Below are 288,358 nucleotides of genomic sequence, written 5' to 3' on the forward strand. Positions count from 1 at the left end.
ATCTGTGACACTTTAGTCAGCAGTGTATGGTTCTGCTGCACTGACTGCAAATGAGATTGTCTTTAATGCTTAAGTGGCCTCTTTCTCTCTCTTACACACACAGATCTGACTTGACTTTTATCTTAACACACTTCCCCCCTAAATATTTGTTAGAGACACATCATCAGGCCAGACCACACCACTACCCAGGGCATAGTAGCTGTAGGGGGAAATTGGCCTGCGGAAGTTGTGTGAAACTTAACACCAAGTGTCAAACCCAGCATGGATTTGCTTATGACAGTTGACTGCAACCACACATTTTTAGTTAGTTGTGATTGTGTGGCTTAAACTAGGCTTCATATATATGAATTGTATTTATTTTTCTCTTCATTTACAGTATATACCGCACATCCAAAAACAGCTCAGGGCAGTTCACAGTCAAATATAAAATCATTTAAAATATTAACATAAAACCAAACAAATTAAAATATCAACAGGAAACTAATTTAAAAACCATTAAAACCACTTAAAAACTAAGCTAAATAGTTGAGTCTTTATGACTCTTTTGAAGGCCTCCAGAGGTGACAAAACATTTTATACCCATGGGAATAGTGTTCCACAAACTAGGGGTAATTACTGAGAAAGCCCGATCCCAAGTTGCCACCAGATGAATTGGTGGCAACAGAAGATGGACCTCTCCCAATTATCTTAATGAGCAGTGGGGGATCTTACAGAGACATGCACTCTCTCAGGTGACCTGGCCTAAGCTATATTGTGCCCAGAAACATACTGGCAGCCAGTGCAACCATTTAAGAACAGGTATCTCTAGGCTACCCAGGCCAATTTGGCTGCTGTATATTGGACTAACAGAAGTTTCCAGACTACATACAAAGGCAGCCCTTGGTAGAACACATTGCAGTAGTCCAGCCTGGAGGTTACCAGCTGATGCACCAATGCTTTGAGGTCATTCTCTTCAAGAAATGGGTGGAGCTGTTGTGTCAGCTGGAGCTAATGAAAAGCACTCTTGGCCATAGCCTCAACCAGAGACACCAGTGTACAAGAGGACTTCCAAACTGTGTACCTTTTCTTTCTGGGGCAGTATAACCCAAACCAGAACAGGAGATTCTCACCCTTCTGCTAGATTACGAACCACGATAATGAGCACCTCCATTGTGCTTCGATTCAGCTTCAATTTATTATCCATCATACAGACCATGCCTGCAGGCAGACATTTAAGGAGATAGTGCCATTTCCTGAGAATGATGATATGGAGAGATAGGTGTCATCAGCATACTGATCACACCCAGTGCCAAATCTCCAGATGACCTCACCTGGCAGTTTCATGTAGTTGTTAAAAAGCATTGGTGACAGAATGAAGCCCTAAGGGACTCCAAATAACAGCTTCCATTTCAAAGAGCAACTGTCAATAAGCTTCACCATCTGAAGTCTACTCAATAGATAGGAGTGGAGCCACTGCAGGGCAGTGCCTCCTATCGCTAAACCCCTCGTGTGATCCAGAAGGATACCATGTGCAATGGTATCGAAAGCTCCTGAGAGGTCCAGTAGAACCAACAGAATCATACTGCCTCTGTCAATTCCCTAGCAAAGAGCTGACCCAGGTAAGGCTCTCTCAACATAGCCTGTCCCAAAGCAACTCTGAAATGTGTCTAGATAATCCATTTCCTTCAAAATCACTGGCAGCTGGTTAGTCACCACCTGCCATACCTGGTCAGGTGAGGCAGGAAGCATCCTGTGTGAGCAGGAAAGGCAAAGTCAAACAAGCAGGAGGTCAGGAGCCAGAGATCAGTCTGTTAGGGGCAGGCAAGTCAGAGTCAAAAAAGGTAAATGGTCAGAAGTCAAAGATCAATCTGTTAGAAGCAGGCAGGGCCAAAGTCCAAAAACAAGCAAAGGAGCAGGAGCAGGAGCTAGGGGTGTGCACGGATCGGTTTGGCAATCTATTCACAGACTGCCAAACCAGTTTGAAAGACTGGCATTTGAGCTGTTTTGGAAGCAGGGAGGGGGCTGCTTTAAGACACGGGGAGGGTGTCCTTACTTCCCCTGTCACATTTCCCATACTGGTGCTGCTGTATACCCTCTTGCCGCCCTGGTCAGCAAAATATTGGAAGTGGCCGAGCTATGGTATAGCTGGGTGGCTGCTGGACTGGGGTGCTTCTGATTCATCCTCTGACTCAGAGGACACAGGCAAGGGTGTGTTGAGGGGTTAAGCAGGTGCTGGCATTTCCATTGGTGGAGGTGAGGACCCCTCAAAGCTTGCCTTGTCCTGTGAGTCCTCTCAGTCAGAGTCAGGCTCAGGGGTCATGGCCACTTCATCTTGAGACCCCTGTAGCCATGACCCTTCATCCTGGGACTCCATGTTGGACTTTGGGTTCATGACACCACCCTCTCAATCATCTTACCCAACCATGGGAAGCATGGGACTCCAGCCTATAATTATCTATCACCAAGGAATATAAGGCAGGCTTCTTAAGAAGAGGTCTAACCATTGCCTCCTTCAAACAAGGGGACATCCTATATGGGACTTACTCTCTAGTAACTAGGCTTAGGATTGTGGCCTCAAATATATAACATATTGCTGGTATTTGGGCCTCAGTGACTGACTCCTTTGCATAGAATTGAAATTGTCAGGGTGAGTTAGGACCCTGATATTTGTATAAGACAAGTAAACAGTAAGGTGGATATGGGTACTTCAAAGGCTGCTCAATTTATGCCTGAGTGAGACATTGCTCAGGAGCAATTGCTCTGGGAAGAGCATCTGCGTGCTTGCATGCAGAAGGTTCCAATTTCCTGGAATCTCCAAGACAGACTCATAGGAACACAAGAATCTGTCTTCTACTGAGTCAGTCCATTGGTCTGTCTAGCTCAGTATTGTCTACCCAGAATGGCAGTGTCTTCTCCAAGGTTATAGACAGGAAATTCTCTCAGCCCTATCTTGGAGATGCCAGGGAGTGAACTTGGAATCTACACTTCCCTGAGTGGCCCAATCCCCTAAAGGGAATATCTTATAGTACTCACACATGCAGTCTTCCATTCAAATGCAAACCAGGGTGGCCCTGCTGGGAGTGAACCAGCATGGGTTCCACAAAGGTATCTCTTACCTGACCAACCTTTTGGAGTTCTTTGAGAGTGTCAACAAGTGTGTGGATCAAGGTGATCCAGTTGACATAGTATACCTGGACTTCCAAAAAGCTTTTGACAAAGTTCCTCATCAACAACTCCTGAGGAAATTTAGCGGTCTATTGAGTTTCGAAAAAAGACGACTGCGGGGAGACATGATAGAGGTCTATCAAATCATACATGGTGTGGAGAAAGTGGACAGAGAGAAATTCTTCTCCCTCTCCCATAACACTAGAACCAGGGGTCATCCCATGAAATTGATTGCCAGGAAATCTAGAACGAGCAAACGGAAGTACTTTTTCACATAACGCATAATCAACTTGTGGAATTTTCTGCCACAAGATGTGGTGACAGCCAACAATCTGGATGGCTTTAAGAGGGGTTTGGATAACTTCACGGAGGATAGGTCTATGAATGGCTACTAGTCGGAGGGCTGTAGGCCAACTCCAGCCTCGGGGGCGGGGTGCCTCTGGGTACCAGTTGCGGGGGAGTAACAGCAGGAGACAGGGCATGCCCTCAACTCCTGCCTGTGGCTTCCAGCAGCATCTGGTGGGCCACTGTGTGAAATGGGATGCTGGACTAGATGGGCCTTGGGCCTGATCCAGCAGGGCTGTTCTTATGTTCTTATGTTCTAAACAAGGGCAAAGGGGACAATTCATGCTTGCTACCACAAGACCAGCTCTCCTCCTGGAGAAAGACTCCTCCTCTTGAGAAGCAGCTGCCAGTCTGTATAGACAATACTGAGCTACAGGGGCATAACTATAATAGGGAAAGGGGAGACAGTTGTCTGGGGGGAGGCGGGACTCGCCGCGAGCAGCACGTGCGCAATGGTGGTGGGCGTCTTGTCGGTCGTGAGTGTTGGTGGATGGGAGGAGACAGGTTTTTCTGTTCTTTCTTGGTGTGGTGGTTTCAGTGCCCAAGTGGGGAAGGTTTTTTCTGAGTTGGCTCTCGCCTCTGTTTGACGGAGCTTTTGTCTTGACGGCGACAAGGGAGAGGTGTCTGTTTATTGCCTACGGTGATGGAAGAGGGGATGGAGACTGAGGGGTGGTTCAAGGAAAGGGGAAGGGGCTCCGTTTGGTTGGGGATATGGAGGGTGGTCTTCCTCCCGAAGAGGCTCGTGCCAAAAAGAAGCGTAGTGGCTCCATAGACTACCAGGCTGGGGTTTCGGGGAGGCGGGAGGGCAGCGAGTTATCGCTCTCAGCTGTGGTGAAAGCAATTAACAAAGATGTGAAAATTGGAGACACCAGCCCTATCAAATTAGCAGAGTGGTTGCAGAAAGCCTTGGGAGATGTTTCTAGAGCTAGGCACCTTCAGTCTGCTGACTTGTTGGTGGAGTGTGTTCATAAAGAACATTTAGACAAACTCCTTCACTTAACGACCCTGGGTAAAATTAAGGTTTCTTGTCAGATTCCCAGGTTTCAGGCTTTGAGGAAGGGAGTTATATTGGGTGTTCCTCTTAGTATTTCAGATGATGACATTCAAAAGTATTTAGGGGATGACATTATTTCTGGGGTAAAACGCCTGTCCTCTAAGCGGGAGGGCAAAGCTCTCCCTTCTCTCACGGTTTTTGCTATGTTTGGGGGTCCGGAGTTACCCAAACATGTAGTTATAGGCTACCAAGTCTTTAAGGTTTGCCCATTTATCCCTCCTCCTTTGCGTTGTTACAATTGCCAGCGTTTTGGTCACGTGGCTGCAGTCTGTCATGGTCAGGCTCGCTATGGAAAATGTGGTGGTGCACATTCCATGAAGCAATGTGAGAGTTCTTTGCCTGTGAAATGTTGCAACTGTGGTGGTGCACATACCCCGGGATATCGTGGCTGTGCAGTATCTAAGCAAGCCTGGGAAGTTCAAGCACTTAGAACTGAGCAGGGCATTTCTTATTCTGCGGCTGTTAAACGGTATAAGGAGATTAGTGGGATGGTGGAGACTGTTGGGAGTTCTCCTTCTTCTTCCCCTCTTCCTCCTTCCTCCATAGCATTGGTTGGAGGAGAAGCTTGCCGCTTCCCTGCTAAGGAAATTTTTTTGGCTTTCATGGTGGAGGTGATAAACTGTACTGCCCAGGCTGAGCGCCGTTCTGAAAAGATGGCAATAATTTTGAAGGCTGCTGAGAAGTATTTGGGTATGGGTTCGGTTACGGCTGGCCAGATATGTGCAGAGTTGGGTCACCCTGAAACCTAGGTTGTGGCCTTTATCAATTTTTAGTTGGAATGCTCATAGTCTTTATGCTCACGACCAAGAATTTAAGCATGTCCTGTTGAAAACTTTGGATCCCCCTTCGGTTGTTTGTATTCAGGAGACTTGGTTGGTCCCTTCTTTGGCCTTCCGACTGCCAGGATATGTTTTTCTATGTAAGGACTGGAAATAGGGGAGGGGTGGTGGTGTTGCTTTTGGAATTATAGAGGGTTTGAATTTTTTGGAAGTTGATATCAGGATTGAAGATACTGAGGTTCTGGTTATCAAAATTCCATTGGAAGGTTCTTCAGTACCAGTTCGGGTTGTTAATGTGTATAAATAACCCATGCCGGCTTCTTTCTAGGAATGTTTTGGATGCTTTGGTTGATGGTGTTCGAGGTGCGGTTATTTTTTGTGGGGACTTTAACAGTCATAATCCCCTGTGGGGCAGTTTGAAGCTTGATGCCAATGGGAAGGTTTTGGAGGCTTTTTGTGCTGATAAAGATCTTGTGGTTCTTAATGATAAGACACCAACTAGGTTTAATTCTAGCACTGGATTAATGTCCCCTTTGGATTTGGGCATAGTCTCTAGCTCTATTGTGGGGAAGTGTTCTTGGGAGGTTCTGGCTGACTTTCACATGGGAAGCGATCATCTTCCTGTTTTGTTGTGTTTTGGTGAACAGGGATGTTTTGAGCAGAGATCGTTTGGCCTTCGATGGAATTATGCTAAAGCTGATTGGTGTTTGTTTCAGTCGTTGTGCAAGCAGGAATTGCTGTTGGTTCCCGAATCGGTTTCAGTGGAGGAGTTTTCTGATATTCTTTCTAATGGTATTGGCAAAGCGGCTTCTCTTGCTATTCCTAGGACTAGGGCCCAGGTTGGACCTTGTTGCTCAGTTCCTTGGTGGTCGGAGGAATGCAGATCAGCTGTGAAAGCTAGGAATCGTGCCCTTAGAAGAGCTAAACGCTCTTTGTCTGGGGCTGATTTGCTTTCCTATAAGTGTTTGAGGGTGAAAGTTAAGTTGGTCGTTCGATCGGCAAAGAGGAAAAGTTGGAGGTCTTATTGTGATAGGTTATCGGCAGATGTCCCAGTTGGGAATGTTTTAAGCAAGTTAAGAGGATGAATGGGATTTGTCTAAGATCTGCAGGTATTCCTGCTTTGGTATCATCTGGAGGCCCTGATTCTATTCGAACATGGAGAAGGTTGAAACGCTTGTTAATGTGTTCCAACGGGTCAGCAGTTCGGATAATTGGCCAGATTCCTTTCAACAGCATCGGGTAGATTTTATGGATCACCATAGGGCAGTTTTTGACACGTCTGCTCCCTATTTGGAGGGTGAACTTGATGTGTTTTTCTCTCCTTGGGAGCTCCAGAGAGCTGTGGGTCTGGGGAAGAGGTCTGCTCCTGGAGAGGATGGGATAAGTTACGAGATTCTTTGGCATTTGCCTGTGGAATCCTTGATGCTTTTGCTTCGCTTTTATAATTTAGTCTGGGAAGTGGGTGTTGTCCCTATCTTCTGGAAGGATGCTATTGTAATTCCTGTGGGTAAGCCAGGTAAGAACCTGTCCGATCCGACATCCTACCGTCCCATTGCTTTACTTTCTTGTTTATGCAAGCTCATGGAGCGTATGCTAAACGATCGTTTAATGTCGGATCTTGAGAAAAACTGTTTAATTACGGACTTTCAGAGTGGATTTCGGAGAGGTCGTGGTACACTGGACCAAGTGGTCAGACTGGAGACTGATATTTGGAAGACCTTCTGTTTTAAAGGATTTTTGATTGTGGTATTTTTGGATTTGGAGAAGGCCTCTGATATGGTGTGGGGGGAGGGTTTGTTGTATAAGTTGTAGTGCTGTGGTGTTCGGGGGAGGCTTTTTCGATGGTTGATGTCCTTTTTCGCGGGGAGGCGAATTAAGGTTCGGGTCCGGGACTCTGTCTCTGAGCCTTGTGACGTTCAGAACGGGATTACTCAGGGCAGCGTTTTGAGTCCAACGCTGTTTAATATAATGGTGAACGATCTGCCTTCGGTTTTGCCACAAGGTGTGGTTTGTAGTATGAATGCAGATGACTGCGCAATTTGGTGTAGGAGCAGGAATCTGGGTGGCGCTGTTAATAAGTTGAAAAAGGCCCTTCTTGCCTTGGAAACCTGGGGGAACAAGTGGGGCTTTAAATTTTCATCTTTAAAGTTGAAGGGAATGGTCTTTACGTGGCGGATGGTTCCGGTGGCTCCTTGTTTGTTTTTGTATGGCTCTCAAATTGAGATTGTTTCCGAATTTAGGTTTTTGGGGGTTATTTTTGACTCTAAATTGTCTTGGCTCCCTCATATTCGTTCTCTTGAGGATCGGTGTAGACTGCGTCTCAATTTGTTGAGAAGTATCTCTGGTAACCATTGGGGAGCGGACCGGGGGTCTCTTCTGTTGATTTATTGTGCCATGATCGGTTTTGGACTATGGTTGTCAGGTTTTTTCTTCCGCTCCCAGGTCCATTTTGCAAAGGCTGGATGTGATCCAGTCTACAGCTCTTCGGACTATTTGTGGGGCTTTTCCTACCACACCTTGTAGCGTGCTTTGGGGCGTAACCGGCGAAATGCCAGGGAGTTTGCGTTGGAGATATTTAGACATCATGCTTTGGAACCGTCTATGTAATTTGTCGTTCAGGAACTGGGGTAATGTATATGATCAGTGTTGGGAATTAAGTGACCCTGGAAAGTTCTCTGGAGGCCGTTGTCCTCATGCAGTTAGACTGTCTTTGTGGCCTGGGTCTGACCTTCCTGGGGGGTTGCGGCAGGAGACGATTGTGCCTTTAATATATCCAGTCTGGCTTTATTGTCCTCCTGAGGTTCTGCTTGATGATTTGGAGAGCGGACTTTTTAACAGGTCTAATGCTGAATTGAAGTCCCTGACTTTAGAAAGGTTATCTGTTGATTCGGATTGTTGTAGACTTTTTACGGATGGTTCAAAATCTGTCCAGGGTGATAGGGTATCTGCTGCTTTTGTTATACCCAGTTTGGGAATAAAAAAGGGCTATAGGTTGACTGGAGGCATCAGCATTATGACCGCTGAATTAACTGCGATGCTCCTAGCCCTGGAATGGGTCCAGGACATGCGCCCTGGGGGTTTTGTGATTCTGTCAGACTCTTTGTCTGGTCTGCAGGCCGTCCAAGGGGGTAGTTTTTTGAATAAATCCCCTGTTGTTGCTGCCATCTGGAATCTGAATAATTTTCTTCATTCAAGGGGTTTCCGTGTTAGGTTCCGCTGGGTTCGTTCTCACATTGGGATCTCTGGGAATGAGCTCGCGGATACAATAGCGAAACAATCTTTGGATCATCTAGTTGTGGATTGTAAAATTCCCTTTAATGTTACGGAAGTCAGGTCTTGGGTTGGGTCGGAGCTGAGGAAGGTTTGGCAAAAGGAATGGGATGTGGGTCCTACGGGTCGGAGGGTTTATGCTTTTTGTCTGAAATTGAATGATTTTAGACTTTTCTGTATCTCGGGTAGGTCCCGACAAGTCTCTTTGTTTAGGGTGTTAACGGGTCATTGCTTGACTAGGGACAAGTTGTCTCTCCTTGGAGAATCTGAGGATAATTTATGCTTGCTCTGTGGAGTGTCTGAGACTGTAGATCACCTTTTGTGGGACTTTATTCGGTTTTGTGATGCTTGTAAGCATTTTTTTCTGTCTCTTCAATCTGCTAATCTTTGCGGCGGGTCTCTTCAGATCTTCAGAAAATCTTCAGATTTTCAGATCGTCGGAATTGGAAGATTGCTACCTCTCTTTTGTGGAGATTTCTCAAGTCATCTCATCTATTTGAATATTTATAAATCCATCCTTTTTCTGGACATTTGTGCTCTTTTTTGGACTTCCAGTAGGTGGCGTTTGTGGGACCTTATGGTCCTGGTACGCCATTACCTTCCACAAGAAGAAGAAGAAGAAGAAGTTGTTGTCTGGGGACCCACTGCCTTGGCGGGGGAGCAGAGGCAAGTCACATGACTGACTCCCCCAACTGTGCACTCGCCCAGGCTTCCTTCAGTTATATTCATTCTCTGAAATGGATGTGAGTGTTAAGACCTGTAGCTACCAGGTCTTTCTCTAGTACCATTAAACGACTTGCATCGTCCACAATTTACAAAACCTTTTAAAAAATAATTCAGGATGATGTTCTATTGTGGCACATAGGATATATAGATATAGATATAGATATATATGCTTTTTGTTACCACTATTCAGCCTCATTTAAGATTACTTCATGAGCTAAGCTTCAGTGATGGGGGGCCCATTTTAAAATCTTGTCTTTGGGCCCACTCCAACCTTGCTACGCCCCTGCTGAGCTAGATGGACCAATGGTCTGACGGTATAAGGCAGCTTCCTATGTCCCTATTTAAGTTACTTAAGAAACCATAGCAGCAGTGTTGCACAATAATCCATTTGGAATCCTTTTCTAAGAACTTCAACATTCTAGCATATTCACTCTCTTGCACTCTTGCTTGAGTCTTCCTGGCCGCAGTGGAAATGATAACCAAGTTGTCCAAGTGAGAGCTAAACCAAGCAACCCTGAATTTTCATATACTGGCATGCTCATACTTTGTTTGGAAGCCTCTGATTCTCTCATACATGTTTAAGAATTCTTGCATACCTATTGACACTGCAGAACAGATTCAGCAGCTTTTTAGGACTTAATAGAGTCCTATTGGCCCTTCATGTCACCTGATCTCTGCTGAGCTGGCAACTGCAGTATCATCCCCTAGCCATCTGCTGTGGTGGCAATGCAGTGCAGACAAGAATAGGTTGCTCAGAATCTCTTTCCTCCAGGGAGCTGCTGCAGAGGTGAAGAGAAGTGAGTGGATTTCTCACTTTTGTGTGGAATACAAATGTATTTTTCCCATTTAGAACATTTGTGTATTTTGCTAATTGTAGAAATAGCATTTCCACAGAAATCAACACATGTCATGTTGGGAAAATGTCATCCACCACTCACCTACCCCCCATTACTTAGATGCTCGAGATTTATTGACAGCTGCCCTTTCTTTACATTCAGGCCAAAGTAAAGGAATATTACATTCAGGTCAATGAGAAGTCAAGTGCTGGGCAAATCAGAGTCAAATCAATATATACAGAGTAAATGTTGATTTGTACAGTCAAGAAATGGAAAACAGGAGTTCGGCAGTGTATTTTCCATGTGAAGTAAATAAAAGAAATCTTTCAGGGGGCATAAATACATTCAGAAAATACAAGAAGACACCCTATTTCCTAATTTTGATTTCCACTCAGTGCTTAGAGAAGGACAGAGTTCATGGTGAATACGTCATTGCCATTTCATCAGCTGACAGAAATGAATCACTTGTTACAGATGGAAATACAATACATAGGGACTAATTACAAAGAGGGGAATGAGATCTTTTTAATTACTTACTGTTAACAGACTTCCTAAAGCAGTCAGAAAAGAGACTTTTTTCATCTGAGACAGTTTCTCACCTGGCACTGGCAGCCTTTAAAGCTTCTGTTATGAGATAGCTGAAGGATGAGGCAGAGAAAAGAGAGATGGGGTGAAAGGAAGTATGGCAGATGGTAGAAAGAGGAGGCAGAGAAGAAGGAAAGAAACAAAAGGGCAGAGAGAATGAAAAAAGAAAGTGCACACAGAATAAAGGAAAGCAAGAAAGAAAAGAAAGCAAAAGAGTAAGAGGTAGGAGAAAGGGGGAATAAAGTTTGAAATATTTCTTCACTGAAATATTTCTTCACATTTCTTCAAGCCTTATTTAATAAGAAGGGGAAACTCAGAAATTTATTTATTTATTAAATAAAAAGAGAGCTGTATCAGAAACTATGGCTGAAAAAATACTAAATTTACTAAAGGAATTCCTACTGAAATTTAGTAGTCCTTTAGAGTAACCCCTGAGTAGTGGTGCAGAGTAATTTAATCAGGATGTTAGCCTATGGAAATTAATATTGAGAAAGCTTTGAACACATCTGGTAGTTCCGTGGTTGCCAACTAAAACTACTAAAATTCATTATTGAATTTCTGGATAATGGCAAACACAGCCTTGAGGGCTGTTAACCCATCTTTTAGATGTCCCTGTGCAGCTTTAATAAATGGGCTGTAATGACATGTTTATCTGCTTGAAGAGATATAATCAACACCTCTCAAACTAAACACAGGAACATAAACTAGGTTACAAGAGCACACCACTGCTATCTTTAGCAAACAATTACCAGCTTTTATGCAGGTCTAGTGTAGAGGTTAAGGAAGTAACCCACAAATTAAGACTTTCTTTGTTCAAATCTAACCTATTAATTCCCTAGCTGGCCTTTTGCAAGCTACTCCCTTTCAGCCTCAGCTTTGCAGCTGCAATATGGGGATAATAATCCTTACCTTACTTACAGGATGATTTTAAGGATAACAACAACACACTGAAAGTGCTTTGAACACTCAAAAACAAAACAAATACTTATTATTATCATTATTATTAACATTATGCAGTACACCTGACAAAATATACACGCTGAAAGCAAATCTGGAATGAGAACCACTAAGCAAGGTATATGGTACTTCTTCTGGAACTAATCCTAGTGTAAACACTGTGAAGCAGACATGATACAAGCTGTGTGGTTTGTAGTTTGGTGGTGGGGTAATATGCATAGTTCATATGACTGCAGTGGCTGCATATCCCAAATGAGGACAGCTGTGCCTCACAAGTACCTTCATAAACCCCTCCTGTATTCTATCAAAGACAACCACGGGGCTCTGTGGCCGCCAGGAGTTGACACCAACTCGACAGCACACTTTACTTTTACCTTTGTTTAATTTTAAAATAATTAAAATTAGCATCCAATTGGGCAAAAAAAGACACCTTTTAAAGTGGTAACTCTATTATATTGGTGGGAGGAGAGCTGGTCTAGGGAGGAGAGCTGGTCTTATGATAGCAAGCATAACTTTCCTCCTTTGCTAAGCAGGGGCTGCCGTGGTTGCATTTGAATGGAAGACTACATGCATGAGCAGTGTAAGATATTCCCTTTATAGGATGGAGCTGCTCCGGGGAGAGCAGAAGTTCCCAACAGGGGCACAGCCACCATTGTGTGAACGAGTTCAAAGAATCCGAGCCGCCAGTGGGAAAGGCCGCTGAAGCCCACAGGGGAGGGCATGGCTCGGGCTCCAGAGAGCCACGAGTGAGCTCTCCCCCATCCATTTAAGGCAGTGTTTGCTGCCTGCCAGCCTTCATTTCCCTTTCTCTTCCTCCAGCGAAGGAGAGAAAGAGAAATAAATGCTGTCAGGTAGGAAACGCTGTCTGAAATGAACAGAGCAGAGCTTGCTCAGGCTATCCCAAGCCTGGGCCATGTCCCCTTTGTGCGTGAGGTCACATGCACAAGGGTGTGGACTGGGCCCTGGAAAGCCTGAGTGAGCTTTCCCCCATCCATTTCAGGCAGCACTTACTGCCAGAAAGCATTTATTTCTCGCTGGAGGGAGAGAAAGGGAAATAAAGGCTGTCAGCAAATGCTGCCTTAAATGAACAGGGGAGAGCTCGCTCGGGGCTCTTTGGAGCCCGAGACACCCCCCACCTTGTGCATGTTTCATCATGTGTACAGGGTTTCACTAGAGGGGCCGCCAGGCGGAGCCGGACACAGACCACCGTTTGACTGGCTCCATGCCTGGGTTCCAAGTTCCCTCCCTGGCATCTCCAAGTGGTGTAGTGGTTAGAGGGCTGGACTAGGACCGGGGAGACCGGAGTTCAAATCCCCATTCAGCCATGATACTAGCTGGGTGACTCTGGGCCAGTCACTTCTCTCTCAGCCTAACCTAAGTCACAGGGTTGTTATGAGGAGAAATTCAAGCTCTGGGCTCCTTGGAGGAAGAGTGGGATATAAATGCAATAATAATAATAAGGGCTGTGAGAGATTCCTGCCTGCAGCCTTGGAGAAGCTGCCTCCAGTCTGTGTAGACATTGCTGAGCTAGATGGACCAAAAGTTTGACTCAGTATATGGCAGCTTCCTATCTTCCTGTGAAAGCAACTGTCCCTATCCAACCAGAGCACAACATTTTTCCAGCGGATGTTGTTGGTGTCTACTTTATGTTTCTTTTCTTTTCTTTTTATTGTGAGCTCTTTTGGGACACATCTGATCTTTCCCCCCTGTATATACTCCTTTGAAAACCTTTAAGCAGAAAAGGAAACAATAATGATTGCTCATGACAGCGACGATGACTTTTGTTTTGCTTATTCACTATCTTGTGCCGGCATCACTCCCACATATGACAAAATAGCAGAGGCTCATAAAAGGTGTTTTTAGTAGTAACTTAACTGTGAAAGCTCTCTTAAACTGAATGTATTTTCTTATCAACATAGGTTTTACATATTCTTTACAGATCTCAGAAATGGATAAAGATGGCTTTTGTGGAGTTCTTAACAGTGGGCCTGACTAAACAGTAAGGCGGCTGCGGGGGGCATAAAATGGTTGCTACCAACCTGCAGCAGTCTCCTCAGTGTGTTTACCTGTACTGTTAATAAAAGAAACACGCCAAGCAAGCCTAAGCGAAGGGATATTATCAATGGGATATTATCAATGATCACACAAAGAAAACCCAGCAGTTACTTATTTCCTTGGGAAATAGTGTGAAGAAAGATTGGTTCCCCCTGGAGAACGGGCAGAAATAGTTGGTCTCAAAAGGTGCCTGGCTCCCCGCAGCCCAAAGCAGCTCTTAGTCCTGTCGGCAAGGGCAGGGGGATGTCGCCTCCTGAGGGGCCTACATTATGCTAATCACGGGAGGCGTCCCCAGCGCCAAGCCTGGGTGCTGCCGTGGCGGAAAAGGGCTGCAGTTTGGAAGGAGAACAAGGCGAAAGGAGCTGGCCAGCCAGCTCGCGGGTCCACCCCTTGCTTTCCACCGCCCAGCAGTGCTGCGCGCTCACTGGCGCAGAGATGTGTGCTAGGCTCAGGTAAGGGGAGCCGGCGCGACGCGGGGCGCCTTCTTCCTAGGCTTGGGTGGCCGCCTCCGAGCCCGCCGGTCGCGACGTCCCGATGGAGCGGCGCGCCAAGGTGCTTCTTTATTTCTGGATTCCTCAAGGTGAGTTCTAAAAAGCGCGCGCTTTTCTAATTCCTCCTTCGAGTGGGACGCGAGGAAAAGGCTGCGGGTGGGATGGGTCGGGATGGCTTCGAGGCGCTCCGTGTGCGGGCACGAGAGAAGTCGAAAGCCTCGCGCCTTCTTCCAATTCGCTCAGCTCAGCTCCTTTTTTGCAGCCTTGTTCTCCTGGAGCGCCGAGGCGCAGCTTTCCTCCAGTGCGGCCCCTCGCCAGTCAAGGTAAGCAGTGGGCTGGAGGGGGAGGGCGGGTGGCTGCGCGGTGTGGGCGATCGCTGCTGCTTGCCCTGGAGCGTGGGATTGAAATGCCATACCCTTCCGTTGAAAAGGCTCCCTTCTCATTATGCGTGCAGGGTGGTGAAGCTTACCTGTCACCTCAGCCTAAGGCTGGACCAGACCTGGGAGTGGGAGGATTTCTGTGCTCTTAAGAGTTGTAGTCGTGCAGAAGGGGAAATTCCACCCTCTGAAGTGTGGCTCTCACCACTGCAGCGCTGTGATAGGAAAAGCTGCGCCAGGTGCCATTCTGCCTTCTGTGTCCTGACTCGTAAAAGGAGCTCTCTCGGAGTGTGCTCCTCTGGACAACCCCTACTTATGTTATTTATTTTGGATGGCACAGTAATGGCTGCTGCCTTATTGGGAACTGGATCTGACAGTTGCCAGCAGTTATGGTCTTTCAAAAGTTTGGGATGTGTTTTTAGTTTGAGCATGAAATGTATAACAATCAAAACGCTGGGTATCTTCTAACATTTAGAGAATACCGTAGTACTTTGAAGTTGGCGTTTTGAAACATCAGCATAGTGCTATAGTTGACTTCTAGCATTTCTCATGCTGGGAGACATATGTGTTTGTTTTCCTCTGTTAAATGTTTGAGCATATAGAATTCTTTTCTCTTTTTTAAAATGGAGACATAAATGGAAATAAAACATAAACAAACAGAAACACTTCCTCACAAAAAGGGTCTGGATGACAGCATTTATTTCCCTTGCTGGTAGTTTCCTGAAAAATAAACAGTTTTGGTATTTGTGATGATGAGGATCTGGAACCACAGAGAACTGGGAATGTCACAGATCTAAATCCACATCTGTAATTTCAGCACTATCATTTTGAAGTGTTTTAAATGTTCAACTTTAATGCCTTTTGGCCTCAAGAGGGATGTATGAACTTCTTGGAAGGTGGGTTAAATCCTCTCAGTTTACAGTGGAGGAAAAAAGAATTAGTAAAAGGAGACATATGAAAATAGGAATGAAGCTAAGAAGTTGTTGATTAGGGATAAGCAATGAGGATTAGCAATCAAATCAACCAAGCCCACAGTGGGAATTCTCTGTGTCAAGAGTCAAGGAAACTCCTGAAATTTGTTTGGCATTTATATGTATGGAAACTCCAAATATCAGCCTGGGGGCCTTGGGTTGAGTAAAAGTGCAGCGTTCCTGAGTTCTGCATGAGTAAGAAAGGTGCAGATTACCTCTGCCAAACAAACCCAGCCTTGTTCTTTTTCTCCCTAGAAACAGCAGCAGTGCGGTACCTCGGAAAGGAGATCCTAGTGTCTTGGGAGAGCAGGTAGGGCAAGGGCACCCACTCACCTGATGGGAGATTTTTTTTCCTGTTTAAAGGGATGAAATGCTGGATCAACAGCTCACAGGCTAGTTCAGCCATGCATTCCCCAATTTGGGAGTGGGTAGGTGGGGTGGCGGGGGGGGGGATTCCAGTCACTGTGAATATTTTCTTTCAGCCATTTGGCACTATGTTGTCCAGCTGCTGAGCTGAATATCTTCCTTATCTCCTTGCACTTGCCAGCAGAAAAGAACTTTTCAGAGGAGTCTAGGGAAAGGGCTTGCTTGTTTTTATAGCCATGTTTGCGGAGGGAGCTTTGTGTCTTTCCTCTCTTACTGATATGCAAGAACAGATAGACAATTAACTTTCAGTAAAATGTTTCCTCTCTGTACCTACTGCATCTGAAGAAGGGTATTGCAAATGTTCCTATATACCTGATGACTTGGGCTGACTTTATGAATTTCTTGACTTTGTTTGTATTATCTGTGGATGATGAAAGTTACTCAGTCATTCTGAAGGTGTGAATCTCAAATTTGCAAATCCATTTTGAATATTTGTTTTCTTTCTTAATGGATTTCTGCTTATTCTGCTTAGAAATCCATTAAAACTTTAAAATAAATGAGTTGTTACATGTTTGGAAAAATGGATTTGTTTCCCCCCCACATTTTATCTGATTTTTGTAAGATTTTTTAATATTGTGAGAAATGAAATGTGTAAAATCAGCTGTATTACACATTTCTGAATCAAATTAGGTATAATTCTGTGGTTTATAGATATTCTGTTGGTTATATGTTACTCTTGTTGCAACATAAACTCCCCAACCCTATAGTTGGAGGGTTATACTAGCTGGAGTTTGAAACTTTTGTAATGGTAGTAAATACCTTCACTTGATGTTTGTTATTTAAAAAGAAAAAGAAACAACAGAGCTAAAGATCATAATTGAGAACAATGACTATATTACTGTTTTCAAATATAAATAGGATCTCTACAATCTTGTAATTTAATACGTTTCTGAACAACTTGGAAAAATGTAGCTTATTCAACATTTTAGGCCTGATTCAAGATTGGGACTATTGGTAAGACTCCCATTAATCTCGATAGCCTTTTCACAAATTCTTTAGGAAGTGATACTGCAAAGCACAGGTTGTCTCTGTTCTGTAGAAGTGTTTGTCAAATTAAACCCGTGAAATCAATAAAAGTGTATTTTGCTGGTATGAAATCAGTAACTATTTCTTACACTTGATTGATAACCCATTTCAACTCGGTGATATATCAGAACTGTATCAACAGCACCACTAAAACAATGGTTCACCATTGTTGAAAAAGTATATTTTAACTTTCATGCTGTGTATAGTTCTTCTTTTCTGAATGGGGGGAAATTAGTGGCGGTTGCGGGTGGGAGTTTAAAAGGCCTTGGATTTCAGCTTTGTATGGCCTAATAGATTCCCCAGAGCACACCAGTCTCTTCTTTTTCTTTACTGTTTGCTTTTAGAAAAGTTCAGCAGAAAGAAAAATATTCTGCACAACCACAAACCAGTAATTAAATCAACCACAGTTAAGGTCAAAGGCATCCAGGGAAGAGTAGCAGTCCCTTTGTTGCCTTCTTCTCAGACAATTGATCCTAAATCATCCACTCAGAATACTTTTAATTTGATAATCTTTATTTAGCAGATACAACATAAGTTGGAACGTTAGTAGAACATTGGTAGTAATTAATGTTACTACCTGTATACTACACTATATTATTATTAATAATATTAATAGTATTGAAATAGTAACATTTGTAATTGTAACTAAGATACTTATTGCACTCCAATCCTCTGTGCATGCTTGTATATGTTTCTGTGTTCAATATGGCTAATCCCAAGTAAATTATAGGACTGCATCTTTTAAAAATGCTGAATACAAAGTAAGCTAGAAGGTTGTGAAGCTAAGTAAATAAATATCATTTTGCTTCTCTACAAGCAAATGTAGTAAACAATACTTGTTTATAATCAAATATTATTATATATATAATCAAATCTCACATAAACAAAGAGATCATTTTGCAAGTTGCCGCTGTAATGCTTTATAAGATGATCATCATCAACTTTAAATATTAATCTCAGTGAGTTCAATATCTGCCATTAGACAATTCCTAAAGTAAATTTGGAAGGGCATGACTTGGGTTTGAAGTAATAATAAGGTTTCCCTAATTGTGTGTAGTGAATATAGCTTATATTTCCCAGATATTCAAAATTATGTTTTCTAGAATGGATGGCTACAATCTAGCCAGTGTTAATCACTTCTATGCCCTGCTGATTTAAAGGATGTGGTTAAGTATGTGCTTAAATTCCTTTGTGAACGTATTGTGTTTCATGCTTAATGACATGAAAGAATTTCAGTCAAATAACAAACTGGGCTTTTTCTGTAATTCATAGAGATAAATCTGCAGTAATTAAAGAAAATGACAAGGATGATCCAAAGTTAGTCACTCTTAAGTTCCATTAAAGTGAAGAATTAAGCATATGGTTAATTAGGACATCTGCCTGAATTTGACCAGATTGTGCTCTATTTGTTTAAAGCATACTGATTAGCACTTTGCTGTATTTTGGTATTGTTCTGTTTTCAATACTAAAAGGGACCACATATTTTAGGGACTGCCCAATGATCCCTTTTGAAAAAACGTTTAAAAAAAAAAAAGATTATTGCTTTTGGTTACTTTGAAAGCTTGGTTCCTCTTTTAGCATTATAATTCCATGATATTCTAGGTTGTCCATTGTGATATCTCATGTACATATTCAAGAATTACCTCTATGGTATGGACCCACAACAAAATGTTATTATTAATTAATTAATTATTATTAAACTTTTATACCGCCCTTCCAAAAGGCTCAGGGCAGTTTACATTAAAACACCATTAAAATCAATTATAATTAACACAAATTATAAAGCATAAAAACAATAATTAACAATTAAAAACATAACAACAATTAAATAATCAGAAGAATTTAAAAACAAGTTTTAAAAAGCTGAGAAAGCCTGGTTGAAGAGATGTGTTTTCAGGTGTTTTTTGAAAAATGCTAGAGATGGGGAGGATCATATCTCAGTAGGGAGTGCATTCCACAATCTCGGGGCAGCAGCCGAGAAGGCCCGTCTCTGTGTAGCCACCAAATGAGCTGGCAGCAACTGGAGACGGGCCTCCTCAAGTGACCTCAATGGGCGGTGGGGCTCATAGCGGAGAAGACGCTCTCTTAAATACCCAGGGCCTAAGCCGCTTAGGGCTTTATAAGTTATAACTAGCACTTTGTATTTTGCCCAGAAAACTATTGGCAGCCAGTGTAACTCCATCCATAAAGGAGTAATGTGGTCTCTCCGAGATGACCCAGAGACCAATCTGGCTGCTGCATTCTGAACCAACTGAAGTTTCCAGACTACGTACAAAGGCAGCCCCACGTAGAGCGCGTTACAGAAGTCAAGTCTGGAGGTTACCAACAAATGTTTTGAGGTAATTGATCTCGAGAATCGGGCGCAGCTGGCGTATCAGCTGGAGCTGATAAAAAGCACCCCTGGCCACCGCCTCAACTTGAGAAACCAAGGAGAGACGTTGATCCAGAAGTACTCCCAGACTGCGAACCTGTTCCTTTTGGGGAAGTGTGACCCCGTCTAGAACAGGCAGATCAAAATATCTAGAGTTCCGACCCCGCACAATAAATACCTCTGTCTTATCTGGATTCAGCTTCAGTTTATTCTCCCTCATCCAGCCCATTCCTGCTTCCAGGCAGGCATTTAGGGAGGATATGCCAACTCCTGAAGAAGTTGACATGGAGAAGTAGATCTAGGTGTCATCAGCATACTGGTAACACCCAGCTCCAAATCCCCTGATGATCTCTCCCAGCGGTTTCATGTAGATGTTAAAAAGCATTGGAGAAAGTATGGAGCCTTGAGGGACACCATACTTAAGCTCAGATTTTGAAGAGCAACAATCTCCAGTCGATACCATCTGGAATCTGTCCGAAAGGTGGGAGTGGAACCACAGTAAAATAGTGCCTCCCACCCCCAACATCCTCAGACGTTCCAGAAGGATACTATGGTTGATAGTATCAAAAGCCGCCGAGAGATCCAAGAGGACCAACAGAGTCACACTTCATTGCCAATTGGAGATCATCCACCAGGCCGACCAAGGCAGTCTTCACCTCATAGCCCGCTCGAAAGCCAGTTTGAAATGGGTCTAGATAATCAGTTTCCTCCAAGACCGCCTGGAGCTGAGAGGTCACCACCCTCTCAATTACCTTGCCCAGCCATGGGAGATTGGAAACAGGTGTATAATTGCTCAACTCTGAGGGATCTAACGCAGGCTTCTTTAGAAGAGGTCTAATAATTGCCTCCTTAAGACAAGGAGGCATCCTGCCCTCCCTCAGAGAAGCATTTATGATTTCTACCAGGCCGCCTATAACAGCCTCCCTGCTAGATAGAACAAGCCATGTTGGACAAGGGTCAAGAGGATAAGTGGTAGGCCTCACCGCTCCAAGCAGCTTGCCCACATCATCAGGAGTCACAAACTGAAATTTATCCAGCCGAATCATATAAGAGGAGTTGTCGGACACCTCCAGTTCAGTCATCAAATTAATTGTGGAGTCTCCATCTAAGTCCACCCGAATCCGAGAGATTTTGTCTGTGAAAAATTCATTAAACACACCACAGCGGGTAACTGATGCCTCCAAATTCTGGTTCAAGGGAGAGGGGGCAGATACTAGTCCCCTCACAACCCTGAACAACTCCACCGGGCGTGAACTCGCAGAGGCAATACGGGCAGAAAAGAACCACTTCTTTGCCGCACGTATCGCCTGAGCATAGATCTTTAAATGTGCTCCATGTCGTAATCTGTCGGATTCGAGTCGGGTTTTTCTCCACTTGCGCTCCAGTCGCCTACTTTGCCGCTTCAGCCCCCGTAGATCTTCTGTAAACCAAGGAGCCAATTTTGAAGCAGGTCGGAGGGGACGCTTAGGAGCAATCGTGTCTACTACCCTGGTGAGCAAGTTGTTCCAGTTCTCAACCAGGGCATCAACAGGATCACCAGCAGAGACAACATTAAATCCCTCCAAGGCTTTTTGGAATCCTACCGGATCCAGTAACCTCTTTGGGCGAACCATTCTAATAGGCCCCTCGCCCCTGCGAAAGTGGAAAGAGGTTGTAAGTCCAACCTTAACCAGATGGTGGTCTGTCCATGACAACGGGGAGATCGTAGGAGTCCCCACCCACGGAACACCACCCTGCTCAGAATAAAAGACCAAATCAAGCGTGTGACGTGCAATATGCGTTGATCCAGAGACCGCTTGGGATAGGCCCATAGTCGTCATGGTCGCTATGAACTCCTGAGCTGCCCCAGACAAATTGGTCCCAAAATGAACATTGAAGTCCCCCAGCACCAAAAGTCTGGGAGACTCCAACGCAAGTTCCACAACCAAGTCCGTGAGTTCAGTAAGGGATTCCGTTGGGCAGCGGGGCAGTTGGTATACCAACAGAAGTCCCTATCTATCCCTGGTCCCCAAACTCAAGTACACACATTCAATATGGTCCGATACCCTGACAGGGACCCTGGTAAGGGAGATGTTATCCTTATAGACCACAGCCACTCCACCTCCCCACCCACGTCCCCTCACCTGCTCCTCTACAGAATATCCTGGAGGGAGAAGCTGGGACCAAACTGGACCACTAGCCTCCCCCAACCAAGTCTCAGTAATACACATCAAATAATGGATGAGTTCAGATTTATTTCGAACCGACCTGACATTGCAGAGGAGCAAGGTAAGGTTATGTGGTATGTTGGCAGTGCTCCCCGAGGTCAAAGAGCTGGCAGGACAGCCGGAAAGGGGGATAGCTATTAGATTTCTGACCACCCTTCCCCTGGAACAGCCTGCTGACCTGCCAATGTTGTTTCTTCTATTCCCCACCACCACTGGAATAGCTGCCCCACATTCAACAAAGGCACCCCCTGCCTCCCCATCTCCAGACAAACCCACACACATTGTAACTTCAACCCAACCTCAGCACAACTTAAAACTGATTAAACAGAAGCCCCACTATTGAATGCCTCCCTCTATACAAATGGTTGGACAAAGTGTCCAGCTCTCACCCTCGTTTCTCCCCCTTTGGTGGCGACCCCGCTGCCACTGGCAGTCTTCCTATATAGGCTGAGCAGCAAGCTCAGCAGGTGGAATCGGCAAAAACTTCCTAGTCACCCTTACAGCCCCAGTCCTGCAAAGCCTCTCCGCAAGCAGTCCTGGGGGGAGGCAGATAGCAACCAGGGAGGGCAGAAGAGAAGAGGTAGCCAGGCAGGCACCCCAGTCTCACACTCTGGGGAAGATGGTATCCTCTTCTCCCCCTCTCCAGCAGGTTTCTGAGGGCTGTGGCCACTGGCAGTCTTCCTATATAGGCCGTGCAGCAAGCTCAGCAGGTGGAACCAGGAAAAACTGCCCAGTAACCCTTACAGCCCCAGTCCTGCAAAGCCTCTCCGCAAGCAGTCCTGGGGGGAGGCAGATGGCGACTAGGGAGGGCAGAAGAGAAGAGGTAGCCAGGCAGGCACTCCAGTCTCATACCCTGGGGAAGATGGTATCCTCTTCTCCCCCTCTCCAGCAGGCTTCTGACTGGAGTTGCAGCATATCTGTGATGTTAAAAAAAAAGTGAATGTTATGAGTTTATTGTGTGACTATGTGCATGGGTGCACACATACACTGATCAATAGGGATGTGCATGAAATAGATTTTGCATTTTGTTGCAAGCTCAAAACAAAACACAATTGGCTAAAACGTTTCATCAAAACAGTGGTCGAACCGGTTGTTTCAGCAAAACAACTTCGAAACATTTCAAGTCATAAGGAACAATCGGGGAACTCAAAACACCCTATTGTTCCCCATGGGTAGCTCCTACAGATACCAAAGTGAGTTGTGTGGTAAGGCATGATGGGTGCTACCTACCACCTAACCCACAAAAGAAATGGGCAAGCGGGTGATTTTAAATGGGTGATTTTAACTTTTTCCCCAAGTACACTCTCCTATGGGAGGGTGTGTGGTAGGAATTAGTCTAAAATTGCCTGCTTGCCCATTTTTGGGGGGGTGGGTGGGTGGGTGGGTTGAGTGGTAGGTAGCACAAAGAGGGGAGGGGGAGAAAAATAACGCAGCACTAGCAACCGGAAATGAAAAAGTGGGGTGGCGGGGAGACTCTCAAAGGTGCTGGCAGATTTCAGTGAATTTATTGTATCTTTTTACTGAAGCACTTCATATGAATAAGTTCAGTATAGCCTAACACATTTCAAGCTGAAATGTTCTTCAGAGGCAATTCTTAAGTACATAAAGTTGATCACAATAAGTTTTGTTTGTTTCTCTGGAAATAAGAAACAAACACAACCTATTGTGATCAACTTTATTTATTTGCCTCTGAAGAAGAGCATTTCAGCTTGAAACATGGTAGGTATTACCCATCATGACCTACCAAACAACCCACTTTGGTGTCCGTAGGAGCTACCCATGGGGAACAGTGGGTAGAGATGTGCATGGAACGGGTTCAGAGGCCCTTTATGGGTGGTAGGGGTCCCTTTATGGGTCTCCGAATTGGTTCGAACTACTGGCAGTTCAGCCGATTTGAAGGCGAGGGGCACACCTGTAAGGGTGGGGAGTTGCCCTTCCCCCTCCTGCTGTGTTTCCTCTGCCAGTGCTCTATTTACAAAGTGGCCGTCGGTGCAGCAGCATACCTCCTTGATGTCCTCCTTGGCTCTAAGTACCCAGCATGTGTGTGCACGTTGGACTCACTCATGCACCTGTTGGACACGTGTGTGCATGCACACTGGGTACTTCAGCCGAGGAGGACACTGGGGTGGCAGGGAGGTACGCTGCCACCCTGACGGATACTTTTTTAATGGAGCACCAGCAGAGGAAACGTGGTGGGAGGGGTAAGGGCACCCTCCCCTGCCCTTAAAGGTATGCCACCCACTTTCAACACCACCCCCCACTGTTTTGGTGCACATCCCTAACAAAGGGGTGCTTTGAGTTTCCCCATTGTTCCCTACCTATGGCTGGACTCACAGCACTCGCAGAATGCACAGCACACAAGCTTTGCCTTGCAATTTTGTCCCTCCCAATACAGAACACACATTTCAAACACAGTCCAAAAATGGCCAAAAAAGAATCACTGACCCAGAATCCATTGCCAGCCACAATGGCTGCGCTGAAGTAACATTATTGGTACAAGTTGTTCTCTCACACACAATTGTGACTCCTTTCTTCTTAGCACTGCAACAGCTGCCACCGCAACACCTTTAGCAGCAAGCATAGCTATATGCTCAACTAGAGCAACTTCAGCCACATTTTTACTGAAAACATCTTGCAATGTAGGTTGCGGAGCAGATCTGAGCAGTGAATGAAGCACAAGTTAGTCTCAAGGCCAGACATAGAGCAGTCACCAAAGATATTTCTTATACACACACACCTCTGCCACTGTCCATTTCTTGCCACAAAACTATCTCACACACAAACCAAACCACAACTTAAAGGAAGCAGGCAGGCACCCAAGTTCTGCCTTTGAGATCCAGCAGAACTAGATAGTTATAGCAACAATATCACAGCATATTATACTTGGTGCTCAGAAAACAAGAAAATCAACCTTCCTTCATTCCTTCCTCCTGATATATCCTCTTCAAGAGAGGCACACTGTAAGGGCTGTCTCTGCCTCACAGACCCTTTGAATTTGAAACTCTCTCCTTTTGTATTCCCCTCCCTCCTCGCTTTCCCCAGCCAATGGGGGCACAGTTATCCATGACAACACTTGATTTGTATGATAAGCCAACCAAGAAGCAAGGAGATCGCAAGCTAATTGGAAGCCAGTGCCAGAAAACCAATCAGCAAGGGAAAAACAACCCTCCCAAATGGCGCTTGAAACATCAAAACATTTCAATCAAAATGGGGTTGTTTCATATTGGAATGCTTCAACATTGAAACATTTTGCACATCCCTAGTGATCAGCAGATTAATAGTTTCAGTGTGCAACTTTCCTCTTTGATCCTCAAAGAATTCACACACATACAGTTATTTTTATGAGAGGGATTAGGCCCCCACACCAAGAGCTTAAAGGTGTCAAACTCTTTCCCCTTCAGAAACACAAAGATGTGAAACAACTAGTGAGAAAACTAAAGAGTTTTAGAAGCAGAAGGAGTTGTGACTGTCTTGCGGGAGTATTCTTTAAGCTGAGAAATTTCCCCCTCTTTTTGTTCAAGCCTCCCTCCTTGCAACTGAGTTTCATTAGCTCTTTCTAACTCCTTTGTAAAGTGCTTTCTGAGACTGCAAACATTCCACTCCATTGAGTTACACTGGGGCAGTTTCAGGGAAGTTTTGCACCTTTTGAGTTTTTTCTTCTTCCAATTTTTGTTAAACCAGTGTAAAGGTAAAGTGTGCCGTCAAGTCGATTTCGACTTCTGGTGCCCACAGAGCCCTGTGGTTTACTTTGGTAGAATACAGGAGGGGTTTACCATTGCCTCCTCCTGCGCAATATGAGATGTTGCCTTTCAGCATCTTCCTGTATCACTGCTGCCCGATATAGTACCAGCAGGGATTTGAACCAGCAACCTTCTGCTTGTTAGTCAAGCATTTTCCTGCTGTGCCATTAGGTGACTTTAAATCAGTGCATCTACAGGTTATTCTGAATCTGCTAGTACCTCCCTCTTGCCCACAGATGCTCTGGTTATGCATCCATAAGGATTGTAACATTTCCAGCTCTTTCGGAAACAGATATAAGATCTAAACATGTTCAGATGGTTTGTTCCTCTTTATATGCCTTGATGTACATTTGCATGAGTGTACAAATGTTGTTAAACTATCAGTGATGAGCAGTTGCCACCCTTGGTGCCATCTCTGAGTTTCAGCTGGTGGCAGTACCTCCATAAATAATGCTATATTGTGTTTCATGGTAGATAAAGTACTATGCCTTTAGTGTTGTCGAGTTACAGTGTATTCTAATTCACTCTGTGGTTATCTCTCTGGTAAATGAAGCAATGTAGACCAAGACAGGAAATATACAGTCAGAATCTGATGTCATGTGACCTCTTTGATGGGTTGGCTATGCCACTTTCAAACACAGACAATTTTTTGAGGGCTCAAAAAAGCCACAAACAATGGCCTTTTTTGTGTGATTAACAAAAGTGGGTAAATAATTTTGGCTTATCCCTAAATTTGTCACAGACAGAAAATGAGAGCTCTGTTGATTTTGAATATTGCCCTTTTATATCATCTTCCTGAAGGCTGTTGACTTTAAGTAATTCTAGATTTAATCGAATGGACTGGACATTTGTTTTAATCCTTCTGAATGTTGTCTTAATCCTTCAGAAGAATGTTGGGCAAGGAAAAATGCATTACATTCAGCATCTCAGTCACTAAAAGTTGATCAGTTGCTTGTTTGGAGAGTGGGATGAGTGATTCTGGGAAGATTACTGTCCTGCCCCTCCCCTTCCAACAGTGATAGCTGCTACCAGAACTGACAGCATAAACCATCTGCTTGGCAGCAAGGGAAAATGTGTGTGAGAAACAGCCAACTTACATGATGATCTCTAAAATGGGGCCTGATGACAGTGGCTCAGCAGAAATGGTTGAAGGTGAAGAACAATCTTTCCCCCCACATCCCTCCCTTTCAGGCCATTACTGAAGCCACTGTTTTGACAAATGGGACTTTTAGAGTTGATGACGGAGGTGCAGTGTCCTTCCATTTTCGTGCTCCTCACTTAAGGTGGGGAGGGTTCCTGGTCCTCAGCTCTTCAATCAAAGAGCTACCACTGCCACTTGGTTGACAGTCTGGATTGTGGGTGAGGTACGGAGATGGCTGTCATCTCACATGTTTCTTTCAACTCTTCAGCTAAGTAGTTGTAGCAGGATTCAGGGCAGTGGTTTTCCTTCTTCCTATACGGTGATTGTGGGTGGAATTTAAGCTGCTGTTCAATATCAGATGATATACTGGTTTGGTCTCCACCAGTGTTCTCTCTAATTTTTTTCATCTGTGTCCAGAATGAGTTTTGTTCTGGGTGGCAGTATCAAGGCGGTGTGCGCGCACATGGGGTTCTCCTGATTCAGCCTGTGCGAGATCTAAAATTAATTGAGCAGACATAAAAAACCATGTGAGTGTGCACACGTGTACACACCTTAGAGGGAACACTGGTCTCCACTGAAACGTTATACTCAAATGCAGTGCTTTATTTCACTCCATATGAGTGAATAGCAGCCATCTACCTATACAGGACAGATTGGAGGGTGCACTTCATTTCACCATTGCAATGAGGACTAAACCTATCCCTTTATCTTAATGACACCAGTGTCTGAGTCAGGTTTTTCTCAGCTGAGACTAAGATTAAAATCAATATACTTTGAGGTCATTCACACAATCAAAAACTGTGTTCTACCTGGGTTTAGGAGCTGTATGTGCTCCAATTTTTGGTTGTGTGGAAGCAAGGTAAGAGGAAAACCTGGGTAGAAATGATTGTGTGGAAGCAAGGTAGAGCAGGAAAAGCTATCTGTGTGTTGAGCCTTGCCGGGCTCTGTGGGGAGAGTGGGCTTAGTCCGTTCTCCCCGCAGATGAGCAGTCTCCTAGCCCTGGGTGGCTGGATCAGCTGCACACATGACTACCGGCTCTGTCACAGAGCTGGTAGGGGCGGCGGGGATTGGGGGCTGCCCAGACCCCAGAAGTCCCAGGATGCCTTGCGTGAGTGCGCGAGGCATCCCGGGGAGACCCCTGGGGCTGGGAGGCTTGTTGTAGCCTCCTGGCTGGGTGTCTACTCATGTGTCGCCATGCTGTGGAGCCACACCACAGTGGCACACAATCACGTAAATGGGGTTAGTGGAGCGCTCACTCTACTAACCTCGTTTAAGGGGAGGGGTATTTTGTGAGGTTTGCTGCCAAGAGCCACATGGCTCCTGTAGCAGCACACAACCAGGAGGAACTGGGCTAGGCTCCCTTAGCCCGGTTCCTCCTGGTCATGAGAATAGCCTCTAGGTTTTCCTGCAATCTTGCTTCCACACAGTCATTTCTACCCATGTTTTCCTCCAACCTTCCTTCCACACAACCAAAAACTGGGAGCACACACAACTCCCAAATCCAGATAGAATACTTTTGTGATTGTTTGAATGACCTCTTTGTGTCAGATCCAGCACTTGTGAAGCTTGAGGAAGGAAGGCAAAATAAAGGCAAGGCTTGTTTATCTGAAGAGGACCTTCAAGGCAGCTTACAGCAATTTAAAACATAAAAATAACATTAACATACATAATAATCTAAAAAAATCTTGCTGAGTTGAAGAAAATAATTACTAATTTTTTAACAGGTGAATAGAAAATATGTATTATAGTCATGAACTCCATTAATCATCTTTTAAAATCTCATGACTTCATGTTTTTAAAGTTAAACTCACCACTTGAATTCTTAGGGTTGATGATGCTGAATATGGGTGAATATACCTAACATACAGAAATTAAATTGACTGGCTGACATCTTGACTAAAGGAGTGTGGCTATTCCTAACATCAGTGCTCATGCAGCACTAGCTCCCGTACTGGTCTCCATGCTTTCCAAAGTGTAAGCACTCTTGCGCAAGAGCACAAACATGTTTTGGAACTTGCCTGCATTCCAGAACCATTCTGTAAGAATGGAAACCCATCACTTGACCCCCAGTAACTTGTTTCCACTCTAGTGGTTCTAGAGCATGGATGAGCTACAAAAAGTATTTGCACTCTTGCACAGAAATGTCTGTGTTTTGGAAAGTATGGAGACCAGTGTGGGGGATAGTGCTACATGGCTACTGATGTTAGGAGTACCCACACTTTGTTGTTCCAGTTATCAGCCATTGTATTTTGGAATGTGATTTTGTTTTTTTTAGATCTTTGTATCTATGGCTACAGTTTCAATTCAAAATCAACAGTATTATGATATTTACATGTTAACATTGTTTAGTGTCTCTGTGTGTACTATAATCTTAAGTAATATATCAGGGTAGATGAGAGGGGTTGACCTCTTGATCTTTAGGGTTTCCTAACAATTTTTAACAAGTGTATGTCTTCTGTCTCAAATCTTTAGCTCAGGTACCTCATAGAGATTGTGTGTGTGTGCATGCATACACCAATTTAAATATTACAATTATGAGATGGGGTACTCCAGTCACTGGCTTACATCCAAACTAAACTCATGAGTCCTCAAGTAAACTTGAGGTTAATGTAGGATTTCCACAACTCTCCTCTGCAGGGGTGAAGGACCTATTAGGTTGGTCCACCCGAAAAAGTTATTGGATCCAATAGGATTCCAAGAAGTCTTCAGTTGGGTAGAATAATGATTTTTTTTCTTTGAACCTTAAAGGTTTAAATTTATGTTTTTTATTACTATTATAATAAGGGTAAATTTTATAGTTGTAACTTCACAAAGAGAGGTGAGCAGGAAGTCCATTTTTGTTTATTATGATGGTTATTATTGTTGAAAATTAATAAAAATTGAATTTGGGGAAAAAAAAAAGGATTCCAAGAAGTCTTGGAAGGGTTTAGAGTTGGCTCTGCTAGTGATTCTGTCAATGCTCTGGTGCAAACATGGAATAATGAACTCACTAGGGCAGTCGTCTAAGTTCTAAGCGTCCTCTCCAACCTACTTCAAAATTAGCCCCATGGTATTCGGAAGAACTATGGGATAGGGATGTGCAATAAGTTTGAGGGGGGTTCAGTTCGACGGTTCCGGGGTCAAACCGAACCCCCCTGTTTGGTCCGACCTTGGACTGAACCCCCCCCCAAGGTTCAGGAGGTTCACGATTTTCCTCTAGGCCGTGGGGTGTGTGTGTGTTCTGTGAAGGTTTCCCCTCCCTCCGCCAGCCTTGTTCAACGCCGCCGTGGCCCATTTTAACCCCCTTTCCTGCCTGTTCGGGCCTTGGTAAGTTGGTGTGGCGGCCGTTTTTTCCACTGCCACACATGCACAAATGGCCTCTGCCAGGGCTGGCATGACCCAGGGCCTTGCAGAGGCCATTTGTGCATGCGTGGTGGTGGAGAAAATGGCTGCTGCACCAACTTACCAAGGCCCGAATGGGCTGAAAAAAGGGGTTAAAATGGGCCGCGGCGGTGATGAACAAGGCCAGTGGGGGGGGGGCTTTCATGGACTCCGCCCCACCGCAGCTTAGAGGAAACCCACCAAAGGGGCTAGAAGTAAAAAATAATAATTTAAAAAACCACACTTCGTAACCCCCCCACCCCAGACTGAACTGGGAGGGGGGGTTCTAAGGGGTGCTGGACCAAATTGGTCCGGTCAGGTTCAAGTCCAGTCCAGACTCGAACCGAACCAGGCCAGCCGGTTCCATTCACATCCCTATGGGAGCTGAAGCTGTGAGGTAGACTAGAGCGCAAGTGGAGGAAGATTTGGTGTGAATCCAGTAGATCACAACACAGAGCACATTTGAAGATAGGATCAGGATTGTATCTGTCTAAACCACCTACAGGTCCATGTCCATTCCACCAAATTGACTCATCCAACATCCATTGACTGACTGGTGGTAGAAGAGAGGACCTACATGTAGACTTCAATGTGTATACATACTTTCCAACACTATTTCACTTTAGATGCCAGGCAGAGAGGAATGGAAGCTTTGTGGAGAGGTTTCCTGCGAGCTGCAGCCAGACGGTTTAGAGGAAGGGAAGTGAGCTTCTGTCGTGGTGGGGGTGATAGGGCTGCGACAAGCTTTTTATTAGCTGACCCTGATTTTAGCAGCGCTTGAGCTTGACTCATACAAACTAGGGATGTGCATGAAGTGTTTTGTGCATGGGGTGGCGGTGGAGAGTGAGTGCTTTAAAACAAGGAAGGCAGGTCTCAGCTGCCCCTCCCTTGCACCTTCGCCACCCACCGCCATATCACCATGGCTCTGTCCATATGAAACAGCCGTGGTGTCTGTTTTGAAAAGCCATGCTGTGCAGCTGCTTCCTGCTTGGGAACACGACGTTTCTTGTTCCCAGCAGTCCATGGGCGGCATCAGCATGTAAATGGCATCTGTGGTACGTGCCCCCTACCCCTTGAATTTGAACTTGGAACTATCAGCCACTCGCTGTGATGTTTTCAGTGACTTTTTTGCAGATAAAACCTCTCATATATGGGCCAAACTGGATTCCACAAGTTACTGCAGAGTCTACTGTGGAGGTGTCCATCAACTCCTCTTATAGGATTAGATTGGATCACTTTCAGTTTGTGACTCCTGAATATGTGAACAAACTTCTTCAGACTGCACATCCTACAACCTGTTCTCTTGACCCCTGCCCAATTTGGCATATTTCATCTAGTAATCGTGTTATCAGAGAGGGTCAGGTAAATATGATAAATGCTTTGCCAAGAAAGGGTAGGATGCCCCCTTGTCTTAAGTAAGCTATCATTAGAGCACACTTGAAGAAACTTGCATTGGCTCCCTCGGATTTAGCTAATTACAGACCCATTTCTTATCTTCCATGGTTAGATCAGATGATTGAGTGGGTGGTGGCCTCTCAGCTCAAGGCAGTTTTGGATGATACACCTTAACTAGAACCATTTCAAATTGGCTTTCATGTGGTCTATGGGGTTGAGATTGCCTTGGTCGACCTAATGGATGATCTCCAATTGGCTACTGATGGTGGGAGTTTGACTCTGCTTAACCTTTTTGGATCTCTCAGTAGCTTCTGATACCATCAGCCATGGTGTCCTTCTCGGTTGCCTGAGGGAGGTGGGATTGGATGGCACTGTTTTTTGGTGGTTCAGTTCCTACCTTTCTGGTAGATTCCAGATGGCATTGCTTGTTACCAGCAGAGCTTTTCTGTCAGGCTCCCAGAAGCCTCTCTGCCTATGTTCAAGTCTCCAGGCTTCGAGATCACACTCTGTATATGCTCAGGAGCCTCACAGCAATCACGAACCCTCCATTTATACACATGGGGACAGGTCACTTAGTGGCAATGGCCTAGTCGCCCCTAGATTTGGCTACAACAGAGTGAATTGGAATGGGGAACAGGTGCATTCCTTCCCTATGTGGGACCCCCCTAAGTAGACCCCAGAAGTAAAGCAAGTTAACTCTCTTTCAATACCATCCTGCACTCAGGGTGAACCTACTGGCTTTCTTCCTCCTTACTCAAAAAGATAGCAGTGAGCCAATGTGCTAATTGGCTCAGCAGGAAGGTATAGTTAAGCATGTGAAGGTAAATTTTCCCCCTCCCTTCACACAGGAGGTTGAACAAGCAAAGAACCTAAGAGAGGCACCCATCAAAAGTACAGATTAGATTACTGGACTTTTCCATTCATGCAGATCCCCTTCCTCGCGCCTATACACTCTATTTCTCATGACAAAAAGCCTTGGCATGCCTCAGTGATTCAAACATTGTTACACTCAGGAAGAGCGATCAGCAACAATGCATTCTGTACAGGTCCATTCTGGCACCTCTAATCAGAAGTAAAGGGCAAGAGGAATTTGCCCCCAAGGCATGTTTTGGGAAATAAGTATTCCCACTTCCATGAGCCAGTGTGGTCCTGCTCCCACTCTTACTCATTGGATCCCATCTACACCATACACTTCGGAGTCACCAGAAGCTTGGGTGATCTGCTGTGCACCTACCATCGCAACCGGTAATGTCCAGTTTTTCGTGCCACTTCCCAGGTTGGTCCTCCTACCAATCCATCCAGCTTGCCTAGCTGCCACAGGAAGCTGGCCCCGTTGAGGTACCCTCCTCGTGTGCATATCTCCCTTTACTAATCCTTGTAACCCTCCTGCTTCCAATCACACTGCCTCGGAGGAACGAGATTGTACAGCCCTCCCTGGAGTTCTGAGGTTCCATCATCGAGATCAGGTGAAGGTGAACGTTTGCCCTGCAAACTGGGCCCTCTCTATCCCTTTCATAGATCTAAGCTACCCCCTATGTCTCTCTTGCAAGCCCCTTTCTCTTGCCCACCTGGGAACTTACACAATTAGGACTCTAAACTAAAATGCCTCGTTGCAGTTAAATGTATTTTTGATAGAAATTGTGGTTTATTCATATAATTCTCTTTTCTGTAGCCCCTCCTACAATAAATACCTTCTTTTGATTTTGAAACTTAAACCTTGTCTCATTCCAGTCATTTCTTGAGTCCAAACATTTGCCCAAATTATAATTGATGAGCTGACACCATTTAATAGCTAATTCCCCCACAAAGCCCCAACATTGGGGTGCTGACCAAACACCCCAGGGCAGTTTCATTAACAACTTGGAGACTGCTGCTCTGCAAAGTGAGAACTAAAGTATGGAGTTTCACAAGGCTCCATACTGTTTCTAATGCTCTTAAACATCCACATGAAACCTCTGGGAGAGATCATAAGAAGGTTTGATGCAAGGCATTATCAATGTGCCAATGACACCAATATCTATTTCTCCATATCAGCCTCATCAGGAAATGGCACAACTTCCTTAAATGCCTTCCAGAAGGTGGTAATAGGCTGGATGAGGGATAACAAACTGAAGTTGAATCCAAATAGGGCAGAGGTACTGACTGTGGGGAGTTGGAACCCGAGATATGATTTAGATCTGCCTGTTCTGGATGGGGTTACACTCGTCCTGAAATATCAGGTATGTAGTTGGGAGTGCTGCTGGATCCAAAGCTCTCTCTGGTTTCTCAGGTTGAGGCAGTGGTCAGGAGCACTTTTACCAGCTTCAGCTGATACGTCAGCTATGCCCATTTCGGGAGGTAAATGATCTTAAAACAGTGGTGGATATGCCAGTAACGTTCAGGTTTGACTACTGTAATGCACTCTACGTGGGGCTGCCTTTCTGTTAACTACAATTGGTACAGAATGCGGCATCCAGACTGGTCTCTGGGAGAACCTGAAGAGACCATATAATACCGATTTAAAAAGAATTGTACTGGCTGCTGATATGTTTCCAATTGAAGGAGCCAGGGAGCATGATCCCGCATACCCAGGCAGAGTTGCGGGGCCTGGTACATGGTGTCCCAGCACCCGGAACTCCCACAATTCACCTCACACTTCTATGGTGCATTTTGGGGATCTCCCCAGCACTGGCTGGGAGCCTGCTCCTGTGTCGGCACCAACTCACAAGCACTTAGCCTGTGTTAAAGGCCTTCTTGCACCCTTAATGCTGGCCAAGTGGTGGGTTTGCCGCTTCACTGCTGGCGGGAACTGCTTGCCTCCTGGCAGTACACATGTGCAGCCAAGAGCAGGCTGGGCTGCCTTAGCCCACTTTTGACTGCATGTGTGAACAGCCTCAGTGCCTTCTTTGTCATAAAACCTTCTGAAGATGACCTATTATGGTTGCCACCAGCTTCTTTGGTGGTGACTCGGGACCAGGCTTTCTTTGTGGTTGGCCCGGGGCCTTGGAATATGTTCCCTGTCAAAATAAGAGCATCTCAATCTCTGTTTGCTTTTAGGAAGAGGAAGACACTCAAGAAACACCTGTGTTCTCAGGCTTTTAACTGATATTAATTTCAAAATGTTTGTTTTTATCCCATGAAATTGTTTTAAATTTTTGTTATGTGAAATTGTTTTAATCATTTTTACTCTGTTTAATATATGTGGTAAATTGTGTACACCACCTAGAGATACACATATCAGGTGGTATATAAATAATTGATGATGATGATGATGGTGGTGATGATGATACATAAACCTGGCCTGATAATTTCACTGAGAGTACTCAGTGCTAATTTTCTGAAATGTCAGGCTGAGGCGAAGGTAGACTGAGCTTCTGAATGCAGACAACCAATCAGGAGCAGAGAAGGTGGGTCTTCAACCTCCTCCCTCCCCCTCTGTATTGGACACATCACTGAGGATGCATTCACTTCAAGTCAGCAATCCTCAGATGTGGAACAAATAGTGCTGCTGTTGCAGTATTTGGAAGCAGTAGGGCTCTGAGTATCCTCTAAGAGGCCTTTAAGTACCTGAAAGGTACTAGTACCCCCTGTTGGGAATCACTGATCTACATTATTCTGGCTGTATGATATTAGATTGAAATATATTATGAGTTATGCTCTGAACTTGAACTCTTTCTTGAACTCTTTATTAAATATTGATGGCAAACATGGCTATGTGCTAGCACACATTTAATATATTGTGTTATATTGGGGTGTGACCTAGCCACGGTTCGAGCATCATTTGGGAGCGGGGAGTGGGAGCTTTCATTCATTTGTTCGATTTCTATACTGCCCTTCCAAAAATGGCTCAGGGTGGTTTACACAGAGAAATAACAAATACATAAGATGGATCCCTGTCCCCAAAGGGCTCACAATCTAAAAAGAAACACAAGATAGACACCAGCAATAGTCACTGGAGGTACTGTGCTGGGGGTGGATAGGACCAGTTACTTTCCCCCTGCTAAATAAAGAGAATCACCACGTTAAAAGGTGCCTCTTTGCCAAGTTAGCAGGGGTTCTCCGCCGCCCCATGCAGCTTCCTGCTGGTGTGGTGCTTGGTCCAAGTACCCCACCAGCATCTGCATGGCATCCGCATGTGCAGGCACCATTTGCGTGGTCAGAAACACCATGCTGACCACGCAAATGGCACCTGTGTATAGATGGATGTCATGTGCATGTGGGCACTTTGTGAGGGTACTTGGACCGAGTGCCACCCTTGCAGGAAGCTGCATGGGGTGGCATAGAGCAGGTAAGGACCTGCTCTCCTCTTTCTTAAAGCTCCTGCTACCTGCTGCTAACGGTGCTTGAACTGCAGTTCGGGCACACTCCTAGTGTTATGAATAGTGAACAATAATATATTCTGAATTAATCTCTCTTTGTTTTCTGCAAAGGTATTTGGAACATCAGTGTATAACTCTTCATCTACCACAGTATCTGCTTATGAAAGAAGATTTCGCAGCAGAATCTGTGAATTATCCAGTATGTTTCTTATTGTTTTTAAATAAAAAATAGTCACTGACCAGCTTAACAGCCCATCTAAATAGCTTTAGACTTATTATGAAGAAGAAAAATCATGTCTGCAAAGGATTATAGTGTTTAACTCATTTGCACTTGAGGAAAGGAACTTTCTGGATTTTCAATATCCTGCTTAATTATTCACAAGTTGCAAAATCGGCTATCTTATGTTAGTGATCACCTTGCAATGAGGAGACCTAGCAGTGAAAGGACATTAAAAATAACAGCCCAGATTCCTTACAGAGATCTGTATAAGTTTGAATTGTGTACTTCTTTGAGAGTAATGGTGGCTACTGAAAAATACTCAGAAATTTATCTTGCTGGGGCAATGATGTTGGCAGCTGAAACTGTTGAAGCTGTTCAAATGACCAAGCTGGTCTTGTGGTAGCAAGCATGACTTGTCCCCTTAGCTAAGCAGGGTCCACCCCAGTTGCACATGAATGGGAGACTAGAACTGTGAGCACTGTCAGATATTCCCCTCGGGATGGAGCCACTCTGGGAAGAGCAGAAGGTTTCACGTTCCCTCCCTGGCTTCTCCAAGATAGGGCTGAGAGAATCCTGCCTTAAATCTTGGAGAAGCTGCTGCCAGTCTGTGAAGATAATACTGAGCTAGATGGACCAGTGGTCTGACTCAGTATATAGCAGCTTAATATGTTCCTGGGGGTTTTTTCCGGGAAGAGAGCCGGTCTTGTGGTAGAAAGCATGACTTGTCCCCTTAGCTAAGTAGGGTCTGCCCTAGTTACATATGAAAGGGAGTCTAGAAGTTTGAGCACTGTCAGATATTCCCCTTAAGGGATGGAGCCGCTCTGGGAAGAGCATTTAGGTTCTTCCAAGTTCCTTTCCTGGCATCTCCAAGATAGGGTTGAGAGATATTCCTGCTTGCAACCTTGGAAAAGTCACTGCCAGTCTGTGTAGACAATACTGAGCAAGATGGACCTATGGTCTGATTCAGTATATGGCAGCTTCCTATGTTCCTAAAATAAATTCACATTATGAAGCAACTGCAAGGGATCTCCTTTATAGGAAAAATGGTTGTAAAATTCTATCCTAATCTGGCACCATATGTGTACATATTAAGAGTTATAAAGATTCTAATGTTTCAAAATAATATTAGTAGCCCTAGTCATAAATAATGATACATGCTATACAAGATGATAGTGGGTTGGGTTTTTTTGTTCAGTTTCCCCCACACCACCTCTTTCTTTTCCTTCATCGATATGAAAAGTCTGGAGTAGATATATGAGTGGTGGTTGTTGTTGTTCTTTGTTGCTATTATTTATTTATATTGTGTAATCTCATTTAAACTTTCACAAAATATTAATACCAAAAAAGATAGTTCTTATTGATATCTAAAAGCTTTAGGTCCACTGTTGTGATAGTTAGTTGCTCTGAGCCTGGCTTTTTCATTCCAGTCAAACGTTGCAGAACTGCAAGTATGTCTGCACTTGTGCAACAGTTGTGCAGTCTTTTTTTAAAAAGAGAACTTTTGCACAAGAGCACTATCATGCAAGACCACTATAGTGCAGTTTGACAAATCCCTATTTTGTGTGTGTGTGTGTGCAACTAAGCCATTCTCTTGCACTAGTGTAACTTTAGTTTTCCACATGAGGTTCGTTGCTCTGGATGTCTACCACTGTTTAGGTGAACTGATATTTTATAAATTGTTACCATAGGTTATTATGAATAAGTTAGGAGGGACTTTGCTAAAGCTATGTGTTTAAAGATGGATTTATAGTTCAAGGAAAAGATTATTTAAATAACAGAGAGGAAAAAGTTAATTGGTTTTAATTGCAGCGGGGGATGTCAGACAGACCCGTATTGTCTTACAGTGCAACCTGCCCCTTAGGAGTGAAATGGGCTGGACCAAATGTTGTTTGCAAGTTAGAGTATACATTTCTAGCATGCTGCAAACTTGTATAGGTCCAGACGGGGAAGCTGCTGCAATTAGAGAGAAAGAGTGGAAGGCCTTTTCCTTTGCAAGGAAGCTCACCCTCTGCTTTGTCCTTGATATTTGCACAGTTATAACACCACTCATGCTGAATAAGAGATAGATAACATTGGATCATGGCAAGGTACAATTTGCTCCATAGACTTGATGACATTTGCACACAGCCCAACAAACATCAGAGGTAGGAAGAGGATAAGAAAATGCAACATTACAAAAGCCCGAAGAAGAAATGGAGCCAAAGAGGGCAGAACATGGAGACCCCAACTATAAGAGGGAAACTTGTGATTGTTTCTATGGCTCACTGGTTTCAATAATAGTATTTCTATTAAAATTCCCCAGAGCTGACATCATGAACAGACATCTGCAGTAGCCGGTGTTGGGGGCGGCGGGGAGGGGGGAATAACCATTAAAACATAAATAAAATGAACTTTTAGTACAAAATGTTAGATGGCAAATAGCCTTTGAAATTAATTGGGTATTGAATTGCTCTTCTTGAAGACTGCCAACATCTCCGTTGCCAGCTAGTTAGTGATGGTTACAAAAAATCAAAAGGAAGTATCTATTGAATGTTCTTACTTTAATATAAAAATGATTGGCTTATTATACTTGATTATTTGATTATTAGAAGAAATCTAATGGAGCTTATCCTTTTCAAGAGCCTAGAATAAGAACCACATTGAGTTGTGCCCTGACTTACGCAAGTGCAATGAATCTCACACAAGAGAACTTCCCAGACCATTCTTTCCCACAGCAGCCCTGTGTACCCTCTCATGAGGGTCAGGGAGCCCTTGAGAATGGTGTTGAATGGGGCATGTAGTTCCCTGTAACGTGTGAGAAATACACCCATATATTTTTTGGTTGCATTTATTCTGTGCACACTTTGTGGGAAGTTGTACATACAGTATAAGTTGAGTATGGCTCTCCTGTGAGAAAAAGGGTACATATGATATACAGTGCTGTACCCATTAATACATAAGGAGGCTATTCCCATGACCGCTTGGAACTGGGCTACGGGAGGCCAGCTCGCTTCTGTGTGGTCGTGTGCTGCAACGGGAGCCACGTGTCTCCTGGCAGCACACCTTCAAAAATACCCTTCCCCTTAAACCAAGTTAATGGAGTTAGTGCTCCGTTAACCTGGTTTTTCCTATTGTAAGTTGGTGAAGCAGCTCATGAGGAGACCCCGACTGGGAGGCTCCAACAAGCTTACCCTGGCTCGGGTCTCCCCAGAATGCCGCGCATTCATGCGGGGCATCCTGGGACTTCCGAGGGTCAAGTGGCCCCCGGTCCCCACCAGCTCTGTTATGGGCAGCTGATCTGGCTGCCCAGGGACAGCTCCCTGCTTGTGTGCAGGGAGAGCAGGCTAAGCCTATTCTCCCTGCTGAACCCTCCTTGGCTCCACACATTGTTTGTGTGTAGAGCCTCAAGGTACGATGTCCCTAAGCTGACAGGGCAAACTTAAGGTTGCACACACAGAGATTCAAAAATATGCATGGTTATCCTCTTGTTATAGCTAAATTGCAGATTGCCAGCTGTGTAGATGGATGACTTTTTATCAGTGAATAAAATAAACAAGTAGATGCTTATAGGGTTACCTTTACATTTTAAAGATCACTTACCTAATTCTTCCTCATCTCTTTCTAAGTACATTACTAACCGCCTTGAGATTGTTTTTAATGAAAGGCAGTATATAAATCCAACAATAAAAATCCAACAATAAACAATAAAATAAATAAATAATGGGTAATATACTCATTCCTCTGTGAAGGAGTGTTACTGAAATGTACATTATTCATTCATTTGACATCAGAGGGTAGACAACATTGTCCTCTGGATACATGACTGCTCGGTGGTACTTGCCATAGCCAGAGCTATACAATTCCCTGTGGCAGTTATTCACAGAGAGGGGATAAATACAGGATAAATATTTACTCAAAAGCCCCAGCAGTTTGAAAGATGCGTTTCTATGACATTTCCTGCATTTTAACCTTTAATATCTGTGACATAAGGAAAATGTTGACTTGCCCCTCTTTATTTAGATTCATTCACATGCTTTAATGGAGGCGAGTGTGTACATTGGCAATTGTGTGACTGTAGTCGATTTAATGCAACTGGATCAAGATGCCAGCTGGGTGAGTAGAAAATACAATATGTGTGCTTTCAACACAGTCTGTATGCTTTTAGTACCATACAAGTTACATTCCCTGGAGTGTACTAAGTATTACTTTGTTAATCTTACTCTGCTGAAGAAATTGATGGAGAAATCACCTGAGTGATATGTGTAGCATGCCACTTAACATCAATATTTCTCCCTCTTTTGAGATAAAATTTATCTCAAATTTTACACTTCTCCCTCCAGAGAATTCTGCTTCTGAATTGCACACTTTCTTTCTTTCTCGCCATAGTGTACAACACAGGAGTAGAAAGAGACAACATATGCCGCACATGGGGTCAATACCATTATGAAACCTTTGATGGCCTCTACTACTTTTCCCTTGGGAAATCTACGTATGCCCTTGTCAGACAGAATGAACTGGATGAACAGAGTTTCTCTATACAAGTAAGAAATGATATTTTAAAGTCAGTTTCAAATAAATTATTTCTGATTAAACAATCACTAATAATTCCAGTGAATTGGGTTGCTTGTGTGGTTAGGTTTAACCCTTAGCCTGTGTCCCAAAGAATATAGGAAAGAGCCAGGTGAGGGTTGTCAACTATCCAGATTATTTTTTTCTAAGATCACACGGATAGGATTTAATGAGGCATGCATGGAAAGTGTTTCTGTGTGTACAAGACAAGGAAAAGTTTTGATTCAGTAGCAATCTCTCATGCTTTATGAATGCCACTTGAGAGTTCCTTAACCTTCGGGAGTGGCTTTCTGGGGCTAAAAGGACACACTAAAAAGCCCCAAGGCACTTATTGAAGGCTGCACATGGCCATATTGGTCCCAGTCATTAAATATGGTGGAAGAGCCACAACTTGTCAGTAGACTGAATGAAGTTGCAAAGTATGTGGATAATTATTTTGACTGAAACAAATATTTGAAGCGTCACTTATCCAAAATGTTTCCCATTTTTGTTTTAGCAGATCTGGTGCTATGTTGATGTGATGGAAGATGATAAACTCATTTCTATTAGTAGTTTGTCACAAAAATTTACATAATTTTTTGCAGTAGCAGAGCAAATTAATTAATTATTTAATTTTTAATCCTGCCTTTCCTTCAAAGGTCCAAGGATATGGACATTTAACAAACCTCACAGTCATTATTGGGTCCCAGCTCTAGGCCAGTGTGCGACTTGCTGAGAATATAATTGTTTATTTCTCCCATTTTTCTTGACAGGTTCATAATGATCCAGAATGCAAGTCTTTTCCCTATTCCTGTAAACGATCCATTAGTATATACTTTTCTGGAGATGGGGAAATCAAATTAAGTAGTGAGGTCACTTACAAAGGAATACGGTAAATTTAAATTTATATGTTCATAATGTTTTTACCTTTCCATGTTTTATTAGTACATGCAGTCCATGTCATCCGAAATGTGTCCCTGAGGGTCATGTAACCCTCAGGGATATTTTTGAGTGATACAGAGGGCTTCTCAGGGAAGGGGAAGTCTTCGAAATCCCCCTTGCTGCCATGCACGAGTGCCAGTGCTGAGTTAGTCAATCCCATCCACAGCACCAACACATGTCATGGAGCACTGGTGCTTCATTAGTTTGGATGTTAGTCAACAATTACTTTATTCAGATTTGATATCTAAATAAGGATGGCAAATATTTATTCCTTTTATTTATGATGGTGTGTTTGACTTCCCAGAATACAGTTACCCTATGCCATAGGAAACTTGTACATTCAAAAACTAGCCGGATATATCATGGTTAGACACCAGTATGCATTCTCTCTGGCTTGGGATGGCACATCTGCTGTTTATATTAAGATGGCTGCAGACTATTTGGGCAAAACGCATGGACTGTGTGGTAACAACAATGCCATTCAGCAAGATGACCTTGCCACTAGTTATGGTGAGTACCTGTAACATTTTTATTATGGCCAAACATATTTAATATATGTTTAAATGATTTGCAATCCTCAAATAATGAAATACTGAAGGATAAATTAAAAATGCAGCTTATAAAGGAAGTCAGGGATAAATACAGAGTTAATGCAAGGTTTAAATGAGAGACTTAAATGCATTTCAGTCCTAAATGCAGGACTCAAGAGTAATTAAACTCTTTAGAAGCTTCTATTTTTAACAAAAGTTTCTAAACCCCGCCTGAACTAGGCAGAGGGAGTGGCATTATGAACTGCACAGGGGAAATGGAAGGGTGCATGGGGCTTCCTAGCTCCTGTTCCATTATGGTGGCTTGGTTGCTGCACTTCATGCATGCTTTGGCATCCAGAGACTGCCCAGAGATGGAAATTTGGGGCAAATTTGAAAAATAAATAAATAAAATAAATCTATCAGTTGACCAATGAAAAAAGACAGTAGGCTGTCTGCCTTTCCTCTTCCTCCCAGGAAGAATGTGGAAGATGTGACATCTTCCTCCCACTCATTTGGCTTTTAGCAGTACCTTCCCACAGAGCAGAACATGCTAAGCTGGTCACTATCAAGGAGCTGTGAAGGAATTTTTATTCTTTGACTGAGACTGGCTTAGGATTTGTGGTTTTTGTCTCTTCTGAGTTAATTTGGATAGGAGGTGTTCTCATAGATTTAAGTGAAGGCATGTAGCTAGGGGAGAGTGGGCTTGTGTCCACCCCTGTCCCCGTGCCCCTCACGTGTACTCCTGCATGTGGTGTTGTTACAGACAGAGGGCATGGCCAGGACCCTGCAAATCTCACTTCCATATAGATGGTCTACAAGTGTGCTAAACTGGCTCTTAGACAAAGGGTTTTTGATGAAGAGTGACAAAATGACCAAAATTATATCCCCAAGGAAGTTATCTTGGACAACCAATCTCTAAGTACAAATCAGGACAGATTATGCTTACTTTCCCAAAATACCATTGGGCATTTACGCTTGTACACTTCAACATTCTGCACCCAGCAGTTTTGGAAGGAAGATTCAGGAAATTTCCATATGCTGAGCATATTTGTCCCTGTGGAGTTGGAATTATTGAGACCATGGCTCATGTATTATTATACTGTGGATTTTATAGGGCTACTCATAATATGAATATGAATACATCTAATTACATAACATCATTTTTAAACAAAATTTCCAGGCCAATTGAATGAATTTTATATGTTTTATCTTCACTCAGACCAAAACGATGAAATTTCATATAAAGTACCTATGCTCTGCCTGATAGCCAGTAGAATTCACTGGGAGATGCTATCCATGTTGTCTGTTTGATAGATATATTTAATATGAAGTTACTTCCCCTCTGCGCCATTAGGTGGCCAATAAACAGTATTTCAGTATATCAATGATAAGTATATAATATTTGATATTATATTACTGTTCATTGGCCACCTAATGGCACAGCAGAGAATTAACTTGCCTAGGGAGCAAAAGGTTGCTGGTTCTGATCCCCGCAGGTAGGTTTCCCAGACTATGGGAAACACCTATATCAGGCAGTAGTGATATAGGAAGATGCTGAAAGAAATAATCTCATACTGCATGGGAGGTGGCAATGGTAAGCCCCTCCTGTATTCTACCAAAGAAAATCACATGGCTCTGTGGTCGCCAGGAGTTGACACCGACTCAATGGCACACTTTACCTTTACTTTACTGTTCATTGAATAATTATTCTTTAGCAATGGATTTTTCCTTTTATTAGGTGTTTAATAACATAAATAGTAAGGTTCTATTAACAGTATTATGAATTATTTCGACCACTTATATAGCTTTTATATTTCTTCTTTTCTGTATATGGTATGTATTAAAATTGCTTATATGCTGGTAAGTGTTTTCATTTCTACTGGATATTGAGACTAAGGTCATTTTCCAGCTGGCTTCATTATCAACGGGGTATTTTCTTCATTCTCTCCCTCTCTCCAAGCAGTGGAGAGAACAAAGAAAACACCCAGCCAGCAATGAAGCCGGCTGGGAAAAGAGCTCTGGAGGGCTGAGCTGGCCCTTCTGGTTTCTGGCCATGTTCACTGCATGTGACACCACATGCCGTGGGAGTGGCCAGCATGCAGTGGCTCGGAGCAAGGGAGAGAACTAAGAAGATACCCAGCTGACGACAAAGCTGGCTCGGAAATTGGACCACTGGTGGGAGGGGCGAGTGGTGAGCCAGGCAGTCCCCAGGAGCTGGGTGGCTCTGGTTCTTTGAACTGGTCCCCCCAGTTATAGAGTCTCCCCTGTTAATATGTGTTTATTCAGGCACAACAAGAGTGTTGGTGTTTGCAGAGAGTTTAGAAAATCATGGGAACTGACAGGCACCCGAGGACATTATTTGAACAGGTTTCCCTGGATCTGCTTCTCAGGATCACTGGGTGCAGGAGGAGTGAGAACAGGTCCCCTTGAGGAAGGGTTGATTCATATGCTCAGGGACATAGAGCTTAGAGGTGGAGAAGAGGTTTGGAATCCCTGAGGATACCATAGAAGTTGTGACCAGGAAGTGCCTAGATTGAGACAAAATCACAAGCAAAGAATGAGGTAGATTTGCCCCAAAGGCCTACAAATCTCAGGAAAGACCTTCATCATCACAGACCAGGAAGGTTCCTGCACTGGCTTTGTGTAGACTAACTGGCCTAGTTAATAATTGTAGGTCCTCCCCCCCACTCCCCCCTTGAGACTTAATAAAGTTGTGGATCTGCAACTGGGGCCAATGTGGTTCCCAGCTGGAGAAATTCAAAATAATGTGAGCATTAACATGGAAAACAGAGATGTTTAGACACATTTACAGTGCCAGATTTTTCTAATGTTGCATGTGCAGAATACCCAAGGAGCATGTTGCACCTCTCATATGTTGCAGGACTGTGGAAGTGTTGAGAGCTGGGGCCTGTATAGGGATCTTTAGGATGCGTAAAATAATCTGACCCTTGACTCACTCCTTTCCACTTTGGAAATATCCCCTGCGTAGCACTTATGTGTTGCATAGGGACTTCCCTCCTGCACTAGAGTAGTAGTACAGATGGTTACAGTCAGGAGTGGCCGGTGAGGGCAGAGCCGGGGGGTGGTGGCAACGAGAGGCACATGTAAGGAGGTAATAAGCAGATGCTTACATCATGTAAGCAGTACCTGCAAGCTGTAGTGCTCTGCCCGCAGTCAGCAGTGCTCCGCCAACATCCAGTGTGGGGCAGCAGCGCTCCGCCAACATCCAGTGGGGCCGTGGCATAGCCCTAGTCTCTGTGCATGCATGGAGCTTCTGCGCACATGCGAGACCAGGGCCACGACACAGCCATGCCGGATGCCAGGCGGAGTGCCGCTGTCCCGCACAGGATTGCGGGTGGAGCGCCACAGCTTGCAGGTGCTGCTTACATGATGGTAAGCACCTGCTTATTACCTCCTTGAAGGTGCCTCTCACCACCCCCCCCAAGCACTGCCCTCACTGGCCGCTCCTAGTATCAGTGCAAGGGATGGAACTGGCTTTTGGTATATCTGCACCAGGGCAAGGGAATGAGGGGCCCCTGTGTGCCAGTACTGGGGACCCTAGCTAATGTTCTATGCTTGCACTGTTTTTATGTAGCAGATCATAGGATCAAGCACTTGGAACCTGAAATTTTTAAAAAAACACTACTGAGTGCTGATTAATTTTTCTTCAGCACTTATGGCGTTCAGGTAGTTTTTATTATCTCAACCAGGGGCATAACAAGGCTGGAGTGGGCCCAGAGACAAAATTTTAAAATGGGCCCCTCGCTGACACACACACACACACACACACACACACACACACACACACACACACACACACACTTACTTCACATGTGACTTGCCTCTGGGGGGGTCCCTCGAGGCCTGGGGGGCCCCAGGCAGATGCCTCCCCTTGCCTAATGGTAGTTATGCCCCTGATCTCAACATTATATTTAGGTAATCCATAATTATTCTAATCTGAGGTGGTTCACACGTGCATGTATATCTTGATTTCTCTGTACCTGAGGATTGGATGTGTGAGCTGAATGTGTTAACTGACTAATTTGAGAAGCATTTTGTTTAAGATGATGTGAGTTGATATCAAACATCACCAAGTGATGAACATGCACATTTGATAGTGACCTGCCAAAGGCCACAAAGGGTTGCTTTCTGTGTTACACTTTGTGCCTGCGGAAAGACGCTAGAGTGTGTAACACATACACACAAAGGTCATTTCTCCTGTTAAATTGTTGTTTTTCCCTGTAGACTGTATAGGAGCAAGAAAGAATAAAGTCCCTACATGTTTATTTTAGAAGGAGCATTGATGATTTCTACATGTTTGTGTTATGAGTATATTTTGTATTCTGATATATTTACCTGGGTACAGAATGCAATGTAAGAATTGGCTTTGGGTAAGTAGCTTGTAGTTTACCAAAGATTAGGACTTGAGACTCCTAGGAGCTACTTTAGTACTTTGTCCATTGGATAATATTCACTCATGAAGTTCAGGCGGAGAATGTAAAAGAAATGCAATTGTTAAGGTGTATTTCCTGATGAGTTTATATATATTTGTGCACTTCTCCCTAGGAAAACTTACAGAAGATATTGAAGAGTTTATAGAAAGCTGGAGAGAAAATCCTCCCCAGGAGAATATTCTCTCTTGGGATACCACTTTTAAGTATGAGCCACCCTGTCTGACTCAAACTCAAGCCTTCTTACAGGTATGCATGATGATTAATGTAGGAAATTATCATAATTCATATATATTAAAAATAGGCACAGTATGCAATGCTCTGCACACACCTAAGTTCCTTTGCACAGTCAGTTCACTGGCATAAAACTGAAGCATCAGGCAAGTTGCCAGAGGAGTTGTTGTCCTCCATTTCTGTGGACTAAGTCCTTTTTTTAATGTATACCTCTGACTAGGGATGTGCATAACCATTTCATTCATGGACCACCATAAACCGGGCCATTTCAAGCGGTTTGATTGCGAACCATTCTGAGCTGGTTTGTAAAACTAGTTCACATACCCATGGTTCAAGCCGAATTTGTTCCGAATCCAGACTGTACTGCGCCAAACAGTCCATGCATGGGGGTGCATTGCTTAGATGAAATGAATAGACTGTTTGAGGAACCATGTTGATAGAAGCCTTTATATAGGCTCAGACTAATGTGGGAATAGTCACAGAGGAACTGACAATACACTGTCTAGGATACATGAAAAGATATGGTCTCCAATTTTGTTTTGCCTCCCAGTTCCCACTTAATATCTGATGTAATTATTTACCTCAAAATATGTGATCCGTTCTTTTTTAAGAAGGGGGCTTAAGGTTAGTCGATGAAACGGACTTCTTATCATGCTTGAATTCTTTTTTTAATACCTTATTTAATTCCTTAATATTCTTCAGAGTGCTTTTTTTAGCATTCAAATCTGCAGCTAATGAATGTCTCTATATCAAGTACGAGATTTTAATCAGATAATTCTTCTTCACTTGTATTCAATTTTGTGAAAGAGCTTTTGTTTTTATAGGCAACTGTCTACAACAAAGACAAATATTGGTTCAGAAAAAAAACCATAATGTGTGTGTATGAATGAAAACTTGACATTTCCAGAATCTCAGTCTAGGCAAGGTTCCTTTTCTATTTCCTGTGTGTGGAGTTGAGAAAATCAGTCTTTGGAAAATTTGTCCTAATTTATAAAATGTAGTTTCTCAGTATATGTAGCTATAATGTGAATAATTTGTTTAAATGCAATATGAATATGTTTACAAAAACTGAAATTACACATTTGTGTTACATCTGATATGAAAATATAAGCAATTCAGAGACCTGGTAAAATATGAATTAAGAATTCCACTTCATCTCTTCAAATAAAATTTAATAAGTGATGAAAGTAAAGTGGGCTGTATCCTAAGCAGCACGAGTGCAACTGCACTTCTACAAGTGAGTCCCATCTCTCTCTCCTACTACTGCATTTGGGAGACCCACGTGCAGGGGTACAGTGGAAAGGGAAATCCCTGGAAATCAGCTGTAGGCACCTTCCATTCCACCTGAGGAAGGTGCTTGCCCGCATCCAGTTTCTGGGGATTCTTCTCTCAACTTTGCCTCCTCCCACTGTTTTTGGACTAAATCCTCAACTGGGGAATCCTGCTCAACTTTGACCCCACCACCGCTGTTTTTGGACTAAAAGATAAAGTGTGCTGTCAAGTCTACTTCGGCTCCTGGCGTCCACAGAGCACTGTGGTTTTCTTTGGTAGAATAGGGGTTTACCATTGCCTCCTCCCGCTCAGTATGAGACGATGCCTTTCAGCATCTTCCTATATCACTGCTGCCTGATATAATATAGGCATTTCCCATAGTCTGGGAAACATACCAGCAGGGATTCGAACTGGCAACCTTCTGCTTGTTAGTCAAGCATTTCTACAACTCCCATAATCACCAGGCACAGTGGCCAGTAGCCAGGGATTATGAGAGTTGTAGGCCAACATCTGCAGGAGGGCCGAAGTTGAGCAGCCTTGATCTAGAGGGAATTCTGAACCTCAAGAGTGGGAGATTCAGGGAGCTACAGCAGGTTCTGGAGAGGATCTCTTGAGTGCCATTGCACTTGCAAGAGTTAGGATAGAGCCTACTGTTTCCCAGGTCACGGCTGATAGACAAGTAAAAAAGGATATAACTTTATCAGATGATCTTGTTCTATTCTTTTGCTACTTTCCCCAAAAGTTTTACATTAGTTCTTTCTTTATAATTTAGAGGACATATACATTATGCAGCATGTTACTCTGGTCACCTTTCAAAAAGTGTCATGAATTTGTGAGCCCGTTTCCTTTCATGGCCAGTTGCACCAATGACTTATGCATGTAAGTATCAATATTTGTAGTACTTCAGAATTTTCAGGCAATAGCAGGGATCCAGAGAGTCCCATGCATGTGCCTGAAGCAATGCTGCACATGCACAAAACTGTCCTGATTTTCCTCTTCTAGCTATTGCCCTTCATTCTATTACATGCAACACCAGAATATTTCATAATCTTCAGGAATAGCTTTTCAATGTGCACAACAGGCTGTGAGATGTGTGAAGAATAGGGCTCTTTGGATACCAACTACACTCTGTAAAACTGTGGAAACCAATAAAGGAATTTTCAAAAAATTATTCAGCAAAGATACTGGGTCAAAAATTATAAAATTCATGTGTATAGAAGCTTTCCCTTTCCCAGCCAGTCCTTGTAGCCTTAGAGAAAATACTGCAGGTGAGATGGTTACTGGGATGGTTGGGATGGTTACTGGGTGGGATGGTTAGAGGACAATCATGTCCTCCCATCTTGGTGCCGCTTTGACAGCTCTCACAGCTGCTTCAATCATTCACAGGATTCAGCCAGTTTTCTTCACCACCACCTCTTGACCAGGCTTGCCTTAAATAGGGCCTGGCACTATTTAAGGCAAGCTTGAGATGAGAACTCCCTGAGGGATGGGGGTTCTCATATTGTGACAATCCTGGCCCTCACAAGAGTGGGAAAGAACCTGATGACTCCATGAGGCTGAACACCACAGTATCCAAGGCTGTCCTCCAGTCTACCTTGCTGACTGATGGCACCATCAGCCAGCATAAGCAGGACCAGCCGATAGCTCATGCAAGGTTGGGGACATGCCCCAGGTGTCTACCTGGCTTGTGCTGCCCGGATCCTGACATCATGTCTGTACTTTTTGGTACTAAGTCCAACTTCTGTTAATAATGACTATCTATATATATAAACATGAAATTTGTTAGAGCTATTTTTCTGAAGTACTCAAATGGCAAGCATATTTATTCAATATTTACATTTTTTGCTTGTCTTTTCATATGATAATAAGGATATGTCAATTTGTTTTAAAGGTCACCAGCTGATAATGCAACCTGGTGCAGAGCATTAACAGAATATGCAAGGGCCTGTGCTCAAGCAGGAAAACCTCTCCATGAGTGGCGGGCACAGTTTGAACAATGTGGTAGGAAAAGCAGAGTTTCAGAATACTGCCTGTTGCCCAAGATTCTGCATGTGTATTTGTTTCCTCTTTTTAATCAATGCATCTTCATTGATTGTAGTTATATACTGTTTGATGGATATTGTTTCCAAAAATGCTAAATGGGGAGCAACAATAATCAAATAAAACAATATAACAAAAAAGCAGAGACAAAAAGAACATCTTTGAGCCATGTTTCAGATTTGCAGCAATTGCACAGGCATATGAAGCTGTGTTATATTGAGACTGACATTGGCCCATTTAGCTCAGTATTGTCTGCACTGAATGGCAGTAGGGCTCCAGGATTTCAGACAGGGGTGTCTTTCATTCCTGCGTGGAGGTGTAGGGGATTGAACCTGGATCTTCCGTATGCAAAGCATGTGCTCTGCTCACAAGCTACAGCACCTTCCCACCTCTGTACATGTGTTGAATTAAAAACATACATTGAAAGTGAAGTATATAATAATCTTGTGTCATCATTGTGTCTAGTTCTGCCTAATATTTAAATGTAAGACCGAAGAACATCAAAATTAACTGTATCTTATATTATAACACTGTTATGTCCCCAGACATAATCTTTGCCTGTATGAGAATGCAGTGCCCACATGAAAAGATTCTCAGTGCTAGTACCATATTTAGGCACAAGCTAAGTAAGCTACAGCTTACGAGCTCCTATTATGAGGGGCCTCTGAATATTAAAAATGATTAAACTTCAAGTTTTACGTAATGTATTTTCATTTAAAAACATTTCTGATGCAAATAGGCTTATTGAAAGATAACTATTTTTGTTAGATTATTAGTGTTTCATTGCATCTTTGCCAAGTAAAAATAAAATTCTATTATTTTTATTTTCATTGTCATTTTTATCCATAGCATTATTTAAAAAAAAAATTTTTTTAATGCTATGTAGCCTTTTTAGCCTGACATAGCTTAGGGCGTCACATGTCATAATACGGCCCTGCTTTGGGCTCAATAGAGCCCAGCTTATTTCCTCTTATGCCTTGTATACACACATAGGTTTGCATGGAAGTAGCACATTAGGACATTATGAGGAATGGGAGGTATGTGTCCACCTCTCATCATCCCCATCAAGCTCTCGTTTGCTGTACACTACAAGTCCAGATCTCAAGTAACTTTAACAGTGTGCAAATGGAGGGCATGCACAGACCTCCTGTTTCTGATGATGGCCTAGGACACTGCTTCTTTGTGCACCAAGGTGGAGGAAGGGAGGGAAGAAGCACGGTTCCACTGAACTCTGTGAGGATCCATGTGCAGGTACAGTGGGAAGGATTGTGCCTGTAATATTTCATACAGGTTCTGTAAATGTTCTTCTATTTGGTCAATTGCAATTGAGCTTTTCAGAAATGCAGAATTGATGATCAATTATGATTGTTTTTTTGCTGGGAAGAAAGAGGAAAAGATCACACAATTTAAAAGGCGTAGATAATTAAATCAATTTTAAGGTATCTTAACCACCAAAAAGTGCCCCTTTATGGACTAACCAATGTGTTGTGACATAAGGTTTTGTAGACTAAAATCTATATTATCAGATGTGTAGTTTAAAGTAGTTTTTCTCATTCAAACAGCTGCATAATCATCTAACATTTCTCAATCTTGTTTTTTCCCCAGTTGTCAGATGTGAGGAACATCTCGTCTACAATGAATGCATTGACTGTTGCCCGGTTTCATGTCAGCAAAAAACTCATTGTGTTGACAGTGAACTTCCCTGTGTTGATGGATGCTACTGCCCAGATGGTAATAGTTTTTGATGTTGAATTTTTATTAGAGACTGTAACTATGGATGCTTATTGTCTCAGATTATCTGTTAGTGCAGATCTATAGCCCCAACAAATTAGTTGCTCCCAGTTTGGCACTGAGGGCTTAAATGCTGGTTGGGATGCCAACCACAAGAGGCAATGGGTTGATCAATATAAAAGCGAGTTATTCCACACAGTGCTCCCCCTGCCACCATTCCAAACACCCCATTACTGTGCCTGTGTGCCAAAGTGCATCAGGCTGCCTTCAAACCAAATCCATCTACCCCGTCAGAGTTACCTGTAAGAATAAGAGTCTACTCTATATATGGACTGGTTGTGGCAAGACACTTCCAGGATGAGGATTTAACTGCTGTAGATTGTGGGAAGGTGAAAAGTTCTGTTTAATAGAATTGAATAATGTGGTAGAGTTGTTCTGTTATGTTTCTTTATTTACTAGAATAAAGAAAGGACATTAGGCTAAAAACAAGAAGTAAAGTTTGTGTTTTTCCAAATTCAATATGCAAGAGAAAAAATTTTAAAACATATTTAATGGGATTCATTTGATAGCACATGCCATAGTCTATTAAATGATTAAGATGACTCCAGTCCTATGCACACTAACTGGGAGTGTATCTCACTGAAATCAAAGTGATTTACTTCCAAGTAAATACGGTTAGTATTTGGCTGTAACTCTTAATAACTAATTTTCTGTTTGTTCCTTATGGCAAAAACGATTAACTGTTTTTGTAATATATCCTAATGTTTTGTATATAGGTACTAGGAAGGTCAGTGTCTTAATTGATCATTATCAAGGCTCATCTGTTTAATTTTGTTCTTATTATTGTATGTTTCATTCTAGGATTTATTTATGAAAATAGATTATGTGTAAAACCTACAGAATGCCCATGTGATTACCATGGAACTGTTCACAGGACTGGTTCTGTCGTTCGTGAAGAATGCAACAACTGGTTAGGAACTTTCTAAATACTTGTTCCCTTTAATATAGTATTTATTTTCTTAAATAGGGTTATAATGTACATGTTGCATCCTTTCTTTTATCAAAATTGCACCCTATAGAGTTGGAGGTTTGCAGTTGCCTCATTCATTCTTGCTACTGCAGAAGCACACTGGCATGAGAGTACCTGACTTGATGGGCGGTGCTCCATCAACACTGGGGACCCTCTAGGGCTCCTGCACAACTTGAAAGGCAGCTCCAACAGTGTAGCGCAATGGGGCTGCTGCAGAAGCATTAATTAAGTAGGAGTGTGGAAAGTTGTTGTTCCAAAGAAGGAATGTTAAAAAATAATGAAACATCAATTAGATAGATAAATTCATAGGGGGTTGAAAAAAGTGCTCTTCTCTGAGTTAAGAACTGCCCTCCTGGAAACCCTGAGTGGGCAGAATTTTAGAAAGTTTCATCTTTGCCATTCTCTTAAGGTAAATTTACATTCGTTCTTATTCTATGTATTGTAGTGCAGCATCTTTAAGAGCATACATCTGCAAATATGCAGCTTGATGGCATATCAGAAGAACTTTTTTCTGTGATGTTGAGAATCGTTCTATTAAGAGTTGTGGAGAGCTTATAAGTCTTGAATGCAACATAACATTATTAGAAAGATACCGAATTCAGCTTTCTTACAAAAAACTACAAAGTTATTGGTAGACTCTTTCTTTCTAGGAAAGGTGCTAGTTTTTCAGTATGTCAGTAGCTAAATGTGGAACATACAGCTGGCTCTCGTTATCTGCAGTCCTGACACCCGCTGTTTTGCGTATCCGTGCTTGGGCCATGTGGACCCTGCCTTGTTATCCATGGATCTAAAACTACTTGAAATTTGCCTATCTGTGATTCCTAGGTGGCTGGAAATGTCTTCTGAGTTATTTTGCTGAACAGAGCCATTTTCTGGCTCTTCTTTTTAAAATGTCCCACATTTTTTTGTGGAAAATCGGCAGAATTGGGTGTTTTTGGTGGGGGGGGCGGAAGCTGGACTGCTGGAGACCTGGGGAGTATGGTACATTGCTTTCTTCCTCTTATTCCTGCCTTTCTTGGGCCTTTTCTGCTCTCTAGGAAGCTAACCCCCCAATTCCCATTCACTCAAGGGACCGGGTCTCACAATCAGTGAGACCCGGTTTTTCCTGGTGAGCTGGAAGAGCGGGCTAAGCCCGCTCTCCCCACTCATGAGTGGGCAGGGAGCCCTGGGCGGATGGACTGGCCACCCACACAATGGCCGGCTCCATGACGGAGCCAGCAGGGGGTGGGGAGAGCGGGAGCCGCGTGGCCCCCGCAAGCCCCAGTATGCCCTGCGCAACTGCGCAACTGCGCAGGGCATACTGGGGAGACCCCTGAGCCAGGAGGCAGCTTTTCGCCTCCCGGCCGGGGGTCTACTCATGAGTAGGTGCGGTGCGAAGGCGTGCCACGGCTACTCAAGATTGCAAAAAGCAGGTTTGCAGGAGTGCTCGCTCCGCAAACCTGCTTTTTAGCAGGGGTTGTCGAGTGGGTTACCTGCTCAAGAACCACCAGACTCGGCTGCGAGCCCGGTGGTTCTTACGATCACCAAAAATCGGGCTAGCCTCTGCTAGCCCGATTTTTGCTGATTGTGAGAAGCGCCCCAAGGTCTTGTTATCCATGGTTTTGTGATACACGGTTGTAGCCAAGAATGGAACCCCCCGCAGATAATGAGGTCTACCTGTTGTAATTGTAATGGTGTGCATTAAATGTGCTAACTAGTGTGTCTATTTATTGCCTTTGATTTTTCAGTATTGTTTCCACCTTGAATCCTGGACTTTCCCCCCAGTCATAGCATCTATGCTTGGTTCTTTTTAAAAAATGTGTTGACATGAAGGAGGCGGTACTTGTATTCATGAGAGACTAAATCCCTAGGCTCTGTAGGCCTCAGAATGGGGGAATTTTTACATAACCATCAGTCCCATACCAACTTACTTACATTCTGGTGGATTGGATTTACCTCATCCTTAGGGCTGGTTCTCACTATCAATGCAATGTCAGTTAAACCGGTATACAAATATGTTAAATGAATGAATGAATGAATGAATATATATATATATATATATATATAAATGAAAACTGGAGATCTTGGTGGCATGCACAGACCCATGGAATGGGTTGTAAGAACTCAGGATTTTTCAGCAATCTCAATTTGGTGCCGTGACAAGCCAAGTTCAAATCTAAGATTCCAGATCTTGGCTTGATGTTGGGTTGGCATCAAATGGAGATTACTGAAAAATTCTGACCTGTGTCAGAAATTACTATGAATATTTATATCCCGCTTTTCAATAAAATCCTCAAAGTGGTTTATATAGAAAAAACAACAATACATACATAAGATGATCCCCTGTCCATAAAAGGCTCACAATCTTAACCCGCCCCCAAACATAAGGAGCCACTGGAGGGATGCTGTGCTGGGGTTGGATAGGGCCAGTTGCTCTCCCCCTGCTAAATATAAGGGAAATACCACTTTAAAAGGTGTCTTTGCTCAGTTAGCACGGTTAGTAGCTATACCACCTATTTCTATGGAAATACCTCATTTCTATGGAAATACCCATTAATTTCCTTTAACATTTCCTTGGTGTATCTGTTCTGAGATCAGAATTATCACTTCAGTCTAAATGCTGGTTTTAGTCTTGGTCTCTGACTTTCATGGCTCAGTCTCTATTGTAACTTTCATTATCTGCTCTGCAACTCCTACTTCTTGTTGTCCCATGAGCTCCATGTTAATAGCCTTAGTACAATAAATTATTTTTTCTATTTCAGTACATGTACTGGAGGAAAGTGGATTTGCACAAATCATACCTGTCCAGGTATGTCTATTTTAAAACATTGGTTCATTCAAAACATTTTTTATTTCTGTATGAGTTGACATGAGTTTTAATATTGAACTCTGGCCATTTTAACAAATTTTTCCAGCTATCAGACATACTAGTTTAAATGGACCTCTTTTATTATTAACTACCTGTTGGTGTGTAGTTATAATGCACAATCAAATTGTTAAGAAATTTGTAAGAAAGTGGAATTAAAATAAATGATAGGATGCCTTTGTAACAATTTGTGCATATATTTGTACTGTATTAAACTCTGAAGATCCTTCACAAAGAAAAGTTTCATTAGGCCTTTGGCATATACAGGAGAAACCCATTATCCATGGGGGTTCTGTTCTTCCGTTGTGGGGGGCGGATAGTGAAATCACAGATAATGGGGTATTAAGGCAATGGTAATTGCGGGGTTAGGTTCCTGAGGCAGCAGGGCAAAAATGGTGCGAAAAGGGCTGCTGAATACAGGATGAGAAATGGGATGAAAGTAGGGGAAATGGGGGGGGTGCCTTGCCATGCTCTGTGTGTCCCCCAGCTGTCCAGCAGTGCCCCCAGAAGTTTGAAAAATATGTTTTTTCATGAAAAATTACATCTCTATTTTTTTTTTTTAACAAAAAGGCCCTCAAAATGGGCCTTTTATGAGTGGTCATTTCCACTCATCCCCAACACGTGGATATGTGAGTCTTAAACCTTTAAATATCTCTTTTTTTTCATGTATACTGAAGTCAGGTAGCAATTACCCAACTGTGGATATGCAAAATTGCAGATGCTGGTTCCACGGTTAATGCAGTTCTCCTGTATATCCTGTTTTTACCACCTGATCTCATTGGCTGCATTTTTATAAATAATTCACTAATTCATTATTAAATCCAAAGTGATGATAATTCACTAATTCATTATTAAATCCAAAGTGACTTGAGGGCCCCCCTCAAGTGTGGCATCTGGAGTGACAGTCCTCTCTGCCCTCCCTTAAAGAAAGCCTTGGCTGGCTTTCCTTGCAGACAAATGCACAGCTAAAAATGAGATCTTCCCTAGCTGAGCAAAGCCATTGTTAGCTGAGCTAACCCCTACTGACTTGGCAAAGAGGCACCTTTGAACATGGTGATTCTCTTTATTTAGCAGGGGGAGAGTAACTGGCCCTATCCACCCCCAGCACAGTACCTCCAGTGACTGTTATAGGCATCTATCTTATGTTTCTTTTTAGATTGTGAGCCCTTTGGAGACAGGGATCCATCTTATTTATTTATTATTTCTCTGTGTAAACCGCTCTGAGCCATTTTTGGAAGGATGGTATAGAAATAGAATAAATAAATAATAATAATTGTCAGTCAAGGATCCATCATCCTAGCCTTGTGGAGACTTCCTATGGGGGTTGCTGGGTAGGGGTGGTTTGGCAGCAGGAGATCACCTGACTTGACACAAGTGCCTCAAGCTGGAGGGGCAAAAGCTAGAGGAATGGGAAGCTTTGAAGGGGTGGGCTCCTTCTCCTCTATCCCACCTCCCCACTGTAGCCTCTTATTTTCCCCGTTTAATGTAATGGAGCAACATAGGTTACAATAAATAGGGGGAAATTAAGAGGCTCAGAGCATGGCCATTTCTGGGCCTAAGATTATCTCAGAAAAATGATGAAAGATCTTTCAGCCTTTTTGAGGTGAGGGAAGATCTCAAATAATTTCTGTGTTCATGTTGAGGGAGATTTTGGAGCTCAGCCATCTGTAAAAGAAATTGGGAGATCCAGTAAAGGATATTCTGCATTTTGTGTGATACAGCCACCACATTTTTTTCCAACTTGAAGTAATAGAAAGACCTTTCCAGGTGCCAAAAAACCTGTGAAAACATCTTAGCTATCCAACTCCATCTTGCACCAACCATAAAAAATTTAAAAAGCGGGGGAAGAGGATTCCCCTGTCTCCACATAATGAATGTTGGCTAGCTGCTTGCTGTTTTATTTTGTTTTTCTTTTTGAGTCAAGTTAATTATGTGCTACAGCATTGGATTAAATGCATGAAACTAACTGCCAGCTTTGGGGAGAACTTACAAGGAATTTTTAAAAGTGCACAGTAATGGTTAATAGGGTTGGATGAGGTGTTGTGTTGCTGGTCTCTAGTGATGGAACTAGCCAATAGGATCCTCAACACAGTGAGGTCATTCACATGACCAGGCAGGTGGAGTGAAGGGTGGGCAGGAGGCTGGTTGAACTCAGACCCCACCCCCCATGAATGCTTGATTGTTTCTGGGAGCGCAGATTGTACTCCCAGACAATCTGTGCTGCATGGTGCAGTGTGGAGCTCTGAGGCCAGGACGATGCACCCTGGCCTCTGGATCTCCCACAATGCACTGCATACCATGCATAATGCATTGGAGGATTCTTCCAGGAGACGGGTGCTCTGGGCGGCTGTCTCTGTGTCTGAACGGAACCCCACCGAACACATGATCCCAGAGCCCGGGTTAAGGCTTGCTTGAGTCCTTAACCCTGGCTAAGAAATGGGTTTAAAAGCTTGGCTAGGTGGTGCTATCCCAATAGGATAGGACACGATCCCGGCGGTTCTCACACACAGCCTAACTCAGCTGGGCTCCCCTAGCCTGGGTTAAGCTGCATGTGAGAACAGCCTCGTAATCTACAATCTGACTGGATCCACTTGCAAAATGGAACTGGAATTTCCCAGCAGTACAGTTCAGACATTTCAGTGCTGAAAATATCTATTTCACCAACCTTCTCTAACACAAACACAATTACTGGGCAAGATAATTTAGAATGTGTACAGCAAGCTATCAGTTTCTCAGTAATCCCTGTGTAAAAGCCATGGCATCTGTAAAGGCTCAATATGGATTGGAAGAATTGAAGGCAAACCTATAGGTGTGTAAGTTGGAAGGCTTTAAAAAAAAAAACCAACCCTACAAAGACTAAGTATATTGTAACTCTATATTCCTGTAAAGGGCTGATAATGTTAATATTTACATTATTTTTAATGTCTGACAACAACAATTTTCATTCCATTTAACATGGGTGGAGCCAGTCATGTGCTTGCATTGGCAGCCATACACTGAGCACAGCCCAGCTTATTGTACTTGACTGCAACCACAACTTTATGGTTGGTCCTTTATTGATTTGATTTGATTTGATTTGATTTATATACCACCCTTCCAAAAATGGCTCAGGGCGGTTTTAGTATTTGCTTTTGCTTTTGGGGTTTTTGTTGCAGCCTTCCCTGCTAGTAGCAAATTTCTGATCCAAGAATGCAAATGGCATTGTCAATCATTCATTCAGGCTTTCAGATCAATACTGTGGCTTTAATGTTATTAGCCTTAATAAGACCAAATACAATATTCTTGTAGCATATTGAAATACTTTATTTATGCCTTGTTGTTATCAGCTGAATGTTCAGTCTCGGGAGACATTCACTTCATGACATTTGATGGACACAAGTATACTTTCCAAGCTGCTTGCCAGTATATTCTGGCAAAAAGTCTCACCTCTGGCAAATTTGTGGTGACTTTGCAAAATGCTCCTTGTGGACAGGTAAGACTGTGAAACTAAATGTACTGATTTTTTTTTCATATCAAGAGATCCTTGTGTGTAGAAGAGGGTGTGCTGTTCAGTTGCTGAATGGCTCTTTGGACTGTGGCCACTTTCTTTCCTGGGGGGTGGGGCATAGGTGAGTGGAAGAGCACATGTATTGTATGCAGAAGTTCCCAGGTTCTTTTGTGAATCTGTTTTTAGCAGAAATTACTGTGCATACTGTATAAAGAGAATTTTTAAAAATTCTCTCTCTATATATCTAGTGTCAAGATTTGGCAAGCAAATGACATGGTCAGTCTCATGGTCATATTTCATACATTTGTTACTATAGTCTCCCACTGCAAAGCAGCTGTTCTGGGAGGGTGATGGGGGCTCCTGGTTGGTATATAACAACAGGCTAGGTACTAGGTAGACTCACAGTTGTTGGAAATAGAATACAGAGGCATTTTTTTTAACATGATCGCTTTGGAGTTTGAGTTGCAAAGACTCCAGTAAACTAATTCTCAAATATTTGGCTGGTTTCTGTAGAGATGTGCAAGAACCGGTTTGGCGCTCCTTTTCTGGAGTGATGAACCAGTTCAGAAGTCTGGCGTTGGAGCCGGTTTGGTGGTGTGGGGGGTCCTTTAAGGGGTAGGAAGGGTGCCCTTACCTGTCCCACCGCTTTTCCTCTGCTGGCGCTCTCACCAAAAGTGTTTCCAGTACCTGCTTGCAGCCCCAGCGAACATCGTACTGGAAATGGCCGATGCGCATGCGTGCTGTGCTCACACATGCTGGCCGTTTCTGGTATGAGGTTCACCGGGGCTGCAAGCAGGTATGCTCTTTTTTGGGGAGAGTGCTGGTGGGGGGAAAGCGGCGGGGCAGGTAAGGGCACCCTCCGTGCCCCTTAAAGGACCCCCACCTCCCGTGAGTGCACGAACCAGTTGTGCATATCCCTAGTTTCTGGTTACTGATCATGAAAACAGCCACTTAAAATGTCTTAAGGGAGAAATGCCTCATTTTCTGACACAAGGAAGTGTATGTATGTTTGTTTTTTACTCCAGGTTAGCCTATATTACTTTATTTCAGAGTTGGTATTTTTCTGAGCCTTGTGTTTTTGTAAAGATATTGGGAAATCCCTGTTATAATATTCCTTCACATTCAGGTAGGTTGCAAAAACCCCATAATATGCCCGAAAACATTCTGGCTCCTTCAGTCACAGAGAGAGTACAGTCATTTAGATCCTCAGAACTGATGACATAAAGAATCATCAAGTATCAAGTGAATTTGGAATGATGTTAAAATTGCTTGAACACTTTCTGAAAGTGGATCTACACAGTTTAACCTTATCTATGTTTCAAATGGCAGTATCTCTAGGTTTTGTAGTTGGTTATGATGAGAAGAATTTTGAATACAGGAATTTATGTTGAGTGGTCTACTGAGTGAGGCGCAGTTTACAAGAAAGGAACTGCTGATAGTTAGCTGGGTTGCTGTTATGAAAGAAACAATTCACTGAAACAGACTTATTCCCAGGTAAGGTTTTTAAAAAAGCTCATTTGGGATAAGGATGTGCACGAACTGGTTCAAAGGCCATGCAAGAGGCCTTCAAACCGGTTCATGCTGGTGCTGGTTCGAAGTTCGACCCTGGCGGGGGGGTGTGTCTCCCTTTAAGGGCGGGGGGTTGCACTTACCTCTCCCACCGCCTTCCCCCCACCAGCGCTCCATTTTTTAAAAAGGTTGTCAGGGTGGCAGCATTACTCCCTGACACCCCTGCCCCTGTTGTTGCCCAGAAATTCCGGAAGTACGTGCTGTGTGTGTGCTCGCTGCCACATGCGCACACACCGCACATGTTGCACATTGCATGCACAAGTTGCATATGTGATATGCACACACAACGTGCAGTGTGTGTGGCGGGCACACGGGCACAGCGTCAAACACACACACAGCCCGTACTTCCGGTATTTCCGGACAACAACGGTGGCAGGGAGGAATGCTGGTGCCCCGAAAACCTTTTTAAAAAATAGAGCGCCGGTGGGGGGAAAGTGGTGGGAGGGGTAAGTGCAACCCCCCCGCCCTTAAAGGGAGACCCCTACCGGCATCGAACCATGCCTTTGCGGTTCCATGCACACCACTAATTTGGGATAGTATGCATATGCTCATAAAGAGGTCATTCACACAATCAAAAACTGTGTTCTAACTGGGTTTGGAAGCTGTGTGTGCTCCCAAGCAATGTAGGAGGAAAACCTGGAAGTGTGGAAGTACTTCTACTCAGGTTTTTCTCTTACCTTGCTTCCACACAACCAAAAATTGAGAGCACACACAGCTCCCAAACCTGGGTAGAACACAATTTTTGATTGTGTGAATGACCTCATTGAGTTGCATAATGAACATACACCTCCATGTACATATACTACTCTCTGCATTGTACAGCTTGTCCTCATATTTGGTTTAGGCACATTGGAAATTGTATGATTCTTTGAGCTTACCCATCTGAATATTGGAATTGGCATGGTTCCTTAAGCTGCCTTATGCCAAGTCAGACCATTGTCCCATCTAGTTAATTATTGTCTACACCAGGGTTTCTTAACCTTGGACCCCCCAGATTTTTTGGACTACAACTCCTATCATCCTCATACACAAAGGCCATTTCTGGGGGATGATGGGAGTTGTATCCAACATCTGAGGGCCCAAGGTTGAGAAACCCTGGTCTACACTGACTGGAAGCAGCTTTCTGAAGTTGCAGGCAGAAGTCTCTGTCAGTCCTACCTGGAGATGCCAGGGATGAACCTGGGACCTACTGCATGCAAAGCAGTTGTTCTACCACTGAGCTACGACCACATCCCCTTATAGCAAATCCAAGTCTGCTTTGTCCCCATAGACAATAATTACATGACTGGCTTACTGGGTTCGTCCATTGTCATGGCCGTAAATGTTGTGGTGGATCCACTTGGGTTTTGACAATGTTCTTGTGTAATGTGTAATTCATGCTGTAAAAACTTAATCTTAGTACATCAGAAACCTATTCAGATGATACTTCAATCCTCCCCTCCTTCTGTCTGATGGGAGCAGAAGCCAGATGCTTTCATTTGCTCTTCTACACTCCCTACTTTCAGGGAGATCTCATATTGAAATAAAGTGAAAGATATTCATTTGTTCACTTCCCTTAGAAGGAAAGGATGACACTTCTCCCAGGTAGAACCTAGGGGCAAAATAGCATTTCAACTCTCAGCTGGTAATTAAGGATGTGTATGAAACAGATTTTGTGTTTGTTTTGAGCTTGAAGCAACATTTTGTTTGACTCCTTATGTTCCTAGCATTGCAACAGCTGCCACAGCATCACTCGTAGCAACAAGCATAGCCATACACTCAACTAGAGCAACTTCAGCCACATTTTGACTGAGTAGACCTTGCAATGCAGATTGCAGAGCAGACTAGAGCAGTGAGTGAGCGCAAGTTAGTTTCAAGGCCAGACATGGAGCTCATCACATACATAAATATTACACACACAAACAGCTGCCACTGTCCATTTCTCACCACAACACTATTCTCACAAACAAAACAAACCACAATTCAAGGAAAGCAGGGACCCAAGTTCTGCCTTTGTCAATCTGAGATCCAGAAAAACCATATAGTCATAGCAGCAATAGCACAGCATATTATAATCCATACTAAGAAAAGAAAACCACAAAATAAAACCTTCCTTGATTCCCCCCTCCTCCTAACATATCCTTTGCAAGGGAGGTGTACTATAAGGGCTCTCTCTGCCTCCCAGTCCCTTTGAGTACATTTTTGGTACTCTTGTTTTCCCCTCGCTTCTCCCTTACCCCCAGCCAATGGGGGCACAGTTGCCCATGACAACACTTGCTTTGTATGATAACAATCCAACCAAGAAGCAAGGAGACCACACTCCAATTGGAAGTCAGTGCCATAAAACCAATCAGCAAGGGAAAAACAGCCCTCCAAAATGGCGTTCGAAATGGTGAAATGCTTCAATCAAAATGGGGTTGTTTTGTTCCGAGCTCAAAACAGGCCCTGTATTTAGAGAGTGTTTTGTTTCGGGCTTGAAACATTCGCAATGGCCTGTTTTGAATTGAAACATTTCAACATTGAAATATTTAGCACATCTTTACTGGTAATGGGTGTACATGGACAGAGTAATGGATATGGAATATTTATATGCAATACAAACACTCTAGTATCAACATCTCACTGGCTTTCACATTTCCCCCTGTTTTGTTGCTGCAATAATTGTTACACTAAAGCAATGATTATTTTCAGTTATAGTGTTACATTGATTCAATTAGACCTCCTTTTCTATTTTTAAATGAGCAACTTTAAATATATTAGTGGCCTGTAGGTTTCTCAGTGAAACAATTCTGAACCACCTTCACTATGGCAAGTGCCAATAAAAATGCCAGCGGTCTTGTGCAACAACGCTCATCTTACTCAAATACTCATGTATTTCTGTAAACTGGAGTGTCTGCACTTCCACAATGCTATTGACATTATTTTCATAGCTTTGTGAAAGTTTGGAGAGCTGGTCTTGTGATTGCAAGCATGAATTGTCTCCTTTGCTAAGCATTGTCCACCCTGGTTTGCATTTGAATTGGATACTACCTCTGTGAGCAATGTAAGATATTCTGCTTAGGGGATGGGGACACTCTGGGAAGAGCATCAGCATGCTTGCATACAAAAGATTCCAACTTCCCTCCCTGGCAACTCCATGATAGGGCTGAGAGAGACTCCTGCCTGCAACCTTGGACTGACTCAGTATAAGGCAGCTTCCTATGTTGCTAATTATTTGTGCAAGAGTGCTCTTGTGCTAGAACAAGAGCATTGGTCTTTTTTTCCAGTGCCTGCAGTGCTGACTGTGCAACATGTCAGCCAGTAAGTTATTAATTCCTACAGATCACTTTAAATTGCTACTCGTCATTTTATTTCTAGAACCAAGATGGAGTATGTATCCAATCAGTCAGTCTTATTCTTGACCAAGATCCCAAGAGGCAAGTGACTCTGACCCATTCAGGAGATGTTTTGGTATATGATCAATACAAAATTAATCTGCCTTATATTGATGGTAAGGAAAAATAAACATGGAACTAAACTAACAATTACAAGCTGAAATGCTGTGTTTTAAATTATGTATATACTATGTTACACTGATACAGATTGCACCTAATTAGTAGTGATGTGCATGGACTGCGGAGGCGTGGTCCGATGCCGGGTGAGGGTTGCTTTAGGGGCGGGGGGGGTGTACTTACCCCTCCCGCCATTTCCCCCCCTCTGGCGCTCCAGTTTTTGGCAAAATCTTCGGGGCGGCAGCATTCCTCCCTGCCACCTCTGCCCCCTTGTTGTTCTTCAAAACCGGAAGTAACACGGGCGCATGTGCCTGTGCCGCCGATGTGCATGCGCGCACCGCACACATCACAGTGACGTGTGTGACGCGTGTGGCGGGCACCTTCCCCCCTTGTTACTTCTGGTTTTGGAGAACAACAAGGGGGCAGAGGTGGCAGGGAGGAACACGGCACCCTGAAGATTATGCCAAAAACTGGAGCACTGGAGGGGGGGGGAAGCGGTGGGAGGTGTAAGTACAACCCCCCCGCCCTTAAAGCACCCCCCCACCAGCGGTTTGTTGGACTGCCAGACAAGTGAACCGGTTTGCAGGACTCCAACATGGCCTGCAAACTGGTTCGTGCACATCCCTACTAATTAGATGACTTCTCACATCTCAATATTTAGACTAGCCATACGTTTTATCAGGAAACTGCATGGTATGCAAAGCTCCAGTTTAGGAACACCTCAATGTGGGTTCATGAGGGTACTGTATTTGACAATGAAAGATTAAAAAAAAGAACTCAAAGAGAAAAAGCTTTTACAACAATACTATTTTACTTATATAGGTTCTAGTACAGCATATATAGATCTTAAACTATTACACAGGCAACAGTTAAGACATCAAAGTAGCATAGATTATACAGGGCTTTTAATGAAAGATATTTTCAAGAAGCATTAGTTCAAGGAGCATTGCCATACTTACAACTGGAAATGGAAGATCAGTGAGCTTTTTGAAGGCAACCTACTCTGCATTTTGATCTCCCTTCTTTAAAAACCTAAAATTTCTAATGATTATACAAAATAACAACTTCAAGAAACATGGCAACATTTCAATCTTTATAATATTTATTTATTTATTTATTTATTTATTTATTCATTCATTCATTCATTCATTCATTCATTCATTCAATTTCTATACCACCCTTCCAAAAATGGCTCAGGGCGGTTTATACAGAGAAATAATAAATAAATAAGATGGATGGATATATGATAGAAACTTGTCACATACAGCTTCATTTGCTGTTGCTTCTTTGATCTATTGTTCTAACACAGATGCAGTTAACCCCTTTCATGTAGACTTAACTTCATTTGCTAATTCTTATGTTTCAGAAGCAGACAACACTTAGATAGCTAACTTCCTTTAACTCTCCTGAGAAAGAGCCTTGAAAAACATTGGGTTTCAGGTGAAAGGTTTACCTGTAGAAAATCATCATTTCTTAGGCCTAGCTGAATCAAATGAAATAAGGAAAGATGAGATGGTTTTATTTTGCTATCCGTGATAACACTGGCTTTACTGCTCCTGTTTATAGCTCATTTCTCTGTTTCCATCCTTTCATCTCTGCATCACCTCATGCTGACGCAGGAGGCAGCTGTCTCCCATACACTCACTGCCTTTTATCTCACAAAATACTTTTAGGAGTTAGGGGGTCATATAAGAAATCTTTTAGTAGCAAATACACACACACACACCCCAATTCACCACCCCCGGAACACAAAACAATTAGTCTAAATAAAACCCATTATTTTAATAACAATTGCCATAACATCTACATCCAGCCTGAGATCCCACCATAATATATTACTTTTACATGTTGGCTTACTTTAAAAAACACCCTATCCTTATTGGTGAATCTCCTTGGGCGGGGGGGGGGGCGCTGCTTTGCTCCTTAATTTTTAAAATGTGCTTTATGTCATAGGCTGACATCCTGACTGAAATTTAGTAGTCCTTTAGGGTAACTTCTAAGATGCACTATTGAGTAATTTATTCGGAATGTCATCCATAGTTTTACATGAAGAGTTCTCATTTGTTTCTTGTTTCTCTTATAATCATTGATCAGTCTGTTGCATATGAAGGAGCAGCTTCAGAAAATATATCATTTCAAAAAGGTATATAATAAACACAAACATTGATTATGTAAAGACTAAAATCAAACTGCTGATCTCTTAATAATGTTTTAGGTTACTGTTAGCACTTCTTCTTCTTTTTTTTTTGCCAACATTTCTCTTCTAGATTCTTTTGAAATAAGAAAACTTTCTTCTGTATTTTTGCAAATAAAGTCATATATTGGATTACAAATACTGTATGATCGGGAGGGTTTGAGACTCTATCTCAAAGCTGATGCTAGATGGAAAGATGATACTGTGGGGCTTTGTGGAACCTTCAATGGAAACACTCAAGATGATTTTTTGTAAGTATCATTAAAAGCTAAAAGACCTCAAGTACCTTAATATGTGCTCGTGATTAATAAGTAAATATGGACAGCATTCTTTCAATCAGGGTAGAAAACCTAATTAGCTCCTTTAGTTGATATTCAGTTCTGAAGACCTAATTGTGAATAACAACTATGTGATTAACTAATCATCATTATCATCAGGTGTGAACTTTAGACAGACCTGAACAAACTTTTCAGATGCCTTGATGCCAGCTTCAGATATCTGGGCACCCAGCCAATTAGCTGCTTTGGGATTTTTTAATCTCTATCCAAATCGAGCAAGCAAGGTGGCCATACAGCATACTCAAAGGGCTAATTACATGTTATGTGGGAGACCTATGACTGCTTCTCCTGACTCCTTTAAAAAAACACCCTGAAACGCAGTTCCTGCAGAATGCATGTTTTAACTCTTCTCTGCTGTGTCATTTTTCCGATTAAAACCTGGCAAATGACAATGTGGGTGGATTTTGATGAGGAAACCAGTTTGAGGAGAAAGGCTTAACTCTCTGCCGCTACAAGCAGATTTACAGTGCTCTGTTGCTGCTTTTCAGATAGATAGATAGATAGATAGATAGATAGATAGATAGATAGATGTTATGAATATCAAATGATCCAGTCACAGATCTCCCATGTAATATACAATTTGGCCCTTAGGTGCAAGTCTCATTAAGAGCACTGCTGGTTGTTCATATCTCTGTGGAGACACATTATGAATATTCCTACAGCTGTGTTAGCAGCTTCAATATTGTGTGAGCTTTGTATTCTACTTTAGGGCTCTTCTAAAGAGCTCCCTCTAGTGTTCCTTAATGTTGTGTGATGGTGAGTGATTCTGTGTTCTCCAATCACATTCAGTGTAGAGACAAGACTTCCTTTCAAGGGATCCCTCATGCCCTTTATTCCACTTTTAGTTGTCATTCTTTACAAATATATTACAAGTTTTTTAAAAAATGTGATGAAGAAGAGAAAAATCATATTTTGCCATTCCTTTCCATGTCCATCACCTTAAGGATGACTAGTTTAGTTATAAAAATGTTAAATCACAATGGTGATAGTAGCAGTAGTAATAGTAAGTCTTTCCCACTGCTTTCAAAAGAGGTGTAGAAAATTTTCAGATTTAACTGAACAAATACTTCCTTGTAGAGGAGTACCCACAAAATATAGAACTTTTGTATTCCCAGTAGAAGATAAACCACAATGGTTCCTATTGAAGTCAATGAGATAACTCTATGTGTTATGATTCTTATTTTATAATCAACATAACTCTATGATTATGTTATGTTGTTATGATTCTTATTTTAACCATTATATTTGAAAATGGGAAAAAAACCACCAAAAAGATCTCCAGTAGGAGTGCCAGAAAGTACGCCCCAGCTTTTTGGAAATTCCTGGAAAACGTCTTCAGCCTGTAGTACTGAGCATAGCTCACCAGTGGATCCATGTGATGTTCACCTACAAGCAGGTGAGTTTGAGGATTATTACTAGGTTTGTGCACAAATCAATTTTTTTGATTTGATTTGTGCCCAAATCAAATCACCCCTGATTTGTTTTGTGTCCAAATCTACCCCCCCAAATCACCCCAGATTCGATTTGTATTTGATTCGATTTGATTTGGATTCGGATCAGTTCGGACCACTTAACAAGCTCCTAGGGGCACCAAATTTGGGTGGTGGGTACGTCCCATGGGTGCCACCTGCTGCCCAGATTTCAAGGTGGTGGGGCACTTGGTTGATTTTTAATGGGTTTTTAAAAAAGTTTTTACTGGTTTTGTATATTTCCACCATAAGAAATAATGGGGATTCAAAGTCGCCTTATACTAACCCTAACATGGATCCCCAGCTTTCATTAAAAAACAACAACAACAACAAACAAACCTAATTTCTAGCCCTTGTAGAAGTGGAGTTATGGAGCAAAATGTGCAGTCATTATTTTTCACGTGTTTGAATTATTTTGTGTATAATAACCTTTCCTCATAATGAATCTCTGTGAGGATTCATTATACACCTTCGTTTCTTCTGTTCATTTTGACTGTCATTGGACAGTGCCAACTGTCAACTACCATTTGTTAACTACATCACACACACACACACACTGGGGTACTCAGTCTATTTTTTAGGCATTTTGAAGTCTTTAGATTCATTGGTGTCTTCATTACACACCTTCATTTCTTCTGTTCATTTTGACCCACTGCTTTGCAGATGGGGCTGGGGAATTAGTGGCATCCCATGTTCCAACTACCCCCCAAACCACATGCCACTGGGTACTCAGTTTATACTTTAGGATTTTTTTGAGGTGTTTAGACTCTTTGGTGTGTAATGAATCCTCATAGGGATTCATTATGAAGAAAGGCCAATGGACCACAGGGGTGATTTGTTCTGTCTCCAAATCACCCATATTAGCTAGATTTGTGTACAACTCGATTTGTACCTGAATCGATTCACACATCCCTAATTATTACAGATAGATATTGTTGATGAGCTTAATGATGGCAAAATGTTTAATAAAGATGAACAATGAAAGAAGTAATGTTTGTTCCCCAGAAGAAAAACATTTCAAGAGTGCTTAATTTAGAGAGTCTTGAATTAAAATATGCTTATTTCTTTCTATTATTTTAACAGCCTCTTATGCAACAGAAGTTTGCAGTATCATTACGAAAGAACTCTTTGCTCCATGCTTTCCCCATCTGAGTCCTCTTCCCTATTTTGAACAGTGTAGAAGAGATACCTGTAAATGTGGGCAGATCTGTATGTGCTCCGCTCTGTCCCATTATGCCCATCTGTGCCACAGATTTGGAGTGGTGATAGATTTTCGGAGTAATGTCCCAGAATGTGGTAAGTTGTTTTTCCCCAACCTAGATTTTATTTTTTTACAGTGGTCTTTTATATCTTGCATAAATTTCAAGGTCAGTATACAAGAACATCTGAATATATGAACTGAATACATTGTTGCTGTTTTTTTAAAAAGAGATCTTAAGTAAAATCTCTGTTTACATAGCAGGTGTTTTTTTTTACACCACATCTGAAATTAAATTGCTTGTTCTTCAGAGTACTTTGTGCACTGCTTTTTCTTTTTCTTTTCTTACTGATGCAAGCATAGTTAGCAATGTAAAGGGGATGAAAACAGATTTGAAGACGTATTTTGGGTAATATGAAATGAACAGGAGAAGTGTTCGTGGAAGAATAATTCAAGCCTACATTTGAACGTTGGGAGTATAATAATAATAATAAAAAAAAGACTTTGTGTAGCAGGAAATATACATACTTTTATATTTCTGGCTATAAAGTGTTTGCTTTTTAGCTCACTAAATTGTGTTTTAATTGTTCATGCCCTGTGTATCCTGCGGCATTGTGTGGGATGGAATGTGTTGCAGACTTTTGAGAGTGGATTCTTTTTTTATGCTTTTGGCTTGTAATATGAGAGCTCTATTTCATTTGGGTAGCTCTTTCATGTGAAGATACAAAGGAGTACAGTACCTGTGAATCTACCTGTGGCAGAACCTGCCAAACATTCTCCATGCCAGAGACGTGCAGTGGTGATTGTGTTGAAGGCTGCACCTGTCCACCTGGAATGTATCTGAACAGCAAATCTGACAGATGTGTGCAACAGTAGGTATAATATGTGGCGCTTATTTATATAAATGTGGCTAGAAGCATAATTGGTCTTACATTCACTCATAAAGATGTGAATGACGTAACTCAAAAAGTACAAAACAAGTGGGAATAGGTTGGGTCAAAATGCAGTAGCCTAGCATTCCCAAAATAGCCTCCAGCTGGGCTGAATATATCTAGCTAGTTGCGGGGATATGTATGTGTATGTTAATTCAATCACTTCACTATATTGTGTGTATTAGTGCTAATGGGATTGTTATAAATCAGTGAATTATTGTGTCCAATTCTTCATGCTTCACTTTGAGAGGGATGTAGACAAATTGGACTGGGTTCAGAACAAAACAACAAAAATAAACAGCAGTCTGTAAAACGAGTCCTGTGAGGAAATGCTGGAGGAACTGGGGCAGAATCATAGAATTGTAGAGCTGGAAGGTATTTTGGAGATCTTGTAATCCAACCTCCTGTTGGATTACATGAAACTGTGGCTGTATTTCTACAGTATGTACAGCAACCAGCTCCGGCTGATACGCCAGCTGCGCCCATTTCTCGAGATCAATGACCTCAAAACAGTGGTACATCTGTTGGTGACCTCCAGACTTGACTTCTGTAATGCGTTCTACGTGGGGCTGCCTTTGTATGTAGTCCAGAAACCTCAGTTGGTTCAGAATGTGGCAGCCAGGTTGGTCTCTGGGTCATCTCGGAGAGACCACGTTACTCCTCTGCTGATGGAATTACACGGGCTGCCTATAGGTTTCCGGGAAAAATACAAAATGCTAGTTTTGCCCTAAACAGCTTAGGCCCTGGATATTTGGGAGAACGTCTTCTTCATTATGAGCACCACCGTCCATTGCGGTCATCTCTGGAGGTCCGTCTCCAGTTGCCACCAGTACGTCTGGTGGCCACATGGAGATGGGCCTTCTCAGTTGCTGCCCCGGGACTATGGAATGCGCTCCCTATTGAGATACAGTCCTCCTCACCTATGACAATTAAAAAAATTTTTTTTTTAAACCCATCTTTTTACTCAGGCTTTTTCAGCTTCTTAATAATGTATAGGTTTTTAATTCTGCGATTGATTTTTAAATTGTTAGTTTTTAATTGTTTTTATGTGGTTTCATATGTGTTTTAAACTGTTTTATCATTGTGAACCACTCAGAGACATGAGTGTGGGGCGGTATATAAGTGTAATGAATGAATGACTACAGTATCTATCTATCTATCTATCTCTAAACAAACCACTTTGGAAACTTTTGTTGAAAAGCAGTATATAAATTTTTATTGTTTGTCGTCATTGTAGTATGTGTATCTTGGAGAAGAGAAGACTGAGGGGGGACACAATCCTATTCAAATACTGTACGTTAAGAGTTGTATTGGGAGGAAGAGGGCAAAGACTTGTCCTCTGCTGACCAGGACAGCAGGACTAGATCTTAGTGAGCTTAAATTACAGGAGTAGAGATTGTCTTCAGGTGAATGTGAGAAAAATTTCTTTAATAGTAAGAACTCTTTTACAATAGAACGATTTATCAGCAGCAGAGGTGTATGTGTCTCTTTCCCATGCTGGAGTTCTTCAAGCAGAGGCTGGACAGCTAGAGGAGTGCACAAATGGTTCACAGCGACCCTGTGCACCACAAAACCAGCAGAACTGAACCTGGTGCAAAGTGAACCAGTTTGGTGGTGAGGGTGGCACCAGGAGGGCGGTGAGAGGCATCTTTCAAAGTAAATGATAAGGTCCTTACCAGTACCTGGAAGCTGCCTAGAGCAGCAGTGCTCCCTCCAGCAGCCCGCATGGCAGTGGCTCGGCTCCAGCACTCACTGGCCTTCACACATGTATGGAGGTCAGTGAGTGTCAGCGCCATGCCACCATGGCATGAGGGCGAGCACCGCTACTTAAGGCAGCTTCCAGATACTGGTAAGGACCTTTTCGTTTGCCTTCAGTGATGTCTCTTGCCACCCACCTCCTTGGCACTGCCCTTACTCCTCTAGCTGCCAAACTGCTGAACCGGTTTGAGCTGGTTCGATTGAACCAACCAGCCCAGCCGCTTGGTTAGACTGAACCAGTTTGTGGACCATGGTTTGGTCTGAATTCAGTTTGAAATTGGACTGAACCATGAAAAATTATCTGTGCACATGCCTATGGACAGCAGTCCTTTGGGGATGCTCTAGCAGGAGATTGGACTAGATGGCCTCCATGATTTCTCCATGTGAAGGATGACCAATCTTTTTTTTTTGTCATTTCTGCTCCAAGTCCTTCCCGTAGTTTGAAATAATGTGATCAAGTGACACTATGAAGGACTTCCCAAGGGCCTTTGTGTGCTTTTGCAGAGTGACTGAAATGGCAACAGTCCAGAAAGAGACAAATAGGAATATATATGATGACTCTATGTAACATAGCTAGTCACATGGCCTGCTTTCCTGTCCAGGCATGCCACAAACTCCAGTTGATTGTGCCACTTGCAGCACCAGTGATAAAAATTGGCATCTATATAGTTGAATCTCAAGATTCAAACTGCACTTAGGGTGATTTTTCTAAAGTGTAAATTCTAGTTTAATAGCCTCAAAATGTTATTCACCTTGTGATGATAATATCCTGACTTTATTGGTTAATATATGTACTGATTAAAAGCAAGCAACAGCTAATTGATTAAGGCTTCTAAAATGCATAGCAGTGTGATGGAATAGCAAACAAATGGCTTCCCCACCACCTGCAAATTGTGCTCATCTTTTGCAAGCATATTATAATCTGAAAAGTCTTCCATGGATACTTACTAATTCCTCAGGGCTTATTTGATATGGCCAAGTTTTACTATCCTACAGCTCCATCTCAGAAATGACAATATAGAAACATTATTTGTTGTGGCTTCTGCTTATCAGAGCAGCATTCTTTCTCTGTATTTATCTACCTGGATTTGAAAAGAATATTTTGAGACTGCTGAGTACTTTAGTAAAGTCTTGTGCAGATATGCTGTCATTTGTGCATACATATGCCAACTTGCTTGTTTGTGGCTAGTATCTTCATAGGTATATATTCCTGATATATGACACAAAATGAGAATTCTTTTTGAATATTCTTTGAATAGCCACTTTAAAGGCCCATTCTTCCTTCTGCTCTGTGCCACCTTTTCAACAGGTGAAGTCTATGTTGTTTCCCCAGAAACACAAGTTTTATTTTTTTTTCCCCTTTATAGAAATGAATGCCCCTGCTATTTTCAGGGTATTGATTATCCACCTGGAGAAAATATAATAACATCTTTGGGAAAATGGTAAGTTACTCTTGCATTGTGGGTAGTTTCTGATGCAGTGTCCATTTCTGTATGCTTGGTATTGCCGAAAATACTGTCTGGCAAAATGCATGTTTAGCAGTGGATACTGCACTGAGCACATCCTGCTTCTTACTTGCTTCTACTTCTCCTCTTTTTATTAGCTCCATAGTATAATGCTAAAGTAAGAAGGTCATTCTCACAACCTTTTTAGCTGGGCAGGAAGGGTGTGGGTGAAAGGCAAGATCAATCTTACTTTCTCCCCAGGAGCTGTATCCTTGTGTGGGATGCGTGGATCGTGCACCCACATGAGCTGTGCTGCTCCTGGTAGTGCAGAATCCAGGAGGCCAGGAGAATGCAGCCCAGCTTCCCAGTATCCCTAAATGTACTGCATGAGGATTGTGGTGCATTTAGGGATACCCCATCAGCCAGATGCTCTAGGCACCCAGCTCTGTGTCTGCTTGGGCTGTCTGCCACACACAAACACAGCTGCCACTGGCAATTTTTTGCCACAATATTAATCTGACAAATAAACCAAACCACAACTCAAGGAAAGAAGGCACCCGAGTTCTGCGTTAATCAATTTGAGATCATAACCAGGATAGTTATGGTAGCAATAGCACAGCATATTATACTCAGTGCTTGAAAAGAAAACCACAAAATCAAACCTTCCTTTCTCCTCTCCTGTTATTTCCTCTTCTACATGAGAGGCACAGTATAAAGGCTCTCTCTGACTCTGAATACATTTTGAATTAGAAATTCCCTCAAAAAGTATTCTTCCCTCCCTCCCCACAACCAGTGGGGGCACAGTTGCCCATTACAATACTTGATTTGCATGATAACAAGCCAGCCAAGGAGCAAGGAGATCACAAACCAGTCTGAAGCCAGTGCCTGAAAACCAATCAGCAAGGGGGAAATCAGCAAGGGAATCAGAGCCCTCCAAAATAGTGCTCAAAATCTTCAAACGTTTTGATTGAAACTGGATTGTTCTGCTCTGAGCTTGAAACAGGCCCTTTTAAAAGAGGGTGATATGTATTGATCTTGAAGTGGCCCATTTTGACTTGAAACATTTCACAGTTGAAATGTTCTGCACATCCTTAATACAAATATATTGTATTTGTAAGAATATATTAAAAAAATTAAAAGTGCCATGTTGGATTTCATTGTTGATTTTTATGTAGTTATTTTGTTTATTATGGGGCAAAATTAAAGTAAAATATCAACTTTTTTCTGAAGTAAATTATGCAAAGGTGAAGGGTGCTGTATGAGTTTTAATTGTAGCACTTTTAAATTTATTTTCAATCTTGGGCAAATGTAAAATGTGGTTTGTGGTTTTGTCATGACTGAAACAGTGCCTGAGTAAAGTAATGTAGGCCAGATCTTTATTTTCAGTATACTTATACTACTCCAAATTGCTCTTTAAACCTTCACAGATTTTTTAATTAGCAGTTTGAGGATTTTACACCAGTTTTTTGAAAGAGTTTCTCAAATGAGAAAAATAGTACACATGTGCTGGTGCTGTTTTTTCCTTTCAAAACTCATTTCTTCAGATCTCTAAATTATCACTTTTAATTTTGACTGTATTGACTTCTTGTGTTTTTGTTTCAGCCACTGTAGGGATGGAATGATGAACTGTGAGGAAAACAACATTGGTATGTAAAGTAAAAATTCTTTTGATTTCTATAGATCTGATAACTCAAAATGGGATGCTTGACCCTTCCAGGGTGCCCCCTGTTTGTGTGTGTGCATGTGCACCTTCGTGCAAGAGGATTGAAACAGAGATAGGTTGATAAAAATGGCATTTGTGTCTTCTACTAAATCAGTTTGGTTTGGTTGGAACTGTATGAATTTATAGGCAGTGACAATATATGTGGATGTGGAACTCCCTGTCCCAAAAGATTTGTTTCATCCCCAGTACACTTCCCAATGTGCCTTGAATACCTAACTACTTCAGAAGACCGTCATTTCAAGTTCCCATTATGTTTTCTCGCTATTTGTTTTGTCCCTTCCCCCATTGCTGCTTTTCATAGTGTTGTTTTTGGGATTGTTTCCATTGCTTCATTGTTTTTATTTAATCTAGCTTGGAGTTGCCAAATTTCCCTGTTTTAAAGCTGCTTAAAAAGCAGCATTTAGCACATAAACGTTTTCAAACATTAGAATGCAGAAGGCTTCATTTTACCAATTTTTGCTTGCCACACATCTGTGAAATGCACAGGAGCCTTGGCAGAAAAAAAGTTGGTGATTCTTGGAAAGGAAACCAAGACTGCAATCCTGTTTCAGTTATACTTGCATGAGTCCATTAACTTCAGTGGCTGACATGATGCACAGTCTCCCATTGATGCTAAGGACTCACTTGGGCTGTTGTGCAATTTGAAAGGCAGCCCCAACAGTGTAGTGATGGGACTGCTTTGGAATACCTTCAAACCACTTCCAGGCAGCAGTGTAGTGCTACTTCTATTGTTTCCAGTGGAAAGGAGTGTTGCACTCCTGCCTGGAAATGGTTTAAAGGCATTCCACTGGAGCCCCGTTGCTGGACCCTCACAGAAGTTTCACAGCAGCCCCAGGGGCTCCTTAGCATCGATGGGAGACTATGCTTCATGTCAGCCAGTAGGAATAATAAGCAAACAAAAGTGGATGTTGGATTATGTTCCAGATGTATAAATACGAAATGAAGGAACCTGGTTAGACTCTAGCACTACAGAGAAGGATGTCGGACATGGTAATACAAAGCAAAGTAAGTTTTTATTGTGATGTTCTGTTTTCTAGTTCATGACTGCACGGATGGCCAAATCTATGTAAACTGTAGTAATCCAAAAATGATGCAACTTGGCAAGGAGAGAACGTGTGAAAATCAGCTGCTAAACCTCACCATCTCTGCACATCTCCCTTGTTTTTCAGGATGCATGTGCCCTCCGGGGTAAGTAAAAAATAATTGTTCTATTTAGTCATGTCCAATTTCAGCACCAAGTGTAAAACAGTGTATCTGAAGAGCCAGGTGGTGTCTCCAGTTGCCTTTTAAATAGTTAAAGACATGTTGAACAGGGCTGGTTCATGGTCCTTTGTCATCTGAGGCAAGAACAAATCTTTCTCTCTCCAACTGATCTCATGTGCCAGACAACAAAAAGCAAGAACAACAGTTAAAAGCATACACATTACATACTAAAGCACATATTTTACCCATAACCATTTGTTCTTCAAATACTACATTTTTACAATAAATGTGATGCTCTGTAACTGAACTGTAATCCATCAGAAATTGTGACATAAGTGTTGTCAGCCACATTTTTTAGATTAGCTGTGCTTCTGTGCCTGCAGCCTGCCATTTAGAAACTTGGTACCTGAATGTTTCCCTGCTATTTTCTATGCTAAGAAAAGATCCACTTGCTAGCTTTCTATGTGTCATGAAAACTCGGAAAAGCAGAGAATTGCACTTAGGAGTGGCACTTTATGAACAGCCCTTTGCCTGTTAACCCCAATGCTGCACTCTCTGTTGTCACCAACACTGTCAATGTCCACACTGTTGAAGTTGGGCTCGACTTTGAAAGTTTCCTCCACTTCCCCAACTATCTTCAAAAAGGCTCATGATGTCTCTAAAGATAGCCGTAGACATAACAAAAAGGACAAACATCGGGAGGAGGACTCCCCCCCTCAAAACACCAGAAATTTCCACCATCTTCAGCCTTTCCATTGATGCCTTTGACTCCATCTCCACCTTCGACACCAGCCCAACCATCAGTCTCCACCTTGACCTTGATGCCAAGCCACCCATCAGTTTCAGCGAAGCCTCGGCAACTGTTGCCTGCTCCGATGCCGGATGTCTTCTGAACGCCGTCCCTGTTGACTATTCAGACTGTTTGTTCCTATTCATTCTCCTCTTTGCTGGAGGTGATTGAAGTGGCTTCCATGGCTCCATCTCACCACCTTCCTAGATTCTGAGACCAGTCCCGACATTGCCTGCACCAAAATGTGCATCTTCCGGGCTCCAAGCCTCGACGTTGACTCCACTACCGACCTTGACTGAGCACATCTCACCCAAGCACACACCCACTCTTTCAACTGCTCTCTCAGCACCTGTAGACATCACAAAAAGTGCAAACATTGGGAGGAGAACTCTGCCCCCCACTCAAAACACCAGAAAGGCTCATTGTCTTCAGCCTCGACATGGACATCTTCATCTCCAGCACCACCTTTGACACCGTCCCAACCATCTCTCTCCACATCTACCTCAACATCAAGCTGACCATCAGTTTTGGTGCAGCCTCAGCAACATTGCCTGCTCTGACACCGGATGTCTTCCGAACACTGTCCCCTTCAACTATTCATGCTGTTCGTTCCCATTCATCCTTCTCTTTGCTGAAGGTGATTGAAGTGGCTTCCATGGTTCCACTCTTGACACCATCCTTGATGCTGACACCAGTCCCAACATCGATCTCTGTACCCATGCCGAAATGTGCATCGGTCGGGATCCAAGCCTCAACATCAACTCCTTTACTGACCTTGACCAAGCACATGTTGCCCAAGCTCACACCTGCTCCTTCAACTGCTTTCTTGACACCTGTCTTAGGGTCACACTTGTCGGTGTCAAAGGACTTTCCTCTCTTCTATGACACTGACTCCATCCTGGCTTGTCCAATGACAACCCTGTCTGGTTTCACCTTGAAGGGGTTTTCCCTCCAAGGTCTCGGTGGTGATGATGTGGCTAGCTCTGATGCCTTGCAGATTCCTAAGATTTGGGGAACTCACTGCTCTCAATCTCATCTTCCTGCTCAACCCTGGAAGGAACTAACACCCCACCCATGCTCCTTATCACAGGCAGCTGGACTATTGGAGCTCCCCTGGACCTGGTCCTCCTGGTCCTCAGGAGACTGGGGAGATTTAAAGACTCTCTCCATATGCCTTCCATGTCTCTGCCATATGATTATGAAGAGTTCTGACTTTGGAATCTCAAGAGACTCTAATATACCACTACTTTTCAAGATGCACCTGTGCTTCCTCACTCATCATCCTTCAAGCATCCACTGGACCCCCATCCTGTGCTACTACCACCTTTGACACAGTCTCCTCGTCCTCCACCTTTGGACTCTCCCCGTCCAACCTCTCTTGTCAAGCTACCTACCCCCTCCACAAACACTGCAGGGTCACCTACACTTCTGGAAAAGCATTTCTCTGATGATGAGTACACCTCTTCTGACTCCAACACTGAATCCATACATACGGAGAAGCTGTTGGACCTTCCCCAGATAATAATGTACCTAATAATCCATCTAACTCTCTTGCTGAGGAGACCAAATCATACTGCATCCAGATAGCTGAAATGGCTAAAATGCTTGGCTTGGAACTCAAATCCCCCGCCCCAGCTGCTAAGGACGCGGTCTTTAATTTTATTGCCTCTGCTACAACTTCCCAGCCCACAGCATTTCCCATGCTACCCATTCTAATTAATTCAGCAAAATCTGCTTGGGATGCTTCATCTACTGCCACATCTACCTCCAAGCGACTTGAAAATTTCTACAGATTACAGAAAGGTGATTATAAGTTTTTATTTAAGCACTCTCCACCTAATTCACTTGTGTACTGAGAAGCAAATAATCCATGCTGAAAGCATTCTGCTCCGACTGACAAAGAAGGCAGAAAGCTAGATTCCGTTGGCTGGAAAATTTATTAGTCCTCATTCCTCTCAATGAAAATAGCCAACTATCTGGCCTGCATGGCTAAGTTCCATTACTCAGTATGCAAAGAGTTCAAAGCTGACCTGAAAGATGTTCTCGAAACAATCCAAGTTCAATTCAGAGAACTACTGTCAAATTAGAAGGATATTGCATGCCAAAGCTTAAGTGCCATCAAACACATTGTGGAAATGGAATCCCACACCTTGGCTAGCACCAACTCTCTAAGGCACCACGCCTGAGTCCATTTGTCTTCTCTGCAACCTGATATGCAAGACAAGAGTGAAGATCTTCCCGTTGATGAAGAAGACCTCTTCAATTCTCAGACAGATGAAACCATGGAACATTTTTTTAAAGTTCACAGCTAAAACCTTCATATGATCCTCCTCTAATCTGCAATCCTACTCCCAGTGGTTTAAGAGATTCAACAGACCCAGATACCAATACAACTGGTCTGACTAAAGAGATAATAGGAAGTCCTTCCCATATTCCCAAAAGCATTCTTTCCCTTAAAGGAGTAGGCTGCAACAAAAAGCCTAGCATTGGGATCCAACCAAGCAGAGTCTTTGACTCCCAGATTGCCCTGTCAGTTGGGTCATATCATCTCCACTGACTGGACCATAGAATTCCATAACACTCACCCCTTCTTCAGGATAAAACACACACACCCCACAACTCCTATTCTTCTAATAGAAATTCAAGAACTGTTGTCCAAAGAGGCAATAAAGCCAGTTTCAGAGAAGGACCAATTGGCAGGGTTCTATTCCAGGTATTTCCAGGTATCCAAAATGGATGGTGGTCTCCGACTCATACTAGATCTCTGTTCCCTCAGTGACTTCATCCACACGAAACAATTTCAGATGCTCACACTCCAACAATTCCTTCCTCTTTCAGCGGGAGAGAAATGGCTTGCCACGCGGGACATTAAAGACACCTACTTCCTCATGGAGATCGAGCCAAAGCACAGGAAATATCTATGCTTCACCATGGGGGACGATGTCTACCAGGACACAGTCTTCCCATTCAGCCTCTCTACGGCCCCGCATGTTTTTACCAAATGTATGAACGCAGTCATTGTCCACCTCAGAATGGAAGGAGTCTCAATTTTCCTGTAGCTAGATGATTGTTTGATTACCTCTCCAGAAAAGGTGCTTCTCACCAATCACATCCAGATGATACTCTCTTAGAGGATCTGGGAGTCCAAGTGAATTTGAAGAAAACCATTCATGCCTAGCTGAAAAGCCTGACTTGTATAGGCACCACCCTAGATGCAAGTGCAAAGTGTGCTTATCTTCCAAAGGAGCAATGTCTTGCTCTACTGCATATGATCCACTTCTTCGTTCAGACCCACCCAGGAGAAGCAGGCAATCCAACACATCTTGGGCCTCCAGGCAATTTGCTCTGCAACAGTTCTCTATGCCAAGCTCTGCATGTGTTGACTCCGGTTGTGTCTACTCTCACAGTTCCACCCAAATGGGAACAGCCAACTCATGCAACTACTGCTGCCACAAGCCATCCAAACTCCCTGTTTTGGTAGACTGTGCTGGAAAATCCCAGCTGGAAAAATTATGTTGCTTCATGTTTCTGTACTGGTCAAAGACTGTAATAAAATTTATCTATCTGCTAGAAAACCTAATAATGAGCATTCTATTCTCCTATCCCCACTCTAAGTACAGATGTCTCCTTGAAGGCATGAGGTGCTCACTGTGCAGGGCTTCATACACAAGACCTTTGGAGCCACCAACAGTCATTCCTCCACAAACATTTCCAGAACTCTTCACTGTTCTCCTGGCCCTGAAAACTTTTATATCGATTCTGGGTGGCATGACAGTCCAAGGCCTGCTGGACAACATGACCACAATCACATATATCAATCTCCAGGGTGGCACAGTATCAAAATCCCTCTGCAACACATCTATTCAGTTCTGGAACTGGTAAATAAACAATAAAATCTATCCACTAACCCTTCACATAAAGGGCACCAACAACACGTTGGCAGAAAGTCTCAGCAAAGAAACAAACTTCTCTTGCCAACAGGAATGGGAGATCAATGAAGACATCCTCTCCAATCTTCTCCTCCACTGGGGGACTCCCCAAGTGGACCTCTTAATAACCCAACACAACAAAAAATGTGTCCTCTTTTGCTTGAGAGTGGCAAAAGGTGAAGGGTCCCTGACGGATGCCTTTCAAATCCCCTGGACCACACATCTGTTCTGCCTCTTCCCACTATTCCCTATTCTGTCTTGTGTCCCCAGAAAAATCCTACAGCACAAGGCAAAATGCATATTACTCACACCATGGAGACCAAGGCAGCCCTCTTATGACTAACTCAGGGCTTCCATCACCACCTCCACCAGCACTCAGATCTTCCTTCCAGAATGGGGGCTCCATCATAGCCTCTGGAAACTGAACATGATAGCCTGGAGGTTGAATTTTTTGATCAAATCTTGTTCCATGAGTGGAAAGCCTCCACCAGACATAACTATTCCTGTAAATGGAAGAGGTTCATCAGCTATGGAAAATCTAAATGCTTTGAACCTATTTATTTATTTGATTTATATACTGCCTTTCAAAAAATGGCTCAGGGCGGTTCACAACATGATAAATATTGCTGCTTGCATCCTCCAAGTCCTCCTATACTTGATTTCCCTGAAACATACTGGCCTTTCCAACTAATCCATAAAAGTCCATATGTCCACCTTGTCTTCAAACACTCAGGATGGTACTTTGGAAACAACAATTCATATAGAATGTGGCAGCCAGACCTGTCTCTGGAACAACCCGAAGGGACCATATAACACCGATTTTAAAATAATTGCACTGGCTGCCGACATATTTCTGAGCGAAACATGAAGTGCTGGTTATTATGAATTAAATGCACTAAAATAAATAAATATTACCTATAAAGCCCTCAGTGGCTTGGGTCCAGGGTACTTAAGAGACCTCCTTCTTTGTCATGTATGCTGCTGCCTATTAAGATCCCCTGGAGAGGTCTGGTTAAGTTGCCCCAGGCTTGTTTGGTGGGGACTGGACTGAACATTCTCTCTAGCTGCTCCAGGGCTTTGGAATATACTCTCTGTTCAGCATAAGAGCATCTCTATCTCTGATTGCTTTTAGAAAGACCCTCAAGACACTCCTGTTTTATGTTTTACATACTGTACACCTTATATATCAAGTGGTATATAAATATGATGAATGAATAAATAATATTTATTTCAAAATGAAATGTTCCAGGAATAATGAAAATCATCTATTTTGCTTGTTTTTTTCTCTTCCCTCAAAAGAAAATTGTTTCTCATTGTAATAAACAGGTGCATACCAGATCAAATAACTTGTAAGAAGCTTAAATGAATTCCTGAAAGGTTTGTTTTAAAAAAGAAAAGAAAAATCATCACTTTGTAATTTACACAAAGAAAATAATGAATGTTATGAAATCTAAGAATATCTCTTATCAATGGTCAGAGAGAATTAGTGAATTAATGACAGAGAAAGAATGTCATTTCTTAGCCACCTTTTGTGACAGTGGTACCCTTATGTTATCTCTAGGGTGAAATGAACAGTAGTAAATCAGAAGTATATCCTGAACATTCAAGCACACTGTTGTCTTACCTTCCTAAAATTGATGCAAGATATAAGGATTTTCTATCTGCTCATTTCAAGGGTGTAATCCCCACCATTGTTAGAACATTAGTTCTTTAATAGCCTTTCCACAATATTTGTCTGATGATTCCTGATCGCTGACCACAAATCCACTATAATAGGTGGGTTTTAAACGACCCAGCGTAACCTCTCATGTTAAAGGATGAACTGACTTAAGACAGATCAATAACTTCAAACATCACAAATTCTATGGAAATTTTTGTTTGTCATGTGGGCAATTTTACCGCTGCTTGTATTTGTGCTGACATTGCATCTGATTTAAATGCCAGTACTGCCATACTCTTTACTTTAAAAAACAAACACCTTAACTGTGCTAATAGGAAAGCTATTTTATTTATTTCTTAATTTTATATCCTGCCTTTCTTCCCTCATGGAAATCAAGGTAGTGGACATGAAGTTCCCAAGAAGACACCCATCCAGCCACTGACAAGACATACCTGTCTAGTTTCATATAGGTGCCTATATTCTATCATGTGACCTCAGATTAGGGATATGTATGAGTTGGTTCAGTACTTCCTCTGGAAAGTGGTGGGGAGTGGTTCCCTTAAAAGCAGGTAAGAAGCTCCTTACCTGCTTGTCCTCACCCCACTGCTTTTCCGCCGGCATTGCCTGCTCTCCTAATGACTGTGTGGGGCTACAGCGCTGTTCCCTACAGCCTCTGCCCAGCGTTGGCATGCACATGACCAGTGCACGTGTGTATGAACGGCTCGTTCACATCCCTACCTCAGATCAAAGCCTGGGGACACTTGTAAGAAGAACAATGGTCACACATATCTGAAGCACTACCCCTTAACAGAGAATAGTTATATGCCAAGAACCATTTGTTAACATAATTACTTGAATTATCCTCCCGCTGGAAACAAGAGACAATATTGTGCTCTCATATAGTATTACAATCCATGCTCTGTTAGCAATTTGATTTGCTTTCCAGAAATTCATGTTCCTTTGCATAGCAAAAATATTCAAGGGAAAAGTAGCATGAAACATATTCCAGAAAATTTTAATTCTATGGGCCTCCATCATAAAATCATGTTGTTTCGTTATAGACTAATTAATCTCAAATAACGATTGCTTGCCTTTTCTGTACATGTTAATGTTGGTAATGAGATCTTTATTCCACACATAATCATTTCCTGAAAGATTAGGAAAACAAACCTACCTTTTATCTGAGTTTATTCAAAATAATGGCTAGGGAACATTAAGTTTTCTTACTGTAATGCTCTTGATGGCATCCTTTAGAGCTATACTGCAGCTGATATTGCATATATGCATAATGATAGTAAAAGTGAACCAGACACAATACAGTTAAGAAACCATTAACCTGGACCTCTGAGAGAACTAAATAGGATTCTGGAATGAGTACCAATTTAGGGTTAGTCTGCATACCACAAGTATACTTTTTAAGCTAGTTTGATGAAAAATAGTGCTGAAAAGGTGCAAGAAGGATGATATTAATAAGATAAAAATGTAAAAGGCTTTTCTTTCACATTGTGCATATGAGAAATGTGTGCTGTTTGTGAAAGGAACTATATTTGAAATAAAAGGAACCAACCAATTTGTTTAGTATAGTACTTTTAAAGGTGAATTAAAAACAAGTAGTTCTGGTGAGAACTAATCTGCCTACTTTCCTTTCATGATCTCTATAACTGAACTAAATTTAGTCCGAATTGGTTAGGCAGTTCAAAAGCTGGCCTACGTGCTCCTCAAAACATTCACATATCCACCATCTTGAATTGGGGTGTATAACATCACCACTATGCCTCTGATGTGTCCCAATGTGTTCCTAAAAGCAGGGAAGTAACTTGCCTAGGGAGCAAGAGGTTGCTGATTTGAAACCCCGCTGGTAAGTTTCCCAGACTTTGGGAAACACCTATATAGGGCAGCAGCGATATAAGAAGATACCAAAAGGCATCATCTCATACTGCACTGGAGATGGCAATGGTAAATCCCTCCTGTATTTTACCAAAGACAACCACAGGGCTCTGTGGTCGCCAGGAGTTGACACAACTTTAATGTGTTCCTAAAACTGTAAGAAGCAAAATAGAAAAAGCATTGACGCTTTTGAACTTTGGTGCTAGAGAAGACTTTTGAGGATACCATGGACAGCCAAGAGAGCAAACAAATAGATCATAGAACAAATCAGTCCAGAATTTTCACTCGAGGCACAAATAACTAGGCTCAAACTATCATACTTGGGACACATTATGTGAAGATCCAGCTCCCTTGAGAAGTCCATAATGCTGGGGAAAGTTGAAGGTAAGAGAAGAGGACAACCAGCAGCAAGGTGGATGGACTCGATGACGACAGCAATGAATGCACCACTGAGGGACTTTAAAGGCCAAGTTGAAGACAGGTCATCCTAGAGAGAATCTATCTATGTGGTTGCTAAGAGTCGACACTGACTTGGTGGCACTTAAGCAATCAATCAACTGTACCAAATGTGATCCAAATCAGTTCCCACTTGCACCTCAGACATACGTCTGTCTGCCATTTTGAACCGGAATGGATGGAAGTGTCCCTTTGTGTCACTCACTACAACTGTATCAAATTTGGTCCAAATCGGTTAGGTGGTCAACAAGTTAGCCCACTTGCACCTCAAATGTTAATGTAACCACCATCTTGAATTGAGGAGGATAAAATAATCACAAATTATGCAATTGAGGTGTTCCTATGTGTCACTTACTACAAATGTACCAAATTTGGTAAAAATTGGTTAGCCAACTTGCACCTCAAATGTTAATGTGACCACCATCTTGAATCGAGTGGATGACATCATCACAAATAATGCCATTGAGGTGTCTGTGTCCCTACAACTATACCCATACACAGAGCCAGGTGATCCCATAAGCGTACTTTCCTTAAGTAGGCTAAAAATTAAATTATTTAATTCTGACAAAGTTTGATGAAAAGTGGCGCTTGATTGTGATATCATCTCTTCATAGTCAGATATCTAGGATGCATGAGTTTTTACAGCAATATAACACAATGAAAGTTCTGGAAGAACAAAAGCCTCTTTTCATCTCTCTCACACACACTCACACCCCTCTCTTTCAGTAGCTCTTTGAGGATGGAGAGAAGATCTCATAAGCAAGGGTCGCCTTTCAATAATGTTTACATCAGAATTAAACATTTTCTAGTAATTATTGTTTAATTTGTCTTTAAAAGCACTGAAGTTAAGGTTGATCACATGAGTAGCCTTACCCAGGTTTGCACAGCATTCATCTGTGGGCAGGGCTTCAGTTGCTATCATGTGGGGGGAAGACAGGAGTGATCCTGCTTCCCCCTTGGCCCTCCTCAGCTATGAGAAAATAGGCTGTGTATAGACCTTGTTGGCTCTTTTTATTTCAGATTTAGGGCAAAAGTTGGTCAGAGGAAGCATGACTAGCTCACATTTCTTGGTCTCACACAAAATGGGGAAATGTGACTATCTTTCATGGAGAAAATCATGCCATCCTAATGATGATGTGTTTTTTCTGAAACTCAGAAAATCGCATCATCATCACTGCTTAGTTTCTGCCAGGTTTCACCACTGTGTGAGACTGCATGCACTCATATTTGTAGGGTACTAGCCATAGACTGTAATGGCTATTATTTAGAGATGCCAGCATAGCACATATTTGAAATGTCAGGGAAATTAAATCACAGCCGGCTGAATTATAGGTCTATGAGCAGGTGCATCATTTCAGTCTATCTGTAGGTAGCATATTGAACACTGACATTAGAAATAATGGCAGCTCAGAATAATAATAAAAAAACCACCCAAGTCATTTTATTATCTAAATGGCATTTGGTTTTTATGAATTCTCAGATCATTGTAATCAATCTGACAGCTTGGCTTTTCAAGAGAGAAAGCTGTTAGCACTTGCTTTATGCAGGGTAATATTACAGAGATGAAACTTGTACTTTGGTCTTGCCTTGTCAAAGTGATGCTTTTTGTTTCTGAATGCACCCTATTCAGCTTGTAGCTTAAACCAGTGGGAATTTTCAATCTTGTAGTTCACTATCCATCCAGTGAATTGACAGAAAACTTAGAATGGTATAGCATACAAACAATGCCTCATGCTTTAATGAAAAGTATAGTATTTCAATTTAATATAAAGGATGACCTTTTTCTGAAGTTGCCTTTTTATACAAAAAGGAATGGCTTAGAAAAATGGATTGAAAATGACTTTAAAAAGCAAATATACTGGGGGAAATGTTGGCTATTTTTGTGGTCTACAAAAAACAAATTAATCTTTTTTTATATAAAAGTGCTCCAATGAGTGCCTTAGTTGCACTTATACTGATATTGAACTGAAACATTAATCTTGCCAGTCACTTTGTAAAAAAGATGCGTTTTGCTTGCAGTTATCTAGCCCCATTATTTTAATTCTCTGAATTCTTATCTTTCTTCTGCATAAGAAGCTAGAGAGGAAAATATGTATTACAGTAAACATCTTAAATTCTTCCTGTCACCAAGAATCTTGCATGATTCCCAACTCCTTATTTATTTATTTACTTATTTGATTTTGATACTGCCCTTCGAAAGTGGCTTTTAATTTTTACAATTAAAACAAAACCATTAAAACCAATAACAGTTAAAACAGAAATATAAACACTATCAATTAACAATTAAAACATCATAAAAAACAATTAAACAACCAGAACAATTTAAAAAAACCCTGAAAACCAGGTTATAGCATTAAAACAATTAGAACTAATTAAAAACCCTGGAAGGCCAGGCCAAACAGATAGGTTTTAAGGGCTCTCCTGAAGGTCAATAAAGAAGTCAGATTGTGGATTTTGCTGGGAATGCATTCCACAGCCCAGAAGCAACTACAGAGAAGGCCTGCCTCTTGAGTCGCCACCAAACGAACTGGTGGTAACTGGAGACGGACCTCCTTAGATGACCTTAACGTGCGGTGGGGCTCATGTAGAAGAAGGCGCTCCCTAAGATAACTTGAACCCAAGCCATTCAGCACTTTAAAGGTAATAACCAGCACTTTGTATTTTGCCCGGAAACATATCCGCAGCCTGTGTAACTGTTTCAAGACAGGCATCATATGGTCTCTCCCGGTTGCCCCAGAGACCAATCTGGCTGCTGCATTCTGAGCTAACTGAAGTTTCTGGACTACGTACAAAGGCAGCCCCACGTAGAGCGCATTGCAATAGACAAGCCGGGATGTTACCAGCTGATGCACCACTGTTTTGAGGTCATCCTCTTCAAGGAATGGGCGCAGCTGTCGAATCAGCTGAAGCGGATAGAAAAAACTCCTGGCCATGGTCTCCACCTGAGATATCAGGGTGAGGCCTGGGTCCAGGAGTACTCCCAAGCTGCTCACCTGCTCCTTATGGGGGAGTGTAACCCCATCCAGCACAGGGAAATCTAACACACCCCTCAGATTCTGTGTCCCCACAATGAGCACCTATGTCTTGCTTGGATTCAGCTTCAATTTATTCTCCCTCTTCCAGCCCATTACTGCCTGTAGGCAGGCATTTAGAGAATGAGTGCCATTTCCTGAAGATGAAAAGGAGACGTAGATTTGGGTGTCATCAGCATACTGATAACATCCAGCACCAACTCTCCTGATGACGTCACCCAGCGGTTTCATGTAGATATTAAAAAGCACTGGTTACAGAATGGAACCCTGAGGGACTCCATATAACAGCTCACATTTTGTGGAGCAACTGTCACTAAACTCCACCATCTAGAATCTACCCGAGAGATAGGAGCGGAACCACTGCAAGGCAGTGCCCCCTATCCCCAACTCCCCCAGGCGATCCAGATGGATTCCATAGTTGATGGTATTGAATGCTGCCGAGAGATCCAGAAGAACCAGCAGATTCACACTCCCTCTGTCGATTCCCCGGTAAAGGTCATCCATCAGGCCAAACAAGGCTGTCTCAACTCCATAGGCAGCTCTGAAGCCAGTTTGAAATGGGTCTAGATAATCAGTTTCCTCCAAGACTGCCTGGAGCTGGTTGGCCACCACCCTCTCGATCACCTTTCCCAGCCAAGGGAGATTGGAGATTGGCCTATAACTATCCATCTCTAAGGGGTCCAGGGAAGGCTTCTTTAAGAGTGGTCTAACCATTGCCTCCTTCAGACGAGGCACCCTACCCTCTCTCAGTGATGCATTAATGATATTAACTAGGCCACCTCCAATAATCTCCCTGCTGGATCAAAGCAGCCAAGTCAGGCAAAGATCCAGAGAAAAAGTGGTAGACCACAGCACCCCAAGCAGCTTGTCCACATCCTCAGGAGTCACAGATTGAAACTGATCCAATCTAATACTGCAAGAGGGATTGCTGGACACCTCCTCCATAGACCTTACAGAGATAGTGGAGTCCAAGTCAGCCCGAATACAGGAGATCTTATTCACAAAGAACTAATTAAAGGCATCACAGCAGAGCAATTCCGAGGACTGATTGGAAGTAGAAGGAGCAGAAACTAAACTCCTCACAACCCGGGATAGCTCTGCTGAGCGTGAACCTGCAGCCGCAATGCACGCAAACCAGAATCTCTTTTTTGCTGCGTGCACCGCCACCGCATAAGTCCTCAAATGGGTCACATGCTGCATCCTGTCAAATTAAAACCAAGTTCTCCTCCACTTGCACTCTAGTCGCCTACCCAACCGCTTCAGCCCACGCAACTCCTCAGTATACCAAGGGGCCATTTTTGAAGCAGGCCGGAAGGGACGCTTGGGAGCAATCATGTCTACTGTCCTGTTGAGTTCCCTCTTCCAGGTTCCCACTAGGGCATTAACAGAATCACCGGCAGCACCAACATCAAAATCCTCCAAGGCCTTTTGAAATCCTTTTGAAATCCAGCAGCCTTTTTGGATGGACCATCCTAATAGATCCAACACTCCTGCAGGGGTGGATTGTGGCTGTGAGACCAACCTTAACCAGGTAGTGGTCCGTCCATGACCATGGGGAAACCACCGGATCCCTTACCCACGGAACACCCCCCTGATCCAAACAAAAGACCAAATCGAGTGCATGGCTGGCAACATGAGTTGGTTCAGAAATTAATTGGGATAGGCCCACTGATCTCTATCAGCTCAGTTAGCGAGTCAGTTGGGCGGCGGGGTAGACGGTACACCAACAGAATCCCCAATCTATCCCTTGTTCCCAGCCTCAAAAATATGCACTCAATATAAGTCAACTGTCTCAGGGGCCTTGGTAAGGTAAATGGTATTCTTATGGACCACAGCCACTCCCCCCCACCCACTTCTCCTAACCTTCTCCACAACAGAGTAACCTGGTGGGAGAAGCTGAGCCCACACTAGACCACTTGCTTCCCTCAACCAGGTCTCAGTTAAATATGCCAGGTCAGCTCCCTCATCCACGATCAAATTGTGGACAATCTCGGTCTTATTCTGAACTGACCTGGCATTGTAGAGGAGCAAGGCCAGACTCAGCAATGGCCAGACTCTGTGGGTTGTTGGAGCTGCTCCCCAAGGCCTGAGAGTTGACAAAGCAGTTGGAAGTGGAAACAATTACTAAATTACTGATTTCCCTTCCCCTGTAATGGCCAGCTGCTCTGCCAGCACCAATTCTTCTATTCCCCACCACTATAGTAATAGTTGTGCCAGAACTGCTGGGTGCACCCCCAGCACCATCCCACTCAAGAGAGCCCAAACACATATCCGCAAAAGGCCTGGCCTGGCCTGGTCCAACCAAACCCCCCAGCCCCCAACCCCCAAGGCCGGCTACCTACAGGCGGCCCAACAGATACACCTTTGTTGAGCCTCTCTGCTTTTAAGCCTACAAGCCCTGACATCCATTTGTCTCACAACCAGGGCAAGAGACAGGTGGAATAACTTAGCAATCTGGGAGGCTGGCAACCAGCCAGCTGGAACTTGGCAGCTGACAAGCAGGCTGCACTCCATCTGTGGGGAAATGTCCACAGGAAGCAGAGGGGCTAGATGTTAAGTCCTGGCAGGCAGATAGAATAGCCCTATCTGCCTGTACCCCCTGTTACCTTCCCAATTTAAAATGTCTTCTCTCTTAGCATATCTCTTCTGGGGCTATTACAACATGTATGATTTTATCCATACTGTTATGCCATGTGTGGTTCACAGACACATTTAAGTGCTGATTTTGACAATCACTTTTTGCTCCCAGCTCATCAAATTTAGACATCTGGCAGCAGTACTGGGGGAAGGTAGCCACACTATGCTGAACTACTCACCTTCCATTAAAAGGGGTGTGATTTTTTTGGTTGCATTTGAGATGTTTTCCATTACATTTGAACATGCACCTCTGCCTAAAATAATTACCCATCAGGAGGCTTGTTCCCATAACTTGTGACAGGGTAGGAGAAGCACCCAGCCTGAGTTGGACCGCCAGGTGAACTCCTGATTTTTAGTCATGTTCTTTCCAGTGTTAAGGTAGGAGAATGATCATGTGTGAGGTGTCAGCTGGGGTAAGTTGAACACGTGCCCTACTCAAATTCTGTCACTAGCTTTTTATTTAGGTAGGAGGAAAAGCTGTCCTATAGCTGCTGCCTTGCACACAATCATTCTACCCACCATCTACCTTAATGTTTGCAAGCACACAACGAAAAATGAGGAGTATGTCCAGTTTTCCTACACAGGCTGGGCACTTCTCCTATCCTGTTGATGGTCATGTGTGTTGGGAATTCTGTCTGGTAAGAGATACCCTTCTATTACAGTAGAGTGCACAGAGGCAAAACACAGCAGAGTCTGCCTAGGCATGTGTGTATGCTGAGAGTAAAAGAAACTTGGAGCCAGTTCATAGTTTCAAATCAATATAAGGAGTCTTTATTGGTGAACTCCATTCTAGATAGTAAAGTGGAGAGATGGGATCTCTAATCTAGCTAGCTAGCTGGATGCAGAGGGATGGTTTCTGCATCTCTGCACACATGGTACAGGGAGAGAGAAGTGTGTGCGTTGCAAGGAAGAAGAAAAGGGAAAGAGGAAGTGGCAAGGCAGGCAGTCCTTAAGAATAGCAATCTACATATCAAAGGGATAGTGTCAGAGCAGTAGAGAAGGGATGACCAATGTTTTGATCCCTCTAGCCCTCTGACTCACTAATCTGTCTCCTTCTATCACTGAGGCATGAGCCAGCGCAGAGTCCTTCAATTCCAACAATGTGAACAAGCCAATTGTTAGACATATGAAAGAAAGTATAATTAGCCATTTATAATCATTCCTAGCTGCAACTGGCAGTGGCAAGACTCATAGGGATGGGACCTACCTTGCTGCCCAGTTTCTAAGTTGCAAGGGGTGTGTGCAATCTGAAAATATATATAATGCATATATATTTTATGTTTTTATAGCCTTGTTAAGCATGGTGATGCCTGCTTCAAGCCAGATGAATGCCCATGTTCTTGGAAAGGAAAGGAGTACTTCCCCGGGGAAAAAGTAATTTCTTCCTGCCATACCTGGTGAGTGGTAATCCCATCACTTTATGACTTGTATAATGCTTTTATGGTTCTGAATTGCTGCTTAAGTATATATTCTGGCATTTCAATTGCTTTTATTTTTCATGAGTTGGATTTTATTGGTATCTAAAAATAGTTTTCAGATGGCTGACTAATGGTTTTGAAAAATGATGGACAGCAAGAACTGGCCTTTCCAACTAATCCATAAAAGAACTGGAATATTCATTAGTGGTTCAATCAGTTCATGATGGTTTAAGAAACTAACCCTCTTCCCCACTTTGCAAACATACTTTTTAAACCCCACAGGAGTAAAGCCAGTTGGGTTATTTAGAATGGGGAAACAGCTAAACACTCCCTCTTTCCCTCTGATTCTCCATTCTGTAGTCTGCCCCTAAGAAAACGAAAACAATATTTCAGTATATATCCTAGTCACCTTTAATTTGATTTCTTTGATCAAAATATTTTTTGTCTTTATCTTTTTAATATTTCAGACTGAAACCAGTTTTTTTGAGTCATAAGCAAATTCTCTAGTAGTATCATTTGATGAACAATGCGTTGTGAATTGGGCCTCCACTTTTCCCTGTGGTCAGTGCTTCTATAGCCTTTCTTAAGAAACATTCCATAATTATAATACTGTCTTGCAGGACCAGTTTTCTTCCACATTTATCCTCAGTGCACAGCTGAAATGTTACTGTTTCCATATATAATACGTAATTGTGTAACTGCTGAAATACAAGAAGCAACATCCCATCTTATAGTTCTTCTTCCCATTATCTAGGCTGTAAGGAAAGGTATTATTGAGTTTTGCAACCACAGCAAAGGTCAGACATCAAGGCTGTAGTTTGCTACTTAATAGTCAGCTTCTTTATTTTCTCATCTGACTCCTTTTACTCAGTTGGGCCTGTACAGCTATACAGAGCCTAAAGTAATTCAGGCTGGACCAGTCAGCACTAGTCAATGCCTTGTCTGGATGTCTTTGCCCACTCCAGCCTTGTGCTGACTGACTGCCTCTGCCTCTTGTCAGGTCCTCAGTATCTGCTCTAGAAGACATTTGTAGCCCTTTGGCCGACTGATGAAGCGACTTACAAGCCATCTCTACTTGACAGGAAGGTAAAGTGACCCTGGGTTACCCCCCTTCTACCCAAGCCTTATACATTTGTAGCTTTCATTGCTTGCTTGCTAAAATAAAATAAAATATAAAATAAATTATTCCCCTGCAAAAACCAAAGAACTTCATCAAGGGCTTGCAATAATTCTGGATACCTTAGACCAAGGTTTCTTAACCTTGGGCCCCTAGATGTTGTTGGACTACAACTCCCATCATCCTCAGCCGCAAAGGCCATGTCTGGGGATGATGGGAGTTGTAGTCAAACAACATCTGGGGGCCCAAGGTTAAGAAACCCTGCCATAGACAGCTTTTACCTATTTCTGCTAAAGCAGAGAAGCATAAACTTTATCCTTATTCTAAAGTGCAAGGGAATAATTAGAATCATAGAGTTGGAGGGGCTCATAGGCCATCTAATCCAACCCTACATGAGGCAGGAAAAACTAGCACACCCCCAAAAGATGTCTGTGCAAAAGCTTATAGGGAGAAAGAACAAACAACCCCTTTTTGTAATTGGTTCAATTGTTGAACTACTCTTACCATTACTAAGTTTCTCCTAATATATTTATTTCATTGATTTAAAATACTTATACCCCACCCTTCCAGTACACTACTACTCGTTGTGGCTTACAACATCAACAAAACAAGTACAATGTAAAGTAAAAGCTTAATAAAGTTCAACAAATGGCTAGGCTAATACCACATTTTAAAATATAAAATTTTAAAGTTTCAAATTAAAAGTAATTAACAGAAAGCTAAAAAATGGGAACTAAAAAACCCTACCAGATATAAGCTGTATATAAAACATTTTTAAAGCCTCTTTAAAAACATGTGTTTTAAATTGTTTTTTTAAAACACTGAGGGAGAAAGCATGGCAAAGCTCTTTGGGGAGGGTGTTCCAAAGCTGAGGGGCCACAACTTAATCTCTGAGTCCCCGCCGACTGGATGTCTGCTAGTGGTGGGGCCATGATCAGGGCCTGAGATGCCGAACGGAGAGCCCTGCAGGTTCACATGGACAAATGTGGTCCAATAGGTATCCTGGCCCCTAGCTGTGTAGAGCTTTAAAAGTCAAGACCAGCACCTTGCATCTAGCCTGGAAATGGAAAGGTAACCAATGAAACATCTTGCATCCATGAGGTCCAGCAGCATTCTGGACCAGCTGAAGGTTTTGAACCATCTTCAATGGCAGCCTCACGCAGAGCTGCTGTTCAGCTGAAATCTACTTTCCTGTAACTTTTGCCCATTTGATCTAGTCCTGCCCTTAGAGCAGCTTTCTTCTATGTGATGGTCCTTCAGGTATTTGAAAAGTGTTATCATTGACTCCCCTTAGTTTCTTTTTTTCAGACTAAACATGCCCAGCTCTTCCAACCTTTCCTCATAGAGCTTGTTGTCCAGACCTCTGACCTCCTTGACAATGACCTCATTGTCCTCCTCTGAATTTATTCCAGTTAGGCTCTTAATATTTCCTTTTCTGTTCTTCTCAAGAAGTGAAGTTTTGCCATAGTATAAACTTCCAATCCTTGTCCACCAACATGTTAGATATCACCACCAAGCTCTGCTTGTAGAGAAAAGCTGAATATGTTTTAAAATATACTCATGGTAATTCTGGTAAAATGTGAATATATTTTGTTATTGATTACTGTTTCATGAAGTTCAATACTCTGGCTACTACGAAATGTTGTACAAGAGAACCTCGTTAATCGCAGGCTTCCCATCTGCAGTCGGGTAATAGACATTCGACCTTGGCATATGAGAAATGGGGGAAAGACAGACTTGCATATCCGGGAAGGATTCCCCTTTACAAGTAAAGGGCTTGGGTTAGAGTGGGGTGAGCGGAAAGGAGGCTGCATCTTATATTTAAAAAAATGTTGTGGGTGGCAGCAGAGGCAGCAGGATTGCATCAGAGGCTGTGCATGTTACCTTTGAAAATTTCCGCAGAGGCTGCAGCAACAGCAGAGATCGGATAGATCAATCGGGTGCATTTTGTCTTTTTAAATCACCGCAGAGGTGGTTGAGCAGCAGGGATCCTTCTCCCTCCAAGCCTCTCTTCAAACTGACTGCGGGTGCTGGTCTGGAGCCCATTTCATCTTATCCATCTTATTTATTTGTAATTTCTCTGTGTAAACCACCCTGAGCCATTTTTGGAAGAACGGTATGGAAATCGAATAAATATAAATAAATAAATAAAGTTCAAGCCTCTCTGAGCACGTTTGCTCAGCTGCCTCTGCGGCAATTTAGGAAGACAATATGCGCCCGCTGGATCTATCCAATCTTTTCTGTTGCTGCTGCCTCTGTGGCAATTTTCAAAGGTAAAATGCACTGCCCACACCACAATCCTGATGCCATCAGTGGCAATTTTTTCACCTGATTTTTGACCCTTTTTTGACCAATTTCTTTAAAAACAACAAAACCCCCAATTTTTGGCCCATTCCACCTCCTTTAGGAACCTGACCCCTGCAGTTCCATAACCCCAATGGCCCAGTATTCACGGTTTCAGGATGCACGGCACTAGCCAGGAATGGAACTCCCATGAATATTGAGGTTTTCCTGTATTACCAGCTTAGTATCACGTGGACAGGGGGAACATTGAATTTGTTCTTAACCAATCATTCTATTTGTTTAGCCGTAGCAAAAATATTTTTTGTTCTTAATTATTATGCTTTGAAGTCGTATGAGTGATTGAAATTGGACTCGTGTGTGTGTGGGTTTTTTTTTTTTTTTTAAGTTAGACAGGAACACTGGATTGGATCAAGAAAAATGAGCAGAACAATGCTTATGCATGCAACTTAGCAGCTGGAGCCCTCTTTGTTCCCCCCAAAGCAACTCCTGAGGGTTGGGGGGCTCCCCAGAATAGCATGAGTGGGATTCGGGGAGAAGGGGGAATCAGCCAGAATCTGTGGAGATACTTTATATAAGTGAATCTGCTCATACAATTGCCTCTGTACAATTTGACTGATTCCTCCTCCCCCTTCAGCCTCTCATGCCACACCCTATAGCAGGGATGGGGAACCTTGGCACTCCAGCTGTTTTTGGACTACAACTCCCATAATCCCCAGCCATAGAGGCCAATAGCTAGGGATTATGGGAATTGTAGGCCAACATCTGCAGGAGTGCCAAGGTTCCCCATCCCTGCCCTATAGTGTTCTGTAGCATGACTTGAACCTCAGGAGCAAGTTTTTCAGGAGCCGCCACAGGGAGGAGGGGTGGGAAAGTTTGCTTGCATGAGCATCTTTCTGCTCGTTTATCTCTGGATCCAATCTTATCTTGAATCTATTGCTTATCCTGATTTCCCCCTTCCCACTCTTGTTTAGCATATATTCTTGATGGCTTTTTTTAAACTTTCAAGTGACCTAATTTCTTTCCTGTTTTATGTTTTGGCTTTTCCCACTTCTTCATGTTAGTGTTAATGAGCACTATGATGTAAAGTAACTCGGGCTGGTCCAGCCAGCTGAAGCAAGTGGAAGTTGTAGTAACCCCTTCCCTGCCAAAGAGTAATCACTTATGTCACGACCTGGCTGACCCCTGGATCACCTCGGCAGGGAGGGAGAAAGCAGGCATACTGAAAGAGATTGTCCAGGACTGGACGGAGTGACGGGTTGTGCAGTCAGACAACCCTGCTTGAGCTGGATTGGGTTGGATTGGGTAAATCCAAGGACCTTGGGGCATTCTGGACAGCACTACCTACAAGTGTCTGCTGCTGTACCAGGGGCACTGCCTGCACCCACGATGAGCAGGTGAGCCTCCCAGGAGGGGAGGGCAAGGAGGGATTGTTTCCCACAACCAGCTACTGTGAGTGAGACAGTTGGCAGGAGGCAAGGAGAGAGCGCCCCCACCCCCAGGATCCCATTGCTCTTTGGATGGGTATGTCCATTGCTGTTTGGAAGGACTTTATCACCTCATTAACTTGACATCTACCCCCTGCTCTGGAAAAATTAATTGCCCTTCACCTGATAGGTGCTGTCATTGATGCTGCAATGGGAAGTACGGTTTTTAGAATACCTGTAGGGCTTCAACCTCTGACTTGTACTGGTGAAAAACAGAAACACAAACAGGAAGCCCCTTCCGATCAAGGACATCCTTGGCCAAGGGGTATCCAGGAACTATCTGTGCAACCCTTCTCATTCCTATTTTTCTCAGTTTACATGTCACAATCACATACCCACTATCTGCTCAAGTGGGCAAACAGCATTCTACGGCAGTGGCCCCCCATAGACAGTGTACCTGGCTATTGTTGCATGGGCAGCCAGATCTCCCTGCCAGCATCTATCAGTGGAGTGTAGGGCTGCTGACTGTGTGTTGGTAGCCATAGCATGATGTGCTGTAGTTTGAAGTATGGGTGGGAGTATGGATGTTGGGGCAGGTGTGGATGGGAGTGACAAATATGGATGATGTGGTGTGTTGCCGAGCAGAGTACAGCTGAGGGTGTTCTGGCTGCATGACCATGGAGTGCAGGCAAGAGGCTAGAGGATCAGCTGGCATGGTCTGCTCTGGGTGTCAGTGTCTGTGAGCAGCATTCAGGTAGGCAGGATCGGTGTGAGGTGCAGGTTCTCACAATCAAGTGGTCATGGTCAGTGTATCTAGCCAGATGACTAGTCTGAATCAAATCCTGGATTAAATATCCTGGTTAACACCACAGAATTTAGCCAGGATTCCCACAGTGCATGAGTTCTCACGATCATACTGAAGTCGGTCAACACTATTTATCCAGGATTAACATGGTCATGAGAACACGGCTTATATAAATTAAGGAGGTCAAGCTTCAGTGTGTGCTGTTTGGCCACTATTTCCAGTTCTTTACATTTCATTGAAATAAGGATTTGAACAACCTAAAAAATGCTGTCAATTTCACTTTGCAGTACCTAAGACAAGAACTACCATATCTGCGATAGGTATGTCTAATCTGGCTTAGTATTTAGTAGGCTGTTTGTTTGGCATTTATACCATACTGTGTTATTGCCTAGTATGTCATATAACATACAAATGTCAACATGATTCGTACGTTCTTTCCAAAGTGCACTGTCACCTTATCATTGCTGTCTGTTGTTGTTGCGTTCAGTCAAGTTCAGCAGTCTAATTCTACAATTTCTCTTGGGCACTGGAAGATTAGAACGGCACATGTGGAATGCCCATGCCTGAAGTTATTCCCCTATTCATTTCTATGAAAGAGGCAACTCTGAAAACTCACTTCATGGACATGGACCTACTTCATTCCCTGAAATGTGTGGATAGACTGCAAGAATCTAATGGCACATGCAAGAGCCTCATGTGTGAATTTGCGCACACTAGGACTCTTAGATTAGGACTGTGAATATCTTGAAATATGATATTTTAATGTATATGTTTTCATCTTATGAAATTAGGCAAATTGTTAATATGTGTCAGATTCTGGTTACCTTTGATACTATAACTATTGGCTATGCTTTTTTTTAGCATCTGCCGTCATGGGTCATTTGAATGCACTTTCCACCCTTGCCCATCAATGTGTACTACTTATGGAGATCGCCATTACAGAACATTTGACGGACTTTCTTTTGATTACATTGGAAATTGCAAGGTTTACCTGGTTAAGGTAAGACTGTTTTAAAAAACCTTATTATTACGGATTTCAACCTAGGTAAATCAGTTGCTATTAAAAATACAAAAGGTTTGCAAGTTGTCAGGAAAAAGCCCTCTTTTCTGACCGTAGTAAGTAGATCTGCTGGAAATTAAAATCCCTGTTTATATAGCAACATGCAGTATTTAATAAATCAAATAAATAAATCAAATAATAATAAATAAAATAAAATAAAATAAATCAAATAAATAAATAATAATAAAAATATTTAATACAATTGTTAATAACACCCATTAATAATTCAGGATACAATTAACATGTGTTTATGTCTTGGTGCTTGCAGTGGACCTTAACCATACTTAACTACATACTGAGGTAGTTCACAGGACCGGGCAGGCGGGGCAGCAGGAGGCTGTGGGGGAAGGCTGGTTGTACTCACCTTCCCCGCAGATGAGCGCTGGACTCTTGCTGGGAGTGTGGGACTACACTCCCAGATGATCTGCGCTGCATGCTGGAGTGCGGAGCTCCAGAGGCTGGGACAATACGTCCCAGCTTCCGGAGATTTCACAATGCATGATGTGACACACACAGTGCATTGAGGAATTCGCCCAGAAGACAGGTGCTCTGGGTGCCCATTTTGTTGTCCACTGGGGCTGAACATAGCCTCAGTGAACACATGATCCTGAAGTCCAGGTTAAGAACTTGCTTGAGGCCCGAACTGGGCAGTTCTCATGCACAGCCTAACCCTGGCTGTTTCCAGTGCTTATTAAAATAAAGGCATCTTGCTGTTTAATTTTAAAAATTCAATTTTTAAAAATTTGGTTAATTTTATTACTTTTATTGTGTCTTGTATCTATTTTATTGTTGTGAGCCGTCCTGAGCAGTAGTGCAGTGGAGGGATGGGTTATAAATATTTTAAATAAATAAATAAATGCTTCTTGAATTTTTTTGTTTCCATTAGGAACATAGGAAGCTGCCTTATACCCAGTCAGAGCATTGGTCCATCGAGCTCAGTATTGTCTACACAGACTGGGGGCAGCTTCTCCAAGGTTGCAGGCAGGAGTCTCTCTCAGTCCTATCTTGGAGATGCCAGGGAGGGAACTTGGAACCTAGATGTTCTTCCCAGAGCGGCCCCATCCCCTGAGGGGAATATCATACAGGGCTCATGCGTAGTATCTCATTCAAATGCAAACCAGGGTGGACCTTGCTTAGCAAAGTGGGTAATGCATGCTTGCTACCACAAGACCAGCTCTCCTCCTTATTCTTTATATCCCAATCTCTGGAAAAATACTAAATGAGATTTGGTATATTTACATTGCATTCTGAAGATTTTGGATTCTTTCTGTGATCAACCAAAACAGAGGGCCTGGGATCCAAAGAGCTATGTTTGGTACCTTAAGGGCTTGGGCACACCTAGTGGGATTTTCACCTCCTTTTCCCTTGAACAGTAGACCTCATGGCACATCACAAACTGTTTGGGATAGTCTCCTCAATTACAAAAAATCTTTGCTGTGTTTCAAGGGACTCTTATTGTGCTAATGACTTATAGCTCCATAACAATTAAAGCACATTCATCTTATTACTAAAATGAACTGACAGCTGTATAGAACACTGTTAATGTGATATAGGATTCAGCTCAAACATGCAATTTGCTACTTGTTTGGTTTCTGTTTCATTTTGGGCAAGCAGATGAGGAATATCAACACCAACACAGCCCCCACTCCATGCCAGTGCAACACCTGGTATTGGTATGGAGGTATTAAGGTATTACCCCCTTAATGAGGACAATAAGAATATTGTCCTTTGTGCCATCCTCTTAAAAGGCAATGCAAGGCTGCAAGAAAAACCTTAGTGCTTTCCTGGCTGTTTTTCCAGAGGGGACTAATGAAAGTGACTAATGAAATAATGAAACATTATTACCCCTTTAATGTTGGGCACTGTGAGGTAATGATGAAGTTGTAGGTCTGTTGGATCAATACCATATAGGCAGATGGCTGCTAACTGGCTAGCAGTGCCTATAACTTGTGGCTTGTATCTGTGCTGACTCAACTTTCTCCTGCCTCCAAGCCACATCTCACTGTAAGAGTGTGGGATCCTCCTCAGGCACTGATCAGTGATGGTGATCTCTTCTTACCAGCTGCCACTGCATCTTCTTTTCCATCTTCAGAGGTAGAGAGGGATGGAGAGAAGCCAGTTAATGGGAGAAGGAACAGGTGGGCCAGAGAAGTAGAGGCAAATGGGTGTTGCAGGCTGTTTTTCATCGGATGTTTGTTTTCTTTCTGCAGAGTTCCTCAGTTACTAGTTTCTCAATCATCATTGAAAATGTTAATTGCTTTAACACTGGAATCATTTGTAGAAAGTATATTTTCATTAATGTTGGAAAATCATTCGTAATATTTGATGATGACACTGGAGATCTGGTAAGCTCTAGTACTATTTAAGGAGCTATATAAACCCGATTGTGTAGAGATTCATATGCAAACCATTGGCAGGGAGGGGGAAAGTGTGTGGTACTAATTACTTTGCAAACACATACAACTACATACCTGCCAACATATCCCTATTTTCCCATTCACTTGAATGGGAAAATAGGGACATGTTGGCAGGTATGAAGCTGTATAGTAAAGGGTAGCTGGAACATAGGAAGCTGCCATATACTGAGGCTATTCCCATGATCAGCAAAAATCAGGCTAGGGAAGGCTGACCCAATTTCTCTTGATTGTGGGAAGCAACAGGAGCTGTGTGGCTCCCAGCAGCAAGCCCGCTTAAATGCCCCTCCCCCGTAAGGTTAGCAGAGCGTGTACTCCACTAACCCCATTTTTCTGATTATTTATTGCTACAGTGCGGCTCTGTACCATAGCAACCAACAAGTAGCCTCCCGACCACAGGGCTACAACAAGCCTCCTGGTATCAGAGGGCTCCTCAGAATGCCCTGTGCACTAGTCGTGACAGAGCCAGTAATTGTCTGGGCTGCCAATCCAGCCACCCAGGGAGGGCTTCCTGCTTGTGTTTGGGGAGAGTGGGTCAAGCCTGCTCTCCCCGCAAACCCCATTCTGGCTCACCTCTAGCCTAGCTTCTGCTAACAAAGGAACTTTTCTCTTCCTCCTGGTGGCTCTCTAGGTCCCACCCACCTGGTGTGCTGATAGGCTGAGCTCTGGAGTTCACCAGCCTGTCAGTCAGGACAGGGTTCACTTCCAGTTAACTCTTTAGGAAAGAGTTGGCTGGTCATTACAAATATATTGCAAAATATATATACTCCCCCCGCCCTTTCTGTACTCTCACTGGTGTTTCATATTGGTGTTTTATTGTTACAAAGCAACATGTGATAAATGTGCTGGTGTGTGTCGAGCATGGTAATAAGTAGCATACAGAAAAAGGTGGATTCTGCATACTAAAGATGTGTTAAAAACCACTTTTAAGCATACCTTATCATTGTTGAACTGCACCTATTATTTACATCAGTTTTTTTGAAAATTCAAATCCATGTAATGTAACATTAACCTATACAAAAATATAAGTGCTTGTTTTTCTAAAGATTAAATCATTTTGAAACATCATACATGTGTAACATCATGGAGTTTATTATGTATGGGCTGACTTTTTCCCCCAACAGAGTCCACTGAGTTATATAGACAAACTACAGCAAATACATATATGGAAAGCTGGATTTTTCACACTTGTTCACTTTCCTAATGAATATATCACAGTAATGTGGGATCAAAGAACAATGATTCATGTACAGACAGGGCCTCAGTGGCAGGTAAGTGGACATTGTACCATCTAATTATGGTGTAGCCATAGCTGAGCTCTTGGAAATCACATTCATTTCTATGAGAAGATGTTATTGTACTGATTCCTCTGCCCACCCTGGGATGGTACTACTCTTCTACATCCCTCTGGTGAAACATGCTTTATGAGAGCCTATGGAGAAAAGGAAATTTCTTACTGTGACTTTCTGTTCTCTGAGGCTCCCCGAAAGTATTTGGCCCACCTCTTCCTGAAGGAATCCAGTTGTTTGCAGAACGTGGTCAAGGCTTCTGCCTTCACTAAACATGTGCAGGAGGTAGGATATCCTGGGGATTCTCTTTTTTTTCTGGTCACTGTTCTCCTCCCTTCTGTACTGCATAATTGCATGGGGTGGTTTTTTTGGGGGCGGGGGGATCTTAGCTCTTTTCCCCCTTAGCAGTTTGTTGTTTTAAATGGAATGGAATCAAAAGGTACTCATGTTCTTCCAGTCAGGTCTGGGAGGGTGGGTCAGCCCCTCCTCCCATTGAAGAAGCTTCCTGCTGTTGGCCCTGCCTAAAGTTCCACAGGGAGGTACCACTCCTCTGATAAAGAACATGTTCTGGGGGTCTCAGAGAACAAGAATTCACAATAAGAAATTCCTTTGTTAGATAGAACCAAATATATATTGCATTACAGTGTTTGTGAAAGTAAGTTTGTGGTTTTTTTAAAAAAGCACCTAATTCTGTTCTTATTTTTAAACAGTTTCTTTCTGGCAAAACAAGTCCTCTAAAAATATAATCAGTCTGAACTTTGAGCCTACAGCTAATTAGGCATATATCATCCACATTTAAATCATCTTGGTTTAATGCATGTATAACTGTACTCAAGGTTTAATGAACAAATCTACTCACAGTTTGAACTGTGCAACAAACTGACACAACCTAACCTAACCTAAACTAAACTAAACGAACTGACACAACCAGCTACAGTCACTGGCTCAGTTAAGTTGCAACGCTAAAACATGGTTTACTGCTATACAAATGAGCATAAGGAGCTGTGGACTTGAACATTCCCCTCCTCCCTCTTGCATGTGAGGGGAGGAAAATGAAAACTTTTGCTTTCATTGTAAAATTGCAGTTCTGTATTGCACATGGATTCTGGGAACTGTGGGTTGTTATGTCCTCATGGAGGACAGGTCTATCAATGCCTACTAAGCTATAGGCTGGCTTGCTTGCTTGATTAAGTGCTGTCAAGTCAGTGTTGACTCTTTTTCCCCACTTTAAATTTTTATTGGTTTTTACAATAGCTTTAACGTTTCAAATTATCTTCATGTATCTAATTCTACATAAGTAATTATTGACTTCCCTCTTGCCTATCTGTGCAGTTCACAATAATTATACATATAAACCATTGCTATAATAATTCAAAACATATGTACTCACAATGCTACTCGATTTTTACCCAACCCAACCTGCTATATTTCAAACCCTACTGAAAAGTCCATATTGGAAAAATAATTCTTTAAAGCAAAAATAGTTCCCAGTCTTCTTTGAAACATTCCAAATGTTCATCTCTTATAAGTGCGGTAAGCTTTGCCATCTCAGCATATTCTAAAACTTTTATCAACCAATCTTCTTTTGAGGGCATTTTAGTGTTTTTCCATTTCTGCGTATATACTATCCTGGCCACCGTGGTTGCATATATTAAAACTGTTAAATTTCTTCTGGAGAACTCTCCTTGAGTTATTCCCAGCAGGAAGGATTCTGGCCTCTTAGGAAATGTCACTTTAAAGATTGTCTTCAACTCATTATATATCATATCCCAAAAAGCCTTTGCCTTCCCGCATGACCACCACATATGGAAAAAAGTTCCTTCACATTGTCCACATTTCCAACAGTTGTTTGAAACATTCTTATACATTAATGATAGTTTTTTCGGTGTCAGATACCACCTATACACCATCTTATAATAATTTTCTTTTAAAGTATAACAGGCAGTAAACTTTAAATCAGTTTTCCATAATTTTTCCCAAGCAGCCATATCTATATTATGACCCACATCTTGAGCCCATTTTATCATAGTCGTTTTTAACCACTTCATCTCTTGTCTCCTCCTGAAGCAACAACTTATACATCTTAGAGACTAATCTTTCATCATTTTCACACAGCTCCTTCTCAAATCTTGACATTTGATCCACAAACCCAACCCTAAGATCCTTTTTATAAATTTCATTTAGCTGATGATACTGAAACCAATTACTAACCAAATTTTGTACTTCATTTAAATTTTTTAATTTACAGCAGTCTGTGTTGACTCTTAGTGACCACATAGATAGATTCTCTCCAGGCTGATCTGTCTTCAGCTTGGCCATTGAGGTCTCTCAGTGGTGCAATCATTGCTGTTGTGATCGAGTCTATCCACCTTGCTGCTGGTCATCCTCTTCTTCTCTTTCCTTCAACTTTTCCCAGCAGTATAGACTTCTCAAGGAGCTGGGTCTATGCATAATGTGTCCAAAGTATGATAGTTTGAGCCTGGTCATTTGTATTGCGAGTGAAAATTCTGGATTGATTTGTTCTAGGATCCATTTGTTTGTTTTCCTGGCTGTCCATGGTATCCTCAAAAGTCTTTTCCAGCACCAAAGTTCAAAAGCGTCAATGTTTTTTCTATCTTGCTTCTTCAAAGTCCAGCTTTTACATCCACAGAGTATCATGGGAAAAACCATAGTCTGAACGATTCTAATCTTTGTAGGTATAGACATGTCACAGTATCTAAATATCTTTTCCAAGGCCTTCATTACAACCCTACCAAGTGCTAGTCTGTGGCGTATTTCTTGACTGCTGGATCCTTTACTGTTGACAGTCGATCCTAAAAGGCAGAAGCTATCCACCACTTCAGTGTCTTCATTGTCAGTTCTGAGGCTGGTTGCTGTACCTGTTTTCATTAGTTTAGTCTTCTTAACATTTAGTTGTAGTCCCATTTTTTCACTGTGCTCCTTGACTTTTCATTACTAGAGCTTGCAGATCATCCACATTTTCAGCTATCAGAGTGGTGTCATCAGCGTAGCATGGGCTATTGATGTTTCTTCCTCCAACTTTAAAACCACCCTCATCTGTTTTCAATCCAGCTTCTCTCAGTATATGTTCAGCATATAAATTGAATAAAGAAGGAGAAAGTATACAGCCTTGTCTTACTCCTTTGCCGATTTGGAACCAGTCTGCTTCAGCATGTTTCATCTGGACTTGCCTTGTTTTTCCGTGTCTATTTCCATCCTCAGGGTCTTTACAGATGCCATTGTAATACTTCTCCTTGCCTCTTCTGACAGCTTTCTGAAATTTCCTATTACTAGCTGAACCCACACAGAGCTTCTGTGCGATAGTTTATTTACTTCTTGGAGTTTTCTTGTGAGAATTTGGCTGGTTGTTCAGTTGTTTATTTTTCCATGTGGCTTTGTTGTCTTTTTGCAGTTCTTTTTGTGCATCAGTGCACTTTGTATTTGGATGTTTTTTTGGGGGGCGGGGTTGGTGTTTCAAGTATTTGGTCAGGAGTTTTTTGTCCCTGCTGTTTTGTGGGTTCCACCCCCCCCGTTGCCCCAGTGTCTCACCTTCCACCCCCCTACCTTCGGCCCCAGTGTCTCGCCTTTCACCCCCCCCACCTATTGCCCCAGTATTGTCTCTTAAAGCCCCCAGGTTTGTTTTGGTTTGTTTGTTTTAATGTTTTTGTTGGACTGGTCAGCTGCTGTGGAATCACACAGAACATCTTCCCCCTCCCTACCTCTTGCCCCAATGTTGGTCCTAGAAGTCCCTCAGGTGTTTTGTTTTGTTTTTTCAGTGTTGAGTGTGGCTACTGTTGGCCCTATGTTTTTCCACTCAGTACTTGGCGGGGGGAGGGGGGAATCTGGCTCTCCGTAGCTTTGTCCCCCCCGCAGCCCTTCAGTTTCCTCCCCCGCCACTTATTCTGCCCTCTTTTATTTTATTTACTATACCATGGTCCCTTTTCCTTTGTCAATCTTTATCAAGTGTCCCTAGGTCTCCATTTCTACTATCTGTAGCCGATACAGTGGGTGACCAGTGTTGAGTCTCGCGCCTATCAATCGTCTCCTCTGTCACGTGTCCCCCTGCTGGCTCCCTCTCATGCCCATTCCTGTGCCAGGCCCTTGAGTTTTGTTCCCCCCACCCCTTGTGCAGCCTTACCCCCTGTGCTCTGTCTTTCCTTTCAAATTATTTTTCTGGTGCAGCCGCCTCATTGCAGCTGGGTCCTGCTGTTTTGTGGGTCTGGGCCTCCTGCCTCCTCTGGCCTCCTCAGCCATGCCCCCCCCCCACGCCTCTGGTCTCCTGGGTGTGCTGCCCGGCACCCAGCCAATCAGCTGGGGCGCCGGGGCGCACATTCGAAGGCACACACAGGAGAAATATATAGAGAGAAGTTCCTTCCTGAGGTCTTCAACTTTCTTGACTTTGGCTTCTTTCCTCTCCTTGGCAATTGCCAGCGTCTGTTCTGACATCCATTTTGCTTTCTTCTGTTTCTTGATCTTTGGCAGTCTCTTTTCACATTCGTCCTTTATAACTTACTTGATTTCATTCCACAGTTCCTCTGGTTCCCTATCAATGAGGTTCAGAACTTCAAAGTGGTTCCTTGAAAATTGTGGGTACATTCTCAAGATCTTATCGTGGAAGCTGGATAGCTTTGTTTTTCTGCTTTAGCCTGACTTGGAACTTGCACATGAGCAGTTCGTGATCAGTTCCATAATCAGCACCCGGCCATGTCTTTGGTGTAATAACTGAGCTCTTTCAACAATAATGTAATCAGTTTGATTTCTCTGTACTCCATCTGGTGATGTCCATGTGTATAGGCGCCGCTTTGGTTGTTTGAAGAATGTGTTAGCAGTGAAGAGATCATTGGCTTGGCAGAAACTAAGAAGTCATTCTCCTGCCTCGTTTCTGTTTCCTAGGCCATATAGGCCGACTGTGTTTTCCTCCTTACCTTTCCCAACATTGGCATTCCAGTCTCCAGTAACCAGCATCACATCTTGCTTGCATGTTCTGTCAATTTCAGATTGAACATGAGCATAAAACTCATCAACTTCCTCTTCTTCTGCATCAGTTGCTGGGGCATAGACTTGAAGAACTGTCATGTTAAAGGCTTGTTCATGAAATCTAAATGATATTAGTTGGTCACTGACTGTATTGTACCCAAGTACTGTCATTGCTATATACTTCCTGACTATGAGAGCAACACCGTTCCTTCTTCTGGTAGGCTATAGGCTACTTCTCTGAATATCAGTTACAGAGGAGCAAAAGCAGGAGAATGGGCATGTCTTCATCTCCTGCTTGTGGCCTTCCCAGAAGTATCTGGTGGGCCACTGTATGTAACAGGATGCTGGTCTAGATAGGCCTTTGGCCTGATCCAGCAGGACTGTTATTAACATTCTTATTAACTAACTATAGTGAGAATAAACTGAGATATTGAACCACGGTTTGATTCTAGTTTAATACCTTGGATTGTTCTAACTATAGTTAACAAATCACAATTCCTAACACTTGTGTGTAATGGGGAGCTAAGGGTTGTTCTTAAAGTGAAAGCAGAAGTTTTCACCTCCACCTCTCATGCGAGGGAGGGGAGAGGAAGGAGAAGTGATGGAGAATCCTGCAAGCCCACAGCTTCCTCAGGTCCATTAACATTTCACTAAACCATGGTGTAAGAGTTGTGTCTAAACCAAGACACTGTCTTCATTTTCAGTACCTTAGAAATGTTTAGTGTTGTTCAGCAACAAAGAAGCATTGCACAACAATTTTTGTTACTAAACATCACTGTTATCTTCTGCAAATGTTTGCACAAATTATGCAACTAAAATCAGTTTAACTTTACACTCTTTCCCATACACATGTGTGTGCAGGATTTGGGATTCTATGCAATAGGGCAGAAACAGCAATGCTCTGGTTGAAATCCACAATGCAAATGGTGGATTTCCCATTATTTTTATTGACAGCATAAAATTTAAGTCTTTCTTATTTCAGCAGCATGAAGCTGTTGCAGCACAACTTCTTCCCACACCTCTCCTATAATGTAGGTATCCTGAAGTTGTGTGTAGAATGACACTTTCAGAAGTGATGTGTTTAGTGTGGGAAGAAATCATGTCAGCAGTCCCTCCCCATGATATCACAGGGTCCCTTTACTGCCAGAGTGCTGTGGGATGATGCCATGATGCACTGGCTCCTATCATGTTTTGGAGTAATGTAGGAATGGATATTTGATTATATTTATTTGTGGACAGAATTTTCTTCTGTTAGTTTTTTAAAAGTAGAAAACAGATGCACTGCTCAGTCTATAGTAAAATCCTATCATATTTGTCTCCTTTCCAGGGTGGGCTGACTGGATTATGTGGAAATTTTGACTCAAAAACTGTAAATGAAATGAGGACTCCAGAAAATTTTGAGTTAACAAATGCACAAGAATTTGGAAGTAGCTGGGCAGCTGTAGAGGTAAATAGCTAAATGGTTTCTCATCCAGAGTTAGTTCATTGTCATTATAAATCAGCACCAACCATGTTTATAACTCTGTAGTGCTGCTAGCATAAACATTGTAAATGGGACAGTTGAACTAAAGTTTTAGTAGTTTTTGTGCTAAAAACACTACAGAGGTTCAGAGTATTATGTTTTGTGATTTATTATTGAACTTATGTAGCTGCCTGGAACTGAGTGTCAGACCATCAGTCCATCTAGCGCAGTATAACACTGACTGGCAACAACTCTCCAGGAGCCTTTTCTAGCCCTTCCTGGGGATACTAGTGATTAAACCTGGGACTTTTTGGATGCAAAGCAGAGTCTAGTGCTCATCAGTCCACTGCTATGGACAGTGAAGTCATTCACATGACCAGGTGGGGGGTGGGGTGGGGCAGGGTGGGGTGGGGGTGGGGGAAGACTTGCTCCCCCCCCCCGATAGCCCGAATGTTGCTGGGAGCCTGGACCTCATTCCTAGATGACCATAGCATAGCATGGGGCTCCGGAGTCTGGGACGACGTGTTCCTGCCTCCGGATATCCCACAATGCACCAGGTAACATGCGTGAGGCATTAGGGGATTCCTCCAGGGCTCTAAATGCCCATTTCTGTGTCAGCTGGGACTGAACGTAGCCCCAGTGAACACACATTCCCAGAGCCCAGGTTAAGGGCTCGCTCAAACCCTTAACCCTGGCTAGGAGCCAGGTTTCATAGCTGGGCTAGGCAGCACTGCCCCACCAGGATTGAACCCGATCTTGGCAGTTCTCACATGCAGCCTAACCCAGGCTGGGCTTCCCTAACCTGGGTTAGGATTCACATGCCTCTAATTGCTTCATTCAAATCCTTTTATGGCTCTTAAACTTTAAGATAATATGGAGTTTCTGCACAAGTCTTGAGATGTTTAATGTGTATTTTTCAAGCCATCCTCTCTTTTGCAAACATATAGCAGTTTTATAATGTAAAGCAGTTATGCACCCCTAGTGGGGGACAGTAGGACAAGTACAACATGACTTGAAGTCACAGGTTTTCATATGAAAAGCTAGACAATGTGGAGAATATTAGAGAACCGTATTTCCAGTGCAGCTTAAAATGTAAAACTTTTTGCATGGCTTCAAACAGTATCCTTCCTTACTCTACACTAAGCCAGTCCAACTGCTTAAGCCAGAGGTGTTGTCAGCATACTGATTTACATCTTACTTGGGCTGGTAAGGACATTTTGTTCACATGTTACAAGGAGTCAAGCATGATCATGTGATTTCAACTGCTGTGACAGTATCAGCAGCAGATGCAGTAGAGCCCTGTCTCTGCCCCGCCGCCCCAGCTCCCATGAACTGTAGCACATTATTCATTTACTGTGAATGAGAGGCTCATGCACATCTCCTATATATTCCCCAGCAAGCGACCCCCTTGCCCAATGCAAGTTATACCACTTGGTTATTTTATACATCAGAAAAACATGCTAGTTCTGAGAATATTTTCTTCTGGTTGATTATTTTGCTTTTGGATTCAGTGTGTTGACAGCTCTGACATTCGGCATCCATGCATTTTAAATCCACTCAGAGAACCATTTGCCAAGAAAGAATGTGGAATACTATTAAGTGAAATATTTGAGTCTTGCCATCCAGTGGTGAGTAGCAGTGAAAAATGTGATATTTTAACAAATCTGTATCCTAAGCTTGGTGTGTCATAAAGTGAAGCTCTTGATTATTTGAATGGCTGTTCAATATAGAGCCATTATCATATATTTACATCATGCAAAACTCTGATCTTACATTTGTACTTGCAACTAGGGGTGTGCACAAAACTGGCTGGCCTAGTTCGGTTTTGAATATGGACTGGACTCAAACTGGACCAGGCATGTTTGGTTTGGCACCCCATACAAGAACCCCGGCTTGGGTAGAGTTCAAGCTGGTTCAGGGGTTCTAAGTAAAAACAAAAATAAAAGAATTTTTTAAAAAGGCTTACCCGGCTTCCAGGGGTGTGGCTGTGGGAGTGGGGTCTCAGAAGTTTCCCTCTCTCCCACTGTCTCCCCCTGGTCTTCTTTGGGCCACTGTTTTCAGGCCTTTTCAGCCCCCTCAGTGGCCATTTTGAAGGCCGCTACACATGCATAGTGGCTATCTGTGTGTCAGGAGAGCGGGGTTTGAACTTAGAGGCTCTGAGCCAGCTCAGGGGATTCAGCTTGAGGTCAGGGGGGTTGGCTTGAGGCCAAATGGCCCAGTTCAATGAAAAAATGGATCGACTTGGTTCACACATCCCTACTTGCAACCTGATCCTAAAATCTGTGATAGGATCCAGTACAGCTTTAGGAATGGGTAGCAACAACAACCTCTTTGCCATTGGCCTGTCAGGAACTCATTGGACTCCATGTGATTACCCATGGAACTGCAGAGCCACATGTGAATAGCATTTTAGGGCCATAATTGGGCTAGGGCTATTTATGAATAGGGCTAATGTGTATCACGGAACTGCTGTTTGTTTGGTTGAATGTGTAGTAGTAGTAGTAGTAGTAGTAGTAAGTTTATATAGTTTTATTGTATGCACCTTTTTGAAATGTTTATTGTTTTTTGTTTGCTGAAAAGCATTTTAAAAAAACGCTTCACCCAATCTAGGACATAGCCCCAGCACACCAGGGTGCTAAACAGGTTTTGACACCACTGCCATATTTTTAGAAGTGGGGCAGAGTATACCAAACATGGAATATTCTGTGTAAAGCACCATGGGATGATCTATGTCAGCACAAACCAGCTAATATTTTGTAGTGATCATTTATTGCAGTAATGAGTTGAGATGTCAAAGTTGACTGAATGGCTCATTGGTAATGCCAGGAATATGGTATCATATAAGCCAGAACACTAGAAAAAAGAAAAGGAATGATGCAATTGTTAGTTCTGTGCCACTTTGTTAGGATGCCACTGCCATGTATTTCCTTGTGTTCAATGCAGAAGTGATAATTTATCAGTAATATCTCACCTTATTTAAAGTGCAAATGATACAATGGAACAAACCCAGGGCTATACAGACATTAAGGGCTAGTAAAGTGTTGAACACAGAGCAGTTCCGGGGGAAGGGGAGGCCATCTTAATTTTCATGTGCACCCTCCAAGCACCAGTGCTGCATTAATCTGGATCTGATCTGCAGCACTGGCATATCTCAATGAGCACTGGTGCTTCATTAGAATGTTGGCCAGTATTTTGAAATGTTCTATTTAAATAACTGCAAGCGTGTATTGAAACCATTGTTGCCAGTGTTTGAGTGTGTTATGGTATATTGAAGTATTGTTCATTATTTTCAGGTTGATGTCACCTGGTTTTATTCAAACTGTTTGACAGACACATGTGGCTGTAACCAGGGAGGGGATTGTGAGTGTTTCTGCACAAGTGTATCAGCCTATGCACATCAGTGTTGCCAGCAAGGAGTTACAGTAGACTGGCGATCCCCAAGGCTGTGTCGTAAGTGTGATAATCGGTGTAAAAGCTGCAGCATGATGCTAGCCCATACTCTTGAGCTAACCTTTCAATAAAATAAGATTGTGCTTAAAGATTGTTTGCATGCTGAAGTAGGATTGTACAACTTGCTTTGTGAGTTGACACAGCTAACTTGCTGAAGCTTAGCAGGTCTCGGTCTTGTCAGGGCCTAGATGGGTGACTGCCTGGGAACTCCATGTAAGCCGCTTTGAGTTCCATGATGGAAGAAACATGGGATGTAAATATAATAAACAAGTAAACAAGTAAACTGCAATGCATGCACAGCTAAATTGCTACTGAGAAAAGTTGAACCAGTCAGGCATGAATCTTTGGTAAGTTGCAGTGGTTCAAAGCATTCAAGTTTACATCAAATGTTAAATGTAGCAAAGATGTACCGATCATGGCTGTTTTTGTTTTCCTTCTGCAACAGGAAATTGGAAATTATATTTAATTCTATGTAACAGTGGTTCTATACTTTTTAAATTTTGAAGATAGCTTTTAATTCAATTATAATACCAGGAATGGATTCCTCGAGAGAACAACAAACCCAACAATCCCTGCTATCATGGAGGGAGACTGTTGATCTTAAGTGTTCCACACTACCACCACTGACAGCTTAGTTGGACCTTCCTACACAGGAAAATAGAGATGTGCACGAATAGTTTTGGTGCCTCTGATTCAAGGCGCTGAAACTATTTGGATTCCAGCCAAAACGTTTCAGGAGGGGGAATGGAGGAGCAGGCACTTTATAAATGGAGGAGGAAACAGGTGACATGCCCTTCTGTCATGCCGCCACTGCAGCACAGTGCTATCCACTGCTAAACGTCCCCACCGCCCTGTACTTAGCAGTGATGCTGTATGGAAGCTTCCTGTCCGGGAAGAGGAAGTTCCCTGTTCCCAGCATCCCACCGGTGTCATCGTCGACGTCATCTTGAGTGTTCTGCAACGTTGCTGAGCACTCAAGATGGTGTCCGCACACACTTCCTCCATTTAAAGTGCCTGCTTCCCCTCCGCCCGCCCCGGATATGCACGAAGTGCTTTGTGCACATCCCTACAGGAAAAACATTGTTGCTAAAAATAAAAAAAAATCCATCCCAGTGAGAGGCAGGCCAAAATCTTTTCGTCTCTTTTCATTTAAAGGCTAAACTACATGTTATAACAAGTGTGTGATCAGCCCTTGGAGTATGGGATTGCAGTCCAGATCAGGACTACAGTGCAAGGGGCGGGGAGCTTTGCTACAGCCACAGTCCTGATCTGGACTGGCCCCCTATGGTTGCAATTTACATTTTTTTAAAAAGCATTCCAAGGCTAATCATATGAATTGCCTTAAGTATATTGGGCCCTGAGTAGAAGCACTGAAATTGTAAGTGTGTAGGGATCTGCGAACTGGCTTAACCTTGAGCTGGTTCTACATCGGACTGATCTGGCTCATGGACTCACCGCTCTTGCTCAAAGGCTTGCCCTCAAGCCGACCAGGCCCACTTCAGCTTGAGGTCATGCCAAACTCCCTGTGAGCTGAAACTCTCTGGCTGTTCTCCCTCCCCCGGTCTCTCCCGGGCCATTTTGGCCCATTCCGGCCCTTGCTGTGGTAACAGCAATGTGCCCTGGCCATTTGCAGGTTGGTTCACCCGGTCACGCAAACATTGTTGGTTCACCCAGTCACCAGGACACATGTACAGAGGCCTCCAAAATGGCCACTGCCAACTCAGCAAGGACTAGAATGGCCCGAAACAGCCCAGGAGTGATCGCGGGGAGGCCGGCAGTGGGAGTGGGAACTGCCGGAGACTTTTCCGTGGCTGTGGCAGCAACCCCTGGAACCAGTGAGTGTTAATTTAAATAATTTTTTAAAACCCTCTAGAACGCCCTGAACCAGCTCGAATTCGAGCCAAGCCATGGTGTTTAAGGGTACCAAAACCGAACATGCCCAGTTCTAATCTGATTCAGACTCAAACTGAACAGGGCAATCCGGATTTGTGCACACCCCTACAAGTGTGAATTATTCACATTGCTCAGTTTGAAAGACCAAGATTTGTCTCCTGAAATCTGCTATTATTTCCAAGGCTAAATCCTTCAAGGCTAAATATTGGAACATTCAAGGTAATAATAAAAGGAGGTACTTTTCTGTTATCACTAAGTAATTGTATCTAGTCTCTACACATCTGCTGTTAAGGGGGGTTTCAGGCACTATTAACTATAAAGAGAGTCTGTACTTTTTGTGTGTGTGTCTATTAGCTTGATTACTTAAAAATAATAATTACATTCTGAAATTCACTTTTGTTATGGCAGTCATTTGAAATGGCTTCAAATTTAGATTATTATTCTATTTCAAATATGATTTTTGTATACTGTAGCTTCTAAAACAAGGAGAAAAGTGCTAAATTTATTCTTATCCACTAGAGGTCACAAAAGGATAGTCTTCTACTTGTCTCAGCAGAGAATTTCTGTATTGGACAATTAGTCAACAACATGTGAACGAATAATAGAAATCAGTGTACAAAACTTAGACATTCATATACAAAACTAATCTTTGTCAGTCTTGATTTTAATATACTTCTTTTAATATTACCATGCATATGAAGTATAATGCATGCTGCTTGCATTCCAAATGTCTATTGCTAACTAAACGTTTTATTTCCTTCAGCTTATGACTGTGAATATATCAATAAAGGTAAGTAATTTATGGAGAACCAATAGTAAAAGAAATAGTTATATGTGTTAACTCTGGTCACTCTTAAGAAAGCGTGTTCTTAAACTACTTTGGGTCCAAATTTATTGAACAGCATATTGTTGAAATAACAATATTCACTAGATAATCCTTTCCAATGCTTTCCCCATAAAAAGAACTCCACTTCCAGCACTCCAACTACTCACGCAGGTAAGTAGTGGGAGTGGTTATGGGAGGAGATCTGGTCTTGTGGTAGCATGCATGACTATCTTTGCTGAGCAGGTCTGCCCTGTTTGCATATGAATGGGAGACTACATGTGAGCCCTGTAAGATATTCCCCTTAGGGGATGGGGTCACTCTGGGAAGAACACCTGCATGCTTGCATGCAGAAGGTTCCAAGTGCTCTCCCTGGCATCTCCAAGATACGGCTGAGAGAGATTCCTGCCTGAAACCTTGGAGAAGCTGCTGCCAGTCTGTGTAGACAATGCTGAGCTAGATGGACCAATGGATTGACTCAGTATATGGCAACTTCCTATGTCCCTATAGTTGTTTCCAAGTGTTGCTAGTGGGGCTGAGCTTTGGCTTTTTGGAGCTTAATATTTGCACAGACTTAAGTTTTATCCGTAGTTCCTTTGTGCTGATAAGTGGCTCCTGTGTAGTTAGAGTTGATGAATATTCCATGCTATATAGTACATTGCTAGAAGGACCAAATTTCAAAAAATTTAAGCCAGATCTCCTAACTCCTCAGCTTTGATGATATAGCAGTCCATAGCAGAGATCATTGGCCAGTCTCTATATTTTCTTCTTAGGCAAGGTGTACGCAAAGGGGTTATTGCTATGCAATTTCAAGCCGTCTTGGATAAAACATTGTCTGAATCCATTTCAGGCCTGGTTTTGGCATTGAAACTGCCTTGGCTACTCTGTTGGATGACCTATACTGGGAGAAGTGTGGAGTGCAAGGCTGCTAATTCTCCCGAATCCCTTGGAGGCTTTTGATACCATTAACCATAATATTCTCCAGGGTAGCTGTCTGGGCACTAGCTGACATCCTGACTAATAAAGTGCATGTGGATGTTGAGTGTGTGGGCATGCAGCTGCAGCCTTACTGATGCACAAGAGGACCAAGAGTCTGGAACATCCTCTACACTCTAGAAGTGTTTAGTAATATTGGAGGGTCAGCAGTACGTTTCCGATCTTACTAAGTGCCTCTGAGTACAGGCAGCACTCTGGACTCCAAGCCCACTTGAGCAGGAGCACAGAACGACAGCAGGAGTTGTGAGGCTAGGAGGATGGGGGGAGTTGAGCAAGGGGTGCTACTGCATGCCCACATGCCCTACTTATACTTGCACTTCATAAAGTTGGTCAGTTGTTCACACGATTGAAATCCCTGGTGGCTTGGGAGGGCTGGGGTGAAGGCAGGAGTACACCTACCTCCCCCCACCCATGATCCTCTGGATCCCATTGCTGTGCTGCTGTGCACACAATTGCCACTGTGGAGAGTGGCACAGCATTCTGGAGGCCACGGAAACTCTGCCTCGCCTCTAGGCATCCTACAATGTACCACGTGAGGAGCACAGTATATTTAGAGATTGTCCCTCAAGACGAGCACTCTAAGCTCCTGGCTCTGTGTCTGCTCAGGCTGCAAGCAGCCAGATCATTCATATGACCGAGAGCCCAGGCAGAAGGGCATGCTCTTCCAGGTACCTGAGGTAATCTGCTGCGGCAGCACCAGGATTGGCCATGACCCCGGTGCTTCACGCTAGCAGCCCTACCCAGGTAGGGTTGCCCAAGCCTGGGTAGGCCTGCTCATGTCCTTGTCTCTGTGATATTTATTCGATGATGTCTTGAGGGGTTCCATCCTGTCTTCTATATTCCTTACCATCTGCATGAAACTGCTGAGTGAGGTCATCTTAGAATGTGGAATAAGATGTCATCAGTCATCTAATGGCATCCACTTCTACCCCTCCTTTACCTCTTTGTTGTTGTTTTTTTGCTTATTAGCAAATCTACTCCCCACCCCCAGCAAATTTCATCCATTTATATTTTGATTTGAAGTCTCTTACATATTTCTGTTATATTCTAAAGCAATATCTGTTGGAAATGTGACTCCATAGGCATCAACTCTTAAAACCTATACCTCCTATTGGCCACTAGGGACATTAGGAGTAGAGGCAGAGAGTGTAGGACTACCCACTTTGTTATCTTTTTTGTCTTCTGTCTCTGCTCTGCGTCTTCTGATTGCTATTCTCTGATATTCTTACTCCCTCTTCTGAGTTATTTCTGTTCTTTCTCATTCATTCCATCATGAGGTAGCTAGTACAGCGTGTAGGCTTACTAACTAAGTTTGTAACTGCTTCATATAAATCTTGTTTTTGATATCAAGCAGTTGTCTCCAGATCTCACCAAACTCTGTTCTCATTTATTTCTCTGCTAAATAAGGATTGACTCAAATTCTCCCCTACAATATCTAGAGAGTTGAAGATGGGAATTTGGCCTAAGAGAATCCATGTTCTCTAAACAAAATCCTCCCTCTTCCTTCACATATCTAAAAGCAGTGAGGAGGATTTCCCCATCACCATTCAAAGGATCCTCTAGGGGATAGTGGGCTAGGAGGGAATGTATATGAAGGTACATATTGAATCTCATTCTCTGCCCTCTTGAAGTCCCAGGCTGATGGGAAGCAGTTTGCAGGCCACTTGTTCCCATCTGCCAGAGTTCCTGGTCCCATTGGAGAGCCTGTGCCTGCATGCTGCTCTGTGCTGCCAGTGTTTGGAAGCAGTGTGAGAGCAACATACATGTATAATACTTGGCCCCTGCCAGGTTTTGGTAGGAGGCAGGAATCCCTTAAAAAGTCCAAGATTTCCCTGCATCCCTCAGTCCTCCACACCTACAGGGACCCATTCCTTCCTCCTTCCTAGGCCCATTTTTGCACCTAATATGTCCACAGTGACCCACTCCAGTGACCCAATGGAGTGATAATATATGCAGCTTATGCTGCATAAGCATTAATTTTTATTTATGTATCCAACATAAAACAAATAAAAAATGAAAATCTTAAAACCATTTAAAACCACAGTCTAGTTAAACAGCTTGGGTGAAAAAATGGGTCTTTAAGGACTTATAAAGAGTTGTCAGATATGGGGAGGCTCTTATTTCAGCAAGGAGCACACTCCAGAGACTTGGGCCGACAACAGAGAAGGCCTATTCTTGCATAGCTACCAGACAAGGTGGCGGCAACTGCAGATGAACCTCCGCGCCATTGCGCAGGTGAGGTAGTGGGGGAAAGGCCTGAATGGACTGAAGAATGCCCAAATGGGACTGTTTTTGAGAGAAGGAAGGCTGGCAGGGGGACCTCCATGGACCCCCCCCGGCTGGTTCAGAGAAGCCCCACAGAAGAGGTAAGTTTAAAAAATAGTAAAAGGTCTATGACCCCCCTCCCCCAACCAGAACTGGGGGGTTCGAGGGGGTGCCCAGTCTGGTTTGGATCCAGTTCAGACTTGAACCAAACCGGGCCAGCCAGTTCCGTGCACACCCCTAATATGCCACTGTTCTGAGGTCAAAGAAATGAACACAGCTGGTGTATCAGCTGAAGGAGGTGCTGATAGAAAGCACCTGTGGCCATGCCTCGCCTCAATCTGGGACACCAGGGAGAGGTTTGGATCCAAAAGCACACCCAGACCTCTGGGAAAATGTGACCCCATCCAGAATTGGCAGATCAAAATCACCTCCCGAGTTCCAGCCTCTCACAATGAGTACCTCCATCCTATCTAGATTCAGTCTTAGTTTGTTATCCCTCATCCAGCCCATCACTGCCTCCAGGTAAGCATTTAGGGAGGTTATGCCTTTTCCTGAATATGTTGACATGGAGAAATAGATTTGGGTGTCATCAGCATACTGATATCAAATCTCTGCACCAAATTTCCTGATCTCTCCCAGCTGGATAACACCCAGCTCCAAATTCTCTGATGATCTCTCTCAGCGGTTTCATGTAGATGTTAAAAAGCATTGGAGACAGTATGGAGCCCTGGGGGACACTATACAAAAGCTCACATTTTGAAGAGCACCAGTCTCTAAGGGATATCATCTAGAATTTGCCTGAGAGGTAGGAGTGGAACAATTGCAAAGCAGTGCCTCTCACCCCCAACCCCCTCAGATGCTCCAGAAGGCTATGGCGGATTAACGTAGTAGCAAATGTAGCATTTGCTACGGGCCCTGCGTTTTCAAGGGCTCCGCATGCCCGGCTTCCAACTGGGAATTAAATTTAAAACTTTACCTGTTCTATTTGGTCCATGTTAGATAAAATATCCCTTTTCTGCTAAATGTGCCTTTTAAGAGAAGGCCCAGCACAGCGCTTGTCCAGTGGCTGTTGCTGGTGCCTACCATATTTTTATTTTTAGAGTGTGAGCCCTTTGGAGACAGAATCATCTAACCACTCTTTATTTTTCTATGTAAATCACTTTGAGAATTTTGATTGATGTAGTAAGTGTGACTTTGTGGCTTGGTCTCCCATACCCCAAAATATAGTAAATAATAAAACTGAATTACTTTACTATGCAAGTAAATAATTTATGTTTTTATATTTATGTGCATTTTTTTAAAATTTAGGGCCCCTTTATAACATATGCTACAGGCCCCGCACTAGCTTAATACAGCCCTGCCAGAAGGATACCATGTCCAATAGTATTGAACACCAGTATTGAGCAATAGTATTGAACACCAGGAAATACAAATGGACCAACAGAGTCAGACTCTCTCAGTCAATTCCTAATTGGAGAACATCCATCAGGCTGACCAAGGCAGTCTCCACCCCATAGCCAGCCCGAAAGCCAGTTTGAAACGGGTCTAGATAATCCTACAAGACTGTCTGGAGCTGGGAGGCCACCACCACTCAATTACCTTGCCCAGCCATGGAAGGTTGGATACAGGCCTGTAGTTGTTTAACTCTGTGGGATCCAAAGGAGGCTTCTTCAGAAGAGGTGTAATGATTGCCTCCTTAAGACAATGAGGCATCCTGCCCTCCCTCAGAGAAGCTTTTATTATCTGTACCAGGCCTTCTACAACAACCCCCTTGCCAGATGGTATAAGCCATGTTGGATAAGAGAACAGGAGGTAGGCTGTACTGTTCCAAGCAGCTTGTCCACATCTTCAGGAGTCACAGACTGAAACCAATCCAGCCTAACCACATCAGAGGAGTTGCTGGACACCTCTGCATCAGACACTGCAGTAATTGTGGGGTCTTTGTTTAAGTCAGCCTGACTACAAGAGATTTTATCTACACAAAACTCATTAAAAATGTCACAGTGGGTAATTGATTATTCCAAATTCTGATTCAAGGGAGGAGGAGCATGTACTAGCTCTCTCACAACCTGGAACCAGTTTCGCTGGATGTGAGCTTGCAGATGTAATATGGGCAGAAAATATTAGCTTCTTTGCTGCACATATTGCTTGAGCATAGATCTTCAAATATAGGAAATTATAATGCAAGTATCTCACATCATTTTGGTGAATCATAACTCTGATTCTGAAGAATGTCATTTGATGGTGGTGTTTTCTTTGCCACTATATAACTGACCAATAAACACGTGAGATATAAGTATTTGTGACACTCAATAGGAAATGTAATCTTGCCTTCTCTTTACAGTTCTGGGAAAGGGTCCCTACAAGTTGGTCAGCTACTTGGACAGAGAAATAGCAATTGGAGTCAAACGGTTAGATGGCTCTGTTTTCCCAGCAAGAGGAGACGGTTCTGCTTCTGGAGATGCAGTGAACTTTATGTTGTCATCAGGATTGTATAAACCCAAAGCACATGGTAAATTTACTGTCACCATAAAATATCTGGAACTTAACAAAATCAGTAGAGAAATGTAGCAAAGGTAATGCTTAATACCAGATGCTGAGCATAAACAAGAAGGGATGGATGTTAGATTCATATCCAGTTCTTATGTATTTGCTTTTGCCTGTAGCAGAACACAAGAATGTTTTGTAGAAGGAGCAGTAAACCTTTCTTTACAGCTTTCAGCAGGTTCTCAATAAAAAGGCTGCTTGCCAAGGTCTGTACTCAGTTAGTTTTTACAATAAGATTTTTAAATTTATAAATAGTCTTACACTTTACCTTTCAGATCACCAGCTTTGTAGACCCAGCAGTCCTGATTTTCCCTGTGGCAGGGAAGTTGGCAGTGGGTAGTCAGACATGGATTTAGCATAGTACAAATGGCTAGTTCATCTGGGTTCACTTTATGGCTGATTGGCAGGTGGTAAGATCATGGTAAACTGGGAAACCACAAGCATGAAATAAGTTCTTAGGCCTACTTCCCACATACTTTTTAGCTGTTTGTTTTTAAGCATGCAAAAGGGAACAGCTCGGAAAGACATGTTAGTTTTTGTAATGTGTAAATGAAGTCAGAGATTATTCTGGATTATGCACTTGGAAAAGTTTGCTGGGGTTGACGTATCCCTCAGTTTTGTTTGACTATTTGCACATTACAAAGAAATGTAATGGCCTGTAGTCATTTCCCCCTACATGTTTTAAAAATACAAGCAAAGAAAGGTAATGTGAAAAGTGGGCCCTAGAGTAGGTGATAGTTTTAAAAACTAATATCTGAATTATGAATCCATTATTGAAATATAATAAATATATGCACTGCCAGCAGAACAATGGTATGGTAATAAAGAAAAGAGAAAGGAAGCACATTGCTGAAAAATGGCTCTTAGCTAAATTACAGATGGTGATAATGTTGACTCCAATATATAATAAAAATTATCAAGTGTATGTTTGATCATACACTGGGATTAAGATTATTAGGCTGTAAACTCTGTAAGAAACATTTATTTTCTCAGAACAACATTATTTTGTTAATGTTATGAGGTGACAGAAAACATTTTGAGACTCAGTAACAAGAGGCTGATTATGTACAAAGTATTGAGACTTCATGAAGGTATAATGCAGGTATTTTCTGGCTTAAGTAAGGAAGAAAATATCAGTTCTTTTGGTGCAATTTTAATTCATCCAATAAATAAATGTTGTCATCTTGGAAAAATAGATGATATTCTAGAGAAATGAACAATGCATCATAGAACATCTGTTTAACGGAGATTATTTGTTCTCTCTGCTGGATTAAAAAAAAAGAAATGTTATCCAGCCCTGAGGGGGACAGTTGATTTTACAGTAGTTTTATGGTTATTCTAAGCAGGATAACAAAATGTACAGTGATATATTTGAAACAACAGATGCTCATTTGGGTTTTAGTTCTGCCACACTTTCCTTGAGTTTTGCTTTACAATTAAATCTATTGCAAAGCTGTGTCAGTGTTAGCCATGATTACTCAGAAGTAAATCTTACTGTGTTCAGTGGGGTTTATGCCTAGGTAATTTTATATTGGATTGCTGCCTGAGATTTAAGAGAATCATTCAGCGTTTCAGAAAAAACACTTGACAAACATATAGAAAACAGATAGACTTGCCTGTATTTGGTATTTAACACTATTTGTGAAAAACACAGTCCTGCAGGACAATTTTTCTATTTTTCCCTTGATTTTTTTAAAAAATTAATAATGGTATGGGGGTATTTTTGCTGGTCATTGGGGTCGGTGAGAAAAAGTTTTAACTTCCCTGTGAAAAATAGAACTTTGTTAAATGCCATTTTCTCATAGTATTAAAATTATGCCTACAAAAGATGGTATATTCAAATTCCTCATGCCATAGGGCCAGAAATTCCTGTGAGTACATGACTCTTTTAAAACCAATGAGAGCAGCATAACTGAGCCTGGTAGAATCTGGTTGTACTTATTTTTTAAAAATCAACATGTAGTTTTGTGGTGATTTAGTGCACTAGCTAATCGCTATAAACTCTGCTTGTCTGATGTAATAATATTTGTTGCTGTTTGTTTTCCAGATCCAAATCTGATTTCATTTGAAACAGCCGACAGACCAAATTATTTTCTTCATTTAGCATCCAATAATTCCTTGGTTCTTTCCAAGTGGAAAAGAAATGAGGATTTTCATAATAGATCAACGTTTGTCATCCACAAGAATGCATGGCTCTTGGGATACAGTTCCTTTGAGTCATTTGCAGTGCCGGGAGCCTTCATCCACATTTCAGCTTCCTCTGTGAATGTTGTTAAGTACCGTCACTCTGAGGCATTTAGACTTGCTACACTTTTTAAACTTGTAGGTGAGTTACTTAAATATGAATTGTGGTGGCTACACTTTAAAACTCATTTTCACTATACTTTATAAAAAGTTCAGTTGTTATACAAGTAAAGTGCATTATTGATGGACATTTTCATGAACAAACTGGCTGATCTGTAATTTTCTTATAATCATTTCATTAATGTCACCAAAATTTGTAATTATCTGGTTCAGAATACCAATTTGTTCTGCTTGTGATGCTCAGTTATGAGCAGTATGAATCAAACACTACTTCGCCAAAAAAATTATTTTCTTGCTTGGGATGTAAAATGAAATTCTTTCCGCACATGCAGACCAGAAGCCCCAAGCCAGCTGCTTTGTAGGTACATGTGCAGAAATTATTTAAAGTAAACCTCTTGCTCTAACTTAAACTCTTGATGATTGTTGTGAACTACATGATCAGATCACCTGAACAAGCAACCTTCTTCTTCATGGTCTCTGTTCATCACACTTGGGTATGTACCTGCGCTTAAGCACAAATCGAAATGTTCCAAAGCTTCACCTTCTTCTTCATCTGAGAAAAAGCCGCAGGAAAACGATCCCCTCTGGGAACACCTCTCTCCCTCCTTACATCAGTCTTTCACTGTCGTTTGAGCATGTCATTAGAATTTTTCCTCTGCTTTACCTATTGTAAAAACATAAGTTTTACACCCCCTTTTCTTCCCAATTCTTTCCCTTTTTGCTGTTTATTCTATATCTCTGCCATTTGGTTACAGTTTTCTCTGCATTTTGAGTAGCATTTTTGGTTTTATCACAACCCCCCACCTTTGGGCTGAGGGTGCTCTATGGTTGCAGCCATCAAAGTCAGTTTTAAATGCTGTGGAGAGTGTGGCTCTAAGATTCCCTCCACTAACAGCCATTTGAAGGGCCTTTTGTGTTTAGGAGAAACCCATTGCATGGACTTGTGCAGAATTTGCCTAGGCTGCACTAAGCAAGCCTGGAGGAACAGAGTGTCCCAGTTGGGCATGTTGATTTGGGAGCAAGCCCTTCAGGCAAGCACGGCTGTGGCAAGTACAAAGCCTTCTAGTGCTGCAAAATTTGTTACTATTCAAGCCTCTGCCAACAAGACTGAGCTTGCTGTGAACATGCAGGTTGCTCCAGGCACTTACCTAAGCCCACAAGCTCTGCTTTGAATAACCCCCCACTGCTTCCACCCGCACCAGGACTAGACTCAGGCCTGAGTCTGACAGGGCTGGTCAAGGCACAGACTACAATAGTCCTGGGACCACTGCCTGCATCACTGCTCCAGCAAGCTGTTCTGCTCCCATTGGTATAAATCCTCACCAGAGGCCCAAAGTCCAGGGCCTCCACATGCCCTGGGGAGCTCCAGTCCTCTTTAGTCTGTCCTGGGTGGTGTGTTTGTGCCCTCAAGAACCTATGTGTTAAGAAATGATGCTTAACTTGCAACAGGGCAGCTTCCAAAGGCCGTTAGGTCTAGACTCCAAAATTACCTAGGTGCCCCTCTGATCCTCACTGCAACCCCTTCATTACATATGGCTGCAACATTGAACCCGAAGGGGACTGTGAGTCACGTGACTCTGGGAGCGACTCAACCATGATCGAGTAGCAGCTCTGGCTTGGTCTTGGAAGGGGTGGGCACCTTTGTTGCCAGAACCTAAGGGGTATACTCGTGGGTCAAATGGGCTGTAACCCAGAATTTGGCTTATTTTAACCACGGGCACAACCCGCCTTAAAGGCATAGCTCCCAACTAGCCTAAGCCGCAAAAAGCCATTCCTGCGGCTCAACCAGCTAGACCATCTCAATGTGCCCAAAGTCAAATGCTCGGTGCCCGCTGTCAAGATGGCTGCCTCAGAGGGAGTGCTGTCTCCATGAAAGCAAAAGAAAAAGAGCATGCATCTTTGGGAGATGTAGTCAATCATCCCATTGCCTTGCTCTCCAGAGTGTCCACGCTCCCCACAGCCTTCATTTGGCTTCTGCTTTGATCACCAGGAGCACCCTTTTCAACATTTTTCTGATTCGGAAGATCCATAAGGGAATTCTGAGCATGGCTCTGTGAGTCTGACAGGTAATTCGAGACCTAGCTCCCCAGGGTATCTGCTCTACCCTGTGGCACTTCCTCACAGACCTCACAGAGAGCACTTTAAGCCTGACTGAAGGAACAACAGGCATAAGAATTGGCAGAGGCACTGATAGCCTGACAGCCATAGTTTGCCCTCCTCCCAAAGGCTTTGAGACTATGAGGATTTTTACAGGCAGAGACACTATGGTGACTTACTATGGCTTTTATGTGCCACTATTACTCATTTGGATGCCCTCCACATCTCTGCAAGGAGTACTATGGCTGTCACCACTATTGTCCCAGGTCCAGATCTCATACTCAATCTAGAGATCCCCTTAAATATGTTCAGCTCCTAAGAGTCCTACTCATCAAAGGGGAAAACCACAGAAGCTGGCTGCGCACGAGGCCCTTGCAGCCTACTGCCACTGAAGCCCTTCCTATCAACCCGAATTTTGGATGACACTCCATTGGAAGATTTTAAAATATATACAGAAGAGCCTTTATGCATGGCATCTTCTCCGGGACTACAAATACACCAACAGGTGGCATCCTTGGAAAACCCAAGCTTTGGGCTAATTCAACCTGGGTTGCAAAATGCTGTGGTTTTGCCTCTTGTCCCAACGTTGTCTCATATTGTTAAGGGAGCATGGGAGAAACCGGCCTCCATGCCCCCAATGTCTATGAAGCTGGAAAACATGTATGAAGCACAACAAACAGACTCTCAATACCTTGCCAAATACCCTATGCCTAATTCAGTGGTAGTTGAATCAGCACAGTAAAAATATTGTCAATGGCTTCTGGCAGCTCTGCTAATAGAGAAGGGGGAAAGTTAGATTCGATGTGCAAGAGGATCTACTCCACACCGAGCCTTTTGCTATGAGTGGCCAATCACCAGGCCTAATGGGCCTGGTACCAGCACTTTCTTTTGGAAAAGCTGGCCCCCTTCCTAGCTGGACTTCAACAAGAACAAAGAAATGTGGCCCAGACCTTCCTGCAAAAAGGCTTTAGAGTACTAAAACAACAATTGCCCTCTGCCTGCCACTGTGTCAACTATGGAGCTCGTTCTATGGTTTTTGGCAACCTCCCTTAGGTGACACGCCTATTTGAGCTCCTACTCTGTATATCAGGAAGCGAGGACCCACACTGAAGTCCTCCTCTTTGACAGGGATGCTGTATTTTGGCAGAAAATGGTCGAAACTCTCAAAGGAGTCCAGAAACTTGATTCCATTGCCCGCTCTATTGGGTTCTCCCACTTTCCTCCTCCTCCTCCAGTAGCAGGAAGGCCCCGACAACACCAAATGAAGCAGTAATATTTGGGAGACTACTTTTGACAGCACCATTGTTACCAGCCTATGCCCTTCTCTGCTACCCTGAAGTAAAATCTCTCCTCCAAGGGATGCTACCACTCCCATACTGGACCTATACTACCAAGCCTGGGTGGGCATCACTTCAGACATGTGGGTCCTAGCTATTATTCGCAATGGCTGCAATATAGAATTTCAAGATATTCCCCCCACCCTCATTCAGGAATTTGCTTAATGCCTCCATATCCCCACCTCCTGGAGGAAATTAGTTCTTTTCTTTGGAAGGGAGCGATTAGAGGAGTTACCACCTACCAGCCAATGTTGGTTTCTCTCTAAATACTTCACAATTCCAAAGAGAGATGTAGGCCTTTGGCCAATTCTAGATCTGAGAGGTGAAAACCAATTCATTCATTACAGGAGATTTGGGATGGTACCAGTCCTGTTCATCTTGCTCCTTTTGTCCAGAAATGGTTGGTTCGCCAATTTCAAAGATGCGTATTTCCATCTATCCATAAAGGTCAAGTGTGCCGTCAAGTCGATTTCAACTCCTAGCGCCCACAGAGCCCTGTGGTTTTCTTTTGGTAGAATACAGGAGTGGTTTACCATTGCCTCCTCCTGTGCAGTTTGAGATGATGCCTTTCAGCATCTTCCGATAGTGCCTTACTATTGCAAGTTCTTGAGGTTTCATGTAGCCAACCACACTTATTAGTACTCTGTCATACTTTTGGGTTGGCATCAGCCCCACGTTTCTTTACAAAATGTAAGGCTGTAGTGGCTGCCCACCTGAGACTACAGGGAATATCAGCTCTTGATCTCCCCCTCTCAGCACCACTTAGTCTCAGATATAAAGGTTATGCTCCATCTTTTAAACTCACTAGGCCTCCATGTCAGCTACAAAAAAAAATCAAAACTCAATCCGACCCAGTTCATAGAATTTATTGGCACTTGTCTAGACTCTTGCCAAGAGAGAGCATTCCTCTCCTATCATCATATCCACAACATTCAGGGACCTGTGAACCAGTTCCTGCAAAGGGACATGCACAAGATCTGGTGTATCCAATGCCTGTTGGGCATCTCTACTGGTCCTACAGATTTGGGCATGGTGCATGTGCCAAAACATTTGGCCCATCGCAGTGCAGATTGAAGAGAAATGCAACATCCTGGCAGACTCGCTCAGCCGGCAGCACTGCCTCTCCCACGAAAGGTCCCTGGGCCAGACAGCTCTACAGTCTGTCTTTTGCAGGTGTGGCACACCCACGTTAGACCTCTTTGCAATGCAGGAGAATGCAAAATGCGTACAGTTCTGTAGCAGGGCAGGCAAATCCCTGGCGATGTCTTCCTAAGGAACTGGAGTCATCCGCTGCTGTACGCCTTTCCGCTTATCCCCTTGATTCCGAAGGTGATTCGGAATTTAGAATGGGGCAGTGTGCAGGCCCTCCTCATTACCCCATGGTGGCCTCAGCAACTCTGGTTCATGGCCCTTTTCCAAGTATCCAACAAGACCTACCTGCATTCTCCCAGATTCCTGAGGCTTCAGAGCCAAGATGAGGGCAGGAGGCTTCAGCCTGACCTAGACTGGCTTCAGTTGACAGTCAGGAGGATAAAAGGAACACAGAGTTCAATGAAGGAGTAAGGACAATCTCGAACACTTCTAAAAAAACTGTCCACTCAAAAAAGCTATAACCTGAAGTGGAAGAGACTCACAGTTTATGCTGGCACTCGGGACATATCTAACTGGGAAGCACCTGCCTCCTTAGTGCTGGACTACCTTTTGCAGCTGAGGGAGACAAGTCATCTATTAGAGCTCATTTAGCATCGATTGCAGCCAGTCATACAGTTATGGGCCTGTTCTGCAACCCTGCAGTTAATCAGTTTTTGAAAGGTTTGTTAAATGTTATTGCTGTCCTGGGACCTGCAGCTTGTGCTGACTTAGTTTATAAAGTACCACTTTGAAACCGTAGGCCTCTTACCCTCTCAACTGTGTTCTTACTTGTGATTACCTTGACTAGGAGGGTGAGCAAACTGAAAGCTGTGACTCACCTTATCTCATGTTCCACAAAGATAATTAATTGATTAATTAATTTTACATTTCTATCCTACTCTTCCTCCGAGGAGCTCAGAGTGGTGTCCATGCTTATTTGTATCCTTACAACAACCCTGTGAGGTAGGTTAGGCTGAGAGATACATGACTGGCCCAGAGTCACCTAGTGAGTTTCATGGCTGAATGGGGATTTGAAATCGGGTTTTCCTGGTCCTAGTCCAACACTCTAACCACTATGCTATGCTCTAACACTCTAACTAACCCTACGCTATAGGGTTCTATTGAGATTAGTTTCCTACCAAAGGTTGTCTCAACATTCCATCTCTCTCAAGACTTTTGCTTACTGAATTTCTTTCCAAACTCTACATCAGTGATGGATAGGGCTTGCCACTTGCTAGATGTCCAGAGAGCCCTCACTTTCTATCTTGAAAAAATCAAGCCCTTCTGCAAGACTCAATCCTTGTTCATTAGCTATACAGGCCACACCAAAGGGCCCACCATTTCCACTCAAAGGATTGCAGGTTGGGTGAAGAATGCCTTCGCCCTTGCTTTCCAGTTGGCTGGGTTCACTCTACTAGCCACATCTATGGCTTTTTGGTATGGGATCCCTCTGAATTATGTCTGCAAGGCTGCCACCTAGTCTCAATTGTCCAGATTTGTTCTGCACTCTGTGCTGGATGTCCAGTCTTGATCATGGGCCTCCGTTTGGTTCCAGAGTTCTACACTCAGTTTGCCAATAAGGCTGCTCCCTTGTGCAGGTAGGTACAGCTTGCTACTATCCCATGTATGATGCACAGAGACCATGGAGACAAAGGACAGGTTTCTTAACTGTAACCACAGTCTTTCAAATGCATAGAAGTCCACTCGAAGAACTATGGTAACAGGTAAGAAATCTGTCCTTTTTTGTTTGGTAAATATCTTCTCTATCTGGGTCAGTTCTTTCAGTTTATTTCTTGAGGACATTTTATTTGAATGCTGTCACCATCCAAACCTTCTCTTGTTCCTTAGTCAGTCTGTGTGTGTGTGTGTGTGTGTGTGACATTTCTAAGCATCTCTGTGCCATGGCTGGTGCTGGCAACTTCAGTTCTCAGGGTTGAATCTGATACCATAAGGTGTATGTATGTTGCATTACCATGATGCATGGGTGGGAGAGAATTCTGATGATTTGCCAAGAAAGCTGATGATTAACAAAACATTTCCAAAGTGATGCCCATCAGTAGTGCTTATAACTAATTACAATTACAATTATTTATTTGCAATATGCAAATAAATATTTTAGTAATCTATAAATGTGTATCAATAACTGGTCTGTGTAACTTTAATGTACATAAGTAAATGTGATGACAACAGGAGGTTAACAGTTGTATGATGCGCAGTTTTCACTCCCCGGAAGGGAGAAAAAACTCTAGTAGTATGTTTATTGCAGTCACAGACCAGATTAACAAACAATAACAGTGAATAGCATTAATAAGAAAATTCAAAAATTTAAAAAGTTTACAAAATGACTAACTATTCTGTGTAACTTTAATGTACATAAGTAAATGTGATGACAACAGGAGGTTAACAGTTGTAGATATTGTGGTTTACTGTGCAAGGCAAAAGCAAATCGGCTTATATGCAGAGAACTTCGCACCTGTGCAATATCATGAAGATGCAGCAGTTCAGGATGGTGCCACCGCAAAGTCTTGCAGTGGTAAAGTATTAAGAGTTCTATAATATAGTGCTGCATCAACAGGATGTCTTACAGAATCAAAATAATTATTATTTAGATAAAGAAGCTACCCATTTGAGCAATAAGCCTGTTTTCCAATTATGAGCAGGTAATGTAGTTTCCAGGGACAAAGATAGGCTCTGCAGATGCTGAACACTTAGAAGTCCTTAGGAGGTATTGACTCACTGGGATATGGCCCTTCCATTCCTTGTCTCCATACTGCTTGTCTTGCTTGGATGGTTTTAATGCTGCTGTCCTATGATTATGCTCGTTTTACTTGCATACTTCTTTAGAAAATGATAGTGTCTCGGAAGCAAAATGCCATTGCTAGGATATTGTAGCTGCAGCCCCTTTATCTGAAGTTCTAGTTGGGTGTCAGCTTCTGATTAGAGTGAATTAAGTGCTGTTTCTGTGGATGCAAATTCCCTGCCGCTTTCATTGTAGAAACATCTATAAATTTAAGAGATCTTGTGTCGCGATTACTGTTCAGTATTACCTGAGCTAATCCTGTAGGATATGTTCATACTAGTATTTCATATTTCTATATCTAAAATATTGACAGCTCAGTATTACTTAGTACCCAGAAGTTTCTCTAAAGCAGGCATTACCAAGCTTTTATAACAAGTGTACCCCTTTTGTCACAAGTAATTCACTGTAGTGAGTCACTACCACACTGGCAGGTTATTTATTTTGTAGTAACAACAGCTTGTTACTACCTGTTGGATGAATGCTTCTTTTTAACATCTCCTTATGTGTGTTAATAAGGAGCTTTCAACCAACAAGTTAAGCAGTAACAATCTCTATGAATAATCTCTCCTCAGAGAGAAATGGATAGCTTTTGTGTATGAATAAAAAGTTAGGAAGCCACTGAGGAAGACCAAAGTTTGGAACATGTTTGGCTTATCCTACAAATCTTAAAAGAACAAAGGATCTACAAGACCAATAAGAGTGTGACCACATTTTTGAATTTTCAGAGACTTTACTTAACCAGTAACCCTATATTATGCATTTTTGAACCAGATTATTATATTTTGTTTTTGTTTTTAAGGTGTTTTGATGAATGCTTACTGAATTTCTACCTATTAAGATTCATAAAACACTGTGAACATAATTTTTTAGATAATAAACATGGTATTTGTATATGACACTCCCATTCTTCTTTTTATGTACTCCTTCTGTCACAAATCTTAAGCTCAGGTACCCCTTAGAAATTGTGTGTGTGTGTGTGTGTTCACAAATATAAATGTAACAGTGATGAGACAGGCTACTTCAGTCTCTGGCTGAAAGCCAGTCTCAGTTACTCATGAGTACTCCCACTGAAATTAATAGGACAAGTAAACTGGTCTTTCTGAAATTGATTGGACAAGTTTACTTGTCCCATTAATTTCAGTGGCAGTATTCAGTGCTAATTTTCTGAAGCCTGTTATTCAGGCTGGGGGGGGAGGAGTATACTGAGCTTCAGTACCTAGCCAGATAATCAGGTGCAGAGGAGGAGGATCTTCACTCTCTTTCCTCCACTTCTGCAACAAACACATTGGTGAGGATGTGTTGGCTTCAAGCTGGCAATCCCAAATAAGGAACAAAGGTTGCAGTGAGGGTGATGAGGGATCTGAGTATCCTTGGAGGCCCTTCAAGTAACCTTAGGGGTACTGGTACCCCCTGTTGGGAACCCCTGCTCTAAAGCACTACTTAATTTCAGTAGGATTAGTAATTTAGACTTTTCTCTCTCCATAATTTTTCAAAGGGAATTACATGAAATATTGCAAGAAATTAAGCTTGACCCAAATGAATTGTACAGTTACCAGTGCTCAACTTCCATGATGGAAGGGGCCAACTGCAATCCTTACAGAATTCCCTGTTATCAAACCATTGAATTAAAGTGTTAATAGTGGCATTGTGAATCTACTCACATTTGGGGGCATGCTAAGATGAGAGCCTAATGCAGCTGTCGACTGGCACACTCCAACTTCACAAAAAATGACAGATTTTGTCATTGCCAAATGCTTGTTGTTTCCTGGCAAATTCCTTTAATCATAGTGCTGTTGAAGTTTGGAGCAGCCGAATATATGGAGTTAGTGCTATGAAAAACAATGCAAACATGGGCCATAATTTGAACAAAGCAAAAATGTCATTGTCGTTTATCTTTAAGAGGGAAAGAAGAGATTAAGAACTGTAACAGTCTTGCTGGTGGTGCATTAGCGGAGAATGGTATATTTTTTAAAGTGTGAAGTCTTTGCCTTTCAGTCATGCTAAAGAATCCTATCTATGTCAGTGGAAAACGAAAACAATTTACCTCAGCAAGTGGGATCATATCAAATGATCATGAGGCATTTCATTAATCACCACATCCGAGGATTTGGGTTTCAGAGTTTTATAAGCAAAGAAACATGGGGCTTGTGTTCTTTCACAAGGCCCGGCTTGCTGATACAGGGTAATTACATGGTCTAAAAATACAGCAGCATTTGTTTAAGTTAATGGAAAAGTTACACCAGTTCTAGAGTGCAGAGGCAAAGCCAGATTAAGTTTCCTGCTGAGTATCATAAATGCTTTGCATATTAGATCAAAACATTTCCAACTGGGAACTGCTATTCCTTAATATAAATACTGAGTGTAGTATAATAGGTCCTTCAAGCCTTGTTGCCCAGAAATGTCTTCAACTCTTCTTCATGTTATATGAGGCACATTCAAAAGATGTTTAAATACCAAAATAACACCTATTATAAACTATTATATAGTAAATAATAGTTTGCAATGGTCATGTGAAGAGTCACTCTTCCCACTTTGATACCAATACATGCATCATAGAACCAATATATTTGATAGTGTTTCTATAATGCAAAGTGGTGTGTGTGTGATTTTTGTCAATTTCCCCCTTCCCTGTGCAGCCACCTGTGTTTTCTGAAAATATGTCCCTAAGGATCTGAAAACCCTCAGGGACATATTTTTTTGAAAGAATACAAGATTGCAGATTACATGCTGTGTGCAACACAGATTTTATGTTGCAGCAAAGCCTCCGAGGGAAAACAAACAACTACAGTTGTTTTCTCTCTTAAAAATATAAAAGCTAATAGTTATTCTGATCTGTCTTCAGTTGTCTATTATATATATTTCCTGCAGGAGAACAGAGAAAGCCACGAGGACAGATTCCTTTTCTTTTTTTTTCCAGAAGGAAAATGAGGCACGGAAAGGCTTGTGATATAGTTAGGTTGAAGTGAAGTAAGAAGCTTGATACAATTGACTCTGAATCTGCTAAAAACAATGGTAAAATTTAGTCACTATTTCGTTTCAGACTAGTTTTCTTTTTTATTGGAGAGGGAGAAATTTAAAGACTTTATGCATTAAAATTTTGACACTTCTGTTGTATGGCATTATTCTTGACCTGAAACATATTTTTTTTAAAGGTCATTTCAAGTCTCTAGTTTTCATCAAGATCTGCCCACATATCTGTAAATCTCATTAAATCAATGATTATTGCAAGGGACAGAAATAAATAAGGTGCCAACCATAAGCATACAGTCCATTTTTCTCCATGAGAGCAAAAATGTATTTTCTCTACCTCCTAATAATTAAGACATGAGAAACACAAGATGGGTATGGCCAAGGCCATAATGAATAAAGAATAATCCAATCTGCAACCTACGTCCCTCAAGAGCTGTCATATTCTCTTTCCCCTGGCATGATTGTAACCTGTATTTAGTTGAGATATTAAGGTCATTCACATGACCCTCTGAGCGGGCAGGGAGGGAGGCAGGATTGCACCTACCTTTCTCACAGACTATCTGGTTCTTTTCTTTGGCTGTGTGGCTCATGTGCCAGAAGCCACACCACCACCTGGAGGCTGGGGAAACACAGCCCGGACTCAGAAATCCCACAGTGCACCACATGAGGAGCACAGTATATTGGGGTCTATAGCCACTTGGCTCTGTGGCTGCTTGGGCTGTAGGCAGCCTGAGCAGCCACATGACTGGGTTCTGGGGTAGAAGGGCACATTTGCACCTTTCTACCTCAGTAATGGCCCAGGTGGAATACATGGGATACCCAGCGGAGTAGCACTGGGATCAGGCCTGATCCCAGCACTCCACACGAGCAGCCCTACCCAGGTAGGACTGTGCAAGCTTGGGTAGAGCTGCTCATGTGAACAGCCTCAGTGTGTTTCAGTAGTATTCCTTGCTCTAGCAACCTGACCCTACCTCAAAGTCACTTGTGCCACTTTGTTTTCCACTGCTTACACAGCTTAGAAGTATGCCAAGGAGGGCTTATCAGCAGAACCTGCCCCAAGCTGTTCAGCATTGGCATCAATGAGGCAAGCAATTCCCAGATCTCCTCCAGCTGATAAGCCCTGCAAACATTTGGTGCCTCAGGATTCTCACCTTTGTACTCTACACCCCCAGCCTATATTGCACTCAACCCAAGAGGGGGCCAGTCTCTTTTGGCACCCCTTATTCCAGCTGTAGTCATGCAGACCTCATGACTGATCAGCTGGAATATATCTCAACCCTCTGGTCAAATGAACCCCATTGATCCTATACAGATGTAGTAGTGAGTAATTGATGCCTGGATGGAAAATGATAGCTTTGCCTCTTGACATCTGTGCCCTATACAACTCCTGATTCACCTTGTAGTTGTTTAACTGCCACTTTCCACTCTCTGGGGCCATTCACACAATCAGCCAGCTAAGGAGGGGAGGGGGAACAGGGTTTGGAAGGCTGCTCTAACTCACCTTCCCCCCAGACAATTGCAGACATGCTGCAGGGAGTGTGGACCATGCTCCCAAACCATCCACACTGACTGCACCACTTCAGCACAGAGCTCTGAAGGCCAGGATGATGCATCCCGGCCTCTGGATACCCCACAATCCACTGCACCATGAGCGTGGTGCATTGATGGGATCCTATATCAGACAGACGCTCATCTCTGTGTCTCCTCAGGCTGCGTGACCTCAGGCAGTGTCTTAACTTTGGCTAAGAGCTGGGCTTAGGAGTGGGGTTAGTCTGGGCAGGAGCTCCGGGATCTGTGCGGAACTGGGTGCTCCACACAAGCAGCCTAGTCCAGGGTAGGCTGCACTAGTCTGGGCTTGCCTGCTCTTAGGAACAGCCTCTGTTGTTTCTAGCACATTTGACCATAAAACAATAAAGGCAAGAATTAAGGTCCTAACCATGCTTAAACCTCACTGAGCCTCAAAGTTGTGAAAGACCAAGCGTATATATTGGGTCGTTGTCACTAGGACAAGGAGATGGAGATGCTGGCCAGTGTTTTAGTGCTGGAAAATAAAGGCAGTTGCTGGCTCTACTATAACACATGCTTCCTGAAATACTCTACACAGGAAAGACTTCTGATGCCCAGTTGTGTTCCAGTGCTGAAGCTGCATGCCATCCTTTGAACCCCAAATACATTGGAGCTGCTATTAATATGCACCTCTTTAGGGCCCCCTCAGCTGCACACACAGAACCAGGTTATTTATTGAATACCATTCACCTTAAGTGGCACAGCAGGGAAATGCTTGACTAATAAGCAGAAGGTTGCTGGTTCAAATCCCCACTGGTACTATATTGGGCAGCAGCAATATAAATAAATAATGAATAAATACCGTATTTTACGGACTATAAGACGCTACGGACTATAAGACGCACCTTAATTTTAATTCAGTTTTTCAGAGTTTTAACATATTAAACTGTTAAAACATATAAGACGCTCCTGAATTTTGGCGGATATTTTTCGAGGAAAAAAGTGAGTCTTATAGTCCATAAAATACGGTATAGGAAGATGCTGAAATGCATCATCTCATACTGCGCAGGAGATGGCAATAGTAAACCCCTCCAAATGGTAAACCCTCTACCAAAGAAAACCACAGGGCTCTGTGGGCGCCAGGAGTCTAAATCGACTTGACGGCACACCACTCATCCTGAAGATTTCCTCTTCAGTACAGTGTACTAATCCCCATTGCAGAGCCTTAATTGCTCTCATCTAAATCCTTCAGTTTGGAAAATCTCCTGGACTTGTGATATGTTTGCTACTAGCTGCAAGACACCCTAAACAACTGGAGAAAATAGTCCTTAAAGGATGCCATATTAACAGCATGGTGTAGTGGTTAGAGTGCTGGACTAGGACCGGGAAGACCCGAGTTCAAATCCCCATTCAGCCATGATACTTGCTGGGTGACTCTGGGCCAGTCACTTCTCTCTCAGCCTAACCTACTTCACAGGGTTGTTGTGAGGAGAAACTCAAGTATGTAGTACATCTCTCTGGGCTCCTTGATATAAATGTAAATAATAATAATAACAATAATTAATAACAACAGCTATGAACTAATTTCATAATGTGAAACAGAAGTTAATTGGAGCCAGCCAACCCTAATGATAAAGATGATGTCACTATGCAGAGTTGATGCTGCTGTGAAATGAATGGAGATTAGAGGCAGTATATAATCAAGCAGTGTGGCATAGTAATAGCCAGGGTCAGGTGGCAACATAAACTGTAACAGATGTTGAAGAAATCAGATGTACAGTTCCCAAGACAAACTGAACCCAAGTTAATGTGTCTGAGTCAGGCACAGTGACTGACATCCTGACTAATGAAGCAGTTATGGAAGGCCATTGTGCTAGTGCAAAGTCTGAAACCTTATGTTCCGGACTAATGTTGTGCAACTGCAAGCATGTCTCTGCTTGTGCAACAGTTGCACAACTTGCAGCATAGCTCATTTGCTTTAAAGGGAACATTTGCGCAAGAGCACTATAGCTAAATTCAGCAAATGCCTGAGTCTTTAGTGAACTATGTGGTCCCCTTTCACTAGTGCTTTATTCATTAAGTAGGCACATCATTAGGATGTCAGCTAGTATGTATTGAGTTTAGGAGTGCTTGAATTACAAAGGAACTAGTGGGGATCCAGCATCCTTAGCATTTATGACCAACTCCCCACATAGCTATTATTTTTAGAAGACTATAAGAGGGTTGTGATTCATCCAAATTTGGGGACAGTCTAAGTGGGATTTGTAGATTTCCTTAAGAATTTTCCCCCTCCCCCATAACTTGAGCATTCGTGAGCTCCCTCTTTAGCAACTGGTGCCCATTTACGTTACACATTAGCTTTTCTTGCATAGGAGCTTTAATGTGGGCACTTAATGTTGAGTATTTAATATTGTGCTTATAATGAGTGTTTTTAATGTGAATACTCAAACATGTTATCTCACACTGGCAGTCTGACATGATACTGCTGAGAAACTGTACCGGCTTGTATTTCTGACTTGTGGGAGGCTCCCATGAACAAAGTAGTAATGTGAGAAACTGTTCTAAATCTGTCTGGGAAGCAAAACTCTCAGGTTTGAACAGTGCTGTTCTCCTAAGTGTGCACTTTTTAATATTTGGATCTCAGTATCCTATTAGTTCCACTATATGTGGTATTGTGTATTGTACATAACAAAACATTCAGACCTTTTGGCGGGGGGTGGGAGGGACTCCAGGAACTAGGCTTCTGTACTTCAGCATGTAAAGAAAGAGAGTTCTTTCACAGGCACTTGAAACTCAGCTGGGATTTCTGTATACTATAAATAAATAGTAGCAGAAACCTAAGTTGCTGTGTTCGTAATATGAAAACATTCCTTCCAACTGAGACAAACATAAAAAAAAAATCCATGTTGGATCACCCAGAGATGTGACCCCCTTCAGTAAAGTGCAATGTGAGGACATACAAGGAGACTCATGCTCAGTTGTTCCTCTATCATGTATGGTGCTGAATAGTCCCAAGATCTCCATTTCCACAATGCTTTCAGCGGTCACTGGGAACTAAGGTTGCTTCTTGTCTTCGATTTTAGATTCACTATATTTGGCTGTCATGTAATGAATTATGTACTGTACTGCATTATGCTAATGCCTGCTAACTGAGCAAAGAGGCACATTTTAAAGCAGTAACTCTCTTGATACAAGCAGAAGAATAGTTATTCCTGTTCAACCCAGCATAGCATCTCCCTTGTGTTTCTTTTTAACTTGTGTGTGTGTGCGTGCGCGCGTTAGGGACAAGGAACAATTTCTCATGCTTTTGTTATATAAACCACTTTGAAAACTTTTGTTAAAAAGTGGCATACAAAGAATAACAACATAGCCTTGCTCAAAGATTCTAAGTGCATCTAGATGCTGTATATATTATATGTTATTCTGAAAACCAGCTTAATTTACCCAAATGGCCTTGGGAAATGTCCAGAATATTTGAATAATCATAGCTACAGATAAATGGAAGTGGTGTATTCTCAGGGGAGATGAAAAGTCATCAAACTTTATCATAGAAATTACCCTGACTCTCCTCATGATTCAATAGCAAAATTTTCTTAGTCTTCCATCCAAGGCTGTCTTCATGTATTAAGACACCAGTTTGTGGCAACAAAAATGCCTCTTTATGGTAGGAGAGGAAAATAGATAACACAGAGCTTAATCAGCTTCCCATGTGGATTTATCCAACTGAGTAGTAAGTTTCTGCTAGCGACGCACCTACTTCCCTCATGTGGAAATTTAAACATTGAGGCAGACCCCCAAGAGAAATTAATTGCATATGCTACCATATCTGTGTGTCCTGACAAGGAAGGATAACTTACATTATCATCAACAACACTGTTGCTCTAATGTATGAAGCCAGCCTAAAGTAAAGAAAGTACCATATTCTTTTTTTTTCCAAATTCAATTTTTATTAATTTAACAATAATAACCATTAACAATCATAATAAACACAAATGGACTTCCCGCGCACCTCCCTTCGTGAAATAACTATAAAGTTTAGCCTTATTATAATATTAATAAAAAACACAAATTTAAACCTTTAAAATAAAAAAAAGAAAGAACCATTAATCTACCCAACCTGCATTTCAAATTCTGCTGTAAGATCAATAGTAGGAAAATAATTCTTTAAATATAACAAAAAAAGGTCTCCAATCTTCCTTGAAACGTTCTAAGCTTATCTCCTATCATTGTTGTAAGTTTTGCAATCTCTGCATATTCCAAAGTTTTTATCAGCCAATCTTCTTTTGAAGGCAGTTCATTACTCTTCCATTTCTGTGCATATATTATTCTGGCCGCCGAGAAAGTACCATATTCTTTATTATATTTGGAATTATTTCAGTAAGAAGCACAGGGTTAAATAACAAACATACATCGATAGGAGCATCATGGGAGGAGAGCTGGTTTGGTTGTAGCAAGCATGAATTGTTCCCTTTGCTAAGCAGGGTCCACCCTGGTTTGGATTTGAATGGAAGACTACATGTGTGAGCACCATAAGATATTGCCCTTAGGGGGTGGGGCCGCTCTGTGAAGAGCATCTGCCTGCTTGCACGCAGAAAGTCCCAGGCTCCCTCCCTAGCATCTCCAGATAGGGCTGAGAGAGACTCCTGCCTGCAACTTTGGAGAAGCTGCTGCCAGTCTGTGTAGACAATACCGAGCTAGATGGACCAATGGTCTGACTCTTTATAAGGCAGCTTCCTATGTTGCTATCACCTTCAGATAATCAATTATCATCTTCAGATAATCAACATTCAATAATGCATGCTCATTCTGTGTACTGAAAGGTCCAAAAGAGACTTTAACATATGAGCATGTATGTGTACATTAATGTAAAAATCTCATAATTTTATTTCTAGATACCAAATTTAAGTTTCTAGCCCATTCAACCTGTGAGTGGCGCTATGATGTCTGTACAAGCCCTTGTTTCAAGACATGCCGAGATCCTTTGGCAGAACTTTGTCAGGCTGTACCTAAGTAAGTATCTTCGTGTTAACAGTTTTAATATGTTTTTGTATTGTATTTCCAAATAGGAAATAGGGAATATTTACTTATTTACAATTTATTAATGTCACGAATCCTGCCCTTGAGGAGACAGGACCAGCACTAGATCCAGACTGGAACCCTGACACTAGGCCAGAGTGCAGAATGGCAGCCTCAGGGCCTGAGCTCCCTGAAGCAACACCCTTGGAACACAAGCATCTTGAAGAGCCAGCTTCTTCCATACTGTTGCACTTTTTATCTTCTCCACACTAACATCAGCAACGATTTAGGCAGGATCACATCGAGTGGAAGAGGAGGAGGCATGTCAAATTCCAGAAGGCTGCTGCTTTAAGGCTTCCACTAGGGTTGTGAAATTTGAGTCAACCTTAAATCGATTCGGGGGTAATTCACAAATTCAACCCTGAAACAAATCACCCTCAAAATAGAGGCCCAGATTCGGAGTCATTCCCAATTCAACCTGAATTAATTTGGATGCCATTTTGAGGCCTATTTGTTGGGAAAAAATAGGCCTCAAAACCGCATTTTTTTTCCCCAGGGGAGAGTTGGTCTGCCAATTGGGATCAGAGGGTGGCTCAGCCCTCCACTCTGGATTTAATCTGGACATGTGCAGAGGCCATGTGCTGTCTATGTGCAAGGGCAGCTGGGAGATGCCCTGCCAGTGCTTGGGCATAGCTGGGGGAGCGCCAGGATGGCAGTAATGCTGGCAAGCAGAGGATGAGCAGGTACAGACTTGCTCTCCCCCACTTTAAAGGGGATGTTTAAGCCCTTGATTTTAAAGGAGGTGCCCACAAATCACGTTTTAGCACATTCCTATTTAAGCACATATATATATGTTATGTTGGGAAAAACAAGAAATAAAAGGCATAGCTCCTTATCAAAGTAGGACTCCTACTCTGAATTATCAATATGAAGAGAAGAGGACTGTTAATGGTTAGACAAATGATGCGAAATTAGCAATCTCATGCAAAACTACATATTTTGGGTACACCCAAGCAGCTCTTTCATCTCCGGGATTGTCCTCTCCCCTTTCTAACAAATCTCCCACCCTTCCATTCATAGACCCCTTTAACTAAGACCCACACCAGCCAAATTTTATTTCCTTATCATACCTCTTTTGCCTAGTTTCACAATGCAACATTTTCGTGAAGCCCTAATATATTATGTAAAGAGACCATTATGTAAAGACAAAATAAGATAAAAAGAATCTTTTCTTTAATATTGAAAACAGTTGTAATGGAGAAAGCAGCCGGACAAAAACTACTGTCTCATTGATATCTAAGTGATGTCCTTTGACTGCAGTGTCCAGGTACCTATAACAAAAGTAACTGCTGAAGTTTTCCTTATGGAGTCAAATCTACATAAAATACTGTAGGTCATCCATAAGGGGGTAAAACCCAGAAGCTGCATTCTAGCAATGCCTTTATTAGGTGTAACACACAATCTTGAGCATCGAGCTTTCAAGTGAAGAACCTTCATTGGGCTGAATGGTAAGAAAAGCAAAAAAAATCAAAACACAACCCAACAGATCCAATGATTAAATAAATGAGAGGCACATGAGAGATGAAATAGATTAACCTTAACCATACCATAAATCATACCATCATATAAACATCATTTTGCTTTTCTTACCATCTAGCCTGATGAAAGGTTGTTAAGAACTTGAAAGCTAGCTGCTTAAGAAGTTGTGCCATCTAGTCCTAATTGAGATATTCCTAGAATATAGCTTTTACATAAAATATATCAGTAATGACATGGACCATATGCCCAGTTCTGTTAAAAGATATTTTTAATTGTTGACACTGACTTCAGAATTAGATTCTTAGTCTGAATGTCTAGTGGCCTTGAGCCCATTCTTTCCATGATAGTACCTGAGCAATCCCTTCTCTTCTTGCCTTTTGAATTTCCATGCAAGGCAAATTTTAAGCAGCGTTCTGAGGGGCTGATAGCGTTGGTATAAACAAACAAGGGATACAGTTTTATACAAGCATTTAAAGGCTTTCTGCCAGTTCTGAATGGAAGCATTCATCACTGGACAAGCACATACATTTGTTTCAAAGGTTATGTCACATTGTTCGAGAATTAGCTCAGCTCAGCAGGATGGGAAGTTAGGTCAACCACGATGTGAACTAATGAGGTAAATAGGAACAATGCTATGAGGCTCATGTATATTTAGCAATTAAGAAATTAAGGCTGTAATCCACAAATGATTTGATATACTTGACAAATACTGACTGCAGTATTTGATATACTGTACTTGACTACAGTGGAAACTAAATGCAAAATGCAAGTACCCAGCTCAGTTTTTTTCTGAATGAGACTGTCAGAAAGGGTATTCACATGATCGTTAGGGTGGGTGTAATGGGGGGGGAGGCTGCAAAACCTTACCTTCCCCCCAGACAATCCAGTAAACGTTACTGGGAGCACGGAATCTACTCCCAAAAGATCCCCTGCTGCGCCAGGCAGCATGGCGCTCCGGAGGCTGGAACAATGTCCCAGCCTCCGGGCATCCCACAACGCACCACACACCTAGCACAGTGTATTGGGGGATTTCCACAGGAAACAGGTGCTGTAGGCACCCGTCTCAGTGACCATGTGGGCTGCAAGCAGCCCACGCAATCGCATGATTGCAGACCCTGATTTAATGGAGGGGTCATACCCTTAACCCAGGCTAAAAGCCGGGTTACTCAGTGGTGCCCCACCGGGATCAGGCCCGATCACAGTGGTTCTCACTCGCAGCCTCACCCAGGTTGGGCTTCCCTACCAGGGTTAGGCTGCGCATGAGAACAACCTCAAAGTATTCAGTATTTTGTTTCAATATGTTATTGTTTGTACAGCTAATACTGATTGTTTTCTCTTATAGAGTGGAAGGATGTGTTCCCATGTGCCCACAGCATATGGTTCTGGATGAAGTCACTCAAAGATGTGTCTATTTTGAGGACTGTATGTAAAGCACACTTTGCTTATTCCAATATATTTATATCTATATATGTATAGAAGTGGGAGGGGGGGAGAAGGGAACAAAGCTGTCACTTCACAATCATATTTAGGGAAGCCATCCAAATAACTAACTCTGATTCTCCCAGTATGTTGGTGGCGATGATGAGCCCCTGGTGGCGCAGTGGTAAAACTGCCGCCCTGTAACCAGAAGGTTACAAGTTCGATCCTGACCAGGGGCTCAAGGTTGACTCAGCCTTCCATCCTTCCGAGGTCGGTAAAATGAGTACCCAGAATGTTGGGGGCAATATGCTAAAATCATTGTAAACCGCTTGGAGAGCTCCAGCTATAGAGCGGTATATAAATGTAAGTGCTATTGCTATTGCTATGTTTTGTGCAGAAGTATGCTGTGGGACCTTGTTTATGAGCCAAATAAGACACTGAAGTTATTAACACAATCAAAACCTGTGTTCTGCTTGGGTTTGGGAGCTGTGTGCGCTCCCAATTTTCAGTTGTGTGGAAACAAGGTAAGAGGAAAACCTGGGTAGAAATGATAGTATGGAAGCAAGGTCGGAGGAGAAGCTGCCCAGGCTTTCTTCCTACCTTGCTTCCACACAACTGAAAACTGGGAGCACACACAATTCCCCAACCTGGGTAGAACACAGTTTTTGATTGTGTGAATGACCTCTCTTTTTCTTCTTCTGTCTGGCTCACTGTAACATGCTTACAAATTTGGCTGAATTTTGCTTTTGGCCTAAGTACTGTTCATGTATCTGTGGTCTTCATCAGCCAGAGGTGACCTTTTAAGGTATGTGTTAAGTTGATCCCATGATATTTATTACACCTGTATCCTGTCTTGCCTTCAAGGACCTCACATGAGTGGCTTGCTAGAGTAGTGGTTAGAGTGCTGGACTAGGACCGGGGAGACCTGAGTTCAAATCCCCATTCAGCCATCAGATTTGCTGGGTGACTCTGGGCCAGTCACTTCTTTCTCAGCCTAACCTACTTCACAGGGTTGTTGTGAGGAGAAACTCAAGTATGTAGTACACTGCTCTGGGCACCTTGGAGGAAGAGCGGGATATAAATGTAATAAATAAATAAATAAAATGTAATCTTTACATCAATTCCAGGTTAGGCTGAGAAAGGTTACCCAATGAGCTTTAGAGTTTAGCAGGAATGCAATGCAAGTGCCTCAAATCTAAGTCCAATATGCTGTCCCCTAAACCACACTGATAATAATCCAGTCAGTTTCTTCTGGCTGGATTAAATAAATATGGAAATTTGTGTAGCACAGGAAAAGGAGCAGGTTGCAGAAGTTCCTGAATAGTAGAGTTATAGTGAGGCTGGTTTGTTTTAACCTTATGAAGTTGTGAAAGCGCCCTTGATAAAAGAACTTTCTCTGAAACATGTTGGGTCTACTAAAGACAACAATGAGGCATCTGACTGTAAGGCTCCCCTCTCTTTTTTCCCCCCTTGGTGGTGGCTCCATTCTTACATAAGAGCCTTGCTGGATGAGGCCCAAGACCTACCTAATCTAGCATCCTGTTTTTAACAATGGCCCACCAGATGTTTCTCAGCAGGGGTGTAGGAAGCCTGGAGATGGCCCCAAGACAGGATGGGAAGACTGGCACTATGACTGCACCCTTCCTCCACCAGGTATGCTACCCTGCTCCAGCCACACCCTTTTTGGCTGTGTCAGCATGCCAGTGCAGGAGGTGTTGCTGACACCAGACACTGAGTGTGCAGCCCATTTCCCTTCTCACTTGTGAGGGATAGAAAAGAACCACCAAGCCAGGCCATCAAAGAAAACTCTGCCTGCCTGGATAGGCCCTGCATGTTGGGCAGCAAAACAGGGTGAGCACAGTGCCTGGTGGTAGCAGGGAACACACGACACTCACTGCAGGGAGGAGGTGGCAACTGTAAAGGTGCACCACAGTCCAGGGACATCCCCTCCCTTTGCTCAGCAGTAAGGTTGTGACAAAACCAGTTTTCCCAGCTCGGTTTGAATCAGAACGGGATTCAAACTGGACTGGATCATCTTATTTTTGCCCGCCCCCAGTTCAAATTCAACCTGGTTCAGGCCCAGTTCAGAGCCCTACCAGCAAAGGGGAATCTGGCGAGGAACGGGGGACTTCTGCCAGTGTTTTTTAATGTACCACAAAGTAAGGGTAAACACTCACTAAGGCTGGCAACTGTGGGGAGGACAGCAGCGGTGGCAGCTCACTCAACCTCCACTGGCCTCCCCACAGTCTCCAGGAACAGCTTGGGCCTTTGTTGGCCCTCTATGCATCTGTGGAGGCTGTTTCTTTGACCTCCATGCATGCATACTGGCAATTTGTATGACCTGGGTCATGCGCAGAGGCTCAAAATGAGTTGATGAAGGCCTGAACTGGCTCGAATCAGGCCCAAGCTAGCCCTGGAGACTAGGGGAGAAGGGGAGATGCCACTGCCCCCCCCCGCTGCTGCAGCCACCTGCACCTTTAGTGAGTACTTTAATTGTTGGTACTTTTAAAAACACTGACAGAAGCTCCCTGTTTCTTGCCATATTCCCCTTTGCTGGTAGGGCTCCGAACTGGCCCAATTGGCCCAAACCCAATTGGTTTGGTTCCAACCTGAACCATGCCCAACCACTTGCACCAAACTGGTCCGAGTGTGAACTGGCTTGAATTTAAACCAGTTCTCACATCACTACTCAACAGTGGCTACAATGCTGCTTCTAAGAAGCCCACAACCAGGAGATAAATGCATGGCCTTCTCCTGCTATTGCTCCCCTACAACTGGTGTTCAGAGGCATCCTGGCTCTGAACCTGGAGGTAGACTATAATCATCATCAAGACTAGTAGCCATTGATGGACTTCTCCTCAGTTGATTTATCTAGGCCCCTTTAAAGCCACCCTAGCTGGTAGCCATCACTACATGCTATGGTAGAGAATTCCATAGATTAATTATGCACTATGTGAAAAAGTACCTCCTATTGGTGGTCTGTAATTTCCTGACAGTTTCATGGGATGACCACTGATGCTGGTGTTATGAGAGAGCAGAGGCGTAACTAGGGAAAACGGCGCCCGGGGCAAGCACTGAAATGGCGCCCCCCCTGCACCCCCCACCGCCCCCTCCAACATACTACATTATACTTAGGTTTTTCCTCACAAGCGCCTGCCGCCGCCACCAAGCCAGGCCACTGACTGGCCGCCAGGCGCCAGCAAAGCAATGGGGGGGCGCAGGCGGCGCGGAAGGGACCGCTCGTGGGGAAGGGGGCACCGACGTGCTCCCTTGACTGCTGCAGCGCTGCTGCACTGAGCAGGAAACATTTGTATTAACAAAAAATTAAAAAAATTTTTTAAAAAAATTGGTCATGGCGGCGCCCTCCAAGTGACCAGAAAAGATGGCGCCCGGGGCACGTGCCCCCCCTGCCCCCCCTATAGTTACGCCTCTGTGAGAGAGGGAGAAAAACTTACCAACTTCTCCATGCCATGCATAATTTTATAAGCTTCTGTCATATACCCTTAGCTGCCTTTTTCCTACAATAAAAAGTGCCATGTGTTGCAGCCTTACTTCATAAAGAAGCTGCTTTAGCCCCTGATCATGTTGGTTGCTGTTTTCTGCCCCAGTTTTAAAATATCTTATTTGACATATGGTGACTAGTACTGTACATAATATTCCTAATGGGGCTGCACCATAGATTTGTATAACATTATTATAATAGTAATAATATTACTTTCAACCCCTTTCCTAATTAACCCTAGCATGGAATTTGCCTTTTTCGCCACTGCTGCACACTGAGCTGACTGTTTCAGTGAGCTGTCCACCAAGACTCCAAAATCCCTCTCCTGGTCAGTCACTGACAGCTTAGATCCCATCAGTGCATATGTGAAGTTAGAATTTGTCCCAGTGTGCATCACTTTACTCTTGCTTACACTGAACCACATTTCCTTTTGCAGAAGATCCTGGAAATTATTATTATTACTACTACATTTATATCCTGCTCTTCCTCCAAGGAACCCAGAGCGGTGTACTACATACTTGAGTTTCTCATCACAACAACCCTGTGAAGTAGGTTAGACTGAGAGAGAAGTGACTGGCCCAGAGTCACCCAGCTAGTTTCATGGCTGAATGGGGATTTGAACTCGGGTCTCCCCGGTCCTAGTCCAGCACTCTAACCACTACTATACCACGCTGGCTCTCGTGGTGAGAACCCTACACTTTCATGGACAGCTGCCATTCTTGCTTTCATCTCTGAAAATTTCATGGACAGCTGCCATTCTTGCTTTCATCTCTGAAAATTTTCTGACCAGAAGCCTTCACGAAACAAGTGCATACATATACCTAGTTCATACTATGAATATCTGTAATGTTAAATTATGGTTTGAAATTTTAAAATTTAACCAAGCTGGTTACATTTTAAACATAATTTTCTAACAGATGAGGTATGTCAAAACTGTCAATTCTTTATTAAATATTTTCATATGTATTCCTCTCAGTGTATATGTATGAGGGTGCATATTACAGGTTCAGAAAATAGCATTTGTTTTTCTTATATCAGGTATCGAGCCTACAGCTGAAGTGCAGTTTCCACCATTCACTTTAAAGACAACTGTATTTTCACCGACAACAACTGAGGCTCTTCAGACTTTGGCAGTGAAAGAAACAACTTCATCTCTGAGCCCTGTATCAAAAGGCAAAGAAACAACACGTGCATCTGAATGGCAGTTCAGTACAACAATAGAAAAAACTAAACTTTCTACTCTGCTATTACCAAATACTACAGTCTTGGCCATATCTGCAACATCAAATGTTTCAGCACCGCTACCTTTCAGTACAAGCACAATGCCAGTATTTTCACCTCCAGTGCCAAGAGGTACGATAATTACTGACGCAGAAAATAAAACAGTTTCTACTTCAACTATCATTGAGACTCTGTCAGTTATGGCAGATGACAAATCTTCACCAGTCACAATTAGAGCAGTATCAGAAACAGCAGTAACAGGCATCCAGAGCTTCCCCACAGATGAAACCAGAGGAACACTTGAAAGAATCACAGAGGGCACATCTTCTTCCATGGTGATATCGACAGAAATAAGTCCATTTTTAACCAAAACAGCCACATTTCCATATCTGGAAACATCTTCCTATTTACCCACAGTGAATAAAACAATAACTTCAGACAAAACAAAGATGGATACAAGTCCGCTTTCTGTAATGGTGGCCAATGTCACTGTAACTTCATTTTCTCCTTTGTTTACTACTTTATCAACAGTAAAACCAGTTGTGAAGCCAGTTCCTTCAGAAACAACAAAAACAACAGCTGCTTTAATCCAAGAAGGAATTAAAACCTCATTTATTGCAGTGCCTCTAGTACCTACAAAACCTGCCACCACAGTCTCTACATACCTAAGTGGTTTGCCATTTTCTACACTTAAAGAAATGGTGCAAACACCACCAAGTGTTACATATCCATCAAGTTATCTGTATTCAACAGCTTCCAAACCTGGTATTTTTTCTACCCAAATTGCTGGGGTACCTGTTACATCTACAACTTCTCCAGCTTTTACAGTCCCAACAGAATTTTTACAGACAGAATCAAGTGAATATTCACCATCCACACAGCTAAACCTGACAGAGGCTGTGAGTGCTTTATACACCCAGTATTCCACAAGACCTACACCTCTCTCTACAAAAGTACTCTCTAAAGCTACAGCTCCTACAGAATCATCAACACTCATTTTAGTCTCCCCTAAATCATCTACAGAATACCAAGCACCTTTGTCCCTGAAAGTGACAGAGCTGAGTGCTGTGCCGCCTCCTGTCAGCATGACAAAATCAGAAACAACATCCGATTTTAAGAAAGAACCCACAGACATAGCTGCCACAGTTCCATTTGAAACAAAAAAAATCGAACCAGTTCCATCAAGTGGATATCCATTTACTTTGCAGGCTGTTACTGATACAACAAGTGTGACGGTTTATCTTGACACAACACAGCAAGAAAAAACCACTAGTGTATATTCCCCCAAACCTTCTGCTAGTGTGCTTCCAATGTTCACATCTACAGCAGTGATATCAAAGCAAGTCACTAGTCCTGTGCCTCCATCACCTGCAACTCGAGTTACAATGACTGTTACTGTGCATCCAGTAAAGGCAGAGGCAACATCACTTTTTTCAGTGTTGCCCCTTACAACCAAACTACCAAGCACAGTAACCTCAAGGTCAACTCCAGAACTGACAATAAAAGCAGCTTTAAGTGACACTGGTGTTACTTCATCCTCATATACTGAATTTAGCAGCCAGCCGTTAGCTGTCAAAGTAACACCAACCAAACAAATTTCAACTCCTTCTACCTCTGCTATTCTTCCTCTAACAACGCTTTCTACCACATTTTACCAGGCAGAGACAACTGTTTCTCCTTACACTTTAACACGAAAAATTCCTGAAATAGCAGTCACTGCAAAACAGCCAGTTGAGACAAAAATACCATCAGAAGCTGTTTATTCTGTCCGTACTTCTCCAATAGAAGTGGTTTATTCCCATGAGAAAGAGGAATCCACAGTTACGTATTTTACCACCAAAACACCAGGGAAGGATTCTTCACCAGCTTCCAAAGCTTACTTAACAACCAAAGGAACTACTTCAGCCTATCACTTTTCACCTGATCTGTTAAGGACTAGTATCCACCCCAAAAGTGCTTTCAGCACAACTGAGCCAGCAGTCAAGTTTGCAACATCCCATGATACTTCAAAACCAGTGGTTGCTCCTTCGGCTGCATTGCTTACTTCAATATTTTCAACAAAAGCTCCTTTAATAAGTGAAGAAGAAGTAACCCACACAACAAAAGCTGGTACAGGTGTTCAGACAGCTTTCTTGACATCAACCAGAAAAGCTGCGGATTTGACTGTCAGTGAAAAACCTCTGTTTTCTACTTCTAAAGTTACTGTAGTTCCATTGCCATTATCTACATTAAAGGAAGAAATAGTGGCATCCTTTCCTGCTGAGAAAACAAAAACTGATTTACCTGTTACAAGGCACACATTGACTCCTTCCCAAACACTCTCTGCCTCTAGCACTTCATTTCATGTACCAGAGTTAACATCTCCTTCACTTTCTATATTGGAAGCCCCAGAGACTTCAATTATGAGTCAAACAGAGGTGACATATTTAACACCAATGATATCAACAACTCTCACATCAATGGGCAAAATTGCTACAGAGAAGACCTCTGTTTTGTCTAAGCAAGTACCTCTTTCTACCAGTTCTTATACTTCAACATTCCCTGCATTTAGAGTGACACCAGCTACTCCACATTTTACAACTACAATAACTGAATTAGCACCACCAGAAATAAGTGGTCTCACAACACAGAGTGTCACAAAATCATTAGCAGAGAAAACAGCAGGGATAAGAGAATCCCTTACAACATCCTTGTTCTCAGTGTCTTCTGTTGCTTTAGAAACAAAGAGCATCATTTCTGAAACACCAGAGACTGATGGGCAACTACTGGTTACAAAGCTTCCCTTATCAGATTTGCCCACCAAACATTCACCTTCTTCCCCTGCTTCACTTGGTTCTACTATCCTAACTACAACACTTGAAACTCCATCTGCATTCAAGGTGCCCACACCCTCAGCAAGCTCTCTGTTGATACCACCAGTACAACCAAATGCTACAATTGCTACATCAGTTTTCAGCTCCACCTATTCATCTACTAAACCAATGTATGGGTCTGCCACAGGATATTCTGTTGAATTAACAGCAGCTGAAGTTGTCTCAGGAGTTACAGCATCAGTTTTCATGCCCTCTAGAGAAACAGCATCATTACCAACATGTGTAGTGAGTAACATAATTAATGGTCTTTTATCTAGCCGTGTGAGTAATTACTGCTTTCATTTCATTCATTGAAAGGGGTTTAAAAGTCAAGACATTTCCTTAACAACAGTTTTGGTAGGTACCCTGACTAATAATGAAGTCTAAAAATGGGATATTCTTATGCTTCTGACTCGGCTTGTAACTTGAAGACCATCTTCATGGCTCAGCAAACATGTCCTAGGTGTGAGGGAATTTTCAGTGAGATTGTGGAATAAAAGCTGAATTTAAAGAGCTGGAAGTATAGCTCCATTTATGAAGCCTTTTTTTCTAGCTGGAAGGGACTTTATACATAGAGGCTCTACACATGAGCAGTGTGTAGAGCCAAAAGAGAGTTTGCAGGGAAAGTGTGCTTGACCGACTCTCCCCATGGATGAGCAGGGAGCTCTCCCTGGGCCACCCAGACAATTGCCAGCTGGGGTGGCGGGTTTCGAGGGCCTCCTGGCCCCCAGGAGTCTCATAAGGCACTGCACAAGTGTGCGGTGCCTTTGGGAGGAGCCTTCCAATTATCAGCTGAAACCAGGCTGGGCTCCCTTAGCCCAGTTTTGGCTGTTTGTGAGAATTGCCTTATAGTATATATTTTATGATAGTTCAAAACATGTCTGCTTTAAATTTTGAGGCCACATACTTTCCAAGATGTAAATCACAGATTCTTGCTGACATAAGTGCTGGTGAAGCTAACGGCTCTAGCAGGTCTCCTGTTGTTCTCTCTCCTCCAGCCCCAAGCCTGTGCTCTTTGTCTGCTCTTTTTCAGGACAAGTTGGTATTGAAAAGAAAAGATAAAGAGAGGTAACTGGAGCAGTGCAGCATGGCAGTGAAAGAAAGACTGACCAGTAAAGCTGCTGCATGCTACAGTTGGCTGGAGGACAGATCATGCTGTCAAAAGGAAGGCCAGCAAGGGAAAGAGGGACAGCTATCAGCACTAGGCTGCAGCCCAGGGAGTATGGCCAGTTAGCTGGGTGTCAGGTATCAGCATCAGAGTTGGTCAGAGCACACAGCCAGACATAAGGTGGTGCATTGCAACTCGCTTCAAGGCAATGAGATGCCTCTTTTGCTATAGGCAGCAGACATCTTCATTGATTTCAAAGGAATTTGACTGCTTAGCACCTTTATGCGACTGAATTCCTTCTTGTTTTCTATAAATATTCCTTTACTGAACATAATTTTGATAAGAATAGTAACCTGTGTCTTCTAAATATGTCTTAGCCAATCACAGAAAATGAGTGCATAAAGCACATTTGCTTGGATGGACAACTGATCCAAGTTGACAAGTCACAGAACTGTCCATACAATGCTACGCAGCCCAGCTGTGGATTTCTAGGATTTGCTGTACAGATTAATGGAGATAAATGCTGCCCAAAATGGGAATGTCCATGTAAGTCTTACCTATGCAGTATTCACTTTAAAATTGTTTGGCCTCTAAATGTTGGGCTTCTAAACAGCCTAGAACATTGGTGTAATCAGAATAAATAATGGGATTTATTTATGGATTATTAATTGCTTACATGCCAGATAAAACTCTTTCCTAAAAAGTTTCTAAAAAGAAGGAAAAATTCTAAAAAGAGACATTACAGTGTATTACTGTATAATAATCAAGTAGACTAACAAATAGAATAACTTGGCTACATGGGATGTTGAAATCAACAGTGGAATTCCCATTGCAGCAAAATCTGTTTTTTTCAAAGACAAATAATATATTTAGTTCTTTTGTTGGACAGTTCACGACCAATAGTATACTGAGCTCTTAAAGCTTGTACAAACAAAGAGAAAGAAAGAAAGATTGTTTTTCAGTAGAATGAATGCATTCATATGTGTTACATACAGTAGAGGCTTCACACGAAAAAGACCTTGAGGTCTCAGGCTCATATTTGTAGATCCAAAAATATACACAAAACAAAAACAGGAGTAGTAGTAGAATGTAGAAACTGAGGTCTTTCACATGACCTCAACAGGGAGGGAGGGTGGCTTGAGGGGGAAGGCAGGAACTTGTCTGTCTTACCCTGCAGATGAGCAGCGACTATTTGTGCTCTCACTGCATTGCATGCCCACACGAGTGGTGGGGCAGCGAAGACTGTAGCCAGGATTGGGAGGACTTCCCCTTCCCACAACGCAGGGTGTGCCACGCCGTGAGCACGGTGGCTGCTCGCATTAGAGTAGCCGCAACGCTTGGCACGGCTGCTCCTTCCCCCAGGCTCACTGCTGGAAATGTGGCGGACCGTGGGAAGCCTTTAAACCCAGTGGCAGGCCCAAATGATCACCTGTTAGATAAATGCCAGGACTAACAGTTGGGTTAGGCAGGCGGGCGGGCAGCAACGGCCTGGGTTCTATCTTGGTGCTGCACATGAGCAGCTTAAATGCCCTAACTGGACTGCCCTAGCCTAGGAATGTGTACAAAATTGGTCCAGAGGCCCTTTATGGACCTCTGAATCGGTTTGAAAGTCTGGTGTTTCGGCCGCTTTGAAGGTGGAGGGTATATCTTCCCTGCATTTGGAAATAAGGACTGGGGAGTGTGTTGTCTGTCCCCCTCACCGCATTTCCCCCACTGGCGCTGTCATTAAAATCGGTCCCATGGTGCAGCAGCGTACCTCTTTGCTGCCCCAGTATGTTGCAGACTAGAAGTGGCTGGACGTGCACATGTGCAGTGGACACTTCCAGGCACTTATGGTCCGTGACATACCCGGGGGGCAAGGAGGTATGCCGCTGCCCCACGGGACTAATTTTAGTGCCAGTGCCAGTGGGAAAACATGGCAGGGGGATAAGAGCAGCATCCCCAGTCCTTAAAGTTTTCGCCCCCACACCTTCGAACTGGCAGTCACGCGTTCCGTGTACATCCCTACCCTAGCCTGGGCTAGGCTGCTCGTGAGAACAGTAGCGTGCATACACGCTGGATTCAAATGTCACATGAAACAACAATTTAATCATGGTTTAGCATTGGTATCATGAGCCTCAGGTTCAAATGCAGGGAAAGGAAATTTGCAACTTTTGGTCTTGCTTTAGTATAATCAGGATTTGTTACTGCATTAAAATCTGGCAAATCTTGACTTGTTCTAAGCAGTCTGTGAATTAGATATTAAATCAAGAGTGAATTGCAAGCTTCCCCTCCCCTCTCTTCTCCCTTCTCCTCTGGTTCCCAGAGGAGAGATCATATTCTCCCCCTGTCACTTTTGATCTAAGCCCCATTACATTCAAACTCAGATAAATGGTTTGTTAACTGCAGTTTGCTGAAACAGACCAGAATTACACTTGGACCAGGATTACCAGTTTGGACAATACAGCAACCCTCAGGTGCACTCACCTGAGGTTGGCATTCCTCATTGTCTAAATGCAGGAACATCTCGCAACTATGGTTCTGTGGCCACCTTCACACCAAGGACTGAACCCTTGATTTTAAGTTAGGTAGTAGGGATGTGCAAACCGGCTCGAGTTAGAAGGCTTGACCTAGAACCAGACTGGACCCAGTTAAGTTCTAGATCGAGCGGAGCCAGCCAAGTCGGTTCGGGCATCATTTGAAGCCCTGACTGCACAGTAAAATTGCTTAAAAATTCATTCTCACAGCAGCTGCCATTGGGGAGGGACGAGGTGCAGTGACGGCTCCCCCAGCCCCCACTGCCCTCCCACTACAAGTCCTGAAGTCCATTCCAGGGCTTGGCCTTCTTAGGCCCATTTTATTTATTTATTTATTTATTTATTTATTTATTTATTTTTACATTTCTATACCGCCTTTCATTAAAAGAAAACCCCAAGGCGGTTTACAAAAATTAAAACATACAATAAAAGCAATAAAAACATCAAGCTAAAAACATATAAAACAAGCATAAAAACAAGACAACAGTTAACAGATATTGGCCTTCTTTGGCCTGTTTCAAGCCTCTGGAAATGGCCTGTGCACATGTGCGGAGGTCAAACAAATGGTCTGCACATATGCACAAAGGCCCCAAACGGCGCGAAACAGCCTGGACCAGCCTTCAAGATTTGTTGGGAGGCTAGTTGGGGTTGGGGGAGCAACTGCCCCCTACCCCATGGCTGCCACAAGTACACATTTTAAAGCAATTTTACTGTGCAGTAGGGGCTTTGAACCAGGCCCAGACTGGCTCGAATTAGAATCAAGCAGGGGGTCCGGGAGTGCTGAACCAGGAAAACCGGTTTTGTGCACACCTCTGGTAGGTAGCTTGCTGGAACCGGAGCTCTGTTGACCCCATTGTGTCATTCAAATGCAGCAACCTGGATTTTGCACTCAAGCTGCTCCTACAAGCACATCCCCTCTCATAGCAGGGCCAGTGGTTGCCGGGCAAGTAACACATTCAATGGAAGAGGAAGAGGGAGGGGGATTGCAGGTAGAGGCAATGGAACCGCAGCTGCCGGATCATCTGCAATATGGTTCTTGGCTTCTGAGGTTAACCTCAGGTAAGCCTACCTTCTGATTCACTGGTTGTTCAAATGGGCCCTATAGTTTGTTGCCTTTGTAGTTTGCTACCTTGTTAGCCAACTGCAGTTTTCTGAATTTTGCTGTAATAGGGAACTTTGATAAGTTCAAAAGAGAAACTTTGGTTTTTTTCCTCAGGAGAGGGAAGGAAGATGAAAGGAGAAATGCACAAGCCCACTGGGAGGATAGGCTCATTTATTGTCATCTATATGGCTGTCTGAACCAGGACAGAGAGTCTGCAGGACAGCCTTAACAACCAGGAAGTTGCCTCTTGGAGTTGCTGGACCTTTTATTTTTACAGAACTGCTCCATACACCAGATTATACATGCAGAATTCATGTTCTCCTATCATAGTTTAGTTGGTTGGGAGGGGGGATGGTTTTTGAAGATTTTGCATGTATCTGTTTCTCCAAAAAATTACAGAAACATATTAATCTCAAAGCCATGAAGCTATGTCCTGAGGTGTCACATAGGTTATTTATTTAAAGAACATTTATCTTTATCAATCCTTGTGTTAATAAACTATGCCAAACTTGAGAAGAGAATTGAGCTAGATATTTTGACAGTGTCTGAGCTTTAATTGTGTGCTTACAAAATTTGTTGTCCATTTATAAAATGAACCAAGTTAGCAGGAGTCATTATTTTGTTTGATCAGGTCGTTGTACATTCTTCTCTGATCTGAGCTTTATCACCTTTGATGGGCACAATTTGGCTTTATTTAAGGAAGCATCGTATGTTGTCAGCCAAACTCAAGATGAAACTATAAGCATCCATGTCACTGATTGCAGCAACATTCATATGGTAATGTATCTTGTAGGATTTTGTTGTCATCTAGAGCATGCCAAGGTCATAGATAAGTGTGTTTAATAGTGCTGTATGCAATTGCATGCAGTGTTCTGCTGCATCAGCTGCTATGTGCTATGGACTGAGGACATTATTTTATATATCCTATAAACCTTAAATGTTGTTCCCGCGTAATGAATGGTTTATGGACCTGGCTCCACAGAACAGGCCTCTACTCCTACATACTGTAAGGTCACAAAACTGGCTTATGAAGATAGGAGCAGCTCAGTATTATAATGTTCATTTTTAGAAATGTACATTATTATACTACAAGGGGGAAGGTTTAGGGAGATTTTTGCTGATGCCCGCATTCCCCTGAGCCTCACAAAAGTAGTTCCTGAGGGTTGGGAAACCAGTGGGATGCTGCCCAGTTATTTTACAGTTTTTTTCATTTTACCAAACATGACTGTGGATTTAAATATGAAATAAGTGTTTGTTTTTATTTTGTTTCATTCAGGGCATTTTAACCTCTACTAAACTGTGTCTGACAATGCTGAATGTAACATATTTGTCTAACCAGATTATTCTGGACCGTTTAAACAGAAAGGTAATGTTTGTTTTTTTACTTACAATTCTAGCTCCTGTTTATTATTTTAGGTTCTTGGGATGTATATATATGTAGATGGAATTAGGAATGTGACTGTAGTAACTAATGTTTCCAGTTACTGCAGTAGAATTGGTATGTTTCAAGAAGGGGACACATCTAATTGACATTTATTATTTATATTCTGCATATACAGTAGAACACAATTAGGAGTGCTCTGAGAAAACCAAGTAAAGCTTTCAGCAGTGTTGGTTAGTTGAGGCTGGAAAAGGATCATAACAAACTACCAATACTTTGAGATTACTATCACTGTTGGAATATTTTCCTTCTTCTTGGTTTACATGCTCATAGCACTGATTTACATGCTCATAGTACCAGCTGGTAACCTCCCAGCTTGACTATTGCAATGTGTGCTACGCGGGGCTGCCTTTGTATGTAGTTTGGAAACTTCAGTTAGTTCAGAATGCGGCAGCCAGATTGGTCTCTGCGGTAACCTGGAGAGACCATATTACGCCTGTTACGAAACAATTGCACTGGCTGCTGATATGTTTCCAGGCAAAATACAAAGTGCTGGTTATTACCTTTAAAGCCCTGAATGGCTTAGGCCCAGGTTACCTCAGAGAGCGCCGCCTTCTGCGTGATCCCCACCGCACATTAAGGTCATCTGAGGAGGTTCATTTCCAGTTGCCAACAGCTTGTCTGGTGGCGACTCAGAGGTGGGCCTTTATAGTTGCTCTGGGGCTGTGGAATGCGCTCCTTGCGGAAATCCGTAATTTGAATTCTCTATTAGCCTTCAGGAGAGCCCTTGAAACGTATCTGTTTGGCCTGGCTTTCCAGGGTTTTAAAATCGGTTTTAATATTTTAACCCGGTTTCAGGGTTTTTAATTACAATTGTTTAATTGTTGTTTTAAAATGTTTTAAAATTAATTGTTGTTATATTGTTTTTAATTCTTGTTTTAGTACTTTACTGTGTTAAAGGTTTGTTTCAATTGTAAACCACCCTGAGCCATTTTGGAAGGGCGGTATAAAAATCAAATAAATGAATAATAAATTATAATAAATTATCAAATTTAAAATTTTATTTAAAAGCTCTTTAAAACAGAATGCCCTCCATGGAGTTTTATTTTCCTCAGTTTAAGAAATTGATGATATACACAATAGCTGAGGATCAGTACCATGTAAAACTAAAAGACTGCACAACTAAACTTATCTTTTTCAAAGCTCAGAATATATATTTTTTCATTTAAGCCATCCTATAATTTGTCTATTGTTCAGATATCCTTAGACTTTAATATTAGAATGCATCATGAATGAGTAAGTCAGGAACGCCCGATGAGGGTGGCACTGGCGGGGGTGGCGGAAGGCACCTTTAAGGAGGTAATAAGCAGGTGCTCAGGCGCGTAACAATGATAGGGCAAGGGGAGACAGTTGTCTGGGGGCCCCACTGCCTGGAGGGGCACCCCAGGGGCACCTCATGTGACTCCCCATTGCCCCCTGCCCAGCCCCATAGCCTCTCACCCACTTGCCCTCTTCGCCGTCTCTCCTGCTTGTTCTCCTGGCCGGCAATGGAAGCAGCAGGCAAGCTGCAAAGAGCTCCTTTTCTCCGGCCTCTCAGCTGATCGGCGGGTGGGCGGGGCTTCCACGGAGGCCTCCGTGTAGGCCGCAGTGAAGCCTGAACTCCAGTAGGGCCCAAGCCAGCCAGGAAGGAGGAGGCAGCCAGAGTGGCCACCACTGGTCTCTGCAGCAGAAGACCCCCTGCTGCCAGGTAGAGTGTGAACTCCTTTTTGTGGTTACCTTCCCACCCCCCCACCCGGATATATAGGGATCTGCTTGCCATAGGGCTTTGATATGGGGGGGGGGAGGGACTGAGAAGTCTCTGAATATTTATTTTTAAACAGCTTGGAAAATTTGCTGGCTTAAAAAAAACTATCTAAAAAGTCCTATAAGTGGCTTGTTTCATGGCAGAAAATTACAAAAACTTCTGGAAGAAACAGTATTATATTTATTTTATTCATTCATTTATAAATGCACTTATGTTCAAGATGTTTTGTAACCCAGAAGGTCTGAGTGAGAACTGTGAAGCATGTCTTCTGCTTTTATTTTATTTTATTTTTCTTGTGTGTGAACTGCTCCCCAATAACTTGCAGGGACTTCAGGGTAAATCTGGCCAACATGTGAATGCAGCACCTCCATTCCAGAGGAGATGTGTCTTAAAGGGCTTTAAAAGCCTCCTGTGAAAAACCTCCTGGAATCGAACTTGACTGAATTTGTTCAGAATTCTGAGAAAACAAACATAGGTTCACCCTGCATGGTTGAAAGGCTCCTTGGCTAATCTGCAGCGAGGGGCCCATTTTAATCATTCATCTTTTTAGTGTGTTCTAGGCATTAAAAGTAAAACAAATGTATAGTACTCAATGTATATCACTATATATTGTGACGTGTGCGTGTGTGTATTCAGTGAAATGTATTTCCAGGCAGCATACTTATTTTGGAATATCAGACTTAAATCCTTGGGGGCCTGCGGTGTGTGGAGGCCCTGGACTTTGAGTGGGGGGCCCCCATTTTAAAATCTTGTCTCTGGGCCCACTCCAACCTTGCTACGCCCCTGCAGGTGCTTATCATCATGTAAGCAACACCTGTCAGCTGTGGTGCTCCACCCGCAATCCCACATGGGGCAGCAGCGCTCCGCCCAGCATCCAGTGGGGCTGCGGTGTGGCCCTGGTCTCTGCCTGTGTGCAGAGACTCAACTCAGCTTGCAGGTGCTGCTTACATGATGGTAAGCACCTGTGCCTTCTGACCCCTCCCCCCACAGCACTGCCCTCACCGGCCGCTCCTAGAATAAGTGATTATGTATTTGTAAGAGCTAAATCTGAAAGTCCTACTATTTATAAATGTTTTATAATGATAAAATTTAAGAACAAAATTATAACATGTAGCTTTTATTATATGACTGACACACGCGCACACACACACTTTCTTGTACTGTCTGTTTTATTTGCTTTCTGATTCCTACCATTCTTTCAAAGATTAGGGAAACAAATATTTTAAGATAATCTTCCTGGAAAATCATTGTGGACCCTAATGCCAAATGGGCCCTCATGACATGTAATAGGCTCTTTCCATTTCACATTGTCTCAAAAGGAACTACAGATTCACCCGTGTTCTGACAGCTTTAGAGTATGCCTGTACAATCTGTGACCTAGCAAGCCAAATACAACCCTCCCATCAGGTACACACACATTTTTGACATCAACCTGGGACTGCAAAATTAAAATTGTTGTCTAATGAAGGCCTGCCCAACTTGTGTTTTGTGCCAGTATGGTTGTGTATTAATGGTTTATTGCCAAACAGGAGGCTTGGTCTGCAATCAAACCAAACTGGTCCCGGTTTGGACAAACCAGTTTGGCTGGGCTGGAGCGGTGAGAGAGGTAGTAAGTTCCTTACCTGGCCAGCACAGCGGCGGAGCAGTTCCACATCCAGGAAGGCTGAAACCGCTCCACTGCCACATGGGCAGTTTCCTAAACTAGGAAAATTAGTTGGAGCTGCACCAGGGAGGGTGAGCAGCAGTGGGTGGTGGTTCCAGAAGCTTCACCTGCTGTGTACGGCTCTTACTACCTCTCTCGCTGCCCCCACCTGGCTGACCCTTTTGCCAAGATCCCCCCCCTGTACTTGTAAAGTGGAATCTTCACCATATTTCCCATTACAAGTATTAGCCACCCAAACTGCCGAACCAGTTCAGTCAAATGGACTGGATTGGCCGGCTGATTCAACCAAACTGGTTTGGCAGCATGTGGTTTGGCTCAAATTCAGATTTTTGGTTTGTGCACAGCTCTACCTGCCAGGTGTTAGGCCCACCCATTCAAGTTTCATTGTAAATGTTTTTTTTAACATGAGTTTTAAAAGATGATGTGTTCGCATCAGTTTTATAAATGATATACATATTTATGCTCTATTTTTGTTTAATTATATCTCTGTATGTTTTCCAGATAGCTGTTAATTCAAGATTTGCATGGCCAACTGTCAGAAAATATGGATTTAAAATTGAGGACACTGGCTTCATGTATATTATTGAAACTCCAACAAATGTTAGAATTCAGTGGTTTCACACTAGTAGGGTGATGGTAATAGAACTTAATTCAACCAGTGATCCAAAAGCAACAGGATTATGTGGTAAGCAAACTTTAGTGGGATTTTGATGTTTTGATTAGTAAAAGGGGGAAATACCAATTTCCTCATTCATGAATAATATAATGTCATGAAAGTGAGGCTAAGTGGTTTCAGCAGCCACTAAACCATAATATAATAGTTGTTCTGATGTTGCTACTGTATTAATTTATTGCTGAAATGATACAGATGATTCAGACAGAAGAAAAATGTTAGGTTTGCCATCCAAAATGATCTGCAGTCCATATTTTAATCCCTCTGAGATCAAGTTGCAGATAGTCATGGATAAGTAAAGATTTGCTTCCAGATTTAGAGCCTTTGAAACATACTCATGGATGCTGAAGTAATATGAAGATAAATAGGACAAGAATAAACAGAAAATGTACCTTACATTAAGCTTTCCTTGAAGTTAAATAAGATCATTGATAGCCTATGTTGGGCCAGCATAGAACTCATTAGAGTGAATGCTGTAAAGAAATATTCTAACTGTTCTAATTAATTAATTAATTAATTAATTAATTAATTAATTCTAATTAGCTGACATAGTCATCTAACCCCCACCCTTGGAATAAAGTTAGTGGATATCAGTGCTGCTCCCTGCCATTGAGAACAATGTAAAGAAATGAATACAGGTTATTGGATACCTCCTTTCATTAAAAACAAGCCCAATTTTATTATTTTTATTATAAGCCACCTTGAGCAACATTATGTTAGAAATGTTTGTTAATGGAAGAGAGAAAGAGAGAGAGAGAGAGAGAGAGAGAGAGAGAGAGAGGTAGGGAAGGGAGTGCAGGTGTCAGTATAACACCAAGCAAGATAATGGAAAGGGAGCCCCACCAGAGTACAGTTCTGCTGGGGTTAGCAGGAAGAGCGGTGTGCTTAGCATGCTTGGAACACTGCTGGGGAGATGGATGGGAAGAGATGGATGAGCTGGAGGAAGAGTGGTTCACTTTGCACACCTCTTGGGGAATCAGAATGGTGGTGGGGAGACCATAGGGCAGACACTCATAATGTCATCTCTGGTACAGGGCTTGGGCCAGCTCAAACTCTGAGTCTTCTCAACCGCCTTCCCTCCCTTGTGATCGATCTTGGAGCAGAATACCCAAAGGGTTAACCCTCTTCAGTATAGACGTCAAACCCTGCCCATGTCTGAGGCTGCCATTCAGCGCAGCATTAGGAGAGTGGATCAGGACCTGTGCCCTTGCAGAGAGGCTGCTTCAGAGCTCAGGGGGAAGCCATTTTTGTTGCTCCCTCCTTCCTTCAAAAGTACTTTTTGGCTTTCAGGAATGTCCCCGAGGGTGTGTGACCCTCAGTGAAAATTACTCCTCTCTTTCTTGTGTACATGCTCTGCTGTTCAGCAACACACTGGCTGAGCTCCAAAGCAGCCTCTGTGCAAAGGTGCAACTCCTGCTGCGCCCTCCTAATGGTAAACCAGATGTAAACCAGTGTTCATTATATTTATTTGTATATGTTTTAGTCACACCTATTCTTCGCATAGAATTAATTCTACGTTGTACAATTGGCAGAGAGGAGGATTTAAAAAAAACAACAAAAACTAATAAAGGTTAACTTGGAATTGCTCCTAAGCCTGTTTGGTATGTGCACATGGCTTCATTCTTTCTGGAAGTTGTAACCTTGGATGAGATGTCAGGTATATGACTGCTGGAATCATAATATCCATTGATATAAATCTTCATTTTGACAGTTGAATTATCGTGGCTGGAAGGCTTAGGAGCAAAGTCCATCATTACAGGGGCTAGCTTGCCAAGTTTCAGAAAGGGCAAATACGTAGCCACAGTATGGAATATCAGTGGTGCTTAGTCAAGTTTCAAACCTTGAAAACAGTAATGTTTCTATAGAGAAGAAGTGCTTGAAATAAATGTTAGTACAATTTATTCTGACTCCGAGTTGTTGTTCTGACTAATATTTAATTTATTTTTGCTTAATATTAATCTTATATTTGAAACATAAAGGAGAAAGAAAGAAAACTTCTTCAGTGGGCTCTGAATTACATTTATAAAGAAGTCCTAACATAAACATATACAAATAAATATTACTTTGAAATGAATTCAATTGACATTAATGGGATTGACTTCTGAGGTATGAGGTGTAAGGCAGAATTTGTATCAGGGCTAACCATGAAACATCAAGATACATTTTGCACTCCACAACAAAATGCTAATCATCAGCTCTCTAGCCAATTAACTGTGACTCCTCAATGAACTATCCATCAGTATTTCCCCAAAGCATTCTTGCTCCCCAAAAGTTTGATCCTGCTCCACAGAAGTCAGAATTGGCCTAAATGTCCGTTCAAAAAAAAAAAAATAAATTTAAAAAATCAAGTTTTAGATGGAAATTAGGCATGGGAAATAAGTAGAGAATTCTCTACTTACTGTTTGTCACTTATCATCACTTTGGCATGTATAGTACTTTGCAGAAAGAAGAAATAAAGTGTTTCCCCTTGAACAGTTAACAGTTCCCCTTGAACAGTTAAACCCCTGATAATATATACATAGCCTCATCCAGGACTGTCTATGGATAGAAAGGGAACAGAGAAGTTGCATGGGAGATTGTCTAGCAACCCCAGCTGTATCTAGATTGCAGTCGAAGACAGCAGATTCGTGTGGCATCTGGCTCAGAAAGCTGTGGAATTTTTTTCCTTGCCAATTTCCAAGGAAAAGCTTGGCAGATCTCTGTCAGAGTATTTGAGATATGAGATGTACTACCTATAGTAAAGTTCAGCTCACTGATCCTGTAGGAGGATAGATACTATTATTTCTACTATAGGACTTGGTCTACACATATTATGTATCACACAGAGGGGCCTTTCACATGATCATTCAGGCAGGCGGGGGGAAGGCAGGGTTAAGCCTACCTTCCTCACAGGTGATCCTGAACTGGATATAGATGTGCTGCGCTGCCACACACACGATAGCCATGACAATGATCAGTGCAGCATGCCAAAGGCTGGGGAAATTCCACAGTGCACCATGTGACAAGCCGCCCCGTCTATAGGAGCCTGTCTCTATGACCGTCTCTATGCAAGCAACCCAGACTGACACATGATCCTAGAGCCAGGGTTAACAGAGCACTCACTCCATTAACCCCAGCTAAAAGCCAAACTTGAAAGCCGGGTTTGGCACCACAGCAGCACTGAGATCCGTGTGAATCCTGGCAGCTCTCACAGGCAGCCAAGCCCAGGCCACTCAAGAGAACAGACTCACTGACTGTTTGAAACTCATTTTATTTTATGTGTTCAATGTATATACCACTCTGAGTGACTCAGAGTGGTTTACATTAAAATCAAAAACACAGAATAAAACAATTGAAATCAAGAAACATTTAGACCAGATTAAATCTCATTAAAATTAGATATCATTAAAAACAGGCTGAAGAGATGTGTCTTTAAGGTTCTTCTGAAGGTCTCCAAGGAAGACAGTCTTCTTATATCCACAGGGAGTGCATTCCACAGCCCAGGGATGGCAACTGAGAAGGCCCAATCCCAGGTTGCCACCAGATGAACTGTTGCTACCCAAAGACAGATGATGTCTGATTATCTTAATGAGTGGTAGGAATCTTGTAGAGAAAGGCACTCTCTCAGGTAACCTGGACCTAAGCCATTTAGGGTTTTAAAGCTAATAGCCAGCACTTTGTACTTTGCGCAGAAACATATCTGTTTGGCAGCCAGTGCAACTGTTTAAGAACAGACATAATATGGTCTCTCCAGGATACCACAGAGACCAATATGGATGTCTCATTTTGAACTAACTGAAGTTTCCAAACTATGCACAAAGGTAGCCTTACATAGAGCACATTGCAGTAGTCCAGGCTGGAAGTGACCAACTGGTGCACCACTGTTTTCAGGTCCTTCTTCTCAAGGAATGGGCAAAGTTGTCAAATGAATCACAGCTGGTAAAAAGTGCTCCTGGTTACTAGGGCAGTCACCACACTGTACTTCAGGAGGATACTTACATTGAGGATCTTCACACTACACTGTACTGCACAGTACTGGGCATTTTTGTTAGTGGCTAGAGCTTATTCATGTGGTTCAGAGATACAATGAGTCATTACTCAGGGTGTGTTTCCAGCAGTCTCTGTGTAATAAAGATATCTAAAGCAGCCCCTAGATAGAGATAGAGATACGTAGATAGATAGATACAGTATAATATATTATATTACAATATAAATAATGTTAATGGGGGTTATCATAGTATCATATACTATGATATGAAGTGTATATTATTATACACTTCTGGTCACCACATCTAAAAAAGGACATTGTAGAACTGGAAAAGGTGCAGAAGAGGGCAACCAAGATGATCAAGGGCCTAGAGCACCTTTCTTATAAGGCAAGGCTACAACACCTGGGGCTATTTTGTTTAGAAAAAAGATGACTGCAGGGAGACATGATAGTGGTCTATAAAATCATGCATGGTGTGGAGAAAGTGGATAGAGAGAAATTCTTCTTCCTCTCACATAACACTAGAACCAGGGTTCATCCCATGAAATTGATTGCCAGGAAATTTAGGACAAGCAAATGGAGGTACTTTTTCACACAACACATAATCAACTTGTGGAATTCTCTGCCACAAGATGTGGTGACAGCCAACAACCTGGAAGGCTTTAAGAGGGGTTTGGATAACTTCATGGAGGAGAAGTCTATCAACAGCTACTAGTTGGAGGGCTATAGGCCACTCCAGCCTCAAAGGCAGGATGCCTCTGAGTACCAGTTGCAGGGGAGTAACAGCAGGAGAGAGGGCATGCCCTCAACTGCTGCCTGTGGCTTCCAGTGGCATCTGGTGGGTCACTGTATGAAACAGGATGCTGGACTAGATGGGCCATGGGCCTGATCCAGCAGGGCCGTTCTTATGTACAATATGTATAGAATATTAATAGAAAGGAGGTGCCCAAGATAGGGAGCTAGCTTTTATCCTCAGCTCCTGAAAAGGTCATCAACAGCCTGAGCAAGCAATAATTTGTAAATCTTACATAGTCCGTTGTTGTTTTTTTAAATCTTGTAAACAGTTTTGTGCCTTGGTGAAGGCAGAAAGGTGGCATAAAATGCAACCAGTCAATAAATATGCCATTTTCTTGTGCAGGTTTCTGTGATGGAAGCTCAGCAAATGACCTCATGCTACCTAACAGGACTGTTATAAGTACTTCAGTTATCTTTACAGATAGTTGGCAGGTACCAAACACGCTGAAATATATTGGAGAACAAAGGAGCCATGAATCAAACTGCTCAGTCACAGACTGTTCACTTTGTTTTAATATGTTGTTGAACCACACTTTCAGCCGCTGCCATCCTTATGTATGTTATCCTTTTATTCTCTAATTGAGATGCATTTAATGTTGATTATATATTCTTGTTCATATTTTTGAAGTTAGTAGTCTTTGTCCTGTGGGTTATGTTTCACCACAAACAACTTTCCCCAATAATTTGTACAAGTGACAATACTGCAGTATTCCACATATAAATTTGCTTTAAATAAAGCAATATAAGGAATATAAATTTATATTCCACATATGAATTTGCCTTTTGCCTCAAAATAGTGAGGCAGACCCTTGGTCCATCTAACTCAGTATTGTCTGCACTATTGGCACTACAGGGCTGCAGGGAGAGGCTTTCCCCAGCTCTACCTGGAGATGTTAGGAATGGAACCTGGGACCTTCTGCATGCAAAGCATGTGATCTGTCACTGAGAAATGACTCCTCCATCTGCTTATAATAGAAATGGGGCTAGGTGACCTCAGTACAAGAGATCACTGCTATAAACCCCTTTTGACAAATATCCGACTGGGGGCTTAACTAAACATTATTCACATTTGAGGAAGCAATTTAGAATAGGGAAATGGTGACCCTCTCCTCCACTGCTTCTCCATTTACAAGCATACTGTACCCCCAAGTAGCATTTCAAGCTAAAACGGAATTATCAAGCCAGTTGCACATATTTACATGTAACATGTAGCTGGCTCTAGATGTTTACTTCCACACTGAAGCTATAAAACTGCAGCATCCAAATAATTGGGGTGGGGGGGAAGAATAAAAATCAAGGTTTACAATATTGTATAAGCATTACTTTGGAGGGACAGCTTTATTTTTATAAGCAGCTTCAAAAAACCTGCCTAAGTGTATACTCTGCACTGGGGTTGTATAGTGCAGGAGTGAACTCCTTCCAAAAATACTTTTTAAAACTAAAACTAACCAAAGTTCACAGAATGGCATGGACATCAGAAAGGGGAATGGAGTTGTCGTTCATTACTAATTTATGTCACAGACAATATCTAATCATTGCCCAGGGCACTCACACAAGCATGATGTACAAGAAAATCACAATAGCATTCTTGCTGGTTTTTTGCATGCTTGGAAATGTGGTATTTTCATATTAAAAATGAAATTATACAGAGTGTACAGCATAAATGGGAAATGCTTATGGTACACAAATATCTAAAGTCTCTTCATCCTAGTTGTCTCCTTTTTAAATCCAAACACATCTGATTTGATTATTTTATGGATTAGGCTGCACATTATTGCTGTCTGTGATAAATGATTTCAAGTTTTGATTGATAAAAACTTCGCTGCCTAATAAACACTTACATTATAGGGAACTATAAGCAAATAAATATCAGAGTTTTCCCTATCAGTCATATAATCAGTGTGTCTGACATCTCCAAACCATTTGAACTCTGTGCTGATCTCTGCTAGTGAAATGGCAGATCAGGCATAAACATAATTAGGGAGGCTGATGCAATTCCAAAGGACAGACTGTGTTAAAAAAAAAAAAGCTACTTGTTGATTATTTATTTATTTATTATTGGAGAGGAGGTGCTGTTTCTCCTATATCAGGTTTAACACTATACTAGAGCTATGGACCAGCTGTGGAGGAAGTTGCCGCCTTGTATTTTGTTACAAAATAGCAGGCTTTCTGAAGTCATGAAGCTTTTACAGTGTTGCTTTGTTTGTTTGTTTGTGTTACATGTTTGTTTACTGCCCTATGATTTGTTTTATTATATAATAATAGAACTATTAGCTTTTATATAGAAGTTTTTAGTGTTCAAAGTGTTTCACATACACTATGTTGTTATACTCTTACAACCACCATGTAAATTCGGTCAGAATTATTATCCCCATATAGGGGTTGTGGGACTAGGAGATAATGTTTGCCTAATGCCACCTAGTGAATTCATGTCAGAGTCAAGACTTGAATTAGAGAGCTCAGTCTCTTAGCCACTAAATGACACCAGCTCTTAAAAAAACAACAACACCCAAACCCTTCTAGTGATTATCCTTACTGTATCTTTCTTTCTAATTATCCACCAATAACTCAAAACATTTTTGTTTATGTGTGTTAAGGTGTCTCCAGATTCTTTTTGTGAAGTATGGATCCAAGATGCAGAATACATGCAGAACCCTTGTATAGCACTGGCAGCTTATGTGGCCATGTGTAACAAATTTAATATCTGCATAGAATGGAGGAGTCCTGATTACTGCTGTAAGTACTTTGCATCAAGATATTATTTTTGCTTACTCCAGTAAATATATGCTGCTACCAGATAATGAGAAAGCATTCCATCTTTGAGACAGAATGTTGAACATGAGCCTGAGAGACCTAAATCCAGAATCAAGAAACAAAATCCAATTCATTCATAGATTTGCTGTATAACTCTCCCAGGCCATCATGCGCACATGCAAAACCGGGCTAAGGGAGCCCAGCCTAGTTTTGCACACACGTGTGAACCGCTGGGATCAGACCGATCCCAGCAGCTTCATGGCAGAAAACCTGCCTAAATAGCCACCCTACTAAATGAGGTTAAGGGAGTGAGCACTCCTGTAACCTCATTGTGAGGAGCCTGGGGAGGGGGATCCCCATGATAATATATAAAATTATATTATATAAATATATTAGATATATAATATATGATGCACCGCACACTCACGTGGTGCATCCTGGTAGTTCCGGGGGCTGGGATGACACATCCTGGCCCCTGGCCCTCCCAGCTTCCTTGGCACACGGGGAATCATCTTGCAGGGAGCGTGCCCAGCAACGCAAACAGGATTGACTGTGGAGAGGGTTAGGGTATGGTGACATACTCCAAGAGACCAATGCTGAAATAACCATGGTGTATATGTCATATATAACTCTTCCAATTGCTATAAGGCCATTGTGGTACCAAAGAAAGGATTTAAAATTAGTGAGTTTTTGTCTCTGTGCAACACAGGACAGAAGCCAGGAGGAAAGATCTTTTAGTCAATCATATATTCTCTGTAACTTTCTAAGGTGGTGCTTAAGTTCAGGGAGTGGGGGTGGAGGTGTCATGATTTAGATCTATATTCCACCTACAAATGGATTAACAATAAAAAAAACCTCATCCTCTAATTTGTCTTCCTCGTTAAAACATTCGTAATTAAAGATAATGCATAGACATAAAAACAAAGAGTTTATTTTTGTCTTTCAGATATTCCAAGTATATTTTGTCTCAAGTAAAGTTTTTTTAAAAGTTACAGAATCCAGTGTGAATAACAATTCATTGTTTGCAAATGTTGTCTCTTGACAGTCCTGGGGAGATATGCTGGTCTCTTTTGTCTTCATATTTAGTGAGTTGGACTAGAAGACCTCCAAGATCCCTTCCAACTCTAAAGCAAAACTGTGTGTGTATGTGTGGTTTGGACCAGAAAATAATCTAGTAAGAGAAGGTGCTCAGTTCTTTCCTGCTTACTGTTTTTCATCTGCTGTTGTTCCAGCCATATGTTTGCAAGGGGAAAGTAGCTTGAGAGAGGTGTTTTAATGGGAAAAGTGATGAGCAGGGGAAGATTTAAGTACCCCCACCCCCACCACTTCTGCATCCCAAATCACCCCTTGCCAATGCTACTGCACAGTGAATAAGGCTGTTTTCACATGGGAGTTCTCACAATGAGAGCAGTTGAGAGCATGTGTCACTATAAGCACTTTATTTTCTTTTATCTCACTAGCCTTTCCCTGCTCAGAAGGCTTCTCCTATAGGGCCTGTATATCTGCCTGCGATACACCAAGTACTTGCCAGAATCTGGAACCAGTACCTCAGGATTCAGACTTTTGCTTAATTCTCACTGAGGGATGTGTCTGTGAAGAAGGGACCCTCCTTCACCGTGTTCACTCAGATCTCTGCATCCCAGAAGAGAAGTGTGGTAGGTATTGGTCTGCTGTTATATTTTTTGTACTTGTCAGGTAATGCTAATGTTCAGCACAGGAAACAAGTTTGTGTGTGTGCTTATATATGTGAATCAACCTCACATCCGGAACTTGATGGAACATATGTGGTGTTTCTGCACTGTGTAAACACTAGGGATGTGCACAAAACGAGAAAAGCTGGTTCAGCTCAAATCTGAGCTGGTCCGGCCCAGTTCCGTGCACCATCGAACCAGACTTGGTTCAAGTTCGAACCAAGCTGGTTCAAAAGACTCAGAGGCCTGTTGGTAAAGGGGAATCGGGTAAGGATTCCCTTTTACCAGTAAAGAGCAAGGGGGGGCAGGGGGACTCCTGTAAAATAGAGCAGATGGAAGGGGAGTAAAAAGGTACCTTAGAAGTGTTGCTGGCTGTGGCGGCAGCCACAGGGGGAGGGCATCAGGGATGGTGGTGGTGGCTCCCCTTCACCCCACTGCCTGTTAAGATCATCTGGAGAGGTTTGCCAGGCAGCTACTCAGGAACGGGCCTTCTCCATTGCAACCCCTAGACTTTGGAATATGCTCCCTGTTGAAATAAGAGACTCCCCATCTCTGGCAACTTTGTAAAAAGCACTGAAGACATATTTATACACCCAGGCTTTTAATTAGATTTATAGTTTTAATATTTTTAATACTGGGTTTTAAATGTTTTTAATGTTTTAAATGATTTTAATTGTAAACCAGCCAGAGATACAAGTTTTTGGTGGTATATAAATATTTTAAATAAATAAATAATAAATTAATTAATTGATTAAAATGGCTTCCACACATGCCCAGGGCCCATTTGCATGACCATACAAATTGCTTGGTATATGATAAAATTACTGATTATTGCATATGTATGCAGATAATACTGTATGAATATTACTGGCTCTTACAAGAACCATGAATTACAGAGCTGCTTCCAGAGGGTTGCAGTTCAGGGATTTGTCTTGCTTGTATTTCCCACTCAAATAAAAGTGTGACTGCATTCACACATAATGTGGAACTGCAATTGAAAAGGCCTGAGGTTCTGTGGAAGTATGTCTGAATGCAGGGAACCATAGTTGGGCTGAGCGACAAAACTGAGGGTTCAGTATTGGGATTCAAATCTGAATGCTTGGGTTGAATGAAGTTTCGTCGCCTCAACCCCAGGTTCCAAGCAGCCTGCAGTACATCCAAATTTGGAACCACAGGCTGCTGGCCATGGAACTGGAATTGAGGAAGGAAGCCTGATTGCAGATTGCCTGTGCAGGCTGTCCTTCTGTCAAGAAGCAAGCCCACACTTCCAGCTCCCCCACCTTTCTGCAATCTCACTGACTGCAGAGAGGCTGCTCTCCTGAACGTCTGAATTCGGATTGGAGAGCGTGGGATGGGGGGCGGGGTGGGTTCCATATTGCATTGAATTCAGCCTGTGTGTGTGTGTGTGTGTGTGTGTGTGTGTGTGTGTGTGTGTACATTTCAAAGAGATTGAGAGCTACTCTGTCTGAAAAATGTAGTATGAAAAGTAATGTGAATAGGAAGTGTTGCTTAAGTAACAATTTGATTGATTTCCCTCACAAGTCACTTTAGTTGGATAATCTGTTCTTCCATGCTCATCGATTATTTGCTGTCTGTAATCATGTTTTAAATATAAATATGTTTTAATATAAATTTGTTTTGTAACTATTCAGCCTGTACAGACAGTTCTGGAATGCCCCATGCAGTGGGTGAGATTTGGAAAACCTCCCTTACTGGATGCTGCATGCACAAATGTGTTGACCATGAGACCATTGCTCCTGTAGAATACAACTGCTCCATCAGACATGACTTAGAATGCCAGCGCTTTGGGGAAGTGGCCTTAATTGTACCTGATGACCAGTCCTGTTGTCACCAGAAAGTCTGTAGTAAGTATCCTTAACAGAGAAGTTTTCCTTACTAGCATATTCAACTTATATTGTGTTCCAAAAGATAGGCTGGTCAGGATTCACTTTGTTCTCAAACAAACTTTTCAACAATATGCAGACTAACATGAAGTGACTTCCTTTGCTTAATGCAGTATTTGGACTTTCATAAGTTGGAAAATTTTGACAAGAACTGAGATGGTAGAATGTGAAGAAGGACACAATGTGCTGAAAAGTGGTTGAATGGAGGCAGTGGCCAGTGTCCTGATTTATGAAGCACATGCATGTAGCAAAGGAATGCGCAATTGCTGCATTCCTGAGTAAAGCAGTGTAAAGGGGGCAATTTTCATCAATTGCTTCTCACCTCTGTCCCTGCGGGTCATTCAGCTCTCACATTTTCAGAGTGCTTCAGAGGGAAGGGGAGATTGATAGAAATCACCTTGCTCCTACATCCCAAGAAGACACGAGACACAGTTACGGTGAAAAGGGCAACAATTTTATTAATGTCAAATTCAACATAACTGTAAACAGAAACTGGGATTGGCTCTCCACCCCCATAGTGTGGTCCCTAAAGGTGTGCCACCTCCGTGGCAGCCTTGCTTAGTTCACACAGGCAAAAACACCTTGGTTTCAGAAAGCCCCATAGCTCTATAGCAGAGGCTGCCCATCTTAGCCAACCTAAGGTCAGGTCTCTGCCTTTGGCGGCAAATCCCACCCCCCAAAACCTGCCAAGCCTTTCTGGGGGATGTTGCCTGACAGAGTAGCACAGACGAGGTCAAAGTTCTCTGAGCCACCGAGCCTCGAGGGATCTGACTTGTCACTCTGTAGCCAAACACTTATCTGAAGGTGCTCACCAAGGTTTAGATGCTGCTTCCCACTGCACTGTACCTGCCAAAATTGTGACCAGGAATAGAAATAATCTCAACTAACCATAGAGTACAGTCAGGGGCAAGCGAAAAAAGGATGCACACCAACGGCCAATCAGGTGGACGTCCAAAATATTCCTGCCTGGCCCCAAACAGTGACCAGCAAGCCCAGACTGTACCCAAGGGAAGGGTGGGAGGGTGCCTGCTGAGAACAGATTGAGCGGGATCAAGCCTGCCGGACACTGAGGGCCGGGAATCCCACCCCCTCGTGACATGGAGCCAATGGGCTCCAAGCCCCTGCCTCATGCTCCTTGTGCAAGGGCCTGGGGCAAACAAGCTGTGCCACCCATTTGGACAGAGAGCAGCTGGATTCCCCTCGCATAACCACTCACACTGCTTTACTTTCGAACACAGCAAATGCTCACGTGCTTGCTTTTCTGCATGCACACACGCACACACACTTTGTAAGTCAGGACTGCCTAGTACTAGAAACTTCTAGACTGCCTAGTACTAGAAACTTCTAGACTGGCTAGTACTAGAAACAATTAGTTAATTTTATGTTAAAGACTGTGACATAAAATGAAGATATATATTAACCAGTGGAAAACCTCTCACTAAATCTCCCCACTCTGTTTCTGAGGCTTCAGTGGACACTGCCTAGACATTTTCTGAAGTTTCTATTTTCAAATGAGGATTCAAGACTATTTTCAAATGAAGATTTTAAGTTTACCCCTTGTCTTAGAATACTTTGGACCACAAATGCTTTTCTGAGTAGGAAGAGAAAGGCACTTACCTGAGGAAGAGGAAGAAAATAATGATTACTGCAGGAAGTAATTTTTATACTTCAAACTTGAAATTTAAGGACACTCCTGAGATAGAGCAGTTGATTTCTGATTTGTTGTTTTGAGTGCCTGTGAGGGGAAAAGAAAGCTTGTTTAAAGAGAAAAGCTCTTTACAAATTCCAGGTAATTTGGAAATCATTCTTGGAACTATATGCATTATGAAAGGTATTTTTAATAGAAATTAGTGGTCAGGATGATTCTGTGACTAGAGTCCTTTTTGTTTGTTTTTTGTTGTGTAGGATTTTGAGAAATAGGATGTGTATTTATATATTATGTAATGTTGAGAGAGGGAATATTGTATTATGCTGAAAGATTATTTTCTAATCAGTTTTTGTTTCTTTGTCTAATGTATGTTTGTTAAAATTGTTCATCTTGTCTGAAAAAATATTGTTATTGTTATTATTCAGAACTTGATGCACAGCTCCCACACTGTTGTCTTTACAAAGGCTGCAAGGTGAAGACTATGCACCTGGGTCTTGCTGCATCCCTTCTGATACCCAGGTCCCCAAATAAGAATTGAGAGTATTGTGTGGGGAAAATTCAGGCTACAGATTTTAAGATTAAAAATTTAAACATATATCTCAGTGGCATATCTAGGGAAAATAGCACCTAGGGCAAGCACTGGAATTGCACCCCTATCTGATGCAAATTGCTCTATGATTGCAGGGCTCAAGAACATGAACTGCATGATTTTAGGAGTCTTATAGGATCACATAGTAAAGGGACTGTGTAAGTCTGAACTACACAGACCTGCTGGCCTATTTCCAAATCAGCTTTTTGTGGAGTCTGCTGGTGAGGACAAGTACTATTCCTTGAGTGTGGAGTGGGCAGCTGGTGGACATCTAGCAGACACAGGAAGGCCACATGAAGCAGAGGGCACCTGTGATTTCTCCCCTCTTCCACTAGAAACATAGGAAGCTGCCTTCTACCGAGTCAGACTCTTGGTCTATCTAGCTCAGTATTGTCTACCCAGACTGGCAGCAGCTTCTCCAAGACTGCAGGCAGGAGTCTTTCCTAGCCCTATCTGTTGATGCCAGGGAGGGAACTTGGAACCTTCTGCATGCCAGCATGCAGATGCTCTTTCCAGAGCAGCCCCATCCCCTGAGGGGATCTCACAGTGCTCACATCAGAGGTGTAACTAGGGCAAGCACTGAAATTGTGCCCCCCCGGCCGCCCCCCCCCCCCCACATCTGACTGACACACATGTTTGATGCCAAGAGTGCAAGCCGAGGGTGCGGAAGGAAAGGACTGGTCCCTCTCCTCGCCGCCGTGCCGCTTCTCCTTCTCGGCGCCTTGCAGCAGAGCGAGCTGCTGCCGCAGACGGGGCGGGGGGGTGTCCACCTGCGCGGAGAGTGCGAGAGCAGCACGCGCTGGCCGTGCCTTTGCGTGCGCCTCGCTCGGCAGCCTCCTCCAAAGCGCGCGCCCTTTATATGCCAGGTGGCCGTGCGTGGTGGTGTCATGCTGCTCCTCAAGGAAGGCGGTGGGGGGAAGCAGCGAGCGGCGGCTGTTTGGCGCTTGTAGGGAGGGGAGCAGCGGCTGCAGTGGGAGCGCCGTTGCCGGGGAGAGGAGCAGAGCCTGCAGCAGCAGAAGCCGCAGCCCGCCAGCTGACAATGGCAGCAGCGGCGGCAGCCGCGCAGTAGGCACCTTCTGAATGGGCACAAGCACCCCAGGTGGGGGAGGTGGCGGCGGCGAGGAAGCAGACTGCTGCTTCTAGCAGCCGCGGAGGATGAGGAGGAAGAGGAGGAGGAAGAAGGCGAAGAAGGCGGCGCGCCCCCCGCTCCTGCCTGTCCGCCGCCGAGTGCTGCGCGGGGCCGAAGCTTGCGGGCGCTGGCAAGCACGGCTGTGGCAGTGAGTCTCCTCCTGCCAGAGCGGCGGCGGCAGCGACTCCTGATTCCTCCTCCCAAGTTCCAAATTTCAAATAAATATTATAAGAGATCACACACACCTTGTCCTCTGGTTTTATGATGAGGCAGGCCTTCCTCCATTCTTGTGCGCACACACAGCCCCAGACAGCAATACAAACGCTCTCCACTCCGACTCCCACCCTGCCTCGTCGCTGACGCACGCAAGACAAAGTCCATGTGCAGGTGGCGAGCTGGGAGGAGGACACACGCATGCGCGATTGGTGGCGGGGCGGGGCAGAAGAAAGACGAATAGGTCCATCGCCGAGTTTGCTGCCAAACTTTAGGCACCCGCGCCGAAGCCGAGCAATGGGGGCGGCGGCGCCGGGACCGCTCGTGGGGGAGGGGGGCGCCACCCACACACGCGGACTGCTTTACAGACTGCTGCTGCGCTCAGCGCTGCGATGCACACAAGAAAAAAAAATTTCAGGAAAGGAAGGGGATCGGCGGGGGCACTTTTTGGCGCCCCCTGCCAGGTGGTGCCCAGGGCACATGCCCTGCCTGCCCCCCCTCAGTTACGCCTCTGGCTTACATGCAGTCTCCCATGTAAATGCAAAACAGGGCAGACCCTCCTTAGCAAAGGGATAATCCATGCTTTGCTACCACAAGACCAGTTCTACTCCTCTGGGGCCTGGCTGTTGCATTTGCATGAAGCAGAATCTTGCAATAATTCTGAATCTACCTCTGAATGAAAAAAGGCAAAAACACACTTCAAAGAGAGCATTTATCTACAACCTGCCTACCATTTCTTTCTTCTCTCACAAACAAACACTTTTATCAACTGATTTTTAAAAAATTCTTTTGGGTGAGATTTCAATTTGGGAGGGTCCAATCCATTCAAATTGAGGAGGGTTTAATTGTGGTGTGTGGAATTCCACTGCGAATTCCCCTATGATCTTAAAATGGTCCTAGGGCAGAAGCCAGCCCACAGGTCTCCTGTGCATATCTCCTGGGCATGAATTATGAGGCAGCTACCTTCTTTTAGATTACGGAGGGTCCTTATCTGCCCTGCTTGAATCATTCTGTTGATCCCTGTTAGTCAGTCTCTCTCTCTCTCTCTCTCTCTCTCTCTCTCTCTCTCTCTCTCTCTCTCTCTCGCACACACACACACACACACAGTTGCAGAAGCTCTATCATTCACACTAGTCTAGGAAGTACTCTAGGAGTAATTGGTTCCTGGCCGTGGGTTCTCCTTTGGAGTTATTTTCACATAGAGAATGGGGATGGGGGAAAAACTCTGAATGTTTAAATTAAAAGGTTCTCAGGAAACACATCTTAAAAATAATTAACAGGCTTTTAAAAAGGGTTGCCCAACCAGGGGTACCTTAAAGGCATAATCTCATACTGTGCGGGAAGAGACAATGGTAAACCCCTCCTGTAGACTACCAAAGAAAACCACAGTGGGTCTCTGGGTGCCAGGAGTCAAAATCCACTTGACGGCACACTTTACTTTAACTTTATAGTTGGTTAACTCACTTATCACAAGAAGCAAAGTAAGAGCAAATTAAAAAAATTGTTTTAACCCGATTTTTGGCACAGTGGCCATTTTGGAGGCTTCCGTGCATGCTCAAATAGCCTCTGCGAGGCCTGGTAAGGCCTATGACCTCGCAGGGACCATTTTAGCATGTGCGGTGGCCATTTTGTTTTCAGTGGCCATTTAAATAAAATGTTTTTAATGTAAAAAAGTGGTGTGTGTGCTCAAATGGTTGCTGCGAGGTCCTACGCCTTACCAGGCCTTGCAGAGGCCATTTGAGCATGCGTGGCAGTCTCCAAAATGGCCACCACGCTAAAAATCAGGTAATTTTTTTAAATTTTTTTTTAAATTAATAAATTACAAACTGGGGGGGGGGGTGGGAAGTAGCATGGCACTGGCACCCCCCTCAAGTGGTGCCCAGGGCATGTGCCATGGCTGCTCCATCCTACATTCGCCACTGCAACATCAACCTAACATACAGATACCGTTCTATGGCTGAGGCAAAAACTGCATATGTAGAGCAAACAGACCAGGCCTAAGAACAACTGCAGTCTGTCTGCTGCCAGCTCTTTAAAGCACACAGCTAGCTGTGTTATGGGAGTTTTGTCTACATTACTACCCCCAACACCTCACAACCCTGAGTAGGCAAGACAGGCATATCCCCAAAAGGAGGTTCATGCCCCAACACTCCAGACCATAAAACCCTGAGAGGCTATTCCCTGAAGACTCCCTCCTCCCGAAAAAAAAGTGCTTCTGCTTGCTCACCATTACTGTGTACCCATCCTTACCTGCCACTGTTACCAGGGGCTACTCTAGTTATGACACTCACAACTAAGGAACACAATGCCAAACTGATAAAACTTACCAGTTTGGAGTAGATAAATACGAATCCATACCAAAAGCCCGGAATGGTGGAGTTTGAAAAGGTAACTTTCCCACATTGACAAAAGGGTGGCAGTGATGTGTGGCAAGCTGCAATAAAAGAGGGTCAGCACATTGCTTAGCCTTTGCCCGATTGTGTGTGCTGCTTTACATACTGTGACAAATCCTGACTTATTGTCATATAGGCACAACTCGGCACACACACACACACACACACACACACACACACACACACACACACACACCAGCATTGCTTTGGAAGTTAGAGAGAAGTGGCAGCATATCTTTAAAGAACCAGAGGGTCTTTAAGACAAATATGGAAAACAAGAAAACTAGACAGGAGTCATCATAGTACAACTATGAATAAACAAAGGAGAGCAGTTTTAGCACAGAGGGTTCTATTCCTGCTCACTTTGCTGTCTGAAGATAATTTTAACGTAGCAGTGCGGTGTGCACAGAAATGCCAAGGGTGTTTTGGTTCAAAGTTGAACTGAGCCACCAGTCTGTGACCCGATTCATTAGAACTGGCGGGCTGGTTTGGTTCGTGCACATGAACTGAGTCAACCCAGTTTGGGATTCCTGTAAAGGGGAATCGAGTAAGAATGACAAGCAAAGGGCAACTAAGCCCTTTGCAACTAAAAGTGGGTTCAAAAGAGTGGTGGAGGGCAGGCAGGAGGTCATGCAAATGGCCTCTACACATGTGCGAAGGCCTGAACCAGGCCCCTGCCAGCCCACACTGATGTGGGGGAGTGCCGGCAGGGCCTAGAGGAGTCACCACTGTGCAGCTGTGCATAAGGTTACCTCCCCCCACCCCACCCCACCCTACCATTCTTTTGAACCCACTTTTCGTTGCTAGGGATCTTCCTTTGTAAAGGGGAATCCTTTCTGGACTCCCCTTTTTAAGCATCCCAAACCATTCAAACTGGGCCGAACTGGTTCTGTCTGAACTGGGCCCTGTTTGGTTCAAACTTGAACCTGCCCCCTTTTGGGGGGTGGTGGTCCACTTTGAGGTTGAACCAGGCTGGTTCAAATCAAATTGGGTTCTATTCGAACTGGTTCTGCACACTCCTTCTTGACAAAAGCAAGTGGCTCTTTGCCCACTATAAGAGAGGAATCATGTTGCTGAGGGCAACCACTCTACTGTACCTTTTGCTAGGTCAGTTGAAATACACGGGGAGTGCAATGACCACCTCTGTACGTGCCACGATAAATTGCATGCAATCTTTTTGAAACATCTTTTTTTTTATTTTTAGGAATATGAATATCCACTGTTCTAGGGATTTCTATTGATGCACAACCATTTATAACTTCATTCAGTAATAATCTTATTTGTCTATTTACTTGTCCGTCTTTCTGTCTAACTACAAAGCTTGTAATCAGAGCCTCTGTGAAACATTTATTCCTGAATGCAAAGGCCTAGAGAAACTGGCAACTTATTACCGTGATGATTCCTGCTGCCCCAATTACACTTGTGGTAAGTTTTGAATGAAGAATTGAAATTGCCATGTAAAACAGCCTCTATTAAAATTTTTACACGTCACCACAGTTATTATATGTATTGAGATTATGGAGTCCTGCAAACTCTCAATAGGTCAGAAGTTGTCTGTGCTGAAAATGGCTTGAATTTCACAGATAAAATTTAAGATAATTACAGTACAGATTTCTCTTAAACTGAATTGAGGGCCAATACTTGGGCCAATTCCACATGACCCAAGCTAAATTAAGTTTCGGCCATGTGGAATTGCAAAGGAAAAAGGAAACATCAGGACTATAGACCAGGGATTCTCAACGTTGGGTCCCCAGATTTTGTTGAACTTCAACTCCCATAATCTCCAGCCCCAGTGGCCTTTGGTTGGAGTTTATGGGAGTTGAAGTCCAAGAACATCTGGGGGCCCAGTGTTGAGAATCCCTGCTATAGACGAACAAATGTTCTGCATCTCTGGGCAAGTCTTAGCAATGTTCCTTTATTTATTAAATTTACATACTGCCTTTTCACACAGGAAGGCGTGTTTAAGTCTCAGCACAAAATCCATTACTAGATTCTTAGAAGACAAGATTGAAGAGACTCTATAGCTGTGATACATGGGGTCCTTGATCCAGATTATACAGGACACCAATTCTAAGTCATATTTCCCCACTCAATGTAGCATTTCCCATCTCATTGTGGAGGGAAGTAGGACATCAATACTTTTGTTTCAATACTGATTTATTTTATAAGAGTATTCTGTTTGTTTCAGAATGTGATCCAGCAAAATGTGAGTCCATGGAACAGATTCCAAACTGCCGAGTAGATCAAACCTTGATTGCTACCCATGTGGAAGGCACCTGCTGCATATCATATATCTGTGGTATGAAAATTAAGTTCTTATTGAGAGCTTGCAGATTAATATTTGAGCAAGCAAGACGTGCTAGAAATATATGCAGAAGAAAGGGCAGATCAGCAAAAATCACCCATTTCCTGTTACTTGCATAAAACATTTTGGACATGCAAAACTTTTGCTGGAGTGTCAGCCTATATCTACAGTATCTTGCATTTTTTAATATCAGGTATTGCTTGGATATGTGAAAATTAAATGACAATTTTCTCTACCACTGTTATTATAAAGCTGCTTATGTCAAATGTCAGATGCCCACTTTTATGGACTGAGCTTGGAATGAGCCAGTCTTTGTGTTATAATTGTTATGTGCATTACAGCCGTGTTACCAAGATTCAAAAAGGTCATTCAGAATGGTGTCTGGAGAAAAACATTTTATTCAGAACTTTACCTTATGAGCAAGAGATGAATAATTATTGTTTGCAATCCAGCAGCTCTTGTGCACTGAAAGAATTTGTTGTGGTCATTTACACAACCAAAAACTGTGTTCTACTCAATTTGGGGAAGAGGTTTTTCTCCTACCTTGCTTCCACACAACCAAAAATTGGGAGCACACACAGCTCCCAAACCTGGATTGTGTGAATTACCTTGTGGTGTGCCAGGGCTTCCCCAATTTCTTCTATGAGCAGGTGAATGCTCTCTACATGCAATAGAGAGCACTCTTCCTACATGCTCTCTACCCCCCTGCCCCAATATAAGCACAAAATGTTTCCCTTCGTAGAAGAGGTCAGAAAGCCCTGCATCTGCATGTACATGACTTTGATTGTGGTCCTATATGTTCCAATAATAGATTGGAAGAATGGAGCAATGATTCAATCATTAAGATGTGTGTATTAGTTTATACTAGCCAAAATGCTTTATTTATCTTCTGCTTTTCCCACTAGTAATTCAGTCATTCTTTTTGAGAAGAATCTGTGCATGTAGAGAAATTTGTAGTGATTAATATATTGATCAATTTGGCACACACTTCTATTTTCTAATCATTTAAATATTTTTGTTCTCAGCATGTGGCATTTGCTCTGATCAAATTCCAGAGTGCCAGGAAGGAGAAGTTCTTACTGTGGATGGCAATACTACAGACAGATGTTGTCCAGCCTACGAATGTGGTGAGTTGATGATGATTTCTCCCAGGTCTTTCTTGATTAATTTGCAATGCTTGGAGGGAGGCAGGGATGGAGGGTCAGAGCGAGAGAAAAAGAGAGAGCACACATATCCTCTAACTGGGGTGTACTATTTGCCAGATGCCATCTATAGCCATTAAAATGTATATTGACAGTTAAATGAAGTTAGACTTTAGACCTTCAATTCAACTTTTAATCATCATTTTTGCCTAGAATATTTATGATGAATTTTTATAACATCTTATTTTGGTTTCAACAGTTCATACCCTGCTGCGATGTTTAAAATTATTTCTTTCTTTTCTTGCTTTTTAAACGTACAGTTTGTGAAGCCTATCGTTGTCCTGAGTTTAAGTGTGTGTTAGGAATGTCCTTAGTAGAGGTGTGGAGTCCAGAAAAGTGCTGTCCATATCGCTCATGTGGTAATTAAAATTATTTTTATTGTTCCTCAATGACATTGCAGATTTATCTGACAGTATACAAAGTGGTATTGGATTATAAAACTGAAAATTGCAGTCTCTAGTAAAATAATCAGCCATCAGTAAACAATCCACAATGCAACTCAGTTACCCTAGAGATGTCTTTTGGCAATACCTATGTGGTGGGTTAATACTAAATGATCTGTATATTTCAACCTATATGGATTAGCAGTTGGCTGAAACTTTACCATATGAATGTTACAGGTTGCATTTCATAGTCTCTTGACCACACTGTTTACATATTGTTTTCTATATCTGAGTAATGCGTGAGTGTGCATGTGCACACACACACACACGATAATGCTTTATACATCAAATGAGTGGACTCTATAAAAAATAAAATAAAACTGCTACCAAGTACCTAAGGAACTTGCCAGTGCATTGAGATCATCTTCAGATACCCTTGTCCAGCTGTTCTGTCCTTCTGAGTTTAGGTGGGAAGTGACGAGTGAGGGCCTCTTTGATTGTGGTGTCCTCAGAAGAATCAGCCTCCAGAATACTCTTTCTTGGCAAGCTTGTATTGTGTCTCTTCAGTGCTAGGCAAAGAGCTCTGCTTTTGTTTCCGTAGGCCTTTTAAAATATTGAATGCATTGTTTTTATAATCCTGTTGTTGGTATACTTTTATGAGTTATTTTACATACTTCCGTCAGTTGTTTTGATATGTTAGTGATATTGGCTGACATACTCTGCTAATGGAAGCATGGGGTGTGCATTCTCATTCCATCCTCCTCCAAACTAAGTAGTGCTACGGAATTAGAGAGTCGCTTCAGCACTGACACTATTTTTTAGCAGCCACAGAGCCAATCTGAGATCTGTATGGGATGGAGTTGCTTCACCACTGATGCCATTTTCAGCAGCCACTAAGCGCCTCTGAGCTCTGTAGCACAGCATGGACATGGTTTGGAGGAGGACTGGGTATGCGCCCCATGCTTTCATCAGTGGGGCTCTGTGCCATATGTCAGCCATTATTTTAAACTGTAAATGTTGCCTGTGAGCCATCCTAGCAGTAGAGATACCAGCTGACATCCAGACTAACACACTGCTAACATGTGTGCTCACTCCGTCCTCCTCCAAACTGTGTCCATGCTGTCCTACAGAGCTCAGAGAGGCTTAGTGGCTGCTTCAATTCTGAAGCAACTCCCTCCCATACAGAGCTCAGATTGGTTCCGTGGCTGCTAAAAATAGTGTCAGTGCTGAAGCAACTCTCTCCCATTATTTCTAATTCCATAGCACAGTCTGGATATAGTTTGGAGGAAGATGGAATGAGCTGTGTGACCCTCAGGGACATATTTTTGAGAGGCACAATGAACTTCAGAGTGAAGGGACGATAAACAGAAATGGCCCCTCCCAGATAGCACCACTCAGCATTTGTCTGGCTGTCAGCCAATGAACTGATGGATGTTATTTTTAAAAATAAACAAACACTTTAAAAATGTTTGCTACAATAAATCTGTTAAGCTTTTCAGGTACCATAAGACTCCTTTTTGTTTTCTTAAAGAATGCCTTGTATCTTTGAACCATATGGCATGTAGAAATGAGCCTATCTGGTGATTCATAGCATTCACACAAAAATATGAATAATTTTCTGCATATTGATAATAGATACTAATTATGTCATTTTATTTATTTAATTTTAGAATGTTCATGTGACACAATTCCTAAACCTCAGTGTAAACTGGTAAGGAATAAATCTTGATACAAAATCAGACTGATATTGAACTGCAGTATTTATGATATAACATTGGTATTTGTCCTCTTCTGTGAACAGGGAGAGAAAATGCTTATAGATGAACAATTCCTGAACAGCACAGAAAATGTTTGTCACTGTACTAAGTACAAGTGTTGTAAGTAAATAAGATATTTGGCTGAAAAATATTTAATTTATTCTGTTGTGTTCTATTTACTTATGAGTCAGTTTTCTACTCAGAAAGTGAATGCTCAAGGCATAGGAACATAGGAAGCTGCCATATACTGAGTCAGGCCATATGTCCATCTAGCTCAGTATTGTCTACACAGACTGGCAGCAGCTTCTCCAAGGTTTCAGGCAGGAATCTTTCTCAGCCCCATCTTGGAGAAACCAGGGAAGGAACTTGAAATCTTCTGCTCTTCCCAGAGTGACTCCATCCCTTGAGGGGAAGATCTTACAGTGCTCACACTACTAGTCTCCTATTCATATGCAACCAGGGCAGACCCTGCTTAGCTAAGGGGACAAGTCATGCTTGCTAGCACAAGACCAGCTCTCCTCTTCAGCATAGCATTTGCAAAGTAAAATACCAAAATGAGCCAGAAATGCTTTATGTGCCATTGCTATGTCCCTGAACAGAACCAATGCTGTTATAATAGCTATATGTTCTTATCTACAGGGCATCCTAGTGGTGTTGCCTGTGTAAATGCAGACCCTTACTTAGTCAATTTTAGACAGCATATAGCTTTTTCTCTATTCGTTTTAATAGAACTATTTCCAAGATAATATTGCATTCTCTGTCTACATTTAGAGCATTTTCAAAATCTTTGAAGAAAATCTAAGCTGATCTGCATAGTGGATGAATCCATGGGAATCATTGGTTTAGTACTAATACCTTGATGTGATCCCAGTGTATTCACACAACTGGGATACACGCCTGCGCAGGAGACCATTTGGGAATTTTCTACAAGCTTCGCGCGGCGCTCTCAACTCCGCCCATGGTGCGCATGCGTCTGTCGACATAGGCAGTTGGAGCGCCGCTCTCTTCAGTTCCTTTCTGACCACCGAACAGTATGGATGCTTCAGAAGTTTCTTCTGCTTCGGCTGGGGTTCACCGCCTCAACTTTCCAGATTCATAAGAGAACATTTCCTTTATTTTCTTAGTCTGTTTAATATCTTTCTTGTGTTGCTGGTCTGTTTTGATGACAGAAAGAATGAAAAATATGTTCAAGAGGTGTGGAAAATGTAACACCACTTTTCCCTCTTTGGATCGTCACTCCTTATTTCTCTTCTGCCTCAGCGAGGCACATAACAATGAAAATTGCAATATGTGCTTAGAATTTTCCAAATAGACTTGTAAAATCCCACATTTGAAGTTGAAAGACGCTTTTTACAATTTGGCACTAAAAGCTCTGGCATCGATGTCAACCCCTTCGGCCCAATTCTGAGCCCACGACATCAAGAGCCATGACACTATCTATGAAATCTTCTAAGGGCTCTGATGTGAAGTCGCCGTCAACACTGAGTCAGACAACACCAAGCCACCAACCTTCGACCCCGAGGTCAATGCTGAAGGATAAGGCTACTGCTCTAAAGCCCTCTTCCCCCCCCTTTGAAAGGGGCCAAGTCAGGAAAGGCTTAATCGGACACAGAGCATCACCCTGCCTCCTCAACTACCTCTTCTTCTCCCAAAAAGGCGAAGTTAGACTCAGCATCCACATCCTCAATGTCAGACATTTCCACGACATTGAAACTGTCCACGTTGGAGAGGCATTCAAAATCGAAGCCTCCAAAGTCTCTTTTGATGTTGATGTAGCCTGCAGAAGTACCAGTATCGAATGAGTCGTGCCAGGAAATGTGGCGCTGCCAACACTGAAGTCGACGAAACCAAAGCTCAAGATTGTGCTGATACAGAAGGAAGGCATGTTTACTCTCGACTCCCTGATGACTAATCACTCCCTGAAGGTGACGACAGAGGTCCCTCCATGCAACATTTTGGCACTCCTTTTGAAGGCGAATATGACCCTGACACGGGTTTACTCACTCCCCACCCCATTCCAATATCATCACTATGGATGACACCGATGAGGTAATTGAAGTCCCCACAACTTCGTCTCTTTCCCTACTCACGCATGGATAAATGCAAACTGATTAAATGGAAGATGGAAAAGCCATGGAGTGCACACTCCTACAGTCCCTCTTCGCAATGGCACCCCCAAGGCAGAGGTGACTGTGACTTTAGAGGAAGGTCTTACCAACTGTACCCCTCTACTTCTAGGACACCATTTGAGGGATATGTACATAATCATTACACACACATGTGATTCATTATTCAGAACATTCTAGGGACGAAGGTATTTTCCTGTGTCCCCATGATCTTCACCATCCACGGACTGTGACGCATACCGTCACTTCAGCTTTGAACTCGACCCTTACAACTCATGCTACAAGGTTGACCCAGACTGACTCGATCTCACCACTGGCACTGACCACACCATTGTGCCCGCTACCTCCAGTGGCACTTCCTCTGGCACAGACAGTCAAGCCTTGATCCCCTGCTTCTGTGCCACCAGGTACACCCTCCTCAGAAACATGTTCACCGCTCCCTGCGGATCCGGCGCCTGACTTTCAAAATACTGAAGTCCAATCGGAAAACTCCCTGGATGATGATGAACTTTAAAAATCCTTGGATCCCCCTAAGGAGGAACACAAAAACTACCATATTCTGATCTCTGACATGGCCAAGACCTTGGGCCTCAGTCTTACACAAGTCACTGAGAACATCGAGGACCATGTCTACAAATTCCTGCAGAAGGCAAAACCTTCTCAACCCACTGCTTTACCTATGTTGCCTACCTTGTTGCACGCTTCCAAGCAAGCATGGAAGAAGCCCTCCACTATGGCCTCCACTTCAAGGCACCTTGAAAATATGTACAAGGTACAGGAAGAGGGGTGCAAATATCTTTTCAAACATCCCCAGCCCAATTCCCTGGTGGTGAATTATGCCTCCCCTTCCAGTTCCGGCAGACAGCATGAAACACCAGTTGACAAAAGAGGCCACAAACTGGACTCCATGCAGAGGAGACTTTATTCCACAAGTACCCTGGCCATGTGCATTGCCAGTTACACCACATGTATGTCACGTTACCAGCACTCCCCATGGAAGCAACTCACTGAGCCAAAGAATTACAGGAAAAGTCTGCTGATATTACCAGGCAGCAGATCAGTACAGCCCGCTGCCTGATGGACTGCGAATCAAAGAACATGACTGGCGCGGTGGCTACGCTCCTCTACCTTGCCATATGACACTAGGGACAAAATAGGGGACCTTTGTAAGAGATTTTTGTCACCCCAAAACTCCCGCAACCAGGAATAAATGAGGGCTCCAAAAATCCTCACATTACCAATGGGTTCTTTTGATGGTGCTGGCTGTCAAGAATCCCAAGACCCAAGAAGACACGAGGAGAAGCGAGAAGGTCATATTTAATCAAAGCATTTATTTTATTCAGGTGAATTACAGCATATAGCATGCAGCAGAGTTATTTCTCTCACACAAAGCAACTAAGATAATATCTAACTGACACCCTATAAATCATCAGAGTTTTCACTCACCCTTTGTGGTTTATCTCCTGAGCTTACCAAGAGAGACTGATGTTCCCCTTTTCGGAGTATCGGTACGTCAAGTTGGGCAATCCTCCTCTAATTCTTCTACCTTGGCAGCCACTGGTCCGTATGTATTTCCCTGCTCTAGATCAGGGTTCTAAATACCCCAACTTCTCCGCCCACGCACCAACGATGATTGGCCAAGATGGGGTCCTGACCATTTATGACCCCTTGCTCAACCCGTAACTTTTGACAATTAAACACCATTGGTCAGGGAAGATCGGAAAGAGGAAACAGGTGTGCTGTATGACCAGGAGAGATATGAAAGAGGAACCAGGTGCAGGTGCAGGTGCAGGTGCAGGTGCAGGTCGAGTGACCCCCTCCCCTTCCTCAGATGGAACATTTGGGAGGGAGCGTTCTCGATATGAGTTATCGAAAAATGAGGAAGCGTGCCCAAGCCAACAGGCTGATTTTCTCTAGCATGGAAAATGTGTTGGAATAGGGGAACTTGGCATTTGCCCAAGGGTTCATGTTAAGATAAAGACCCGAACTATATCAGCAATCAGACTCATGTCAAGAATTTATCTAATACAACATGGTTAACCTATCTACGTGCTTATTCAATATAAAAATGATCCCAAGTGAATCTTACACCTTCCATTTGAGGATGAGGGTCTGTTCAGTACCGAGACTGACGACACCTTAGAGAAACTTAAAAAATTTAAATTAACTGCAAAGTCATTTGTAGTTCTAATGGCCCAAACAGGCTACCAGTCTATACTCAAACCCTCCTACACTCTGGCTACTTCATATGGGAAGTACTGTCCCCAATTCAAGACGTCTGAAAGGAGTAATTTTAAGTAATCTTCCAGGCCTTCAGCTAAACCCTACTAGCCCAAGGGTAGGCCGAACAACCAACCCTCTAAACAGGGTGAGAACTCCAAAGAAGGCATCTGATATATTGGACACTCCTGCAAAAGTACCCTTGATATCCCAACAACTGGAAAATTGGAAGAGAATAACTACGGACAAGTGGGTGCTTTCCATAGTCCAATGAGGTTACGTTATTCAATTTCATACCCATCCATGGTTCATGGGTATAAAATCTACAGTATCAAACCCCACCCTCTAGAAGGAGGTGCCAACCCTTTTGGAAAGGGATGTGATAGAACCTGTCCCCCAATCTCTCCAGGGGGGCAGGTTCTATTCCAGATATTTCCAAGTGCCAAAAAGAGATGGAGGCAGCTGACCCATCCCCTTTCACAGAAATTCCTCAAGGGTTTGGAAAATCTATACCCATCTATGTGGGCCCCTACCCCACAGTGCTCCCTTTCTTGGGTTCTGGCAGGCCTCATGAACAGCCCCTTTGAGCCAATGGCTACTAAGAACCCACCTCAAGGCATAAGGGCCCACTCTACTAGAGCAGTAGCCTCATCAGCTGCCAACCTGTCAGGAGTCTCCATAGCTGAGATTTGAAGATCTGCCACCTGGTCTTCAGACCACCCCTTCATCAAGCACTAAGCGCTAGACCTTTGGTCCTGCAAAGATGCACGCTTTGGGAGAGGTGTCTTGAAGCAAGTTCCATCTTAACTTCACAAGGGGTAAGTCCTAGAAACCCACTTCCTGGAGGAGCTTGCTAATTGCCCAGTTGTGTGAATACGCTGGGATCATGTCAAGGATAAACAGGTTGCTTACCTGTAACTGATGATCCTTGAGAGATCCTAGGTATTCACACATCCCACCCTACCTCCCCTCTTTCTTCGAGGTCGTGCTCTGGGCAATGTTTATGTTTTACTTATCTGTTCTCTCACTTAACTCTCCAGTTCTGCTTACGATTGTCACTGACATCTGGCGGTCATCCAGAAACTGATCAGAGAGGCGCTCCGACCGCCTATGTCAACAGATGCATGCACACTGTGGGTGGAGTTGGGAGCGCCACTCGAAGCTTGTAGAATTTTCCCAAATGGTCTCCTGCTCAGGCATGTATCCCAGTGGTGTGAATATACTGGGATCACATCAAAGATCATCAATTACCTGTTATATGAGCCATCATAAAGCCATTGATATTCATGGATTCATCCCATGGTTCTTTTGGAGTTTTAAAAGTACTATATTCGGTACCCACTTCCCTTTCTTCATATAAAGAGCATTTGTGATCCATTTTGACTATTTAAAATAAATTTTTTCTAATGTATTTTGTGTTTTTGGAAATCTCTTCCAGCAAGAGACAAAGTGTGCCTGAACAACGAGAGAGGTGTTCTGCTTCCAGGACAGTCCATTGTTGAACACTCGCCTGATGGTGTTTGTCACACTTCATATTGCACAAATGTAGTTGATCCAGTTACCAAATACTATCGGATAAATATATCTTCTATAGATTGTGCGGCAAGGTGCAAATCTGTAAGAAGCTCAGTATTAAATTATGAGTTTTCACTGGTAACTAGAAGAGCCAGAAAATGATGCAGTAGATAGTTTATTAAGGATGTCAATAATCTATGCATTTACACTACTTTTTCACCACTCACAAAATCTCTGTGTCTTCTAACAAGAGGCCAGGATTCAAACATTGAGTCAATGGGTCAATACTCTTTTCTTATAAAGAGATATGCTACTGTATTGCTATAATCTGTATATAAAATACATGCCATTGACTTGCCATGCAGGCTTATGTGGGTGGAGCGGCATGTCAGCCAGTGGCTGTTGAAGATTCAGAATATACTTTTCTGTTCAGATAATTGTTTCACAGTTTATCAAAAACTACAGAAATGTACTGTATAGTGAATGGAGTTGAATGCTTTAAGCATGAAAACTTATCCATGTATAACCTTATTTATTTCTAAAAAGGTTTGAAGCATACATTCTGAGATGAAATCAATCCTGTCCATTAGGTTTTTAAACACTGTTTTACACAGTTCTATAGAGTATTTTGTATTGGTGTATTATTTATTCTCTTTTGACTGTGGTCAAAAGCAGGACAAACATGTTTAAACAAATGTGCTAATATACTTCTGCATGTTCTGAATGCACACAAATACATGCAAGCATGTACACACTCTCTATCCCCTGTTTGCCAATACATGGGCCCTGCCACATGCATGCACACAATTTAATATCATGTTTAGCCTACTTTCTAGTAGGCTTATGAGATCACCTGGCATTCTGTGTGTGTGTCCATTCAAGTGTGTGTGTGTGTGTGTGTGTGTGTGTGTGTCCCTATGAACTTCACAATGCCCAGACCAATATGAACCAAATCGGGTACAGTTGTAGGGACACCTCAGTGGCGTAGTTTGTGATGATGTCATCCACCCCAATCCAAGATGGCAGACACATAGACTTTTGAGGCACAAGTGGGCTAATTTGTGAACCACCTAACCGATTTGAACCAAATTTGCTACAGCTGTAGGGACACATGGGGATTCCCAATGGTGTAGTTTGTGATGATGCCATCCACCCCGATCCAAGATGGCAGATGCGTGAACATTGGAGGTGCAAGTGCACTAACTTGTGGACCTCAATTTGAACCAAATGTAGTCAGCTGTAGAGATAGTGAAAGGAAAGTAGGCAGATTGGTTCTTACTAGAAAAACTTGTTACATGGTGCAGTGACCCTTGATATAGCATCAGCATCATTATATCCTGTTCTTACTAGGGGTGTGTATTTTGGAATTTTCTTGTTTTGATTTGTATCCGAATCGAAACACCCCCATTTTGTTTTGTACCCAAATTTTCTGAATCCGAATCAGCCCTGTTTTGTTTTGTAGCCAAATTTTCCAAATCTGAATCGATTTGGATTTTTAAAAAGGGTCCCAGGGCAAATAGAGCGGGTGGTGGTGGTAGTGTCCAATGGGTGGAAGCTACCACCCAAATTTCAAAGGAATTAGGCAAAGGGCTGATTTTTTGTGAATTTTTAAAGTTTACACATCTTTAAGAATTTTCCCATAGGGAATAATGGGGATTCCAGCAAATGTATCGCTTCAAATCAAGGGGAAAGGGATGACCCAGAGCAGAGTGTGGTGGGTGGTAGTGCCCAATGGGGGCAAGGAAACTTCCAGAATTATCTCAAATCAATTAGGAACATAGGAAACGGCCATATACTGAGTCAGACCATTGGTCTATCTAGCTCAGTATTGTCTTCACAGACTGGCACGGCTTCTCCAAGGTTGCAGGCAGGAATCTCTCTCAGCCCTATCTTGGAAAAGCCAGGGAGGGAACTTGAAACCTTCTGCTCTTCCCAGAGCGGCTTCATCCCCTGAGGGGAATATCTTGTGCAGTGCTCACACATCAAGTCTCCCATTCATATGCAACCAGGGCAGATCCTGCTTAGCTATGGAGACAAGTCATGCTCAGCCACAAGACCAATTCTCCTCTCCATTGGGCAAAGGGCTGATCTTTTGTGAATTGTTGAAGTTTACGTGTCTTTTAAGATTTCTCCCATAGGGAATAATGGAGGTTTAAGCAGCCCCATAATTCCATTTGTGGGGCACTGGGGTTTCCCAGAGCGAGGGGTTGTGTAGTGCACATAGGGTGCCAACCACCTCCATACCCACAAGCCCTTGGGGTGCTGGGTTTTGTGTTTCTGAGGTGTTCATTGTAGATTCTCTGGTAGCATATGAGATTTTCAGTGAAAAACAAGAATCCACTCTCATATGCTACCAGAGAATCTACACTCAGAACACCACAGAAACAACAGCACCCAGCACCCCATGGGTTAGCAACCCTTCCCCTGGCCAATGTGGGGTCAGTAAAGACTGGGAAGAAGCAAAAGAGCCAATGGGGAACAAGGAGGGAATTGTCAGCAGGTCAGCCCATGATTTAGGTCACCAATCAGAAGGCTGGAAGGGTGGGAAATTCAAAGAGATGTCAAACACAAAATGGAGACTGACTCAGAGATCACTACAAAATGGAGGTCCGAAACAACAAAACGTTTTGTAGCCGAAACAGGGATGTTTTGTTTTGTATACAAAACTTTTGGATCTGGAAAATGGGTGTTTTGTTTTGTCTACAAAACACCCGAAACAGGCTGTTTTGGGTACAAAACGTTTTGTATCTGAAACATTTCGCACATCCCTAGTTCTTACATAATGGATTGTTGGGTACATTTGCTGCAGGGGGATAATGATGTTGCTGCTTAGTAGTTTGTTTTGTTTTTGAAGTGAAGCTGGATGAACTTTCATACAGGAGCTACAACAGCAATGGATGGAGTACCTGGGGCAAGAATTTTCCCAAGTACAAAATACACTGCAAGGTTGTTCTCATGACCATAGCAGCTGGGGGGAGACAGGATCCTACCTACCTTATCCCACACAATCGGTACCTCTTCAGGGTTCCGCCATCCACGTGCCCACACAACTGGCATGGCAGCAGATGCCCGAGGTGGGATTGGGAGGTGGAAATCCTTCTGAATCCCACTATGCACTATGTAGGCAGCGGAGAGGCAGCCTGCTGCAGTGCAGCAGGGTTCTTCACCCTGCCTGTGGTGTTTTCGGGGTTTCCCCCCTACCTCACTTTTTGCAGGGGTAGCAGATCTGGATTATCCAGGTCTGCAGCTGCTGACTTGGGAGGCCTCCTGGTTGACAGGACAACACAGGCTGCTTGGGTAAACTACTATGAATATACCACTCGTCTCATGCCGTCTCGAATTACCTCTGCATCTTCCACGTACAAATGTAATAACACGCAACAAAACTGCAATTTTGAGGGAAGATGTCCAGCTTGTGTACAGTGAATTTGTAATTGTGCTACGTGAATCTTGGACTAAAAACTGATCATCCGATTTCATAGATGAGCAGCAATTTGAACCCAGGTGAGTTCAAAGCCCAAGTGAGACACTGGTCTCCTAGAAATAAATAGCACATTTAAGACAATAGTACTAAACTTATTATTACACTCTATATGCAGCATAATGTCATCATATGAGTACACATTGTTGTAGTTTTGAATTTTTGACTTAAAATTAACATTCTTGATTTTTTTGCAGAACCAAGAATATGAACCTCCAAAAGATTTAGCAACTTGCTGTGGAAAATGCAAGAATGTGTCTTGTGTTCACAGTTTCAGCAATGGAACAGTTTCACATTTTAAGGTAAACCAGTACATAGAGGTTTCTGGAGCAGATGGTGGGGGGGAGAACCCTAATTAGCTAATTAAGTAGTTCAGTTTCTACTTTCAGACAAAGGAACTTGCACTTGAAGACTTCAGTGTTATTGTAGCAATGAAATTATATCAAAATAAGACCAGCCAGAGGTGTCATCAGAAAGCCCTGGTGAGGTGTGGGGCCTGGCGCAAATCAGTCAGTGTGGGGGCTCCCTTCTAGTTAATTTTAATGGCAACAAGAAGAGTGGGACCCAGGTGGTCACCCTGCTTCCCCTGCCCTAAGGATAGCCCTAAGACCAGCAATATGAAATAGAGCAGTATTCAAGAAACAAAGGTATACATTCCTGGCCTGACCTCCTTTGGGCAGGGGCATAGCTTAGTGATAAAGCACAAGCTTTGAATTCAGAAGGTCCCAAGTTCAATGCCTACTAACTGGGCAAGGAGGCACCTCTCAGGTGGTGATTCTCTTATATTTAGCAGCAGACAAAGCAAATGTCATATTCAGTCAGCATAGTCTTTTCTTTTCATTTCTTCTTTTCGGGGAACTACCTTGTGTTTACTTTCTCAAAGTAAACCATTTTGATTAAAAAAAACCTGTTGAGAAGCATATATAGATATTTTAAATAATAATAAAAACAATCCCTGAAATCTCTAGGTAGGGCTGGGAAAGACCTAGGTTTGAAACTAGTACTGATCCCCAAATACGTATTCAGTGAATTTTGATGTATTGGGGAGGTTTGGAGGTAGGATGAATAGGATGATCTTCAGGGGAAGGTCATGACAATTTCCAACAGTTTCAGGAGACAGGGGAAGCTTACCTTACTTGTTTTCGCACTAAATGCCTCACCTCTGTGGATGGCAGCAAAGCTGGAACTTACTGCTACTCTTCAGAGCAGCCAGCTCCTGGTATGCACCCAGGAATGATGTGGTGCCATGTCATCCCTATGCATTTCAGGAACAAAATGGCAGCCTCCCCCCCCACCCCCCGCATTCCAGACATGCACTGTGAGAATGATGTGACATTCCTAGGACACATCTGAGGAAAACATGGTGATAGAAGGAGTTGGTCACCAGAAAAAGCAATAGCAATTTAAATACTGCTGCTTCCTGCAGAGGCATGACATTTCCATAAAAGCAAGTAAAGTAAGCTGTGCCTCAAACTTTTCATCAGTTCCTCCCCCCCAAAAAAAACCTGACAAAAGCTTCCTCCTCCAGTTTTTATTGCTTCCAAAAGGAGTGATAGAATTGGGATTTGGTTCAGCACTCTCTGTACCACAGAGAACCACTGCCTCTAAGTGTAGACAGTACTGACCTAGATGAATCAATGGTCTGACTCAGTATAAGACAGCTTAAGATGGTCATATGTGTGATGGCACTTCTTGGTATGATATAAGATACCTGTCTAAAGGAAAGGTTGTGCCATCGGGTTGGTGTCAACTCCTGGTGTTGTCAACTCCTGGCAAGCACAGAGCCATGTGGTTTTGTTGGTAGAATACAGGAGTGGTTTACCTTTGCCTTCTCCTGCGCAGTATGAGATGATGCCTTTCAGCACCTTCCTGTATTGCTGCTGCCCAATATAGGATTTCCCCATAGTCTGGGAAACACACCAGTGGGGATTCAAACCAACAGCCTCCTGCTCTCTAGGCACGTTGCTTCCCCACTGCCACTTAGGTGGCTAAGATACCTGTAGTGATGTGCAAACCGGCTGAATCATGAGCTGGTTTGACATTGAGCCTGCTCGGTTCCAGGGCTTGCCCTCGAGCCGAACCCACCCCCCAGACCCGCTTAATGCTAGTTTGGGGATTCTGCAAGTTTAAAAAATGTTTTTTTAAAACTTATCTCTGGCGGCCTCATGGGGTTCTGCCATGGCTGTGGGGGGTCTCTAACAGTTCCCCATCCCACCCCACCGCCAGCCTTCACCCGGTCTACAAATGGCTGTTTTGACCCATTTTTGCCCTTTCTGTGCTGGTGGAGGCCATTTTGGAGGCTGCCGTGCATGCGCCTTGGCCATTTGCATGGCCAGGTCATGACTACTTTTGGCCACTCTTTCCAAAAAGAAGAGGCATGGAGGCGCCCATGAACCGCTCATTAGAGTGGTAACTGCAGAGTGTGCCGCAGTGTGTGTGTGGGGGGGAGGCAGCAGTTACCCAGCCCACCATCCCTCCCCTTGCCCAGCTGGTTGCTCAGTGCTAACACCAGAATCGGGCTATCCTTTAAATGGTCTCCGCACATGCACGTGGAGGTTATTTGAAGGGATAGCCCAACATTTATTTGCTTGCACAACTGTGCTTTTGCGCAAAAGCACTGATGTGCAAACCAAGAAACACTGGGCTATCCTGGGCTATCCCTTCAGGTCGTTGCCTCCATTCTTGCTGTGGGCTCTGCACAAAAATTGTAATTTCAGGGTGCCATGGCACCCCTTGTTTTTTTTAAAAACTGTGGCCACAGCAGTACCCCCGAGGCCGATGGTGGCAGTAAGCAATTTTTTTTAAATTGACCCCCCCCCCGCCCCTCTCAAGCCAGGCCTGAACCAGTTTGGACTCGAGCCAAACTGGGGCATGGCTTGATGTAAACAAAACCGGACCAGATCCGGTTGGGCTTAAGTGTGGTTCAACTCAAGCTGAACTGGGTTTTTCGGTTTTGTACAGGAGCTGTCTGCAACCATTGAAGAGGCCTCATCTATGCATATTTGCTATACATCAGCCACCTAGTGAGAACAAAAATGATCAAATATGGCTCATTGGTGGAAGGCGAGTGCTGATCTTGGGGGCCAAATAGACAAGGTTGTGGTTTTTTTTAAGTTGAAGTTTTCTACTTGAAAAAATCACTATATGGGAAGTTTAACAAAAAAGCATGATAAAATTACAGATGTCCAACAGTGGTGCCTCTAATTTTTTTCATCTCTGTGCTCTGGGTGGCAGTATCAAGGCAATGTCTGTGCAGACATCCAGAAACTTGTGAGCGCACGCACATGTGCAGGCCTTAGAGGGAACAGTGATGTCCAAGTATGATGGAATATAGTGGAAGAATGGGCTGTTGCAGCTCTTTAACTGTAAATATACCCCGACTTTGCTTCAGAAGAATGCTAATGATTATTTTAAATATTTAAACAGCCTGGTACCAGCTGGGTTTCTAATTGTGTCAGATATGACTGCATGAACACACCAGTTGGACCCATTCTAATTACATCTTCCATCAGCTGTCCACCTTTTAATGAAACAGAGTGTGTGAAGGTCAGTGCTTCATCCATTTTTCATACGATTTCCATAGGTTTCATTTTATTTCCTCAGTTATTGCAACAAGAAGCATCATAAAAGTGATAAAGCTGAGGTTGAGAAAACAAATTAGACTCTTCATGGGGAATGGGTTGCCTCCCAGTGGCAAATTCTCCTTTTTCCTGGATGTAACAGCTAAAGCTGTTATTTAATTGTCCCTTTCCTGGATGTAACAGCTAATGCTACTTACCATGTAAATTGCCAGCATCATATGTTTAAATCTCTATAGCCCTATTCACATGTTGTGTTCATCACAGATGTAAACTGTGTATAGTGTACACAGACAGTTCTGAATGAATGTACAGTTATTCAAACATTTACATTCAATGCACATACAGTAGGACACCCTGCATTTCAGGGATCCTGTATCCAGGTTCACTTGTAAAATGCACAGCTATTTACACAAAGACATATACATGTGTACAGACACCTTTACACAGTACAACCTAATGAAGCTATTCTCATGAGCAGCAGGAACCGCGCTAAGGGAGCCAAGCCCATTTCCTGCTGTTCATGTGCAAAAGCACCTGAAAAGTGGCTTAAATGATCATATGTCGCTGTGGTGCGGCTCCACACCATGACGACTCACGAGTAGCCTCCCGAAGTCAGGGAGCTCCCCAAAATGCACAGCGCACTCACGCGGTGCCTCATGGGACTCCCAAGGCAAGGAGCCAAAACCCCAAACCGGCTCCGTGATGGAGCCAGTAATTGTCTGGGCGGCCAATCGGGCCGCCAAGGGAGGGCTCCCTGCTTGTCTGTGGGGATAGCAGGTCAAACCCGCCCTCCTCGTAAACCCCCTCTCAGCTGTACACACAGATCGTGTGTAGAGGCATAATGTCTGACTAGGGCTTTGTGTCTTTCTGCATTCTTGACTATCACTGGTGGTGGGGGCCAGTCTGCTCACAACATGATGGCAATGATCAACAGAACAGTAAAAGGTAAAATGATCTCTACAATGAACGCTGTGTCTGCTTATTTATTTACCAGGTGTGAAAACATGTGCTGAGGATTGTGAGCAAAATGTCTTGGTAACTTATCCTTCACAAAACCAGTCACAAGGAATGAAAGCAATACTGTATCTTTGTCACTGAGTTTAGTGTGGTTTGTGCAGGCAAAGTTCTCAGAGGATTGTACTTTATGTTACCCAAAAGCAAAGTTCAGGTTAGGATGTGCACGAAGCATTTCACTGCCTCTATATCGAGGTGCCAAAATGCTTCGAGCTTCCCCCACCAAATTGTTTTGGCAGGGGTGAGGGAGCACATTAAGAGGAGGAAAGCAGGCCTTACCTCCTCCTCTATGGCCCCTCTGTCACCCCCTGCCACCCCAGTGTGGCGCTGTTGGGGTTAAACACTCTGCTGCAGTGCTGCTCTCCGCAGAGCGCAGGGCGTCATCTTCATGGAAATGTCATCTGAGCATGTGTGGATGCCATCTTGAGTGGTCAGCATGATGTGCCTGATCACTCGGCATCCACAGTCTCCTTTCCTCCTCTTAAAGCACTCGCTGTCTGCCCCTGGGGATGTACACGAAACACTCTGAAACTCCTAGTTTCAAGTCCTACCTTCTGTTGTGAAAATTAGGTGGCATTGATCCTGATTTGATCCCCCCCCATCCCTGTTAGATGTATATATTTTCATCTGTCTATTGAAACTGGCTTATACATACTGCAGCACAATGCAGGTGGTGCCAGACCTGCCTGCGCAGCAGTGGGGCTCCAAAACACACAGCAACATTGCTACGTGAGAAGACAGTACCGGGACTGCTGACTCTTGCATGATAGCATGTTGCACATGACTTCCATTATTCACAATGGAAGTCACATGCAACGTGTATTCATGCACATCAGGAATCCCAGTACTGTCCACTTGCATAGCAGCGTCACTGTGTGTTTTAAAGCCCTGCAGTGGCATGGGTGGGCACCAGCGTTACACTGCAGGACATGTAAGCCACTCTCTATATTATATTTTAAATTACTGTAAGTTCCTCAATAGAACAGCTGGGCTTGGTGCTCTTCTCTTATAGCACTAGAACCTGTGATTTAGCACTAGTGAATGATGGTCTGTTTTTCCCCCTGTACATATTCAGGTTGGAGGATATATTGTACCATTCCTAGAAGGATGCTGCAAAACATGTAAGTGATGACTGATATCAGTCAGTACATGTGTACATGCTAGAGAGATCTTTTGGGCACTGGTTGCCTTCTAAAATCATAGTGGTCTTAAATCACTGTAAACATTGATGCTAGCACTAATAATAATTATAGCAGTAAAAAAGCTCTGTCTTCCAAGTGGTGATGATTGAAGTAACATTCTGATCCTAACTTCATTTACAGGGAATGAAGTTGCATTTAGGAACATAGGAAGCTGCCATATACTGAGTCAGACCATTGGTCTATCTAGCTCAGTGTTGTCTTCACAGACTGGCAGCCACTTCTTCAAGGTTGCAGGCAGGAATCTCTCTCAGCCCTATCTTGGAAATGCCAGAGAGGGAACTTGGAACCTTCTGCTCTTCCCAGAGTGGCTCCATCCCCTGCGGAGAATATCTTACAGTGCTCACACTTCTAGTCTCCCATTCATATGCAACCAGGGTGGACCCTGCTTAGCTAAGAGGATAAGTCATGCTTGCTACCACAAGACCAGCTTTACTTCCAAGTAACGTGCTTAGGATCCATGTATAAGGATCAAACAATCTATTATGTGGGAGATCTATGACTGGATTTCCTGCTATATTGTCCTAAATGCAGCCCAGGAGGGGAGGCGATTTGGATTGATGCCATGACACAGAGGGGGGAAGATTGGCCCTTTCCCTCTGCACTAATTCCTCAGTGCAAATGCCTCCCTGGAGCTATTTTTTGGACAAGGAAAATATATCATGAGATTCAATAGTGGACCATTCTCATAACATGTAGTTTGGCCCCAAGTCATGTTTCTTGCTGTAGTAGATTGTGACTGAAGTGATACAATTGTCCACTGTTGCTAATACTACTGAAACTAGATCTAAAGGTTACCACCATCTGTATCATGGTCAGAATGACACCCACTAGTTATTTCTGCAGGCAGGGGTTGAATCTGTGGCTAGAACATTTCTGCCATTCATACAAATCATTCCTCACATCCAATTGAGGAGGGATGGAGCAAGTATTGAAATACTGTTAATGCATTTTTGATTCCCTGTGATTTTAAGTATTATTAGCCTACTTTCCAGTAGGCTTATGAGATCACCTGGCATTCCATGCTTCCGTGTGTGTTCCCACCCCCCCAACAGCTTCGCAATGCCTGGATCAATATGAACCAAAACGTGTACATTTATAGGGACACATTTGTTGCAGGATATGAGCTGTCCACATGTTTATCAGAACAAACACCAGTACAAGGTTTAAGATAACATTATTTGTGAGACAAATGTAAAGATCAGTATAGAACTTGATGACTTGCACACAGGAACAGGAACAGGAAAGATAACAGAAACTCCTAGCTTAGCACAACCAGTACTGAGGAAGCTACAGTGCCACCTCTGGCTTCATAGCAGATTACATACAAACTATACACAGTAGGTTAGGCTGCAGCCAGGGGCACACCTAGGTATTTTTGGCACCCGGACCTGAAGCTGAAGGGCTTTGGAGGCCACCCTTAATTAATTTATTTTTATACCTCTAATCTGCTGCCCAGCCCCCGCCACTATTTTCCCTTCGCCGCCACTTGCCTGCTCCACTCCACTCCACTCACCCCCCAGCAGCAGTGGCAGCGGGCGCAGGAGGGCCTCCTCAGCCTGCAGACTGGCTTCCTTGGGCCTGCAGACTGGCCTTCTCTGTCTCTCTGTGTGTGTGTGCAGTAGGAGTTATGGAGTGTAACGTCCCACGGGATTTGACACCCCATAACTCCTACTGCACATGTGCTCAGACAGAGGAGGCCAGTCTGCAGCCCCGAGGAAGCCGGTCTGTAGGCCTAGGAGGCCCGCCTGCACCCGTTGCTGCTGCTGCTGCTGCTGGCGGGGGTAGTGTGAATGGAGTGGACTGGAGCAGGCGAGTAGCAGCGGGGAAGGGGAAATAGCAGCAGGAGCTTGGCAGCAGCAGCCGTGGGACATTGGAGCTCTGGGGAGGCTCCCCAGGAGGCATGAGGCCACAGACTCCCGCCCCGTGGTCCATGCCTAAACCTGCCACTGGCTGCAGCTGTTGCCTATCCCAACAACATAGGGATACCTCAATGCAATAGTTTGTGATCCACCCCAATTCAAGATGGTGGATGGATAAACTTTTGAGACACAAATGGGCTAACTTGTGAACTGCCTAATCGATTTGAACCAAATTTGCTACAGCTGTAGGGACACATAGGGCTGCCCCAATGGTATAGTTTGTGATGATGTCATTCACCCCAGTTCAAGATGATGGACGCTTGAACATTTGAGAGACGCACATGGGCTAACTTGTGGACTTTCGAACTGATTTGAACCAAATGAGGTACAGTTGTAGTGAGTGACACACAGGAACACCTCAGTGGCGTTGTTTGTGATGATGTCATCCACCCCAATTCAAGGTGGTGGATGCGTGAACATTATTAGGCTAACTTGTGAACTGCCTAACCTATTTGAACCAAATTTGCTACAGTTGTAGAAGCACATGGGGAAACCTGAATGCCATAGTTTGTGATGATGTTATCCACCCCAGTCCAATACGGTAGAACCTTTGAGGTGCAACTGCACTAACCTGAGAACTATCAGGTTGGACCAAATTAGGTACAGTTGTAGTGAGTGACACACAGGGACACTTCCATGGTGTCGTTTGTAATGATGTCATCTACCCTGATCCAAGATGGCAGATGCGTGAACATTTGATGAGCAAGAGATCATTGTGGACCTCAATTTGAACCAAATTTAGTCCAGTTGTAGAGATATTGAAAGGAGAGTAGGCAGATTAGTTCTTACTAGAACAATTTCTTTTGCTTTTATATTGTCTGAAGTTTACACTTTATTCCTTTTAACAGAAGATGTATTATTTACAGCCTTCATGCTGCTGCTACAGTAATGAACACTGAACACTTATAAACTAATTAGTGCTTATGAGATAAATAAGAAATAGAAAATCATAATGGTGGTACAGGGAGCACAGCACAATGGAACTCCTGTAACTCCTAACTTCTCAATTGCACAGCTGCACATCTAGTTCACAATCCAGTACACACTGGGAATGCTTAAGCCCATTAAAATGAGTAGATGCAAGCATGCCCACATCTTTGCTGGTTGTGACCATTCTGTAAATAATTAAATTGTTGGACTTTGCCCACGAAGACTATGGACTCACAGGATGGCCTTGTGCATTTTCTCTCAGCCTACCTACCTGGCAGAGTTGATGTGAGGATAAAATGAAATCACGCCCATGTATGCCACTCTGAGCTCCCTGGAGAAAAAGTGGGATACAAACATAAGAAATAATAAGACATTCCCTTGTACAATTTATGGAGAAAGAACTCAGTGAACAAAAATGTCCTATTAAAGCAAGATATAGCATCAAAAACCACAATTTGCTTAAAATGTACAACGGCGGGCGGTGGGGGAGCTAAATTATAAATTGCACTGGATACAGTTTAATTATGAAACAGCACATGAAATAACAGATATCAAACAACACTATTAGTGTGCATATTTTAGTGTAGTCCTTGAATGGTTAATGTTGCTCTATGTTTAATGTTGCTTAATGTTTAAAAAAACTGTCATTATACTAATTAGGGTGAGTTTATTGAATATGTAAATCTAGCTAATTGTTATGCTACTATTAATAATTTTAAGTTCTCTTTTAGCATTTTTGTTGTTAAAATTTGTTGCTATTCCTTGAGTGTGACAAATTTTTTAAAATATACTGTACATAAGAAAGAGTATCATAGTGTCAGTTCTTATAACATTTTTTCTACATCTGAAATATCACCAAAGAGTTTAGCTCTCTTACAAATTTTACTATGATCATGTTTTGTTTTATTCCATAGATGAATTGTGTCATCTATAGAGGGCATAGTAAAACTGGTCACATTCGTTGAGGATTTCCTTTGAGAAAAGCAAATAAAATATATGAATGCTGTGCACCCAGGAGATATTTTTAGAAATCAGGGCTCTTTGCTGATAGATTAGGTTGGTCATCAGATGTTGAATACTGAACTGAAGTTGACTAACCAGAAAAGATCTTGGAGTTGTGGTGGGGACAGCTCAATGTAAATGTGTGGTGGCTGTGAAAAAGGCAAATTCCATACTTCGGCCAACTAGGAATCAGAAAGAAAACTGCTAATATCTTAATACCCTTACACAAATCTGTGATGCTGACATACTTGGAATTCTGGCTGACATCCAGCCTACCAAAGTGCATGTGCAACAAAGGAAGTGCATGTGCAATCTGTTGCATTCCAGACTAAAGCAGTTCGAGCACCAGCATGGTGTGTGTGTGTCAATTTCCCCCTGTGTTGCCCCTGAAAATATGCCTCTGAAGGTTGCACAGCCCCCAGGGTCATATATTCAGGCAGCACAGATTGCTTCATAAGAAAGGGAAGAGTGGCAAAAATCACCCCACCCCACCCAAGCATCTGCAGTGCTTTAATCTGGAACTGTCTGTGTCTGTGTGTGATAAAATGATTAAAACAATTATGATATAAAATCAATTAAAATTAATTAAAAGCCTGATAAAACAGGTGCATCTTAAGGGACTTTTTCAAAACAGCCAGAGATGAAGAAACTCTGATTTTAACAGGGAGTGCATTCCAGAGCCCCGGGGCAGCCACAGAGAAGTCTTACTACATCACTCAAAGGATATTGAAGAGCTAGGCAAGGTGTAGAAAAGGTCAGCCAAACTGTTCAGACCTGGAGCAGTTCCCATATGAGCAAAGGCCAATGTATTTGGGGCTTTTTAGATCAGAAAAAAAGGTGATGAAGAGGGATATGATAAGAGGTTTATAAAATTATCCATGATGTCAAGAAAATGGATAGAGAGAACATTGTTGTCCTCTTTCACTAGAGCCCAATCATCCAATGAAAGGGATTGGCAGGAGACTCAGGACAAAGGAAATACTTATTTACAGAGCAATTCATTTATGGAATGATACAAGATATGGTGATGTCCACTAGCCTAGATGGCTCTAAAAGAGGATCAGGCAAATTCACAAAGGACAAGTGTATCAATGACTAGTAGTCATAATGACTGTATGCTGTCTCTAGGTTCAGAAGCAGTATGCATCTGAATAAGGGTTTATGGGAAGGAAAGGCAGGAGAGGGCTATTTGCCTAGATGTCCAGCTTCAAGCCTTCCCAGAGGCATCTGGCTGGCCACTGTGAGTAACAGGATGCTGGACTAGATGGGATTTTGGTCTGATCCAGCAGGCCTCCTATGTTCTTATGGTTATAGGACATCTTTGTGTCATGTATAATGTGTTCAATATGCAATATTCTTACTAGGTTCTGGGATATCATTGTTGTTTCCATTCCCTGTTAGTCCAGTCATTCCTACACCTAGTGCTAACTGTAACACAGGTACATTTTCTTGGAAATCAGTAGGAACAAACCAGCCAGAACCATTGTTGATTTCCAACAATGTACTCCCTCATAGGAGCGTCACGCCCTCTGATAACAAAATCTGTTTGATTGAAGCTGCATTATAGTATTAACTGCTTACTTTTCAGATTTGCTCACATATCTTTTCATTTTGCACTGTACGGGCAGTGCATTGTTGTTAGCCAACAATGTACTGTTGGTAGTAAGCATCTGTATAGATTTAGTCTGCTGCATGATTTTGTTTGCTAATTTCAGTAATTTCCATAGTGCCATAGAAAATCAAAACTAATTTCTTTGCTTGTTAAAGCTTGCTCTTCAAGTAACACTTCTCTACATATAGTATGCCTTATGTGTACAGAACTGCGTTCAATGGTAAATGCTGAATAAATATCTAAACCAGGTCTACTTAACTGTGGCCCTCCTGTAGATGTTGGCCTACAACTCCCATAAGCCCGGACTATTGGCCACTGTGACTAGGGATTATGGGAGCTGTAGTCCAAAAACAGCCAGAGGGTTGACATTGAATAGCCCTGATCTAAATATTCTCATCAATTATAAAACATTACCAAAAATAATAATCTGATATCTGCATACACACGAGGAAGCAAGTACAACCATATTCTGTCCAGTAGAAACATTGACATTTTATAGAGCCAGGTTCCTTCACACCCAGCCATATGGGAGCCACTTCCTGATAGTGTGATTTCACTCAGCAGGAGGCTGGGTATGAATGACAGGATCACGTGGGTAGCATCAACTACATGGGTCTTTCCCATTCAATTGCCGTCCTCCTTTTTGGCAGTTGCCAACTGGTTTCAATACTCATGCAATTGTCCCTGTCTACATGGTTTGTTATTATTTATTTGTCTTTCCAACTGTAGTTCTCAAGGCAGCTGGTTGCATTACTGCATGCAGCCCATGCATTGATGCAACCTGTATAAGGGAAGTGATCCCACTGTATAGTGAGGTTTTCCATGGGGAAGTGATTCCACTGTAGCTGTGTTTGAAGGGTCTCATTCAAAGGCTGTTCTGGACTAAGAGACTTGTAGACTGAACCACCATTAAACTACTTTTAAAACACTTAAAATCAATAGAGCTTTTACATAAATGTATTAGGAATTAAGTTTCCTGTCCCTTTGGAAAATGGATTTTAGACAGTTGCCCTCCCACCACTTTTGGTACAGGCAGGGGCAACTCTATAATGAGGCAAAGTGAAACAAGACCCTCAGGGAGCAGGTGCACCCTAGAGTGGTGCTGGAGGGCTGTCTCTGCAGGCAGCATCCCACTTGCCTGCTCACTGGCCCTCATCAGCCAGCCCCCGCCCCCCGCCGCATACTTTGCCAGCCTCACTCCCTGGGCCAGAGCCTGCTGACACAATAAGAGGGAGAGGGGCAGCGTCAGGGGCAAGGCAAGAGGAAAGAAGGAAGGGCAGCAGCAGGCTTCAGCCCAGGAGGCAAGGCCAGCAAGGTGGCATGTTGCACTTTGCCTCAAGCAGCCAATTGAACTGAGCCACTGCTAGGTACAAGTTCCACTGTTTAAATGCCAAGTAATAGTGCAGCCTTTTGATGATCTCGCTTAAAGGTTTTAGTTGCATAAATCTTTTTTAGAGTGGTCACCACTGTAGTTAAACTATGTGGTGTTTTTTACATCTTGAGAAGTCAGAAACATAATGAAATGAATGGTTACTACTTGGTTTTATCCAGACTTTTCTCATAGTTTTATCATTTTATCTGTTGTATGCTTACATGATCTTTTCTGTTTATGTATAAAAACCAGGAGCTTATGTTTTCCAATCAACTCATTCTTTGCAGGCAAGGAAGATGGAAAATTTTGTAAAAAAGTGACTGTTAGGATGACAATACGCAAGAATGACTGTCGAAGCAACACACCAGTAAGTAAAGAAGCAGCAGTGCCCCATTATTGTGGCCGACATCCAGAACAGAAGTCTGCAAGTGCTCTTAACATCCATCACCATGCAGCGTTCACCCTCATTCTGGTGCACCCACTCTCCAAGGTGTGAGCACTTTGGTGCTGCATGCAAGAGTGCAAATTTTTCAAATCTCACCTGTGTGCAGAAGTGCTCTGTTAGAATGAAAAACATTGCTGAGGATCAAGTAATGCATTGCCACTCCAACTGAGCACTTCTGGAACACGGCCAAAAAATATTTGCACTCTTGTGCAAGGGTGCAAAAGCAACCACATCTAAGAGAGCAGGCACACCAGCATAGGGACTAGTGCTGTGTGGCGGCAGAGGTTAGGAGCACCTGTGGACTATTGGTCTGGATAAAATTGGCTGATATCCAGAGCAATAGTCCACAGGTGTGCCTAACCTCTGCTGCCACACAGCACTAGTCCCTATGCTGGTGTGCCTGCTCTCTGAAATGTCGTTGCTTATACGGTTTTGCCTTATTCCTGGTTGGAAGTGATTAATTAATTTATTTCGCTATTCTTATTTACTCTTTAAAAAACCAACCAACCACGTTTTGTGCTTTTTTCCAGGTAAACATTGTTTCCTGTGATGGAAAATGTCCTTCTGCAAGCATATATAATTATAACATCAATACATATGCGAGGTTCTGCAAATGTTGCAGGGAACTTGGGCTGCACAGACGCAGTGTGCAGCTATATTGCAGTGGCAACTCAACCTGGGTCAGCTACACCATTCAAGAACCCACAGACTGTTCTTGCCAGTGGTCATGAAACAATGCTAAAAAGTCAGTGAGTTCAACATATTTGAAGGGAATTAATTTTATTCCCAGAATTGTAAAACAAATTATTGATATCTCATCCTTTGAAAACACAGTTACTTGCATTTACAAAAAGAAGCAGTTTTTCCAAAAAGAAATCAGCATAACCTCCATTGTGTTCTGGACCGCTGTGTTAAGAGGTGAATTCTTAGAGCACAAATCACAGGCCTCAGGTGGGGATGTGCATTCCTATATGTAACTAAGCATGTATCCAGCTAGTACATTTGGCTGGATGGCATCACCATCTATATCAACATCGGCACCCAAATGTGCATCCATTAGCTATGCACACCAAATGCAGATGCATGTAGCTCTTACCATCTGGCTGGAGTAAATGCGGCTATCCATGTGTTCTTATAGATAATTTGCATTACTACACCTTCATAATCTATTGTTACATAATAATTAAAATATTTGCAAGACTGTGGGGGCCTTCTTAAAATTAAATTTCATAAAGTTAGGTTTTTGTGGTATGTGCCAACTTCCAAAGAGAAAGGGGTTGCCTTTGAAAGACAGATAGTTTAGTACTGATTTCTGTGTCTGATTCATTCTGTGTCAACCACACCACCACTTACTTTAAAATGTTGTCAGTGGTATAATTTCTTGAATATCTTGCAGCAGGTCTTGGAAAAAAGCTTGCATCTTGCAGTAGTGAATGCATACATGTTTGATGCCTATGAAGGAAAACTATCAGAATGATATTCAAGCTGTTCAGTATAAATCACACTGATATTGCAAATGAAGGCAAAAGATATAATTTTAGGCATGTTCATCAGGGAAATATTTTCAATATTGGCAACTGTATATATCCACATATTCCCTGGTATGAAATATGATTTTCTAAAGTATTTTTATGGAGTTACATGAAAGCATATTTTCTAGGAAACGTAGCTCATCCTACAATTTGAAGTTATCTAATTTAAATTTAGAAACAGAGTTATCTATCTTAAAAAAACAGGAGGAGCAATTAAACAAATATGCCAGCTGATCATGTGAGAAGATATTTCCCCTTCCTGTCAAATGAATGCACTTTAGCTCTTTTGCCTTCCCCTGTAGTATCCTAGTGTAATTCTGACTTTTGCTTGTTTCTTAAATATAGCAGCTGACATCCTGACAAGTGAAGCGAGGACACACAGAGACGCTGCTCTTGATGCAGCCGGAGACTTCCTCATTACTGCTGTGTGGCAGGAGGGGCCATTTTGCTGATCTTTCCTCCCTCTGGAAGTTCTCTGTGCAACCTGAGCTGTGCGACCCTCAGAGATCTATTTTTGGAAGGCACAGTACACTTCAAGAGGCAGGGGAGATAAACTTAGATCACTCCCCCATGCATGCTGCGGTTCATAAGTCACTGCATCCTCATTAGTCAGGATGTCAGCCAGTGGCCACAATCTAAAGAATGACACAACTAACTCTGTATGCATTGGTGGCTTTGAGTTTTTGGTCTCCCCCACCCCAGAAACAGCAACTTCACTTTACTGCATTGTAGGCTGCTTTTGAAACTCAAGAATGTTTCTTTCCAAATTTCCAAAAAGCAAAACATCTCTAAAGCAACAATCCTAAACACATTTACTTGGTAGAGAGCCCAGTGAATTCACCGGGAATCATTTCCAAGTAGACATGCATAAAATTGCACAGTGTAGTGAAGAAATGGTAAGGGCAGGGCAGTCCCACAAACAAAGTGGGCTGGGTGGGAAGGCAGGATCCTATCTATTTTCCTCCAGACCACCAGAGCCTCTTCTGGGCTCTGCCACTCACATGCCCATATGACCAACATGGTAGCAGACTCCCAATGTGGGATTGAGAGGAGGAAGTCCTCCCATATCCCACTATGCACAAAGCAAGCAGTAGGGGTGTGCAGAAACTGGTTCAGAAGCCCTTTTATGGACCTCTGAACTGGTTTGAAGGTCCAGCGATTTAGCCAGTTCAGTGGTGGTGGGGGCTTACCTTTAAGGAGCAGGGAGGTGTTCTTACCCCCCCGCCACATTTTCCATGCCAGCACTGCGCTTAAAAACAGCCCTGCAGGACAGCAGCATACCTCCTTGCTGCCCCGGTGTGCATCAGACCAGAAGTTCCTGGTGCGCATGTGCACGCTGCGCATGTTGCACGCCCACACGTGCACCAGGTGCTTCTGGTCCAATGCAACTGGGGCAGCAAGGAGCTTTGCTGCCATCCCACAGGGCTGTTTTTAAGCACAGTGCCAACGGGGAAAACGTGGTGGAGGGAGATAAGAGCACCCTCCCTGCTCCTTAAACGTAACCCCCCTGTCATCGAACCAGCCATCACTGGTTCCGTGCACATCCCTAGCGAGCAGTGAAGAGGCAGCCTGTGGCAGTGCGACAGCACTCCTCTCGCTGACCATGCTCTCGACAGTTCTCGTTGGTTGCTGCTCCCAGCAGCCATTTTTGCCAGCACAGTGCTGCAGACAATCAAAAAGTGAAGTAGGACAGGCTCCTTCTCTCTTTTTACCCAGGTAGCAGATCTGGGCTACCTGGATCTGCAGGTTGGGAGGCCTCCCAGGGGTTCACTCGACACGAACTGCCTGGGTTAACTCTCTCCTACCCAGGCAATTGGTGTCGTGAGAATGGGCTTGGTAGCTAATATTTCTGCCTCAGTTCCAATGCAGTCATGAAGTCTGCACAGCTTGGCAGATTGTTCTCTCAGCCCTTAAAGGAATCCACCACCACTCAACCCATTCCCACATATCTGAATTCCAGACTGCTGCTTCCTTATCCCCAGGTCTCACTCTTATAACCTAGTAACATGCTAATCAGTTTCCTATGACTCATTGATGAATTTTGAACCTTCCTTTCAGAATCTCTGGTAAAAGACGTTGCTTCTTGCAGTTCAGTCAAACATTAATAGGGCAACGGTCACATGGATTTGTTTGCTATTAATTTCTACACACTTTGCATGTTGTTCATTTATCCAGTACACAGGAAGGCCTTATTTGGTAGTTTTTCTGTTAGTGCTTTAAAGTGTTAGATGCAACAATACTTCTGTATACTTCATTTATAATATGTTGTGCAACCCTTAACTGAGTTTTTGCTATACAGCATGTCCATCTAATGCTGGATTTTTTTAAAAAATCAAGTAAAAGAGGCTGGTTTGTTGTTCTGAGCCATCTATATTCATTGTTCCCAACAAAATTTGCAACATAAGCAGTCATATTTTACACTGGATAATAAAAACTTTTTTAAAAGTCTTGCTTCTCAAAGAGAATGTGTTTGTCCACTTTACTTCAACTCTTTAACAAAACGTTTATTTTTAGGCCTCTACCTAAATTACAGCCCATCAAAATGTACAGCATTCGGAGAGCACAGAGAGAAGCTTTTGTTGGCTGCTCCTCAGCTTGGAAACATTTCTCTGGTCATCAATGCATAGTTACAGTAAATAAGAATGAAATGCTCCCAGAGTTACATTTTTCAATCACATTTAACAAATGGTCAAAGATGCACCTGAGCCTTCTGACATTGTAAAGATCACGAAACATGAGATGTGCTTCTTGCAGGGTTTTTGTGACATTCACTGCAGTTCACATTAGATGCTCATATAAGGCTGTTACAAAGATGCATGTCTGTGACTATTTCAGAATACTTCCTTACACACAATTTTTCAGAGGGAAGTGTTACATCAGAAGTGCCTTACATGTCATACATGTATTCATCCATTTGTGTAAAGAACCATAAAAAGCCTTAGGCAGCATAGAAATGTTTTAAATAAATGTATTAGATGTGCATGAAACAGATTTTGCGTTCTGTTTCCAGCTTGAAACAGAATGCAAAACAGCCTAAATGTTCAGTCGAAACACCAGTCGAGCCGGCTGTTTTGACGGAAAAACTCAAAACATTTTGCATATTTTGGCCAGAGGGAACAGTAGGGAACTCAAAATACCCCTTTGTTCTCCATGGGTAGCTCATAGGGACACCAAAGTGGGTGGTGTGGTAGGGTATGATGGGTGCCACCTTATCACCCAATTCACACCCTCCCAGTTTCTGTCTTGCTCCTAGCAACAGGGTTGTGTAAGAGCTCCTGCTTATTTTCTGCCTAAGACCTTTGCCACTTCGGCCTCCATGAAGCTTGATTCATCTATTTAGCCAGGGTGCGAAGGACATAGATCCTTTTCAATTTGTCTACAAAAAAACCCCCTCATTAAAATTGGTGTTTTAGTAAATTGATTTGGCTCATTGGATTTTTTACTCTTATTGTTCCTTTTACTTTATTTCACTTATTATGCACCTTGCTTGCCACACTTTGGGGCAGATTTGGGACATAAAGTGGGATCTGGGGTAGAAGAGTGGGGTGGGGTGGTAGTGCCTAATGGGTGGAGGCTACCACCCAAATTGCAGGAGGATTGGGCAAAGGGCTGATTTTTGGTGAATTGTTGAAGTTTACGCATCTTCCCTCCCCCCATAAGGTATAATAGAGGTGTATCACTTCATGTCGGGGGGAAAGGGGTGGCCTAGAGCGGTGTGGGGTTGGTGGTAGTGGCAAGGTGGGCAAGGAAGCTACCAGAATTTTTTCAAAGGATTTGGGCAGAGGGCTGATTTTTGGTGATTTGTTGAAGTTTACGCATCTTTAAGGTTTTTCTCCATACAGAATCATGTAGGTTTCAGCAGCCCCATAACTGCAATTGGGGTGCGCTGGGGTGGCCCAGAGTGAGTGGCGGTGTAGTGAACAGAGGTTGCCAGCCACCCCCATGGGTTTCTAACCCATGGGGTACAGGGTTCTGTTGTTTCTGAGGTGTTCTGTGTGTGGATTCTCTGATAGCAAATGAGAGTGGATTCATGGTTTGTATTGAAAATCTCATTTGCTACCAGAGAATTTACACTCAGAACTTAAACAATTCACCAAAAGTCAGCCCTTTTCCCAATCCCTCTGCAATTTGGATGGTAGCCTCCACCCATTAGGCTCTACCACCCCATCCCACTCTTCTGCCCCAGATCCCATTTTATGTCCCAAAGGCACTAAAATTTCAACAATTCACCAAAAATCAGCCCTTTGCCCAATTCCTCTGCAATTTGGGTGGTAGCCTCCACCCATTAGGCACTACCACCCCACCCTACACTTTTGTCCCTGGGACCCATTTTTTGATCTGAATCGATTCAGATTAATTCAGATCCAAATCAAAACACCAAAAATCCAAATTACACACCCCTACCCACCAATTCAACTTTTCAGTACACTAGCTCTGGAGCCTGCAGAACGAATGACTGTACCCATGTCTGGGGCAGACCATAGCAGTTTGCCCGTGTCAGAGTCCTGGGTCACATCTATACAAGATCTACACCAGATAATTGGGAATATTCTCTCAATCTCTAAATTATTCCACACAACCACTTTATGATCTCCCCAGTATCCAGGAATCTAACCAAACACCATCTAATGACCTAATCTGCTACAGATAAAGGACATTGAGCCAGTGCCATTGACCAAATTATGTCAAGGCATCTACTCCATTTTATTCCTAGTGCCCCCAAGTTAAATGAGATATGGAGGGCAACTGATTCATTTTCATATGCAAATTCTACAGCATCAATGAGACTATCCTTCCCAGGGACTTCCTAGCTTCAATAAACTTATCCATAACATACCTCTACATTCCGATTCTCCCAGCTCACCACCAGTTTCCTCTGATCATCACCAACAACACTAACAGTGTTGGGCTCTTCCTTTTGGTCTATCATCTGCCCATGGGTGTTTACCAAGATAATGGTGGCACTCATGTTGCACAGGAGGATCAAGAAGATCCACATCTATTCCTGCCTCAATAACCTACTCATCTGGTTACCCTCCTTTCATCAGCGCACAAAATATGTTCATCTGGCTCTTCAGTTTATAGATGCTCATGGTTTCATTGTGAATCAGGCAAAGAGTCACCTCATTCCCACCCAAACCATCCAACATTTAGAGGCCTGGTTCAGCACATCCAGAATTACCCTTCTCTTGGACAGGATTTTCAAACTTATCCAGTCTCCTCTTGCATAAACACTCAGCAGATCTGATGCTTCTCTCTCAAGTCCGGGGATCTATGATTGCATGCCTAGACTGCACTCCCTGGGCAAGATGGCACTCTTGACCTCTCCAGTGACTCTTACTCCCGTGGCAGGATTAAATCATGATCCAACCTGACAACCTATTTACCTTGGGACTAGGTTCCCCTATTCTTCCTATGGTGTCTCTCCCGAATCACTCGCTCAGGAGTCCCCCTCAGCTGCCCAGAGTGGTGTCATGACAGGCGCCAGCCTCCTAGACTAGGGAGTCTATTTCAATAACCAAGTTGCCAGGGCAGGTGGAGCCAAATGGAGCTTCAACATAGCATCAACTGGCTGGAGTTAATCACTTCCTCTCTTTTCTCCACCATTGCTACATCCTCATCTGTACAGACAATACAACAGCCAAGTCTCATGTGAACCACCAGCAGGCACCGGGTCCCTCTCTCTCATGAAAGAAGCAAACCTGTTTCACTGGCTCAAGTCTCACCTTGTCTCCATCAAGGCAGAGCATCTCAGTAGCACTGCAAACATAAAAGCCAGCTGTCAATCTTTGGATCCCATGGAGTAAAGTCTTCACAATGAGATGTTCCTTGACTCACCAACTAGGCCATGAAGCAGTGGACCTCTTTGTTTCCCCAGCCAATCACAAACTTCCCATATTCTTCACCAGGTTCTTCTCTCCCCAGCAGTGGATGTGGACACCCTAACAAGAGATTGGCCCCCAGGTATCCTCTATGTCTTCTCCAGCAGTGCTTATCTCCAGTGTAATGAAAAGCTAATTCTAATTGCTCTTCACCAGTCAATGACAGCATAGTTCTTTGACTTTCTAGCCCTGTCTAGAGAATCACCTTTTAGCCCTTCCACTTCAGCCAGATCTACTCACATAGGACCCACTTCTTAACCCAGACCCAGATTGGCTACATCTTTGCATCTGGAGGCTGAGCACTCATTACTAGAAAAGAGAGGTTACTCCAAGGCTATCCAAGATACCATCTTGGCCTCCTGGCACCTCACCAGCAAAAAGAATTACCAAGCAACTTGGGCCACCTTCCTAGATTGGGCTTAAAGAAAACATATCTCCACCCTTTCTGTGGATGCCCCTCAGATCCTGGCTCTTCTCCAAGTAGGCCTCAATTGGGAACTTTGTCCCAGCACATTAAAATGCCAAGCCTTGGCTCTTTCCACTGTCTTTAGACCATTTTCCTCATCCCCACATACAGAGATTCCTCAAAGGAGCCTCCAATATTTCTCGTGGAATTTTTCCATCATGGAATCTCAACAGGGTTCTTACCACACTCACCACAAACCCATTTGAGCAACTCAGGTCTATTGCTCTGAAGCATTAGTCCTATAAAGTTCTCTTTCCCATAGTCATCCCATTGGCCCACAGGATGTCTGAGTTGGAATTGCTCTCGTGTACAGGGGCATAGCTAGGGAAGTGAGGGTCCATGTTTGCCCCTCTCCCCGGCGGCCACTTGGAGTGAGGGAGATAATGAAGAAAATAGGGAGAGGTGGAGCTGGTGGTCCCTCAGGAGCTGGGGGCCCCGGGTTCTTTGAACCTATTTGCTCAATTATAGACATAGCCCTGCTCGTGTACAAAGAGCTGTGCCTTTTCCAACCTGACAGTTATTCTAAAGACTAACCCAGCCTTTTTGCCTATGGTAAACACTACCTTCCACAGGTCACAATACATTTTTCTTCCTTCTGTCCTTCTGCTAACTCAAGGAGTAAACCTGGCACACCCTTTATCTGCAGAGAGCCCTTCACATTTACATAGGGAGGACTAAAGAATTCAAACATTTCGACTTTCTGTTAATCTCCTTTCAATTCACTCCTACCCTGTTGGACAGTGCTGTGGAATGTCCCATTGTAAGGCAGCCTTCCTATACTGTGTAAGAAAGAAACTTTGGACTTACCACGAAGGATTCTTTCTGCACAGTGTATGGAGACTATCCAGTCCACTCATGGATTCTGTCTCTTAATTACTTGGGGGACTCAATTTTGAGAGGTGGCAACTATCAGGGAAAACAGATTATCAGATTCAGGTTATTGCTTTTCTGTTCCTTCTCATTATCTGTGCTTTTTCTTGTTTTATTTTCTTTCTTCTGATTATGGAAGCTGCAACAATCCCAGAATTGACAGGGTCCTGCTCCCTCAACCTGTTGGGATTCTACCTAGCATAATCAACTGATTTACATAAGCCTGTCTATTGGAGCAAGTTAGACACACAACCCATTGTAGGAATGACCTCCATACACTGTGTAGAAAGAACCCTTCTTGTTATACCAGTAAATAAACCAATCTGAAGCAGGATTTTTGACCCATATAAATGTTGAATGGTAGTCACTGCTAGCAATGGCAGCTAGTAGTTTCTTTGTTTATATAAGCATGTTCAGTGTTAAGAATAGTTATGTGTAGGGCCAGGTTTCCCTTTGCATTTTCATCATTATATTTCCATTAAGAGTGACTGAAGTACAAATAAATTTAACTGTTTTACAAATTTGGTCTTCCAAAATGCAATGTGTTCCACATTTTATGTTTTAATTACAATCAAAGCTTAAAGAGCACTCTTGCTCTTGATCTCTCTTCCCTAATCCCACAGCTGTGTTATCTAAGCTCTATTCCCTCTTGGCAGCTGTACTGTTGACTTCTTGCTTCCTAAAGAGGACAAAAGACAGACAAGTACTATTTTGAAATGCACATTTTGACCAGGCCCTAATAGGCCTGATCTCTTGTCTTGCTTGTGTGCAGGGTGATGACCTTGCAGACTTGTGCTTCCACAGGGGTTCTGAGCTTTAATTGGATGTGGGCTCTGCAATATATGTCTGACATTCTTTAAAGAGCTGTGGCTTAGTTGGGGAGTATTTTGCACTTTTCTTGCTGATTACCAATATCAGAAATTAAAGCTGAAAAAAACATGCAGGCACACGCACACATGATGGGTACTCTGGGGGAGAGAGAGAGAGAGAGCAGCTAAAGAAACAGCAGGAAATGACTTGCCTAGCAAGCATGAGGTTGCCGGTTCAAATCCTGCCTGGTATGTTTCCCACACTATGGGAAATACCTATATCGGGCAGCAGCAATATAGGAAGATGCTGAAAGTTATCTTCTCATACTGCGCAGGAGATGGCAATGGTAAACCCCTCCTGTATTCCACCAAAGAAAACCACAGGGCTCTGTGGTCACCAGAAGTCGACACCAACTTGACAGCACACTTTACCTTTAAAGAGTAATAAAGTAATGAACAGTTTTTTGTCTGCTTTGGGAAATACTGAATTTAGCTATGGGAACATAGGAAGCTGCCTTATACTGAGTCAGACCTTTGGCTCATCTATCTCAGTATTGTCTACACAGACTGACAGTAGCTTCTCCAAGCTTACAGACAGGAGTCTCTCCTATCTTGGAGATGCCAAGGAGGGAACTTGGAACCTTCTGTATACAAGCATACTGGTGTTGTTCCCAGAGTGGCCCCATCTGAACAGTGTTCATACATAGTTTCCAATTAAAATGCAAACCAGACCCTGCTTAGCAAAGAGGGCAATTCATGCTTGCTACCACAGGATCAGCTTTCCTCCCGACTGGGGAATCCTAAAAGTAGAGGATATGACTTTCGACCACCTAATGATGGAACTTTATATGTGAAACACAATGCCCTTCAACCAGTATGCAACACTACCCAAAACCACTTCAGTTAACTCTGCATGTAGTGCACCATCTAAAACTGATATTCAGCTTTACTCATGTAAGGACTATTATTATTGTTGTTGTTGTTATTATTGTTGTTGTTATTACATTTATATCCTGCTCTTCCTCCAAGGAGCCCAGAGCGGTGTACTACACACTTGAGTTTCTCTTTCACAACAACCCTGTGAAGTAGGTTAGGCTGAGAGAGAAGTGACTGGCCCAGAGTCACCCAGTTAGTTTCATGGCTGAATGGGGATTTGAACTCGGGTCTCCCCGGTCCTAGTCCAGCACTCTAACCACTACACCACTCTGGCTCTCCTTTACTTCTGCTCTCTGCTCTTCTGTTTCTTACTTCTTACTTCTATCTCTTTTGTCCATATGATCTAATTAGTGCTGAAGATATCCAAATAACTGCTAACTTTCAGACTGTCAGAAGAAGAGTAGCCTACACATCCATACCATCCAGACCAGGGATTCTCAGCGTTGGGTTCCCAGATGTTATTGGACTTCACCTCCCATAATCCCTAACCAAAGGCCACTGGGGCTGGGGATTATGGGAGCTGGAGTCCAATATCATCTGGGGACCCAGTGTTGAGATTCCCTGATCTAGACCATCAGGCATAACATGTCAACTAAAAAACATTCTACCAGGATAGATTATTCATAGTAATCTTAATATTTCACCAGATACCTTAAAAGAACTCTTTAAGAGTGATTATTACTATTAAGGCTGAAAGAAGGAATATAAAGCTAGTAATGTCGGTTTCTGTCTGTGTATGTGTTTGTAGAACAGCAATTTGAAACTTATTACAGAAAAAGAGAATTAACAGGCCATATTCTCCAACACAGCAGATATCTATCTGTAGAAAACATACTTAAAATATGACAAAAGGATCATTTTCCTGGTTCTCATTAAGCCCTCAGGTTCCACTAAAATGAAAGATACAGTTTTCAGTCTTCTTGATGTGAGAGCCAGATAACCTGGCAATCTTTCCTCAACAGAGTTTTGTGACCAAAATAAAGAAATAAAAAAGAAAAGAAAGAAGAGGAGGAGGAGGAGGAGAATTTGGAGACTGCTATTAGCAAAAGGTTCTCATCTTCTGAATCTAGATTTGTGCTTTTCCTCATAATGTTCCAGTGCAACCTCTACAATAAAAATCCATTTTAGTTTGGGGTTGGAAATTAAATCAGTTTAATACAGCAACCTATCCTTTCTGACAGCATTGCTTTCTAAGTGATCCCCAGTATGGAATTCATATCATTAGAAGATTTGTATCTCAGCTTGCTTCTCCTTGACAAGAAGAATAAAAGGGAATGGTGACATTTTCCAATTTTAGGCTTGTCTGTGTTGTAACACTTCTGAATCCTCTGTCAACAGTGGCATGGTGTTGCACGCAGAGTGTTGGTTTTTTGTTTTAAATTTAAATCTCTTTCCAGGATCCATCTGTTATATAAATAAAAATAATGCAGCCCTATATTTTTATGGTACACTAATCCACCTTGGCTATGGTCTAATTATCAAATGATTTCATGCTACCCCGGTGGCAAGCTACATCCAGGCCCCTGAACACTTGCTGCTTAGGTCTTTTTAAATCCTCTTTGCACAGTTTCATTCATAAATTTGCTATGGCTTTTAAGGCAACATAGTCTGAAGCATATATTCTGATATCAAATAAGTGCATTTATGTTTCCACAATTCAGCAACTTAAATTTCAAATGCTCCACTTCACACATTACTTTATGCCCACCTTTTCCAGCTCTGATACTTGAACATATTATGATACAGTAGATTGATTCAGGGTGTCTGAAATATGGGATACACAGTTCTGATGACACTGCTTTTGACCCCCATGGTTGATTTTTCTGCATTGAAGCAACATAATGAGATCCCAGGAGCCAAATCACTACTGTTGTCATTTACCTGATTCTTAATCGTAAGGGATTTTCATGGCAATTGGGGTGTGATTCTTGTGCCCTGGATATAGAAGTCTAATCAGTCTGTGGCACTAGATTTCTTTCAAATATTTCTCTATTGGCATGCAACTGTTGTAAAACCAGTGCAAAAACTGATGCTGGCAAATATACCATACTGGTGCATTTGGTGTTCATGGAAAAGAATATTAACAGCTGTGATATGACAGTGACTGGGACTCAAAGTGTTTTTCAGCTCCCTCTGCATCATCTGGAGGTGCAAGGGTCCTGCTGATCACTTGTTGCAGAAGCACTTTGAAGCACAGATTTCTTTGGATTCCAGACAATTTATTTTAATGATTGGATATTCAGCAACAGTCTTAAAAACTCATCATTGTGTCATGGCCTATGAAGTCAGTGCAGCGGCCATGGTTTGTACCTTGGGAGTTAATGAAACATCTTAATCTTAGCAAGGAGGTCAAGCTACAATTGCCATAACAAAAATAAAGTTGCACTGACAATTTACTTGTGCTGAGCATAAGGTTCATACAGGTGAAACTCAGAAAATTAGAATATTGTGCAAAAGTCCATTAATTTCAGTAATGCAAATTAAAAGGTGAAACTGATATATGAGACAGACGCATTACATGCAAAGCGAGATAAGTCAAGCCTTAATTTGTTATAATTGTGATGATCATGGTGTACAGCTCATGAAAACCCCAAATCCACAATCTCAGAAAATTAGAATATTACATGGAACCAAGAAGACAAGGATTGAAGAATAGAACAATATCGGACCTCTGAAAAGTATAAGCATGCATATGTATTCAGTACTTGGTCTGGGCCCCTTTTGCAGCAATTACTGCCTCAATGCGGCGTGGCATGGATGCTATCAGCCTGTGGCACTGATGAGGTATTATGGAAGACCAGGATGCTTCATTAGCGGCCTTCAGCAATTCTGCACTGTTTGGTCTCATGTCTCTCATCCTTCTCTTGGCAATGCCCCATAGATTCTCTATGGGGTCAGGTCAGGCGAGTTTGCTGGCCAATCAAGCACAGTACACTGTATACTTTTCAGAGGTCCGATATTGTTCTATTCTTCAATCCTTGTCTTCTTGGTTCCATGTAATATTCTAATTTTTTGAGATTGTGGATTTGGGGTTTTCATGAGCTGTACGCCATGATCATCACAATTATAACAAATTAAGGCTTGACTTATCTCGCTTTGCATGTAATGCATCTGTCTCATATATCAGTTTCACCTTTTAATTTGCATTACTGAAATTAATGGACATTTGCACGATATTCTAATTTTCTGAGTTTCACCTGTAGGACCTTAGATTTCAGGTCTTCTGATGGCCCAGTATCCTCATCAACCATGGTAGCACTTAATTACCGCAGACAAGGCAGTGAGCAAGCACTAGCACAAGAGTTTTGACTCATACCAGAGCTGGAGTCCTTAAATCAGATTCTTTGCCTTCTGGATTGTGTTGCTAGTCTGCAGTTCTTGTTATTTATTTCAGTGGGCCACTTTGATGGTAAAGTATTTGTATGAATAAGTCCCTAAATGGCTCCAATTTGGATTCAGGTGGGAAAAGAGCCCCTGGCCTCTCAGCTGGCCCCACCCCACCCCCGGCCACTCTTCCTTGCTGTCTCTGGCTTGCCTCAGTCCTTTAAAGCCCAAACTCCCCAGACAAATCTCTCATGTGGACTCCGGAGCCTGGCTGATGGAAACTAGACTCCATGCAGCTGCAGCTCATCAGGACAATCAGGTCTGTGGCTCAAGTTGGCATCAGAGATTCCAGCAGCCAATGTTCTCTGCTGTTCAAGGCCGAAGGAAAGAGGCAGGGCCAGCTCAGGAAATCTCCCAGTTCAGGCCAGGGAGATTCAGGTGTGGAAAGAGTCCCAGGCCTCTCAGCTAGCCCACCCCCACCCCAGTCCAGGGTTTCTTAACCTTGGGCCCCCAGATGTTGTTGGACTACAACTCCCAGAATCCCCAGCCACAAAGGCCATGTTTGGGGATTCTGGGAGCTGTAGTCGAACAACATGGATGGCTTTTAAAAGGGTTTGGATAATTTCATGGAGGAGAGGTCTATCATCTGCTACTAGTTAGAGGGTTAAAGGCCACCTCCAGCCTCAAAGGCAGGATGCCTCTGGGTACCAGTTGCAGGGGAGTAACAGCAGGAGAGAGGGCATGCCCTCAACTCCTGCCTGTAGGCTTCCAGCAGGATCTGGTGGGCCACTGTGCAAAAGAGGATGCTGGACTAGATGGGCCTTGGGCCTGATCCAGCAAGGCTGTTCTTATGTTCTTAACATCTGGGGGCCCAAGGTTAAGAAACCCTGCCCCAGTCCATTTGACTCTGAGGTTCATCTTCTGCAACAGAGATCAATCCATAGCCTTTCACTGAAGTTCTTGTGTCAGCCCTTACCCTGCATGCCTCTCATTGATCCATAGCACTCAAATCCCAAGAGGCCACTTCTTCAGGTTCACCCACCATACCATCAGGACTCCTTTGCCCCTTCCCAGGGCCACTGTGAACCCTTCCCTTAAACTCTGCACCCTCTGCCCTTCTTGTTCGTTCTGTGGTTTGACTAGCAGAACTGCATACATCAAAGGAAATTAGGCTGCTGCTATCTCCTAAATAATACAACCTGAGGCAGACAGTATTGGACCATGAAACCTTTTTGTGTCCTTCTCAATAAGGGTTCACAATCGAATCATAATCACTAATAACTGCGCTTAAATCTAAATATTGCCATTATCTGACATCTAAATAGGTTTACAGTGAATCTCCCATGTAGTCCCATGACAGCATATCCTGTATAAATATCAGTTCTATTTATCTAAATGGGGATTAAAGTGATCAGGGGAAATTGATCAGACCTAAGCCCAAGGCCCAAAGCTGATTCCTTTAAAATGGCAGCAAGATATACTAGAGAACTGGGAAGTTGATAAAACTGATATTTGTACAAATGCTTATTTAATTTCAAGGTTTGTCCAGTTCTTCATATATGAATCCTAAGTTATCATCCTACCAATACGTGGATAAATCCAATACATTTTCCAGGGGCTATTTTAGCCAATGTGTCATTGAGGACTCTTGTCTCCTGTTACACTTTTGCAAATTCCCTCTCCTCTTCTCTGAAACTATTAAATTATGATCTAGATGCTTGCAATGAACTGAAAGCCTAGCCGAGTTACATAGCCTCATAAGTCTGAGACCTGCTTATTGCTCATCCAGTCTATTTCGGTTTACATGTCATCTGAAGTTTAAATTAAAGTCTTAAAAACGTTTGCCGCATAATGTTTGGTGCAAGGCACTGTTTAAGAAAATCCTTCTCCAAAACATTTAAGATGTGCTTTTAATTTGAGGAATTAGTCTAAATCCTGCTTAGATTATTATTTCAGCAAGAGGTGCCTGGGAACAGACTGGAAGTGATGCCAGGTGCATGTCCAGTGCCAAAGCTAGTTTAGAGTAAATTTGCTTTAAAACACAGGTTCAAGGACCCTGTCCTTTATCATCAAATGCCAAACCAATCTATGAAGAATTATACATAAAACACAAGCAGGGATTTAAATATAAATAAAACAACAGCCTGCTGTTATTTTTACTCTCACACACACAATCTGCTGCCTTGTAGACATTTGAAATATTACAATTTCCATTAAAAGATCAGATATTGTTTTCTCCTCCAAAGTCCTGTTTTTATTTAGTTATAAAATTGCCAGACTTTTCATCAAATTCCAACCAAGAGCAAAGGGGAGATGCACCTGCCATAACTAGCATCCCCCCCATGCAGCTTAATTACTGTAGATTAGGGATGTGCAGAATCACAATTCAAATAGCGATTCACAGCACACTCCTTACAACTTTAAAAGAGAGGAGAGGAGAGGAGAGGAGGTCCCTACCGCTCACCACCACTTCCTGTTTTGGTGGCACTCTCCCCAACTATCATCACGTGTCATCGGCGCTTTCCCCAGCTGCCCTCACACAACGCTGGCACACACATGGCCTCCACTCATGACCATGCAAATAGCTGCCATGCGTGCGTGGAGGCCATGTGCATAACGGTGCCACACAAGGGCAGCTGGGGAAAGTGCCACTGGTGTGTGCTGATAGCTGGAGGTAGTACCTCCAAAACAGGAAGTGGTGGTGAGTAGGGGTGTGCACAAAACCACCTGGCCTGGTTCGGTCTGAGTCCGAACTGGACTGGGCCAGTTCAGTCCAGCACCCCCTCAAAAACCCCTGTTTGGTTTGTTTCAAGGGGTTCATGAATAAAATAGAAGTTTTTTAGTCACTTGTTCCCTCCAGGGTCACTAGCGCGGCCGCTGGGGGGGCCTCTGGAGGTGCCTCCCCCCCACTGGCCTCCAAAATTGCCCCCTCACCTGGTTTGGGAACTCTTTGGCCCATTCTGGGCCTCACCCCTGTCATGGTGGCCATTTCGGGAGCTGCCGCACATGCCTAATGGGGCTCTGCATGGCCTGGGGTGTTTGGTCTGGCGCCGAACCAAACCGGGAGGTGTTCAGTCCGGTGCCGGACCTGTTTGCACACCCTTAGTGGTGAGTGGTGGAGGAGCAGGAATGGACCTGCTCTCCTCCCTTTAAAAGGTGCGGGGGATGTGCTGTCACTGTTTGAATTATGATTCATGCATATCCCTACTGTAGATAAACTGTCTCTCAGGTCCACCTCACAAAGTGGATTGGCTAGTGCAACAACATTTTCTCTATGCTGCAGTCAAATACTGAAAAGTACAGTGTTCATGTACCCTGCATATGATATGGCCATTTCATATATAAGCAGGTTTAGCTCACATAAACATCCATACAGATGTATGCATGCATTGTAGTGTGCATTCTTTTGCTCACTCTCACACATTCATGCAAACATACTCTTTCTTCATATGCACACAGAATATACATGGTCTTTTTTTGATATACATATTCATAAAAGGAAACCTTTCCCTTATCTAAATCAGAATTAACTTGGTTGAGACTTAGACAAAGTGATTTCATCAGCAAAGTTTCTTCTGGGAATGCATGTATGTATGTATGTATGTATGTATGTATGTATGTATGCATGTATTTATTTATTTATTTATTTATTTATTTGACACATTTGTATACTGCCCAAAACACAAGTCTCTGGGCGGTTTACAACAAAACAATAAAGACTACCAATAAAAAGATTAAAACATTTCAACAATTAAAATTTAAAATGTTAAAACTATTAAAAACACAGTTAAAACAATATATAATTAAAAGCCTGGGTGAACAAATGTCTCTTGACTGCCTTTTTTAAAGTTGTAAGAGATGGGGAGGCTCTTATTTCAGCAGGAAGTGTGTTCCAAAGCCTCAGGGCAGCAATGGAGAAGGCCTGTCCCTGAGTAGCGGGGGGGGGGCCCTCTGGAGGCACCTCCCCCCCCCACTGAAATTGGGATGCTACTCATAAGAAGATACAAACAGTGCTGCTGGATTAGACCCAAGTCCTATCTAGTCCTGCATCCTGTTTCACACAGTGGCCCACCAGATGCCTCTAAGAAGCCCACAGGCAAGAGATGAGCACATGCCCTCTCTCCTGCTGTCGCTCCTCTGCAACTGGTATTTAGAGGCATCTTGCCACTGAAGCTGGCCTATAGCCACCAGACTAGTAGCCATTGATAGACCTGTCCTCCATGAATTTGTCTGAGCTCCTTTTAAAGGCATTCAAGCTTGTGGCCACATCTCATGGCAGAGAATAACAAAGATTAATTAAGCACTTTGTGAAAAGGTACTTCCTTTTCTTGTTCCTAAATTTTCTGGCCGTCATTTTCATGGGATTACTCCTGGTAGGAATGTACAAACCGGTACAACCTTGAGCCAGTTTGACATCGAACTGGTCTGGCTTGAAGTTGAGCCGAATCCCCTGGGCCGGCTTGGGGCTGGCCTGGGAATCTGCAGAGGTGTGTGTGTGTTAGTTAAAAAGAATTTAACTTACAGCTGGGTTCGGCAGCCTTGGGGGTGCTGCCACGGCCATAGGGGAGATCTCTGGCAGTTCCTCCTACCCTGCCAGCCTCCTCCCAGTCTTCTAAAGACCATTTTGGGGTTGTTTCAGCCCTTTCTGAACCCCATGGTGGCCATTTTGGAGGCTGCCATGCATGCACCCAAATGGCCGCCACCACCTCAGAAAGGGCCAGAATGGCCCCAAAAAAGTTCATAATGGCCCGGGGGAGACTGGCAGGGAGGCTAGCGATGGAGGGAGGGAATTGCCAGAGACTCCCTCTGCAGCTGTCAGCAACACCTCCAAGGCTTTGGAGGCAATAAGTCTGCCTTTTGGGTTGGGGGGACAAAAACAAACACCATCCCTAGCACTCCTGAACTGGGCCCAAACTGGCTCAAATTTGAGCCAAGCTGGGCTCCTCGTTCAGGGTGACAAAACCAAACATGCCCAGTTCAGACTCAATCCAAACCAGGAAATCAGGTTTTGTGCACATCCCTAACCCCTAGTTTTAGTGTTGTAAGAGAGGAAGAAAAAGTTCTCTCTGCTCTCTCTCTCTCTATTCCATGCAAAATTTTATACCCCTTGATCATGTCTCACCATAGTCACCTCTTTTCCAAACTAAAAACTCCCAGATGCTGTAGCCTTGCTTCATAAGGAAAGTGCTCCAGAACCCTGATAATCTTAGTTGCCTTCTTCTGCACCCTTTCCAGTTCTTCAAAGTTTTTCTTATGATATGGTGAGCAGAACTGTACACAGTACTCCAAATGTGGCCACACCACAATAAAAATGCTAATATTATAATGCTTTTATATAAATCTATTAGCATTTTTATTTTCAATGCCCTTCCTAATGATCCCTACCATGGAATTTCCCTTTTTCACAGCTGCCATGCACTGAGTCAACACTTTCGACAAGCTGTCCATCATGACCCCAAGCTCTCTCTCCTGGTCAGTCAATGACAGCTCAGACCCCATCAGCATATATGTGAAGTTTGTGCTTTTTGCCCCAAAATGCATCACTTTACACTTGCTTACATTGAACCACATTTTGCCATTTTGTTGCCCACTCATCCAGTTTTGAGAGATCCTTTCAGAGCTCCTCACAGTCTGTTCTGGATTTCACTACCCTAAATAGTTTAGAGTCATCTGCAAATTTGGAAGCTTACCCCAATTTCTAGATCATTTATGAACAAGTTAAAGAGCACTGTTCCCAGAACCGATCCCTGGGGTACCCCACTTCCTACTTCCCTCCATTGTGGAAACTGTCCATTTATTCCTACCCTCTATTTCCTGTCCTTCAACCAGTTACCAATCCACAATTGAATCAGTTTGCTTATCCCACAAGGGCTAAGATTAGTTAAGAGTCTTTGGTGAGGAACTTTGTCAAAAGCTTTGAATAAGTCTGTAACAATCAGCCCTCCCATCCCCCTACAGAGTGAACTGAAAGTGTACCCTGTCTTGACTGACAGGCAGTGACTTCTAGGGATCCGCCAGTCAGCACACGGTGGGTTAGACCTTGAGGGCCATGAGGCAGGGGGAGAAGCATGTCTTTGTCCAGAAGGAGCTAGATGGGAGGTGAGGGAAGGACAAGCAAAAAGGCTTAGTGAAGAGCAACGGAATTTTGTTCCCTCATGGTCAAAAGCTAGCCTTGAGATTTCTCTCAAGAAGAAGGATCTGGCTGAAGGGCAGGAGATGTGGCCATGAGTTCTGGCTGCAGGAAAATCTCTCTGCAAATCCGAGGAAGCCAGGAGGGAAGGAAACTCGAATCCTCAACCATGGTTTTGGTGAGTTCAAGGCAAAGGAAGCCAGGGCTTGCTTGCTTGCTTGCTTGCTTGCTTATTTATTTATTTATTTATTTATTTATTTATTTATTTATTTATTTATTTGATTTTTATACCGCCCTTCCAAAATGGCTTAGGGCAGTTTACAATTACACAGCCCTTTGGGCTTCAGGGTGAGTTTAGACTATGGAACAGTTTGTTAGATGTGGCGTTAGAAATGTGTCTTTCTTTCATGTGCATTGTGCATCTCTGCTATTGCTCTAAGTTTGTCTATCTGTAATGTAACTAAGCTACAAAAAACTGAGCCGGCGCTATTCCAGTAGGGCGTTGCAAAAGTCTCTGTAAACTTTTAAAGGGACTTTTTGTATTTTCTTAAATCTATGTTATTTGCAACTAGGTAACCACGATTTTTAAAGTGTGCCGCCCTAATATTATCCGAGGGTGCTTTTTGAAGTATTCTTGTAGTTACAGAGTGTTTCTTTTACCTGTAACTAAAAGCTGAGAAAGCCTCAGATGGAAGCAGTCTGTAGTATTTTAAATAAAGTTTATTTTTCTTTTTGTCCTTTGCAATTTTAACCAGCCTCTTTAAGTGGATTTCTAACTCCGAGGGGCTGGAAAGGGCTTTTTGTCTCTGGTGCAACACATGTCTCAATTTGATTGCTCAGAACTCTACCAAGTTTTCTTATCAAATTTAGGCTTGCACATGGAGGTTTTTGTGTACTTTTCCAAAAGTAAAGAGAAGGAGAGTCTCCATGGACATTCACCCAAATCCCGGAAGGGGGTGGGGACTCTGTAATAAATTAGGGTGTGGTGGCAGTGAATCAGCTATGGATGAAACAGGAAAGTTGGTTAAAGGAATAGCCTTTGTTGGGAAAGCATGGAGGGAATGATTCAGCATTTTTCTTCCCCTCATGTGGGCATGCTTTGAGACAAAGGCTGGGTTAAATCCACTACAAAGTTGATATGTAGGCATTGCAATGCGCATATTAACTCCGGACTCTCAACAAAAATGTTTTATTGTGCACACAAAGAAAAATGAAAAGTTGGTAAACATAAAAGCATAAGACGTTTCAGTGTGACACACCATCCTCAGTTAAGTAAAACAAATGAGCACAGATGAAAACCTCAGTTTCCCAGCTGTTGTGTTATCATGTCTAAGGAATTTAACTGCTGAGGAACCAAAGTTTTCATCTGCGCTCATTTGTTTTGCTTTTTACTTGTTACTTGTTTTATTTTACTTTTACTTGTTTTATTTGTTAGGATGATGTGTCACACTGAAATGTCACACCAAAATGTAACACATTTCCTTTCAGTCCTCATACTGTGACTCAAAATGTGGAGGATTCTGTGGAGGACTCTGGTACTTCTAGGATTTCTAGACTGTTGGATACTATTCCTTCTTTAACATACAATGCTACTCCACCCACAATCCACTCCTCCCTGTCCTTTTTGTAGAGTTCCAGGAATAACCTGGTCGCACTGGTTCTCGCCATTCCACCAAGTTTCTGTTATGCCCACTATATCTATGTTTTCATTAGCAACCAAGCACTCCAGCTTGCCCCTCTTGCCTCAAAGGCTTCCAGCATTGGTATATAAACAGCTATACACCACCTCTTTCTTGGCTTTGGCACGTGCTATCTCCCTTACTGTCATTTGACCTTTTTGACCAGCTGACACGTGCTTCCATCTGTTCTACTCCTGGTTCTACTGCGTCCCCTTCTGGGTTTATCTGAAACATTTGCACCTTAGGGTATTTTGCTTGCCAAACAAGATACCACCCTGTTGGCAATCCCACTGCTCTGAATGCATTTTGGTTTTAAGAGCCAGCAGTCTGGTTCCATCTTGGTTCAAGTGTAGCCCAAACCTTGCCCCAAAATGTAATTCTAGTGCCTAACAAATATAAACCCCTTCCTCCCAGCACCACCCTCTGCCTGTCTTGCTGGCCTTGCATATGGAACAGGTAGCACTTCAAATAACACTCTCTTGGGGTTCTGGACTTCAATATGCTACCTAGCAGCCTAAATTTGGCTTCCAGAACCTCCCAACTACAATTCCCAACATTTTGGTGCCAACGTGTACCATGACAACTGACTCCTCCTCAACATTTCATAACAGCCTATCTAGATGCTGTGTGACATCCACAACGTTTGCACCAGGCAGGCAGGTCACCATGCAGTCTACATGCGGGTCACAAACCCATCTCTCTTTGTCGCTAATGATCAAATCACCCACTACTGGGAGGCACCCTGGAAGAGTATCCTTTGTGTGAGAGGATATTGGCACATCACCCAAGAAAGGGGTCCCTTCTAAGGAAGAATTCCCCTCTTCCTCAGACTGATGTCTTCTTTCCCCGAGACCTTAATTCTCCATGACAGCAGAGGAGCTGCCAGCCCGTGAGTGGGATGCCTCTGTCACATCCTTGACGGTCTCATCCACATATCTCTCTGCCTCTTTGAGCTTCTCCAGGTGAGCCACATTGGCTTTGAGGGGGGGGGGAATTGTTCCCTGAGAGCCAGGAGCTCTTTGCACCAAGTGCACACTCATGATGTCTGTCCCTCAAGAAAACAGTCATACATGCAACATTCCATGCAATACATGGGAATCACCCTATCCTCTGCTGGCATTCTACTTTCATAGCTATTAGCTATTTAGTATATTGTGCTTGTTTACTTGAAAGCTAGGTCTTCACTGCAGTTGTCAGCTAATTAAATTTTAAAGCTCTGCCTTCCAATAAAATTACAGAAGTGGGTGTCTCCTTTGTGAGAAAGAAGGACCACATGAATGCAGACTTCCCCACTAAACTCCATGCAAAACTCCTTTGATATTTTTTAGCCAGGTTCTGTTCGCATAGTTCTGGGAAGTAAATTTCCCCTAGTCTAAGCCTTCCCTTCTCAAGAGCTGCTTCCAAACTGAGCCGCCTCAGGAGTATGGCCCCTTCCACAAGCTGTGCGACTCACCTGCAGCTAATCCCTACCCACTTTCTCTCTAGGCACAATTGAAACTGAAACAGAAACTGCCCTGCCAAAAACACACCCCTAGCCAGCCAAAAATCAAGCCCTAGAAAATACTAGCCCTAACAAACTCACTTTGTCCTTTCCTCCTTGCTTGCTTGCTTCTTTAGGAAAGAAGACAGACTCCCCTGGTCTGAGCTTTGTCTTCTCAAGAGCTGCTTCCAAACCAAGCAACCTCAGGAATGTGGCCCCTTCCACAAGCTATGTGACTCAACTGCAGCTAATTCCCACCCATTATCTCTCTAGGCACAACAGAAACTGCCCTGTCAAAAACAAACCCCTAGCCAGCCAGAAATCAAACCCTAGAAAAGGCTACTCTTTGCCGCTAATGTTGCTATCATCTTCCTCAGAAACCCCTCTCTCTAAAGGCCCCACTACTGCACCTTAGAAACTCAACACTTGTCTAATACATAATTCAGGGAAGACTTTGGAGCAGAGCTGGCAGACACAATCCAAGAGGCAACACAAGCCACCTTGCTGGCTAATATTTGAAACAGAATGCTGGATTAGACAGACATTTGGTCTCTTTAGTCTGACCCAGTAGGGCTCTTCTTATGCAGAAACAACCACCACCCATCCCTAATTCAAAAAGCAACATGAACCAGAGTGAGCTGCCATTGTTTGGATACTAAAAGCTTCCAAGATTGGATCCTTATTTTGGCTAAAAACCAGCATATGCTTCTGGGTTCAGAGGTAGTTACTTCAAAATGCTTGGAACATGTTGCTTTTCAAATAAGCATATTTACTTCTTATGTTAGAACTGGAGAAAATATATTTATTTATTTTTAATTTTTTTTACATTTTATATCCCGCTCTTCCTCCAAGGAGCCTGAAGCGGTGTACTACATACTTGAGTTTCTCCTCACAATGATAGGTATTGCCAAGTGAGGTAATGCTGATGTATCATACTTTGGGAGACATATGTGTTTTGATGTTCATACAACATGTGCCTCAACCTTTGTGTGTGCTATAGAATTCAAAAATGCAACATGTATCAGCAGCACTACTCTTCAATGTATAATAATGCTTTAGCTTATTACAGAACTGTATTTCGGAGACAACAAGCAATGATATTTTCCAAATGGCCAAATCTTGTGTCTACAATTTTAATGTATTTTACATAACATAAGGGGTTTTTAGCACCAGAAAAATTCCATTTTCCTCAGTTAAGTTTCAGGTTCCTAACCTGATTTTCTGGGCTTAATCCTCTTCCTGTTGAAATCAATAACTACATTGTAATATAATGATTCACGTTCAAGGTTCAACCATAGAAAATTCAAGCTACATGCTGATTTTACTGCCATTGTTGAAAGATGATCCCCTAAAGTGTGTAAAAGCACAATAAACTCTTAACTCTTTCAGCACTGCTCAGCTTCCTCAAGCAGTCGAAATACCTACAATGTTTTATCTGTAAACAGTAGGTGGAGCATGCACATGAATTAGCCAAATCTAAAAAGAGACATGTTAATGGTTTTTTAATTGATCTATATAACCTATGGACATTGAATAGCTTGCTGAAGGCTTGTAGAGCAAAGGTGTTCCAGTGAACTGTCTAGGACATAGGAAAGTTGGGTTATTGGCATAGTTCTGGCACTGCAAGAATGCTGATGTATTACAATATACCACAGTGTGTCATACCATTATTCCTATTCATAGGAAATATAACAACACTTACCTTTTATTGTGCCACAATAGTCCTGAAATACAAGATTCTCCAGCCAGTTATATTCTCACTATTGAAGGTGATACCATCACATGTCTCTAGCTTAGGGCTGATGATCAGTCATCCAGCAACAGGCTCACAGCTGGAGCAAAGGAATCTGTTTTTCTCTGTTTCTGCCATACAAATGAAATGTGTAAATCAAAGATTGGATCCTTCAGGGTTGTTTCTTCTGACACATTTTTGATACCTGTAGCTCAGTTAAGGGGTTGCAGGACTGTGATCCACTGAAAATGTCATGATTGCAGTTATAATTAAATGTCATAATTAAAATGCACATTGGAGATGCACATATTATCAAGTGGTATAAAATATAATAAATAAATAAATAAATAAATAAATAAATAAATAAATAAATAAATAATATTGCATCATGATCATTACACAGACACAATTGCTATTAGTCCATTTTCTCTGCAGGAAGGGTGTTGGCAAAGGTCCCGACTGACCGTCACTCTCACACATATTCAGTAGCCATCCGAGTGCTCTCATTTAAAATATTCCAAGTTGTGCATGATGACACTATAGCAGGCCTGCTCAACCTAGGCCCCCAGCTGTTTTTGGACTACAACTTGCATAATTCTCAGCCACAGTGGCCAATAGCCAGGGGTTATGGGAGTTGTAGGCCAACATCTGCAGGAGGGCCGAAGTTGAGCAGCCCTGCATAGCCTCTCCACAAAGCACTGTGGAGAGTCTTCAGTCCCTTGGTGGCACCTGCCCCTAGTCAGGACAGCAACAGAGATAGTGGTTAGGGTATGGCCAAAGGACTCAGTGAGATATTTTGTCTGAGTACTGCTAGGCAGGAACCAGAAGCTTTAAAGCTCTGTAACAGAACTGTTTATGTCCCTGTCTCAACTTGCTAATAAGAGCTGGTTTACAAGTTATATAGAATAAGATGACAGAGCTGGGCAATTTCTTGAGCCGTGCTATTTGTTTATTTCCTTTCCAAGGAACTCAAGGCAGCTTACAAAAAGTCCAAACCATTAAAAACAATAGTAAACACAATTTAAAAAAATCCAGTAAAAACAACATCTCCCCAATCTAAAGTAGCAGAGAGTAAAAACAAATCACTCAGCTAGCAGGTCACAAGCTTTAAAAAGCTCAGAGAAGACCTGCTAGAAAGGAAACTACATTAAATCAAGCCTGAAATCATATATGGAGGGAAGCATCCAGATTTTCTACTATACAGTTTAGACACTTGTGTGTATGTAGGGAAAGGGGGTCACTTCACATAAACATAAAGGGGGTCACTTCACATAAACACTTTCTAAATGAAACAAACACACCAGAGATATTAGCATTGCCCCAGGGGCGTATCTAGAGTAAGGCAGGCAGGGCATGTGCCCTGGGCGCCACTTGAAGGGGAGGCACCATTTTTTAAAATTATTATTTTTTAAATGGCCACCAAAAACAAAATGGCCACTGTGCATGCTCAAATAGCCTCTGTGAGGCCCTAGGCCATGCCAGGCCTTGCAGAGGCCATTTGAGCATGCGTGGTGGCCATTTTGTTTTCAGAGGCCATTTTTTAACAATTATTTTTAAAAATTGCCACCACACATGCTCAAATTGTACCTGCAAGGCCCTAGAGGCCAGTGGGGGAGGGGGAACCTTTGCAGACCCCACCCCCATGGCCTTTAGGAAGCCCCCTGAAGAGGATACAGGTTTTTTATTAAATATAATGTACACATAAATAAATAAATATAAATTAAATATAATGTACACATAAATTAAATAAATGTACACATATTTAATTTGGCACTATGTACAGAGAATCAGGGCTTATGAATACTGAGCTGAAGCTTATGAGCTAGGATTGTATTCATTTGCTCTTACTTTGCTTCTTGTGATAAGTGAGTTAAATGTGATGTCTTAATAATATGGCTATTAATGGTGAGTTTGTCTTTGAATCAGTGTGAAATCCTTAGTATTAAGGCCCACTGGGAGTTTCTTGCTCTCTTGCTCTCATTTTAGCTGTCTTTCCGAAATACTAGAACATACAGGTGAAACTCAGAAAATTAGAATATCGTGCAAAAGTCCATTAATTTCAGTAATGCAAATTAAAAGGTGAAACTGATATATGAGACAGACGCATTACATGCAAAGCGAGATAAGTCAAGTCTTAATTTGTTATAATTGTGATGATCATGGCGTACAGCTCATGAAAACCCCAAATCCACAATCTCAAAAAATTAGAATATTACATGGAACCAAGAAGACAAGGATTGAAGAATAGAACAATATCGGACCTCTGAAAAGTATACAGTGTACTGTGCTTGATTGGCCAGCAAACTCGCCTGACCTGACCCCATAGAGAATCTATGGGGCATTGCCAAGAGAAGGATGAGAGACATGAGACCAAACAATGCAGAATTGCTGAAGGCCGCTAATGAAGCATCCTGGTCTTCCATAATACCTCATCAGTGCCACAGGCTGATAGCATCCATGCCACGCCGCATTGAGGCAGTAATTGCTGCAAAAGGGGCCCAAACCAAGTACTGAATACATATGCATGCTTATACTTTTCAGAGGTCCGATATTGTTCTATTCTTCAATCCTTGTCTTCTTGGTTCCATGTAATATTCTAATTTTCTGAGATTGTGGATTTGGGGTTTTCATGAGCTGTACACCATGATCATCACAATTATAACAAATTAAGGCTTGACTTATCTCGCTTTGCATGTAATGCGTCTGTCTCATATATCAGTTTCACCTTTTAATTTGCATTACTGAAATTAATGGACTTTTGCACGATATTCTAATTTTCTGAGTTTCACCTGTATTCCAAGCAGTGACACAGTTTAGTCAGCATATCCTTTAATTATTTTCAGAGTATCTGGGAAAAGTCAAATTCTCCATTTATTTTAAAAACTTATGTAATAGTGATGCTACAATGCATAGTAGAGAATTAGACAGGCACTTCTGTTTAGTTTTCCAAGTACACCTCCACATAGTATTTGAGTATTTCATGAGCCCCAGCATACTGAAATTTGTAGTTTTCCAGCATTTTTTGGTCTGGCTATGTCCACTGCTAAATAGTTTTTGGAATATTAAAAGTTTAACGAGCTCGACTTGTATTTTTCAGCTATGGTAAAGTTATCTGAAAGATGGGTGTCAGGTGTTTGGACAGGGGGCGCAATTTCAGTGCTTGCCCTAGGCGCTATTTTCCCTATATATGCCTCTTCATTGTCCTTTCCCTACTAGTTACGTGCTAGGAGGGAGGTTTCTTTCATGGAGAAGCATTAAAATGTATGATGCACACCACACGTCTGAAGTGGCACAGTTCAGCATTCTATACCTCAGTTTACTGCCACATAGTGCATAATGTGTAAATAAAAAAGGAGGCTGGGAGGCTGTTTTTCTCCAATTTTTGTTACTAATGCTTCTGTAAAATGCTACTGAATTAAGGGGGTGGTTCCCCCCCTTTTTTTCTTCATGGTAGTTGTCCCCTCCTACCCTCTTTCTGCTGATACTTCCAGCTCTCTTTACTTCTTTTCACCAGCTAGCTGGCTGGAGTTCTAAATGATGAAGATGAACCCTGGGCTTTCCCAAACAATGATATATTTTGCAGCTTGAGCACACAAATTACAATGAAAAATAAAATAGGAAATCCATACTATGTTCAAGAATATGTAATAATCTTGGCACCATCTGTTGACTATGGGACAAACTGTGAAATAGCCATGTTTCTTTCAAGTTAGAATAAAAGAGTTTTTTGGGGGAAGAACCCAATTTGTTTTATCAGCTACTATCCTAACTGCCTCAGCCAGCATAGAATGTAAGTTCCACACCTGTTGAGGAAGACTTAACTTAGTTGTGCAGAGCGTAGTGGGAGGGCGAGTTTTGTGGCTCATTCTATCTCTTCAAGTGCCCAGTGCCTTGTATAAATATGTCCCTGAGGGCCACACAGCACTCGGGCATACTTTCAGGTGGTGCAGAGCATTTCTGGGGGGAGGAGAGATGGGCAAAATTTGCATCCCATCTCTCCTTCCCTTGGAAGTGCTCTGCACCACACGAAAGTATGGACATATTAATGCAAGGCATGGGGCCTTTATAAGTGGTCTGCTAACCCACCTGTATACTATTTTATCTACTCAGTAACCATCCCTCATCTTGCAGGGGTTGTTGTGAGGTGAGAGGCCTGTTGTTATTTAAAGGGAAGCTTTCCAAACACTGGCATTTTATGTTCAGGACAATTTCCATAGATATTCATAATTTTTACAATGCCCCAGTGGTCATTTGGAATTATTGTTGTGCACTACAAGTGCAAAAGGCTTATTTGTGATCACTCCCCATTCAAATCCAAGATCTGCTAGCTACTGTACATCTATCTCATCTAGCTACTGCCCCCCCCCCCCATTTTCCCCATTCAAACCAGAAACCAGCTAGCTACTGTGCATCTGTCCAGTGCTACTAATACTCTTAGAAAGCATTCACATAACACAAGGTGCCTGTGTTACCCCAGGAACCTTGTTTTGTCTGGAGTACTGGGAACCCTGCAGGCCCGGCCACTCCAGTCCTGGGTAGTCCAGCTTTTCTACCCAGGGCTTTACCAAGGTAAAACAAACCTATGGTTCATTCTACTTCGGTAGGCGATCGTGGGCATGATCACCCCTGGGTAGCTGGGCTCCCAGCCCACCACAGTTTTTGGCAGCGAGCCGGGGGAAGGAGAGGCTGCACAGTGCAGAGCGGCTGCAATACTAAAAGCAGCCATTTTGCTGCTTGTGCACTGCATTCTGGGTCCTTGGAGGACCCAGCACAAGCTTTTCCCATGCTGCTGGCACTCTGCCAATTGCTTTACACACAATTTGTGAAGTTCAGGACATTTGCAGATCATCTGCGGGAAGGCAGGTCAGAGCCTGCCTCCTCTCCAGCCCTCTGGAGAGTGAGGGTGAGCGGTCATATGAATGACCTTTTCATTATTCTCTATTCAAAGTTTGCCATTGCACTTGATGCTGGGTTGTTGCTCAACAAACTGGGCTATGTTGGATCTCCCCCCCCCCCCACCACACACCAACTTTTACTTCAACATTTCTGTGAAATTGGCTTAATTGCACAGAATCCATTGCAGTCTTGTTGGAAATGTGTTGTTTTGATTGGGACACTCATTCACAACTACAAATGTGCCATTTTCACTTCAGAAAGTGAACATTACTGACATTGGCTATCTCTGTTATTTGTCTGTGTGGCATCTCATACAATGGACCCTAATCTACTTGTGGCCTTTAGGAGCTACTGCAACATAAATGCCCAGTGTAACGAGGGACAGCATGGGTGTAATTCATGAGGGGATGTGAGGCAAGGAGGAGGGAAGCCACTGTCAAAGCAAGTACTGGGCTCCTTTTAAGAATAAATTATCAGCCAGAAGTGGCTAATGACACCCACATTGTCTCAGTGTCTCAGTTCAGAAATGTCCTTGGTAAATAAAAGGTTAATAACCGTGTTTATGGTAAGAAAAGCCCCACTCTCTTCCACACACACACTTCACTGTGCCCAGCTAATCCCTGAAGCAAGGAGGTTTAAGGTAATTTGTGGTGCAGCTGTCCTTTTCTGGAACACAAGCAAATTTTTCTGCCCATGGTCAGCTGCAAGAACAAATGTCTATAGCAAATGAAAAAACAAGATGTTCAACCACAGCCTTCAGCTCGAACAGGAAGGGCACGTGAGCTGGGCTGTTGGCATTGTCTGAATCAAACTATACAGCACGAAAGGGTTTACTGTACGGCTTATGGCCAAGTGGAAGCAACAGGTCAGTGGTAAGAAAAGAATGCTGGTGACGGAAAGCCAACTGATTGACATACAGAGGCTATATAGACACAGTACATCTATTGTTTCGCTTGAAGGAAGCAGGATTAAAGAATGTTTAATTATTACAGCCCCTGCACTATAAAGCACCAAAATGACAGTTGCTTATTCAATGCTGCACTTATGCTTAGCAAACCCTTCAGCAGAAACTGGCGCGAAACTGTTACTTACTGTACCTTGTCCGGTTCAAGTGGATATTCTGCATGCACATTTTGCTTCATATATGCTCCACATTAATGAAACTATGATAATTCACCCTCTTGTTCTGGACTCACAATTATTAAAGAGAACTGGAGTTCTCCGTTCATATATAACCAAGCACAGAAAGAGAGTAGGAAAGGGCAGGTACATCCTTTTATGACTCTGACTGCAAGTATGGCAGGATGCTCCTGTTCATGTTAACCTGGATAAAAGTCCAACTTTGTTCAATGAGGCTTACTCCAAGGAGTAAGTGTGAATAGGATGGAGGACTGAAGGATGCCATAGAACCATTAAAAGCACTGAGTGATATTGAGGACTCTGTAATTTGATTCCTGTGCTCTCATTTTTGAAGCAAAGTGGCAAAAAGAAGGTGGCTCTCTCAAGCACCAACCAAGGCTTCATTCATCATAGCAAACAAAACCTTTAACACAAAACTGAAGACTCACAAGAGATATTTTTGTTGGGAATTCTCTCTGGTAAGAGAAACCCTTTTTTCATTATAGCAGAGTGCACAGAGGCACAACACAGTGGAATTTAGTTAGGCATGTGTGTATGCTGAGAGTAAAGTAACTTGGACCAAGTTCATAGTTTCAAATCAATATAAGTGGTATTTATTAGAGAACTCCATTCTAGATAGGAAAGTGAGGAGATAGGCTCTCTAATCTATCTAGCTAGTTGGATGCAGGTGGATTCTGCATCTCTGCACACATGGTGCAGGGGAGAGGAGCTTGCATGTTGCAAGGGAGACGGAAGGAAGGAAGGAAGGAAGTCCTTAAGAGTAGCAATCTACATACCAAAGAGATAGTGTCAGAGCAGTAGAGAAGGGATGACCAATGTCTTGACCCTCTAGCCCTCTGACTAACTAGTCTGTCCTCCACTGTCTTTGAGACAAGGGACAGCACAAAGTCCTTCACTTCCAACAATTTTGACCTTGCTTCTGTTGATGTTGGCAACAAAAAAAAATCCATCCAATTGACTTCAGGAGCAGTTCACTTTCTGAACCCATTAACCTAGTAAAAATGGGACTAAGGAATTGGGCTCATGAAAGTATCTAAGTGTCCAAATGTTTTTCTCAGTAAGTGAAAGGAGCATTTCATTTACTCTCCACTCATGGAAGGAGAGTTTTACTCATGGAAGGGATCCTTCTGTGAGCACAGCTCTAATTCTGAGCTCCTTCCATTCACAGAATGAATGTGGTGGGTCCCCCTCTAGATGGTTAGAGTGCTGGTACAGTTCAGTGGTTGTTCCATTGTTATTAATACATTGCATAACTTAATAGCTGAGCTGATCTAGCTGACAGAAATGCCCTGAGGAAAAGAGACAAAAGATAAGAATTTATTTGGCAGAAACCTAATTGGTGGACAAACCTCAATTAAAACATGATGGCCAAAGCATCTCTCTCTCTCTCTCTCTCTCTCTCACACACACACACACACAGAGCAATATATTTAATTAGCTCATAACGTTAAGTGTCATTTATAGTCATGTGCAATAGGGCGAGCACAAGCCATTTTCGCTGCCCCTTCTTCATGCAGCCTCCCAAGCAGTACGCCCAATGACTGAGGAACCCTCAGCAACAGCATGGAATGTGGCACAGGCGACTGCAGTTAAGGGCAGGGTGGGATTCTCTCAAGCCATGCGACCAGCTTCCTCTGCTTACAAAATATTTGTCTGCCTGGTTTCTCCCCCTGCACCCACCCGTTCTGCTCCCATGCTGCTGCCAACAGCTCCTTCTTGGAAACAGCTTTTTGAGAGTGGCTAGTGCAAACACTACTAGATATTTGTAGTAGTAGTAGTAGTACATGAGCACCACTGTGAATGCCACCCATTAGTAGATGTAGTTTATTGTCTGTAGTTGATTAACTGTATCAGGGCACAGGCTTCTGTTTAAACATGTACTCCTTTAAGATATTTTGTTCTCCCCTTAGCTCCAGCTGTATAATGGTGTTTTAAATAAACTTTGTTGTCATCTGTAGTGGATTAAAGTCTTTGTGTCAGAGCAGAATGACGTGAGGGAAAGAAATGCTGAATCATTCCTGCTGAGCTTCCTGCCTAGGCTTCTCCTAAAACTCTTCTGTATTTTTGGTAGGTTAAAAAATGGCTGCCACTGCTGCCACCACCCATCTTTATTACAGAGCTTGAACCTCCTCAGGCTTGGGGTGGAATTCCCAGGGAAAACTCTTTATTTTGCTTTTGGAAAAGTACAAAAACTCTCTTTATTTTGTTTTTGGAAAAGTACAAAAATCTTCCATGTGCAAGCCTACACATGGTGCAAAAACTAATAGCTGCTGAGTTCCTGAGGATGTGTTTGCACCAGAGAAAAAGCCCCTTTCACCCCCCGCTTCCTGAATTATAAACCAACTTGGAGAGGCTTGTAAACGAAAGGAACAAAAAGAAAACCAGCTTTATTCAAGCACCACAGACTGCTTCCGGCTGAGGCTTACTCAGCTTTTAGCTACAGATAAAAATACTCTGTAGGTTACAAGAATACTTCAAAAGCATCCTGAATGATGTTGGGGTGGCACACTTTAAAAATCTTGGTTAGCCAGGAGCAAAGAACAAGTATGTAGGAAAATACAAAAGCACACCTGAATGTGTTCAGAGTCTTTTCCTACACCGTAGGTGTATGAAGCGTAGGCTAGTGTTTCTTGCTTCAATTGCATTGTAGGTAAACTATAATAGACCAGTATCAGGAATATGCAAAACACACACACAAAAGGAATATAACTTCTAATGCAAGGTCTGACTAAACAAACCTTTCTCTAGACTAAATTTCCTGAAGCCAAAGCCCAGGTTTCCTTTTCTTGAACTCACTAAACTCCGGTTAAGACTCAAGCCTCCTGGCTTTCCAGGACCTGCAGTCATTTTCCTGCAGCGTTCCTTCCTGGCCACATGTCCTTCTCTTCCCTCTAACAAAGAACTGCCTTCTTCCTCCCAACAGCTCTCTATGTCCCACCCACCTAATGTGCTGATTGGCTGAGCCATGGAGTTCACCAGCCTGTCAGTCAGGACAGGGTTCACTTCCAGTTAACTCTTTAGGGGAAGGGTGGCTGATCACTACATCATCACTGTAGAGTTTACACATTATCACTAGGTGGTGCCATAGTTCCATTTCCATAGATCCAGAACTAGCTCATAGAACAAACAGTGTACCCTTCCTTGGAAAACAGCTTATAGACTAATCCTCTGTGGTAGGGAAGCAGAAAGTTCTTCTGTTTTCCAGAGACTCCCAGAGGGCATTCATTACACTTGGGATGGTGCCTCTGGACCAGTAGGCAGGGTCTTCGCAGAGAACGTCTCCAGGGGGAGGGGCCACCCTGCACTCCCAGACTAGCCCTGTCTGGAGATCAGGGCAGGGTTTTGGCTAGGCTCTGCCAAATTCACCTTTTTTCTTCTCCTTTTGCCTCTCTCCACTTCTTTCCTCCTGCTTGGCTAATAAGATTGCTTCTCTGTCCTCCAATGCTATGGAGCTCCTCAAGACTCCCAGCATCTGTCACCAATTCTGTTTTTCACAGTTAGCAGGGTTATGGGTGGATAAGCTGACAGCTCTAAATGGCACTCCCAAACCAGTTAAGGACAGGCTTTAAAAAAGTAGTGTTCTCTGCAGCTCTCCTGGCAGGCTCATTGTTAGATGCAATCCAATTTAGCTCTAGGTCCGTGGCCACCAATACAGTGGCCAGGCGGAATATCAGTTGCAGGGGAGTAACAGCAGGAGAGAGGGCATGCCCTCAAGTCCTGCCTGTGGCTTCCAGTGGCCTCTGGTTGGCCTCTGTGCGAAACAGGATGCTGGACTTGATGGGTCTTTGGCCTGATCCAGCAGGGCTGTTCTTATCTGGCTTTGTGCTTGGGATGTGGATCCAGGTTCAGCAGATGCACCTGGCTAATTCTACCTTTGCGGGTGCTAAGCTTTTTGGGGAACCTCTAGAGGCGTTTCTCGTGGAGACAAAGGATAAGAAAAAAAGCATTACCCACAGGAATGAAGACAGATAATAGAACCAAGAATCAGCAGCCCTTTTGTTTCTCAAAACTGTCCAACTGGTCATGATTCTCAGGTGGATTGAAGTCTTCCTGCACCAGGAACAAGCCCTATTCCAAGCACACACCTTGCCCTTCTTCCGACATGTCCACATCTGATTTCAGCAAGGACTCAAAGAAGCAGTCCACAGCATGATGTCAGGACTTCTCTGGGTCCAATAGCACTTGCAAGTTGACTGATCAGCTTTGCCATACTGTGGCCACAAACCACGACAGATTTCTGAGTACTGCAGAAGGTATCTCAGGGTTATACCCTAGAATTCACCACCCTTGCTTCCAAGGAACAAGTTTGTAACTTCCCAAAAGCTGAGGGATCATCTAGCAAAACATCAGGCCTTTTGATTTGCCATTCAACATCTGCTGAACATTTGAGCGATCAAACCAATACAGGGGCGTAATGATGGGGGGGCAGGCAGGGCATGTGCCCTGGGCGCCACTCTGGTGGGCCACGTGGGGGGGCACCAAAAAGTGGCATGCCCCCCCAACCCACCTGGATCGCGAGTCGGTGGCACGGGCGGCGGCGGGAGTGAGTGCGGCGGTGGCGGCGGATTGCCGAGTGCGGTGGTGGCGGATCGCCTAGTGCAGCAGAGCGACGCCGAGGCCTGCCGTCTGGCCCGGCGTCGCTTCCCAACCTGCACAGTTCATAGAATGAACTGCGCAGGCGCGCCTCGCAGTTGGGAAGCGATGCCGGGCCAGACGGCAGGCCTCGGTGTCACTCTGCTGCACTTGGCGATCCGCCGCTGCCCACCACCGCCGCACTCGGTGATCCGCTGCCTCCTGCCACAGCCGCACTGGATCGCCACCCGCCACCGCTGCACCCAGCGATCCACTGCCGCCCACCGCCGCGCTCACCGCGCTCACTCCCGCCACCGCCCGCCACCGCTGCGCTCACTCCCGCCACCGCCCACCACCGCCGCACTCACTCCCGCTGCTGCCCGCCACCGCCACACGATCTGCCGCCGCCCGCCAGCACCGTGCTCACTCCGGCCAGCCCAGGGGGGCGCAGGTATATGGGGGGGCGGGGGAAGGGCGCAATTTCAGGAGCAGAGCTTGCCCTGGGCACTGTTTCCCCCCGTTACGCCTCTGAACCAGTACCCATGCAATCCATCCTCTTAAGGGTCTATTCCATCTTTTTCTTAGTACCCAAGCAAAATGGGGATACCAGATCCATACTGGATCTCAAATGGTTAAACAGATTCCTGAAGAAAAAACACTTCAAGATAGAGATTCTGAAATTCAGTCTGGCATGTCTCCGCAAGCAAGACTTCCTGGAAAGAGGCAAGGGGGCACATAGTTGAGGGCTCTTCAATGGGAGGCATGCAATCTGTTGTCTTGAGCAGAACCTTATTTGCTCTCGATTCAATCTGAATACCTGGCAGAAGGGGAAAACGAGGCAACAGATTGGCTCAATCATCAGGTGGTGAATGACTTGGAGTCTTTCTCCAAGGCTCCCAGTGAACCCAGATCTGCTGTCCCAGGGGCCAGTGTTTCATCCTTCCTCAGCCCAAGCTTTTCCAGCTGTCAGCCTGGAGGATGAATGGGAATCTGTAGGAGGTCCGGGTTACCCTGAAAGGGTGCTCCGTACCTTGTTATCTTCATGAGAGCACATGGTGAGCATTTCTGGCTTGGAAAATTCACCAAGGCAGATCACAGCTGCACCTGGAGGTTTCGGATACCTTAGGTTTCCTTCAGGCCACCCTTGAGTACCAGCATGTTAAATACCAGGTGACAGCACTTAATAGCATCCTAGAATGCCATGGGCAATTCTTGCTCTCTTCTCATCCACACATCAAACACTTTCTCAAGGGAGCAACCTTGCTGAACCCCCGCCCCCAGTCATTCACCTTTCTCCTGCATGAAACTTGAATTGGGTACTGACAGCTCTTATTTCTAGCCCTTTTGAGCCTAAGGACAAATGTCAACTCCACATTGTAACTTTCAAGATGATGAAAGTTCTCCTAGCAATCACACCGGCCCTTTGGGCAGAACCAGGGTTGTGTGTTCCACAAGGACAAGGTGGTCCTTGGACTGGATCCCTCTTTTGTTCCTAACATTAACTCCCTGTTTCACCATTCCCAGGAGATTCCCTTGCCTTCTTTTTGCCTGAGCCTAGTTCACCGTCAAGTACATAGGTGGCACATATTAGATTTTAGGTGAGCCCTTCATTTTTACTTGGATAAGGATAGCAGCCTTCAGGAAGTCTGAGTCCCTTTTTGTCTCGTTTAGGGAGGGCACCATGGGTAATAAGGTTTTGGCAGCCACCATCTCATAATGGATTAAATATTGCATTGAGCTGGCCTACAAGTCCACAAGATAGTGCACTTGCACCTCCAAAGTTTACGTGTCCACCATCTTGAATTGAGGTGGACGGCATCATCACAATCTTCACCACTGAGGTGTCCCTATCTGTCCCTACAGCTGCATCAAATTTGGTTCTAATTGGTTACGTGGTTCACAAGTTAGCCCACTTGCGCTTCAAAAGTGTATGTGCCCACCATCTTGAATTGGCATGGATGACATCATCACAAACTACACCATTGAGGGGTCCCTATGTGTCACTGCAACTGTACTTAATTTGGTTTAAATTGGTTAGACAGTCCACAAATTTGCTTGCTTGCACCTCAGATGTTCACGTGGCTGCCATTTTGAACTGGAGTGGATGATATCCCCACACCCCACAACCTTTGGGCATCCCTATGTGTCTCTACATCTGTAGCAAATTTGGTTCAAATAGTTTAGGCAGTTCACAAGTTAGCCCACTTGTGCCTTAAAAGTTTACGCATCCACCATCTTGGATCAGGGTGGATGACATCATCACAAACTATGCCATTGAGGTTGGCCTATGTTTTCCTACAACTGTACCCAATTTGGTTTATATTGCTCCAGGTGTTGCAAAGTTGATGCGGGGGGGGGGGGGGGACACACACGGACACACACACAGAATGCTGGGTGATCTCATAAGCCTACTGGAAAGTAGGCTGAAAAAACACATGATCTTATTAATTCCCTCCCTACCAAAAAATTACTTAGCTCAATCTTTATTTCTTTTATATATTTTATGTTTTTAGAAGAGCTGCATTAATTAACACCCAGTGACACATTTTTAAAAGCTTAATATTAGATGCAAGTCTTTAGTATTTTACTCTGTTTATATATTCTAAACATCTTAGTTTGATGATAAAGGGACAGAGATCTTGTGAGGACACCTGCCTGCAAGACATAACATTTGAGTTATGATTTAGGAAAGTTTATTTTAATTAAGTTGCAAAGAAATTGAGGTCTTATATGAAGGGGCTGCTTTGAAACAAACTCAGGTTTTGAGAGGCTTATTTTGATTAGTATTAGAAGATATGATCTGAGCATTAATATAATTCAACAACAATGTATTTTTTTCATCCACAATAACATCGGCATTCATCTAGAGATCCCTACAGTTAAGCTATTTATGGGGAAGGGGAGGCAAGGAGACATGGAAGAGCTTGGTATGCTAGCAAAGGCAGGTTACTGAGCAGTCTCCTCAAAAGGCCCCAATCCTCCTGGCTGATATTCTTAACTGTAGACAGAAGTAAACATGGCCAGAGATACTGGACCCCCCACCCCGGCAAACATCATTGTTTCATGGTGTCTGTTGATCCCCTGCCCCTGTAACCTTTATAAACAATTCCTTCATGAAGTGACACCATCGAGTCAAGAGTTTCTCCACCCCCACCAGTGACAGCCAATGACATGGAGTGGAGGAACACGAACCATACTGACATCATGGCATGGGGTACGTGTTATGTTACGGACAAAGATTAATGCAGCAATGTCATTTTTAACACCCCATGTCAGCCTATATACTGAGAGTGTATTACAGGCCGGAGTTAAAACTGTGTTGCTCAGTTTCATCTTTCAGGGCTTTAAAAGAAAACACATTCTGCTCTTTGCTTTCTGTGCCATGCTGTTTGGACAGTCAGCTAATAGGTGATCCTTCAGTTCTGGATGAGATGTCCAACTGACTTTAGATGGGGCTGTGCTCCCGCTAAAAAAACAAGTTCACAGCTGGTGTGTGTGTGCTGTCATACATGGATGCCTAGGTGACTTCTGTGGCCAGAAGCACCTGTTATCAGTTTCAGCTGGTTCGCCAGACAAGAGGCATTGGCTTCAGTTATCCATGCACCGGTCATAACCAGGCTAGACTATTGCAATGAATTATGTCTGGGGCTGTTTCTAAAGATGGTTTGGAAGCTTCAGTTGGTACAGAATGTGGCAGCAACAAAATAGGTCAGACAAGCTGCTTGGAGCATATCTTACCTATTTTGTCTATTGGTACTAGTTACCAATATGCTTCTGAGCCATATTGTTGTTGTTGTTGTTGTTATATTGTTGTTGTTTACACAGTCAGACAGGTGTTATTGACTGGTTTGTTTTATCCAGACATCAAGTCCTTCCCAAGGACCTGGGATGGCTGAATTTTATTGTCAATATTGTTGCTGTTATAGATATCGTCACAGAATATAGGCTGTTCCCAGTAAAGTTGCTTTTTGTAATTGGCTGATGGTGATTTCTGTGGCCCCTATGGTGTTGAGGGGCTCTTCAAGGTCTTTTGGAACTGCACCCAGGGCGCCAATTACCACTGGGATTATTTTAGTCTTTTCAATTTCAGCCTTTCAATTTCAATTTGTAGATCTTTGTATTTGGTGATTTTTTTCTATTTCTTTTTCTTCTATTCTGCTATCAACTGGTATTGCTATGTCGATTATTTTAACTTGTTTTTCTTTCTTCTCGACTACAGTTATATCTGGTGTATTGTGTGGCAGATGTTTGTCTGTCTGTAGTTGGAAGTCCCATAATATTTTTGCATCTTCATTTTTTACAACTGTTTCAATGTTATGATCCCACCAATGTTTGGCTACAGGTAGCTTGTATTTTTTGCAGATGTTCCAGTGTATCATCCCTGCTACCTTGTCATGCCTTTGTTTGTAGTCAGTCTGTGCGATCTTTTTACAACAGCTGATTAGGTGGTCCACTGTTTCATCTGCTTCTTTACAAAGGCAGCACTTGCTGTTTGTTGTTGACTTTTCTACTTTTACTCTTATTACATTAGTTCTTAGTGCCTGTTCTTGTGCAGCCAGTATTAAACCCTCTGTTTCTTTCTTCAAGTTGCCATTCTTAAACCACTGCAAGGTCTTGGTGATATTTGATTTTCCACTTATATTGTGCAAATATTGACCATGCAGTGGCTTATTTTTCCATTTCTCTGCTCGGTTCTTGACTTGTTCTTTCTTGTAGGCCTGCTTTGTTTCACTGGTGTTTAATAGTTTCTCTTTATTGACCATTGTCAGTGCATCTTTTTACTGTCCTTTATATATTCTTCAAGGCCTCTTTTCTCCTTCTCTACTGTTTGATGGACTTGCAGTATTCCTCTTCCACCTGAGCTGCGAGGGAGGTATAGCCTTTCTTCATCACTGCGGGGGTACAGAGCATGATTGATGGTCATTATTTTCCTGGTCTTAGGATCTAGCGTCTCTAGCTATGCCTGGGTCCAGTTTATTATTCCTGCAGTGTATATAATAAAATAACAATAACAATAACAACAACAATAATAATCAGATACACTGCAGGAATAATAGACTGGACCCAGGCAGAGCTAGAGATGTTGGATCGTAAGACCAGGAAAATCATGACCATCAATCATGCTCTGCACCCCCACAGTGATGTAGATAGGCTCTACCTCCCTCGCAGCTCAGGTGGAAGAGGAATGCTGCAAGTCCATCAAACAGTAGAGGAGGAGAAAAGAGGCCTTGCAGAATATATAAAGGACAGTGAAGAAGATGCACTTCAAATGGTCAATAACAAGAAACTATTCAACACCAATGAAACAAAGCAGGCCTACAAGAAAGAACAAGTCAAGAACCGAGCAGGAAAATGGAAAAATAAGCCACTGCATGGTCAATATTTGCACAATATAAGTGGAAAATCAGACATCACCATGACCTGGCAATGGCTTAAGCATGGTTACTTGAAGAAAGAAACAGAGGGTTTAATACTGGCTGCACAAGAACAGGCACTAAGAAAAAATGCAATAAGAGCAAAAGTCGAAAAGTCAACCACAAACAGCAAGTGCTGCCTTTGTAAAGAAGCAGATGAAACAGTGGACCACCTAATCAACTGTTGTAAAAAGATCGCACAGACTGACTACAAACAAAGGCATGACAAGGTAGCAGGGATGATACACTGGAACATCTGCAAAAAATACAAGCTACCTGTAGCCAAAAATTGGTGGGATCATAAAACTGAAAAAGTTGAAGAAAATGAAGATGTAAAAATATTATGGGACTTCCGACTCCAAACAGACAAACATCTGCCACACAATACACCAGATATAACTGTAGTCGAGAAGAAAGAAAAACAAGTCAAAATAATCGACATAGCAATACCAGGGGATAGCAGAATAGAAGAAAAAGAGATAGAAAAAATCACCAAATACAAAGATCTACAAATTGAAATTGAAAGGCTGTGGTAGAAAAAGATCAAAATAATCCCAGTGGTAATTGGCGCCCTAGTTGCAGTTCCAAAAGACCTTGAAGAGCCCCTCAACACCATAGGGGTCACAGAAATCACCACCAGCCAATTACAAAAAGCAGCTTTACTGGGAACAGCCTATATTCTGCGACAATATCTATAACAATTGACAATAAAATTCAGCCATCCCAGGTCCTTGGGAAGGACTTGATGTCTTGATAAAACAAACCAGTCAAGAACACCTTCCTGACTGTGTAAACAAGAAATAATAATAATAATAATTCAATTTCTATACCGTCCTTCCAAAAATGGCTCAGGGCAGTTTGTATAGAGAAATATTAAATAAATAAGATGGATCCCTGTCCCCAAAGGGCTCACAATCTAAAAGAAACATAAGATAGACACCAGCAACAGTCACTGGAAGTACTGTGCTGTGCGTGGATAGGGCCAGTTACTCTCCCCCTGCTAAATAAAGAGAATCACCATGGTAAAAGGTGCCTCTTTGCCAAGTTAGAAGGGGATCTAATAATAGGTATAGCTCAGGTGTTTATGGCTTGTATCGTGTTCCCACCATTGAGTTTGGACTTGAGGATTTTTCTAACTCTCCTGATGTATTCACTTCCTATGTTTCTTTTAACTTCAGTGTGTACAATGTTATCAGCCTGGAGAATGCCCAAGTATTTGTAATGTTCTTTCTCTTCCAGATTCTTGATGTTGCTTCCTTTGGGTAGTTCTATTCCTTCTGTTTTTTGTTATTTTTCCTTTGTTCATTATTAATGCAGCACATTTATTATTATTATTATTAATAATAATAATAATAATAATAATTCAATTTCTATACCACCCTTCCAACTAGACTCCTAGTTTTGAATAAGACAGGCAAGCAAAAGCACAAACAAAAAACCTGAATACAAGCGGAAGGATTTAAATCATGTGTATGGAAGGCACAATGGAAGAACTATGGCTCGCACGTTTATGTTATACATAAGGATACCTTGCAACAAACACAGGCAGAATTGATTGTACTGAAACTAACTTTGCTAATTGTCCGATTTCTGTAGATTTTCAGGTCCCTGCTAAATCTTTAAAAGGGTCAACACAGCAGCAGCTGGTCTCAAGGAGTCTGGCTTGCCTAGTCCTTATCTCACTGTTATCCTGAGCTATTAACTGGCCACAATTACGAAACATATCAGTTACTGCCATCTGTTTTTGGGGAGGCACTCATCGGATCGTGGCCAGCAAAAGGGGATTAAGCGGAGAAAAAGCAGAAATGGCAAAATGATTCTATAGTGTTCTGCTGCTCCAATCAGGTTTCCTGGTCTAGTTGTGTGCATGTAGTATAGTCTGCAGTTGGGAACAGCTGCAAAGAATTAGGCAGAAAGATAAACTGTGAAGACTGTTTCAAAGCTGCTATAAAGGAAATGCATTTCTCCCTGCAGTTGTAATGTGGGATTGTGCAGAAAGAAATAAAAGCATACAAAGTGCACATGTTTAATTACAGAGAGTACTGGGAACATTTTTAGGTTTTTTGAGAAGTGATATTTCTCACTTGGTGCTATGTCAAATTTGGAAAAATTCTAGGCAAGAAAGAAGAAGAGAATACAATTACTTATCTTTACAATCTCAAAGTTTGGGCCCAGCTTCCTTTACACACCAACATGAGAAAATAAAACATAGAGGCTTGTAAGGCATGTTAAAATAAAGCTAAATAGACAGCATTCCTATGATCAAATAATTGAGATTAGGTACCAAGTCAGTAGTGTTTCCTTCTGAGCAAGCATGTACAAGATATACAAATGTAGTGAAATCACTAACAGTTTTAAAATAATGTATTTGAAATCACATTGCCTGCTTAAAATCTGCCTTCCCAAATATGGTCATTCTTCTTACAATACAAGGAAAGCTATCCAGTGTCAAAGAGTTAAGAATCATTATGGTTCAACAGCTGTACTTTGATTCTGACTTTTTCTAAAACCAAATTAATTGAATTATTCTATAATAAGCCATGCTGCCAAAATAAAGTCCATTGGACTTTATTACTTCTAGTAAATTAAATTATGGCTTATACAGATTTTAATGTCAGAAAATTAATACTTTAGATCCTTTTCCTTTGCTAATATATAATATCCCTCTTTAATATTTACTTAATACTTGACAATCAATATCCTTCAGATTATCATCAAAGGACAAGCAAATCTCTGTATTTTACAGAAAAATAAATGAATACATAAAGGTGAACTCCACTAAAGACATTATGTCACTGATACTATGTTAGGACCAGTTGTATTATGTGGCATGAAATATAGTACTGTGCACCTTGGTGTCCTGTGGTTAACTCTCCTATTTCCCACAGGTTTGAAACAGCAATCTCGATTGTCCTGCCTGTTGTGAAGTTATTTTAATTTAATTCTTGCTTTCTTTTGCAAAGCCTTTGCACACTTCAGCAGAGCAGCTGTGCATCACCTCCCCTCTCCCAGTCCATCTGCAAAGAGAAGCTTCACCCACTCGGAGTGACCTTTGCAATAACATAGGGGCTTCCCAGGTAAAGTTCCTATGTGTGGATGTCAGAGACAGGAAGAGGAAGCATCAGAACAAAACTTGATGTTCCTTTCAGTCTAGTTGACATCAGAAACACAAAGGGCTACTAGCTAATCTCACCATTAGAACATAGGAAGAACATAGGAAGCTGCCATATACTGAGTCAGAGCATTGGTCCATCTAACTCAGTATTGTCTACACAGACTGGCAGCGGCTTCTTCAAGGTTGCAGGCAGGAGTTTCTCTCAGCCCTATCTTGGAGATGCTAGGGAAGAAACTTGGAACCTAGATGTTCTTCCCAGAACAGTTCCATCCCCTAAGGGTAATATCTTTCCATGCTCACACATTGAGCTAGGAGGGGGCCCATCCAGGTAAGAGGGGGGCAATGGAAGGCAATTTGCCAAGGGATCACCCCCGAATCTGAAATTTATCTCTGTTTCACTGTGCATCTCAGGCTTTGGGGCAAAAGATGCTGTGAGGGAGAAACCCAACTCTGACAGAAGAGACAGATGACAGAATCCTATTCAGATCACTTTATAATCTCATCTCATAATTCACTCTTCTGTCTCTGCCTTTGAAAAGAGCATAGTCAAGTTTCCCCACACCCTGGCCTCACACTGATGTCAGCTGAAAATGATACTGATATGGAGCTGAGGTATACATAATCATTTTTGCCTTGTTACATTTGAATCTCTTTTGTAATTTAAAAATACTTCAAGAAATGCTGTGTTGTTATACTGCAGAATGGTGCTGCTCACATTGGAAAAAATCTTGTGATGTGATTCAAGTATCTATTTCTACTACCCGCTTACTCCTGCCAAAAATAAATTAAAAAAATAAAAAATAAATCCTGTACCATTGAGCTGACCTGCACGGTACACAGGATAAAGTCCATGGGCTGACTGTAAAGTCCATGGGCTCCCTATGTATTTACAGCTCCATGGGGTAGTTTCAAATTCACACTGTTTACAGACCTTTCATTTCTCCTTATGGCAATATATAATGCCTGGCCAAGTCCACCGAGATATATGAGTAGAAGACAAAAGACGGCCTGCATCACTGTGCTTGCATTGTTCTTCCTCTTTCTAGATTTAGAAGTCAACAGTTTTCCAGCCTCTTGCTGTCTGTCATGCTGCACAGCAAATATTTGCCCAGATCTCTGGGTGGTTCAGAGGACAAAGGGGAAATAACTGCCTTGGGATTGCTTTAATGAAAAGCGGTATACAAAATTAACAATAACATAAATAAATAAATAGATAAATAACAGGTGTATAGAAACCTGTTGCTGTGATAGCAGAAAACAGATTCCTTTAAAAAAAAAAAGAAAACCTTTTTCTATCTTGCTTTTCCTTCCCAGTTATATGTAGAACAGCTTACAATAGAGATGTTTTGGGGAGCGAGAAGAGCAAGGCCTGATTCAAACAAGACATTTCGGGCCTATACAGTTAGAAGGGGGACCTGATATCTTTCGCAGATGTACCAAACTCTTTCTAGTGTGTTCCTTTTCACATGAGGGAGTCCATGTGAGAAAATGGGCTCCCTCACATTTGGTTTGTCTAAATTGCCATACACATGCATAGCAGGAACCTCATGCATTTTTTTCCAAGGCCACCTGCTGGCCAGCTCTGGCATTCTAAGAAGAACTCACTCTTTTCTAGGGATGTGCAAACAGGTTCGATGTCGAACGGGGTTTGACATCAAACTGGTTCAGTTCAACCGTTTGAGGTCTAACCAAACCATCCCCTGTTCGGTCCGACCCCGAACTGAACACCCCCTGACCATTCGAGAGGTTCGCAATTTTTTTTAACTTACTCCCTCCAGGGGAGTTGTTTCACACAGTAGCCCACCAGATGCCACTGGGAAGCCCACAGGCAAGAGGTGAGGGCATACCAATTGAATGTGGCGATGTACACCTATCATTGCCCATGGACCACATATTCATTTCCCCCCCTGTTCAAACCAGTTCTGAACATTTTTGTGGAGCTTAATTCAAACAGTACTGGGGCAAAACCAAGATTAATCCCGAGAGCACACCACCACTGTGTGTGTGAGGCTGTCCTGGGCACCTAGTGTATGAGTTATATACACTCATTTCCTAGTTCTTAATGCTCAGCTATTTCTCTGTCTCTCTGTTGTGAAGAATCTGTGCATATCCATTGAGAAGGGGCCATAGTGAAGTGGTTGACTAGAGCATAAATTATGACTGCAGGAGGTTCCAGGTTCAGTCCCTAGAAAATCCAGCAGAAAAGATACTGGAGAGCAGGACATAAGAACCTAAGAAAAGCCCAGAACGATGGCTAATCTGGGCAGCTAGTCCTCAAGAACTGCTGACTCACTCCCTCTGGCCCCGATCCCACACAGACTCACCCACAGGGCAGCAGCCACAGCCCCACACGTTAGGGGACACACAGGCTGGCAGGCTGACAACAGTAGAGAGCAGCTACACAGGCTCTCACCACTGGGCAGGAGCTGTCTCAATATCTTTTCTCCTCACCTATCAGGACCAAGCAGGCATGGAAACAATAGAAAGCGGTGGCTACAGGGGCTGCCAGTCATGGATGTGCAACTCTGCAAAGCACACCCTAGGATCCTGTAGCTGCTACATCTTCAGCAGGGCTGGGTCCACCTCCTGCTCCTTTGTGGCCAGAGGGCAGCTGCTGATTCCATGAGGCTCTCCAGTCTGCTAGCAGTCTAAAGAACGCAGAAAGGTCTGTTAGGCCTTGGAGGACTTTCCATGCTTGCTGCTCCCAATTTCAACAATGGATGCCCCCTCACCTGGTTTAATCACCCAGATTATTAACTGGGACTGGACATTTTGAGCATCTTATGCCAGTGGAGAGGAGAGCTGGTCTTGTGGTAGCCAGCATGACTTGTCCCCTTAGCTAAGCAGGGTCTGCCCTGGTTGCATATGAATGGGAGACCACATGTGAGCACTGTAAGATATTCCCCTCAGGGGATAGAGCTGCTCTGGGAAGAGCAGAAGGTTTCAAGTTCCCTTGCTGGCTTTATCCAAGATAGGGCTGGGAGAGACTCCTGCCTGCAACCTTGGAGAAGCCGCTGCCAGTCTGTGAAGACAATACTGAGCTAGATAGACCAATGGTCTGACTCAGTATATGGCAGCTTCCTATGTTCCTATGTTCCTTCATCAGCTGCACTGGCTCCGTTTCTGGGCCCAATTCAAGGTGCCAGTTTTAACCTTTGAAGTCCTACAGTAAATGGCTTGGGTCCAGGTTAACTGAGAGAATGTCTTGCCCCATATGTCCCAACCTGGACCTTAAGATCTTCTTCAGAGACTCTCCTCCAGGTGCCCCTGCCAAATGAGTTGAGGTGTGTGGCTACTAGGGAAGAGGGCCGTTCCGGTAATTGCACCCCATTTATGGAGTAGCCTCCCCAGTAAATTGCACCTGACAACTTCACTTTGTTCTTTTAGATGCCAAGTATAGACCTTTTTGTTCACTCAGGCCTTTTAACTTTTAAATTTTGATCTGATTTTAAAATAAATGTCTTTTAAATTGTTTTGTGTTGTATTTTGTATTTTCTTTCCCCCTCCCCTTTGATTTGTTATGATTTAATGTGTTGTATCTCATTTTTTAATGTTATGTTGTAAGCTGCCCAAAAAACAATTTGTTATAGGGTGGCTAACAAAGTTAGATAGTTATTTTATTACTAGTGAATTTCAGCCCGTTGAACAACGGGCCCTAGTAACGGCTCTCCTGTCCCCCCGCCGCCATTCCCCCTCCCTCCGCAGGGTGCCCTCCCTCCCTCCCAGCTGAATTGGGAACCAAGCCCACCCACCCCCATTAAGGGCCAAATCGGCCCAGGCACTTGCCCCCGCAGCTTCCGCCGCCGACCAACCGCCCGCCCGCCCAGCTGCCGATACCTCCTTACCCCCGGAACACGTCCTCCGCTTGATCCGCTTATCTATTAACAGAAGGAGAGAGGTGCTCGCATGCAGAGCTCCGCTCTCTTTAAAGTCTGTTCCCGAACTGGCGCTTTGGGCGCCAAGGACGCAAACAACGCCAGTTCGGGAACAGTTGGTCGGCAGCGGAAGCTGCGGGGGCAAGTGCCTGGGCCGATTTGGCCCTTAATGGGGGAGTGGGCTTGGTTCCCAATTATGCTGGGAGGGCGGGTCGTCGGCGTCGGCCGTGGGAGCAATTTCTTTAAAAGTTACATGGCCTCCACTCCGCCCCCGGCCTCCGTCTCTTTTGTCCGAGGCAGCGGCTCTGCCGCTGCCTCGGTCAGTTTCCCCCGCTGCCGCTTCTCCAGCTTCTTTGGGGTGGCCGCTTCTGGCCGCCCAAGATGGCTGCCGGGTGCCGGCCATCGTGTCTCCCTTGCCCTGTTCTGGGCATGCGCTCCGCGCATGCGCAGAACAGGCCAGGGAGACACGGACACACGCTTGGTGTCCGTCCACGGACGGACACCAAGCGTTTTATTAGAGAGGATTATAATTATTTCACACATTCAGACAGGTGTTATTGACTGGTTTGTTTTATCCAGACATCGAGTCCTTCCCAAGGACCTGGGATGCCAGAATTTTATTGTCAATGTTGTTGCTGTTGTTATAGGTATCGTCGCAGAATATAGGCTGTTCCCAGTAAAGCTGCTTTTTGTAATTGGCTGATGGTGATTTCTGTGGCCCCTATGGTGTTGAGGTGCTCTTCAAGGTCTTTTGGAACTGCACCCAGGGTGCCAATTACCACTGGGATTATTTTGGTCTTTTTCTGCCATATTTCTTTCAATTTCAATTTGTAGATCTTTGTATTTGGTGATTTTTTCTATCTCTTTTTCTTCTATTCTGCTATCCCCTGGTATTGCTATGTTGATTATTTTGACTTGTTTTTCTTTCTTCTCGACTACAGTTATATCTGGTGTATTGTGTGGCAGATGTTTGTCTGTCTGTAGTCGGAAGTCCCATAATATTTTTACATCTTCATTTTCTTCAACTTTTTCAATGTTATGGTCCCACCAATTTTTGGCTACAGGTAGCTTGTATTTTTTGCAGATGTTCCAGTGTATCACCCCTGCTACCTTGCCATGCCTTTGTTTGTAGTCAGTCTGTGCGATCTTTTTACAACAGCTGATTAGGTGGTCCACTGTTTCATCTGCTTCTTTACAAAGGCAGCACTTGCTGTTTGTGGTTGACTTTTCGACTTTTGCTCTTATTACATTAGTTCTTAGTGCCTGTTCTTGTGCAGCCAGTATTAAACCCTCAGTTTCTTTATTCAAGTTGCCATTCTTAAACCACTGCAAGGTCTTGGTGATATTTGATTTTCCACTTATATTGTGCAAATATTGACCATGCAGTGGCTTATTTTTCCATTTTTCTGCTCAGTTCTTGACTTGTTCTTTCTTGTAGGCCTGCTTTGTTTCATTGGTGTTGAATAGTTTCTCGTTATTGACCATTTGAAGTGCATCTTCTTCACTGTCCTTTATATATTCTTCAAGGCCTCTTTTCTCCTCCTCTACTGTTTGATGGACTTGCAGCATTCCTCTTCCACCTGAGCTGTGAGAGAGGTATTATTATTATTATTATTATTATTATTATTATTTATAATAATTATAATAAAATAATAATTCATTGTGTGCTTCCTAGTCATGTGCTGCTATTGGGGTAGAAGCTCTCTAACCCTCCCACCCACCCTTTAAATGCTTGTGTGAACGGTCTAGTGTGTCAACAAAGGAGTGTAGCTAGTGGAGAGAGAATATTCTTAGAGACCTGTGACAGTGCAGAAAGAAAGAAAATGGTTAAAAGTAAGCACTGAGTTAACACGAAAACAAAAATATTTTTCTACTGTTAATATAACTACAAGGTAAAGATAAAGTGTGCTGTCAAGTCGATTTCGACTATGCAGCCCTCTTAATCTAGCAAAAATATGCAAGTGACCCTCAGAGTAATTTGAGTTGTATACACTTGGTACAGAGGCTCATGAGAGTAAACCTATCACTGAGGACCTCATCGTCACTGAAGAAAATGTACACTGAAGAATCCTGCAGGGTTTCATATTGCCCAGCAACATTCCTGGCACTGGAAATTTACTGGCTTTAGAAAATTATCCATGACTTGCACTTCTCTTCCAGATAAATATCTATCTATATAAAGCTCCACATGTTGCAGAGAAATCCTTTACAAGTAATTGAATAGGAAGCCAACTTTAATTGAGAAACAAAAGTTTGATATTTATTACTTACTAAACATATGCTAAAAAGAAAACAACAACAAACAAGCTAACAGTCTCTTATGCAGAGAGAGAGAAAACCTCTCAGTCTGAATTTAAGTCAGCAAGTGAGGGGGAGACAAACAAACACAGTGACTCCATCCCAAGCCAGTATATAGATATATTCAAATAGAGAATGCATGCCCCATACTAGGGTTGTGCATTTTGTTTTATTTTTCTGTTTTGTTTTTGGCCTGAATCTGAAACACCCCCATTTTGCTCTTTGTTCGAAATTGCAAAATCTGAATCCGAGTGTTTTGGATTGTAAAGAACGGCTCCAGGGCAAAACTAGTGGGCGGAGGTGAGTGCCCAATGGATGGAAGCTACCACCCACATTTCAGAGGAATTGAGCAAAATGCTGATTTTTGGTGAATTTTTTAATTTTAAGATTTTTCCCATATGGAATAATGGAGATTTCAGCAAAAGTATAGCTTCACTTCAGGGGGAAAGGGGTGGACTAGAGCAGAGTTGGGTGGGTGATAGTGCCCAGTGGGGGCAAGGAAGCTGCCAGAATTATTTCAAAGGAATTTAATGGAGTTTATGCAAATTCTTCCCCAAAGTTCTTCCCCAAAGGGAATGATGGAGGTTTCAGCAGCCCCATAACTGCACTTGGGGGGCACCGGGGTGGCCCGGAGTGAGTGGTGGTGTAGAGCACATAGGGTGTCAAACACCCCATTGGTTGCTAACCTATGGGGTACTGGGTCCTAAAATGTTTTCAGTGTAGGTTCTCTGGTAGCATATGAGAGTAGATTCATGGTTTGTCTTTGAAAATCTCATATGCTACCAGAAAATCTACACTCAGAACACCCGAGAAACAACAGAACCCAGCACCTCATGGGTTAGCAACCAATGGGGGTGGTTGGCACCCTATGTGCACCACCACCACTCGCTCCTGGCCACCCCAGTGCCCCCCAGGTGGAGTTATGGGTCTGCTGAAACCTCCATTATTTCCTATGGGGAAAAACCTTAAAGGCACGTAAACTTCAACAATTCCTAAGAAATCAGCCCTTTGCCCTATTCCTTTGGAATCTGGGTTGTGGCAGGCACCCCTTGGGGCACTGCCACCCAACCCACTGTTTTGTCCCTCAGGCCCCCTTTCTGCCCCAAATCTGCCACAAAGACATTTAAGCTTCACAAACTCTTTAAAAATCAGCCCTTTTCCCAATTCCTTTGGAATCTGGGTGGCAGCAGGGACCCATTGAGGCATTACCACCTGGCCCACTCTTCTGCCCCCAAAGCCCCCTTTCTGCCCTGAATCCACTCCAAATAACACCAACATCATCAACAACAGCAGAGCTTTGCAAAGAACCAGGCAGATTTCCAAAGGTCATGCACATCCACTCCCCCCCCCCCCGCAAATGCATTTGATCTGCATACAACAGTGTGAAACGACAGCAATGGAATGCACACTGCCCCACGTAGTGTGCACACTGCTCCACTGGCCAATGAGGGTAAAGTTTACCCTTAAATTTCCTTAAAAGGAATAAGGAGGCAATTGCCAGCAGATCAGCCCATGCTTTCGCTGGCCAATCTGCGGGCTGGAAGGGCTGGAAATTCAAACAGATGTCAAAACTCAAAATGGAGACTGAAGGAGAAAGACTTTTCGCAATTTCAAAATGGAGTTCTGAAACAGCTGAAACAACAAAACGTTTTGTATCCGAAACAGGGACGTTTTGTTTTGGCTACAAAAATTTCTATTTTGATCATTGGGTGTTTTGTCTTGGCTACAAAACAGCCGAAATGGCCTGTTTTGGGCACAAAACGTTTTGTATCCGAAATGAAACGCACACCCCTACCTCATACAAATAACTGAGACAATGTCTGAGGGGAAATCGCAACTCCACATTCATAAGACCTTCTCTATATCTGCCTACCTTTTCCCTCCAAAGCCGCTTTGCCAGTATGGGTAAATGTAACTTTGGAAAGCTGAGAGAAAGTGGAAGCTAAATAGGCTATACTTTGGGAGAAACTGTCGCCTCTTCCTAAGAACTGAAATACCAAGAACACTGTATTAGCTAGAGATGTGCTCAAAATACGACTCAGTGTCTGAATTGCAGGCAGATCCCTTTACAACCGAGCGCTTACACAGCCCCTTTAATACAGAGAAGAGCAGGTCCTCCTCCCCCATTCACTGCCACTTCCGTAATGGTAGCACTCTGCCCAGCTAAAACCGCACACCTGCAGGGCATTTCCCAGCTGTCCCGCATGCTGGTGTAGCACAGGGGCAACTGGGAAATGCCCTGCCGTTGCACTGTTACAGTTGCAATTCGGAGCCGAATGGTGTTTCGAGCACATCCCTAATACTAGCTTCTCAAGGAAAAGAGTACAAGCTTAGCCATCTTCTTCACATGCTTGTTTTCCATGTGAAAGGGAATATTTTCATGAGGAACCATTCAAACATGTCATCTTTTATCTCAGGGCTTGACAGGTTCCAGGTGCCAGGGAATTACAGTTCCTATAAATTTAACCATGGCACTTAGATATTCAGAGACAGAGTTCTTTAATAAAATCTGTATTTGTTCCAAGCAGTCCTCTTTCTATTCTAAGGATATCACCTTTAAAAGGAACAAAGAAAAGCCCATTTACAACCCCCCTCAAAAATGTTCCTCACTGAGCCAGGTAATTTTGTCAAGACTCCATTGTCTGACTCTTACATTTTTGGGCTGGCTCTTAGATCCAAAGAAAATTGGTCAAGGCCTGATTTACTTGTATTCTGATGCATGACATCCTCAAGAAGGCTGCACTATGGAATATCTCTTATTGTATCATCCTGGTCTTCTTTTGAATTAATGAGGTTGTGCATGTGGGTGAGCATAAACTCTGTGCTCCTGAAACCATATAAAATACGCTTTCCGGAAGAGCTCTTAGTAAACATGCTGGAATTAAGGGCGGTGGTCCCCCCCCACTCCTATATTCTTTGAGTTGATTAAGAGATGGAAGGCATGGTAGTATTAACTAATCTCTGCAACAATGATGAAACCACGAAATAGCAGTAAACACATTTTAAAGGGTAATTTCAGAGCTAAATTAAAAGGTCTAATTCCCACATTAGGTTTTGATATGGTAGTAAAGTCACCTGGAGGTGATTTTCAAAGTGTCGGATTCACATGGGTGACTATACGAAAGTATTTGATTTGAATATACTGTATAGACAAATATATAGATCTCAATACATTGAGATTGGCTTATGACTTCTGCAGGAAGGAATCATATGGTTTGCCTTGCACACATTCAATTAAAATATGGAATAACAGTGAAAAAGCACACAATGGCAATGAGAGGGTCCCAAGGTTGTAGCTGAAGGGTCAGAAGGTAATCAAAAGTTCCATTTAGGTGTGCTTTTTCACTGTTAATACATCCATACAATTGTCCATTGTGAAAATTATCACAGATGTGTAGGGAACTTGTTTGTATGGCAATTTTTTTGGATACAATGGTTTTCTGGCAATATGATATTGATTTATGGTGTGTAATTTTTCAATAGATTACTATACATGGTTTATATTCATGTTCTTATGTATGTTAAACTTTTCTGCCCAGCCATTTGGGAGTTGTTAATATTTTTGATTCAGAGAAGGTCAAACTGAGATGGAAGGAGTATACAGAAAATCTGTATACAGCAGATGTATACAGCAGGGATGTCAACATCCAAGACACTCTAGAAGATATTCCCTACTTGCAAGAACCTCTAGTACAGGAAGATGAACTCAGACCAGCACTCCGGTCATTACCAAGTCAAAAGGATACAGGAATTGATGGAATAGCTACAGAAATATGGCAGGCAACAGAAGAAGAATCAGTCAAGGCTCTAACCAAACTATGCCAACAAATTTGGAGAATGACAGTGGCCAACAGATCGGAAGAGGTCAGTCTACATACCCATACCAAAGAAAGGAGACTTAACAGATTGCACAAACCATCACATAATATCCTTAATTTCACATGCTAGCAAAATAATGCTCAGGATCATCCAACGCAGATTAGAGCCCTACGTGGAGCGGGAAATGCTGGATGTTCAAGCTGGTTTCAAAAAAGGCTGAGGAACAAGAAACATCATTGCTGATGCACACTGGATAATTGAGAAAACCAAAGAATACCAAAAAGAAGTCAATATGCGCTTTATTGACTACAGAAAAGCCTTCGATTGCATGTCAATCATGTCAAGTTGTGGAATATCCTGAGGAAAATGGGCATCCCAGAACATCTCAATGTTCTCATGAGAAACCTATACACAGAACAGGAAGCCACAGTCGGTAAAACAGACTGGTTCCAGATCGTCAAAGGAATAAGACAAGGCTTTATACTTTCTCCTTCTTTACTCATATGAACATATACTGAAAAGCTAGATTGGAAGAAGATGAGCATGTTTGTACAGTTGGAGGAAGAAACATCAGTAACCTGCGCTACACTGAAACATCAATAACCTGCTGTATGCATTAGTTTAGAAGACTAAACTAATGCCAATGGGTACAGCAACCAGCATCAGAATTGATAATGAAGACACTGAAATGGTGGATAGCTTCTGCCTTTTAGGATCAACCATCAACAGTAAAGGATCCAGCAGTCAAAAAATATGTTGCAGACTGGCACTGGGTAGGGTTGCAATGAAGGCCTTGGAAAGGATATTTAGGTGCCGTGACATGTCTATACCTACAAAGATTAGAATCGTCTGGAAAATGGTTTTTCCTGTGACACTCTATGGATGTGAAAGCTGGACTTTGAAGAAGCAAGATAGAAAAAGCATTGATGCTTTTGAACTTTGGTGCTGGAGAAGACTTTTGAGGATACCATGGACAGCCAGGAAAACAAACAAATGGATCATAGAACAAATCAATCCAGAATTTTCACTTGATGCACAAATGACCAGGCTCAAAGTATCATATTTTGGACGCATTGTGCGAAAACCCAGCTCCCTTGAGAAGTCCACAATGTTGGAGAAAGTTGAAGGAAAGAGAAGAAGAGGACGACCAGTAGCAAGGTGGATGGACTCAATTACGACAGCAATGAATGCACCACTGAGAGACCTTAAAGGCCAAGTTGAAGACAGATCATCCTGGAGAGAATCTATCTATGTGGTCACTAAGAGCCGACACCAACTTGACGATGCTTAATCAATCAATCAATATTTTTGTGTTTCCCATTGATCTTTATAGGCAAATTATGATTTAAGTCATTAAATCTAGCTCTCCTTAATGGCAACCCGTGTTCATGTTTGCTTAATTGTAGATTCACCCTTGGCAGAGTTGATCCTTCAATTCCATCTCTCCACCTCACAGTTTGTCTGCTACACACATCCCCCGGCCTCGCTCCCAGAAATCAGCTCTCGCTTGATTAGGACACACAAGGAAGGGCCCTGGAATCCCATGCACTGAAAACCACAAGGTCTGCATTCTAACTCTTTTCTAAACAGATGCTCCCTTAACTTTTTTTTTTTTTGGTCCTCTGTCAGTTGCCTAGGCTAGCAGACCCTAGTGCTCTCAGGGGAAGGTGCAGGGATCCCCATAATGCATCACACACTTGCATGGTACTCCCTCAAAGCTACCAGCAACAGCTAGTGATTGTCTGGGCGGGCGATCAACCTGCCCAAAGAAGGGCAACTGTTCGTCTGTGTGGAGGTAAGCTCTTCAGGGCTTCCTCCCCTCAAACCTGGTTGTGAGAAAGGGCTCCTTTGGTTTCTTCCCTAGAGAATGAGTGGGGACATCATCACAACATGCTTTATTAGCAGGAATGGCTTGGCTTGGAATGCATGGTTTGCAATCAGGTTAAGAGAGCAACAGACTCACAAGAAAAAGTCCTATGATATGCAAGGAGGAAATGTAAAAGATCACAGGTGGTCACCACCAATATGGAGGCAAGTCCTTAAAATGTAAGTCCTTTCTTGCCAAAGAAAATGGGCGCTTGCTTGCTTTTCTGTCAGACACAGGGACCGTTTAGCCATGCCCCCTGCATCTGATGTCAAAAGTGGGAGGCATGGTTTAGTTCCCAAATGGGGCCACAGGGCCCATTTGGGAGCTAATTCACATGCCCCGCATCTGATGTCAGACAAGGGGGGTTTCTGGGGTGCAAGGTGCAGCTCCTGAGGGGCGGCAGCTCGGGTTCTTTGAACCCATCTGCTCAATGATGGCTCCGCCCCTGCCACTGGTTTTTTAAATCCGGTCATTCCCCAAATAGTGAATAGGACACCTTTGTCTGACAAATGTAGACTTGTACGGAGAACTGGCTGGGGGCAAACTTTATTTGCAGGAAATGGCTTGGCTTGCAAAGCGTAAAGCAATTCATGGTTTCCCACAAGCACAAGAAAGCAAACTCATAACAAGAAGTCTGATGTGAGATTGTTGCTTTGCATCAGGAAGAGGGAAAATGTAGAACTTCACCAATGTGGAAATAGGTAGTAAGTCCTTTATTGCGAATGTAAGTGACTACCTGGTCTCTTTCAAGGATTAAACCTATCATTGAAACACCTATGATAGTTAAACATCTATTTGATCATTTGGATGTCTTTTTTATTTTCCTTTTTTTGCAGATCGAAAGGGAATTTTTTTAAAAGTTAAAAAGAGTAGTCCATCCATTCTCTGAAGATGTTGTTGCTATAAGTGGTTACTCTAAAACAGATAAATAGCTGAAAGGGAAATACTATTGTTTAAAACATGCATGCACGGATGTTACTTCCAGGGGCAGCAGGGAGGAATGCTGCCGCCCCAAAGATTTTACTTTAAAATGGAGCGCTGGAGGGGGGAAAGCGGCGGGAGGGGTAAGTACAACCCCCTTGACCTTAAAGCGACACTCCCCGCCCCCCAGCGCCGGACCGCTGGACCGGGCAACATGCGAACCGGTTTGCAGGCCTCTAACATGGCCTGTGGACCAGTTCATGCACATCCCTGCTACAAAGGTCTCAAAGGTCCCCAGGCTTATATGTCACCATTTTACCCTCCAGGCTTATGCCCAGGCAGCCATTAGTTATGTAAGGTTTAAGTTCAGTAAGCACTTGATCAGGACTCAGGGCCACTTTCCATTTAGAAGACATGATGAGGCTCTATACACAATTGGTTTTGTGGGGAGAGTGGGTCAAGACCTCTCTCCCCGCAGATGGTCATCAGGCTAGCCCTGGGTGGCCAGATTGGCTGCCTACATGACTACCGGCCCCATCATGGAGCCAGTAGGGGCAGCAGAGACTGGGGGCTGCTTGGCCCCTGGAAGACCCAGGATGCCCCATGCAAGAGTGTGGGGCATTTGGGGAGACCCCCGAGGCCAGGAGGCTTGCTGTTGTCTCCCAGTTGGGGTTCTACTCACGAGACGCCGAGGCACAGAGTCGTGCCATGGCAACTCACTATCAACTAAGCAGGGTTAGCAGAGTAAGCACACCACTAGCCTCATTGGGGGGGGGGAATTAAGTGGGCTAACCGCCAGGAGCCACACAGCTCCTGGTGGTTCACACGTGTGGGGAAAACCGGACTGGGTTCCCTTAGCCCGGTTTCCTCCACACCTGTGAATAGCCTCGATCACTCCATGCATGGATGAAGCCTTTTATCCAATTACTACTCCTTATCCTTGGAGTAGTCTCCTGGGAAGTGGAAGATGATATAAACCATTTGCAGTTGTTTTCCAAAGAGCTGGAAGATTTTCCACCTGGAAATCAAAATCCGTAAGTCTGGTGATCCATTTGGCTATTCTTGGCGTTCCTGAAAATGATCCCGGAATAGTAAATAAAGAAGATAGGGGTTTATGGTTGACTGTAAAGTAAATTTCTTGCCCCACAAGTAAGTCCTGAAGAGCCTCACTGCCCAGAAACATGCTAGAGTTCCTTTTTCAATGACAGAATACATCTTCTCTGAAGCAGTAAGCAGTCTGGAAGCAAAGGCAGCTGTAACTTCTCTGTCCCCTTTTTGCTGGGTCAAGACAGTAAAGCAAAATGTGCTGTCAAGTCAATTTTGACTCCTGGCGCCCACAGAGCCACGTGTTCTTTAGTACTCCAACTATTTTCAGAAGCATCAGTGTTACAATAGTGTGCCTGTTGGTGTCAAAAGAAGGGAGAGCAGAGTAGAGGTGTACACAAAACTGGAAAACCTGGCTCGGTTTCAGTTGAACCAGACTCAAGTCAGATTGGGTCTGGTATGGTTTTGTGCACGGCCTGGTTCAGCTCAAATTCAAGCCCAGTTTAATGGGTTTGAGACCATACTGGTAAAGGGGAATCCGGTAAGGATTCCTCTTTACCAGTACAGGGGTGGGAGGACCAGGGGGCTTAAATATAGAGAGTTGGGGGTGGCGGAAAGTAAAATTTTACCTCAAGTTTTCTGTCGCAGCGGCAGTCACAGAGATGGTCGAGGATGGCAGCAGGAGCTTCTCCCTCACCCCCGCCAGAACAGGCAGGCCCACATTGTGCCTGTTTCAGGCCTCTGAGCATGCACTGAGGTAAAAAAAAATTGCCTCCATGTGTACGCAGAAGTATTTGCGTGACCATAATGGCCAATTTGGTAGTCTGAAAACCAGCCTTGCAGGATACATCCCAGTTAAATGATACATTTTTTTAAAAAAAGAAGAAGATGGAATGGAGCAACTTTTGAGGCAAATTATCCAACAAATTTAGAGTAATACAGAGTCCTAAAAACGAGCAAAGTGCATCCTTGTTCTGTGGCTCTGGTGCTTCCCATATAGTTTTCACTAAGTCAGTCAGTCAATCTTTATTACGGTCTTTGACCAGCATTAGGTAAAACATGACAACAATGGTGTTAAGAGCAGTCAAAGTCTATGAAGAAAGTAACTGTAAAATTAATGCGAATATCTTATTGTTGCCAGAATATAAAATGTGCCTAGAGCTATAATCTATGAGAAGCTATATGTTTTTATAGGTGAGATTTAAAGTTTTGATAAAAATTTATCAAAACTACAGACCCATCAGCCTGCTCAGCATAATCAGCAAGCTCTGTACCAGACATCTGTACCGGAAACTAAGAGACTGGCTTGAACTAACAGACTAAGAGAATGGCTCCTTCTAGTGGAGGAACAGGCCACATTCAGGGAGGGACGATCCACCATTGACCACTGCCTAGTACTCCAGCACCTAATTGAGAAATATCTCACCCACAACACAGTCTTCCCGTATGCTGCCTACATAGACCTCAAGTCTCATTTGAGTCCATCTCACGAACTAAACTGTGTGGGGAAAATTGGAAGTCTCCTTGATCGATGGGAGCCTGCTATTTCTCATTTGTACCCTTCACAACAACATGACCCTGAAAGTCAGATGCAACCCCCAACGTCATCTGATAACTCCTGCTAACTGGTTAACTCCTACTAACTAGGCAAAAAGGCACCTTTTTAATGTAGTGATTCTCTTTATTTGGCAGGGGGAGAGTAACTGGCCCTTTTCACCCCCAGCACAGTACCTCCAGTGACTGTTGCTTGTGTTTATCTTATGTTTATTTTTAGATTGTGAGCCCTTTGGGGACAGGGATCCATTTCATTCATTCATTCATTCATTCATTCATTCATTCATTCATTCTCTATGTAAACCGCTTTGGAAACTTTTGTTGAAAAGCGGTATATAAATATTTGTTGTAGTAGTATAAGTGCCATCCCCACTTTTAAGGGCGTTAAGCAAGGCTGCATACTTGCCCCACTCCTATTCAACTTCTACATAAATGCCATGGTAGGCCACCTAAGCAACCTGGACTTTCACACCCACAAGCTGGCAGAGAAACACATTTGCATCCTCCTTTATGCAGCTGATATGGCAATTCTCTCAAGAAACTTTGAAAACATTTTGTAATTCCCTCTTTTTTGTCCCTCTCCATACTCCCTCCAATGGAGGCACAGTTGCCCATGACAAACTTGATTTGTATGATAACAAGCCAACCAAGAAACAAGGAAATCTCATGCAAATTGGAAGCTAGTGCCAGAAAATCAATCAGTATGGAGGGAAAGCCCGTCAGAATGAAGCTCAAATCACTCAAATTCTTGACCGCTATATATAATATATATTTCAGGTATAGTTCATTATTTGACACATTTATTGCAACTCAAACTATTGTCTGTTGGGAAAACTGGGAAGACATATAGGGCTGTTGATACCACTCAAGAGCTCTTGCACTTGGAAGATTTGAAATGCACAGCAGTAACTCACATTTGGGCTTCTTATGGCAAACAATTTGTCTTTCACTTTCTTTTGTTGTCTAGCAAAGGCAGTTGTCCACTGATATTTATAACAGTCAAGTAAAGCAAACAGAAAAGTTCCAGTTCTCGTCTGCAGGGTTTAGAGGTGTGAAAGGTATGTCAATTATGGCAAAACTGGATTTCATGTTCCTCTACTGTCAGTCACTATTACTTTAAATAGTTTCATCCCCTTGTGTTTATAGCTGGCTTCTTTTACTGAAAGAAAGGGAATATAGGATTCCTGGAGCTTCAGGTTCTCTTTGAACCCAAATATATTTGATTATAAAAGAACCCAAACCAAGATAATGACATCCTTATAGATGCTTGGTAATTCAGCTTAGATCTTTATTTATTTATTTGATTGATTGATTGATTGATTGATTGATTGATTTCTATACCGCCCTTCCAAAATGTCTCTGGGCGGTTTACAACAGGATAAAAACAATTAAAACCAGTTAACAATTAAAATCAAAATTAGAAAAACAGAATAAAACCAATTAAACATGCAAACAGCTAAAAACCCTGGAAACCCAGGGCAACCATTTAAAACGATTTAAAACAGTTTACAGTAGTTTAAAAACCCTGGAAGTCCAGGCCAAATAGATAGGTTTTAAGGACTTTCTTGAAAGACAGTAATGAACTCAAATTACGGATTTCTGCCGGGAGTGCATTCCACAGCCCAGGAGCAGCTACAGAGAAGGCCTGCCTCTGAGTCGCGACCAGATGAACCGGTGGCAACTGGAGACAGAACTCCTCAGATGACCTTAAAGTGCGGTGGGCATCATGCAGAAGAAGGCACTCTCTCAGATAACTTGTACTTAAACCGTTGAGGGCTTTAAAGGTAATAACCAGCACTTTGTATTTTGCCCGGAAACATATCGGCAGCCAGTGCAATTGTTTCAAAACAGGTGTAATATGGTCTCTCCGGGTTACCCCAGAGACCAATTTGGCTGCCGCATTTTGAACTAACTGAAATTTCTGAACTACGTACAAAGGCAGCCCCACGCAGAGCGCATTGCAATAGTCAAGCTGGGAGGTTACCAGCTGTTGCACCACTGTTTTGAGGTCATTCTCTTCAAGGAATGGGTGCAGCTGTTGAATCAGTTGAAGCTGATAGAAAGCACTCCTGGCCATAGCCACCACGTGAGATACCATGGTGAGGCCTGAGTCCAGGAGTACTCCCAAGCTGTGCACCTGCTCCTTCTGGGGGAGTGTAACCCCATCCAGCACAGATAGATCTAACTCACCCCTCAGATTCTGAGTCCCCACAATGAGCACCTCCGTCTTGCTTGGATTCAGCTTCAATTTGTTATCCCTCATCCAGCCCATTACTGCCTGTAGGCAGGCATTTAGAGAATGAGTGCCATTTCCTGAAGATGAAAAGGAGAAGTAGATTTGGGTGTCATCAGCATACTGATAACACCCAGCACCAAATCTCCTGATGACTTCACCCAGAGGTTTCATGTAGATATTAAAAAGCATTGGTGACAGAATGGAGCCCTGAGGGACCCCATATAGCAGCTCCTGTTCTGAGAAGCAACTGTCACCAAGCTCCACCATCTGGAATCTACCTGAGAGATAGGAGCGGAACCACTGCAAAGCAGTGCCCCCTATCCCCAACTCCCCCAGGCAATCCAGAAGGATACCATGGTCGATGGTATCAAATGCCGCTGAGAGATCCAAAAGAACCAGCAGAGTGACACTCCCTCTGTTGGTTCCCTGGTAAAGGTCATCCATCAGGCCAACCAAGGCTGTCTCAACCCCATAGCCAGCTCTAAAGCCAGTTTGAAATGGGTCTAAATAATCACTGCCTGGAGCTGGTCGGCTACCAGCCTCTCAATCACCTTGCCAAATCAAGGGAGATTGGAGATTGGCCTGTAACGATCCATTGCTAAGGGGTCCAGGGAAGGCTTCTTAAGAAGTGGTGTAACCATTGCCTCCTTCAGACAAGGAGGTACCCTACCCTCCCTCAGCTATGCATTTATGATATTAACTAGGGCACCTCCAAAAATCTCCCTGCTAGATAGAAGCAGCCAAGTCAGGCAAAGATCGAGAGAACAGGTGGTAGGCTGCACTGCTCCAAGCAGCTTGTCCATATCCTTAGGAGTCACAGATTGAAACTGATCCAATTTAATACTGCAAGAGGGATTGCTGGACACTTCCTCCATAGACCTTACAGAAATAGTGGAGTCCAAGTCAGCCCGAATACAGGAGATCTTGTTCACAAAGAACCCATTAAAAGCATCATCACAGCAGAACGACTCCGGGGACTGATTTGAAGTAGAATGAGCAGAAATTAAACTCCTCACAACCCAGGATAGCTCTGCTGAGCGCAAACTTGCAGTCACAATGCACACAAACCAAAATCTCTTTTTTGCTGCATGTACCGCCATTACAGAAGTGTTCAGATGGGTCACATGCTGCATCCTGTCAGATTTGAACCGAGTTCTCCACCATTTGCGCTCTAGTTGCCTACCCAACTGCTTCAGCCCCTACAACTCCTCAGTATACCAAGGGGCCATTTTTGAAGCAGGTCAGGATGCTTAGGAGCAATCTTGTCTACTGCCCTGATGAGTTCCCTGTTCCAGGTTCCCATCAGGGCATCGGCAGAATCACCAGCTGCACCAACATCAAAATCCTCCAAGGCCTTTTGAAATCCTACTGGGTCCAGCAGCCTTTTTGGACGGAACATCCAAATAGGTCCACCACCCCTGCAGGGGTGGATTGCAGTTGTGAAACCAACCTTAAGGAGGTAGTGGACCATCCATGACAATGGGGAAACCACCAGATCCCCCACCCATGGAACACTCCCCTGATCTGAACAAAAGACCAAATCAAGTGCATGGCTGGCAACATGAGTTGGTTCAGAAACTAACTGGGATAGGCCCATAGTTGTCATGGCTGCTATGAACTCCTGAGCCACACCAGACAAGCCAGCCCCAAAGTGGCTATTGAAGTCCCCCAGCACCAAAAGTCTAGGAGACTCCAACACCAACTCCGTGACCAGCTTCGTCAGGGAGTCAGTTGGACAGCGGGGTGGATGGTACACCAACAGAATCCCCAGTCTATCCCTAGTTCCCAGCCTCAAAAATATGCACTCAATATAAGTCAACTGTCTAACAGGGGCCCTGGTAAGGGAAATGGTATTCTTATGGACCACAGCCACTCCACCCCACCCCGCCCACTTCCCCTAGCCTGCTCCACGACAGAGTAACCTGGTGGGAGATGCTGAGCCTACACTGGACCACTCGCCACCCCCAACCAGTTCTCACTTATACATGCCAGGTCAGCTTCCCCATCCATGACCAAATTGTGGACAATCTCGGTCTTATTCTGAACCGACCTGGCATTGCAGAGGAGCAAGGCCAGACTATGTGGGTCATTGGAGCTGCTCCCCGAGGCCTGAGAGTTGACAGAGCAGTTGGAAGTGGAAATAGTTACTAAATTACTGATTTCCCTTCCCCTGTAACGGCCAACTGCTCTGCCAGCACCAATTCTTCTATTCCCCACCACTACAGTAATAGCCGCCCCAGAACAGCTGGGTGCACCCCCAGCACTATCCCACTCAAGAGAGCCCAAACACATACCTGCAAAAGGCCTGGCACAACCCAACCCCCCCCCCAGCCCTCAGCCCCACCCTCGAAGGGCCAGCCCCTAACCCTTTACACACCCACAAGGGATCTTGAGCCAAACGGCCTGGCCCTCACCCTAGTTATCCCCCAAAGTGGCGACCCCAAAGGAGCAACCGCCTTTGGTGTCGCCCCTTTGGTGGCAACCCTACCGGTGGTGGGCCCGCCGCCACATGCAGCGTTCCAATAGAACCCAAAGCTGAGCAGGTGACCCGAGGAACTGCTGAGTAACCCAGGAGCTGGTCCCAATCCTGTGCACACTCATTCACAGATGTTACCCAGAAGCTGCAGCCCCATAGGGGAAGCAGGAGCAGGCAGGCAACAGCAGAAGGAGCCCACAGCACCCACTTGATCTCTCACCCCAGGCATCACTGGGTGGGAAGTGGATGGACTCTCCCTCTCCTCTGCTGGGCTTCTATCATGACTGAATTATATGTTTAACACTACAACAATTGATGTGACCATTACAATCGTCATAAGGTACCTATTTAATTATCGAATATATGTCAACAGCATGACTAAATAGATTACCCTGGTGGCGCAGTGGTAAAAAAACTGCCACCCTGTAACCAGAAGGTTACAAGTTCGATCCTGACCAGGGGCTCAAGGTGGACTCAGCCTTCCATCTTTCCGAGGTCGGTAAAATGAGTACCCAGAATGTTGGGGGGCAATATGCTAAATCATTGTAAACTGCTTAGAGAGCTTCCAGCTATAGAGCGGTATATAAATGTAAGTGCTATTGCTATTGCTATTGCTATTAAACTTGCTAGTGCCCACTTCACAGAAAGTCCCTATGGTAGGCATCCTGAAGAGAAGGTTGCAGAGCAGTTCTTCTAGGGCAGGGGTTCCCAACCAATAATAGTCCAGATGTTGCTGAACTACAACTCTCATCATGCCCAGCCACAATAAACTGTAGCTGGAGATGATGGGAGTTGTAGTTTGGCAACATCTGGACTACCACCGGTTGGGAACCCCTGTTCTAGGGTAACAGTATAATCCTCCACCATATTGCCAGTGCACTGCTACTGTTCTCTACACACTGCAACTTGACCAGGCCATTCAGTTTCAGCCAAGGCCGTTGTGCAGCTCTTCCTTAAGCATCTAGTGCTGGCTCTTCTAGACCCCATGCTACTCCTAGCAGAAGCAGAAGTGAGCCATACACACAAGGCCTTGAGGTGGACACCAGATCTAAGATGTAAGATCTAAGAAGACAGAATGGCCTAAATCAACAGCAGAAGGAAGAGAAAGAGAAAGAGAGAGATTAAAGAAGAGAATAACACAGTACAGTGTTTAATAAAATTCAAGGAATTCAGAGAACTATGAGAACCATAAGAAGATTTAGAAGCCAAGCTGTATGAGGAGAGACTGAAGACATTATTTAATACACGAGTACTAATCTGGAAGTTCCTTAAAGACCAGGTAGGCACCTTTGGGCCCTCTTCAGTAATGGGAACCTAATCATGAGACTTCAAAGGCTCTACTAGGACTAAGCTGGTGCTCCTCTGTGCTTGATCTCCTCTGTACTTTCCATGCACATACGGCTACAATCAGAACTACACTGAATGTCCACATCTGAATTAGTTTGCTATGTTTAGCCTGCAGAAAGGATGATTAAGAATATCAAATTTTAGAAGAAGACTTAGAACTGAGGTAGTATGATTGGTTGATTATGTAAAGGTAGATTTAGTTCATAAGAATACATAGTTTTAGTTTAAGAACATCAGACAAAGATCCATGCAGTAAATGTTAAGACTGTGAGCTATTTGGGGACAGGGAATCATTTTCTCATACCGTTTGCAATGCAAACTGCTTTAAGAATCTTTTGCTGTTGAAAAGTGGTGTATAAATATTGTAGCAGCAGCAGCATAATAGTCCACATTTCCCCATATGCTGAGAACATGAAATATAGGATGGCCAATACCTGTATGCTCTGTTTCTGAGCTTCCACAGCCTAGCTGCTGTGGGTATTGGCCATGCTATATGGCCAGTACCTGGTCTTGTGGTAGCAAGCACGAATTGTCCCCTTTGTTAAGCAGGGTCCACCTTGGTTTGCATTTGAATGGGAGACTACATGTGCGATCACTGTAAGATATCCCCCTTAGGAGATGGCGCCGCTCTGGGAAGAGCATCTGTATGCTTGCATGCAGAAGGGTCCAAGTTCTCTCCTTGGCATCGCCAAGACAGGGCTGAGAGAGCTGCCTGCAACCTTGGAGAAGCTGCTGCCAGTCTATGTAGAAAATACTAAGCCAGATGGACCAATGGTTTGACTCAGTATATGGCAACTTCCTACGTTCCTATGTACCTAGCATCTAGTAAATGCTGGGACAAATGCATCTTCATCCTAGCATCTGATAGGTTAAAACAGTGCTAACACCATTACTAACTATATGCATAGCTGAGGGATAAAATAAGTTGCCTGAAGAAGTTTTGGAATATCTCCTTCCTTCCTTCCTTCCTTCCTTCCTTCCTTCCTTCCTTCCTTCCTTCCTTCCTTCCAGATGGGCACCTGCTGTAAATATAAAATTCCAGTTTTAGTGAGCCACTCTTATTCTGATTAGATTTACCACTGAAGAACTTCAGCAGAGAAATTTGTTTGAAACCACCAAGCAAGTTGATGGCTGACATGGAAAATGAACATAGGTCTCCCAACTGCAAGAATTAAGTCAATAGATGACACTTGTGCCCAGTGTTCTCTCTAATTTTTTTCATCTGTGTGAGGAAAGAGTTTTGTTCTGGTGGGAGTATCGAGGCAGTGTGTGCACACAAGCATTCAGAACGGGATTCAACCAAATTAGAGTGGGATCTAAAATTAACTGAGTGGACATAAAAGAAAACTTGTGAGCATGGGCACATGTGCATGCCTTAGAGCAGGCATCCCCAAACTGCGGCCCTCCAGATGTTGCTGAACTACAACTTCCAGCATACCCAGCCACAAAAAATTGTGTCTAAGGATGCTGGGAGTTGTAGTTCAGCAACATCTGGAGGGCCGCAGTTTGGGGATGCCTGCCTTAGAGGGTATACTGCTTGTGCCCTTGGGATATTAGCTCCAATGCTAAAATGCTGAAAATACTGCACCTCAGGGCCATAACTATAATAGGGCAAGGGGAGACAGTTGTCTGCGGGCCCACTACCTTGGGGGGGCAGAGGCAGGTCACATGACTGATTCCCCCAGCCGCTCACCCGCCCGGGCTATTCATCCTCCGAAATTGTTGTCAGTGTTAAGACCTGGAGCTACCAGAGTAGCATGTTTTTCTCTAGTACCATTAAATGACTTGCCTCATCCACAATTTACAAAACCTTTAAAAAAATATTTAGGATGATGTTCTATTGTGGCACATAGGTAGATAGATAGATAGATAGATAGATAGATAGATAGATAGATAGATAGATAGATAGATAGATATAGATATAGATATAGATATAGATATAGATATATAACTATGCTTTTTGTTACCACTATTTAGCCACATTTAAGATTTCTTTACTTCATGAGCTGAGCTTCAGTGGGGGGGAGGGCATTTTAAAATCTTGTCTCTGGGCCCACTCCAACCTTGCTATGCCCCGGCTGCAGCTTTTGCACATTGACTCGATCTAGATGATGTGCTCACAGGGGAGCAAAACACATGTATCCAATGTGTAGCACTTAAAGCCCTCCTGGCAGTTTGCATTGGCAATGCTACTGCAAAACTATGCTTGGCAAGAGGAACAAGTCTGACCTGAGTACACCCTCTCAGCTACCACCAAAGGTTACTACTGAATATTAAGTGGCTGATATTGCACTTACATGGCTGGTTCTGAGGTGGTCACTAAAATGTCTTTGGGCTGGTCCCATCATATTTCTATTAAGCTCTCTTTCTGTCCAGTTCTATGCCACCACCCATCAATTGCTTGAGTGGCAGCTGCTGACATAATAGCACCAATCCATACAGATTGCCAATCCAACACAGAAAGCTGTGCCCGTGTGCCACTGCAAATGAATTTGCTTTCTTATACCTAAACACTTTATTTGGCAGAGAATGGACTCAGGTTATAACAGCCTAACTAATGCCCGATCATGGCATTATGTGGAAAATGTATTCAAATGTCCAGTGCCTAGTGGATAGTGGCACTAAATGCCAGGGCTATGCTTAGGGGTGTGTGGGAGCCCTTAACATTCTGTATAATTACAAATCAACTGATGACAAACTGTGTACATAGTGTGAGTGAGTAAGTGAGTGAGGTTTTTAGACATGTCCAACCAGCTTGGTCATATAGTTTATTTGTAAGGGGGAAAAGTTAAAAGCACAACACATGCCCCTTGCTTCCAGACGTGTATCTAGGGAAAACAGCACCTAGGGCAAGCACTGAAATTGCACCCCCGTCTAAGCATCTGACACCCAGCTTTCAGATAACTACCATTATATCAGCTCAAAAATACAATTCAAGCTCGTTAATCTTTTAATATTTCAAAAACTATTTTAGCAGTGGACGTAGCCAGACCAAAAAAATGCTGGAAAACTACACATTTCAGTATGCTGGGGCTCATGAAATACCCAAATACTATGTGGAGGTGTACTTGGAAAACTAAACAGAAGTGCCTGTCTAATTCTCTTCTATGCATTGTAGCATCACTATTACATAAGTTTTAAAAATAAATGGAGAATTTGACTTTTCCCAGATACTCTGAAAATACTTAAGGGATATGCAGAGTAAACTGTGTCACTGCTTGGAATATATTCTAGTCTTTCAGAAAGATAGTTAAAATGAGAGAAAGAGAGCAAGAAACTCCCAGTGGGCCTTAATACTAAGGATCTCACAGTGATTCAAAGAAAAACTCACCATTAATAGCCATATTATTAAGACATCACATTTAACTCACTAATCACAAGAAGCAAAGTAAGAGCAAATGAATACAATCCTAGCTCATAAGCTTCAGCTCAGTATTCACAAGCCCTGATTCTCTGTACATAGTGCCAATCTGAATATGTGTACAGTGATTCATATTAATTTTTTTTAAAAAATTTTTTTTACCTGTAGCCCCTTCAGGGGGCTTCCTAAAGGCTGGGGGGGGGGGGTCTTCAAAGGTTCCCCCTCCCCTTGCTGGCCTCTAAGGCCTCACAGGGACCATATGAGCATGTGTGGTGGCCACAAAATGGCCACCATGCATGCTCAAATGGCCTCTGTGAGGCCTGGCATGGCATTTCAGTGGCCATTAAAAAAAAAAATTTAAAAAAATGGCGCCCCCTTCAAGTGGTGCCCGGGGCATGTGCCCTGCCTGCCCTACCCTAGATACGCCCCTGCTTCACAGCACTCGCTCAGACATTCTGGATTGCAAACCAACTTGAATACAGTGCATGTACAAATAAAACAAAGTTTATTTAGATGTTTACAGTTAGTACTCCATGGATAGAGAGAATTCTTTCTGGCAGCTTTACTGCAGTTGGAAAAAAATATTAAAAGTCATGAAGCAAGCTTTTAAAATATATATTTTTTGGAAAAAATTCAAAAAAATATTAAACACAAACAATTTGTCCAAACCATTTCAGTTTCAACATTCAGAGCTCTCCCACTCTGCTCTATATCTGTGCCCAATATCAAAGCCCTATGCCAAGTCATTTCAGGTGATCTAAAGGGTGGGGCAAAAAGTGGAGTGCTTTTACCATTTTTTATGAAGGCAAAGGGCAGATTCCTCCACATCGGGGTGGAATGATGGTCGGGGGTGTGTGTGGCTTCAGTTCCAGAGGTTTTTGTAATTTTCGGCTATGAAACAAGCCACTTATAGGACTTTTTATATTTTTAGAAAAAATTCAAGAAAATACTAAAAAAACCAACAATTTGTCCAGTCCATTTCAATTTCAATATTCAGAGCCTCCCACCCTGCCCTACACCTGTGCCCTATATCAAAGCCCTATAGGAAGCCATTCCATAAATATACAAGGGAGTTGGGAATTATGAAAAAAGAGAAATCCCATACCTTTCATTGCTGGCTCTGAGAAGGAGGAGGAAGGCACAAGCTCTCAGCATGGTCGAGGGCTGTAGGGCAGGGAGGGCAGAGGATGTGCACTGTGCTTTGGTGGGCAGCCAGTGCTGGCTACTCTGCCTCCTGGCTGGAGAGCTTCAGGGACTGCGGAGAACTTCAGGAAACTGGGAGGCCTTCAGGGAGGCCTGCTCCAGCAGAGAAGCCCTTGGAATCTCCACCCACCCACTGAACAGCTGAGAGTCCATCCAGGAAAGGGAACTGTAGCAGCATCTCCTCTTGTGCAGGGAGCCTTTGGATAGCAGGCTAGCCTGTGTGTGGCTCCTACAGGCTGCAGCTCTACAGGGTGGCCAAGCTGGGAGAGGGGAAGTAGGTAAATTTTTGCAGGGCAGGATGCTCCCCTGCGGGGCCTGTCCCAGTGCAGCACCTGGGTCTATTGCCCTGGTTGCCCCTCCCTAAGGACAGGCCTGTTAAGTGGCACAGTTAGGCCCAGAATGTTCAGTGCAGTTCATGCAACTTTAAAATGCTATCAGTGACTGAACTAAATGGGAAGCACAGCTGCTCACAGATTGTATCTTTAACAAGTCATTTTCTGTTTCAAGCTTGATTTTCTGGGAAGAGGATGACAGCATTTGAGCATATCTTTTCCAATTAGCAATTTCGCCCTGAAGAGCATGCTTGATTGTCGGAGCAAACACAGGGCAACCAAATGCGGAGATGCTCCTCTTTGCACTGCTGAGCAGTTTAGACACAGAATGTACTTCCATAAATTCCTCAAGTAATGTTTGTTGCTGGAGTTGCTGACATTATCAGGTTTCCAAGTGCAAATTCTTTTCAGCAGAGCCAGCCTTCTTTTCTTCCTTGGAGCACTTAATGAGTCATTATTTGCTTTAGTCTTGCAGTAACATTCAGTTTGGCTTCTGGGAAATCAAAATGTGCCAGGATCAGAGCAAGAGAAAAGTAATCTATTTTTAATGTTGAACTCAGTCCATCTGGTGCTAAATTTCCAGTTTAAGTTGCACGGTTTATCAACATATCCTCTTGCATTTCAATTTTATATGCAAATACATTCCAAATTACACATAATATCTGTATATAATCACTACTATCAATAATAAAATGTTATTTAAACTATTATAATCTTAATAAAGATAGCTGATACTAATCTACTGACATTTAGGAAAATCTCAACACTCTGACTAGGCTAGAAGGGTGAATCAAAGAACAATGTCCAAAATCCAAAGCAGGGTAATATTTGTATTAAGACCACTAAAGTATTTCAAAGTTATCAAGCTTTCAAGTTAGCCAGAATTCCTGTTCAGGCTGGATGTTAACCATAATAAAGGGGGTAGAATAGACAAAGTGGGGGATGATAGAGAAGCCCCCAAAGCCCGCAGGCTGGGACAGTTTTGAGATGGAGTACAGATGATGCAGACTCACTTAGATTAGTCTCTGCTACATGTGAGACCGATGTACTAAGGTTCCCTGGGATAAAGAAATGAAATATAAAATCTAGCAGTCACACCTGGATCTTTGTTAAGCACAAAGAGAACATACAGACCTCTTGTAAAGCAAAGAGCAGAAGTTGAGAGAAATGTGGTAGTCATTCTATTACCAAAGATGGAGATTAATCTTACTTACTTACTTACTTACTTACTTATTTATTTATTATTAAAACTTTTATACCGCCCTTCCAAAAGGCTCAGGGCGGTTTACATTAAAATGCTAAAGCATTACACTGACCAAGCCAGAATGAGACTAACCAAACACGACATGTTCTGATCTCCTGATGGGCAAGTGTAGATGAAAATAGGGATCTCCTGCCACTGCCGCTTTCCCTTCTCTTGACTGCCTTCCAGGCTTGCATTCTGAGAAAGGAAGTAGCAATCAAGAAATTCATGACTACTCAGGAAGCAGAGTGAGGTGAGGCAGTAGATCTGAGGGAGGGCAATTATGGCAAATTATCATTATTATATCTTTGGCACTGAGGGAGGTGTCATGTGCAATTTTCCACCTTAGGTGCCCAAATGTTCCTTCCATATGTTCTTCTTCATACATTACGCTCCTCGGGCCTTACTTTGTCATAGAAGACTTTGCGTTCCATTGTTCATGGAAGTGTAACAAGGGCATTTCTATAGTGATACCATCCTATCTTTCTAGAACTCTCTTCCTAGTTACCTGTGATTGGCTAGATCTTTTATGGCATAGAAAGCTGGTCAAAACCTTCCCATTGGGTTGCTGGGAAGAGAATAAAGTTCTGTAATTTTAAAAGGCTATTCACATGACTGCTGGGGCTGGGGGGGCAGGATTCTACCTACCTTCCTTCCCCGACATAATCTGGAGCCCAACCAAGGCTCTCCCATTTGTGCACCCACACAAGTGGTGGGGCAAACATGCAGCGATGGGAACAAAGTCCGGCTGCCAGATATCCCACAATGCACCACACAAGCAGCACAGTGCATTGGGATATCTCCCAGCTGCCAGGCCACTCCTTCCCCCCAGCTCTATGGTGAGCACAGCTGCCAGCAGCCTGCTCACCCACACAACAAGGCAATGTGGTAGGAGGTAGAACATAGGAACGTAGACAGCTGCTACATACTGAGTCAGACCATAAGTCCATCTAGCTCAGCATTGTTTACACAGTCTGGCAGCGGCTTCTCCAAGGTTGGCAGGAGTCTCTCTCAGCCCTATCTTGGAGATGCCAGGGAGGGAATTAGGAACCTTTTGTTCTTCCCAGAGCGGCTCCATCCCCTACAGAGAAAATCTTAGGTGCACACACATCCTCCTACCTCACTTTTAGCCCTGGTTTCAAACTTGGGCCACGCAGTGGAGGAGCGCCAGGACTGGGAGCTGGTCATGAGAACAACTGCAAACTTTATTTGACTTGCTGCTTTCTTTGTTTTCAGTGGATATTGTTACCTTAATTTTTAATTGTTTTATTATGATGTGTGAGCTGCTGTGAGAGACAACTTGATATGAGTATGTGGGACATAAATGTCAGTAATAAATGAAATATCTTGGTATGGCCTAATTCCTACTTATATACAGAAGCAAGAGCATATCCATGTGTGCATGTGATCCATATACTCTTAAATTATGCACAGATATAACCCCACCCCACCCTATCCCACACACACACACGATTATGTGGGAAACACCTTGAACAATTTTATAAGTGAAACAACAGTACTTAGATTTTAAGTTTCTGGCACTCTGCTTTGGAGACAATTCTGTCCCTAATTCTGTTGTACTATCTTTGCAATAGGCAAATACTGTCATGTTTTTGTGATGCTACATCAATAGGCTGCAATTATGTACCATTGTTTCTGTTCTTGATCGTGTTTTGAGTTCTTTTCTCTATCTAGTTTGGATTAGTAGTAATAGGCTAGATTAGCAACCTTGTAGAAATATTGTAGAAATAACTTTCCTCCCTTCCTGGTTTCAAAATGATGGCAAACTCATTGGAGGTTTATTCAAAAGGGAATCCAGGGGAATTGCTCCACCCAGTGTTGAAAGTTAAGATTTGCATGGCAGTAGCATAAGAAACTTCCTCTGCGACTGGATAGGCACAATAATTTAAAGAGAATTGTAGCTGATGCGATAAAGGCTATATTTCCTTTCCTAGGGTACATAAACTTATTTAATTTATGTCACCTCTGGTCAAAGAGGGTTTGTTTGTTTGTTTGTTTGTTTTTAATCATTTTTTCTATCCCGCTCTTCCTCAAAGGAGCCCAGAGTGGTGTACTACATACTTAAGTTTCTCCTCACAACAACCCTGTGAAGTAAGTTAGGCTGAGAGAGAAGTGACTGGCCCAGAGTCACCCAGCGAGTATCATGGCTGAATGGGGATTTGAACTTGGGTCTCCCTGGTCCTAGTCCAGCACTCTAACCACTACACCATGCTGGCTTCTGCAGAACCTGATTAGCAAGTGCAACAGTGGGAATGGGTATATACACTCCATGGGCAACAATATCATCTTCAACTGGGGTCCCCCAGGGATCGGTATTGGGACCAGTGCTCTTTAACTTGTTCATAAATGATCTAGCAGTTGGGGTAAGCAGTGAAGTGGCCAAATTTGCAGAGAACACTAAATTATTTAGGGTAGTGAAATCCACAACAGATTGTGAGGAGCTCCAGAAGGATCTCTCCAAACTGGGGGAATGGGCGACAAAATGGCAAATGCGATTCAATGTAAGCCAGTGTAAAGTGATGCATATTGGGGCAAAAAGAAAAAACACCAATCCCAACCAACTTCACATATACATCGATGGGGTTTAAGCTCTCAGTGACTGATTTAGCAGAGAGATCTTGGGGCCGTGGTGGACATCTCATCGAAAGTATCAGCTCAGTGCATGACAGCTGTGGAAAAGGCAAATTCCATGCTAGGGATCATTAGGAAGGGGGTTGAAAATTAAAATGCTAATATTATAATGCCCTTATACAAATCTATGGTTCAGCCATAGTATTGCATACAGTATTGCATACAGTTCTGGTCACCATATCTTAAGAAGGACATTGTGGAACTGAAAAAGGTGAAGAAGATGATTATCAGGGGGAGCACCTTCTTTATGAGGCAAGGCTACAGCATCTGGGGCTTTTTAGTTTGGAAAAGAGGCTACTGTGGGGAAACATGATAGAGGTGCATACAATTATGCATGGAATAGACAGAGAGGACAGAGAAAAAAATTTATCCCTCTCTCGCAGCACCAAATGATTGTGAAGAAATTTAGGACCAACACACAAAAAAAGTACTTTTCCACACAGCACATAATTAATCTATGGAATTCTCTGCCACGGGATGTGGTGACAGCCTGAATGGCTTTAAAGGGGGCTTGGGCAAATTCATGGAGGACAGGTCTATCAATGGCTACTAATCCTCCAGCCTCAGAGGCAAGATGCTTCTAAATAGCAGTTGCAGGGGAGCAACAGCAAGAGAGAGGGCATGCCCTCACCGCTTGCCTGTGGGGTTCTCAGGGGCATCTGGTGGTCCACTGTGTGAAACACAATGCTGGACTGGATGGGCCTTGGGCCTGATCCTGCAGTGCTGTTCTTATGTTCTTAACTCCCTGAAAAACAAAACAAAACCATTTTCTACTTTAACCTGAGATACAAAGAGAAGGTGGCTCATGCTGCATTGTTCAATCAGCCTGGGGCTGCCAATCACAGAAGCGCCCACTATCATGCTTACAGCATTTGCCTCTTCAGATAAAAACTGTAACTACCTATGGAACCCACTGGTTAGCGGAGGTTAAGGGCACGAGCGCGTCCTTAACTCAGGCTAATTGTTCGTGTGTGAATGCCAGCTGCTCCCAGCCAGTGCTGGCACAGGAGCAGGCTCCTGGCCGTCACTGGGGAGATCCAAATGCACTGCACACTTGCACTAATGCAATTGTGCGGTGCATTGTGGGATTTCCTGTTGGAGATGAACTTCCAGTGCATCGACCTTTTGCACCAACTGTCCTAATGACCACTAGGGGCATTGTGAGTAGAGACAGTGGGTCAGGGTCTCTCTATCTGTCCCTACTCTATGACCCCTGAACTGACTCTACAGCACTTCTTGTGCTGAGTCACAATCCTTCCTTTCCTCCTAGAGAGCAGATGGAAACATCTCTCTCTCTCCCCTTTCCTATCTGTTATGTAGTCCTTTAGATTAGAGATAGGTCTTTCCTATCTAAGTGTATTTAACCAATAAATATTTAGTGTTTAGTCATACAAGGATCTCCATGTGTTTTCTCTAAATAGCTGCAATATCCCAACCATCCTCTGCTACCTACTCTGTAACTGGAGTGTGTGCTCATTCCTTAGTGCTCTGCTGTTTTACCTATTGTGGGTAAAAATCAACAACCTCTAACAGGGTTATGGGCCCAGCAGGAGCAACAGGCTTCTAGGCAGAAGCAGAGTTTATTTTTATTTATTTTTTTCATTTTTGAAAGTGCAGCTGAGTTAGTTAGAAACTGCAGCATGGATCCTGAGACTACAGCCTACTCAGGAATGGCTCCTTCTTTTCCCAAACTGGATGGCAATAACTACGAAACCTGGGCCCTGGAGATGAAAGCGATCTTCATGACAAAAGGAATCTTTGAAGTGCTCATGGAGGGAAGCTGCTCAAGCCTTGTGGGACAAGAAAAACCAACATGCGTATGGCCTTTTACTTTTGAGTATAAGCGAAGATTTATTGAGCTATGTGCGGGATACAGATTTAGCCTCAGAAGCGTGGGATAGACTGAAAAAGCAATGTGGCCAAGTCTCTGCAAACACAGCTCTTCTCCTGTATAAAAGGCTATGCGAAAGCAAACTGCAGGAAGGAGGAGACTTTGAAGCCCACATAGCGAATCTCTTAAAAATTAGCAGGCTTTTGAGGAATAACAAATGTGAATTGAATGATGCTATTCTAATTGGGGCAATCCTACAATCCCTGCCTAAAAGTTTTGAATTGTCGCTCTTGAACTGTCTCATTGTGAACTGAAGGTTGATCATGTTGTGTTGAGTCTGAGAAATTTTAATATAAAGTTGCAGTAGGAGAGATTTGAAAGTAATGGCACTCTGGCACATTTCAGCAGACAAAGTAATTTCAACATTAACAAGCAGAGTAGCCTCAGTGACTCATCAGCATATTCAAAGAGTGGGAAACTCAGAGGGCACGGACCTGGTCACCATGGCAATAAAGTAAACACAGGGATGAGTCATGGCGACAAACAAAGAAGGGAGGAGAAGCACGGACAAAGTGGCTTGAAAGGGCAAGTAACGCCAAAAGCTACAAAGTTACCCTAGGAGAGCCAAAAAGGGGTCACACTTTCATCCTGGACTCAGGTGCATCCCAGAATATAATCTTTGATCCCGATCTGTTCATTGAACTCGACAAATGCTACAGATCAGATGTCACACTAGCAGATTCAAGGAAGATAAGTGTGGCTGGCAAGGGGACAGCAAAGATACTTTGTGGCTCTGCTACTTAAGCTTATGAGGTTAAGATAAATGATGCACCTTTTGTGCCAGAGTGTCACGCCCTCGAGCTCCGACAGCGAGGAGGAAGGGGAAGCTGTCAACTTACTGAGGGGCAGAGCCCGGCTGTCAGCGTTCATGAAACGGCTGTGGTAGATCCAACTAATGATTTAGAGCAGGAACGGCAACCTGAGTCAGCGGAAGGCATGGGGGACCAATGCGAAGAAGAGCTAAGCAATGAAACACCACTGACTCCACAACAGCGCAGGCTCACGAGACGCAGAACGCAATTAGAGGCTGTTAGGAGGAGCAAACGCCTGTTGCTGAGGGCTGACAAGCCTTGAATTCCTACCAGCTGGGAGCTCTCAGCTTGCTCTATAAATCACATCTCCAGCCTCCTACTCATCGCTGAGAATCAACGTTCGTCAACATTCTTGTCGACAGCGTTCAGCCAAGCCGTATCCAATTGCAGCAGCTCCGCTTGCTTCGTGAACTTCCCTAGCAGCTGGCCAGACCTTGACACAGAGATGCAAGTCAACTTGATTTCAATTGGGCAGGGACTCAAGAAGTGGTGCAAAGCAATTTTTGAAAATGAAGCATGCTATATCTCTAAAGGTGATGAGTTAATCATGACTGCCCACATGCGGGATGATGGACTTTTTGAAGTAGACTGTGCTACTGCACAAGCAAATATGGCAAGTAGTTGCCAACACAAAAATTGTGATTTCTTATGGCACAGAAAATTGGGCCGCTGAAGCCTAAACTTTAAAACTGACTCCCAAATGAGGGAACTAACCGAGGGATTTAATATAAGGGGATGTCCAGAAATGGCCAGCAGATGTCAGTGTTGCATTCTTAACAAGGGAGTCAAGCCAACCTTTCCGGCAAAGGGAAATGTACAGTACGTGAGCATTTTTGAACTTGTGCAATCAGATATTTGTGGGCCATTACTGATGAGTTCAGGTGGAGATAGGTATGTCCTGACTTTCATTTATGATTACTCCCGATTTTGCTATGTGTATGTTCTAAGAGAGAAAAGCCAGGTGTTTGAGAAATTTAAAGAAGTTATTACACTGGTGAACAACAAATTTGGAAGGAAGTCCCAGTGTTTGAGGTCAGACAATGGAGGGGAATATACGTCAAACCAGATGAAAGAATTTATGAAATCAAATGGTATCTCTCACCACACTACCCCTCCATTTACTGGACAGCTCAATGGGGTAGCAGAGAGAAAGAACAGATCTCTAGTGGAAATGACCAAATGTCTACTGCATAATGCCAATCTAGCAGACAGGTTCTGGGGTGAAGCAGTGATGACTGCTAGCTACCTGCAAAACAGATTGCCAACCACGGCAACAAATAAGACACCATTTGAACTTTGGCATGACAGAAAACCTTCCCAAAGACACATCAAAGTGTTTGGTTCAATGGCCTATGCATATATCCCCAAAGCAAAGGGGACCAAACTCAACTGCAGATGTGAACTGGGAATTTTTGTTGGCTATGAATCTAGAGGATACAGAATCCTTGATCCAAAAAGTGGAAAGGTCAACGTCTGCAACGCAGTGTATCAAAGATTTCCTCAGAAATCCAGATGAATGAAGAGCCATGTGATTGGGGTCAAATGGATCTGGAGTCAAGCAGCGATCATGAGGAATCAGTGCCAGATTTAGAAGGGGCTGCACAACTAGAACCCGAACTGAGGCGCTCACAGAGGCATAACAAAGGGGTTCCACCTAACAGACTCTCACTCATGGCTAAAGGAGAAGAGATGCAAGAACCCACTACATGGCAAGATACAGAAAGGTTGCCAGCTGATGAAGCTGAGAACAGGAGAAAAGCAGCAATGGAAGAAATTGACTCCTTGCACAAAAATGAGACTTGGAGACTTGTGGAACTACCCACTGGACGAAAGACTGTGGGATACAAATGGGTCTTCAAAGTCAAGCAGAATGCAGAAGGGGATGTACAGCGCTACAAAGCCAGACTAGTAGCAAAAGGATACTCTCAAATCTATGGTCAGGACTATGATGAGACTTTTGCACCAGTCGTGAAACACACGTCAATTAGAATATTGCTCAGTGTGGCAGCAGCCAAAGGGATGCAAGTTGAACACCTGGATATAAAGACTGCCTTCCTACATGGGGAAATTGAGGAAGGCATCTACATGCAATAACCACCAGGCTTTGAGGAACCTGGAAAGAAGGGGCTAGCGGTGTGCAAACTGTAAAAGAGCATCTATGGCTTAAAGCAGGCAGCCAGAGCATGGAATGAAAAAACTGAATCAATTACTACTTAAGGAGGGGTTCACGCAAGGAAAAGCTGACCCCTGCCTATATTCTAGACTCGGAGACAATAGATGGACTTACATTCTGACTTACGTTGAAGATTTGATTCTTGCACACGAGGAAAGGCAAGACAGTCATGAAATTGAACAACACCTGAACAAGGAAACAGAGGTGAAGGAACTTGGAAGCATCTCATATTACCTTGGCATCCAAATAGAAAGAGAAGAGAACGGAACATTCCTTCTCAATCAAAAGCAGAAAATAAAAGATCTTCTAGAATGCCTGGGACTGACAGATGCCAATGAAGTCAGCACGCCAATGGATGCCGATTTCTGGAAGCAAAATGAGGACAGCCAGCCTTTACCAGCCAACAACCAATACAGAAAGGCAATTGGAAAACTCTTGTACATAGCCACAGTGACAAGGCCAGACATTGCCTCAGCAGTGGGAATCCTGAGCAGAAAAGTGAGTGTGCCAACGAACAAGGAATGGATAGCGGTCAAAAGACTGGGAAGGTACCTGAAAGGTGCTGCACATTATGTATTGGAGATTCCAGCAAACAACAATCCCAAACTCATGGGATATGTGGATGCACACTGGGGCGAGGACAGAACAGACCGCAAGTCCACAAGTGGACATCTGTTCCTGTATGGCGGTGGAGACATAACTTGGAGTAGCTGCAAGCAGTCTCTTGTTGCGCAATCATCCACAGAAGCAGAGTACGTTTCAGCAAGTGAAGCGTGCAGGGAAGCAGTATGGAAACACCAACTACTATCGGACTTTGGCATTGAGGAACCAAAGCCCACAGTGATGTTTGAGGACAACCAAAGTTGTATCCAGATCTCCCAAATGGAGAAGATGAAATCTCGAATTAAGCATATTCCCATAAAGTACCACTATGTTCGGGACTTGCAAGAAAAAGGGGTGGTCCAGCTGAGGTTCTGCCCCACAGAAGAGATGCTGGCAGATGGATTAACCAAGCCATTATCCAGAGACAGATTCCAGATGCTTCGTGAGAAGATGGGAGTCGTGACCAGGTGCGACAGGTGATGAGAAGGGGTGTTGGAGATGAACTTCCAGTGCATTGACCTTTTGCACCAACTGTCCTAATGACCACTAGGGGCATTGGGAGTAGAGACAGTGGGTCAGGGTCTCCCTATCTGTCCCTACTCTATGACGCCTGAACTGACTCTGCAGCACTTCCTGTGCTGAGTCACAATCCTTCCTTTCCTCCTAGAGAGCAGATGGAAACATCTCTCTCTCTTCCCTTTCCTATCTGTTATGTAGTCCTTTAGATTAGATATAGGTCTTTCCTATCTAAGTGTATTTAACCAATAAATATTTAGTGTTTAGTCATACAAGGATCTCCATGTGTTTTCTCTAAATAGCTGCAATATCCCAACCATCCTCTGCTACCTACTCTGTAACTGGAGTGTGTGCTCATTCCTCAGTGCTCTGCTGTTTTACCTATCGTCAGTAAAAATCAACAACCTCTAACATTTCCAGGGGCTGGAACATGCCCCTCCCCCCCGGGGCATAGCAAGGTTGGAGTGGGCCCAGAGATAAGATTTTAAAATGCCCCCTCCCTCACTGAAGCTCAGCTCATGAAGTAAAGAAATCTTAAATGAGGCTGAATAGTGGTAACAAAAAGCATAGTGAGATATATATATATATATATAATATAATAAAGATAGATAGATAGATAGATAGATAGATATATTGGGGTGTGCATTTTGGAATTTTCTTGTTTCGATTTGTATCCAAATCAAAACATCCCTGTTTTGTTTTGTACGCAGATTTTCTGAATCTGAATCAGCCCTGTTTTGTTTTGTAGCCAAATTTTCCAAATCTGAATCCAAATCGAAAGGGTCCCAGGGCAAAAAGAGTGGGTGGTAGTGTCCAATGGGTGGAAGCTACCACCCAAATTTCAAAGGAATTAGGCAAAGGGCTGATTTTTTTTGGTGATTTTTAAAAAAGTTTACACATCTTTAAGAATTTTCCCATAGGGAATAATGGGGATTCCAGCAAATGTATCGCTTCAAATTAAGGGGAAAGGGATGACCCAGAGCAGAGTGTGGTGGGTGGTAGTGCCCAATGGGGGCAAGGAAACTTCCAGAATTATTTCAAAGGAATTGGGCAACGGGCTGATCTTTTGTGATTTGTTGATGTTTACGTGTCTTTAAGATTTCTCCCATAGGGAATAATGGAGTTTTCAGCAGCCCCATAATTCCACTTGGGGGGCGAGGGGTTGTGTAGTGCACATAAGGTGCCAACCACCCCATACCCACAAGCCTGTGGGGTACTGGGTTTTGTTGTTTCTGAGGTGTTCATTGTAGATTCTCTGGTAGCATATGAGATTTTCAGTGAAAAACAAGAATCCACTCTCATATGTGTATATATAACCTATGTGCCACAATAGAACATCATCCTAAATTATTTTTCGTAAACTGTGGACGATGCAAGTCATTTAATGGTACTAGAGAAAGACATGCTGTTCTGGTAGCTCCAGGTCTTAATACTCACATCAATTTTGGAGGATGAATACAACTGAAGGAAGCCCAAGTGGGTGCGCAGCTGGGGGAGTCAGTCATGTGACTTGCCGCTGCCCCCCCCAAGGCAGTGGGCCCCCAGACAACCGTCTCCCCTTGCCCTGTTATAGTTACACCCCTGCCCCCCCAACTCCGCACTGCCTAGGGCAGCAGTGAACTGTCTGGGCATGCAGTCCATGCAGCCTGACCCACTCAAATTCAGCAGCCAGATCATCTGCAGAAAAGTTGAGCTTCTGCTGCCTTCCCTGCCACCATCCCTCAAGCCTTCTCACATGATTGTGAGAAAGGGCTCATTATTTAAGTAATGCTTATCCAAGCACCAAAGAAATGTTCACACGCTTTAATATAACCAAGTAAATTAGCATCAATGTGCAAAACCAAAGGAAAGTAAACGATCATTGCCATCAAATATTAATTACCTTGAATAGGGCAACTTCTCAAGAGTAAGGAAACTTTCTTAGCTGTTTTGTTGCGTGAAACTGAATTGGGGTAATGTAAAATAATTTCATTGTGTTGGATGGCTTTGTCCTGGAATAAAGGAGAACACTGAAGGTGATCTTAATGTTGCTAAGTCAAAAGTACTTTTCTCTTTAAGTTCAGAGGCTGTTACACTGTTGGAGATCCAGCTCGAGATGGCATTGACCTTTTGCACCAGTAACCCTAATGGCCACTAGGGACATTGAGAGTAGAGATACTTAGGGTTTCCTTCTCTTTCCTGTTTGTTTCTGCCTCTGTGACCCCCTCAATTGAGAGAGTGTACTCAGGAACTTCCTGGAAGTGACTTCCTACTTCTTCTCAGAATGCTTCT

General features: G+C 43.1%; 1 protein-coding gene across 1 annotated transcript; it reads left to right on the forward strand.

Annotated features, from left to right (window-relative positions):
- The first annotated feature begins 33,809 nt into the window (after positions 1–33,809).
- OTOG (otogelin) lies at positions 33,810–208,675 on the forward strand. The gene is made up of 54 exons (XM_053245590.1): positions 33,810–33,845; positions 35,666–35,753; positions 39,774–39,866; positions 40,140–40,294; positions 41,075–41,193; positions 41,548–41,753; positions 46,340–46,473; positions 48,503–48,609; positions 49,622–49,731; positions 51,376–51,501; positions 52,363–52,471; positions 55,273–55,319; positions 58,703–58,848; positions 63,769–63,901; positions 66,170–66,347; positions 67,709–67,830; positions 68,987–69,199; positions 69,808–69,973; positions 73,159–73,233; positions 74,839–74,882; positions 75,997–76,147; positions 91,843–91,950; positions 98,483–98,621; positions 100,892–101,026; positions 102,220–102,366; positions 108,689–108,808; positions 110,335–110,451; positions 112,117–112,273; positions 114,930–114,956; positions 120,595–120,762; positions 122,845–123,123; positions 139,835–139,952; positions 142,840–142,919; positions 147,457–150,737; positions 151,977–152,145; positions 155,849–155,994; positions 156,494–156,583; positions 160,567–160,750; positions 165,844–166,055; positions 168,098–168,236; positions 169,715–169,909; positions 171,598–171,810; positions 179,142–179,246; positions 180,010–180,120; positions 181,152–181,253; positions 181,589–181,687; positions 183,382–183,422; positions 183,513–183,592; positions 189,257–189,431; positions 193,008–193,112; positions 196,237–196,356; positions 198,481–198,526; positions 205,730–205,809; positions 206,418–208,675. Exons 1-54 carry the CDS (start codon positions 33,810–33,812, stop codon positions 206,616–206,618), a joined length of 10,047 nt encoding a protein of 3,348 aa, XP_053101565.1. The 3' UTR covers positions 206,619–208,675.
- The last annotated feature ends 79,683 nt before the right edge of the window (positions 208,676–288,358 follow it).

The sequence above is a fragment of the Hemicordylus capensis genome, chromosome 1, assembly GCF_027244095.1.
Source record: "Hemicordylus capensis ecotype Gifberg chromosome 1, rHemCap1.1.pri, whole genome shotgun sequence".
NCBI classification, from domain to species: domain Eukaryota; kingdom Metazoa; phylum Chordata; class Lepidosauria; order Squamata; family Cordylidae; genus Hemicordylus; species Hemicordylus capensis.

Excerpts from the sequence above, each read along its gene's own strand:
- OTOG (XM_053245590.1), top strand. The coding sequence starts at position 33,810 with ATGATCCCGCATACCCAGGCAGAGTTGCGGGGCCTG. Across the intron at positions 108,809-110,334 it reads GTAGCTGGGCAGCTGTAGAG|TGTGTTGACAGCTCTGACAT; the intron begins GTAAATAGCTAA and ends TTTTGGATTCAG. Across the intron at positions 155,995-156,493 it reads ATTGCAGCAACATTCATATG|GGCATTTTAACCTCTACTAA; the intron begins GTAATGTATCTT and ends TGTTTCATTCAG.